Below are 243793 nucleotides of genomic sequence, written 5' to 3'. Positions count from 1 at the left end.
GCTTTGCGGAAGGCCGGGAGGGTAGTAAGGGTCCGGATCTCAACAGGGAGCTCGTTCCAGAGGGCTGGAGCTGCAACAGAGAAGGCCCTCCCCCGGGGAGTCGCCAGCCGACATTGGCTGGCAGATGGAATCCGGAGGAGACCCAACCTGTGCGATCTAATTGGTCTGAGAGAGGTAATTGGCAGGAGGCGGTCTCTCAGGTACCCAGGTCCGATGCCATGTAGGGCTTTATAGGTAGCGACCAGCACCTTGAAGCGGATTCGGAGACTAATAGGTAGCCAGTGCAGCTCGCGGAGGATAGGTGTAACGTGGGTGTACCTTGGTGCACCCACAATCGCTCGCGCGGCTGCATTCTGGACTAATTGGAGTCTTCAAACACTCAAGGGCAGCCCCATGTAGAGCGCATTACAATAATCCAGTCTTGAGGTCACAAGGGCATGAGTGACTGTCTGAAGGGCCTCCGGATCCAGGTAGGGTCGCAATTGGTGCACCAGGCGGGGCAAAGGTCCCCCTGGTCACAGCCGACAGATGGTGTTCTAGAGTCAGCTGTGGGTCCAGGAGGACTCCCAAATTGCGAACCCTCTCTGAGGGGCGTATAATTTCGCCCCCCAGCAATCCCCTCATAAAAGCTGACAGCTCCCGAAATTCTTGTACATAATCAATTTCTCTCTCCATTTCACTCTCACAAGCCCGGCGCCTCTCCCACGTCCCTTTGAAAAGTTTCATCACTTGGGACATCATAAGGTTCTCCTCCTCAGGATCCCACCAGTCAGCTGCTGGTTTTCTGGGTCTCCTCATAGTAATTCCAGTCAAAGGTTCTTCAGGGTCCTCTTTCCATCCCACTCCCCAAGACCACCTGGGTCAAACAGATCGTTCTTCAAAGTGCAGCCCAGCCATCCGCTCCATCTCTGAAGGGCACGCAGCTGCTCTCATATCTTCTTCTTGATCACTGCCTTGGTGGGATATCCTTCAGGTTTTGGGTGCATCCCCCTTGGAAGGTGTCAGCTCCGGGATGGGTGCGAAATGAGATCCAGCTTAAAGTCAGGGCTCCCTCACTTAATAACCAAGAAAGAAACCACTCAACATTTTACAGAATTAAGAGAACTTTTACTGATTATAAGTGATGAGAAGCTAAGCAAAGCTGGATCTGGATCCAAAAGGGCGCGAAAGCATTAGATATCAATACATGATTCATTCCCCTCCCCTTGGTACCCCAGTCCATAGTCCAATCGTTTATCTCTACAGCTGTCAGGTGGGAGATATCTTCAAAAATCATCATCAGGTTGGTATGCCGGACAGTTGGCCTTGGCGGAAACTCCCCTCCTTCCACATGTGCAAACAAATGGTGAGAATAACTCCCAATTAACAGTCCTCCTGTACAGATTATTTCCCTCACCCAAATACCATGCCCTCCCTCCCCGTTTCAATGGCAGCCGAAAAGCAAGCAGCAAAACAGAGGCTGACAACCAAAGATAAACAGGAGTCCTTTTAAACAGCCACTTCTCTTTTCACTTTGGGAGATTTCTTTGACCTCTCCTTCTCTCCTGGTCCTTCTTGACTTTGGGGATACCAATATTGGTCATTCAACCCCAGAAAAGGGTTTTCCTTGTTTGTTGCCACTGGCTTCACTAATCACACAGCTTTCTTGGATAGAGGAGATTTTTCAACAACTAATTTGCAAGATTGAGTCATGCTTGTCTATTATCTGCATGAGGCAGACAGGAAATGTTTTCAAACATTTAGTTTCTAATGCAAAAAAGTTACTACAGTTATAGTAACAAGATACTTGCTATTTTTCCCAACAGTTCTAGTTGCTACTGGTAGTAAATATCTGAGGTTAATTCAAGCTAGTGGGGATTCCTTAAAAAGATCCTTGCAGTCTAGAATCCCGTCATCTGAATATGCCTTTCCTTTCTCACTACCTCTAAAAGTGATTATCTGGCACAATTAAAATTGTTGATTGCTTATTTGGACAAGTTTAGAAGTGCATAAGAAATGGAAAATATATTTTGGGGGGCAGCTTTTTCTTAAATCCGAAATGATTGTTCTAAATCTTTGAACATACCTCAACTGATTCTCCTATATCCAACCTTCCTTTCATGAACTTAAGCCAATGGCAATAAAGATGGAGCTGTGCCTGGTTTTTAACACATTCTCCAGGTCTCCATGGATGGCTGTTTTTAAAAAAGTGCAAGCCAATTATACAAATGATAAGTGGGAGTTACTTTGGGAGACAGGGCACAAGATGCAGCCAAGGAAGAGAACTGTCAGACAAAAAGCAGCTGAGACCATAGCTGGACAGTGGGCAAGCTGACAGGCTCAGAAGGGACCTTCCCTAGTTTCTTAAGCTGTAAAAAAATAGGCGGGGGAAGAGATGTACTTTTAGATTTGCAAGATTCTGCTAGTCTAGCTTTATAAGAAAGTAGCCTTAGTTCATCTGATTATGTTTCCCATTTGGTCTATCTTGTAAGGCTGACAATTGTGGAACATTGGACCTAAACAACATGGAATGGTACATCCTGCTTGTAAGGAGCTGCCTCAGTAAGCCCCTCAGGAAAGCATGACTCTTGAAAGAAGTCGTTATCAAAAGGAACTTTTACTGAAAGTGTTTGCAGAGAAATCAGGCGGAATCTGAAGTTCCCACACAAAGCGTTTTAACTAATTTTCCCAATTCAAAATCCCATCCCCCTTCACCAGTCCACAGGTAATCAATAGAGTGCCACAAAGGTGTTTGGAGAACTCTGTGCAGTTAACTTGGCTATCCCCAGGATGCAGCGACCTTGGTGGCAGGCTAGAACTGCCTGGAAGTTCTTCTTGTCTCCAATAGCCCCCCCCCTCCCTGAATCCCACTCGGTTACAGAAAAAGCAAAAGCATGCAGAGAAAGCGACCCTGGTAGCCCCCTCCCCCTCCCCCACCAGAATGGCAGCATCCCTGAGGGGGACCTGACACTGCTTTTGCTTTGCTTTGGGGCCAAATAGGTTCCAAATGTGGATTTTATCTAGACTTGAAACACTCAATACTATTCTCAGTATGAAATTTTGTGTTCAGAATATTTCAATTTTTTTTCTGTCAAATGTATTTTTACAAAATGTATTTGGAAAAACAAGAATTGTCCCAGGAAGAGAGTTCTTCTTATCAGTTGCCTTGAGAGCAAAGAATCTACTTCATTCATCCACTTTCCCCTCCTGTCCAAAGTTTTGACTCAGAATTTTGGAATTTCAGGTTTGTTGTTAAACTATTATGTCTCCAGGAGGCATCCCAAAGATACCTTCTGCAAAGGTGACAAGGCCCACAAAGCCTAACACATCTTACCAGAGGATTATTGGGTATTCATTGGACAGTTGAACACTGGAGCACAACCCCTCCCCTTACACGAGACCCCACATTTTGGGAGTAACTTGCCACTCACTTCAGGGCTGGCAGCAAAGGCAACAGTTCTGTTGAGAATTGAGTGGCATATTGGGTTCGTTCTCTTCTCTGCTCTTGGCATCTGAAAAAACGTGAGGCTTTTTCCTGGCCACTTGTTTGGAATACAAGATCCGAGTCCCCACAAAGTGTGGCTTTCCTTCATGCCGACTACTGTCTGCAGGAAGCAACATTTCAAGGCCTCTCAGAATGCCACTACACACTTGCCACGTTCTTGTCAATCTATGACGTGGCTGTTCTGTTTTGGCCTGGCACACCTTTGTGTGTAACAAAATAGTTCCTCTATTTGTTCTGTCCAACTATTCTTTGGTGATGGGAGTTCATAAAATACTGTTTAAAATGCTCTGCCTGCATTTCTGTGGTACCTTGGGATGAGCTCAGGACAAAAACCGATTCAATCCACATATAAATTAAATTGCCTGGATTGCACCAAGGCTGGAGGGGGGAGAAAGGCAGTGGATGGGGACCTCTGCCTTAGAGCCCCCTGCCTATAAGGGAGAAGCGGCCAGTAGGGAAAGGTCTGCTGTTCAAGGCACGAAAAAAACCACCTCGCTTTTTACCTTTTACTCAGGGCTGGATGACAACTTGCCGAGGAAAGAAACGGGACAAGAGTTCTGCAAACAGGATGCATGTTTTATTGAAAGTAATACAAACAGGGCACGGAACTCCTTTGCTCGATGTGGGACCAGTAGTGAATTATATTAAGAAAACAAAAAGGCACTAATTTTAACACATTTCACGTGTTCTAAAAATATATTTAATACTGTTAATTTGTAGCATAAAATAAAAATCCTTGACAAACTCTTGGGACTCAAAGCCCACAAATCTCAGGAGTCGGTCCCTGGTGAGCAAGAGCCTCAGTCCACCTCTTTCGGCCCAAAGAAGTGGACTGGCAGCCTGCAGTGGTGTGCGAGAAGGACCTTGAGGCACAGGGAGGAGAGGCAGCCCAGGCAATAGAGGGCAGAGCAAGAGGCTCGGGAGAGAATCTCCCTAATTTCTTCGGCTGTAGAGAGATGGAAGGAAGATTGCAAGCTAGATATTGGTAGACCAGACAGGAAACATGACCAAATAAGCTTATTCTATCTGTGGTGGAATGTACACCTGGAGAAGCAGAGCTTTGCCAGGGAGTAAGGAAGTGGTTCAGGGTATCCACACCAAGAATCTCTTAGGATAAACAGTTGGAAGGGACCTTGGAGGTCTTCTAGTCCACCCACCCTATTAAGGTAGAAAGTCATAGCTTTAGTTTGGCAAGATTCTGCCATTAGAAGTAGATAATAAAGGATTGGAGTTAATAGGATTTCACTGTGTCATCTTTGGGTTTGGGCTTAAAAACCTTGTAAAGCTACGTTAATAGAATCTTGCAAGTCTGAAAGTACAAATATTCCACTGTCTCCTTTACAGACTGATAAATTAGCGAGGAGAGCCTTCTAAACCTCTTGCTCCACCCTTGCAGCTGGGTTATCCAGTGGTTTATCCTGTCCCTAGTCCGCATCTCACATACACTCACCCCGAGGCCTTTCCCACATATCATTACACTGCCTATTTCAGCTAGGCATCCCCAGCTCTTCCCAGGGAGCCGCCTCCCCAAACGGCCCAGAATTCAAATGATGCTTCACTGACTTAAAAGATGTGTGAACTTCAGACTACCCTTTCCCGCCACAGAATGGCAACCAGCTATCACCTTCAGTTGGAGAGACACCAGAAAAATGTATTCCTGGCAGGGCAGCCAAACCAGTGTTCAAATATTCTCATTCTACAATATTTCATCCCCCCTCCCACCAGCAAAGTAAAATAAAAACACATATGAAATATCAGAAGAAATGCTTTTCACTCCTGAAGAAGACAACCTGCAAGACCTTCCTTGATCTGAGTCCAGACTTTCTTGGCGAGGGAGAGCTCTTAGGACTTCCCTGCTAACCTGAGGCATCAATTGTTGCAATGAAGAAACGGAAGACCTTCCGCAGCCACTGGGCACGGTTTGCACCCTCCTGCTCAAAGAGCAAACTAATTTCTGAGTACAAGGATTCCACTTCAAGGCTTTCAATGCCTTACATGAAAAAGCACAGGCAGAAAAAATCTTCAAAATTATGCAGAGCGTAGCTGGTTTCCACAGGAGGCTCTCTGAACGTTTCTGAATAGTCCTAAGCAAACAGCAAGGACAGTTCATCTTTTGTGACATTCACAATCAGGAACACATCCAACCTCTCTAGGTAGGAAAGAACAAGACAGAGAAAAAAGCAGCAAAGGAGCCAACATCTGGATGTCATTGAAATGTACCATCAATTTAGTAAACTGCGCCTGAACTGCCTTCCCCAGCTGTGATCAAAGCTGTTCCAAGTCTACTCTTGATGGGTGCGAAGGCCACTGACTGTCGGCTTCTCCTGCTCAAGACTTAATTGCACAGTTGTCTATCAAATCTCAACCTCCACTTAGCAAGAAAGCAACCGAGGGGGGAGCTAGCCAAAGAAAAGGGAAAGTGTTGGCTGTTTCACAGGTAGCCCAGCAGAATCATCACTAGCTCAACTCCAGATGTCCTTGCTCACCCTGCAGCTCATTGAGGCAAAACTTTCACACACGGCTGAGGTAATGTCCTGAAGGATTGTTCATAGAATTAGGCCAGCTGTGCGGCAGAATTATTGTATGGCAGACGGATGTTTAGTACAGGTTAAATATTCCTAACACAAAGCTCAGTAGTATGACAGTCATTCAAATGTGCCCAGGCACTTAATAGAACAGCTACATTATGGTCCATTACGAAGTATCCAGGCAAGTCTAATTTACAGTCCTTTCCCCAGATCATCAGCCCAGCACTGCTGCTGATCTGAAAAGGTTTTTCTCTAGACCGAACTGCTCCAACCGCCATCCCCTTCAGCACCTGTCATCCTCTGATTAAGGCACTTGAATACTAAGTTAGACGTGTCACTCCTGAGGTCCAACCGCTCAAGAGACCAGCATCAGTGAACTTTCAAAAACATCACTCAGGGAGTCAAGGTCTTCACATGCTATAACCAACATTCAAGTTTCTTCATTATCATATTTCATTGTGTTTAGACTTAGCGCAGATAAATGATTTTGCCATGACTTTGTACTCCTGTGCCTCCATGCAGAAAACAAAGGCCTAAGAGTATCTTTTGCGTTATTGTTGCATTCTATGTAACTGATTATCAATGCTTTGTTTTTGCTTAAAAAAAAATTGTAAAGGGATAAATGTAGTTTCATCATAGCTTGCATAAGTTTCTTCTAAAAAGTATTTAGTGCCTGAAGTATCATTTCAGATCTAAATAAATCTGAATCAGAGGTTTAGGCAGGTATATGGCAAATGAATCAATTATACATGGTTATAAAGATGACAATGAGGAAATGTAGTTTTCAAGAGTTTGCTACAATTTATTCTAAATCAATGGCTGACTCAAATAAACCCTTCTTTGTAGCACAGATGCATCAATAATTCCCTAAAGACATAATTGTTTAACATGATTATGTGCTCTCATCTTCCATGCCTCATAAATTTGGATTTAGAAAAAATTGTTTAGAATTCTCTTTCTGAGTAAAATATCCATTTCAGCTGGATGTCTTGATCCCTCCCCCTCTGCCTAGATAGCACCACAATCAGCTCACAGTCAAAAAACCTTCTAGGAGAAACTGCAAATACCGGACTACCAGGTGCGTTCCCAAAAGAGACATGGTCAGGCTGTTAAATCATTGCAAGATGGAAACATGAGCGACTGGCAATCCATAGGATGTGCCATCAGCAACCATCACACTTCAAATGATGCTCAAGATAGCCAGAAAAAGGAAGCAGCAATGCAGAGATGGGCCAGCAGATCATTCATTTTCATCAGGATTCTGAGGATCGATTATTTTGACGTGTGTGAAGGGGAAGAGCCCTTTTCTTCCATGGACTTCTCCTTCCCACTGACCATTGATATTCATCCTTGTGACCTTCACAATATCACCAACCTGCAAAAAAGAAAAAAATAAATACAACTGCATAGACACACGGGATGTTCTATTTCTTCCTACAAGAATTGCATTTCAAGAACATTCTTACATTCCTTCAAGTGATCTGCATACAACCACCCCCCAAAAGGCAATGCTCCTCAGATCAGGACCTCAGCCGATCTTCAGTGCCTTTGGGAAACTCATCATCTGAGCTGTCCCAGGCACCCCTACTTGAAGCAGGCCATCTTCGAGCCAAGAGGTCAATGGCCTCAGTAGCAAGTAGAATGACTTTCTCCAAACCTTCTCTTCTGAAATTACCCAAACTGGCCAGCAGCAAATTCCAGGGTCTGATGATGTCAAACTGTTTCTGGGGACTCTAAATCTCTCTTTCTCTGTGGTTCAATGAATGATCTCAAATTCTAACATCGCATATGAAAGACGAAAATATGTTCTCTTTCCGTGTTGTTTATAAGGTTGCCATTTTTACCAAGTTTCCACTCTTCTCTAGTCAAATCTTTTGTGGTGATCCTTTCTTTTCTCCTCTTGACTTTTGGCTGCCATAGACTAATCCAGCTCTACGCCTGCGATGCCTCCATTCTTATACTTTTGGATTTTTGAGCTAGTGTAAACAATGAAATCTTTGAATATAAATTATAAAATGTTTTACTATAAATTAGTAAGATTAAAAAAATGAGAAAGCCTGAAAAATTGTTATTTGGGAAAAGATCTGTTTTTCCATGTGCCTTTATTATTAAAAAAGAATTTGCAGAAAGTTGACCAAGGTGCTGTTATCAATAATTGCTTTAACCCCAGGATTCCTCCTTCCCGTTCTCCGTACTGGGAGACTTACTACCATTTGCTTCACAAGCATTCCAAGCTTCAAAAGCACTGAAAAGATGGCTGACAGCTGGTCCTTGTACTGCAACTGCTGCAGCATCCCTATAGTCACATGACCAAAATGCAGGCGCTTAGCAACCAGAAGGTGCTTATAATGATTGTAGCATCCTGGTGTTGTGTGATTGGCATTCGTGACTTTCCCAGTTGACTTCCAACAAACGAAATCAATAGGGAAGCCAGATTTACTTAACGACCACAGTGATTTTCTTAACAATCATGGCAAAAAAAGGTCATAAAATGAGGTGCAACTTCCTTAACTACCTTGCTTAGCAACAGAAATTTTAGGCCCAATTATAAACCAAGGACTATCTGTAATTCGTTTAATCCATAAAACCTTGCTGTCTTAATTATGTCCAAACACCAACAACACAACCAAGATTTTGTGTCTTGCATATACAGTATTGAATCGTATAAACAACCCAGTGATTTTGGCTCTTCAGGGTAAGGAAAAATCCCAGGAGTTAACATGCTTTCCCAGTGAGTGGACTGCAAACAATCTTCATTATATATTCTGAGATATCAGATAATACGCAAGTATTTTTGCATTACTAGATTGTAGGGAATTAATTTCATGTTATTTAAAACAATTCCCTGCTAATTTAGCAGCCCAGGACACTCAAGCTGGCTTTTTCTTAAAAAGAAGGTTCCGGGCTTGGAAGCCACATTTGGTTGCCACCAATTGCCTGCAAATGTAAGAAAGAGTAATGCCATCAGGATTACGCAGATTAATCATTAGAATTAAAGAGGAAGCTGGTAATGCGAGTAAATCAGTCTTACCTTTGGATTATGTGAAAAATTTAAAAGCCAATTTCTTGGAACTGTTAGTTCAAAGTATATTTTATTATGAGGCAGCTAGTTTAATGCCATTCGCCCAAAGAATTTCCCATTTTTTTTTAAAAAAAAAAACCTGAATTGTCCCACAATCAGAGTACCTCCTTCCTGAGCAAAAGAATTAAGATTGTTCCTGCAACTCAGGCTTTCCATATGCATCCAATGGCATTAAGTGCAGGTAACAAGGATCCCCTTGTTCACTAAAACATCAATGGGAATCAATCATTTCTTTTATTTATAATTAATTTTAAGCCCTTTCCTGGGTCCTTCACTGGCTTTGGGTGGTATCCAGTGGATGAAAAAGACTACCGGTAATAAACAGCAATAAAAGGGATCTGTGTTAGTGAGGAAAAAGCAAGTATATAGCAGCCAATTACAGAACAATCACACAGCGGTTAGCAGGGCTGGAAGAGCCAAATCTGGAGGACTCTGTTATGACAAGAGGATCCGTTAGGTCTCCATCCCACCATTCACTCCGCAGACGCAACCTCCCTGGTCCACTCAACCTGAGATCAAAGAGAAGCTAACCAGAGAATCTCTCATGGTGGATGATGATGATGGGTTGCTTCATTCCTTGTGAGCAGCTCTCCTACCTTCAAGCCAACAAAATGAAGTCTCCTTCTCCTACTATGAATCAATTCAAATGATATACATGTGCAAAAAATGACAACCTGAAAATGGTCCATCTTTGGAAATGCAAAGTCCTTCAGAGACCCTCCGAAAGAGTTGCTTTTGAGTCATCCTGGTGACTGCCTGGGCATGGCCCAGCGGTTTTCTTGGAAAGATTTGGAAGTGGTTTGCCATTGATTTTTTCCTAAGGCTGAGAGAGACTGACTGGCCCCAGGTCTCTCAGCTGGCTATGTGTAGAAAGCGGGACTAGTTCCTTCACCACTATACTAAAATGTCCTTCCACTAAAGATTTGCATTTATATAAAGAATTTATAGGGACTTTTTTTCTTCTTTCACCAAGATTTACTTACCCTTCCATTAAGTTTATGTAAGAAAGCTACCACCACATTAATGGGGGAATCCACAGATCATGTTTTGCATAGTCAAAAGAAATGCAAGTTCGGCAAAAGAGGTCATCTGAGACTGATAATCTGATAATGCTTACCCTTCATTTGTTGAGTAAAATCTGCAAGCATGCAGGAGAGTATAAATCTATTTTATCAGTCTTTGAATTAAATTCTTAAAAATGATATAATTAGATAAAATTCTAAGGTATTGTGAGACTAAAATGCAGTATAGCAAAAGTGTCAGAAAATGAAAACGTTTCATTTTTTAATGCTAAAAGGTTGAATGTTGAGATTTTCTTTAGTCACAGAAAATTGGAGAATTCCTCTTTAAAATTATACAATCAAACAGTCCATTTGGACATGCAATTCCATTTATGCCAGTAGACAGAGCAAAACAAAAGACCAGACAGAAGACTTGCAAAAGCTGGATAGATACATGGGTCAAAGGTTCTTGTGAAAGTAAATGGTATAAATAATATATTTACGAATTGGTTTCCAGGATGGGGAACAGAAGTCTAAAATTGAAAAGGGGCAGATCCCCATCATCCCCCTGATGGTGCATCTTGATTTTTAGGATTCAGCTTGATTAACGTGGGTTCAACTTAAATCCTTTTGCAGCAGCAGGTAACACCCACATGGCATTCAACCCCAATATGGACAGTGTGCATGTATGTCTATAACCATCAGTTGCAGTTTTACATCTAACAGCCAAGTCTCATTTAGCAATTGCCTTGGATAGCAACCATTCACAAATATGACAGTAATAAGCAACGATAAACACTTTTTGCTTCCTCCTCGTGCAAGAGTTTGACAGAGGTCTGTGGAAGTTTTGGCTGCAGGAGAGCACCTCCATGCAGCTACTCTTTCCAATGCAGAAGGGATTGTCCCCAAGCCAAGGGATTGCTCACTTCCATCTCTTTTTCTTTGGGAAAGAAACTCCCACCCCTTCAGTGACACACAAGGCTGGCAGTCAGGCCTCTCAAGGATGTCTGTGTTGGCTGGAGCACAAAGGCAAATGCAACTTTGGGAGAGCTTTCCCAGATAGGCCAGGAAAAAGGGGCAGACAGACCATGGGGCACTTCCAGGCCAGGTAAGGCCGCTTTGTTAACTGATGGCTGCTTTAAAAAAACAAACAAGGCTGGACTAAGGGGGGAGGGGGCTACAGTGTCAGCCTGCCTCTCTCTGCCAAACCAGCTGTCTCTCGGGGAGGAGGAATGTGCTGTGAAGACCAAGGAGCCAGCCACCTCTCTTCCATGCCAAAGGGGCACGTGAGCTGCGAGAGGGGCTCGGGAGGCAGGGCCAAGGCAGTCTTGAGAAACCAGGCTGAATGGACAAAGGTTCTCTGGTCCTTTGTCTGCACATCAGGTTTTTTGGGGGGGAAAGTCCTAGCCCTCATTAAGGTGTTGCTATCCATAAGGAGAAAGATTTATTCTGGAACCTAAGGCAGAATTCATAGACTTCCTCTGATTTTATCCCAAGAGTCTGCCAAGCCTTATAAATATCAGAAATCCATTCACATTGGCAACTCTTTGAGGCCGAACTGATATGTTACCACCCCTCGCAGCTCACTGAATTTCACAGAAGAAATAAGGGAACTGACTTGTAACCTTTGAGAAGCCTGAAGATGCTCCAATGAGCAGCCTCAAAGCTGTTAGAAGACTCAGCAATAGGTAGGTGCCAACAAACCAGGCCTGGCCTCCATGGACAATCTCCCCCACCCCACCCCCAATTCAGCATCACCTAAGCAAAGGAATGCAAAATATCCTTGAAACTGAGCAAAACTTCACAGGGACATCTGGGTGCTGTTCTGGGCAGGAAATGGTTTGCCACTGCTGTCATCTGAGATTTTTCACCAATCTCCGGTTCAGCAGTTTATGGCTTTAAGGTTTCTTTGTGGGGGAGGGGGTTCCTATCTCATTAAATTAGTACCAAGTCAGTCCATGTTTAGCTTCTCATGACAAACCAAACCAACACCCAAAATCTCCACCCATAAGCCATTGACAGTGACTGAATGCCACCTCTTCAAAACATCCCCAGACGAACCCAAGGTAGGCCAAGGAAATTCCTATGAGGGAGAGTTGTTTTTAAGTTGTATTGTTGTTATGTTTTTTTATATTTTCTTTGTAAGCCGCCCGGAGTCCTTTGGGATTGGGCGGCATATAAAAGCTTTAAATAAATAATAACGGGTCCTCTGTTGTCAGGAATTGCTTCATGGGTCAACAATGCCCTGATTTGGTTGCCGCTTATCCCACGTGCTCCCACCCTTTTGATTTCCCTTTCTCTTTCTCCATTTACTCCATTCAACTTCCTTTAATGCACAGCCCATCATCTATTAAATGCCAGCTCATAGCAATAGCACTTAGACTTATATACCGCTTCATAGTGCTTTACAGCCCTCTCTAAGCGTTTTACAGAGTCAGCCTCTTGCCCCCAACAATCTGGGGCCTCATGACCCCTGAAGGCTGAGTCAACCTTGAGCCGGTGAGATTTGAACTGCTGAACTGCAGCTAGCAGTCAGCTGAAGTAGGCTGCAGTGTTGCACTCTAACCACTGCACCACCTTGGCTCATCAGTCCGATCCAACCTTTCAGGCTTCCAGATGCTACCAAGACACAGGAAGAGCCTGGTGGGATCAGGCCCTGATCTAGTCCAGCATGCCACCTTGCACAACTGGCAAGTGTGCATCTTTGGGAAGTGGCTCAGCCTTACCTGCAGTATGAAAGAGCTCCTCCCCTGTGGCTTCCTAGCAATTGCTATCATGAGCAGCACTAAATGAGCAGAGGATGCTCTGGGTATGATATGATGATGTAGAAGCAGAGAGGGACATCACTTGAAAAATATAGCTAGGCGCTAGAACAAAATTAAGTATGAATAGTACCACCTACCTTGTCAATTATAAGGGGAAAAACACCACTTTTGACCTTTAAATTTTTTAAAACTGAATTTGAATATCAAGGCACCATAACCTAGGGGCCATCCCCTGTAAGTTCCAAAATATCATTTGGAAAATAATATTTTCATTATCCAACTCTTTTCTTCACTTCTAAATTCAATTGTCCACTTCTAAGGCAATTGCATCAGGGATACAGTTAATTGTTTGGAGGGTTTCAATACACTACATTGTAGACGATTAACTCCTGCCGCAAGAGACTTCCTGACATTTGGGCTGTCCCTTTTCCTGAGCATTAGAGAAGGAATGGGAACAGGAAGCCTCTTGGGAGGCAAACTGCTATCATTACTACCTGCCTCTCTGAAAAGTAGTCATTGCAAGTTGGGCAGCTATATATTTATATTGATTAAATAGATGGTTTTTCCTTCTGAATGTTGGCAATACAACCTCAGGATACTGTGGTGCTGCATACTGCTTGCAATTCTTTACTCCCTCATAAAAAGTAAGGACTTTCTGAAGAAATCTTTAAATCTCTTCAAACATAAGAGAATTGGCTAAGATGCAGATAGTAAAAGCCAAATTCTACCTATATCAATCAACTGAAAACAACATAGTTTAATAATAACTTAGATAAAGGAAGAAGAAAGGGAAACAAAAGCAAAAGTATCTTGACATTTTTGAAGTGGACCACAAAAAGCATTTTCTATAATTGCCCAATCAGGAGGAAATGTTTAAAGCTCAAAATATTGGCATTTGTTCAATGAGAAATTAAAGAGGCCACCGCAACAGTAATCAGGTATCAGAAAAAGCACATGATAAAAACAACTGGGTAACCTGACCAAAGAATTACAGAAGGAGGATAAGTGCCTGGGGCTTTTACTGTATTTTTCAAGAAGAAATAGAAAGGATTAAGGAATACAATTGTGAAAGCAAGCTTAGGCTATAAGCCTATATCTTATAGATAAGTTGCCAAAAGAAAGAAAAAGAGTAGCAAAGAGCCCCAAGGAGAGCTTGCCGGGTTGGCCCAGCCTCAGCTTTCAGAGAGAGGAAACACACAAGAGATACACAGTAACAGAGGGGGGGGGACCGGTGAGCATCATTGGCGAGGGCTCTCCGGCTTCCTCAAAGTCTGGGCTTCCTCAAAGTCTGACCCCCGGGGTGGGCATGCAACGTTCAGCGGAGCCAGTCCCTTTTCCACTTCCCTGAGCTTCTATACTCCTACAGTGGAGTGGTGCCGCTGCCAGCTTTCATTGAAAAGCGTCCTCCGGGTGGTGAAAAGTCCCCCGTGCAACTTTTAAAGCTGCGGCTGGACTCTGTGGGCCCATCCCCCTTTCCATCGTCCCCGCCTCCCGGATCCATTTCCCACCCTGCAAGCCCTCGTGTTAGCAAAGCCAGCATCGGTCGCAGCCAGGTTGAGCCAGTATCTCGGGGGTGGAGACCAGGTTTCGCGTCTCCCCAAGCGACTGAGTCACCTCCCGCACCAACAAGAGCTGGAAGAAGCTCCAGCGAGAGTGAGGCGCCAGAGAATCAGCCCCAGCCACTTCTCTATCCCCTGCCATTGCCCTTACCTTCTCAGGCAAGGAGTGACTGGGAGGGGAGGGGAGGGGCCAGCCAGTGGTGGGATCACTTGACAGGGAGCCACAGCAGAGGGTCCAAAGGGCCACATGCGGCCTCGGAGCTGCAGGTTGCAGACAGCGGCCTAGGACCTACAGCTCAGGTTCAGCAGAAGGAATGAACATGGAGTACAATGAACATGGAATGAACATAGAGTATAAACAAGGCTACTTTGCTTAAATATTTAGAATGTGAACAGTCATCCTTTCATTAACATTCAAAGAATTTTAATATTCTGCAGTAGAGAAACAGATTCACTAACAGCTGAAAGGCCTCCAAGGATTGCAAAACCTGAATATGTCAGCTGCATCCCCCACGCCAAGCCTAATCACTAAGCCTGATCACAAAGAGGCACAGAGTTTTACCAGGGGCTCCACATTTAAGACTGACCGTGGGAGGTGGGATCAGAACATTCAATTGTTTACCAGTTCATGAAAACCAGAAAGCAGAGAGAACAAGCTAAAGCCCTGTTTGAGATAGGCCCTTCCAACCTGATGAGGGAACTGAACTAAGCTGCATGGAACCTGCTCCAGCTGAACAGCTTACCTCTAATGCCAAGGCAGTCTTGTCATAAGCACAGGGAACCCTCTTTTGAATGGCTTTGGCATAGACTGGTCCATTCTGGGTCGAAGGCAAGGGGTTGATGACAGCCCCAGGAGTATGAGTGGCGCTGGGAAGAGGGCTCGAGGTCTGAGGCTGAGCATAGGCATGAGCGGGCTCGGGAATCCCATAGCTATTGGAATTCCTGCCTCCATGCTTCCCATGAGGTGAGGATCTCACAAGCTTCTCAACATAAGGAACGGGGATCATCCCAATCCTCCCGTCTTTGTTTCTGGCACTCCACCACTGGTCTTCGGGTTTTTCTACAATGACGAGTATCTCCCCCTTTTTAAATGGTAGATCCTCCGCATCATTACCAGGAAAGTCATAAAGAGTCCGAACATATTCCACATTTTCCTCTGCAGCTGATGCACCAGAGCCAGGACCAGAACCCATCAGTGGATACCTGAAGACAACATGGGAATTACTCAATCTTTTATGAAACAATGACATCCTCATAACACTATCTTTTGCTGTTCAGTCACCCGATTGCTCAACTATTCTGAAAAGCTTACATGGGACTGCCCTTGAAGACACTTGGAAACTTCACGTAGTCCCGCATCTGGTGATGCGAGCAATAATAGACATGCCTTCATATGCACACGTGACACCGTTACACCGGCCACCTGTTTCCTTCTGAGTGCAATTCAAGGTGCTGGTTGTCACCAATAAAGCCCTACATGACACAGTGCTGATTTGTACTTGGCTAATGTGAGCCAACAAGGTTGACGCCACTGAACAACAGTAACACTTTTTGGGGCTCAGGGCATGCTTTCTGTTTTACAGCCCACCACCTGGAATGAAATTCCACCTCACCCTTATGACATTCTGGAGGGCTATAAAGACCTGGCTCTTCTCCCTGGCTGTCATGGGTGACTCTCTCCGAAGGCCTGCCAGACAATTGCAGCCAGACAATTGTAACGGGAGGGGGTGGGAAGGCACTGGAATGTAAGGGAGGTTTGGGAGGGAAATCTGGAATGCAAGTGTGCCAGCTGGCAGCCTGAGACAGACCCAACACCTCAAGGTGTTGGAGGCAGACAGACCCGCCCCAAAACAAAGAGAGTTTAAGCCATTGGTGGACAATGGGAGGTCCACAGGTTTTCCTTTGCTGCCTTGGAGCGAAATCGTCAGAATTGGCTTTTCTACTTGGGCACTATAGGAATCTTCAGTAGTTTTATACTCCTGGTTACAAAAATGTCCCCGGAGTTTCTTTTGCTGTCTGACTCACTGGGACGGTGGACACCAGCCTTGGGAAGGAGTTTAGTTGACAGGGGAATTTTATGTGCTTGGCCAGATCTGCTCTCTTGATTTTTATTTGGTCTTTACATTATTGGTATTTTTCTGACTTTGTATTTTTGAACTGTAGGGGCTTTTATTCTCTTTGTGGGCTGCCCAGAGTCCTTCTCCACCCTCCATCACAGTTAAAGACGGGCCCGTCTCGGGGAGCCCCGGGGCCTGAATGGTGGTGGTGGGGGGAGGGATGGGAGGGTTATATGGGCTCATTTCCCTGAAAAGCTGCTCACGCGAGGAGCCTTTTTAAATCCAGCCGCTGAAGGCCGAAGCGAGGAAGGGCTCCCTGCTCCCCTTCCCATTCGGCGATTCCACCCGCGGGCGGAGGGCCGGCTGACCTGGGCGCGGGCTCCAGCAGGGTGGTGGTGTCCAGGTAGTGGACCTTGTAGAAGTCCAGCAGGGCCGGCAGGTGCTCGAACTCCTGGTCGCCGATCTTGAAGCGCCGCCCGGGCAGCGAGTTGATGATGTAGTGCGAGACGCGCGCGTTCTCCGACACCGACAGCACGTAGTCGCCGGGGCAGGTGGACGAGTCGCGCACCAGGAAGGTCCCGTGCCGCTGGCCCTGCAGCCGGCCCTGCGCCTCCGCCCGCGATAGCGGGCCCGCGTACCACGCCGCCCGGTCCGACGCGTCGAAGCGGCGCCCCGACGAGGGCGGTGGTGGGGGCGGCGACGACATCATGGCAGGCGGGGCTCTCGCTCCGCTGCTCCGGCCTTGCCGCCGCGCCCGCCGGAGCCTGCGCCAAAATGGCGCTGCAACGGAGCGGGGGGGGGAGGAGGAGGAGGCGCGCGGCACGCTCTGCGCAGCCGCGCCCAGCCTCTTCCTCGGGGGCCGCTGGAACTTCCGCCCGGAGAGGCTCCTTGCGACGAGGAGAGGCGGAGCTTCCTCGCGAGGCCCCGCCCTGTGCCTAGAGGGGGCAGGGCTTTCCCGGGTTCTCCGGGCCCTGTTCCCGCTATTCCGGAGGGTGGGGGTGCTCTGCTCGCGGGACCGCAAGAGCGCGGAGGGGAGGAAGCCGCAAGGCCGACGCCTCCGGCCAGGAGATGAAAGTCTCGGAAGCGGCTCCCGGGCGGGAACGGGACTGCGGCGCTCGGGGGCTCCTGGACTTTACCCCCAGCGAGCCTGAGGCCGCCGTCCTGACCCCGGGGATGCCGCCCGCCTTCCTTTCGCCCAGGTGGCTTTATGGCCCGGCGCCAGAGGAGAATTTGAACATGGACAGGTTCACAAAAGAGGCCTCGGGGCTGCATTTGGAATCGCCAACCAGCAACTGCCTTTATTAGTAGGAAGAACAGCAACCGAGGTTAAGTTTCCCCAGGAAGGGAGGAAGGAAAGAAAGGAGGGAGGAAGGAAGGAAGGAAGGAAGGAAGGAGAGGAAGGTGGCACGAGAGCTGAGCTGTTACTTTCTGGAACCCTCCAAGCAGATTCTGATGAAGAAATGACTGAAAACAAGGAATAATTCTTTACAAAGCCAGTTTTCACTGAGAGGCAATGTCCAAGAAACCTTCTGCTGAGATTCTCCTGCTGAGACGTTAATTTCCCTTCCAAGATGCCAGAAACGACTTTTTAGGATCCTTTGTCTTATCCTGGTAGCTTCCTCTTCTTGCTAGTCCAGAGGAAATGCTACTTTGGTGCACTAGAAACCTAATGCAGCATTTTTTTTAAACAATAAAATAAATATGGAAAAAAAATACAAGCTGTTTTTCTTTCCATCTGTATGAAATGCAGTGATTATCATGAGTGGTTCCGAGAGAAGAAAAACGTGGAGTCACGGGCGCCAAAGCCAAAATATTATGCCAAACAATCTTTAATGCAGATACTGTGATGAATTCAGCAGAACATAAGCTTTTAGTTAACCTAGTTAATTTGATGCAATCTGTTTTACTGTTAAATTTCTGAGGTTTGTTCTAGTCAGCAAATAATTTGAAGACTGACTGATATATACTGTATTTTTTCTGGTGGTTTTCCACTGGCCAAGCAATGAGCTATACATCTATGGAACTATTCTCAGTCATCCAGGTCATGGTTGCCTTTTGCAAAAGGCAACTGGATGCTGTTTTTTCCTTAAGGAAAAAGATGTTTAGCTTCTCATCAAAGAACCTTCATCAGTTTAATGAACTGTACCTTAAAAGGCTTCTTGCGATGGCTTTAGCTCTGCTCTATTACTATTAAATGGCATCAGGCTTCTTCCAGGTTAGTAGAGTTCCGATGGCAGCCCAAATAAGAAAAGCCGATCCCAAAATAATATCTAATTGTCATTCATACTCTCAAATTCCTCCCAATCTAGTATTCTCAGGACCTCAGCAGACACACCTGAGTAATCCTGGATTCTCTTGCGCTGTCTGTCAGACACATCCATTTCGCCGTCTGTGAGAATCGCCCTTGGCAAAGTAAGGATGCAGGCCGCCATCCCAGAAATGTCATCTTCCAACTGGGGACCCTCTTCCCAACAGTCTCTCTCAGCATCGTAGATGTGGACATAGTCCATGCAGATCCCACGGTTATGAGATCTCCCTCCCAAGACGTAAATCCTGTGGCCCAGGACAGCAATGCCAGGCTCACCATGCCCGGCATGAAGAGGACGGACAGTTGTCCACTGAGAACTGCTTGGGGTATAACAAGCAACCTGATAGAAAACAACATTAAAAGAGAGGTCATTTTAGGAAGAGCATTTGGGAACAGCTCTCTGAGCTTGAGAATAAGCACTCTTGGGTTCGGGGTTACTGGAAACATCCTACAAAGTTGCCAAACCAGTTCTGAAAGCCAGCAATTTGCTTTACTCTGGACTACAGAAAAGTCTAAACACGACTTTCATTGGCCACCATTCTGGTCTTTGGACTGGCGCTGGACGCTTTGGCACCAGATAACCAATTTCCATACACTGGGATTGGGAAAGCTACATAATGCTTGGCCTCTTCATTGACTATAGGCTTGTCCCAAATATTTGACCCAACATAGCAGATGATCATATTTCCCCTGGAGCAGTTGGGGAGCCGAGAGTGTCTTGTGCCTGACTGCCTAACTCCCAATTACCACCTTCCTTCCCCCCTCCCTTTCTCCTTTCATAGATTTTCTTCCTTGCAGAGAGGAGAGGCTGTTTCTCAAACCTGACTGCTTGACTGGCTGGGGAGTTCTGAAAACTGAATTCCACCTATCTTCAAGGGACCAAAGTTGAGAAATACTGGCTTAAACTATCTTAAGAGGCTCTAAGCACTTACCTAAAAAGTGCTCATCACATGTTAACAAATTCATCTTGGCAGCTTTCAGTCAACTTGGTCTCAGCTGCTTTTGATATTGTTAACCATCAATCAGAATAGAGCTGGAAAGGACTGGAGGTCTTCTAGTCCAGCCCAAGCAGGAGACCCTATACCATTTCAGACAAGTGGCTGTCCAGTCTCTTATTAAAGATCTTCAGTGATGAAGCACCCACAACCTCTAAAGGCCAGCTGTCCCACTGGTTAATTGTTCTCACTATCACTATTAAGTTTCTCCTTAATTGCTTCTTCACCTCCAACTGCCTAATAGGGCTGGGATTTGGGGTCATGGGCCTACAATGTCTCCATTCCTATTTCAATTGCAAATTTGGCAAGGAAGGAAAATTCATGGAGCCCACTCCCCCCCCCCCTCCAATTTAGTTGTAAGTGCTGTTTTGTCCTGGGATTTTGCTCAAGTCTGGATGGGAAAAAACAGGTTTGAAGCTGAACCTAGCAAGCAGGAGTTTTCTACTACCTCCATTTTTGTGTCTTTTATACCTGAAGCCAGAACATGTGTTCTTCAGACACGGCATCTTTACTTAGGAAGGTTCCCTGTAGAAGTGAGGCCTTTCTTAAAAGGGCATTTGGGGAATGACTGGATGCGATGGGGATTGGATGATTATTTGGTTAATAGTTTCAAGTAATGTATGCAAGTCTTTTGTATTGTGTCATTGTTACACAAGTCTTCTAAATATCAGCAGCGTGCAATAAAAACACCATTAACCAAGCCAAAGGCTGCCTCACCTCGTGAACATCTCTTCTGTAGCCAGAGTCATTGTTACTGCCTCCAATCACATAGAGCCTTCCCAACAGCGCAGCCATCCCGTGCCAGGCTCTCCTGATGGGACTCTCACTTAAGATGTCCCAGCGATTGGTGGCCGGATCGTAGCACTGCAGCTCTTTTAGGTACTCTTCTCTTCGCCTCCCGCAAGTGATGTAGATCTTGCCTTCCAGTTCTGCTCCTGCATGGGCATAGACCTGTATCAATGGGACAGAAAGCAAGAAGTAGCAGAGAGAGAGACTGCACTCTTGGTTTTCTCTCCCCTACCATGCCCCTTGCAAAGTTCCTTAATTTTCACGATTTTCAGCAAAAATGCCCTTATGGACCTTTAGCTACTCTTGGAAAACACAGGAGGGCAGCCATGTTAGCCTTGGTAGCAAAAAAAACCCAGAAGTCTGGTAACCCCTTTTCTGATTAATGTGCTTTATTAAAAGGCATACGCTCAGAAAGTCCCAATCAATACAATGGGTTTTTAGCACATCACAATGGTCAATTGATAACATCTGCAACCTACATCTGCATAGCCTACCCCCTTCTGCACCCCAATTTACATCCTACAGTAGTCTAGCCATTCTATGCATTGAAGTTCACTACTCACTACTGCCAGGGTTCTCTGCAGCTGAAGTCTGACCATCACCTCAACAATCTTCAAAGAGAGCAACACCACAGTCTCAGGTCCCACATCCTGGGGCATGTTTACAATCCAGGAGAGGCCAAGATCTAACAAGCATGTGATCAAATTGGTAGTTCATAAACTATTTCTACAAGAGTCACTGGCTAATCCCAGATTGTGCCACAAGGCTGAGCCCCAGGAACCTCAGTCAGACTTGCCCAGTTAGAGTCCAACTCCAAGAAACTTGGAATATTCCTCAAAGTGAAGGGATCATGTGCCCCAAGGCCCCCGTTCCAGGTGGTACTTAAAGCCTCAGCCAAGCCACCCACCAAGCTTCCTCTGGAAATCCATGGGGTTCCTTATTCATGTGGAGGGGTTGATCAAGTAGCCTTAACTCCCTGCAGGGGGGAGAGAGATATTAGTGAGTTCAAAACAATCAGAGATCTATCTCTCTCGTGGCACGACTGGTGTTCATATCTCACATTACCTGATCATGTTGCAACTGCCTCAGACATACACCAGATCTACTGTGTGGCTTTTGACAGGTGGTGAGCTACTGATCACTTGTGATAGATCTGTGGTTGCCATGGAGCCATGGAAACTGAGCTATCCTGAAATCAACAAGGCTGGGGGACCAAATCACGAATGAGGGCAACTTTATTACGAATATTTGCTTTGTGAGTGCTTTGATTTTGATGTTGTAGGTCAGGGGTGTCAAAATGGTGACCTGCAGGCTGGATGCGTCACACGCAGGCCACGCCCATCCCATCCCTGCAAAGGGGAAAAACGTTGTGATACGTCATGTGATGGCAACATGACACCACAAGTTTGACACCCGTGTTGTAAATTGCTGGGAATATTTCTGAGGGTAGCAGTGCACACACACACACAAACCCATGAATGAATGAAGATGAATGAATGAATGGTGCTAAGTAATCAGTAATTGGGAAAGGGTTAGGGTTGGGGATGGGGCTAGTGTCTCCATCCTTGATTTCCATAACCTCTCACCAGCTGTCAATACTATTAAGCATAGTATCTTTTGGGGTGGCAGGGGAGTCCTGCATTGGTTTGTCTCCAAGGCTGGTCCCAGTCGGTGTTGCTAGGAAATGAGAGGTCCAACCTACTGCTGTTTGCAAGCTTGGTACTCGCTGCTCCTTTTTAACATCTGCATGAAGCCTCAGGGCATAATTGTTCTCCACCATGGGACGAGGTACCATCAGTAACCTGATGAGACTCAATTTTGACATTATTATCTTGGATGACCCAAATGACTGTTGTCCTCTCACAGTGCCTGGAGGCCGTGAAGGTCTAGATGGACCATTCTCTGTGATAGCACAGATTCGGTAGCCTTTCTTGCTTAACAACCACTCATTCAACAATTGTCCGAACTTAGCCCACTGCTGAACAAGAGGTGCTAATGAAGAGTCCTCACACTTCTGTGCCCCCTGATCCCCATTTGCAACCTTCTTTGCTGGAGCCCAGCAGGCGAAGTCAACAGGGAAGCTGGCTGGAGGTGACTTATGATGACTAGGTGCCATTCTCACTTATCAGCCCAGGCTGATTTGCTTATCATTTGCTTACTGGAAGAGCCAGACTTTCCTTCACAATGACATCACACTTTACAATTGTTATCACTAAGTGAGGGAAACTCTGGTCCCAATTGCTGTTGTTAAGTGAGGACTGCCTAGAACCCTGCCCCATGCCATACTGTGCCACCTTCAGGTACCAGGCAAAAGCCTACCTTTTCCTAATTAGCAGATGGTTTAACTCTGTTCTTGGTCCATGGTTCATATCCTTTCAGTGCGTTTCACTGCACTATGACTCTATTCCAGCGATGGTGAAACTTTTTGGGCTCCTGTGCCAAAAGCGGGGGGAGCACAAGGGGGTTGTACTTGGGCGTGCCATAACCATAATGCCATGTGCACGACTCCCCTTGTGCATGCCCATGTGCGCGCGACCTCCCTTTTGGCCCACAATAGACGTGTTTTTCACCCTCCCCAGGCTCCAGAGGCTTTCAAGGAGCCTGGGGTTGGCAAAAACAGCCTCCCCCGCCCTCCTGAGGCTCTTTGCTGTCTCCCGGACTGCACTGAGGGTGACTGAACAGCCTGTTCTTGGAAATGGAGGCTGTGGCCAATAGGCTTGGCGCTGGGCTCTTGCTCCACTTGCCCGGGAGATGGAGCACAGGGAGGAATATAATGGCCGTTTTGGAGGGAATGGATCCAGCACCTTCCACTTACATCTACAGCAGCCACGCCTGTCACTCCCCGCCGCCTTTGGAGGCAACAGAGGAAACCGCTCCTCTTGGTGGGGTGACTGAGCTGGCCTGTGCTGGGCCCCAAGCCTTGCGATCACCCCGCCCAGCGCACAGACTTTGTCTCTATTGCGGCCTGCGAAGGCCCGCGCTTTGGCCAACCAATGCCCCAGGAGACCCATTTCCTGGCTCCATGTTCCCGACCTGGGTTATGGGGCAACCCCTGGGCATTATCCTCTGCCCCCTACAATGCTGTTGCCGCTGCTGCCTCTGCCGGGCATGTTGCCTACATCCATGCCGCCGCTGCCTCAGATCCCAGTAGTCATTCCGCCTATTCCATCAGATGCACCAGAAGCATCTGCAATCAATGACTGCCCTGCCCACCTCCCCCATGGTGGCTTCTCCTTCTTCTGGCTGCTCCAGCATCCCAGCCAGAAGCGACACTGTGACAGCCACCAAGGGTGGGGTGGCGGCGGAGGTAAGGATGGGCAAGGGCTTCCCTCCCTCCCCACCCGAGCGGGCTACTTCCATGGCTCCAGTCTGTAGCTCTGATGAGGATCTGCGGTTCGGAGCGCTGCTGCTTCCAGCCGGGATATATTCTGCCAGGCCCTCGGCGGCATCTTTATCCAGGTAGCTTGCCTCCCTGCCAGCTGCTCCTCCAGCATCCCGGCTGGAAGCAGCAGCGCAACAGTCACCGTTACCTGGCGCAAAGGACTGCTGTTGGCGAGAATGGGCCACCACCTCCCCTTCGTCCCTTCCCCAATAGCGGCTGTTGCGTTTCCGCTTCCAGCTGGGATGCTGGTGGAGGAGCTGCTGGCGGGGAGGCGAGCTACCCGCATAAAGACATCGCTGAGGGCCTGGCAGAATACAGTGGGGCAAAAAAGTATTTAGTCAGCCACCAATTGTGCAAGTTCTCCCACTTAAAAAGATGAGAGAGGCCTGTAACTGACATCATAGGTAGATCTCAACTATGAGAGACAAAATGAGAAAACAAATCCAGACAATCACATTGTCTGATGTGGAAAGAATTTATTTGCAAATTATGGTGGAAAATAAGTATTTGGTCATCTACAAACAAGCAAGATTTCTGGCTCTCACAGACCTGTAACTTTTTCTTTAAGAGGCTCCTCTGTCCTCCACTCATTACCTGTATTAATGGCACCTGTTTGAACTTGTTAGCAGTATAAAAGACACCTGTCCACAACCTCAAACAGTCACACTCCAAACTCCACTATGGTGAAGACCAAAGAGCTGTCAAAAGACACCAGAAGTAAAATTGTAGATCTGCACCAGGCTGGGAAGACTGAATCTGCAATAGGCAAGCAGCTTGGTGTGAAGAAATCAACTGTGGGAGCAATAATTAGAAAATGGAAGACATACAAGACCACTGATAATCTCCCTTGATCTGGGGCTCCACGCAAGATCTCATCCCGTGGGGTCAAAATGATCACAAGAACGGTGAGCAAAAATCCCAGAACCACACGGTGGGACCTAATGAATGACCTGCAGAGAGCTGGGACCAACGTAACAAAGGCTACCATCAGTAACACACTACGCCGCCAGGGACTCAGATCCGGCAGTGCCAGACGTGTCTCCCTGCTTAAGTCAGTACATGTCCAGGCCCGTCTGAGGTTTGCTAGAGATCATTTGGATGATCCAGAAGAGGATTGGGAGAATGTCATATGGTCAGATGAAACCAAAGTAGAACTGTTTGGTAGAAACACAACTAGTCATGTTTGGAGGAGAGAGAATGCTGAGTTGCATCCAAAGAACACCATACCTAATGTGAAGCACGGGGGTGGCAACATCATGCTTTGGGGCTGTTTCTCTGCAAAGGGACCAGGACGACTGATCCATGTAGAGGAAAGAATGAATGGGGCCATGTATCGTGAGATTTTGAGTGTAAACCTCCTTCCATCAGCAAGGTCATTGAAGATGGAATGTGGCTGGGTCTTTCAGCATGACAATGATCCCAAACACACCACCCGGGCAACGAAGGAGTGGCTTCGTAAGAAGTATTTCAAGGTCCTGGAGTGGCCTAGCCAGTCTCCAGATCTCAACCCCATAGAAAACCTTTGGAGGGAGTTGAAAGTCCGTGTTGCCCAGCGACAACCCCAAAACATCACTGCTCTAGAGGAGATCTGCATGGAGGAATGGGCCAACATACCAGCAACAGTGTGGGCCAACCTTGTGAAGACTTACAGTAAACGTTTGACCTCTGTCATTGCCAACAAAGGATATATAACAAAGTATTGAAATGAACTTTTGAAATTTACCAAATACTTATTTTCCACCATAATTTGCAAAAAAAATTCTTTCCAAATCAGACAATGTGATTGTCTGGATGTGTTTTCTCATTTTGTCTCTCATAGTTGAGGTCTACCTATGATGTCAATTACAGGCCTCTCTCATCTTTTTAAGTGGGGGAACTTGCACAATTGGTGGCTGACTAAATACTTTTTTGCCCCTTGTATATCCTGGCTGGAAGTGGCAGTGCTTCAGACCGCGGATCCTCATCAGAGCCGCGGGCTGGAGCGTGCAAGTAGCCCGCTCGGGTGGGGGCGGGAAGAGCTCGGGCCCGCCAGTCCTCGCCACTGCCACCCCTTCGCCCCTGGTACCGGGACGCCGCCAAGAGCCTGGCAGAATATATCCTGGCTGGAAGCAGCAGCACAACAGTCACCGTTACTAGGGGCGAAGGGATGGTGATGACAAGCGGTCCCAGGTTTCCATCCCAATGTGCCTTAAGACCAGCTGGCTGCTGTGCCCGAACCCAGAAGAGCAACTGGTGATGGCTCCGTGTGCCAGGAGAAATGGCTCTGTGTGCCACTTCTGGCATGCATGCCATAGGTTTGCCATCACGGCTCTATTCTAAGCCCTCTGAGAGCTGGCAAAGGGCAAAGACTCAAAACCCTCCACAAAAAGCAGAGAAGCAGTTTTGCATTTGGCCAGGCAAATTATCCTGGGCCTGAGTGTCAGTACTTAACCTCCGAGAGACAAACACCCCCAGATTGCTTTTGCATCCAGCATTGGTTCTCCACTAATAGGGTAAGACCTGAAGTTCCATGGTGGGCAGGGCTGGGGAGTCCAAAGCTTCCCCCGCTCCCGACACCCATAGTGAAGGCCTTGTTCAGATCAGAGACACAGCCACTTTTAGTGGGGCCATTCCATCCAAGGGCTGCCTTCAGAGAGCTTTTTGGCCACGACTCCCACAAACCGCCTTGGTGTTCCCTGCCAGTTTAACTAGGTGTGGCATTATCTCCGAGGCCCCTTCAGCCCAAAGACCTGCTTGCCACCCTTTGTCTGCCCCTCCCTGCTTACCTCCTTCTGGAGAGGAGCCACATATTCCCAGCTGTTGGTTTTGGGGTCGTATTTTTCCACCTCCCGAAGGTCCTGCCGGTAGTTGCGTCCAGCCACTGCATAGATCGCCCCGCCCACCACACAGACACAGAGATCCGCGTGCTCTTGCTGCAAAGGCTGGATCTGGAGCCACTTGTTGTGTCTTGGGTCATACCTTGCAAAGAAACAAGACGGGCAGCTCTCCAAGAGGTTACAGGAGTGGGGTCTTGATTTATTTATTTATTTATTTATTTGTCTTGTATGCCGCCCACTCCTGGAGGACTCCGGGTGGCTCACAAAAGACAAGGGAAAGGGGGAAAACGAGACAAAGACAACATATTAAAAACAAAACCAACATTCACAATTTCCGTGGAGGTAAATGCTTCTCAGCCCCCTCCAGCCTGCTGGAACAGCCAGGACTTGGTGGCTTTGCGGAAGGCCGGGAGGGTAGTAAGGGTCCGGATCTCAACAGGGAGCTCGTTCCAGAGGGCCGGAGCTGCAACAGAGAAGGCTCTCCCCCGGAGAGTCGCCAGCCGACATTGGCTGGCAGATGGAATCCGGAGGAGACCTAACCTGTGCAATCTAATTGGTCTGAGAGAGGTAATCGGCAGGAGGCGGTCTCTCAGGTACCCAGGTCCGATGCCATGTAGGGCTTTATAGGTAGCGACCAGCACCTTGAAGCGGATTCGGAGACTAATAGGTAGCCAGTGCAGCTCGCGGAGGATAGGTGTAACGTGGGTGTACCTTGGTGCACCCACAATCGCTCGCGCGGCTGCATTCTGGACTAATTGGAGTCTTCGAACACTCTTCAAGGGCAGCCCCATGTAGAGCGCATTACAATAATCCAGTCTTGAGGTCACAAGGGCATGAGTGACTGTCTGAAGGGCCTCCCGATCCAGGTAGGGTCGCAATTGGTGCACCAGGCGGACCTGGGCAAAGGTCCCCCTGGTCACAGCCGACAGATGATGTTCTAAAGTCAGCTGTGGGTCCAGGAGGACTCCCAAATTGTGAACCGTCTCTGAGGGGCGTATAATTTTGCCCCCCAGCCTGAGAGATGGAACAGTTAGCCAATCTTTGGGAGGGAACATCAGAAGCCACTCGGACTTGTCTGGATTGAGTGCCAACTTGTTTGCTCCCATCCAGACTCTAACAGCCTCCAGGCACTGGCACATCACTTCTACTGCTTCACTGAGTTGGCACGGGGCAGACAGATACAGCTGCGTATCGTCTGCATATTGGTGATACTTAATCCCGTGCTGGCGTATGATCTCACCCAGCAGCTTCATGTAGATGTTAAATAGGAGGGACAGGATCGAACCCTGCGGCACCCCATACTTGAGGGGCCCTGGGGTCGATCTCTGCCCTCCGACCAACACCGACTGCGACCTGTCCGAGAGGTAGGAGGAGAACCACCGCAAAATGGTGCCTCCCACCCCCACCTCTTGCAACCGTCGCAGAAGGATACCATGGTCGATGGTATCGAAGGCCGCTGAGAGGTCAAGAAGCACAAGGATAGAGGGGTGACCCCTATCCCTGGCCCGCCAGAGATCATCGATCAGCGCGACCAAAGCAGTTTCCGTGCTGTAACCAGGCCTGAAACCCGACTGAAAAGAGTCTAGATAATCGGCTTCATCCAAGGACCGTCGGAGTTGCGAGGCCACCACTTTCTCAACAACCTTCCCTACAAAGGGAAGGTTGGAGACTGGACAATAGTTGCTCAAAATGGCTGGGTCCAGAGACAGTTTCTTCAGGAGGGGTCTCACCACCGCATCCTTTAGGAGGGGTGGGGAGATTCTCTCCTGGAGAGAGATGTTCAGGACCCAGATTGTTGGGGGCAATATGCTGACTCTCTGTAAACCGCTTAGAGAGGCCTGAAAGGCCTATGAAGCGGTATATAAGTCTACTGCTATTGCTATTGCTATGTTCACAATCATCTGGATCCAGCCACGTGTCACCTCCCTGCTGGTCAAGACCAGCCAGGAGGGACACGGGTCCAGTATACAAGTGGAGGCACTCACCGCTCCCATGGCCTTGTCCACTTCATCAGGAGAAGCCCGTTGAAACTCAATCCATAAAGCATGCTCAAGACCCTCCCCCGGTACCTCGGCTGGTATTGTGCAATTGGAGTCCAGCTCTGTCCGAATCCGAGCGACTTTATCCGTCAAATACTGAACAAATTCCTCAGCTCTACCCTGTAGAGAGTCACCCGCATCTCTCCCTTTCAAGAGGGAGCGGGTTATTCTAAACAAGGCGGCTGGACGCGATTCGGCGGATGCAATAAGGGCGGCAAAATGCTAACATTTCGCTGCCCGTATTGCCACGAGATAGGCTCTAATAAAGGCTTTCATCAGTGCTCGGTCTGACTTAGATTTACTGGCCCTCCAGCGGCGCTCTAGGCGTCTCTTTTGGCGCTTCATCTCTCGGAGTTCCTCGGTGAACCAAGGAGCCCTCCTGGATCCGCCGCCTCGGAGAGGTCGCAAACGCGCAATCCGGTTTAGAGCCCCCGCCGCCGCTGTATTCCAAGCAGCGACTAAGGACTCCACCAGATTGTGGACGATAGTGTCAGGTATGTCTCCAAGCGCCGTCTGAAACCCCATTGGGTCCATCAGGCGCCTGGGGCGGAACCACCTAATCGGTTCCCCCTCCCTACAGTGGGGGATTGGCTTCCGAAAGTCAAGCCTCAGCAGGAAGTGATCGGACCATGACAAGGGCAAGGTTTTAATGCCCTTCAACTCTAGATCACATCTCCACTGCTCCGAAAGAAATACAAGGTCAAGTGTGTGACCCGCTGAATGAGTCGAACCTCGAATTACTTGGGTCAAGTCCATGGCTGTCATGGAAGCCATGAACTCCTGCGCCCCATCAGAGCGTTCACCGAGTGTAGGCAGGTTGAAAATCCCCCAGAACCATAAGCCTGGGGAACTCCACCGCCAACTCGGCTACTGACTCGAGGAGCGAGGGGAGGGCTGTTGCAACGCTGTTGGGAGGTAGGTACGTTAGCAACAGACCCACTTGACCACCAAGGTCCAGCTTCATCAACAGGGACTCACACCCGACAAACTCCGGAGCAGGGATCCTATGAGGAACTAAAGACCCTCGGACGATGACAGCCACTCCCCCACCCCTTCTCTGGGGTCGCGGCTGATGAAGCACCTGAAAACCTTCTGGGCACATTTCAGTGAGGGGGACTCCTCCCTCCAGGCCCAGCCAGGTCTCAGTAATACATGCCAGGTCTGCCCCCTCGTCTAAAATTAGGTCCCGGACAAGGGGAGCTTTGTGAACCACAGACCTGGCATTTAGCAACAACAGCCTGAGACCAGGGCCCTGACAATTCTCGTCACCTGGCCCTGGAGTGGAACTAACAGGGCCGGAAGGAGGGATCTCTGTGATGTAGTGAACCCTCCTTCCTCGGTAATGGCCAGCCCTATACCTGCCCCTCCCCATAGTGACCGTAATGCTCCGGCCCTCCCCCGCTACCGTAGACCCCATAACCCCTCCCACAGCTCCCGCACCATCCAGCAGGCAATCTTTAACACTCATTCTGGGCCGGGAAGTAAGTGTGGGCCCCTACCACTTCTGCAGTGGCACTCAGTGGAGGAGACACCAGGCAATACTCTCAACCCACTCATACACACGCAGCCACTCACCCATGCAGTCCCCACGAAATAAGTTAAACACAGAAAATACAACGGTATGAATTTAAAAAAAGTGGGTGCAAACATCAACCAAGCATACCATTCACACTACATTCCTAAAAGCACATCTCTGATCTCCACCCTCTCACTAAGAGACTTATGGGCGCCACCAGCATTTCTTGGACTTTGGCTATGCAAATCACAACTGTCTCCCACTGAGCAACTGGCAGTGGCACGTTGTCTTTGTGTTCTCTTCTGCTGCCACCCCAGTCTGGTTAGACACCATCACCGGCTCCTTAGAAATCATTTCTGTTCCACAACAGCCGCCCTATATTTTGTTCTCTTCAAACAGCGCAGTACCAAAACAGTTATGTTTGCAATCTTTCCATTACCAAAATCATGTTCCCCACCTGAAAAAATGTATTGAAGAAGCCAGCTAAAGTAACTGAACCATGCCTTAAGGCAGCTCTGGGATAGTTGAGAGGGCCCAGAGCCTATTTTGCACGAGCTGAAGACACCGCAGCACTGGGAATATTTATGCATTTCTGAAAGGGATTATCTTACCTCCAACATCTGGATTCTGCTCGAAAACCTCGGACATTGTTATCTCCACCAATCAGATATACAAAATTGTGGAGAACAGCTATTCCCTGGTTGGACATTCTTGGAGACAAGGCTGTTGTGAAATGCCTCCATTCTCCCAAAAGTGGGTTCAAATACCGGGCTTGGTTGCTGAGGGCAGTAGATGGGGTTGAATGCATGCCCCCAAAGCCTACCACACAGTGGAACTCAGACCTCAATTGTGTATGCATGTTCTGAAGCACCGGCTGTAGGCACTCATTCTTGTGGTAGATTAGAGCATTAGCTACCGTCTCCTTTAACGGACAGGAGCTTAACTTGTTGTGAAGTCTCTGCAGAATTTGGAACTCAATCAAAGGAAAACGGACTGTCTCCAGCAGCTTAGGAGGCTCCATCAGTGAAACCTGATCTGTCTCCAGTTGTTCTGGTGTGTAATGGTAAAGGAGGGCCCCTTCGTAGACCTCATTCTCAGAGTTCACCTCCAAGAGATTACTGTTGAGGAGGGCATAGACCTTCTCCAGGGGAAGTTGGCGGAATGTCTCTGTCTTTGAGAGGGTAACAAAGTTTTTCAGAAAATAGGAATCCAGCTTCTCTGTCAGGTAACACAAATCATAGAGATCAGCCAGTCTATACATGTCCACAATATTCTCATCATCCACCCAAAGCATGAGGAAATCACAGCAGAACTTAATGATCTCAGAGATCTACAAAGGAGAAAAGCATGAAAGTGATATGAGAAGGAGCAATTCTGGGTCTTCAAAGTAATATACCTAATCATTATAATTGCACATATCTCATAAATTCATAGATTGGATCAAAATAAACTTAATCTGTAAGTCTCACTTAAAATCATCTGTTTGATGGGTTGAGATCAGACTAATGACAAACCTTTATGAGCTATGGAACATTCATGCAAGAAAAAGACAATCCTTTTTCCCAAGAAGCGGCCATTTCAAGCATGAGGGCCATGCAACAGGGATCAGCAAGAACAGGAGGAGAGCTTCTTGGATCCAATCCAAGAGCAGGTTCCCATGGGGCCAATTCTCTGATATCTATATTAACCCTAAACACATTGCAAAATTATTACCAAAAGCTCAGATAATAAACACACCAAATATCCAACACTAAATTTATATGAGAAAACAAATGCAAACATAATGCAGATTCTGAATACTGCTGGGAAGTCAACTAGTCTGAAATATGGTGGAAGGAAGAAGGCGGGGCTTAGCAGTGAGAAGACGGACTTTCAGGATCTCCCTGAATCTCCTATTCCGAAGCATCTGGACGGTCCCTTTTTGGACCCAAGCTGTCCCGGAGAGACAGTGAAAGGTAGGAGGAGACCCAGTGGTCCCAGAGACGTTTGCAAAGTCTCTGGGAACCTGGAAAAACCTCCTTTGCCAGTGACTTCCGGATTAGCCACAAGGCTAATTGAAACTGCAGGCAGCCCTAAAGAAAGTATTTTCAGCTGGTAAGGATATTTTATTATTTAGAGAGAACGGACCACCTAAAAATTTAAACTAATTTAAATTAAAGAACAGAAGAATCTAGCAGCGATTTTGATCCTTTTAATGGCTTTGGATGGTGGTTTTAAATGTTATTCACACGGATAATGGATAGATTACTCCAACATCTCCTCTGATCTTCCGCAAATGGGCTGTAAACCAATTCATTATAATTTTGCTGTTTACATCTTGACACTTTTATTGCTTGGCAGTATTGGCTTAAGATCTGATAAGATTGTACAGCTTTCAGTCTGCTTTTACTTGTAAATACTTCAGAGCTGTTAAGAAAAAATACTAACTGCATATAAACATGGCGTCTATTCAAGTTATTCAAGTGATTTCTTCAGCACTACAGAAATTGTCTGACACACAAGATAGAATTCAGAGAAAATTGGATTATTTGGTGTTTTTGGCAACAAAGTACGAGGAAAAAACTGAGAATGTTTTTCAAATACAAAACAAGGATGTCGGAGATAAAGATTCTGAATTTGTTGATATTCGGGGCAACTGGTTTACTAATGAGGGAGGAAAGAATGGAATGTTTGAAGAGGAGGCAGACACACAGAAAATTTATTTCAAAAGACAGGGCGCAGGAGGAGTGAGAAACACTAAAGAATTCATACTTTATGAAATACCATCTGCAAAACATTTGATACCACTACTAAGAATTAAAGACAAGCTGATAAAGGAAATAAAGAGAGGGCTGCAACATTATATGAGAGGCTCTACAAACAAAAAGGTGCAAAGATTTCTTCATATGGACTTGCTCATAAAGATGTTTGGAGAACTGGACCCACGAATGGCAGCAGATATAAGACTGTTCTGTTATTGGAGAGATACAGGCTGATAGATGGAAGAGTATAATTCAAAATTAGCTAAACCTAGTTAAATTCATTTGCAATAGGTATAGTTGAATAATAATTGATAATGAGAGTAATGTATGTAATGTTGAGTTGTTATGATAAGTAATAATTGAATATGAGAAGGGAAGGTTAGAAATATCTTTGGACTATATATAAAGATTATTAATTACAATAATAATTATTATAAAAAAATAAAACTATATACAGTTAAATCTTAATTAATAGGGGGGAAATGCTATGATATAGGATATAACTAAATAAAGAAAGGAAAATGATAATAAATTATATACATGGAGGATTAGAAATTAGAAATCTTTGGTATTAAATATTATGGATGTTTAGCTAAAACAGGATATGAGGACTTAATGTTAATGGAGGATTTTATAAATAAGTAAATGAAATGCCAGCATGTGGTTAGGGATTGAATTTTTGGTATAGTTAAGGATGTTTAAATAATTGTAGTCAACTAAAAGAGGAGGTATGATGATGTTAATATAGTAAATATTTGAGTTAAGACATTTGAATTAATATGAATTAATGGAAGAGATGCACAAAAACTTTTTGTAACCAGCTGATATACTTTTTTTATAACATATGTATGTTGTGGTTTTTTTGTGTTTTTTTAATCAAATATATAAGTATATACATAATAGAGAGATACAAAGTGTGTCTGTGGGGGGAAATATAGTTAGGATAGATTAGCAAAAGTAAGGGAATAAGAAATGATACTAAATTATATTTGGGTTGGCGGAAGTACCATCCCAAGGAAATATAAACTGAGATTTAAAATAGACACACCAATAATAGTAGAAAAAGAAAGGGAGAAAGGAGGAGAGAATGAAAGGAAGATGGGGGAAAGAAGAAAGAGGTAAGGAGAGGAGGATAGAAAGGAGAGAAAGAGGAGGAGAGAGGGTAGAAAGGGGAAGAGGAAGAGTAGGCGTAGGAGAAAGGCACGGGAAGAAGGAAAGGGAAGGAGAGGAGGAAGGAGGAAAGTAGAGAAGGGAGGGAGGGAGAAAGGAAAGGGAAAGGAAGATGGAAGGGAGAGAAAAGGAAGGAGAGAGGGTAGGAAGGGAAAGATGAAGAGTAGGAGCAAAGGAGAGGTAAGGGAAGAAGGAAGGGGAAGGAAAGGAGGAAGGAAGAAAGTAGAGAAGGGAGAGAGGGTGAAAAGAAGAGGTAAGGAGAGGAGGATGGAAAGGAGAGAGAGAGGGGGAGAGAGGGTAGGAAGGGGATGAGGAAGAGTAGGAGTAGGAGAAAAGTACAGGAAGAAGGAAGGGAAGGGAGAGCAGGAAGGAAGAAAGTAGAGAAGGGAGGAAAGAAAGGGAAAATAAGGTGGTGTTATAACAGGAGGAAGGAATGGTAAATAAAGTAACCCAAACTGTATATTATAACCTATTAAATGTATAAGAATGATAAATGCTAAAACACTTGTAACCAAACAACATGCTATATGTGATGATGGTTTTTTTTCTTTCTGTTTTGTTTTTTGTTTTTGTTTTCTTTTCATTGTTGTGGGTATGTGTTGTCTATGTAATAATGATAATAATAATAATAATAATAATAATAATAAAAAGAAAGAAACAGAGTCACTAATCCTGGCTGCGCAAGAACAAGCTATCCGCACAAATGCCATTAAGGCCAAAATCGAAAAATCCTCTGATGATGCCAAATGCAGACTTTGCAAAGAAGCTGATGAAACTGTTGATCACATACTCAGCTGCTGTAAAAAAACCGCGCAGACTGATTATAAATTGCGGCACAATTCAGTAGCACAAATGATCCATTGGAATTTGTGCAAAAATTATAATATTAAAACAGCAACAAACTGGTGGGAACATCAGCCTGAAAAAGTCACCGAAAATCAGATGGTCAAGATCTTGTGGGATTTCCGTATACAAACCGACAAAATACTGGCGCATAATACACCAGACATCACACTGGTTGAGAAAAATAAGGTCACAATCATAGACATCGCAATACCAGGTGATAGCAGGGTCGCCGAGAAGGAACATGAAAAAATCGCAAGATACCAGGACTTAAAAATCGAAATTCAACGACTATGGCACAAACCAGCAGTGGTAATTCCAGTGGTAATTGGCACACTGGGTGCTATTCCAAAAGCACTGGAATTACATTTAAAACAGTTAAAAATTGACAAAATCACCATCAGTCAAATGCAAAAAGCCGCACTGCTTGGATCTGCACGCATATTACGAAAATACGTTACGACGTCCTAGGCCCCTGGGTGGGGCCCGACTAGTAACCAATGCCAAATCCGGCGAAACAACTGGCCGCTGTGATACAATTGTACAATAATAATAATAAACTAGTCTGAAATATGGTGAAGAATAACCTTGTTGGATGTCATGTCTTGCTTTTGAAACAATTTTGTGTTATCAGTTGCCAGGCAATTCTTGAGTTGGTAACAAGGATTAAGATCACCCAGTGTAAGGAAAACGTTAATACAATGTAATAAAGAAAAAGAAACAAGCATGTACAGCAGGCTCACCTCACTTCCTGACTCTGCTCTTGGGAAAAGGGCAAGCTTCCTCAATGGCCATTTGGCAAGTGGCTTCCTCAGGCTGAGAGGGATAAGAGCAACCCCAAGTCCCCCAGCTGGCTTTGTACCTGAGGTAGGGTTAGAAGCCTGGTTTCTAGCCTGACAATTGCTGGCTCTCTGGTTCCTATAAAGTGGTGTCATTTGATTGACAGGATCAGAAGCATGCCCATTCTGTCAGAACATACTGGATGCCATGAAGGGCTGAACACCAGCAGCTTGGCTTGCACGTGGCATCCAGTGCAGCTTATGCACTAGCAGTGCTGTGTGTGCACACCTAAGTACACCCATAACCATTTGTACCGCCACATTCTGGGCCGGCTGTAGCTTCTGAATCTCTTTATAGGCAGATTCATGCACAGTGGGTTGCAACAGCCCAATTGTGGAGCTTTTTATCCCCAAAACAGGCACAACTGGTGCACATGCCCCACTCCCAGCACCCCAAGTTGGTCCAGGTGTGAAAAATCTCCAGAAGGGATTCATTATTGCTTTCATGACATTGATAGGTAGGGTATGGTTAATGCCACACGCGGGCACTGGCTAGGGGATCCAGATAATCTGGTACCTCTAGGACCCTGTGTGACTTTCTAGTACCGTTGGTCCAGTGATGCCTTTTTTGATGGACCACTGCTTCTTCCCTCACCGAAGAATAAAACCATCACTGCTTGGGTTCTACCATTCATTATCTCTTGACCAACCATGGGGGAGATGGCTCTAATTAACTGACAGACACACAATTCTGAGGACCCCATTCACCTCCTTGAGACTTCAAGCTTTGCTCAGATTGTATCTCAGTCACCCCAAGAGAACCTGCATAATTGGGGCCACGCTTAGACTGGACCCAAGGGATTATTCATCAAGGACTTTGACTAATCCTCCCAGCAGTTCTGCAGATGTTCCTCTCACCCTTTTCTTCCTAGTTCAGATCAGGTCACCTTAACTAGAGCTGTTGGCTAGCCCTCAGCAGATGGAATAAGAGTGAAAAAATAATTACCTTGTTACCTTTATTACTACAATGCCGTCCTTAATGTAGACTCTTATAGATTCCCTCATCTCTCTCTAGTGGTGTTCTGGATGTCTCTTTTGTTTCGTTTCCAAAAGCTGTTTTTTTTTTTTTTTTTAATTAAATGTTTTATTCATTTTCATTTTCAATTTTGTACATTCACTTATATACTGTATATTTGCAATAATAATAATATAATAGTAAGAAAAGAAAAACCCCAACCTAAACACAACTCATAAACCCAACCTATCGCTTTCATACACCCCTTCTTCTCCCCCTCCAACTTTCCTTTCTCCCTCCAACGATCACCCCTCCTACTTCCCTTTCCCCTCCTATCTTCCTTTCTCGCCTTCCTCACCCTCCTTCCCCTCTCATCCTCCTTACATTCCCCTCTTCCTCCCTCCTTACTTCTCCCTCTTCCTTTCCTCTACTTCTCACTATGGTGCATTTCTCTATTCCTTAATCTATTCAGTTACGCTAAAAAGAAAAAAGAAAGGAAAAAAGCAAAAAGAAAAAAAAAGAGAAAAATAAAAAGAAAATATAAGGATCAACAGTATACAAGTGTATTCTTCTTATTCTATATATTGAAACTATATCTCCACCCGCCCACCCACCCCCAATGAACCCCCCTCCCTAACCCCCTCCGACTTCCCAGGTCCCACACCCGGCACCGTTCAGTACCATTCACCTTCAAAATATCTTATTAACAATAATAATGAAAATAAAATAAAAAGAACACTCCGAAAAAGAAAAAAGAAAAAAAAATGAAAAAGTAAATTAAAAAAAAAATTAAAAATCTTTTGCATTATGCTCAGCCTCCCATCATTCTTAAAATTTAAACAGTGTGAATCATTCCATTTATATTTTGTCCTCGTCCCTTACTTCTTTGATATTTACCCCCATCTTCCTGTAGACTCTCCAGATAGCCTTTCTTAACCTTATATTCAAATATTAGTTTATACAAAAATCAATTTATCTTCAAATACAGAGCAGTCTAATCATACTTTCGCTACTCATCTTCCTACCCTTCGTTTCACGTCTCCATTCCTCCCAAGCCCAAATTGCATAAGATTAGGATCTCGCTCTTCACTTTAAAATCCTGAGCTTTTTATGTTATACTTCAAGCATGTAAATCCGTAAAATGTGTGCCCAAAATCCATACCAGTTCATTCAATCCCAAGATCCTTTCATCAATATCCCGCTCCACCTTCCTTTCTGCCCCGCTCCTCCCAACTCCATTCATCCCAAACCGCAATTCAAATAAATCTTAGTCCCCGCTTTCCTCACAGAAAACACTTCATGCGCAGTTTGGATTGAGATTCAAATAAGTCTTGTAAAAGTCCCGTATAATATCTGTCTAGAATAAGCAATGCTTCTTTCCATTCCTCATCAGTACACAGCTTTACCATTTCATACCAAACAGAAATCCTAAAGTTTTAATCAGTCCAAAAGCTTAGAAAGTATTTTAAAGACATCGCTGGATCTATATTCTTTACTCTTCTGCCCTTTCGGAAAGAGAAGGCTACCCTCTCCCTTATAACCACGTGTCCCGCTGCTTTGAAAATATGACTGAATCCTCAGTTTCCGCTCTTCTGCCTCTCCAGTAGGGGGAGAACAACTCCCTCCTTCTTGTAACCAAGTGACTTGCTGCTTGTCTTTCCTTCACCTTGTCCTTCCGCGTTTCCGAGTGAGTCAAGAAGCCCCGCCTTCAGAGTTTTATAATAAAAGTCCCGAGCTTCCGAAACAGAATTAATACGAAATCTTTGATTTTCAAATGTAACTGTGATTCCAACTGGAGCTTCCCATTTATACTGTATTTGACGATTTCTAAGTTCTTGGGTTAAAAAAGTATAGCCTCTCCTTGCTTGCAGCATCTGGAGCGGGATTTCTTTAAAGACAAACAAATCATGGCCATCGATTCGGAGCCTGTTATTGTAAAACTTTTGAGTGATCGCATTTCTGGATTCTCTTGTGAAAAAGTATATAATTATGTCTCTTGGAAGCTGTCGTTGCTCTGCTACACGCGAATTCTGGCGATAAATTTTTCGAATATTCCAATCAAAATTGAGTCCCGGACCTCCCACCGCTTGGCTGAAAGCTTCTACAAACGTCTGTTTCAAGTTCTCTCCTTTCTTTTCGGGCAGTCCTCTGACTCTTATTGCAGACGCCTTTCTGTTATAATTTATCATTGTAAGTTGTGTTTGAGTATTTCTAATCTCTTGTTGTAATGCTTGGATATTAGAAGTCAAATTAAAATTAGCCCCCTCCAAAGTTTCCAGTTTAGTCTCCATTTCTTCGATATAATCTGTCAAAGTAGACGTAACTTCAAACATATCCGCCTTTATTTGGGCAATTTTAGTCTGTATTTTATCGCATAAATCCAGCACAAATTCTTTAATTTCTTGTTTAAAGTCATTAATTATTTGAAAGAAAAGCTCCTGTGTCAAGGAATCTCCAGTAGGTGGTGTAGGAGACAAAGGCAGCGATTTACTAACAAGTTCTTTAAGCACATGCGGGGGGGATTTTTTTGCCTGCTTAGACCTGGGAGGCATTATAGATAAAAGCTGAGAATAAACAGATAAACAGTGTCTTCAGCTGGTCAGTTCTCAATAAATTATTTGTAGATTTTGCTTGTTAATGAGTAGCAGTCTCCGGGGAGATAAAGCTGGTTAATTACGTCATCAATCACCAACACAGTAAAAACGCCATTTTGTATCCCAATTGCACAGAGAAGTTTCAAAGGAAAAACAAGGCTGGTGTTTAGATAGTTATAAAAAAAAAAAAAACATCACAGGAGTGAGACCCGCTCGTGTTAGCTTAAGTTGCTTTAAACAATTTATCATTGTCCTGAGTGGGGGGGTCGCCTGTCTAGGGCTGCAAAAAGGCAGCTGCGAGGAACTGGCTGGAGATAAGAGCTCAGTTACGCTGGATCTCTTCTCCGTTCGCAGCCCAAAAAAAAAGGGGGCTGTGAACTACGAATAAATCCTAGCACCTGAGCTTCTGCCTGCCCCTTTCTGCCAGAAAGGGGTGATATCTATTGATCTTAATTAGATATACAGACCAGAACTCTGAGAGGGGCTCCGTTGAGCTCCTTCGGCGACAGGCTCCTCCCACAGGAAGCTCTCCAAAAGCTGTTTTGAAAACCAGCGAACCCTATGAGGTCCCTAAACAGGGAGAGGCCCAGAGGTGTCACCTTCTCATTCTAGGTAGTGACTAAGACCTCAGGTTGAATTCTGCAGTAGAGCCTCAGGGAACTTCCTCTGAAACCCAGCGGAGTCTTTCAGGACCTGGAGAAGGCCGGCTGAGTAGGATCACCTCCCTAACGTGCAAAGCCACACCAAAGTGATCCAGAACAGTCAGAAAATGGTCTGATCATGACAAGAGGTCAATATTAACTTTATTTCTTTTATTTCTATCGCTGCTCAGTTCAAAAAGGGAAGGAGATGAATCACATCCAAGGTGGCCATGAATGCCTGAGCTGCCAAGGGATACAAAGTCTCTCAGCATCGCAAGACTGGGAACCTCTGCCACCAGCGGAGGAAGGGAAGCCGCTGTGCCGCAAAGAGGCTGCTGCAGTAGCCACAATCTCATCGGGTCCCTGGAGCCCAAGCTCACAAGTGGGATCTCAGAACCAGTAAATGGTGGGGCCTTGGACTGCCATAAGACAATAATAATTCACTGCTGCCAGGAGTTGCTGCTGATGCCACACCTGAAACCCAGGTAGAAGCATCTTCTAAGAGGGGAGTGTCCATCCCAGTTCATTCAGGCATGTGAAATTGACTCTCTCATCTATGATAAGGTCCTGGATGAGGGAGGCCTTGTTGCAAAATGACCTGGTATTTAGAGCCGAGGATCGGTTGACCTGCTCCAGGGCTGAACCCAGGGAGCTAGAAAAGGCCCTACATGCATCTTCCCACCATTATCGCCTTCAGCCTGAAATCATGCGACTCCCTGCCCCATCCCTCCATGAGCCACTTTTCCTCGGGTCTAGGAGCCCTTCCAACTTCATGGCATTCTTCTGCCAATCCTTACAGAGCCTCTGCGCTGCTTCTCTCCAAGCTGGACGATTACAAAGCCTTTGACTACGGACACAGTTTGGGCTTTTTCAGCAGTGGGCCGCTCTAGAGAAGGGCCGGCATCTCCAGACGTAGCACAACATTTTTACCAGCTGCCAACCCGGGTTCATGCTCAACTGAAGGCACGCTTACATGCCAAAAGCATGGCGTTCTCTGCCCACAGGCTGAGATCCACTGTGGATGCCCTGCTTGTTCACCCTCCTGAAGAGCAGGAAAGGGTGACCTTTGGGAGGCTGGGATACTTTTTCTTTTACCATGTGGGAAAGCAGCAAGATCCAAAATGGGAGGGGCTGGAAGGGCTGTAAAATGGGCTACAAATAGAGATAGGGTACCCTCAGAATATATAAACAGATTTCACTACCATCCAGGGGATTCGGGGGTCTTTATTATTACTTTAGCATGTAAAGGAATTTCAAAGTTCCAAAAATTTTAAAGCAATTTTTATCACACCACTAGCACTTATGTCAGACAGATCCCTAGCGGTCTCAATTACCTAGGGCTCATAATGCCATTCTTGAGAAGTGTGCCATGTTTCAGGCCAAGAAAACTATCTGATCTCTCTTAATAAATGAAGAAGCTGCCTTTCTTCCCCAACACATCTCACATCTTTTAGAGCTGCCAAAGCTCACCTGTAGCTGACAGGATGCAGCTAGAATTTCTTGCACATTGTTTAGGCCAAGTTCCAGGTCCGAAGTATATATGAAGTTCAGGATTTTACACATGGCATTATACGATATGCCCTGAATATGAATTTCTTCCTGTTCCATTTCTCTGAGTCCCCCAGCAAACATTCCCCTACAAAAGGAAAGATCTTTCAGTTACTTCTCCCAATCAAAAGTATAAAGACAACATGCCATCATGCAGTTTTTAAATTCATCCTTGCGCTGCTACAGAGGTGGCAAGGCGAGCTGTGCTGACAGGAGGACCCAATTCTTATGGTCCACTCAGGCATGCATGGGATGATATGTCGGGCTGGGTTCCGCCTCCTCTGCACACAACTAGCTTGCCACGTCTGGGACTTCTCTCTGAGCCATCACCTTTGCTAAGTGATAGCAGAAAGCCCGAGCGAGATCAGGATGATAGAAACACAGCACAAAAGAATGGGAATCCGTGGCCTTAGTAGAAAGATAAAGAGAACCTGAACCTGAGCTCAATTCAAAGCCAGGTTGCATTAACAGATGCCCAATGCTCTAGTTACAGGAAACAAAAGCTTGGCTCTATTCTGTGCAGGTGAGGTTCTCCAGAATCTGGAATCTCATCCCTCGCATAAGAGAAGATCTGCCAGGATTGTGGTGGGGAGAGAAGACCTGGAAACTAAATCATGGGAAGAAGGGAGCATATTTAGTCTACAGATTAAAAGGTAAAGATAAAGGTTTCCCCTATCCAGTTATATCCAGATCTGGGAGGTGATGTTCGTCTCCATTTCTTGCCTGAGGGAGCCACCATTATCTGAAAGTATTTCCATGATCATGTGACCAGCATGACCACACAGTGAGGTGCATGGAATGCTGTTACCATCCCATCAAAATGGTACCTATGGTATTTATCTACCTGCATTTGTGTGCTTTTGAACTGCTAGATGGGCAAGAACTGGGGCAGGTAACAGGAGCTCACTCCATAGTGCAGCACTTGGGTCTTGAACCCAGGATGCCAGCTTTCCAATTGACAACCTCAGCATCTTTAATCACTAAGCTCCCACGCTCCCCAAGCTACAGATTAAAGAGAGGCACAATTACAGCCCACACAACTGGAGAAGGAAGGGAGCAAATGCTCTGTTTCCTCCAGGGAATATGCTACAACTAACTTCAGGAAAGCGCACAGCAATTTTAGATGCCCATTGTGAGAGCTGTTTATGTAAGAGAAAACACTGATTTAGTTACTTGAAGTTTTTTCTAGGTAAAGCTTCTAATGATGAGCTGAGCAGCCATGTCAGCATCCTGCACTGAAAAGAGAATGGGCTTCTTCATGCTCCCTTTGACTGATTCCATTGCAGAATTTTGTAAAGGAAGACACAAAAACAACCTTGCCAAAGCAATGGACCAAGCAACATCCACCTTTTGCAAATACTCCTTAAACAGGCAGAAAGAGCATTACAGGTAAGAAGCAGGAAGACAAATGCTAAATTTGGTTTGATTACATTTGATTAAATCTAATGATTAAATTAGATGCAACTTTGCTTAATCACCAAGCATATAAAAGTCAGAGTTTGCCAGTTTCAAACAGCCGTGTTTTACTTTTCCATTGCTCATTTCCAGCAATTTCAGATTTTAATTTTATTACAGGCACAGACCTGAAGTAATCACAGGATGCAGCTAGGAGGATGCGATGAGCCTCAATGGTCTTCCCCTCCACATGCAGAACAACATCGAAGAGGATCCCGCGGTCCCGGAGAGCCCCCAGGCCACTCAGCAGGGTCTGGGAGTGTCCAGCGCTATGGTAGGTCTTCCTGGAGCACTTCTTGGTGAAAGGCTCCAGGGGGTTCTTGAGAGGCTCCATCTCCTCCTGCTGACCCGCCATCCTGGGCAGAACCTCCTTGGGAATCAGAGGACACAGCACCTGGGCTTCCCTGAGGAGCAACTGGTTTCACTTAGGCTGATTTCCTCATTCAAAACCTTTGTTGCCCATTACCATGAACACAAATTGCAGATTATCTACAAAAAAAAAAAAAGATTATGGAATCTTTTATGGGAATGACATTAGGCTGCTTCCATCTTCTGTCAATGGACCCTGCTGCCTGCTGCCTGCCGCCTGCCCCCCCCCCCCCCATTTTGGCCTGTTCAAAGAAGAAGCATCTGTAACAGCCTGTCATGTCACCGTCGGAGTCTGAATCTGCGAGGGAAGATGAGCTGGTACAAGAACTGACAGCGATTGAGAGGGCAGACCCGCGCTCGGCCGGCCCATCGCTCGGCGTCTCCTGGAAGGGCCGCGGGACTTTGGCGGCTCCTCCAGCCTCCTGGGGGAGTCCGCCCCCAGCGACAAGCGCCGCGTCTCTCCGGCCCCACTGGCGCGCCTGCCCCGGCCAAAGGCTCTTTGCACAGGCCGGCCTCGCTCACAGCCGCCAACCCACCGCCCCCGCCGCGCCTACCTGGCCGGAGACGGGGCTCCGCGGGCCCGCCCAGCGCCGCACACGCTCCGCCCGCCACCCGCGGAGTCGGCTCTGCCGGAAGCAAGAAGCGCGGTTGCGGAACTCCACTTCCCGGCGTGCCGCGCGCGCGCCCGCCCACTTCCCGCGGCTCTGCGGAAGCGCTCTGGCTCGGGCGCCCGTGGCGACGGCGGCATGGAGGAGAGCGAGTGGCGCAGCGCCAACTTCCGGCAGAAGCTGGTCAGCCAGATGTGAGTGGCGGGGCCCTGGCCTGCGGAGCTGCTCGGGGGAGCCCCGCGTGGCCCGACCTCTGGGCCAAGGGAAGGGCGGCCCGGGGCGAGTTCGGGGCGCCGAGTTGGCGGCTGACCGGCTTGAGGCCGAAGCTGGGCAAGAGCTGCCTGCCGGGGCCCTGTGGGAAGCAGCGCAGAGCCTCCCCCCGCGCCTTACCTACAGGGAGGGGCCCGGCCAGGTGGGAAGTGGCGGCAGGTGAGGTTTGGCCCGTCTTGCAGGCAGGCCTGCCAAGATACCTGAAAAGGTCGCCCGCCCCTCTCGAATTCAGGTGAAGGCCTGTTGCGAAGTCTTGCTGTGAAACAATGTTTTTAGGACAGGAGCAGAATCTCATGGTAACCCAAAGATTTCCTCCTACTTCTGTAGAAACCCCCAAGAAATTATTATTTTACAATTTAGTCAAATTAAACTTTCCTGGTCATTTGTTCCTTAAATATACCTAAAGCTTTTGATTCCCTGGGAATACTAAAAACTAATGTAAAACTAATATTAAATTAAAGAGGATTGAAGATATTTATATAGGCCAAACTCAGATATGATTAAGCAGCTATGATTCATATCCCTTAACTATTTTAAGCGGCATCAAGGAGATGCCTCTTTTATCACCCCTATCATTTAACTTAGCCATAGAAGCATTGTAATAGCACTCTGATCCAATAATCAGATTTGTGGAGTGAAAGTGGGAGATAAGAGGTAGGCATCTTTTAAATTTATTTGTAGATGATATGATTTTAATTCCCAAATGCTTATTATTCAGCTGGCAATTCTAAGGAGGAGTTAGACGTCAGGACTCCAATTAATTTTTATAAATCACATCTGGTATTTTTTACATTCCCCTCAAAACACAAAAAGGGCTACTCTGGGTGGCTTACAACAGTGAAACAATTTTAAAAATTTCCCCTTGGAAGTTGATGCAGCACATAAAAGAAAAGCACATTTGTGCTAGTCTTTGGTAGAAGTTGGTATTTTATGCTTCAGTTGCAGGGACCCCATTCTAACAGAGTTCACCGAATCTTGTCAGAATCAACACAGAATTTTTTTTTTTATTTTTTTTTCCAAATATTTATTTTATTTCTTTAAAAAAAAACACAAATATTTCATCATTTGTCAATCATTAAGACATTGAAGTACAATTTTTTTGTGTGTGCCCCTCCCTCCCTCCACCCCCAACCCCCCTCCTCCTTCCCCCCCCCCCGACTTCTCAGAACCCGTACACGGTATGGATTTTTAACTAACACAGTCTAAAATCTATTGAGAAAAAAGAAATAAAGAAATTAATGACATTCTACATTGACCTTAGCTTCTTCTTACTGAACTAACTTTTAACAGTTTAAATCATTTCTGATCTTAAGCATAGGCTAACTGGAATTTCTTGGTCCCGTATTTATTTTGTATATAGTCAATCCATTTTTTCCAATCTCGTTTATATCTCTCATTTGAATGATCTTTAAGATATGCCGATATTTTAGCCATCTCGGCTAAGTTTGTCACTTTCAATGTCCATTCTTGGATTGTAGGCAAGTCTTCCTTCTTCCAATATTGCGCCACCAACAGTCTTGCTGCAGTTATCAGGTGCAGAATCAAATTAGTCTCTACCACTGTAAAGTCAGTACATATACCTAGTAAAAATAACTGAGGAATAAACTTTATCCTTCTTTTAAAAATATTTTGCATGACCCACCATATTTTTATCCAGAATGCCTTAACCTTTTGGCAGGTCCACCATATATGATAATATGTAGCATCGAGAGAACCACACCTCCAACATTTAGGCTGTACATTCGGATACATAGAAGCCAACTTTTTAGGATCTAAATGCCATCTATAGAACATCTTGTAAAAATTTTCTCTCAGATTTTGAGCTTGTGTAAATTTCACATTTCTTACCCAGATTCTTTCCCATGTATCCAACATTATTGGTTCCTCAATATTTTGAGCCCATTTTATCATACAATCTTTAACTAATTCTGTTTCCGAATCCATCTGTATTAATACATTATATATCCTCTTTATATGCATTAAGCTTTGATCTCTTATTTGTTTAAACAGATTATCCTCAACTTGGATAAAACCAATTTTTTGATCTATTTTCCACCTAGCCTGTAATTGCCCATACTGGAACCATGTTTGAACTACCTTCTCCTCTTTTAATACCTCTAAAGATTTTAATTGTAATACCCCCCTTTCTGAGGTAAGAAGCTGTCTGTAAGTAATTCTGTCCTGTTTTTGTGCTGTATTCATATTTTCAATTGCGTGTCTAGGAATTGCCCACATGGGTATCTTGTCATTTAATTTATATTGGTATTTCTTCCAAACCTGCAATAAAGCATTTCTTAAAATATGACTTTTAAAATTCTTATCCAATTTTTTGTTGAATAACAGGTAAGCATGCCAGCCAAATACCAGTTCGTGTCCCTCAATATTCAATATTCTATCATTGGTTAAATGAGTCCAATCACTAATTACAGATAATGCCACTGCATCATAATATAGTTTTAAATTAGGTAGTTTCAATCCTCCTCTCTCACGTACATCTTGCATTATTTTCATCTTTACCCTCGGCTTCTTTCCTGCCCACACAAATTTGTTGATACCCTTCTGCCATTCTAAAAGGTTCGCATCTTTTTTAAGTATAGGTAACATTTGGAAAAGAAATAAAAATTTTGGTAAAATGTTCATTTTCACTGCCGCTATCCTACCCAGCAAAGATAAGTGCAATTTCTCCCATTTTTTCATCTCTGTCTGTATGCTATGCCAAAGTGGTTCATAATTATGCTTATATAATTTCCCATTTGAAGTTAAAATGTTAACTCCAAGATATTTGACTTTTTAACTACCTCACATCCTAGCATCACTCCTAATTCTTCCTTTTGTTTAATATTCATATTTATAGCTAATATTTTGGTTTTTCCTAAATTTATTTTAAAGCCAGACACTTGACCATATTGATTCATCGTATTCATTAAAACCATACTGGATTCCTGCGGTTGTTCCAATATTATGACCAAATCATCCGCAAAAGCGCGGACTCTATATTCTTGCTGCCTAATCTTGATCCCTTTTAAACCATCCAAGCCCCGTATTTTATTCAACAATACTTCCAAAGTTATAATAAACAATAATGGGGACAAAGGACAGCCCTGTCTTGTACCTTTTCCAATTTGAAAAGAGTCTGTTAAACTTCCATTGACTATGATTTGTGCTGTTTGCTGTTGGTATATTGCTTTAATTGACTGTAAAAAATTATCTCCTATCTGCATTTTTTGCAATATCTTCAGCAGAAATTGCCAGTTAACTCGATCAAAGGCCTTCTCAGCATCCAAAAATATAAACGCAGCAGGGATCTGGTTGTTCTTTCCCAAATATTCTAATGCATTAATAATTAATCTGACATTACTTTTAATCTGTCTCCCTTGTATAAAACCTGTTTGGTCCGTATGTATCAATTGTTGAATAACCAACATTAACCTATTTGCTAATATTTTAGTAAAAATTTTATAATCTACATTCAGTAATGAAATAGGTCTATAATTTTTGGGTTGAGTAGTATCTTGATCTTCTTTGGGTATCAAAGATATAAACGCTGTCTTCCAAGATGGAGGGACTTTACCTTCCGTTTGAATCATATTAAATAATTCTCTAAGAGGTTCTACCATTTCTAACTGTAAGTTTTTATAGTAAACCGCTGTCAAGCCATCTGTACCTGCTGCTTTCCCTGACTTTAATTGCTTAATTACCTGCAGGATTTCCCCCGAGGTTATTGGTTGATTCAATTTTTGCCTGTGTTCTTCTCTAACTGAAGGTATTTTCTCTTTGTCTAAATATTTGTCTATGTCTAAACCATTAATTTTATCCCCTTTATACAGTTCTGTAAAAAATTCCCAGAAAGCCTTTTGAATCTCTTCCTGTTGAAACACCTCCTTCCCTCTGTAAATCAGTTTAGATATATTTCGAGTTTTCCTTTTTTTCCTAATCTGATAAGCTAACCATCTGCCAGGTTTGTTTGCATTACAAAAAGTATTGTGTTTTGCATATAATAAATTAGTAGCTACCTGGTCAGAGATCAACATGTCAAATTGAGATTTTAATATGTTAATAGCTTCCTTAACCTTTGTATCGTCTGGGTTCATTGTTAACTCCAGCTCTTTTCTCTTAATTTCCTCTTCCAGTTCTATTCATTTTAACCCTTGCTTATTTCTATGTGTTTTATTTATATTCATCAAAACTCCTCTCATATACGCTTTGCTTGCATCCCATACAAATTCCATAGATGTACCCTTATTCATATTCAAAACAAAATATTCAGATAGTAATTTTTTACAATCATTAATATACTTTTCATATCTAAATAAGTTTTCATTCAATCTCCAAGACCTTCTTGCCTGCACTACCCTTCCCAACTCCATCCAAACTGGGTTATGGTCCGAAAGGACCCTAGCCGCAATCTTTGTTTTCTTGACCCTAGAAAGCAAATCATTAGTGGTTAGAATAAAATCAATCCTTGAAAGGGATTGATGCCTGTCCGAGAAGAAAGTGAAGTCATATTCCTCTGCATTTCTTTCTCGCCAAATATCTCTCAATTCAAAATCATCCATAATGTCAAAGAAAGGTTTGGGTAACTTTGCTCGCATCTTGGTATTTAGGCGGGAAATCTTCTTATCTCTCTTAGTGTCTATCACTCCATTCCAGTCACCCAATAGTATACAGGAACTATAGTCCCACTGTACTAATTTAGCATGAAGATTTCTATAGAATCTATCTTGCTGTTGATTGGGAGCATAAATTCCCAAAAGTAATGTCTTTTTCCCTTCTAAGATTAAGTCTAAAGCAATATATCTTCCGAAGGGATCTGCTTCTATTAATTCAGCTTTCATATCTTTTCTTAAGTATACAACTATACCATTCTTCTTTTCCATAGCAGAAGCTGCAAAATGTTGACCAAGTTTTGAGTTGATCATATATTTTTGATCAGTTGACTTGATATGAGTTTCTTGCAAACAAATTACATCGTTCTTAAACTGTTTGAGATAATGAAATATTTTCTTCCTCTTCTGTGGAGAATTCAGTCCGTTGACATTCCATGTTAAAATCTTAGTTGTCATCTTTGGTTGGTTGAAGCATTTTTAGAGCTTCCTGCATGGCCTGTTTAACCTTAGGTCTAGCTCCTCCCACTGCTTCCAGATTTGTTATTGTAGTTCCTTGATCGATGGCCGATGATTGTTGATGCTGTTGCTTTTTAGCTTGTTTCTCCATACGTCTAGTAGTCATGCGGCTAGGTCTTGGTTCCATAGCACCTTGCACTTCTAGAGAAGAGAGATGCTCCATCTTGTCTGGTGGTTGTGTAGTTTGCTGTCTATCCTGTCCTTCTTGTGGTCTTTCTCTAGGTCCAGATGGTGCAGGGTGTCCGGCCTTCAATATATTATAATAAAAATCTCGGGCTTTCCATACAGAGTTGAGGCGGTACCTTTGCTTATCAAATGTAAATATGATGCCAAATGGTGCATCCCATCTATACTGTATCTGACGATTTCTGAGTTCTTCGACCAAAAAAGCGTAGTCTCTCCTGGCTCTTAACATTTGAGGTGGTATCTCTTTCAAAACAGCCAGGTCTTGACCGCCAATTTGAAGCTTAGTGTTATAAGACGCTTGCAGTACCATATTTCTAAGCTCTCTTGTAGTAAAATATTTTACTACAGAATATTTTATTTTGTAGTAGCAAACAACAGTGGCAGTAATCAAAGTGATTCCAGCCCTTGATGTTTATGGTTTTTTCCCCCTTCCGTTGCACCATGTCTGATTCTGTGAGATGGCTTGGATTAATCCTTGCAGTTTTCTTGGCAAGGTTTTTCAGAAGTGGTTTGCTATTGCCTCCTTTGTAGGACTGAGAGAAAGTGACTGGCCCAGGCAGGACTAGAACTCACCATCTCTCCATTTCTAGTCTGATGGCTTCACTATGACACTAAAGCAGGTATCAATATTTATGTCAGAGCATTCTGTTAATGTGCTCAACTTCAATTAAATCAGATAGCAATGTAAAGAGAGCTCTAAAACTTTCTGATTTACTCTCCCCAAAGAGCAAGAATAGCTCCAATACTGGTGACATGCAGATGTTCTCTGCTTACTCGGGATTCTAGAAAACTAAAATAGTTATACAAGACTTTGTCATTAGCAAACATTTTCTGGGCTTACAATTGATTCCCCAACTTTTTCTTTCTTTGCACTTAATGCCTGAAGATGGATTACTGGATTAACTTCAAAGCCTTTAGTTGGCATGGCATGATTTTTAGTAAATCAGCCCCCATTCCTTTCCTCTCTTTGGTTTTATGAATGATGAGGGATGCAGCTAATGAAGCCTATTTCTTGGCTCTGGTTGATATTTTCAGAGCCAAATGATCAGTTGCAGCAATAACTTTACAGTGGAAATACCTTTAATTCCCCATATTAATGAAATTTCCCTTCAGTGCACAAGTTCATGTGGTTTTAAGGAGAAATTGGGAGAGAGAGACAATTACTGACACCATCATCACAAATTAGAGGGGCTTCTCAAGTGGATTGTTTGTTCTTCAAACAGGCAGTCCTGAAGGTACCTCGGCCAGGTAGGAGCATAGGTAAAACCAGACTTTAAAATTACATCTGCAAACCTGTTGGCAAATGATGTGTGCTTAAGGAGCCTTGTGCCAAAAGCACATGACTTTCACCAGCTTCAGTTTCCAGTGGTCAGTAAAGACAGCCCCATTCAGAGCGCATTGGACTAACTGAGCACCAATGAAAATGCAAGTTCCTATTGATTAGATTAGATTAGATTTATTAAATTTATATGCCGCCCTTTTCCCCCCGAAGGGGACTCAGCGCTATTGCAGCGCTCACTCGCTCTAGATCAGGCTGGAGCTTCCAGAGGTCCTCTTGGTCATGACCTACTTGTCTGCCCAGGGCAACCATGGCTCCATAGGATTCCAGCAACATGGACAGGCTCTCTTTCAGGCATGATGCTGACCATTTTAGAAACAAGGTTGGACAGGGATATCTGTTATCCTCCCAATACAACCACCAGAGTTCCTATTTCCTGTATTGAATGGCTCCAAAATGCTGGAAAGCAGGTGGATTAAAGAGTAAAATGTATTCCTTACTTATTTAAGAGACCAGTTTTGATCCTTAAGTTTTATCTAAAATGTCATTCCTGCCAATTCCTTGAAGAATCAAAAAGGTTTCTACCCCTGTTCCAGACTGGCACATTTTTGAGGCACCTTGGAGTCAGCTAGAGGTGTAAAAAAGGGTGTAGAAGCAGGATGGCATGATGCTACAGGGGGCAGGATCTTTGAGAGGAGTGCCTGATAATTATAGGGAAACCTGCAGCAGTTCCAGTCTGGTTAATCAAGGCTGGCTATTGCTTGTTTTCTGGGAAGAGTTGGAGTCTCTAACTCTTGAGGAACTGATTCATGTGACTGTAAATGGTCAAATGTATGTTAGATCTGTGCCCTTCCTAACTGAGTTAAGGCCTCTTGGGAAGTAGGATATGGTGGGGTCCAATTGGTGGTAAATTTGTTTTTTAGTAAGGGGATGATCCCTTGATGGAGAAGTCCACCTTAAAAATATCTCCGGAACCAACAGTATTAATATCCATCCAATCTCCAGCTTTCCCTTTTGGGGGAAGGTTGTTGAGCCTTAGGCCAGTGTTTTTCAACCACTGTGCCGCGGCACACTAGTGTGCCGTGACATAGTGTAAGGTGTGCCGTGGGAAAATTACTTTATATATAGTCAATATAGGTACAGAGTTAAATTTTTTTAACATTTTCTAATGGTGGTGTGCCTCATGATTTTTTTCATGAAAAAAGTGTGCCTTTGCACAAAAAAGGTTGAAAAACACTGCCTTAGGCATTCACATTGCAGCTCTAGAGGGCCCTGGAAGAAGTGGATTAGCTGTCTTTTTTCAGTCCAGTTTCAATCCTGCTTGTAGCATGGAGTTATTTGTAGCATGGAGATGGAGATGGCATTCAGAGCCTGAAGACCTCGTTCTGCCATTTGGCTGCTGGATCTATGGCAGACTCCCCCTCCCCTCCCCACTTCTGCTTTCCACCCATCTTTTGGTTATCATATTGATGTATTCTTGTTGTATTATTTTTCTTTCTTTTATTCTATTTTCTGTTTATACTTTTTTCATTTCCTCCATTTTATTGTTGTAAGCTGCCAAGAGTAGTCCCATGGGGAGATAGGTGGCAATTACATTTAACAAATAAATAAATAAATAGATTGCATTTGTAATGGAGCCAGAATAGGGATGGTGCAACGATTGTGGTTTGACCGACTCCAAATTCACATCAAATGCAGATCTCTTAGCAGCCTTAGATACCATCAATCATGGTATTCATCTAGACCAAACAGAGTGAGGGCAGTATGTTGTCTCAGTTTCTAGAGGCTGTTCAGTCTGGATGGAAAGAAAGAAATTGAAGCTGAACTGGAGCAAGACCATCTTGTTCCAGGAATTTATTAATATGATTTTTAAATGGAGTTGCATTTCCCCATGTTGCAGTGTGCAGTTTGGTTTTCTTCCTGGAATAGTAGCTGTTGCTTGAGGAAGCAGATAGCAGCTATGGCCAAGAAAGGCTTTGCACAGATCTATCTGTGTACTAATTGTGCCTTTTCTTGGATCATGGTACCCTATTCATGGCCACTCATAGCTTAGTCAACTTCCTTTATGAATTGTGACATGTACCGATAGAAGAGAACAGATGTTAACAATGGATGAATGCGCCCTTGGAGGCTATCCAGAAAACACAGCTCATTCAGAATACAGTGGTGTGAGCGGAAGTGGTTACTGGTGGGCTTCCAGATGGAGTCAAACATGCTGGTTGCCATCTGCATGACATAGAGCCATCCTGTTTGCAGGATTGCCTGTTTTCAGTTGAATCTGCCTGTCCAGCAAGACATAAGTAGGTGGGCTGTGTGGTCTTCTGCCACGAGGGAGGCATGTGTTTTGAAATGTTCTTCCCCCTCAGACTGTCCAGAAAGCCTTGGAAGTTTTCGTGCCAGGATGTCCATGAGCCAGCCATTGGGTTGAATGGTTTGTGCGTAGTTGTACAGACCTTTCTGTTCCTGGGTTAATTTGCCTATATTTATGTCTCTCACCCTTGGAACTCTAATTAGAGGAGTCCAGTATCCTCAGCTTTTGGGGTAGGGGGTTTCCTCTGATCCACCCTCCCCAATCCGAAACATTGAGATGCCCTGACCCAGAATTCTTCCTGCCAGAGAAGACTTTATCTCAGTGAACAATGGTGAGTGTCATGGCTTCTTGGTCCAAGTGAACTGTGCAGCTGCAGTTCCTGATATGTCCCAGCCTCTTGTGGCTTTTAGGCAAGGAAGCATACTTCTGCATGGTGACCAGATTGAGTCCGGAGCGTGGGCTGTGCTACCTGGGAAGTGAATGGGGCTGGTGCAGGAGAGCCCGAGCATCCATTCAGTGGTCCAAAATAAAATAAAAAAGCATTTTTAAAAAAGGAAAGAGATCCAAGCCCTGACAGGCAGCCAAGTGGCTTTGGCCACCAATCTTCCCAGGAGTTCATTATGGCTGGGGGGGGGGGGAACCTACTGAACAAAATCCACAGCTGTTTTCCGAGTGTTTTCTTTATAGCAGTTGTGAAGAGAAGCAGGTAAAGCGCTAGGCCCATTCACAAGAGAAAGGTTACAATAATAGACATGTTAAGTTTTAAGTACTAGTACTAAAATAAGAATAGATATAAATAATGAATATGGTGATAAGCTTTAACTGTTATGACACACTGTTTAATGAATGATGAAATGTTTGTATTAAAAGAAAAACCCAAGTATTTAAAAAGAAACCCAAGAGCCATACTCTAAATATTGGACAGTTGTCTCAGGCTGCCCCCGCAAACCTGAGCAGATTCTTGTTTCTTGCAGTGAAGATGCCATGAGAAATGCTGGCGTTGCTCACAGTAAGACCAGCAAAGAAATGGAAAACCATGTTTTCATGAAGGCCAAAACGCGGGTAAGCAGCTCCTTTCCTTGCTGGAGGAGACAGGTGGGAGGGAGCTCCCTGCAAGGAGAAGCTGACTGGCCAGTGGTCCTGCAGTCGAGGTGACCCCCAGCGCAGGGGTTCCTTCTGGGGGGCATCAGCCGTGGCTCTTCCCTGCCTGCCGGGGTTCCTGCTCTCGGCCTGGGGACACAGACGAGGAGGAGATCTGCGCAGGATGGAATTTAAGTTTTTGAAAAGGAGCCTCTGCTTGTATGTTGTAAACACTTCTTAAAGGAGAAGAGGTCCTCCTCCCTACCACAGGCCAAAAGGAAGCATGTCCTAGTGGTGAAGGTGCCGGACTAGAAGCAGGGGGACTGCAAGTGGATGGGAAGCTGAAGGGTCAGAGTAGGGACGGTGCCCCACTCCCCCCAGCTCAGCCAGCTTCCCCTCCGTCACTGTAACCTAGAGTGAATTGATGATCCACTCCTCCCAGTTCTGTGGTCAGAGATGTCCGGGATTGTATGGCACGCAGTGCAGGAGGGTTTTGGGAAGGTGTGACCGTGGGTTTCTGTGCCCCATGGATCGAGGAGATAGGAGAGCAACAGCCAGGTCCCACTGGATCCAAGGAGAGACCCCTGGAGTCCACCAGGCCCTTTGGCTCCGCTGGTGGCTGCTCCTGCTTGGACCACCCTCCAACCCTCAGGGCCTTTCTCCCCTGCTTCACAAAGGCCTGCAGGCCCAGCCTGATGGGGCAGGAAGTCCTGTGAGCCCTTGCCTGCCTCCCTGCTGCCTTCCATAGCACATTTTCCTTATCTAATTCCAGGATGAATATCTCTCGCTCGTGGCAAGACTCATCATCCATTTCCGGGATATTCGTAAGTAGCCCTTTGTGTTTCTGTGGACATTTTTCCTGGCTGGGAAGGAGCCAGAGTGGGGAGCTCACACCAAGTGGCTGCACCCAACCCTTCCCCAATTGGAATTTGGAGCCAGGTTCCTAGCAGCTGAGAAAGCACTGTAGCTGGGCCTGGTCCAGGAGAATTTTGTAAGCTCTAGGGAGGGGAGTGGGGGAAGGAAAGGAAAGAAGCAAGGAGATAGAGATGCAAAAGCCAGGCCCAGTCTCCCACGTCCTCCCTTTGAAGGGTTTCCATAGCTGTGATGGGAAGGTGTATTCTCTCCTTTAACCTTTGAGGTTCCTATGTAATAATAATAGTGGTAATGTAAACACTCAGCTCGTTTCGGTTGGCCTAATTCCCCCCCCCCCCCTGAAAATGAATCCTTTGAAGCCCATTGGAGGAAGAGCCCAAGATTTTAGGGGCTCCAGCCCCCCACTTTTGCATTTTCAGCTATTGATTTAAAAGGTCTCCTGCCTTAAAGGAAAGTCCCATGTTCCCCAGCAGAAGCCCTGTTGGCCAACTCAGGTTGTTCGGTAAATCTGTATATGTGCAACCGTTATCCTTTTTGTTTCCTAGACAATAAGAAGTCTCTGGCCTCCGTCAACGGTAAGGAGACCCTTTTCTTTGTCCCCTTCCTTTGTAGTGATGCTTCCAGGGCCTTTTCCGCTGTGCCATGGCCAGAAAGTGAAGGTCAGCCTGGAGGGGTAGGTCTCCTGGAGTCCCAGAGGCTGCTGGATGGAAAGAGGAAATGGGCTCTGAAAAACGCATTCTGGCACCCCTTCAGGCTCTTCCAGGGTTGCCAGAATCAGAACTCTGCTTCACGGAAGACGGGACAGGGTCTGGGACTGGGGGAGGGAGGGAGCGGCTGCATCTTCAGCTGAGTTGGCAGAACACCTGTCTGTTCTTTTCTCCCCAGACCCAATGAATGCGCTGCAGAACCTGACTGGGGCTCCTCCAGCAGGACCAGGGGCCATGGGGATGGCTTCCCGTCCTCAGGGAGCTTCCCTGGCCGGGATGAGTGGGCTTGGGCCCCCCATGGGACAGCCAATGAATCTCCCAGGGCAGCAGCCTCCTGGACCTGCCGGGATGGCCCCTCACGGTATCCCCAACATCTCTGCCACCAGCCAGCCAAGTAAGTATTTGAGACTGACCCTTGGCCTTGGGGAGGCTCCCTCTGATGGCGTTGGGATTGGGTGGGGGGAACTACAAAAACTTCACTTCTGTAGAGAAAGACAGGAGAGTCTTTTTAAACACAAAGTTGTCCCTCTCTTCATTATAGGACTCCAAAAGCGTTGATATGATGTCATGTTATTGCTTACACATCATCTGAAAGGAAGATGAGTTCAAATAAATTTTCAAAGGAGAAAGTTAATTAGGACACCTTTATTACAACTTCTGTCTCTTTCCAGATCAATAGAGATGTTCAGTCTGTTCTAAATATGATCTTATAAAATATTAACAATAATATTTTGATTATTATTGCATAAATATGTTAGGCATTATGAAGAAAGGAAAAAACTGGGAAATTATTGGCTTAAATAGATTAAGCAAAGTAGTATGGTGCCATTTATTTAAGGTGGACATAAACATAGGCCTATATACAGTGCATACATATACTATCAGGAATGGATTTCAAATTTTTTTACTGCTGTTTCTGTGGGCGTGACTTGGTCATTTGATGGTGGGTGTTGCTTGTTCGTCATGTGACAGGGCAGGCATAGCATGGTCATGTGACTAATTGGTCGTGTGACTGGATGGGCGTAGCTGGTTGGTCATGTGATTGAGTGGGTATAGCTGGTTGGTCATGTGACTGATTGGGTGTGGTCACTCACGTCAAGGGACACCTTGCCTGGCCTCTCCTCATCTTAAAAGGTCTCAACAAGATACAATTTCTCTATTTATTTACTACTTTTGAACATCCAAAATATACTATTTAATCCTATATATATGCCATATGTATACATACATATTACATAATACAGAGTGTGTATAGGCACCCAAAAATATACATTACGTACTATATATACTGTATGTGTATGTACACACACACATTGAGTTCTTCTAAAACTATACCATTCAACCTCACTGCATTGGGAAAAACACACCCAGAGTCCACTTTCTGCTACACATTTAACTATAACTTCTGTATATTAAAACATTACATACGCCTTCAGATGTTCTTCTTTAGCCTGTTAGAGGTACAAAAATAATCCAGACAATATAAGGTTTCCTGCTGGAGCAGGGGGTTAGACTAGATGGCCTCCAAGGTCCCTTCTAACCCTGCTATTCTATGATTCTGTAAGGATCTTCTACTGGAGCAGGGTGTTGAACTAGATGATCTCCGAGATCCCTTCTAGCCCTGAAACAGCTGTGCTGTTTCAAAGGGTCTTCTGAAGCCACCTCTAGTGCCAGGGTTTGTGGTTCTTCCTCTCCTTTTTCTCTCTCTCCCCCTTCCTTCCTCTCTCCCTTCATGTATCTATGTATCTATCCATCCATCCATTCATCCATGAAACTACAGTATATGAATTCATTTTTCCTTCCCTCTTTCCCTATCTACCTACCTACCTACCTACCTACCTACCTACCTACCTACCTACCTACCTACCTACCTACAGATTCCATACAGCTTTCTGAACCCTTAAGGCAAACCAAATACAAGTGGTCCTCGCTTAAGGGCCGGTTGCTTAGCAAGTGTTCTAATTTACAATTCACCTCCCCAGAGCTACCTGACCTGTTTTTGGAGTTTTGACAGCCATGCACGCATGCACGCGTGCACACACAAACATATTTATGACCAGTTACAACATCCCACACAGTTATGTGACTGAGGTTTTTTATGTTTTTTGCCAGTTTCCAACAATTCCTTCTGATTTCTGGTTAAAAATGCCCTTTGGGGAAAATGGACTTGATTAACAACCACAGTGTTTGCTTAATGACCACAAGGTTCACTTAATGACCACAAGATTCACTTAAACAGGTCTCTCTCTTTCTCTCATCTCTTTCTTTGTCCCACTCCATTTCTCATCTCTCTCTTTCTCCCTCCATCTCTCTTAGTGTTAGTGTTTTCTCATCTCTCTCTTTCCCCCTCCATTTCTCTCTCTGTTTCTCATCACTCTCTCCCCCCCCTCTTGTGTGTTTGTGTGTGTGCACGCCCGTGCGCGCCCATGCGCGCAAGCCTCATAGTGGACAGAGCCATTCACTTCCCTGACACAGGATGTGTCGCGGCCCTGAGCGCCAACATCACAACTGGCTCTTCCTCCCCTACACCCACTTTTGTTGCGGTCGCACTCTCTTCTTCTTTCCCCCTCCCCCACAAGCTTGCCATTTCCCTTGCAGTGCGTGCAGGGCTCGAGACTTTCCCCTTTTCTTTCTCTTTAACGGCTGTAACGGAGAAGAAGCAAAAGCGACCAAATGGCGCACGTCCTTCCAGAGCAGTGGCTGCTTGGCTTGCCCTGACAGACCACCTTTTTTCCTCCCCTCCCCTCGTTTTTTTAACTTTAGAGGCAGCATATACAGGCAAAGTCCGAGAGGCACCCGTGCATGGGCGCCCTGCCCTCTCCCCTCCCTTTGTTTTTCTGCCCTCCTTTGCACTCGACGGCCTTTGTACACATGCTGAGGAGTCACTTTTTCTCACCGCTGCCAGTGCCATGTAGAAACAGTTGCTGCCCTCCTCTCAACCTCCCTCCCGCCTTCACCCAAAGCCTTGCGCTGCACCAGGAGGCTGAAGATGGAATTTCTTTTTTTTTTATTTTTTTTATTTTCAAAACAAACACAACAGAGAATCCTCCTTTTTTACATACTGTAGAAAGTGTATCAGTTGGTTATAAAAAACTTTCATGCATCTCTTCCACAGTCATCAATCATAATTCATATTAACTCAAGTATTTTATCAGATATTTACGCATATTGCCATCATTATACCTCCATTTTCATTTGACTACAATTGTTTAAACGTCCTTCATCATAAAATATATCAAGCTTTAAAATATAACCACATACTGGCATTTCATTTGCTATTTCTAAAATCCTCCAATAACACTGAATCCTTATAGCCTATTCTAGCAAAACATCCATAATATCTAGTAACAAAAATTTCTAATCCTCCTTACCAAATCACTGTTCACAATTTACATCCAGTTTCCTTATGTTGTACCCATACATATATATTTTCCTTTGTATCATTATCCCTCTTTTATTTAACTGTATCCTGTATCATAACATTTTCCCTCTAATAATCAAAATTTAACTAAATTTAACAGTTCTTTTTTATTAGCCTTTATATATAACCAAAAAGATTTCTAATCTTCCTTTCATGGGTACCATTCAAATATTCACATCCAATTATTACTTATCATAATAATACATATGTATATATTATTATCATTATCAATTATTTATTTGACTATATTGTCACTAAATTTCACTAAGTTTAACTAGTTTTAAATTATCTACTTCCATCTATCAACTGTATCTTTCCAGTAACAAAACAGTCTCATGTCTTCTGCCATTTGTGGTATCAGTCCTCTAATCATCTCCTTAATCAAATTTGTATGGACTCCTCTTAGCAACTCATTGCTTATTATGCCTCTCATGTAATTTTGATGCCCTTCTTCTGTTTCCTTAATCAGCTTATCTTTAATAGTCAGTGGTGTTATCAATGATGTTGCCAATAAAATTTCTCTCTTTAAATCCATAAATTCTTTTGTTTTCTCTTCTTCTGTATCTTGCCATCTGGGGTAGAGTTCCCCTCCATTTAATTCCTCTTTCCTCCATTCTTTCCATTTCCAGACACAAACCAATCACCATAGATATCAGCTGATTTAATTTATGGTCATTTTCCTCTTCGGTTTTTAGGACTGTAACCTCCACTTTTTCCACTTAATAAACACCTCCAACTTCTTCATCATATTTTACTGTTAGATGCTCTAGGTTTTCCAACTTCTTCTCCGTTCTCTCAAATGTATTTGATAATTTCTGAATTTCTAACAATATCTTTTGCAGGCTTAAAATTTCTTTCTGCTGTTGAGATTGTGCCATTATATCTAGCTGACAAACACTGCTGCTCTGGCTTAGAAGGTTTTTAAAAGATTAAATTCACAATATGGTCTTATTTTCATTTTTCTCTGGTTAAGGAAGTTGAAATTTCTTTTTCCCCTTGTTGCTTATCTTGGCAACAGGACTGTTTCTCTCTGCTCCCTTTTCCAGCCAAAAAACATGCCCGCAGTCCAATGCCAGGGAAGGGATTCGGCCCTCGCTACCAGGGGCTGTAACGGTGCAGCTGGATTAGCCTGCTGGCCTGTGACATCGAGCGTTTGGGGGAGTCTAGTGCTCTTCGTTCTGTCCACGTTCTACTCGGGGAATAAGAAAGCCACCCTGCCGCTTCACGTTCTTTAGAAGCCATTTAGAAGGACTGCAACACTGAGAGCATAACGCTCCTGGGGGCCATCTAGCCACCAACATCTAGCAGCATTATTATCCAGCCCCTCATTCCCCGCTAGCCGCCAACGAACAGAGGCTGCCATTGAGTCTCACACTCAATTCAGGCAGCCATTAAAACGCTGTCAAAGGCTTCGCGTCTTTTTTCCTTTGATTGCAAAAGCAACTTTTGCCGAAAGAGCCTGAGGCCACTTTTTGACAGCTAGCCATCAATTGACCTGGACTAGGGAGTTGTGACTCTAGTGACAACTAGCCACCATAGGTTGCTCAGTTAGGAGCTTTAGGTTTCATTCTTCTAGTGGGATTTTTTTAGGGACAGTGCCCTCCGCCTATTACAGCAGTGCGTGTAGTTTGACAGCAGGCTTTATAGCGGACAGGAAAAGAAGGGTGCCAAAAGCGGGGCCAGCCACGGCATTAATTGTACTACGACTGTCACTTGAGATGGCAATGACAGTGGCGACCAATGTTCCCTCTAATTTTTTTTTCAGTGTGCGCAGAAAAGTATAGTGTTTGAGCGGCAAATTTTCATGCCTGAGCACCTGATTTTTTTTCGCTGGGCAGAAGGGAGGGGGAGGGAAAGACCCTTGGTGGCGTGGAGAGATCTCAACTTGTTAAATATTGCATGGTGTTCGCTGGGGAGGGGGCTGCGCTTTCCACACCCACTCAAGGAATGGGGGAGGGGGGCGACCATCCAGGCTGGGCGCGTCTGCGGGCGTTTGGCTTGCATGGTCGGGCTGGCCAGCCAGCTTGGCTGAGCAAAGGTGAGGCTTTCGCCAAGGGGCGGTGGGCAGCGATTGGGAGGAGAGGGGAGGGGGCGAAGCTCGGAAAGCCGCTCCCATCCCAAAGGAAGGAAGGAAGGAAGGACTTATGGCAGCCCCCCATCCCAAGTGGAACGGTGCCACACGCGCGATCCTAGCACGGTGTGACATTAAAAATCACTGTGTGGCAGTTGGAAACTGCTGTACGGCATTTTCTTGTCAAGTGCGTGGCCGTGGAGCTTAGAGGGAACATTAATGGTGACCGAGGGAACCGATTTGGGGGCATGGCCCAGGCTAGCATACCACTACTGGTTTGGCTGAACCAGTAGGAACCTACCTCTGTATACTATGTTGTGTACAGAAGCTCGCTCACTCACACACACAAACTGATTGTTTTGGTGTGCAGTGCCCTATAGTGTTGTCTTGAGGGAAGAAGTTTAAACAGTTTATGTCCAGGATGTGAAGGGTCTGTAGATACTTTCACAGTCCTCCTTCTGGCTCGTGCAGTATACAGGTCCTCCGTGGAAGGCAGGCTGGTTTCAGTGGTTCTTTCTGCCATCCTAACTGTCCGTTGAAGTCTGTGTCTGCCTGTTTGGTTGCAATGCCAAACCAGGCAGTTATAGAGGTACAAATGACAGACTCAATAATTCCTCTGTAGATCTGTTATCAGCAGCTCCTTGGGCAGTTTGAGCTTTCTGAGTTGGTACAGGAAGAACATTCTTTGTTGTGCCTTTTTAATGATGGCTCTAATGTTATGTGTCCATTTCAAGTCTTGAGATATTATAGAACCTACAAACTTGAAGGTCTCTACTGTTCATACTGTGTTGTCTAGTATTGTAGAAAGTGGTAGAATAGTAGGGCTTCTCTGATTTCTACAGTTTTGAGGTGTTCAGTTCAAGATTGTTCTGACCGCACAACAAGGCTAGTTGTTCAACTTCCCATCTGTATGCAGATTCGTTGTTGTCTCGAATGAGACCAATCACTGTTGTATCATCTGTAAACCAGTACTTTAACAGAGGGATCTTTTGAGATGCAATCTCACAACACTGTCAAATAATTTACCAAGACTGTATCATTATTCTCATCCTTCCTAGGACCTATCTCTTCCCACTTATGATTATAATCATGTTGCTTGTATCTTTACAATTTATATTGTTTTATTTGTTTTCTAGTATGATTTAATTGCTTATTAGTAACCTATGTCTATCACTAAATGTTATACCTTATGATTCTTGATGAATGCATTTTATTTTATTTTTCTTTATTTACACTGAGAGCTTCCGCACCAAAGACAAATTCTTTGTTTGTCCGATTACACTTGGCCAAATAAAGAATTCTATTCTATTCTATTCTATTCTATTCTACAGTAAAACACATTCAGGTCATCTCCCAGTTGTCTGTTCCCTTCAGCATGGAAAGGAGGTTTGCTATAACCAGATATATCCCCCCCTCACCCCCCCCCCCATACAAACACTTGCTGATTTATTTGTTGAGAGCTGATTCCTCAGCCTTTCAGAGTAGCTTCTTTCTTCTGGTCTCCTTTGTGAAGACTTTTCTGGCCTGATCGTACAGCGTTCTGTCTCCTTTCCTGTGGGTTTCCTCTTTGGCACAATGTAGCTGCTTGCATTTAGCTCTGAACCAAGGCTTGTTATTACTGTGTGTTTGCATGTTTCTGGCAAGCACATATAGGTCTTCACAGAAGCTGATATATGATGTTACGGTATCTGTGGGCATATCCATCTGCAGAGGTATCTTCGAAAATGTTCCAATCTCGGCAGTCTGTCAGAGTTCCAAATAGCATCCTCCATAAAATAAAAGTCTGAGGCAAAGGATTCCAATTTATTAGAAGAGCCATGTTGGCATATCTGGGAAACCCCAAATCTGAAAGCTTCCAGGTTTTCCCCACCCAGCTGAAAGTTCAAAACCCTTCCCCAGCACTCACATGTCCATCACGTGGCCCAATCAGCCACTGTCACCAAGGAAGATTCCCCCCATCTCCCATTGCCTCCAGTAAGACAATTGACATGCTGAAAGGTACCAAGAGCCAAGGTGGCGCAGTGGTTAAATGCAGCACTGCAGGCTACTGCTAGATCAGCAGGTCAGCGGTTCAAATCTCACCGGCTTAGGGTTGACTCAGCCTTCCATCCTTCCGAGGTGGGTAAAATGAGGACCCAGATTGTTGGGGGCAATATGCTGACTCTCTGTAAACCGCTTAGAGAGGCCTGAAAGGCCTATGAAGCGGTATATAAGTCTACTGCTATAAGTCTACTGCTATCTTGACTTAAGTTAGAACTGTTGAAATCTCCCATCTGAGTATCTCTTGAGCCCACATAAACTGGTCAGTTGGAGTTTTTAATGCATTGTTTATGCAAGCATGTGGAGGAATTTATGTTGCAAATAGAATAAATGCGGAAAACTCTCATGGAGAATAAAATGGGTTGCAATTGATAATTAATATCTCTTAAGTCCACATCACACATCATAGAATTTCTTTAGTATAGTTACATTTTTACACCATCAGTTGTTGATATAAAAGCAGAGACCCTCTCCCTTCTTTTGCCCGGATGTTTCTGCAATTTCAATATAGTCACAGAAAGCTGCCCATTAAGAAAATATTACTTGATCTCTTGAATATGACATACAAAGTGAATCACGGAGAATAATAGAAAAACAATAAAACTATTGGAGAGCATTTCAACAAGGCTGCTGTCAGCTGTGCCATCTTGAAACAATGCCTCACAAAGAGTACAAGTCCAGGGGTCCACTACAGAAGACAGGACCCAAGATGCAGTCCAGATGCAGAAAGTCCTCAGAGAGAGGCAACGCACAATGGCAGGGAGTGAGATGCAGGCAGGTACACTGGGGGAGGCAAAACCAAGTAGCTGGACTAGTGGACTACATTGTGTAAAACAAGAAGGCCAAGGTCCTGTGGGACTACCAGATCCAAGTACTAGCCTGCTAGTAGACCAGAAGACACGGTGGTGATAGATGGAGCAGTGTCAAGAGGCAGCAACTTCAGGAAGAAGGACCAAGGCCTGAAGGGGGAAATGGAAAGGATGTGGAAAGTCAAGGCATGTGTGGTCCCAGGAGTGGCAGGAGCACTTGGGCAGGGACTCCTAAGATCCTGCACAGAACCCTGGAGCCCTCAGGCCCCCGGGAGAGGACCTGAGGTTGAGGAAGACAAGGCTACCCATATGGGTGAGAAGGGTATTTTTATATGTGTGTTCTCTCGTTTTACATTGCTGAATACAACTGCGTTTTTTTTAAAATTAAAATATATTTCTAGCTTATAAGAACTCTTCATAGCAAAAGCTAAGCATATAGAGCTGTGGTGGCGCAGTGATTACAATGCAGTGCTACAGGGCTAACTCGCTGCTCAATGAAGACCCAGATGGTTGAGGTTCAGATATGCTGATTCTGTAAACCATTTAAGGTTGTAAAGCAATGTGAAGCCGTGTGCTATTGCCAAATGTTGTACGTAGGTTATTTCAAATCCCATGATTTCTAACTGCAGTTTCCACTGCAAAATGTTGAGCTATTTTCTAGAGAGATTCTGCTCATATAGTAGGAAGCACATAATTGGGATTAGAGAGACTAAATTACCATTAGATGAGACATTAGCTTCCTCTTCCAGGGATGCTGGGGCATTCCAGGAGTACCCAAGGGGCTGTTTCAACGTCTCCCTCTGAACATAGGCACAGGTTCTATCAATCAAGAATATTTATTTACTCCCCTTGTGAGCACCGTTGAAAGCAAAGCTCCTGAGCATGCCAGTGTAACTATACTTCTTGTGAAGTCCAAGGACCTGATAATAATCCTGGGGGAGTAAAGGTCTCCCTCTGGCTGCCCCTTTGTCCATCAACATCGAAGCTTTGCTTCTCTCGCCAAGCACTTTCCCTGCCTCTTGGAAGCCCAAAGACTGTGAGGTCCAGAGAGGCGATGGCCGCCATGTCGGAGGGTCCCCCTTGTGCAGAGTCAGAGATCCCCCCCGAGGCAGTCTTGAGGTGCTTTCAGCATGTGGCCCCTTGTGATTGTCTCTTCAGCCCAGCTCCAGCTGCAGCAGATGGCTGCACAGCAGCAGCAGCAGTTCCAGCAGCAGCAGCAGCAGCAGCAGCAAGCCGCCCTGCAGCAGCAGCAGCAGCAACAGCAGCAGCAGTTCCAGGCCCAGCAGTCAGCAATGCAGCAACAGCAGTTCCAGGTGCAGCAGCAAGCGGCAGCAGTTGCACAGCAGCAAATGCAGGTGGCACAGCAGCAGCAGCAGCAAATGCTCAAGTTGCAGCTGCATCAACAAAGCCAGCAGCAGGTGAGAGCAAAAGCTCCAACGTAACCCTCTCTGTCTTGCCCAGCACCTGGAGACAGGACAGCTCTGGTGGCCCCTGTGGGCATGGTGGCTGAGCTGGCTGCCCTGAGGCCGTCAGTCTGACTGGGCCCAAGGGAAAGAGGGCTTGGTCCTTTCATAACGGGCTCTTTGGATCGCTGCTGAGAGCAGAAAAATGGACCCAGGTGGACTTTGATGCCACCTCTGTCTCTCCAGCACACAGGGAGCAGAACCTCTCTCGGGCCTTTTTTTAAAAAAAATTATTTATTTATTTATTTATTTATTTTCAAAACAAACATATATTGTAAAAAGTATATCAGCTGGTTACAAAAAGCTTTTGTGCATCTCTTCCACCGTCATCAAATATAATTCATATTAATTCAAATATCTTAACTCAAAAATTTACTATATTAACATCATCATACCTCCACTTTTATTTGACTACAGTTATTTAAACATCCTTCATCCTTAAGTATACCAAGATTCAACCCATAACCACATGCTGGCATTTCATTTACTTATTTATAAAATCCTCCATTAACATTAAGTCCTCATATCCTGTTTTAGCTAAACATCCATAATATTTAATACCAAAATTTTCTAGTTCTCCATGTATATAATTTATTATCATTATCCTTTCTTTATTTAACTATATCCTATATCATAGCATTTTCCCCCTATTAGTTAAAATTTAACTGTATATAGTTTTGTTTTTTTATTATAATTATTATTGTTATTAATAATCTTTATATATAGTCCAAAAATATTTCTAACCTTCCCTTCTCATATCCAATTATTACTTATCATAACAGCTCAACATTGTATATATTACTATCGTTATCAATTTTTATTTAACTATACCTATTACCAATGGGTTTAACTAAATTTAGCTAATTTTGAATTATACTCTTCCATCTATCAACCTGTATCTCTCCAATAACAGAACAGTCTTATATCTGCTGCATTTGTGGATCCAATTCTCCAAACATCTTTTTGAACAAGCCCATACGAAGAAATCTTTGCACCTTCTTGTTTGTTGTATCTCTCATATAATGTTGACGCCCTCCTTTTGTTTCCTTTATCAGCTTGTCTTTTTTTTTTTTTATTAAATGTTTTTTAATTTTAGTTTAAAACGGGTACAGCATCTTTCTTAATATATCAATCAATTACAGATAAGTTTTGGTACATCTCCTCCACAGTCAACCAACATAACTCATATTAACTCAAGCATTATTATATATCCATTTTCATTTAACTGTAATTATTATTTAGAAATATTGGTAGGAGTAATAATCTTGAACAATACCTACCCACATCGATGGGAAGGGAGAAAAATCAAAAAAAGAAAAAAAAGAAAAAAGAAAAAAGGACAAATAAAGAATAAAAATTAAAATAAAAGATAGTAGATAATACAAAAAAAGACAAAAACGACAATCAGGAAAACAAAACAAAACACAGGTGTCTATTATGAAAAAAAAAGAAGTATATCAACTGGTTACAACATGTTTTGGTGCTTCTCTTCCGTTAATTCATATTAATTCAAATATCTTAACTCGAATATTTACCATATCAACATCATTATACCTCCAGTTTTAATTATTATGGTTATTTAAACATCCTTCATCCTTAGCTATGCTAAAGAATTAATCCATAACACATGCTGGCAATTCATTTACTTATTTGTAAAATCCTCTATTATCATCAAATCCTCATATCCTATTTTAGCTAAACATCCATAATATTCAATTATATCATATATCATAACATTTTCCCAGTATTGATTAACATTTGATTGTATGAATTTTATTTAGTTTTTTAATAGTGCTAATTATTATAGTTAATACTCTTTATGTATAATCTAAAGGTGTTTTCTCATATCCAATTGTTAGTTATCATATCAACTCCACATTATATACATTACTATCAATATCAATTATTATTCAGCAATATCTGTTACAAGAAAAAGCAATTAGGTTTAACTAGTTTTCAATTGTATTCATCAATCTATCAGCCAGTTCCAAATTATATATATTGCTATCCATATCAGTCATTATTCAGCTATATCTATTACAAATTGAAGTAATCCGATTTAGCTAATTTTAGGTTGTATTGTCCCATCTGTCAGCCTGTGTCCCTCCAACAACGAGATTTCCTCAGTCCAATAGCCATTCGTTGGATAAATTTACCAAATGTTTCCATAAGCAAATCCAAACAAAAGTATTTCGGCACCTTTGGATTCTGAACATCGGTGATGAAATAATAATGTTGTCCTAGGCTTATAAAATTTCCCAAATTAACTTTAATTCTCAAGGGTGGATTTTCTATTCCTCCTGCACTCTGTCTCTTTAAATGAGTCGTCTTTATAGCTCCCCCACTCCTCTCTTCCTCTGAGATAGACCAGACACCATTTCTCACATTTTCCATTTGTGTTTCAGGAACATTTAAGCATTCAACGATCTCAGTTTTAACTTCATATTTTAGAATCAGTTGATCCAGTTTTCTTTCCAGTTTTTGGTAAGAGTCAAAGAGTCCTCTACACGCAGAGAAAAGAGCCTGAAATGAAATCTTAGAGGTATTTTGGGACGCCATGATGTGTCGTAGTTAAAAATTAGAGGCTCTCTTTTTTTTTTCCCCACAGGCTTCGAAGCACTTTTTTTTTTAGTCTCTTACAGGCTGTCAATCTTATCTAGTTGTAAACAGAACTAGGTAGTAAAGTAATAAAAATGTCGAATCGTGACGGGCTAATTAGTAGGAGATAAGTTTTATGATCCACTTAGGGAGATTCAGAGGGGGGAGGATGTCACGGAGTTTCTTGAAGCATTTAAGAAGTAAAGTAACCACCAGTCATAAATCCATTAGAAAAGCCAATTCGCCGCTAAATCTTCCTGTTCTTTGGTTTCAGTTAGCTTAATTTTTTAACACGAACAATCTCTCTTGGATAATGAAATCAGCTTACCAGATGACATCACTTCTTCCATTCTTAGGGGCAACCTGCAGTTTCAGTTAGCACGCAGCTAATCCAAAAAGGAATTGGCACGAGGAGTTAATACCCCCCCCCCCCAGAGATTTGCTGATATCTCTGGGGCCCTGGGTCTCTCCCCACCTTCACTGTCGTCTCCGGGACAGCTAGAGTTCAAAGAACCCGTCCAAAAATCCTTTGGTATAGAGGAATTTCAGGAGTAGTCTGAAACTCCATCTTCTCACTGCTAAGCCCCGCCTTCTTCCTATCAGCTTGTCTTTAATTCTCAGCAGTGGTATCAAATGTTTTGCAAATAGTATTTCATAGTCCATAAATTCTTTGATATTTTCTTCTCCTATGCTCTCTGGGGCATTTTTGCGGCTCCTGCCATCTTCCTTCTCTTGCATTTCTGCCTTTAGATGCAGCAGCAGCAGCAGCAAATGCAGCGAATTGCTCAGATGCAACAGCTGCAGCAGCAGGCTGCTCAGGCCGCTCAAGCCCAGCAGCAGCAGCAGCAGCAGCAGCAGCAGCAGCAGCAGCAGCAGCCAGCACCGCAACCACCACCTCAGCCGCCACCCCCGCAACCAATGCAGCAGCAGGTGGCCCAGGCCCCGTCTCAGTCGCTTCCCCCTCAGCCCATGGTCTCCCAGGCCCAGACTGTTCCGGGACAGATCCCTGGCCAGGTCATGTCCATGGCCATCCTGCCAGCGCAACTAAAAGCCATGCAGGTAAGGGGTCAGGATGGCTGCCTCTCATTGCCCATGTCCGTTTTTCCAGTTGCCTCTAAAGTAACATAGAAGGGTCAAAGAAAACAGGGAAACGGTTAAGATTAACAGAAGTAGCGAAAATGCAGGACAGTTTTGATGGAAATAAAAATTAATTGTAAAACGAAGAAAAAAGGCTAAGGAAGTCTTCAACAGAAAGCATGAAACTGAAACGTATGAAATTATTTGCAACGCAGCTCAGGTCAGAGATACTATAGCTGGGGATAACTTTTTTAGAAGTTGTAAGGAAATACTGTTGATTTCAGGAGCTGGATAATGATATAAATGTTAAGGTTTTAAAAATGATGAAAAGGAAGGGTAAAAATGAAGCTGTTGAACAATTGTAAGTTTAGACGGTGTATATTGAGGGATGTTAAAGCATGATAAATGAATAGTTGTGAATTCAGAAAATTTTGCAAGAATGTGAAACTCCACATTCTTGTGGAGTTTTGTTGATTGTAATTGAAAGTTGCATTTGATGAAAATAAAATTTATGAAAATGTAGATGAGATGCCTGGCAATGTTTAGCACTGAGATGATGTTCCCTTGCTTAGAAGAATATATTGTGGATTAAAGATATGTAAAATGCTTGTAGTGATAGAAGTGTAGAGAGACAAAAATGTATAGCTTGTTAGTAAAACCTGGTTTTCAGCAAATCTTTAATAGATAATACAATACAACAAGGAATAAAATATATGAAAATTAATGTATCAAAGAGTGGGATAAATGTGTTTCTCAGGGAAAATGAAGCAAACAGTTCCGTGTGTGTATAAAACAAAAAATAGATGACAATTTTTTTTTCTAAGTGAGTAAATGAAGAAATGCAAATCCCGGTGAAAAGCAAGTGACCATAGGAAGTAAGCATATTGTGATAGTTTGATCATAGATAAATAATGAGGACCAAAACTAAGTCCAAGAAAATTGGTTTTGCTGGAGAGATGAGACATTTGAACAGTAAAATTATCAGGTAACGTATAGTAAAACCAAGATTGCTTTGCAAGATAGAGAGTATTGAGGAATTCAGTAACTAGTGCTGATGTAACTTAATTTTCTTTTTTTTCTATCTCCTGCCTTTTAATTTTTTTCTTTGTGTCTGAAAGGTAATGGGTGTGAAATGATATGCCTGCGCTTTAATATCAGATTCATGTTTGTGGGCAACAGTTTCTGGGTTTGCAGTTCACAAACTTGGGCAATTCTCAGTGTTTTGAAGCCTAGCAGACCAGAGGAGGCCCTGCTAGGCTTCTCCTGGCAGCCTTGGCATTTTTGCGCATGGAGCCAGCATGCTCCCCATCCAGGCTCCCTCTGTGGGATCCCCAAATTTGTAGCAGGCCTGAAAGAAATCCTTCAGCTGGGCCTTGGAAGCAGCTGCCAGGCTCCCCAGGAATCAGGCCATATCTCGGCACAGATGGGAAAGTGACGGACGGGAGTCCCTGCACGTTGGAGAAACAGCCATGAGGTTGAGCACTGTGGGATCCACTCTTGGTTCTGTTCCTTAAGGCCAGAGCTTTGCAGCAGCAACAGCAACAGCAGCAGCAGCAGCAGCAGCAGCAGCAACAGGTGGCTTCCCAAGTCCAGGCTGCCCAGATGGGAGCATCGAGCCAGGTAAGCTGCTCCCTGCAGAAGCTGCAGGCTGGATGGGGCCCCTTTCCTAGTCCTGTGGAGAGGAGGAGGCCACTTCAGTTCCCTTCTGCCCTTCTTTGGAGTGCAGTTTCTGCCTGCTGCAGTGGGGGAAGCGGGCTCTGTTGCCCTGTGCTTGGTAAGGCCCCCAGGCCGCTTTAGAGGGATTTCCTGGATTTTCCCGAAAGAGGTTTGGTGGCCCCTTTCTCCCTGTTCCTGAGTGAGAGCGCCATTCCTCCTACCAGAAGCTTTGGTTGGATGCTCCTCCCCCTTCTTTGTTCTGGATAACCTGAATTTGAGGGGCCGCCTTCTTCCAGAGAGCCAGCTGCATGTGGCACTGATCATGGCCCTGTTGTGCTAGGCTGGCGACTCATTGCCAGCATGCTGCCTCATTGCCAGCTGTTCTTCCAGGAAAAGACAACTAAGAATCTGGCTGGAAGCAGGAAGAGATTCCTGGAACTGATCCCTGTGCAGCCTTCCCCTTCCTGGCTCACTCGGAGTTCTTCCTGGAGGGGCTCTTGAAGGCCTTGGCCCACAGCAGATGTGGCCCCATGGCTGGCAAGAGAACCAGTCCTGGAAATCATTTCCTCAGGTGGCGTTTGACCTGAGAGGCTCCGAGGAGCAGGAGGAGGAGGAGGGGTCCCTGGGGAGACTCTTTCTCCTTCCCAGCATCCTGGCCACGGGCCCTCGACAGAAGGCTTCGGTCTTGCTGGCATCGGGTATAAACTGTTACCTCCACCTGGCCCTCAGAAGCCTCTTCAAGGGAGGCCCCTCTGCTTTTCTCAGGAAGCGTGGAAGGCCAGGCGGGGGTAGTTTGAGGAAGGGGCCAAGCAGAGGAGGGCCTTGGGGAGGGCTGGACCCCTCTTGCGCAAAGTGGAGAGCAGGGAGGAGAGTGCTGGGATTTTCAGAGCTCTGCAGAAATCCCTCCCTTAAAAAAGAGAAGCCGAGGGGCTCCCATTGGGGATTTAACCTAAAACCCCGAATTCTGTGTTTGTCCACCTTGGCAACTTGAAGCCATGCTGGCTGGGGAATTCTGGGAGTTGAAGTCCACACATCTTAAAGTTGCAGAGGCTGAGAAAGACATGGGAGGAAGACTAAGAGGCCAGTTGCTCTTTGAATGCCTGTGAGCAGATTTGAATGGGGAGATGCGAGATCCCCTTCTGGGTTGTGGGCTGCAGGTAGTCCTTGACTTACGACCACAATTGAGCCCAACATTTTCATTGCTGAGCAAGGCAGGGGGTTAAATGAATTGCACCTCATTTTACAGTTGTCTTTGCCACAGTCAATAAGCAAATCACTGCAGTTGTTAAATGAATCTTTCATTAAGCAAATCCGGCTCCCCCTGTTGACTTTGCTTGTCTGAAGCTGGTTGGGAAGGCAGCACAGGGGGATCAGGGACAGAGCAACAGTCGTAAATACAGGCCACTTGCCAAATCTTGATCACATGACACAGGGATGCCGCAAAGGTTGCAATGGTGGAAAGTGGTCATAAGTCACTTATAAGTGCCGTTGTAACTTCAAGGAGTCACTAAATGAATGGCCGTAAGTTGGTGACCGCCTGTCTCTGCCTCTCCTTGCCTCCCTCTACTCGGCTCTGGCTTGGATGGGCCCCTGGGTGTTCAAACGAAGAGCCTCCTGGATGTCTCTCTCCCTCCCTCCCTCCCTCCCTCCCTCCCCCCCCCTCCCTCTCTGGCTTGTCCTATCAAACGTGTCTTGGGGTGGGGGGTGTCTCTCCTACCCCTCAGAAACCCCCACGTGAAGTTTCAGCCTGTGCAGCAGCGAGAGAGACGCCATCTGAGAAGGGAGCCCTCCCTGGATTCCTCTGGGGAAAGCATCCAGAGCATCAGGCCCAGAGGGCTCAGCGGGGGCCTGGCCTGTCCTCTGCTGGGGGACGGGAGGCTGATGGGGGGGGGGGGGGGCTCGCAAGGAGCTCATAGTGGCTGACTGGTTGCTTTTGCAGAGTGAGGAAGGGTCTCAAAGGAAGGAGCTTGGCAGAGGCCAAAGGGCTGCTTGCATCTCAAACATTGTAGATGGGATGAAGGATAATGCAAAATCCTAACAAAATAAAAGGAGAGGCTTCTGGGAGCCGAAGGGCTGTCTCTGCTCCCTCATCCGGCTTGTGTTCTTGGAAAACTTTTTTGCAAGCGATCCCGTTCTCCAGCACTGGCATCTTTGCATGGCTTTTCGTGTCCTGTGGTCCTTCCTGGAAACTTGGACTGTGCCATGCAGCTCCCTGAGCTTCTTCCATGCCGTTTCCCCTTTCCAAGGAAGCCTATTTGGTTAGAGGCCGCCATAGGTCTAACTGGGTCATAAGAGCCTTGGTGGGGGAAGGCTGGGAGTAGAAGAGCCCCAGCTGCCAACAGCTGCAGCTCCGGAAATAACCGATGACCATAAGGAGGGGCTCCCCAGGCCACCAAGGAGAGGGAGACGGTAAAAGGAGGGCAAGGGCTGCCAGCAGGCGCTGTGCTTGGGGCCTCCCCTCCCCCTTTCCTTTCTTTTACCTGCTTTCCTAAAATGAGCAGGAGGCAGGCTGGGACACTGCGGAGCAAGTACAACCTCTCTACTTGGCCTTTTTAAAGAAAGCCTCTTGGCATGCTTAGGGAAGGAAAGGGGGACAACAACAGCGCACACAACACACACACACACACACACACACCAGCCCTTGGACACATCTCGGGAGGAGAGAAGGGCAGAAGCTGGAGGGGTAGAAAGCTACACCGAGCAACCCACTCTTGAGAGGGAGCCCCAAATCTGCTGAAAGCTCCAGTGTGCCCAGTTGGCTCCAAAATGGCCTCCACCCTGACCAGAAGGCCCCCTGGGGCAGCTTTGAGAGTGGGGGAAGGAGGAGTGGCTTCTTCACCTTCCCTCAGATGAAACTATTGGGGGCATCTCACTTTATTGTCCCTCAGCAGCCGCCTGGCCAGAACTGGGGGAGCCAAGCACCTGCAGGTGGGCTTCTGGCCTTGGCTGCCGCTTTCTCCTTCCGAAGCCACCGGGGGCGACTGCTGAGCGTCAGTGTCTTTTCTAGGGGACGATGCGCTCCTGGGCTGAGCGGGTCTTTGCAACTTTGGCCCCTCTCCCTTTTGATAATTCCACATCTCTCCAGAGGTGATTCTTACTATGTGCCGTGGGATCTCTGGAGCAGAGAAGAGCCGCTTGAGGCTAGGCCTGTGATGGGCTCCTGGCCCTGCGCTTCAGTTGAGCACACCTGGTGGCTGAAGCGAGGAAGGGGCACCTGGGGAGCAGCAGCCCTGAAAGCCCTGCCTGCCTCACAGAACAGCTGGAAAGGCCCATCGCAACACACTCTGGGCATCATCTCTCCCGCTCTTTCAGTCCGGTTGGCCGGTCCATTTGGGAGGGGCCTGAATTAGGGCCTGCGTCCCTCAGCTTCCCTGCTCAGAGACAGCATCTGAGCCCCTCGTTCCTCTGCAAGGGAGAAGCGCAGGCCTCCCCTCCCCTGGGCCCGGCTGGAAGGCCAAGGCCCCCTGGCTCTGCCTGACCTGGCATTGAGCAGCCCCCCTTGTGGCTCATGCACTACGGATGCTTGAGGGCAGATTTGAGGGCTTGCCTCCCTCTGTGGAAGCTGTGGGGCTGCTGCCTTGCCGGAGCCTCCGGCTTGAGGGAGGCTGCTGCTCGTGGAGGCCGCTGGTGGTGCTGATGGTGGTGGTGGTGGTGGTGCTCCGAGTCAGGGCTGCCTTCTGGCTCCTGCTGGCTTCCCTTTGGCGGCGTGACAGGAGGCAAAGCTGAGGCGGTCCGCTTGGTTGAGCTTTGGCATCCTCAGCATTGCTAGCCCTACCGGGTGGCTCTGAATGTGGAGGAATGCCTGGAGGGACTCTACCTGCCACTGCCCCCCTTGTCTCCCCCCCCCCATCCCTCTGCCTTCGCTTGGCAGCTGGTGTTGCTGCTTGTTGGTGGTGTTGTGCTTCTCCTCCTCCTGGCCTTCCCCTGCATGCGGTGGAGGCTGCCTGTGTGCATGCGATCCGTGTCTCCTGCCCAGGGCTGCTGCTGAGCGACTCCTCCCAGCGCAGGCTGGGAATGGAGCTTCCTTGTTGTCCATGAACTAACTGTGACCCTCTCATTAGATGCCCCATTCCCCTTCGGCTGTGATGCCTGCATGCGCCTGTTCTGCAGTGGCTGTTGCCAGCCCTGACCTCCTGAAATGGGTGCTGTGGCCGCTGCAGTCTTTAATTTACTGGTGGCTCCCCAAAGAGGCCGGCCAATTGGTGCCGACACCCCCAGTGCCTTTGGGATTGCTTAGTTGAGTGCACGTCAGGCACTGATCCAGCCACGGAGTGACAGAGCTGTGGGGGATGTCCATCCAACTCCAGGCCTATGACCCCTTTCTAGAAGGAGGCAAACGCAATGGCCCCCAGGCCTCCACTAGATGTGAACCTGGGCAGTGGTGTACCCTTCTCCTGCAACAGACAGGACTGCAGCTGCCCCCCTCCCACTGCATTAGCCGTAGCTGGAGGAGGCTGCTTCCGTAAGCCGGCTGCTGCCAGGGCCCTTCCTGGGACAGGTGCGCTTGGCTTCCAGATCCCCAGAGGCTGCATGTGCTGCTTATCCTGCCAATGTGCTGCATTTCTCGTGTTGCGATTACTTTTGTCTGTCCCTCTGTCCTCCCAAGATGATCACCGCAAGTATGGCCCGAGGTGGGATGCCAATAAGACCACGGTTCCCGCCCGCCACCGCTGTCTCTGCCACGCCTCCGAGCACCATGCCTTTGGGTGGACCACAAATGCCTCAGGTACTTCATGGAGCGGAGTGGGTTGTGGCTTGTGTGAGGGCTGATTGGCTGCTATTGGTCATCTCCCACCCTTGGCCTGCACTGGTGGAGGGAGGGACTGGGAGGGGGAGAGGCACATCAGACTGAGGGCAGGTGCCGCCCGGAGCCCACAGGTGAGGTGAGAGACTGCACCTGCTCCCGTGTGAGAAGGTGATGCTGGCATCCTCAAAGCAGGCATGACCAGTTGGAGGGGGGAGTCCTGGGGGCGGGATTTTCATCAAGGGCTGTGAGGGAAGGGAATCTTTTCCACCCCAACCTCCGTTCAAGTTGTTCCTGGGCTCCAGATCCCCTCCTCCATCTCCTCTGAAACCCTGGAATTCATCCCTTCTGCCAAGATTTGGCATCAGCCTCTGCCCCATTGTCACTTCTTTCAATGTTGGAAGGAAAATAAGAGAATTTTACACATTTCAGGCTCCTAGAGCTAAAAAAGTAATTTTCTCAGGTTTTCATCCTTACAGTTGAGATCTTAGCAGAAGCTGTAGCTGATCTCCAGGGGTGGGGGAGGAAAAGGCCCCAGGAGGATCAGCCAAGAGCAGCTTCCGATTTTGCTTCCTCTTCTCTGTCTCCTCTCTCCTGGGTCTCCTGTGAATGAGACCACGAGAAAGCCGGGAAGGGCCTTGTCAATTGGGCTGTTTCTGGGCCCGTTTCTCCCCAGAGCCCTTGGGGGGGGGGGCTTCCCCAGGCTTCCTTCATTGACCCCCCCTTCTGCTTCTCCTGCCTTCTTATTGTGCCAGTGCTGACACCCTGGCCCCTTCCTCCGCCCTCATTTGGGTAGCCATCAGGTTGCGACCAGTTACCTCATTGGCTAGACCTGGCTAGTCTGCCCCTACACACACACAAACACCCAGCAGCAGCAGCCCTTCTCCCTTCCTCTGGTTTTTCCCATTCTACCAGGCAGAGATTAAGCTTCCGAGCCCCAGATAGGTGGTGAAAGTGGCCCCAAGGCGGTACAAGGCTAGGGAGGGGAACTCACTTTCAGGTTTAGTCATCTTTTGCTGGCAAGATGGAGACAGGCCTTGAAAGCCATTTTTAGTCTGCAGCAAATCTTGCATTTGACTTACCTGGTAGTGGATTAACCTGAAACAGATGCGTTGAGTCCATGTCTCCATGCAGGCCCCGTGTGTCAGACAGGGTTCCGTGCGGCAAAATGAGACTTCTGGTTGACAGCGGCTCCCCCGTGGCATTTCTCTTCCTCTGACTCTCTTGGCAGGCGCTGGGGCCTCCCATTGGCTCTACCTGCTGAATGTTCTGCCTGGCCGGCCCTCCATGCCTCATCAGGGCTGCCAGGCGCCTCTGGCAAGTGCGATTTCTGTCCTTCTGGGCTAAGAAGAAGCTGCAGTAAATCCCCTTCACTCCTCCTCTTTGAGAGTTTTCCCTCCCCAGAGCAGCTCCCGACTCCTGGCATTGTTGCATGGTGAGGATGGAGGACGGATCTCTTCAGTGGTGGCTTCTTGGCTTTTGCTCATGAAAGTTGCTTCTTGTAAAGGCAGCTGAGAGGCCTCAACGAGGAAGCTTCTCATTTGAACATACTTTGCGCTCGAAACAATCATTTTACTGAGAGAGGAGAGTTAAGATTGGCAAGTTTTGTAAGTTCAGGCTGGAGGCTCTTGGTTAGTGGGGAGCTGAGCCCTGGACTGCTGTTTCTGGTAGAAATAGGGGTTGGTGGGCTTTCTCTGGCTGGCTGATCTTGTCTCCGAGGGTCCTCAGAGACTCCTTTAGTTGTCAATTAACCTCGGTGGTGCTGGAGTGGTGCATTCTTCAGTTGTGGATTATGAGGAAACCTTTAAAAAGAGGGTAGGATTTGGGAACCTTTGGCCGAGGCTAATTCTGCACTCGATGAATGGCAGTTTGTGAATTGGCATGTCAGTCAGCTGACTGAAGGCTACCCATTTTCTGATACCAGTTTATCCCAGTCCTCCTCGGGTTAATTATTGGGAGAGCCCAGGAAGTGCAACAGGGGTCATAGGAGACATACATTGGCCAACTTCCTTCCTCTGCAAGGATTTTCAGCCTTTGTGCAGCTGAGGTCCCCTCATAAAGTTGGGGCTCTGCTGAGATGGCGCCTGCCTGTGGCTCTCTGCCACAAAGACCCAAAGGAGAAGGGCTCCTTAGGCCCCTTCCCCTGCTGGTCTGCACGTGGGGCTCAGAGGCTGCTTGTCCTGCCCAGGCCTCTCTTGCCAGAGACGGACTTTCTTTTTCAGGTCAGCCAGAGCAGTATCAGCATGATGTCTTCTCCGTCTCCCATCCAGCAAGCCCAGACACCCCAGCCAATGCCGCCCCCGCCTCAACCACAGCCTTCTCCTCAGTCTGGGCAGCTCAACTCCCAGCCCAACTCCAATGTCAGGTGAGGGCTGCTCTCTCTTGAGGAAAGCAGCAGCTTCTGGCCTGTCTCTGCTCTGGGCGTAAACCTTCCTCTTCCTCCTCTTCCAGTTCTGGCCCAGCCCCATCTCCCAGCAGCTTTCTTCCCAGTCCGTCTCCCCAGCCTTCACAGAGCCCGGCAGCTGCCCGCACACCACAGAACTTCAGCGTCCCTTCTCCAGGGCCGCTCAACACCCCAGGTAACTTGCATCGCTTGAGGCTCCTTCTAAAACAAGACTTTCCATGGAGGATTCCTTCAGAAGGAGGTTTCTTGGCAGAGGGGCTTTGTTTATGTTTTAACCTGGCCAGGTCAGAGAAGGAGCCCGGAGACTTTGGGAGTTGAATAACAGAAGGACAGAGTTGGAGGGGGGGGGGGTCAAACCTCCCACTCAAGCAGGACACCCTATATCTGTGATGGCGAACCTATGGCACAAGTGCCAGAGGTAGCACACAGAGCCCTCTCTGTGGGCATGTGCGCCATCTCCAGTGGCTCTTCCGGGTTCCTCTGCATGCATGCGCACCGGCCGGCTGCTCTCTTCCGGGTTCTGGTGAGTGCATGCATGTGCTGAAAAGGTTAACCATCACTATCCTCTCCCATTCTGGAGATTAATTCCACTGATTAATTGTTCTGGCTGTTAAGGAAATTTCTCCTTAGTTCTAGGTTGCTTCTGTCCTTGGACATGACACAGAGAGGAAAGTATTACCTAGTGGCAGGAGACTAATTTTATTTAATACCTCACTTCAACACTTTAATTTGCTGCCGGATGCCTCTCCTTGTGCATTGGCTTTGTGTGATAGCTCTGGCCTGCAAACGGGGCTGTTTCAGGATGAGGTCAACCCCTTCCTCCTGCTCCTGAATCCTCAACACCTGAAGCTAAGGGGGGGAGCTGTGCTAAGATGACCTCCCCCTCGAACATGCTGCTTTTTGTCCCCCAAGGCAACCCCAGCTCTGTCATGAGCCCGGCCAGCTCCAGCCAGTCTGAGGAGCAGCAGTACTTGGAGAAGCTCAAGCAGCTGTCCAAATACATCGAGCCTCTGCGCAGGATGATCAACAAGATTGACAAAAATGAAGGTCTGGATCCTTTTTTGTTTGGATTTGTGTGTGTGTGTGTGTGTGTCCCCTGTCCTTTCAATAATTGGGGTGGGAGAGGAACTTTCTCTCCCTCCCCCCCTCTCTTCACATATACACACTTTATTGAATTTCTACAAAAGAGAAAAAAATTAAAAGGAAGAAAATGGAGAGTGCAAAGAATAAAGAAAAGAAAATAGAATAACTTCTGACTTTCTACAATACAGTTAAAATTTTAAAAAGCAGTAACCTTTTTTAAAAAAATTCAATAGTGCAGAGTATTTTTGTAATCTGTAAACAGTTTTAATAATCAAATCCCAAAATTAAAGTTTTATTTATTTCAGTTTCAAGCGAAAAGTGCAGAAGTTTTCTAAAAAGTTCACCCTGTCATCCACTTGGCTTAGCATTATCAATAATTTTATTCACTTTGTCATTTTGCTTTGCTAGAGTCTCAAATTTAGACTTTATAAATTTTGTCACTTTAAATGTAATTTTGTCAAACCTGAATCTAAAACATGCAATTTCTTCCACTCCTTGATGCTGTGATTTTTTTCACATCCATGGTCAATAGCCAGCCTTTGCTTATAAATCCATGATAGTCAACACCCATTAGTCAAAGGCAACCCCCAGTGTCTGAAAGGTACATTTCATCTGGCAAAGCCACTGAAAGCAGAGAGGGGGAAAGGAGGTAATAGGAAACTTCTCTAGGTACTTTTATTATTAATCCAGACCAATCAGTGCAGGGGAGTTGGGGGGGGAAACATTCCTATAAAGCCCCCATCTCCAGTTGGCAAATCTATTGTGGAATTGGAGGGTGGAATTGCGTACCTGACATAGGTAAGTTCCATCCATTAAAAGTTCTCTCATTTCTTTAAAAAGGCAGTAATCCATTTTTTTTTCTTGTTTGCTAAATGTACAAATCGCAGAATCCCTGTCCATTTATAGCCACAGAAATACTGGAAAAGTCCCAACAGGTCCCTGGGTCTATTGAGAGCATTGGTGATCTGAGATCACAAATTCTTACTCAAGGACCTTGCAGAATCAGGCCTGCATTCAGCCATCTCCTACTGTTCAGCTTGGGGGGTTAAGAGGAAGAGGAAGAAGCTGGACTGTAGTTACTTGGAGAGCTGCGGAGATGAAGGTGGACAAGGTCCCACCAAGGAGCCATCCGCCTCTTGCAGCCGTCTTGGCCTCTGCCTGGCAGGGAGCTGGGGGCCGTCTTTTCTGCCACCTGCTGCCGGAAGAGTCATAAATAAGGCAGCTTTGGAAAGTGGTTTACCTAAGCTGCTGTTGACTGCTGTTCAGCCACCCCCTTGTTCCTTTTCTTTGTCACAATCTTTTACAATTTTATTATAATAGCCCTTCAACATTTTTTTACTACAGGTTCTGTGGGCGTGGCTTGGTGGGCATGACAGGAGAAGGTTACTGCAAAATCCCCTTTTCCTCCCAATCAGCTGGGATTCGGGAGGCAGAGAATAGGTGGGGGCGGGGCCAGACAGAGGTGGTATTTACCGGTTCTCCGAACTACTCAAAAGTTCTGCTTCCACTTCCCCAGAACTGGTGAGAACCTGCTGAATCCCACCTCTGGTTCTCAATAGTCATGGCCCCCATTGTTTTCTTCTGACAGTTTGAGCATTCTTGCCTTTTCCCATTCAGACAGGAAGAAGGACCTGAGCAAGATGAAGAGCCTGCTGGACATTCTGACAGATCCTAAGAAGCGGTAAATTATTGGTGGTTGCACATTCCCCTCTGTGAGTCTCTGCTGCCGTGGGGATCCTCCCTTGCAATGGAGCACATGAGTTCTGCTGTGCTGCCTGGCTTTCCACCTGCCCCTCATGGCTACGATCAGTCAGGTGTTCTCAGCAACTAGCAGCCCCATTGCAGCTTTGGTTCTTCTCAGCCCCATGAGAAACTGTTGCAGAAAATAACAAGACTTAGGCGTCTTGGGATCAAGGAGAGGTTTATTGGCAGCCAGGTTCAGAAAACTAGTCAAAGGCTAGTATGCAAGTTCTGAACAACCCTTATCATCAAAGCACACATTCTTATACATCCTCAAAAGCAGTGTAACATGGAAACACTTAACTCATTTCTTATTGGTTATCTTGAGGAAAGAAGCCTTATAAGTAGATATTGTCTTACTTCTCCTTTTGTCTTGGGCCATAGGTACTGACTACATGTCTCTGAACAAACTTTAGCTGAACTCTGAGGTTTAGGGCTTTTGACATAAGAACTTTTACTGCAACTTTTACTGGACTCTGAGGTTTAGGGCTTTTGACATTTTCCTGTTTTTGTACATGTCTTACAAGCAGGTTTTTATCTCTCCCTTTTGCCACATCTTACTTTTATATTTTAATTCTCATTTTATCCTGCTTTAAAACGGGGGCCACATTCATTTCCCCAGCCAAACATCCTGGTTGTGGCTTTGGCCAAGCAGATCTGGGGAATGTGTGAGCTTGTGCAGCCTCCTTTTCCCCAAGAGGGAAGTCTGAGAATCCCTTCTTTCCTATTTAGATGTCCTCTGAAAACCTTGCAGAAATGTGAAATTGCTCTGGAGAAGCTCAAGAACGACATGGCCGTGGTAAGCGAAGGGAGGACGATTTTCTCCTCTTTCTAATATGCCATAAGATGGCAGCCTCTCCATTCCTCGGAGCCTCGGGTTCTGTCCCTTGGTCAGGCCCTGAAGTTGCAGGTGACAACATGGTGGCTGTGCAGAGTCCAAATTGATGGTGCAGTAGATGGTGGAGTGCGGGGAGGGATCAGTTAGCCCGGAGCCAAGCAGAGGAGGGAGGGTTGGGGCCGAGGCAGCCGGTGGAAAACCCCGATTGGAAAGATTCCCGTTGTGCAGGTAATTGGTGTCTCTGTTGTATGCCAGCCCACCCCTCCTCCCCCTGCAGTGCCTCCCACAAAGCAGCAATATCTGTGCCAACCGTTGCTGGATGCTGTCCTTGCCAACATCCGCTCACCAGTCTTCAATCATTCCCTGTATCGAACCTTCATGCCAGCCGTGACCGCCATCCATGGGCCCCCAATCACGTAAGTCTCCTTTTTCAACTCTTTGGGACAAAGCAAGCAAATTCCAGCGGTGGGAAGGTTGTGGGAAAGGCCTTTGGGAATCCTTAGGAATTTGCCACATTTTTGCATAAATGTGACCTAAAAACATGTCCTGTTCAGCTCCCAGGACTTGGCAGCCCTTCATTAAAAATAAGGAAAATAAAAATCAAGTTTGCTTTTGACGTTTACAGATAGTCCTTGACTTACAACCACGATTGAGCCCAAAATTTCCATTGCTAGGTGAGACAGCTGTTAAGTGAGTTTTGTCCCATTTTATGACCTTTCTAGCCACAGGTGTTGAGTGAATCATTGTAGTAGCTAAGTTATTAATATAGTCGTTAAGTGAATCTGGCTTCTCCATTGACTTTGATTGCTAGAAGGTCGCAAAAGGGGATCACAGGATCCTGCGGCACTGTGACCGTCATAAATATGAGCCAGTCACCAAATGGGCAAATTTTGATTACATGATTGTGGGGATGCTGCGAGGGTTGTAAGTTGTAAAAGCGGTCATAAGTCACCTTTTTTCAGTGCTATTGTAACTTTGAAAGGTCAGTATAAGCCCTTAGACTTCTCTACCACTTCAGAGGGCTTGACAGCCTCTCTCAGCCCTCAAAGGTTTACCGAGTCAGCATCTTGTCCCCCACAATCTGGGTCCTCCTAAACTGTTGTAAGTCAAGGACTATCTGTATATCCAGATGAAGCCATAAACATTGGGTTGTCTGGATGGACCTATCTTTGCCCAGGACTCCGGTGCCTTCCCCTCGGAAGCGGAAGTACGAAGACGACGAGAGGCAGACCATCCCAAATGTTCTGCAAGGGGAGGTGGCAAGATTAAACCCCAAGTTCCTTGTGAACCTTGATCCCGCCCACTGCAGCAACAATGGCACAGTCCATCTCATATGCAAGATAGGTGAGTGGCAGAGGCAGCTATGGGGTGGGCCCACTGCAGGGTCTAACCCTCTGAGAGGCGGCAACTGAGGTTGCAGGGGACAACAGTAGAGTAAGAAAGGAGGGTTGATGTGCAAAAAAGCTTTCAGGTCGTTTTTGCAAGATTCCCCCCCAAAACCACACATGTACCTCTGATTCCAGATGACAAGAACCTTCCCAGCGTCCCCCCGCTGCAGCTCAGTGTCCCAGCCGACTACCCAGACCAGAGCCCCCTCTGGATTGACAACCCTCATCAATACGGTAGGGCGTTGGCAGCTGGCACTCGGTCTGGTTCTGTACTTCGAACCCCCGTTCTGGCTACACCCTAAGCTGGTGGGGGAAAATCTTGGAATCACATTGCTGAGCCCAAGACCATTCAGAATCCATATGATGCAGGAGGGGAGGAGGAATCTGAGTGGGGCAGATGATGAGGGGCAGAGAGCAGGTTGGGCAAATAAATTGCTTCCACAGATTAATGCTTCATTTCTAAAGAAAGAAGAACAGCCTTTCTGAGTTTCTACTCCTGATTATTCAGGGCACTGCGACGCACACAGTTGTTGTGCTTCTTAATAGGAATAGGGATTGGAATGGAGCTGGGACCTTGGAGGTCTTCTAATGCAGCCCTCTGGTCAAGCAGGAGGACCTATACTATTTCTTCTTGTAACATTGTCTCCCTTTGCAGAAGCAAACCCTTTCCTGCAGTCGGTGTATCGCTACATGATGTCCAAATTGTTGCAGCTGCCGGACAAGCACTCTGTCACCGCCCTTCTCAACACCTGGGCCCAGAGCATCCGGCAGGCCTGCTTATCTGCCGCTTGACCAGCCAGTCTTGCCAGCTAGGAACCAGAAGCAAGAGACTTCGTGGGCTTGGACCTGGCTTTCTTGCTTTTGCTGCTTCTGCCTTTGGCGGCTGGCCAGACTCTTGATATCCACAGGGATTTGCAGTTTTCAGGGCAGGGTTAAAAAGGCCTTTGTCAAGAAGAGCTTGGGAAAGCCAACTCGGTCCCTTGTAGAAAGATGGACAGCTGGTCCAGTGTTAGCCCTGCCCTCAGTCGGCAGGAGGAGCCACTGCGCTCTGCTTCTCCCAAGGCATCAAGTGGGGGCTGGCAGGGGTCTGCCAAGGATCGGAGCGCAAGTTCAGGCAGAGCCTGCTTTCAGCACTCCAGCTGATATCTCTTGACATTTCAGTTTCAGGAATGGGACTGTCCACCTTTCCGAATGTTGGCATTGTTAAGACAGCCTTTTGGATGCTGCCCCTTCTTTCAATCTCTGAGCACTCTGTCATTTTGAAGATTTTCAAGTAATTACTTTGCAAGATGCTGATTAATTGTAGTATAACAGGCGCAATCTTTCAGACACAAATCATTGTTTTATTGTAATAAATCTATTGTTACAGTATTTAACACCCAGCCTTTTTTTGCCAACCCACGTTTACATTTTCACAAATCCCTTTGATCTAAACAGGCTCGCCTATGTTGGGCCTCCAATTATGCTATTGAAGCAGGAGGAGACCGCTTTCTTTGGAAGGAAAAGCATCCTTAGCAATTAAGCACTAGAACTGTGGCTGTCTGTAGTGCAGCGAGCATGAACACAAAGTCTAACAAAAATGAGGGGAAAAGGCCTTGGAAGCAGCCTGAGGGGCTCATGTGGGGGGTCCCAAAGGCAGCCGGCTGCAGAGGCGGCTGTGGGGGTTCTCCTGGCTACATGGCGGTCCTGTGCAGCCTGTTCCTCTGAACGGCTTGTGCTCGCTTCTGCCTCTCGGCAAAAGCGTTCCCCAGCGTCTGCTTCAGGGCGGGCAGCACAGCTCTTTCGGCAGCAGGCAGCGGGGTCAGGATCCGGCTGGAAAACAAAGTGGGCCTGTTGATGGCCGAAAGGAGACTTCAAGGGGGCTGCCTTTCTTTAAGGACTTGTAAAGGACTCGTTTTCAAGCAAAAGCAGCTATTCTCTTGGCCTCTCTCAGCTAACAAAGGGAAAATGCTCAAAAATACATTTTTATTATAAGTATAATCTTTATTGTCATTGTACTTAAATACAATGAAATTGGTATTGTATTGGGATTACATCAAGAATACTGGGTTGTCAGCATTAACATGTTTTGAAACATGTCAATTGGACCAGGAAAGAAAGACTTGGTCAAAAGCTGCTTTCAGCTGTGCAGACCAAGCATACAGGTACACACTTCCAAACAAGCACCCCAGCTCCGTTTCTAATTTTCTCCATTACTTTAAAGTCTGAAGTTTTTTTAAAGTTCCGAATTAATATTCCCAAGAGGCACAAAGTAAAGCAGTGTGTCTCATCTTGCCCAGTTGTAATCAAAACAGATTTGGATGTTTTTCTATGATCTTAATTGCCTATATTTGGTATTTTTCTACAAGACCAGAATTGGAAGTATTTTTGTTGCTGAATTGAGATATTTCAGCATGCAATGGAGAATTTTAACCATAACCCTAATAAAGGGGGAATATTAAAAGGGGGCTGCTTACCATTTCTTTGGGGCATTCCTCACTCTGGGCAACTTGGTGTTCTCCTGGCTCCTAAATGAAAGGGCTCGGATTAGTTCTCAAAGAGAGACCTCTTGCCTGGCCCCTTAGCAGAGAGTTCCATCCAGCTAGCTGAATGGAGCCTGTGGTCAGCCTTGGCTCTTGTTCCAGCAAGAAATGCCAGAGACCATTGGAGGCTCAGGTGGGCCGGGGGGGGGGGAGGCATCTTCTTCCCTCAACTATCTAACAATCAAGAATAGCTAACAATCATTGAGTGTACTTCACAAAGAAGCCCATGCGTTGTGTGTGCGCCCTGCCCTGAACTTGGCATTAAAGTGGGCAGAATCCAATCTTTGACTTTTCATCCTGATCTCACTAAACAACTCCCACGAAGAGAATCCAGTGGCCATATTTTTCCAAACACTAATGGAAATTACCGCAAGAGAGCCAGCATGATCCAGGAGGATCCCTAGCCATAACCACTGGAGCTCCCAAGGGGTCTCTAGGCTGCTCAGCTCCCAATACAAGGGCCAGGCAGGATGAACAGTGGTGAAGAGGCTGGACTAGGGCGGCGGATCCAGTTCCAGCCTCTCCTTGGCCATGGATTTCCCTGGACTAGGAAGGTTGAATTGGCCAGACCATCTGCCAAGGCTTTTCTCAATCAGGTCGGTTCTCTGGGACAGAGAAGCAGAGCAGAATCAGTTACAGGGCAAGTAGATGCGGCATCTGCCTTCTTGCTTGAGAAGAGATCCTGTTTCCTTCAGTACCGAATTCAGGACCCTGGGAAAAAAACCTCTGGCCAGTGAGAGACCACAGGGGTCTCCTTAGGATCCGAAGACTGTGTCGGAGGAGGAGTATTTTCTAAAATTTGAGAAGGCAATTGACTTTCGCTAATCAACCCCCTGGGGGGGGGGGAGTAACTGCACAAGGCTGACTTCAGGCTCTCTCTTGGGGCCAGAAAAGCGTGTGTGCTGGACCCGCCAACCTTCATCTCTGAAGTCCACTTACCCAAGTTGACCAGCTAACATGTAATCTTCAGGAATTCTTTTGGTCTTGTGTATATCATCCAGGCATGATCTCAAGTACATCAGCTGCAGGAAGAGAAGAGAAAATGGCTCTCGCAGAGCCCTCCTGCCCAGCGCATCTGTGGCACCACCAGTGAGCAAAGGCCTCACCTCTTGCATCTGCATGTGGTTAATGTTCCACAGCTGGCGAATCACCACCTCACATTCCTCCAGGCTGGGGGGCTTCCGCATGTAGGAAGGCAGTACGTTCACCAAGAAAGGGTTGGAAGATGCAGAGGGGATTTTCACGTCTCCAGCCCTGCTCTGGCTTGCTGGCAGATGAAGCACAGACATCGGTGACATCCTCCGGTCGCAGACAGCAGCGTCTCTGCAATGTCAGGTGGGGCGGGATTAGCGCTGGCAAGTGTCAATCACAGCCTCCAGGAGGCACTCAAAGTCAGGACTCCAAAATGTAGACGACTTCCTTTCTCACAAAAATCTCAAGTCTTTACAAATGTGAAAGTAGAACAACAATGTGTGGTAAATAATGGAAACTAAATGTTAATAACATCCCCACAATGCAAAAAAAAACAGCTGCTTAAAATGAGTACAATTATTTCAGTTTTCTTGTATTACTAGAAGAGAGGGCTCAAATTAAAAATTAAATCTAATCAAATTTAGGTAACCAATAAGAATGATCTAGATAGAAGACATTGGGGGATTTTCTGCTGCAAAGGACAAATGCCCCGCATTAGCCATTACAGCATCTCCGAGCACCTTAATTGGAACATGCATCATTTTCATCCTTCAAAAAGCATAATCAAGTGTCAATTAAATTCTTTGGCAACCTACAATTACTCTTCAGAAGTATCTGGGGGAGATATGGTGGCTTTAATGGTTGAATGAAATAAAAAAATGAGAAATCCTATTTTGTCTGGACAGTGGAAGGTGCTAACATCAAATAAAACATTGATGGTAGCAAAGACTTTAGTAGAAAGTTGATGTCTACTTTGACAAAAGGTATGTTGTTTAGCTCCATCGTGTTCACATAAAAAAGAAATTTTTCAAGTTGTCAGAAATCCGTGGAATTCAATCCTTTTTATCCTGTAGCTACTCCCATTTCTGTATAATATTCCATGCATTTTACTCAATATATAAAACAAGGCTTATCTCCAGGGAGTTCTTCCCTTGTTGGGAGAAAATAATGGTTGCTCCAATCTTTGGAATGGAAGCCTGCAGTGAGTTTAAGCATTGTGCCAGAATTGGATGTCGGAGCGCTTCCAGCTAAACTTCATCACTGAATGCAGGGGGAATGGGACAACTTGCCACAGCCAACTTACCACGGTCAATTTGCCTTGGGAAAACTTGCTGCAGGAAATTTTTAACAATCTAATTATTTAATTATGTAAAATAAATTTAAAATATTTTAATGTTTGCCATTCCCATTTCATTCTGTCCCTCCTTTTGCATCCTTTCTTTAATGGTTCTATTCCATCAGTTCTTTGATATTAGTGTAGCTCTTGTCCCGCAGCGAATTGTCCTCTGGCAAAATGGCCGTGGAGAGTTGTCATAGACCTGAATGTAGGTTGCTTATGGCGAGGACATGAATCCTCTTCCCCTCTGATCCAAAGCAGTAAAGATGGATATATGGGTTTGAAAAAGAATGAAGTAGATAATCTCTGATAGCACCTTATCATTCCACATAAGAAAAGGTAATGAACTGATTCAGAAAATCATTCAACAGGAATCTGCTCTCAGGCTTGGGATTTCATAGGAATTTACAGATTACGTTACTAATGTTCTCCAGTATTGGGGAGGTTTGTGCATTTGAATTGCTCACATGTAAATGACAGAAACGAAAGCTTGAAGTGAGCAATTATGTCACATTATAAAAATGAAGGTGAGGAATTTCTTCACAGCATCGTAACAGCTGACAAAAGAAGGGATCATTGTTAGGACCCACAAACAAAATGCAAGTCCATGGAATTTCATCATGAAGCTTCATGTAAAGGGGGGGGGGGAGAGAAATCAGGATTATATACTTTTTGAGAAGACAGATGGTGTTCATCACATACATTCCCTGAATCTGACACCTCTATCAGTTCAGAGTTGTAAACTCTATGGCTCAAAACTTTGAAATAATGGTTAAACAGAGTTTGCAAAGGAAAGTTAAATTTTATGCCACAGAATGCCAGGCTTCAGGCTTGGTGAGCCACCCCAGAAACAAATTTGCACCTCGATGGCTTCCTCCATCCACCACACAGCTCAGAAGTGACACCTCGAGACTTCCACCTGTTCTCAAAATCCACCTGTTCTCAAAATGGAAGGAAACTTTCTGCACTTACAGAGGCTGATTGAAGAAACAAAGGCTGGAGTTCCTTTGTGATGGTTTGAAAAAAAACATGGCCATCAAGGGCAGAAATGTGTAGTGAACGGAGGTATATAGAGAATTAAATGCAAGAAAAAAAACTAATTTCCCTTTTTAGTATTAAAATATTCCTGATTAAGCTAATAATGGCAGTAGAGGCGATCCTTTTCAATAAAGCCTTGCATGTTGCTCCAGCTAACTTAACGGTCTGCAGAGTTGATGTTATTAGTGATTTCTGAATGTGTTGGATCAGCTACGGATGATTATGATGAGCTATGACTTCCATTCACTGAATAGATATGGGAATAAATGCTTTTCTTTTTGTTTCTTCTTTATAATATCTGCATATCTCTTTTTTTCATAATCAGAAAAGGCATAAAGAAAAAGTCCCGCCTGGAATTTTCAGCCGGCTACATCCCCCCACCCCCGGAGGGGCCGAAAGCCACCGGAGCTCCTTTTCTGCGGGCCTAGAGGAAGCGGGGCGGCTCTTGGCAGCATCTCCCGGCCAGCAGCCTAGTCGAGGCTGGCTCAGAAGCCTCGGTTCCCACGGACAAAGCCAGAAGTTCCCCGGCCCAGAAGAATCAGACGCCCACCCGGCTCCGTGCAAAGCCGCCCCCGATCTCCCCCCGCTTGGGGGACTCCAGGCGGGCAGCAGGGCCCCTTCCTCCGTGCCAGGAACGGTCGCGAGGGTCTCAAGGGCTCCTGGCCGGCGAGCCAAGCTTCCCCCCTTCCGCTGCTCACGGGGCCCGGAGAGATGCGGCGGCTGGGCCGGCTCTCCCACCTGGCCGGGGCTGCCGCCGCCGCCGCCTCCTGGGGCTCCGCAGTGAGTCCTTCGGCGTCCCTCTCCCACTCGGGGCTCCCCTCCGCGGCATCCTCCTCTTCGGCCGGAGCCTCGTCCTCGCCGCCCTTCGGCTCCGCATCTGCAAAAGAAGAGGAGGAGACGCCGTGGCGGCCGCTCGCAAAACCGGCCAGGGGCACCAGTCATGGCCGGCCCGCACCAAGCCCCCTGCGGTCTCCGGCAGGCCGAAGGCAAGCGGACCCCGAGCGGCCCAGTTCCGGGCGCGAAGGCCGGCCGTGCTCCGGGCAGGCCCCAGCATCCGACGGACCCGAGCTCCAGGGCGGCACCTCCCGAGGAAGGTCGAGAGGTGGGCAGCCCCATCAGAGGCGAGGCTGTTCCGCGGCGGCTCCTCTCGCGGCGTCCGGCTGAGCGACCAGCCAGGGACCCCCTTGCAGCCCCTGGAGGGAGCAGCCTGACCCGCGAACGCCCCCGGCAGAGGATCGGGCGGCCTCCCGGGACTGCTCCGAGGGGGGCAGCTACGTCCCGGCTCATCTGCCGGCCGCCCCCGGCTGAAATCTCCCCTCCCGGGTAACCGCCGCGCCTACCTTCCAGCCGCCCCTCCGACTCCCTGCGGCCGCCGCCGGCCTGCTTCGCCTTGGCCCTGCCAGCAGAGGCGCCTTCGCTGTCCGCGGAGAGGAAGCCTGGCGAGAGCGGGAGAGGCGAGGGAAGCTCCGCAACGCCCCGCTGGCCCCCGAACGCCCGCTCCCCCGCCCACCTACCTGCCTGCTGAAGCAGCGGTTGCATGATGAGCCGGTACTGCAGATCTGCAGGGAGAGAGGCGGGGTCAGGGCGGGGTAGGGGTAGGGGCAGCCCCGCCCCGCCCCCTCTCCCCCTCCCGAACCCTGGTTGCGCCGCTTCAGCCGCTCGATCTCCTGGTGCAGATGCCGGAGCGTCTCGCCGTGTTGCTGCTGCAGGAACTGCAGGCTGCGTTCCAGCTCGGGGGCCGCCCGCCTCGAGGGCGGCGTGTGCGGCGGCGGGGTCTCGGCCGGCCCGGGCCCGGCGGGCGCGAAGGACCGTCCGGGCCGCTCCGGCTGCCCCGCGCGCGGCCAGTGCGGCAGGTGGCCGAGCGGCGGGAAGCCCGAGCCCTGCATGCGCTACCACCGCTCGGGGCGCATCGCGCGAAGCCCAGCAGGCGCCGCTCGAGGCTCGATCGCTGCCTCGCCCGACTGCCGCCGCGTCCCCGTCGCCAAGGAGACCGGGGGCGCGCGTGGGGTCTGCGGGGAGGGGCGGGGCCTCCCAGCCGCTGCCGGTCTCGGAACCGCCTCGGCCGGGAGCCGCTGCCAGCTCGCCAAGCAGGGGAGCCCGGCGCCCCGCCGTCCCCGGGAAGCTCCGCACTGGAGGAGGAGGAGCAGCGGCCCCAGGACTCTCGGCCGCCTATCCGCTGCTCTGGACGGCCCGCGGAGGCTGGAGAAGAGAGTAGCCCCGCCCGCCAAGGCAGAGGATCCACCCCCCCCCCCCCCAAGAGCCTCTTCCCCCTCTGCCAATTGGGCCAAGACTCCTCGCTGGCCTTTCCCTGCTCCGAAAACCTCTGGCAGGACTCCCTGCCCGGGTGCAGCCGAGGTGAAGGTCTTAGGTGGAGCCCTTGAAGCTGAAAAGGACTGCCCAGAAAGCCTCGGGGTCCAACCCTGGCTCAGGTTGTCCTCCCAGGGAAGGGCAGCTCCATTGTCCGGAGACACTGCCTGACTCTGCTCCTTCTTGGCCTCTTGCAGGCTGATGTTCAACTGCAACCACAGCCTCATTTCATGGCTGGACCAACCCACTTTCATGCAGGTTTGTAGCCAGGTGAAGGGCAACTCCGCAGTTGCACCCCTCCAAGGCTTGCAATTCTGCGGAGCCTCCATGGCCCCTCCTGCTTAGCTCTTTGGATGATCTGCTCCAGGTAGAATTACTTTAGACCTGTGAAGGCACCTTGTGGAAACTTTCCTTCTCTCTGAGCCAGAGAGGAAAACAATATGCCTTCACCAGGCAATCAAACCTTCATTTCTCTGGGTAGGTGGTGGTGGTGGGGAGGAATGCTGTTGCCACACCTTGCCCGCTGGACTTAAAGACTTTTAAAAAAATAGTCTTGTTTCTATGCTTGTTCTACAAACAGAAGCCTAGAATTTATGTAAAAAAAAATCCTTCTTCATGATCACCACGGTTTGCCCCTTTTTCAGTCACTAATTATTTTCTCTTCATTCAGCCCCCCTCTCCTTATGACGAATGAGGGTGCCGTTATGCTAGACTACATCGCGTTTGCTGTTGGCAGCCTGCCATTGAAAGGGGGTGGAGGGCATTGGGTGTATGAGAGCGAGGATTGCCAGGGGATACCATGAAGAAATGAAATCAAGCCTCAGGCTGTCTCATGAGAAACACTGGAATGCCAACTGCAAAGACAAGGGACTGTTTCCTAAAACAATCTGTTAAAACTGGACACTTCTCAATGGGGGACATGGAAACCTCAAATCCAGCTTCACTTCTTATGGGCCTACAATCTTTTGTAACTGACCACATTGGGACAGCCGACAGATGGGCCCCACCGTTCAGCAAAGTACCCCCACGCTTCTACTGCGAGCCACAGCACCACTTGTGCAAGTGAATGGGTCCTCAAAGGGCAAAATGAAGCCTGCTGATCTGCAAGGACACGGACACAACAGCTGGCTGCCCTGGGCACTGGATGGGGGCCCGGCTGCAGAAGCTGGCACAGCCCAAGCAGCCCTGCCACACTGGGGACACCACAGCATCTCAGGGCCCCTGCTTCTTTTGACTTCCCCATGCCACCAGGAGTCTCCCAAGATCACAGTGTTTTCTTATTTTAAAAAAACTTTTATCAAAATAGAATGTATAAACAGCAACAGTCTGACAGGCATAGAATTACACACACAGTGAGTGATTTAAAAGACCTTCAGCCCCGAGGAGAGTCTACCCCCAGATGAAGACAGGGCTTACTTGGGCAACTTTTGCTGTCAATGAAACTGCCTTTTCTCAGTCAAGACAGTCATCACACAGGCAAAGAGAAGGTATACCAAGAAGAGCACGAAGGTGCAGGCCACTGGTCCAAGGCAGAACCAGGCAGCCATGACGTAAACTATCAGGATGGAGAAGAGAGTCCTGTAGCTGGCCAGAAACCTCAAGCTGACTCTGGGCTGCTGAATCCGCCCTGAATGCCACTTGGTGTGTGTGCTGCGCTGGGAATTGGCCACCAGAGACGGGTTGGTAAGATGATACCGGCAGAAACCGCCAAGGAAATCTTCTCTGGCACAGAGCCTCTCCATCTGACTTCCAAACTAAAAGGGACCAAGATGAAATCAAAACAAGTTGGGGGAAATGAGATTGAATCCTTAGTGCAAAAGCCAAACCCCCTCGCTCAGGGATGGCTAATTACAGAATTTACTGCCACAGCAAACCACTTAACCAAAAAGAGTCCCCCATGGTCTTGTCCAACACGCCAAGGGCTTCTAGTCGTCACAATGAGATGCCAGCCTCAGGTAGATCTACTCCGCTATCTGTACCCTGGCGGTTGGGAAGAGGCCAATCTAGAGGTGAGTGGAATGTGAAGGCAAAGGGAAGAAGGGCCGCTCGATGGCCTGGGAGGTCCACTTACGCGTTCATTAATGGCCAAAGACAGACGGAAAAGCAGCCGGACCAGGGTGGTGCTTTCGTAACTTCGGATTGGCTGAAGCTCTGAATCGCCCTGGTACTCTATCTGGAATTTGCGCAGGCCGTTGATGATCTAGTGCGAGAAGGAAAACCCTGGATCTTGAGACCGAGTCACAAAGACAGCTGTTGGGGACCCATCGTCCATCTCAGAGAGAACCTGCGGGAGTGCTGCTGCAACTCGGCCACCCAGCTGAGCTTGACAACTGTGTAAATTAATCACATCTTCCTCACACAAGTTTTCCCGTACTTTTTAAAAAATTATTTTTTAAAAAATGACAAACCTTCCTATAAAGCAACCTCAAATCTCCAAATAGCCCTAGATCAAATGGCATCATAGGTTACTGGCCCCTTTGCCCACCTAGACCTCCAGCAGGGCAGATCTTCTCTTCCAGCAAAGGTCAACTCTCCACAATTCCGTGATTTTTTTTTTAAACTATTCCCTGCTTTCTTCACCCTTCAACAGTGTTTTATGTGTGCAGAGATGTTTGTAGCAGCAGAACTCTGAAAATATTCAGTCCCAAGATGATACTCAGCTCTGATTATTGTATAGTTCAATGACAGCAAACTTTTTTGGCACCAAGTGCTGAAAAGGGAGCCTGAGCACTCATCCAGGCCGCAACCTGGAAGAGGAGCTGCCCAGGGGACATGCTTGCACCGGAAAATGAACTTCAGTTTCCAGCATGTGCATTAGTGCCAGTCTTCCAATCTCTGGCGCGTGCAGCGATCAGCTGGCCAGAAAATGGAGGACCAGTTCTTCTAGTTTCCAGCACTGCCGCACACATGAAGGTCAGCTGATTGTCACGTGAGTGTGTACACTAGAAACCCGGAAGAGGAGTGGGCAATGCCACACATGCCAGGCAACATAGCTCCGTGTGCTACTTTGGGCACGTGTGCTATAGGTTTGCCATCACAGGTATAGTTGGTGGACTGTATACTGATTTGAGACAAATCTTTCTTTATGCCTCAACCAGAATGTTTAAATCAAGTATATTCAAGCATTCTCTCATCTCACTTTGGGCTCCTGGTAGTTCTGGTGGTAGCCAAATTTCTGCCTGACATGCTGGAAAACACTATTTTCTGAATAATTTGTTTCCCATGAGTATTTGAGTATTTGAGTATTTATTAATACTTATAGGCCGCCCTTTTCCCTGAGGGGACTCAGGGCGGCTTACATAAAATGAGGGGAGGGGGTATACAAACAGTAGACACACACAATACATAGAAGTAAAATAATAAGCAACATTCATTCATCATTCGGGTGGGGGCAATTATCTTTGTCCCCAGGCCTGACGGGCTAGCCAGGTCTTGAGGGCTGTGCGGAAGGCCTGGACGGTGGTGAGGGTACGAATCTCCACGGGGAGATCGTTCCAAAGGGTCGGAGCTACTACTGAAAAGGCTCTCCTCCGTGTAGTTGCCAGTCGGCACTGACTGGCAGATGGAACTCGGAGGAGGCCTAATCTATGTGATCTAATTGGTCGCAGGGAGGTAATTGGCAGGAGGCGGTCTCTCAAGTACGCAGACCCACTACCATGAAGGGCTTTATGAGTGACAAGTAGCACCTTGAAGCGCACCCGGAGATCAACAGGTAGCCAGCGCAGCTCGCGGAGGATAGGTGTTATGTGGGTGAACCGAGGTGCACCCACAATCACTCGCGCGGCCGCGTCCTGGACTAGCTGAAGTCGCCGGATGCTCTTCAAGGGCAGCCCCATGTAGAGCACATTGCAGTATTCCAGCCTAGAGGTCACAAGGGCCCGAGTGACTGTTGTGAGAGCCTCCCGGGTCAGGTAGGGTCGCAACTGGCGCACCAGGCGAACCTGGGCAAATGCCCCCCTGGTCACAGCCGTCAGATGATGGTCAAAAGTCAGCTGTGGGTCCAGGAGGACTCCCAAGTTGCGAACCCTCTCTGAGGGGTATAGAGTTTGACCCCCCAGCCTGAGCGATGGAACACTGATCGAATTATTGGGAGGGAAACACAACAGCCACTCGGTCTTCTCCGGGTTGAGTACAAGCTTGTTAGCCCTCATCCAGTCCATAACGGCCTCAAGACCCCGGTTCATCACGTCCACCGCTTCATTGAGTTGGCACGGGGCGGACAGATACAACTGGGTATCGTCCGCATATTGATGGTATCTTATCCCGTGCCTCCGAATGATCTCACCCAGCGGTTTCATGTAGATGTTGAATAGTAGGGGGGATAAGACCGAACCCTGCGGCACCCCATATGTTAGGGGCCTAGGGGTTGATCTCTGCCCCCCCCATTAACACCGACTGCGACCTGTCCGAGAGGTAGGAGGAGAACCACCGTAACACAGTGCCTCCCACTCCCACCTCCTGCAGTCGTCGCAGAAGGATACCATGGTCGATGGTATCGAAAGCCGCCGAGAGGTCGAGGAGAACCAGGATGGAGGGATGGCCTCCATCTCTGGCTCTCCAAAGATCATCGGTCAATGCGACCAAAGCGGTTTCTGTGCTGTAACCGGGTCTGAAGCCTGACTGGAAGGGGTCGAGATAGCTTGCTTCCTCCAAGGACAACTGAAGCTGGAAGGCCACCACCTTCTCAACAACCTTCCCAACAAAAGGGAGGTTGGAGACTGGACGATAGTTGTTAAGGACAGCTGGATCCAGAGATGGCTTCTTCAGGAGGGGTCTCACCACCGCCGCTTTAAGTGCGGCGGGGAAGTGCCCCTCCCGAAGAGAGGCGGTAACAACCGCCTGGATCCAGCCTCGTGTCACCTCACTGCTGTTGACAACCAGCCATGAGGGACATGGGTCCAGTACACAGGTGGAGGCACTCACAGCTCTCATGGCCTTGTCCACATCCCCAGGGGCAACATCCTGAAACTCAACCCAGAGGTGGTCTACCTCATCCTCTTGTGCCTCGGCTGGAACTGCAGGAATGGAGTCCAAATCCGACCGAAACCGAGCAATTTTGTCCGCTAAGAATTGGGCATAATCCTCAGCTCTACCCTGAAAGGGTTCCCCCGTATCCCTCCTATTTAGGAGGGAACGGGTTATCCTAAACAGGGCGGCTGGGCGGGACTCAGCGGACGCAACCAAGGTGGCAATGTGGGATCTTTTCGCTGCCCTAAGTGCCCTGATGTACTCCTTGGTGCTGGTTGTTAGAATTGCTCGGTTCGATTCGGATTTGTCGGACCTCCATAGGTGCTCTAGGTGTCTCCTCCGGCGCTTCATCTCCCGGAGCTCCTCGGTGAACCAAGGGGGTCTCCGGGATCCGCCGACTCGGAGGGGCCGTAGTGGCACAATCTGGTCAAGGGTCTCCGATGCTGCCGAGTGCCAGGCAGCAACCAGAGTCTCTACCGGACTGTGGGCGAGAGTATCAGGAATAACCCCAAGCTCCGTCTGGAACCTTAACGGCTCCATAAGTCGCCTGGGGCGGAACCACCTGGTCGGTTCCTCCTCCCTACAGTGGGGGTTTGGTCTCCGGAAGTCGAGCCTCAGTAGGCAGTGGTCTGACCACGACAGGGGTATGATCTCATTACCCCTCAGACCAAGATCACAAGTCCACTGCTCCGAGAGAAATACGAGGTCGAGCATGTGACCCGCTGAGTGGGTTGGGCCCCGGATTACCTGGGTCAAGCCCATGGCCGTCATGGAAGCCATGAACTCCTGCGCCCCATCAGAGTGTTCACCGAGCGACGGCAAATTGAAGTCCCCCAAGACCATAAGTCTAGGGAACTCAATTGCTAGCTCGGCTACCGACTCGAGGAGCGAGGGGAGGGCTGCTGTAACGCTGTTGGGAGGCAGGTACGTTAACAGCAGACCCACTTGACCCTTGAGGTCCAACTTTACCAGCAGAGACTCACACCCGACAAGCTCCGGAGCAGGGATCCTACGAGGTGCTAACGACTCCCGGATAACAATAGCCACACCCCCACCCCTTCTCTGGGCTCTCGGCTGGTGCAGCACCTGAAATCCTTCTGGGCACATCTCTACGAGGGGGACTCCTCCCTCTGGGCCCAGCCAGGTTTCAGTAATACATGCCAGGTCTGCCCTCTCGTCTAAAATTAAGTCCCGGACGAGAGGAGCCTTGTGAACCACAGACCTGGCATTTAGCGACAGCAGCCTGAGACCAGGGTCCTGATTACTTACTATGAGATGTCAAAATGTATGTGGTTTTCTTATGTTTGTTCTTGAGCCCTTTCAATGCAACAAACCATCTACATAGTTACTAATAAATGTATTAATTTTACCAGGCACATAAAACATTTTGGAAGAAAGGAAACGTGACTCCCTCAGGGATGGAATCGGAGCAACTGAGCCGCAGAGGGCAACAAGAGGAAACGTGCTTGGCTTCAGTGACAAACTGAATATCAACACCTCACGAGGCTCTGATGGCATCCACTGAGAGTTATTAAGCAGTTGAAAGCTGCAATTGTGCACTTCCTAACCACCATACACAACCTGCCTCTGCAATTGAAGACCAGAAAGGAACTCGAATGTTTAAGAATTGGCTTATGGGGAGGCACAAACATTTTTAGGCAGAAATTGATATAATCAATATCATTACTAAATACAGAAGAGTAGGGTTGGAAAAAGGACCTTGGAGTCTTTTAGTTCCAAGCTCCAAGCAGGAGATCCTACACCATTTCAGACAAATGACTGCCCCAATCTTTCTTGAAAGCCTCCAGTGATTGAGCACCCACAACTCCTGAAGGCAACTTCTGTTCCACTGGTTCTTACTGTCAGGAAATTCCTCCTTAGCATAGATTGTTTCTTGTCCTGCCTTCTGGTGCTTTACGAAATAGACTGACCCCCTTTTCTTTCTGGCATCCCCTCAAATATCGAACAGTACAATCTGCCACCCCTAGTCCTTCTTGTCACTAGAGCATACATAGCCAATCCCTGCAACTGTTCTTCCTATGCTTTAGCCTTCTTTGTTTCTCTTCTCTGCATTCTTTCCAGAGTCTCAGCATCTTTTTTATATTGTGGTGACCAAAATTGGATGCCGGATTCCAAGTGTAGCCTTACCAAGGCCTTATAAACCGGTACAAACACTTCACATGATCTTGATTCCATCCCTGTTAATGCCGCCTAGGACCACCCTGGCCACATTCCATCTGTGGACCTTGCTGAAGAATACCTTCACGGTCTAACTAAACTACTAGGAGTTTCTGAGGGTATCAGAAAACATGTGAATAAGGGTGGTGAGCTACTAAGCATCGTTGACTGAAATTTTCAAAAAGCCTTTAAAAAAGATTCCCATCAGAGGCTCCCCAGGAAGCTCAATAGCCATGGAAGATAAGGGCAGGTAAGCAAGTGGCTGGTGACTAGCAAACCAAGAGGGACAAATGGACATCCTGAATGGCGTCTTTTAACCTATTCACAAATTATTTGGCCAACTTTGCTGATGAAGCTAAATTGTTTGGGGTGGTAAAGACGATAAGGGACCATGAAGAGCTTCACAGGGATCTCTGCATGTTGGAAAGTGGAAGTCAACATAGGCAAGTGTAAAGTGGTACATATTGGCACCCAAAATTCCAGCTAGTCATCCAAACCAATGGAGTGAGCTAGGAGTGAGCGATGAGATCTCAGAGGAACAGGAAATACTTCAATGAAGGTGCTGATTCAGGGGGCATCTACTGTCAGAAAAGACCCTCAACATGGGAGGGATAAGAAACAGGGCTGCAAACAGAGAGGCCAGCATCACAATGCCCTCACATGGATCTCTGGCGCAACACATCTGGAACACTGTGTGGTTGTGGTTGTCGCACCTCAGAAGGGGTCAGTTAGAGCTAGAAAAGGCCAAGAGGAGCAGAACTAAGGAGGCCAAGGGGTGGAGTGGCTCCCTGGGAGAAAAGGCTGTGGCATTTGGGCTTTTGAGTCGAATGAGAGGAGAGATGATGGAGGTGTACATGGTGTGGATAAAGGGGAGTAGTCGGGTTCCCTTCCCAGAGGTCAACCAATGACAGGGAATCCTGGAAGAAGCAGGACAGATCAAAACAGAGAAGGAGGTGGAAGAGGAACTGCACTTTCTCACTTGCAATGTTCTGTTAATGTAACCTTACAATCAAGTAGAATTAACTAACCTGGTGGTTTTTTCTGCTTGGTCTACCTGGTAAGGCTGTCGACCACTGGGAGAACAGCCTGCTGGACCGAATGTGCCAGGGTCAATCTATCAGAGCCCTGCTTACATTCTTACATGCACTGCTGCTTTGCACAATTTCCTGAGCAGGTCATTGGCCTACCTGGTATCTCCCAAGAGGTGTGAGCGTTAGCCCATCTTCATCCTCAATGCAGTCTGGCAGCAACATCTTCCCATTCTCCTCTGCAGCCCCTCCCCTGTTCAGGATCAGCTGGCTCAGCTGGGCTTCGTTCAACTGGCAATAACCAAAACAGGACACCCCGATCACATGTCAATTGCATTGTTACATGAGCAAATGTGGGAGGCCTCTAAATACAAGATGTCGTCGTTCTCACATCTGGGTCCTCATTTTACCCACCTCAGAAGGATGGAGCTTTAATGGAGTTCCTTCTCAAAATCCCTTCTGTTAATTAAACTGAAAAAGCTGCAAGAAAAACAAAGTGCAGCCAAAGGGAGGCGTCTCTGCTGGGATGCTTTAGCAGCCCCTCACCTGCAGAGAAGGGGCAGCCCTCCCTCTCCCAGGACAGACCAAGGAAGGCCCAGGAGCTCGGGGAGGCAAAGCAGACTGGGGATCTAGAAAGAGCCTAAAGAACTCTGATTCCTACCCGAAATATCTGACATAAATATTCCAGGGCTTTCTCCAAGTATTCGTCCGTTTTTCGTATACTCTCTTGCCCCATTTCATCCATGTCGTTCCCCAGGTAGGAGCCATTCAAGTCACTTGAACCAAACCAGAACCAGGAGAGGAAGGAGTGGCTGGGGCCGGCCTCCGCTGAACGGTCTGAGAGGGACCTGGCTGATTGCTGGGCCTGGCCAATCAGCTGGGCCAGCCGCAGCACCTGGACGGGAGAATGGCAGAGTCAGTGTAGCTCAGAAGACAAACAGCCTCAGGCCAAGCAAAGAGCAAGGAAACCCTTTTGGATAGGGAGGAAACCAGGATGCAGCTCCCCTTCCCAAATGACTGATTTCTGTATGTCTGCACCTATTATTATTATTATATATACTTTATTCATTAAACAGGAAACACAGCCAACTGAACATTCAAAAATGCATCACAAATACCATTGACTGGTGCTAATGATTGATATGAGTTGCTGCCAGCATCCTAGGTATCAACTAATAATAATAATAATAATAATAATAACAACAACAACAACAACAACTCCCCCGTTGCCTGTCCCAAGCCCGGATGAGAAAGGAGGAGGGTTGGGGTCAGGTTGGCATCTGGTCCCGTAAAAAAAAAACCGCCAACCCATACAATATGGTGAAAAAAACAAATAAGAATTCCATACCGCATCGGTCGTCACGCGGGTTAACAAGGGCCGCGGCGGATGTTGGGGTCCCTGGACATCCGTCGACAAGTGGGCTACAAGTGGACCAGCCATCAAAACGACAAAAATATAGTGCAGATGAAAACCGTGCCATAATGGCCTGTTACTACAACTCAGAGCCAGAAAAAAGAGGCTATTTAAAGCGAATGTATGAATTATGGAAACAACAATATCCAGATTCAAATGTTAGTGAACAACGACTAGCAGATCAAAGGCGATTTATTATACGGAATAAAGTGTTTAGTGAAGTTGAACATGAGGAAATTCAGGCAAATTGCAAAACCCCAAAAAACAATATCACAAGCGGAAATAACTGATATTCAAGACACAACTAAAGACATTATAGTAGAACTCCCAGAAGAAGCTCTCGGGGAGGAAATAACATCACCACCACTAGAACCAGTTATCACTGAACCAATTGATGAACTAACTCAAAAACAAAAAGAATTGAAGGATAAGATCATGGAGCATTTTCTGCTTAATGAGGAAAGGCAACGTTTACCATCACTAAAAACTGTGCCTAAGAAAATTTTGGCCCCTATCATGAAAATGGTTAATGCAGTGTTTTCAACAATTGAACCGGGATCCATCTTGGAAACAAACCAGTTAATGTACAGCACAGCTGTAATAGTCACTAATGAACTAGGCATTAAAATTAAAGTACCTAGTCACACAACAGAAAAAGCATCAAAGCCAAAGTGGAAAATCCGTTTAGAACAAAAAATCAAAAAATTAAGAGCAGATGCTAGTAACTTAAAGAACATGCATGAGCAACGGCTTAAAAACAACAAAATCATAGATCGGCTAATCGGAAGATATAGATTGGATACAAGAAACATCAATGAAGCTGTAGAGATTGTAAAACAGCAGATAACAGCAACAGCTAGAAAAATTGAAAGATATGAGACACGAATCATCCAATATAAACAAAATCAGCAATTTCGATCAGACCAATGGCGTTTTTATCAAAGTCTTAATGTGAATGGTGACACCAAAAGTGAAAAACCAGAAAAGCAGGCCACAGTTGAATTCTGGAAAGAATTGTGGGAAAATGCAAAGGACTACAACAAGGAAGCAAAGTGGATACATGACTTTGAGAAAAGCATTGGCAACAAACAAATGCAAGTATTAAAAATAACAACTGAGATGGTCAAAAATCGAGTTAAAAAGGTAAAGAATTGGACATCACCTGGAAAGGACCAATTACATGGTTTCTGGCTCAAATATCTGACCAGTTTACATGCAATATTGGCCAAGCAACTGAATGAAATTTTACAAAAGGGCCAAATTGATGAATGGTTGACAACTGGAAAAACATATTTGATTCAGAAAGATGCAACTAAAGGAACAACACCTGAAAACTACAGACCAATAACATGCTTGCCAACAACCTTCAAATTACTCACAGGCATTATTGCAGATAACATGATGGATTATTTAGAAACAAACAACATCTTGCCAGTAGAGCAAAAAGGCAACAAAAGAAGGAGCAGGGGCACAAAAGATCAGCTTCTAATTGATAAAATGATATTAGAAAATTGTAAGAACAGAAAAACGAACTTGAATATGGTCTGGATTGATTAAAAAAAGGCATTTGACTCACTGCCACATAGTTGGATCATAAAATGCTTAGAAACAACTGGCATTAGCAAAAATATTACATCCTTTACTGAAAAGGCGATGAAACAATGGAGAACTGAGTTGGCGGTAGGGAATGAGAGCTACGGAATGGTTAATATCAAGCGAGGAATTTTCCAGGGTGATTCACTTTCACCTCTTCTCTTCATCATCGCAATGATCCCACTATCAGTAATTTAAAAAAAAAATGAAATTAGGCTACCAAACAGCCAAAGAAGCTGAAAAAATTTCGCATTTACTATATATGGATGATTTGAAACTCTATGGCAAGTCAGAAATAGAAATCCAATCATTGACAAACACAGTCCGAGTATTCAGCACCGATATTTCAATGCAGTTTGGCATGGAAAAATGCGCCACTGTATCCATAAAAAGGGGCAAAATCACTGCATGTGAGGGAATTGAAATGCCCAATGGCCAATTAATTAAATGCAAAGAAAATGAAGCCTACAAATACTTAGGTATTCTGCAGTTGGATAACATCAAGCATGGAGAAGTAAAAACTATTGTCAGGCGAGAGTACACCAACAGAGTTAGGAAAATTTTGAAATCTAAATTGAATGGTGGAAATACAATCAAGGCCATAAATACCTGGGCAATACCAGTTATAAGATACACAGCTGGTATAGTTAACTGGACACAAGCTGATTTGGACCTTTTGGACCAAAAAACCAGGAAACTAATGACAATGCACTACAGTTTACATCCACGTGGTGATACTGATAGACTATATCTGCCCCGAAAATCAGGTGTCAGAGGATTATTACAAGTGAAGCAAACAGTTGAAGAAGAAAAACATGCACTGGCTGATTATTTAAAAGAAACTCAAGAACATCTATTAATCGAAGTAAAGAACAAAAATCTACTGAAGGCCCAACAGACGAAACAAGAATATAGAAAAAAAGTGATAAAATCAAGAATGGAGAGTTGGCAGAACAAAGCACTGCATGGCCAATTTCTGGAAAAAATAAAAGATAAAGTGGGCAGTGAACAAACTTGGTTATGGTTAACAACAGGTACATTAAAGAAAGAAACAGAGTCACTAATCCTGGTTGCGCAAGAACAAGCTATCCACACAAATGCCATTAAGGCCAAAATCGAAAAATCCTCTGATGATGCCAAATGCAGACTTTGCAAAGAAGCTGATGAAACTGTTGATCACATACTCGGCTGCTGTAAAAAAATCACGCAGACTGATTATAAATTGCAGCACAATTCAGTAGCACAAATGATCCATTGGAATTTGTGCAAAAATTATAATATTAAAACAGCAACAAACTGGTGGGAACATCAGCCTGAAAAAGTCACCAAAAATCAGATGGTCAAGATCTTGTGGGATTTCCGTATACAAACCGACAAAATACTGGCGCATAATACACCAGACATCACACTGGTTGAGAAAAATAAGGTCACAATCATAGACGTCGCAATACCAGGTGATAGCCGAGAAGGAACATGAAAAAATCGCAAGATACCAGGACTTAAAAATTGAAATTCAATGACTATGGCACAAACCAGCAGTGGTAATTCCAGTGGTAATTGGCACACTGGGTGCTATTCCAAAAGCACTGGAATTACATTTAAAACAGTTAAAAATTGACAAAATCACCATCAGTCAAATGCAAAAAACTGCACTGCTTGGAACTGCACGCATATTACGAAAATACGTTATGACGTCCTAGGCCTCTGGGTGAGGCCCGACTAGTAACCAATGCCAAATCCAGCGAAACAACTGGCCGCTGTGATACAATTGTATAATAATAATACAACAACCAAAAAAACCCACTGGGAACGTCAGGTTGAGAAGGTTCTAGAAAATGAAAAAGTCAAGCTCTTGTGGGACTTCAGAATTCAGACTTACAGGGACTTGGCCTACAACACACCTGACATAACAATAGTTGAAAAGAAAAAAGTATGGTTCATTGACATTACAATATCTGGTTATGTGCGAATTGAAGATAAGCAGCAAGAAAAAATCACAAAGTACCGGGACTTGCAAATTGAAGTTGAGTGACTGTGGAAAAAGAAATCGTGTGTTGTCCCAATTGTAATTGGAGCCCTTGGAGCAATGCCGAAAGGGCTGCTTTGCTATTTGAAAATTCTAAATTTATGGATTTGAACATTCTGACTCTACAAAAAAACACCCTACTTGGAACAGTTTATATCCTTCGACGTTACCTTATAACAGTTTCTAGGTCCTTGATTAGGACTCGAGCTGTTGAGCTATCAACCAGCCCCAAAGGCTGTGAATCTCACCAAAGATTAATAATAACAATAACAACAACAACAATTATAACTTTGCAACAACAAAGTCGAAACTGTTTTGCATTTAATATGTGAATACAGCAAAATTGCACAAACTGAGTACAAAGCTAGACACGACCGAGTTGCTAAATTAAACCACTGGTCATTATGTAAAAAATATGCCCTACCTGTATCCAAAAGGTTGGAACACAACACACCAGATATCAAAGTTGTAGAAGGCCAAAGCATACAGTTTATTAATATTGCTATACCAGGAGATGCAGAGTCGGAGAAAAAACTAGAAAAAAATCACAAAATACTGCGACCTGGCCATCGAAACTACACAGCTATGGATGAAACATGTAACCCCATTGTCATCAGGGCACTTGGTACCATGTCCCAAAATTTAACAAAAAACAAACATATTGCAGCTTCCTGCAATACCACCAGCAGAACTGCACAACACTGTGCTACTAGGAACATCTTATATTTTAAGAAGGTATTTGGTTGACATCTAGGACGTTGGCAGTAACCCGTATCAACCATTAGCACTAGTCAGTGGTATTTATGACAGATCTTTAAATGTTCACTTGACTGATTTTCATGTTTAATGAATAAAAGAAATAATATAATTATTAAAATTTATTTGTCACTCATCTCACCAGGGGGCTACTCTGGGCAGCTCACAACAATAAAATGGTAAAAAAGTAAAAATAACAATAGCAAAGGAATAAAACAATAAAAATTGACACTGGAAGTACAATAATATTAAATTAAAGAAGATGGGCAGAGGGGGCGGTGGGGTCAGCAGCCTCCTCCAGTGATGGACTCCCCTGTTGCCTCTCCAGGCCAATGAGCAGAGTCAGGCCTTCGGGCTCCTGCGGAAGGACAGCCAACAAACCTCACCTGGGGAGGGCAGGGCGTCCCAGAGGGCCAGTAGTGCAGCAGAGAAGGCTCTTCTCTTTGATCCCGTCAGTCGGAGTTCCTTGACCGACGGGGTCTCGGCAGGCTTCTTTTGCCGGCAGTAGTAGGGTGGGCTTGTCTTGGCGGACGAAAGGCTCACCAAGTTAATTTGGCCCTGTGGCCTGGGGGGGGGGGGAGCTTTGGTGCCCAGCTTTTATGCCAAAGGGCCACAGTTCTATTGAGGGAGGGGCTTCCCTGTCCACTCAGCAGCACCAACCAACCTACCAGGTTTCTGACGTCTGTCCCAAACATCTGCCTGTACTGGGCATCCTGCCCTTCGAGGCTGTAGACGTGGCTTTTCACTTTAAAGGAGGCGTCCGTGATGGTGAGAGCCCGGCCTGATAGGAAGCTGCCTCCGAGCGAGGGAGTCAGGAAAAGGCGGTGCTGGCGGTGGGGAAGGCTCAGATCGGCTTCCAGGAAGAGCTGCTCTGCTGCAGAGAGAGATGGGAATGGCCTGGCCAGTCTCAGGACTGGGAAAGCCCCTTCTGGTCACCATGGAATGGGGCTGCTTCCAAGCCCCCAGGAGCTGGCAGGGGCTCAAGCTCTGGCGTGGCTGGCCTGCAGTCTAGGTGGGCTCTGCGATAGCGTTTATCAGAAAGGGGTCTTGAAGAGCCCCCAAGTGCCCTCTCCTGGCGCTGCCCTGGTTGCAGCCACAGAGAAGGTGGGGTGGGGGGGTGTATCTTACCTCTCTGGATCATCTCAGCCAGGTGGGGCTGAGCAAAAACCTTGGCCACCCTGAACACCATCAAGGCATTCTTGGGACTGACCAGGTCTGTGCGGAGAGCTCGGTTCAGAAAGCTGACAAAGAGCTTTGTGTAGAGCAGCAGGTTCTCCTGGATAAAAGGCTCCCTTTAAAAAAATAGCCAGCGGAGAGCGTGGTCAGTTGCTTTCCTATCCAGCTCCCAGGCACCCAGGACAATCAGCTCCAGCAAATCCGTGTTACACAGGTGTGGCCCTTCCTGGCACTGCAGAGACGACTGGGCACCTGAAAAGCTGAGTAGGGCTGCAGAAAGACCCTCACACTACAGGGACATTTCCATGGGCCCCAATGCCCCCACATAAGCAGCAACGGCCAGGGCTGGAGAGAAGGGTGGCCAGAAAAGCACCCGATTGCCCCCATACCCTCCTGCTGTGACTCAAAGACAGCGCAGCCACACACATTGCTGCCTCCAGCCACCTTGAAGGAGCTCACCCAGGCAGCCGCTGAAGGGCCGGCCCCTGCACGCCCCCTCTACCCAACCCGCCATATGCTGGGAGCAAAGGTAGCTGGCCAGATCTGCAGGGGCTCCAAGGGCCCAGCCCAGGACGCACCATTTCTCTGATACACTACGAGGTGGGGCCTCTGCGCTTGGCGGCTGCTTCTCCGGTGCATATCTCCAAGGCTGTAAGTAACTTAACCACATCTCCAGAACCTGTGGGAACAAATGGGGTGTTTAAATCTATGTCTGCACTTAAAGCTTTCTTTATCAACCATGTTGCAAAGACACCTACATCCAGTGCACAAAGTGGATGGAGTTACAAGGTAAATCAGATACGGACACCAGAAGTTATGAATACTGAAACTACTTTTATTACATGTAGGCTTATGGTAATATGGAATAGGACAAATCACTGTGGCCAACTCACCATGGGACAATTCAATGCAATTAAATTATTTAAAATAATTAAAAATATTATTTTAAGTTTTGTCATTATTTCATTTTGTCCCTCCTTTTTTAATGATTCTATTCCATTATTTCTTCTATATTAATGGAACTCTTATCCCGCAGCGAGTTGGCCATCCGTATTGTCCTAGACCCATAGTAACAGGATCCTGGACTTTCTCCACTGCCCTCACCCTAGAGAACGAAGTGAACGAAGCAGTGAGCGGCTTTCATGCTTTGGCCTGAGATTCCTCTTATGTGGCTCCTCTCTTTCTCCTCTCCCTCAGAGTTATTCTAACAACTGCCCCGTGTTAGATGATTACCTCATCGTAGGCTCTTGAAAATCATTTGACTATGTCAAAATCTTGTTCAATTATATTTCCAACATTGGAATTTATCTATCTGTTAATAAATTTGGACTTACTATGCCACCTAAGGGACACTCTACTAATGTGAAGGAAAGACTTCACACTGCCCTTCTGTAGGGCCAAGATTTAATTAATTGTTTCAATCTGGGTTGCAAATGTTATATGCCATGATAGTTATTGCGTTTCCTCGGGTCTCTTCTTTGTTTTGTTCACTGTTGTTAGCTGCACTTTCAAGAGTCATTTCTCTCATTCCCTCATCTTAATTTCCAATACAAAACTTGCTAGTTTTTCCTCTTTTGGACTTTTCAATTATATTTATGGCATATAGATCACATATTATTTTAATGAATAATCAGCTGATATGTAATTTAATAATTTCTCTTTATGTGATAAATATCAATAACTGTACTACTGATTATTGTTAGTATTATATAGGATAATTTACTGTAGAAGCTAAGAGTGATATTTTTAATAATCTTGGGGTGTTTTTTTTAAGCACCACTATTATTTTACTGACTGAGGCTGTGCAACCTGATCCTGCTTTGCAAGGCATGACAGAACTTCCAAGACTTCTTAGAAATTAGAAGCACTAATTCCATCAATGCCCTGAAATTCAAATCCTCAGCCTGAAAGGACATATATGGGCACAACCAACATTCAAATGGTACGTACAGCTCTGAAAGATGCATCCAGAGGCCAGTGACCAAAGCAGTGCTGAAGAAATATGTAGAGTTTCTGCTGAACAAACCGAGGGATCACAATCCTGCAAAGACACCCCACAAAGTTAGCCAACTGCTCCCTATAAGGAAAAAAGCCCTTTGCCCCAATGAAAAGTGATGCAGAGGAGACAGCTACACTTCAACTGCCAGCTTTCTACAAGTGCCCTAACTGACACCGCACACAGGAAGTGTACAGTCTGTTATAATAGCAAAGTACTACCCATGAAACGGTGATCCCAACTGGAGGAAAGAAGATTCTGATTAAATGTTAGATACAATCTCCTCTGATTAAATGTTAGATACAATCTCTCTCCCACTCTACATGGGGGCTGCCCCTGAAAAGTGTTCGGAGACTACAGTTGGTCCAGAATGCAGCCGCGCGAGCGATATCGGGTGTACCTAGATACACTCATGTTACACCCATCTTCCGCGAGCTGCCCTGGTTTCCTATTGGTCTCCGAACGTGCTTCAAGGTGATAGTCATTACTTATAAAGCCCTACATGGCTTAGGACCTGAATATCTAAGAGACCGCCTCCTGCCACATACCTCCCAAAGACCAATATGATCTCACAGGTTGAGCCTTCTCCGGGTGCCGTCGACCGGACAATGCCGGCTGACGGCCCCCCGGGGGAGAGCCTTCTCTGTAGGTGCTCCGGCCCTGTGGAACGATCCAGACCCTTCCCACTCTCTCGGCCTTCTGAAAAGCCACGAAAACCTGGCTGTTCCAGTAGGCCTGGGGCTGTTGATCAAGGTCCAGCCCCACTTAAATGAAATGTTTGGTGTTTTTTTTTTTTAATTGTATCTCTTCTTTATTTTAACTTTTACTTTTGTTTCTGTAAGCCGCCCAGAGTCCTACGGGATTGGGCGGCATATAAATTTATTAAATTGCCAATTGCCAACTTGACAAAGTACCAACTACCCCAAAAGGTGCAGGGCCTCTTTTGCCAGAGGAATTCCAGCAGCAGCTGGACAGGCAACTGCCTGGAGGGCTATCACTGGGATTATTCCAGTGCCTGGCTTCCTGCCAAGCCATCCGAACAAGTATTTTAAAGAGACTAATTGAAAGTTCCAGTTCTACAGTTCCTAGAAAAATAACACCAAGAACTTAACCTTTTGGTTTATGCTGAAGATTTCAGAGGGAAAGGAAAGTTGGAAAAGAGAGCTTTACAAGTTTGGGGATGACCTTTTTCTTCTCTTCAAAGAGCAGAATTGAGTTTTGATGAATACTGAATCAGGGAGCTGCTACTTTAGACTACTGACTCAAAATGATAGCAGGAGTAGGGTTCCTCCACAGTTTCAAGAGCCCGGAATTTCCTCAGCCCAGAGACCATTTTAACAACAAACCATCAACCAAGCTGTATGCCAAGGCAGTTTGATTTCAGTCAGAGATGTTTAATATCTTATAAAGGACACACACACAAACACACACACACCTTAAATGCTTCAGACAAAATACACCCAATAACTTCTAATTTTTGGCTACCTTCCATAATTCCTGAAAATCTTTCCTCCAATCTGTCTCCATTTTCTGTAGCACCCAAGTGTCCCAGACATTAGAAGAAATACATTCTGCTTCTTATTTATAGTAATATATCATCATGATCATTATTATATACTTTATTCATGAAACAGTCAACTGAACATTCAAAAACACATCACGAATACCATTGATTGGGTCTAATGGTTAATACGGGTTGCTGTCAGCATCCTAGGTATCAACCAAATACCTTCTTAAGATGTGCAATGTTCCTAGTAGCACAGTTTTTGCAGTTCCACTGGTGTTATTGCAGGAAGCTGCGATTTCTTGATGTGTTTTATAAAACTCTTGGACATGGTACCAAGTGCCCTGATGACAATGGATATCACTGTTAAATGTTTTATCATAATTATGTAGTTTCAATGGTAGTTTAATGATTTTTTTCTAGTTCTTTTTCTTCGACTCTTGGCATCTCTTGGTACCACGAAATCAATAAATTGTACATTTCAGTTTTCAACAACTGTGATATCTGGCGTGTTGTGTTCCAAATGACGATCCGTCCTCGTTTTCAATAACCTTTTCCAGTTTATGTTCCCGTGACTTTTTGGATACAGGTACCGTATTTTTCAGATTATAAGACGCACCTTTTTCCCTCAAAAAAGAGGCTGAAAATCTGGGTGTGTCTTATACACTGAATACAGAATTTTTTGCTTTCTGAAATCCCACCCACTTCACCAAAATGGCTGTGCATAGCCTTTAGGAGGCTTTCAGAGAGCTCCTGGGGGCTGGCGAGGACAGAAATGAGCAAAAAACAGAGCACTCTATAAGCCTCCTAAAAGCTATTCATGCCCTTTTTTGGAAAAAAACTGGGCCTGTTTTCATGAAAAACAGGCCATTTTTTGCTTGTTTTTTTTTGGGGGGGGGCACCCTAAAGGCTATCCTTGTCCTTTTTTTAAAAAAAAAATGGGCCCATTTTCGTGAAAAACGGGCCGTTTTTGGGAGATCTGCAGAGTGCAAAAACTTTTTTTTAAAAAATTGCCTCTTCAAAATCTTGGTACGTCTTATACCCCAGTGCGTCTTATACTCCGAAAAATACAGTAAGTCATATTTTTTACATAATGACCAGTGGATTAATTTAGCAACTCGATTATGTCTAGCTTTGTAATCAGTTTGTGCGATTTTGCTGCATTCACATATTAAATGTGAAATAGTTTCGCCTTTGTCATTGCAAAGTCAGCAGTTTGGATTGTCAGTGGATTTTTGCATCTTCGCTTTCATGGCAGTTTGTAGTGCTTGTTCTTGAGCAGTCAGTATTAAACCCGTTTCTTTCTTGATGGTTCCCATTTTAAGCCATGTGTCACGGCTCCTTCATTTAATAACCAAGAAAGAAACCACTCAACTCCATTTTGCAGAATTAAGTGTACTTTTACTGATTATAAGTAATGAGAAGCTAAGCAAAGCTGGATCTGAGCAAAAGAGCGTGAAAGCATTAGATATCAATACATGATTCATTCCCCTCCCCTTGGTACCCCAGTCCATAGACCAATCGTGTATCTCCACAGCTGTCAGGTGGGAGACATCTTCAAAAATCATCATCAGGTTGGTATGCTGGACAGTTGGTCTTGGCGGTAAACTCCCCTTCTTCCACATGCGCAAAAGAATGGTGTGAACAACTCCCAATTAACAATCCTCCTGTACAGATTATTTCCCTCACCCAAATACCATGCCCTCCCTCCCTCCCCGTTTCAATGGCAGCCGAAAAGCAAGCAGCAAAACAGAGGCTGACATCATGCCCATGTCAAGTTGTCATCACATTTCCCTTCAATGTTTTTCAAGTGCTATCCATGCATCCATTTAATCTGTCATCCAGATGTTTTTCCTTATATCCTGCCTTTGTTTATGTTGTTTTTATAATGTTCTCCATTTTCATAGCCTTCAGCAATTTTTCTGTACTTTAATTCACAGTCATTCAAACTTCATTTTTCTTCTTCTACAGTTTGATGGATTTGCAATAGCCCTCTTCCCCCTATATTTCTTGGCAGGTACAACCTGTTGATGTTACTTCGTGGATGTAAAGCATGGTACATATTCAATATGCACGCTTTCCAGTCCAAGTTTTCCAGTTCAGCCAAAGTCCAGTTGATGATTCTAGCTGAGTAGCGTATCACTGGAACTGCCCATGTATTAATGGCTTTAATTTTAATATTTCCAGCATTCAGCTTTGATTTTAATATTTTGCAGACCCTCCTGATGTATTCCTTTGCGTTGACTCTGACTTTTCCATTCAAGATGTTATCTGCTGCCAATATCCCTAGCTATTTATAACCATCATCCTCTGCTAATGCTTTCAGTATGCTTCCATTGCCCTGTTCTATTCCTTCTATTTTTTCCTTTTTCCATTGCTGCATGGATAATATAGCACATTTTTCAAGTCCAAAGTTCATTTTGATGTTGCTGCTGAACAGTTGAACTGTGTTTTGTGTATTGATTCAGTGGGGCTTTTCACATACATTTTAAGTCATCCATGTATGGTTGGTTTATCTTGTTGACTTGAGACTTTGTATCCCAGTTGTGTGTTTTGTAGGATTATTGTCAGTGGAATTAATGCGATGTTGAACATTAGTGGTGAAAGTGAGTCCCCCTGGAAGATTTCTTTTCTGATGTTGACCAATGTTCTCCCCATTTGCTGTTAAAACTGTTTTCCATTTTTGTATATTTGCTTTCAAAAATGTACAAATGTTTTTGCTGATTCCAAAGTTTTCCAAACAGGTGTTAATCCAGCTGTGGGGTAATGAGTCAAATGCCTTCTTTTAATCAATCCACACCATATTTAAATTTATTTTTCATTTTGCAATTTTTAGTACCATTTTGTCAATGAGCAGCTGATCTTTTGTTTCTCTTGATTCTTTTATAATTTCTATTTTGTTCTACTGGATACAAACTGTTTTCCATCAGATGATTGAATACTGAATTTGCCAGTATCCTTGTAAAAAGTTTGAACATTGTTGGCAGACAAGTAATTGGGCGATAGTTGCTTGATTTTGTGCCCTTTCATTATCTTTCATTATCAAGTATGTTCGACCACTATCAAGTATTCTACACTTGTTGCATTTTGAAGCATTTCATCAAATTGAGTGGCCATGCAGTGATGGAGGCTGGTTAGGAGTTTTAGCCAGTATCCATGCAGTTCCTCCAGGCCAGGTGTGCTCCAGTTCTTGACTGTCTTTGCTTGTTTTGCAACCATATCTATTGTTATTACAATATTCTCCATTCTGTTTTGTGTTGCTTGTTTTTTAATATCTTTGATCCAGGAGGCAGATGTATTGTGTTCCACTGGGCTTTCCCATAGTTCTTTCCAAAACATCAAAGTTTTTTCTTTTACATGGGTGAACATTAGTTGGGACTCGATTTTCAACAAATGACTGGTAGAAGAGGTGTTGGTTTCTTCTGAACTGGACATTTTCACGATATTGTTTTATTCGTCCTTTGTATCTTTCTATTTTCTTTGCTGTTGCTATTACATGTTGTTTTAGTTCTTTCATGATTTCTGTAAATGTTTTTTCCTCCAGGTTGCATTTTTTGTGTAAACTATTTTTCAGCTTCTTGTACTTTAGTTTTCCCTCTTTCAAGTACTTCAAATTGCTGACATCCCCTTGAAGTACAAACAAAAGGTAGAGAAGCATCTGGAAGATAACAACCCAAGACAGGTGTGGCAGAAGCTACAACACCTAACCAACTATAAGGGCAATATGAAAAAAATAACCAATGCTGATGCCCTGCTGGTGGAGGAGCTAAATAGCTTCTTTGCCCACTTTGAGGTCAATGGTTTGACCTGTCTCTGTGGCTCTAGCCCACAGGCCCTCTAGCCTCCAGCCACTCACCCTGGATGAACATCAAGTGAGAGCTGAGCTGAAGGCTATAAATCCCAACAAGGCTGCAGGTCTAGACAGGGTGTTGGGGAAAGTGGTAAAAAACTGTGCTGACCAATTAACATGGGTCCTGACAAGGATTTTTAACATCTCCCTGCAACATGCTAGAGTCCCATTATGCTTGAAAGCAGCCGCAATTATCCCAGTTCTGAAGAAAGCAGCCATAAACAGCCTGAATGACCATAGACTCATTGCACTGACGTCTATAGTGATGAAGTTCATCACCACTGCTCTACATATTGCACTGAGCCATCTGGAGAAATCTAGGAATTATATCAGAATGCTTTTTATAAACTATAGCTCAGCCTTTAATACCATCTTACCAGGCATTCTCACTGAAAAGCTGACTGACCTAAATTTCCCTCCCCTCACTTCCTGACAGATGGTCCACAAACAGTAAGGGCTAGGTACTTTCTTCTACCCTGAAGCTCAGCACAGGCTCAGCCCCTACCTGTACTTGCTGTATACACATGACTGCATATTCTCTAATCCATCCAATATGATAATAAAGTCTGCAGATGACACAACGGTGCTGGGTCTCATAACTGGAGGGGACGAATCAGCCTACAGGGAAGAAGTTCAAAAGGTATCCGCATGGTGCTCAAGAAACAACTTACATCTAAATACTAGTAAGACAAAGGAGATTGTGATAGATTTCCAGAAGCACAGATAGGAACCTGCCCCACTGTATGTCGAGGGGGGCTGTGTGGAGAGGGTTTTCTCTTTTAAATTCTTGGGAGTTCTTATTAGTCAAGACCTCACCTGGAAAAACAAAATGTTCCTGGTGATTGGCAAGGCCCAACAGAGACTTCATTTCCTTAGAGTCCTGCAAAAAAATCAGGTGGAACAATGGCTGATGACATCTTTCTATCGGTCCACCATAGAAAGTGTCCTCAAATATTGCATTACAGTATGGTATGCTGGTTTAAACAGCTGCGGACAGGAAGGCACTACAGACAGTGATCAATTCGGCACAAGAAACCATTGGTTGCCCTCTGACACCACTGGATGACATCACCAGATCTCGCTGCTTTAGCAGAGTAAGGAAGATACTCAGAGATGATTCACACCCTGGTCAGTGTCTCTTTGCACTTCTACCAACAGGCAGAAGGCATCAAAGAATAGCCAGCTGAACAAAAAGGTTTAAAGATAGTTTCTATCCTTGGCTGTCAGACTCTTAAACCACAACCATAATCACTCCACGCACATGCGGAAATGCATGACTAGTTATTTTTTTCCTAATTATTTGCATAGGGGTTATTCTTTATACTATTTATGTTGTTTGTAGTTATTATCATGGATTCCACTAGTGAGGCTAAAACCAGTTTTGTTGTATACATGATGTACAATGACTGTGCTGACTCAACAGTATATAGCTAGTATAAGAATTAAGAACTGTCTCCTTTAAGAAACTACCTCATGGGAAATGTAACTACCTTATGGGAAATGTAGGCAGAACTGCCTTGTGAGAAATGTAGTTGCATAACATGTGACCACATCTGTGTTCCCCAATTGGGCAGTGAGGTACTCTGCCCGGGAAAAGTAATTTATTACCAGACGCTCCTTGAAGAGTTTTCTGTATTAATTGAGAACAATGGGCTAAACACATGTATCCTCCCCTCCACTCCATCAGAGGAATGGAAAAGCATAGTTTTTTTCACATCGCACAATGGACAGATCAAGGTCAGATGTATCTTAATATTGAACTGTATGTTTGCTTCTAAGAATTCCTATTAATAAATTGATCTGAGAGACACCAATCCTGCAGCATGAAGTTTAAAGCTGACTGGCCCCTGGCATGGTTACACGCCAGGTCCAGAACAGTGAAAAAACTATGAATGAAAACTATCTCCTCTAGCAAAAGGACTCTTGTGTAGCTAAGTTCCCCCAGTAACGGAAGTCCTCCCCCATCTTCAACAGCTCCCTTCTTGAGAACAGAGAGACTGCTATTTCTAACCCCCCGCCTTCTCTCGAAGCAAAAGTAAAGCAAAAGTAACAGCGTGAGTTAAAAATCTTTGCCTGTGCAACAAAACTGCCTTCACAGGATCAGCTCGGGCTGCAATAAATTGAGCTTCAGGGAAACATCTTGATGGCAGTGAGACAAGAGACTTTAATGTGTTAGTTTGCATGACAAAGCAAGAGCAATTTAACCTGAAAAGCCTGTATGTCTTACTGAGGGTTTCCTACAGAATTAAGAACCGCTTCAAAGCATTTGGAAAGGTTCCATAGAAAGGTTCCATGAATGAGTGAGAGGTCAGCCAGACCAAATTCCTTTGAAATTTTATTGCATGTTGTCAAGGCAACGAAAGCCATAAAGGCGCCCATCACCAAGACAATTCAATTTGTGTGTGCAAGCAGTGACCTCCAGTGGGCCGTCTGCAAATTGCAGTCCAGCCAAAAATACAGTTTATCTTTGAGTACAAGCCGTAAGCAAATGCAACTTCCGCTGAAGAGATTGAAGTATGTTATTGTTATTTTGCTACCCTTTGTTTATGAGTTATTGGAAGAAGGTCAAGCCCTTTGAGAAGTTTCACATCCAGCCAGGTCACCAGATGGATTCCGAGTTTGGGTGAAAATCCCTTAGGAATGGCAAAACTGGAGAGGAGCTGGGTGAGCCTCAGAAGGGATAACGCCATTGCCAATAACTCCAGACAGTAGTACTGCAACGCACCCTCGTGTTTAATAAGTGAATTGCATCTGCGTCTGCAAAGTATCGCAACGCATTCTAACGGCTGACACATGAATAGCCCCGAGTTTGCAAGCCCAGCAATGCACCCCTTAGTGGCCGACAAGTGAATTGAACTCAAAGAATTTAAAGAAATTCTCTGAATTAATCCTGGTCATAAAATTATTGTATCTTTCCAGTCATGGCAGAGGGATCAGACTTGCCAAACCCCATGCTTGAATTCAATACAGATTCAGTATTAGTCAACCAAAGCTCAGATTTAGATGTCCAGCTAGCAGAAAGGATAGAGGCAACTCAGATATCCTATGACCTAAGGCAGTACAGAAAGCCAACACAGATTAAGCGGTCAAACCTCTTGGAGGAATGGGATAGCCTCTATCAAAGGTACAAGAGTTGTTGGGAGAGGTTGCAATGCATCTGCGACGAACTCAAAGACGATCTACCACCTGAACGTCTCCGAACCTTAAGTGAGGACATGGACGTATGCTACACACAAGGAGCAATATATGGAGAACACCTCTGCAACATCCAGAGTTGACTAAAGGATGATGAAGAAATCCAGGATAAAATGCTATTCATTCAAACGTTAAAAGACGAATGCGTAGAGGAGTTTTGACACGGCAAAGACCTTATCCAAACCAGCCTGAGGAGGGAGACTGCCCTGGGCAAGACGGCTGAGTCCGATGTGCCTCATCCTTCACATGCAGTCACACAAAGCCTCCTCTCACGTTTCTAAGAAAGCGTCCTCATCTAGTCCCAAGGATACACAAGGAGGGAAGGCCACATCTGTGGTATCTCATCATTCACACAGGTCACTACGGCAGTCTCATGCAGCTTCCTCCCACATCTCCAGAATAGCCTCATCTTCCCAGCAAAATCAATCCAATCTCGAGTGGTTAGCAGCGTCTCGCAGCAATCTTCCCACTACAATCAAAGGTCATGGGCATCTCTAGTTGCAGAAGCACAAATGGAAGCTGAGTTGGCCAAAGTAGATCTACAGACAACTAAAGAAGAGCAGCTGCTGAAGGAAGAGATGGCAACCTTGGAAGCCAGAGCTCAAGCAGAGAGAGCAGCTGTGGAAGAAGAGAGGGTGGTTGAGAAAGCTAAAGTTCAGGTTCGACTAGAATATCTTCAATGCGAGCGGGAAGTGAAAGGAAGACTAATACGGGCCAAAGCTCTACATGCTGAGGCTAATGGCGGCTTCCCTGACTTTGATCCTGGAAATCTAGAGGAAGAAACCCCTGACACACGTGTGAAAGCTTACGTAGATGACCAATGCGCAGCACAACAGGGACAATCATCAAACCAACAAACTAATGAGGTGGATCACATCATTCAAGTTGCATCACTCGACCCGTCCCTTGGAATGGGAGAATTTACCCTGACAAATCCAGGCACACAAGGCGCCCACAATTCCCCAGCGCCGGTGAATAATCCTCAACCAGTAGGCACGCAAGTAGCTGCAAGTAGCAACCTCAACGCAGAAGCAAAGGATTTCCAACCAATACTGCAAGGCAACTTGAGTATCAACCAACAGAGTAATCAACACAAACAACCGGCAGAGCAACATCGATAACCTCTGCCCATGCTGTGGCAAGATGAAGCCACACAGAACCTTTCCGAAGGAAAATATCAGCTGTTGCCAGCAACCGTGTCTACACCCACAGACTGCAACAGCCTGAACCAACAGGAGACCGCTGGTCCTGAACCCACCAAAGTCCTGGAGCACACCGTACCGTCTCCTCCAGCATACAATACCGGAGTAGAATGGCAGTCCTGCCGGAGGAAGGTGGACTTGGGATCTCAAGGAACACAGAAGTTCTCTGACACGCCAGGCCAACCCTATCGAATATGGAAGCACATCTTCCTATGGGCTGTTTGTGCCGAGAATGTGCAGCCAGACGGACAAAAAACTTGATAGGCGGTATGGCACATCTGTGATGACCGAAGACACACTCTTGAAGAAGATTAACAATTTCCCTAATATCGGTCGGCACGACCATGACCAGTTGTGGTTATTCTTCATACTCAATAAGCAATTATGGGTAGCCCAACAGGAACCAGAACTAAACGATATGTTATGCCTTGACCAATACGCAACACAGCTACATATTGTTTTTGGATTCTAAAAAACCAACTGTCCTCACCCCAGCCACCTTGCTGACCCAGAAGACAGGTGACTGGCCAGCACCAGCAGGGAACATTGTTCCCAAAGTCATGTATTGGAACTTATGGCCTAAGGGACTTGTGTCCACTGGAACGCATAGCCTATGGGACTTGTGCATCAAGCCCTACCTAATAATGATGAACTAGTTCGCCAGATGGAAGCTCAGGTCGCAAAGCAGGTTTCCACCAAGAAGCTCTACACCAGATCAGTCAGAGACCCAGAACTGCTGTTACAGAAGACTGAACTAGAAGACTGACCCTCAAGCTTTGCATGCTTTGTGTTTACATAATTGTTTGCACTGTTTGATGCTATGCTTTGTGTAACCCAGTTAATCAGTCAGTTAGTTACATGTGTGATGTTATGCATTAATCAGATAGTCATGCCTGTGTAACTCAGTTAATTAGATAGTCAAGTTTGCATTGTTTATGTCATATCTTTGTTTACCTTTAGTTAAAAGTTAGTAGGCAGAGGAATTTATAATTCCAGGCGGGGAGTGTACTGACTCAACAGTATATAGCTAGTATAAGAATTAAGAACTGTCTTCTTTAAGAAACTACCTCATGGGAAATGTAGGCAGAACTGCCTTGTGGGAAATGTAATTCCATAACATGTGACCACATCTGTGTCCCCGATTGGGCAGCGAGGTACTCTGCCCGGGAAAAGTGATTTATTACCAGACGCTCCTTGAAGAGTTTTCTGTGTTAATTGAGAACAATGGGTCCAGAACAATGACAATAAAGGCTATCCTATCCTATCCTATCTCTATCTATCCCTATCCTATACTATTACTATACATTAGTTTCTTGATTTTATTTTCAAGTCAAACACTTTGGTGTTTCAGTGTGTTTCTTTTTTGGCATTTTATAACCCAGTTCTAGTTATAACAGCGGCTGTGCTATACATTAGTTTGTTGGTTTCTTTTTTTTATAAAGATTTTTTTAAATTTTTAAATAAGCACAAACAGACAAAACACACACAAAAAAACCCACAAAACCATCTTCCATTACAAATTGTAGAAAGTGTGTCGATTGGTTACACAAACTTCCATGCATCCCTTCCACAGTCATCACCTACAATTCATATCAAATCATATATTTTAAATCAAATATATTTATATATATTACTATCATCATACCTCAACCTTCATTTGACTATAATTGTTTTTACATAAAATATTTCAGATTTAAAGCAACACCACATAATGGCATTCCATTAGCTCTTCCCAATATCATCCAGTAACATTACATCTTTATAACATGTTCCAAATAAAAATTGGTTATATTTTATAACAGAGTTTCTAAACCTCCTTTCGTAATCACCATTTGCAATTTATATCAAATTTCCTCTTATCAAACCAATACATATATATGCATTATTATCATTATCAATTATTTAACTGTACCCATTATCACTTCATTTTATACATAATGCTCTAAATTTAACTAAATTTGACTTAATCTTTTATTATAAGCTTTCATTACATCAAACTATGTCTTTCCAGTAATAGTGCAGTCTTATGCCTCTTGCCATTTGTGGCATTAGCATTCTGATTATTTCCTTAGTAAGTTTTGTATGGACTTCTCTTCGCAACTTATTGCTTATTGCATATTTTGTATAAGCTCAAAACCCTCCATCTGCTTCTTCGATCAGCTTATCTTTGGTTATCACTAGTGCTTCTGACAAAATCTCTCCTTAGTTCCATCAATTCTTCTCTCTTTTCTTCTTCTATACTTTGAAATCTGGGATAGAGCTCCAGTCCATCTATCTCCCCTTTCCATATTCCACTCTTTCCATTTCCAACCATGCTCAGTTCACTGTCAGTATCAACAATTTTCTTGTCTCTTTACTTTTTCCTTCAGTTTTTAGAACTCTGACCTCCTCTTTCTTCATTTGATGAACATCCTCAATTTTTCCATCAAATTTTACTGTTCTACGATCTACGTTCTCCAATCTCTTCTCAATTTTCTCTGTTACTTCTAATAATTTTTGAATTTCAAACATAATCTTTTACAATGTTAAGGTTTCTTTTTCATGTTGCGCCATTCTTCCAACTTGTTAACACTGTGACTCTGGCATTCAAAACTTTTTATTAAATTTAAAGCAAGTTCATTTATAATCTTTCAAGACAAGGCTTTGTTTTCACTCCACTCCAGCTGCTGAAGAGCACCTGCATAAACAACCCATGCTCTTCTCACTATCACTCTCTGTAAACAAGCTGAGGAATCTTGAAATGCAAAGTCAAATGATCAAAGAGAAAAAAGAAAAGACAATATTTCCAAGCCTTCCAAGCTTCCAACCTCTAATGTAGCTTAATTTCGCCGCTTGTTCTCTTCTGTTTTCAAATTTAATTTAGCTTTAATTTTTTTGGGGATAGTCTCTTTTATAATAATAAGATTTCCTCACTAGATGGACACACTTTCTCTTTCCATTTTCCTCCCGTTCTGGAGCTGTCCCAACGTCAGCAGCTTCAATGGCTGCGCTTCTGTCGCCGGCAAAAAAAGATTCTCCTGAATCAATCAGGGACTTTGCAGTGTCCCTGAGATCAGCAGGACGTACTCTTCCCTGTCACCGTCTCTTCGTATTGACTTGGAGCTCCAAGATCGCAAGTCGTGTCGTTGTGACGTCAGCTCCTCCTTCATTAGCTGGTTGGTTTCATATAGTGTGCTGGATGGGATGGAAGTTAAAATGTTGTTCACAGCAGTTAGTAGATCTTTCATTCCTTTGCTATGCACTTCGTGAATGGCAGGCAGTCTTTTTTTTTCTTTGATGTGGTTTTCAATCTTTTCTTTCAGCATTTTCGCTAGATCACTTAGCTCTACACTTTCGGGTTGTTGCACAGGAGGATCTTTATCCTGTATGTTGGCTTCTTCCACTGGTTGGTCAATTTGTTCAGGTGTTGGAAGAATTTCTTCTGTCTGTTCACCATTACTTGTTTTCTTTTTAGGCAATGTTTCTAGATGTTGCATTTCCCCATCTGTAAAAACTTTATTATGGATAATGAAACATCTTTAATCCATTAATTGTTGTTTGTCACTTTCAAGATGCTTTTCCTTCCACAGTTGCATCATTCTTTTTTGAAATCTCCAGGCTGTTGGTTCTGCCTGATGATTTGATGATTTCTTGATTTTCTTTGGTTGTCCAAGTTTTGTGCTTTTGTTCCAGTCACTTTACAGTTGTATGCCCCGGTTCCCCAGTAGTAACAACTGAGCCCTGTAGCCCATTTTTTGACAGATGTCCAGGACCATAGTATCTGATGCAGCCCTTGTTGACCCAGGCGACAACCGATCCGGTGTGGAATTTCATTGTTTTCTTCTTATCATTGGTGATGGTAGGTGCCTGCATTGGTTCACGGAGGCTAAGCTATTACTGATCCGAAGGCGGTAATCCCATAATCATAGGGACCGCACTGGATAGCAGTCCAGGCCCAGCCACAGGAGTCCAACTTCCCTTTAGTATTCGGAAGGCAGGATCAGGTTATTATTATTTCTTTTATTCATTAAACATGAAATTCAGTCAAGTGAACATTTAAAGATGTCACAAATACCATTGACTAATGGTTGATACGAGTTGCTGCCAGAGTCCTAGGTATCAACCAAGTACCTTCTTAAAATATATTTTGTTCCTAGTTTATTTTTTATTTTTATTATTATTATTACTATTAGTTATTGATTTAATCTTCATTTTGATTCAGTCTGGGACGGGTAAAAACTTAACAGTTCAAGTTCTAATCAAGGACCTAAGAGCTAATCAAGCATCTAAGAAACTGAGCAAGGAGAGATTCAACCTAGAAATAAGGAGGAACTTTCTGACAGTGAGAATAATCAACCAATGGAACAGCTTGCCCTCAGAAGCTGTGGGGGCTTCATCACTTGAGACTTTCAAGAAGAGACTGGACTGCCATTTGTCAGAAATGGTCTAGGGTCTCCTGCTTGAGCAGGGGCGGTTGGACTAGATGACCTACAAGGTCCCTTCCAACTCTTTAAATTGGTTAAATCTGGAGGTTTCTAAGAACAGATTGGACAGCAATTTGTCCGAATGGTATAGGAGGTTGGAATAGAAGACCTCCAAGGTCCCTTCCAGCTCTATTCTGTTTGATGAGCTGCTATTATTATTATTTTTGTTGTTGTTGTTAATTTGTAGGCTCAGCTTGCAGTAAATTTATATTTTCAAACTGATTTTTTTCCTGAAATTAATTTTTTCCTGAAATTTCCCAATGCACATAAAATTGGTAAAGTGGTCTGGCTGCACAGACGTAAACTATGCTGGCTGAAGTACAGCGTAATATACAAAATCTGGACATTTTAGCTTTCACATCATTAAGCACATTTGCCATCACACCACTGAAGAAGAGGCACCTACATGAGAACAAGTGGAGGGACTTGGCAGTACAGAAAACTGTTTTTTGTTGAATTTAAACATCTTTTATTCAAAGCTCAGGAAAATCAATACTGTTTCTGGCCCAGTGTTTCTAAGCCGTGGCAGCTTAAAGACTTCAACTGCCAGAATTCCACCAGCCTAACGAGGTTGAGAAACATTGTTCTAGCCAATCTCCCAACAAACCCAGGTTTTATTTTCTCTGTTAAGTACAGACCTTTTGAATTCCTCTAGTGGACTGGCGGTGTGGGAATGCCCTGAAGGAGAAATCGGCTCTGACTTTACGCTGTTGCTGAAGGCATGTAGGTGCTTCAGAAGCAACCGGATAACCAAGACGTGCTCCTCGGTGGGCTTGAAAGACTCCTAGATTGAAAGCAACAGCAGGAGACAAAGACAGAGGAGGAGGAGGAGGAGGAGGAGGGGGAGGAGGAGGAGGAAAATAAAGTTAGGTCCCCACCACAAAGGTAGTCCAGAAGTGGCACAGAAAATGCACCCGAACCAAGAACATGCGTGCACACACATACTTGAACCTCATCTGGGGCTAACTGATTCCAAAAATTTGAGGTCAGAAAGAAAAATTGGCTGCTACTAAGGAGGGAGCAATTTTTGGCCAAGGGAGAGTGGATTTGGCCAGCTCTCTCTACTTCCTGGACACACAAGCCCCAGTGGGTTAACAGACAAGGAGGGTCGCTGGGAAGGACCAAGTACAATCTCTGTAGAGCAAATACAAGGAAGAGGTCTTCTACGTCTCCTCACGAGCACCTTCTCTTGGCTCTCACCCACCTTCTGTTTGAACATGAGCTTGAAAGCCAATGGCCAGGAGGAAGAGGGCTCAAGGTACCTCATGCAAATGACCCCCACCCTCCCAGCCTCTCCTTGGGGCCTTGGAATTTGGCCAATTAGCAAAAGCCAACTGACTGAATTCATTTGGATACCTTCTCCTGGATCAAAATATTGTACCTACAAACTAATTTTTAGGAGGGGAAATTTACCATGTGAGGAATTCACAGGACTTTGCAAAGAAGTTTGGGGTTTTGAATAATTCACGCAGGAGAACAAGGGACCTCTGGGTCAGATAAGTTCAGGCTTATGGATTACTGCTATCATACAGCCACACCCTAACACATGGGGAGTTTGAGGTACACCTTTTCTTTTAAATATACAATCAAGATGTAAAATGTTATCAAACCTCTTTGACTTGAGCTAGCTAACCATCTCCGTGACTCAATCACATAGAACAGACCCTAAATGGTTTGGATCAGCTTTCCAGCCTTCCGAGTTCAGAAAAACGAGGATCTAGATTATTGAGGGAAATATGCTGACTCTGTAAACCGCTTAGAGAGAGCTGTAAAGAACTGTGAAACGGTATATAAGTCTACGTGCTATTACCATCACTGCTAGCTTGCTACTATCAATTGGGGCATATCACAAGGAGGGCTGCTGTCCCTACCTCTGAGCCGCAGAGACTCTGGCATAAAGAATAAAAGGTATCCAGCACTCAGAATGGCTGGGCTCACCTACCAGACTGGGGGAAAATGAATTTGGTTTGGTTTGGGCTTAGTGTAAACAGCAATGTGGCTTGAAAACTGTGGCAGGTGAGGGGACAGAGCCCACTCTAGTACAAGCCATAAATCAGAGTTCATGGCACCAAGTGGTAGATAAAATGCTCTTTCTCAAGAGAACCACAGATGTTGGCCACAGATGTTACAAAGGAAGAACTAAAGGATGCAGAGAATCTGATCCCAGCAGGATCGTCTGTGCATTCACAGGGCTTCTTCCTCAGAATCACACCAATTAGGATGGGATAGGATTGTTAGCTGCGAGCAGCTGGCTTTGGCTAGAAGTGAACTGGTATCCCTCCCATGGAGACATCTCTTGAGCCCAGAGGCCTGGGCTGCTCGCCTTCTCTTCCCTGGAGCATCGAGGGGTGGGGGCATGTGGTGCCTTCAGCCAAACAAAGGCTGGCAGGGCCCATTTCTTGCTCTGAGCTTCTCCTAAGCTGTGGCGATTCCAGAGACTTCTTGCTGTGGCTGGGCTGCCTCCATACCACCCTAATTCTCCTGGCCTTTAATCTGGCTGGGTGATTATCTAACACCACAGCAGCAACTATCAGTGCAGTGGAGGCTGCAGACCCTTGGCACTATCTCATGTTCCTGAGAGTCTCTGGAGAGCGACCCCCCAGTTATTGCTGCTGCCATGGGGAAAGGGGAGAGTTATTTGCCTCCTTTCTGCCTTGCAGGTTTTAGGGGCCTCCATTTCAACAGGTGTTTTACAAAGAAAATGAAATGAAAAGGTGGAAATACTTGATATGTATGGAGGGCCTGGTGGCTGGATTGGACAGGATGGATGCTGGATAAAGAGAGCCGGTAGTGGAGAACCTCCAGCTGAGAGACAACAGAAGAAGGGAGGGGAAAGCGGGGGGGGGGGGGGGAGGGAGATGAAAAAGGAAAGAAACAAAGAAACAAAAGTGAGAATGGACTCAGGCAGATGGGATGAAAGACAAGGGATGAGTCCCATGGAGTCAACCATTACAAAGCCAGAGCACTGTGGCAGCTGTGCCTGTAAAGGAAAACTCTGACACACCCACGTTCCTATCATAACCAGCCCTAACCATGTTCAATTTGCACCGTCCTGGCCTGGAAGTTAATCCTAGCTTGCTTCTTGCCTCTGAATATTCAAAACAGGCAGGAGGCAGAACTGTTACAAAGAAGGAAGGAGATTTCTGGAGGTCACACACGAGGGTGGGTTTCTTGGTGGTATTGGGAAAATCACTGGATCCCTCCAAGGACTTCTTGCAGGAGAAAATGCATCTACAATCATGTGAAGCCTTCCTTCAGTTAACTGTGTGACTACATAGAAAAGAAGTGAATCTCTCTGGGATTCTGAGCTGGCAGATTGTCTCAGTGACGCAAGCCTCCCAGAGCACCAGGGCCGCCAGTCACGGAAGGCAGTGGGGGACAGAAGCTGGGGCAGCACAAAAGCCTAATGAAGAACAAGCAAAACAACCCATTGCAGCAATCAGCTGAAGCCACTAACTAGAAGCAAGCGGACTGTGCAGGAGCCCAGGCACAGAAGGGAGCAGATCTTTCAAAAGCTCCTATTTTCTTAGAAAGGGCCATAAGGGCCACAGCCCTGTAGAGCAGTGCTGCAAACCTCGAAGCTTCCCAGGCAGCTCTGATTCCTCCAGCAAAGCCATCTCCCTCTCCCTCTTTCAGTAGGCAAGGAGAGGGGAAGCATCTATCAGGGAACAACTGTTGAGGGGCTTCACTGGGACAAACGCCCTTTGATCCTGCTCAGCTTCAGTCCCGAACAAGCCATTTCCTCCACTTAATGTCCTCAATTCCAGAGGAGTCTTAGCATGACAACATACACAACAGGAGTTGCTGGCTGGGAAAGCCTAAGACTGAGGAACAAGGTGAGACTCTAAATAATTCTGTATTTCTAGGAGTATTTCAACGTGTTTGATGGGAATGTCCTGAGATCTGAAATCTCTTTGTTCTTTGTTGCTGTTATATGGATCAAGAGAGAGACTCATTTTCTCAGCCCCCATTGCAGGCTATGGATAAGAACATATAGCCCTATGGGTTATTACAAGAGCTGATCCTGCTGAACCCCAAAGTGCAAGGAAAATTCTGTTTCTTATTAGCAAGAAAGAGGCAAATGTTCTTCTATTTCAGGAAACTTGGAGGCAATTCCATTCGCCAGGCTTTCACTGAGCAGTCCTATTTTAACTCAAATTTAACAGAAAGATTATAGAAATGCCACGCTGTCCAATTCCTGTAACATCTCAGCTTGCAATTGCCAACTCTCTTTAGAGTTTTCCAAACATCGGCTTGGCACTAGTGGGTCTATCCCTCCGACGCTTTCCACCGGCCTCTATCTAGCCCAGGGTTCGGGTTGCATGAAAAGGCTGAGCAGGAACCACAGTGGCTCTGCCTGCACTTCCTGCTACTAACGGCTCTGCAAGGTCCAAGGAAGTGAAAGGAGGCCCACATGTTAACCTGGAGGCCTGCAGCCCTGTCAGACGCCCAAGGTTGGCACCCTTCCCCACGGTCAAGCAGGTGGAAAGCAGGACCGCCAGAGACCATCTGCTCTCCCGGCCAAAGGCTGACAGGCCTCTTGGCCCTGGGATGGCTGCTGGCAGTCAGAAGGTTCTTCTCCCCCATGACTCTGTAGGGCCCCTTTTGAAGCCCTTCCAGTGGGTCTGGCAGTGAACTCCAGTGGTTACAGCAACCAAAGCCCTTCCTTTGAGCAACTCGTGCCACCCAGCCTTACCAAATCATTTCCTAATTCCAGGAAAATCTCTGCCTCATGAAGGGGGCGCAATTTCTCACTCCCCTGCAGAGAAGAGCTCCCTCCATCCCCTGACTCTGGCCAGGTCTGGCAGCTCCTTCCCTCCCACCCCTCCAAAGGAAGCCCTGTCCCTCTGCTTACCTTGATGTGGGGAGACTGCATCTTCTGATACATGTCCAGCGAATAGTGGTGGAGCCACATCTCCACAAAGACCTGAGGAAGAAGGGACTCAATCAGGGGCTGAAGGGAACCCCAAAATAAGCCACCCCAGGGAGGGACAAAGAGGGACCGATCTGCCACACCATTCCCCATCTTTCCAAGCCTATGATTGTTTATTGCATTCCTTATTAATTATACAATTTAAGGCACACTTCAGTTTTTATGCAAGTAGGCAACACTTGCCATTAACATGGTTTTTGTTTGGCTTTTCCCTCCAATGTAAGTATAATTTGCCGCAATTATTGGCCCTAATAAGCCGAATCATACCCGCCCAAAATATATAGAATAAAGGATAGCTGTGTTTCAATTTGTGGGCCCGGTACAACTAGGATTAACTCCCCATGAAGCGCAAAGGGGCCCTCAGCTCTAAAAGAAAGGCCATGTAATCAGCAGCAGGGGCCCTGTGGCCCCAGGCGCAGCCGCTATGAGGGGGCAGCTCTCCCTGCTCTCCCGGGCCAAGAAAAGAGCCCCACGGCCACTCTTGAGGCCACTCACCTGAAGCAATGTTTCCGACCTCCAGATCTCTTGGGAAGCAGGGTCTGCGTTCACCGAAGTCTGGTGAGCGACATGCCTTTTCAGAAGACTGGTGGGATGCATCCCGTAGGAGGTGAAAGGCATTGTGGGAGAGCTTTGAAAAGGAGAAGGCAGGTCAAGAGAGCATCCAGACACACCAGCGGGAGGAAATTCAAGGCCGGGGCAAGCAAGCAGTTCTCAAACCGATTGGGAACGGCTCTTCTGACACGTAACAGAACAGCTGATTCCCCTCCAGTTTTACCCACTGAAGAATACACTGACTTTGGCTCCCATTTTTAGAAATTATTTCCTAAATATTCTAGTCGGCACTATTGAAAAAGGCCAAAGAGCATGTTCAGTGTGCTGCTAAATCTCCATCGTTCCTTGAATACATTTTAGTCAATTTATTTATTCCTATTTGCAGAAAATAAAAACAGGAACTATTTCAGAAATGGCCTTTTGTAGCACTGTTCCTGTTGCTGTCACTTAATCCCATTTTTATTACTTTATTGGTAACTTAAGATGGCAGACACACATAACACACTTGGTGCACTTGTAGCCTTTTGTCAACTGTCAGCATCCCACCTTGCAAATTCCTACTAGCATCCTGAAAGCCACTGGAGGCCTTTTCTTTGCAGAGTGAAGTCCTAATCTGCAAGCTCATTCCACATATCCCCCTCTCCCCCCAGAACTGCCTGTTCTACAGCTGAAACCAGCAGGACAGCAAACACCCACCGGGGAGCAGGTGAAGGGACCACCCCTCCAGGCTCTGAGGAAGGGATGGGAGGGACACTCCCTTCTATGGGCAAGAACCACTTCAGGTACCGGTCCACTAGGATGAAGTAAGCGCTGTTCGACATGCTGATGGGGCAGGTGCTGGAGATGCCCTGAAGTACAAACAGAAAGAGTCGGCCAAAACTCAAGGTGCTTTAAGCTTCCTTGACACCTAGGATCGGGCAGGTAACTTTCCACCTGGAACAACAAGCCACTATTTCATCTCCATGTAAAATGACCCACTGCATGCACAAGTTTATAACCCCACCTGGTATTCACCAACAATCACCAAATGGCAACTGAGAAACCACAGGCCAGTGCTGAAAGTGATGGACTCCTGCAGATTAACAAAATGCAAACTTCCCTTTGATGAGCAGAAGAATTTATTCAAACTGGAAATACCACAGAGGTTTTGGCTGAGCCATGAAACAATCACAGACCTGAGTGGGTGCAATATTTCTGGCACTTTAGAACAGTAGCCCCCAACTTTCCAGCTCTGCAGACTGGCGGGGGGAGGCGGGGGAGAGGGAATGGTTTTCCATGCACACATAGTGCGTGCGCAACCCAGTTTCCAAGAGGCCGCAGACCAGTACCTGGCTGCAGACTGGGTGTTGGGAGCCCTGCTTTAGAAGAGACCTACTGGCTTTCCCACAAGAAAATAGAGCTGATATAATAATGAAGTGACTTAAAAGCCCTCCCCCCCCCAGGTAAATCAACGGTGCTCCGGCTTCTTCTCCCCTCCTTTACTCTATCAAGAAGAAGAGCGGCCTTATCAAGGAAGGCCGAAGTGTACTCACCCTCTGGGTAAGGAGGCTGATGGCAAAGCAGAACATGTAATATTCATACGGATCTGGCAGGAGAGAGTCAAAGGAGCAACTTCCTCTAAGCAAGAAGGGAAAAGCAGGCCAGCTGCTATTTTATTTGACGGACTCCAGTTTTACACAGTCCTTCAGATCACGGCGACTTCATTTGTAGTGCAAAAGATTCACACGCAACTTAAGTAGCAGGAGGAACCTCCAAGAGAGCTGATCTTGCTTGCCACACCTTGACCCGCAGGAAACTTTGTGGCTTGCAAGCCGTGCCCACCCAAAGAACTCCCTTCCCCATGAAAGCAGGGAAGGGGGAAGGCTCTCTGCCTATTCAGAGGGGAGAGAGAATTCTAGTGGCCTCATAGCAGGGAACGCAACACAATGGCCTTCCCTAAAGCAGGAACAGCACAGGGATCTGCCGGTTGTTGCAAACACAGGACAGTCTTCCTTTATCAGAAAAGCAGGCAGCCATCACCCAATGCATTAGCAGGTAGTTAGCATCAAGGAAGTGTCACAACTCATCAACATTATAAGCTTAGAAAAAATTAAGTGCTAAAGAGTTGCAAGATTGGTGTAGGATAATCCCCTTTCCCTTAAAGACTTCGAGGGAACTTGCTTTGTGGTTAAAAGCAGCTGCCAATTGTCTTCCTAGTCCCAGCATGCAACTCCCTTGTCTGCAAGTTACATCCGTGCAAGAGCCAAGTGGCTGCTAAGCTCCCTGGTCAAAGCAGCAGCGAGAGAAGCATGGCGCACAAATGGGTGGTGCCAGCAAAGTTTAGGCATCTGGGGAGAAAGGGGATGGCTTCTCCTCTATTACTGGCAGCAGCCGCTGCCCCCTCCAACCCATCACCACACTGGCTCACTCACTGCCATGCAGGGAAACTGCTCCACACTCACAAGGCCAAAGGATACTAAGAATCAGGTTCAAATTCAGGCCCCCAGTGGGAGGGAACTGGACTTTGTTGTGATATAATGAACATTCTGGTAAAATCCGTTCTTGAATTGAAGTTTTCACTGGACCCTGAAAGGGTAAACAATTACACACACGCCTCCTAAAATGCAATATAATGAAAATACATAATGTACAGGCTAAGGATCGCCCTTAGTTGTACTGGTAGTCTCCAGTTAACGGTGGTACTTGGGACCAGTATTTCTACTAAGCAAAGCAGTCACAAAGCACAATGTTATGTGAGACCCCACCACTTAATGACGGAAATCCCAGCACTTCCTGTTATTAATCCTATGGCACTGGCTGTGAGGGGAGGACCAGCTCTGATCCTACCGTTCTTGGTGTGGTCCCTCCGAGCCTTGGGATGGGGCTGCCCCCTCTTGAATTCCCCGACTTGCCTTATCTCTGCCCTTTTGCCTGCCCTGCACAGCCTCTCTCTTCAGCAGCTGTGGCTGTGCCAGCACTGGAATAGCAGCCCAGGGGACAGTGGCTGGCTGAGGTGCTGAAGGCTCTGGGCTGCTACTTCAGCCCCAGTACTGCTGGCATCACCACTGTTGCCCAGTGGCACTGTGCAGAGTGGCCAAATGGGGGATGGGAGATAGGTAGGTGGAGGGGTGGGGGAATTGAAGAGCAGTTCAGAAAGTTCATCGACAAATAGAATTTCCATGCAAGGAATTAAGAACTCAAGACTGCCAAGCTCAAACCTCTGTACAGCTAGTCCTCGACTTACAACAGTTCATTCAGTGACTATTCAAAGTTACATTACTGAAAAATGTGGCATATGACCATTTTTCACATTTACAACCTTTACAGCATCCCCATGGTCATGTGAGCCAAACTGGCAACTGACTCACCGTTAACTGGCAACTGACTCACATTTATGACGGTCACAGTTTCCCAGTTTTGCGACCTTCTGACAAGCAAAGTCAACAGGGAAGCCAGATTACTTAAGAACCATGGTACTAACTTAAGGGCTGCAGTGATACACTTAACATCTGTGGCAGGAAAAGTCGTAAAGTGGGGCAGAACACACTTAACAAATGTTTCACTTAGCAACAGAAACTTTGGGCTCAATTGGGGTAGTAAGCCGAAGACTGGCTGTACTGAGCTCAGCCTCCCTTTAACATCACCTCCTTTCCAGATACTAACAGGAAGGTGGGAGACGGGGAACTCGTATCTGTATTCCTCCACTTGGAGCTTGTAGACCAGCTTCATCATGGGGCCTCTGCAAAGAAAGAAAGGAAAGAAGAAAGTCAAATGGATCCCTGGGGATCTCCCACAATGATATTTCTTTTGATGTTGTTACTGTTCCACATGGACATTGGTGTCTTTTCAACTAGCATTGTCACCTAATCAAACCAGTGGATGATTTCGGTCACAGATGTAATAAATTAGTGCCCAATTCTCCAGAAGGGGCTCCAAACAGCAAACGGGCTGACAGACAAGGTGACAGGGCTGAGCCAACTCACCCAGGGGACAGGAAGTCCAGGGCCACATTGTACTCGGTGTAGTTTGTTCTGCCTTGCAGGCAGCGGAGGTTCCACCCGGAAATGACGCCATCTAAACTGCCAAAAATGTTCTCCACCAGCCAAGGGAAGACGGCATGCAGTTCCTTTGTGGAAGAGAAAAGCCGTCAGAAAAGCCACCGCTGGAACCAGAAGAACAACAATGGCTTCCCCCAGACCTGCCTCTCATACCCTGAACCATTTCCTGCACCGGGGAGATCCAGGCTCTCCTTGCTAGTGGACAGAAGAGCAATTGCAGAAGGTAGACAAATCCTGACAGTCACTTCAAACTCTGGCTTCATTTTTATTTAGAATTATAATCACACACACATGCAAAGATCCTCACTTAATGACAGGCAGGATTTGGTTCATAGCAACGGTGACTGCTGGGATCCTGTTGCTAAGCGATATGTTACAACATGTCATGTTTTACAACCACATTGTTTAGGGATGGAAATTATAATGAGGACTCCCTGCATGGGTCCATGTTTGTCTTCAGAACTTCACTAAGCTCTTTCTTGGCTTTTTTCTGCTGCCCTCCCTCTTCTCCTCTTCTTTGAGAATTCCCTAGGATCCTACTGCTCTGAGTTGGCTAAAATCCACTCTTTTGAAGTCCAAGTCGCCTGCTTATATTGTTCCCATTTGTTTTGACAAGCAAGATCTAAAGCACCACGGAGGTCCTTTTCTTCAAAGTTCCTGCTACTTCCACTGCCAGAAACTTTCCCCTTAGTATCACTTGAAGGATCCTTGTGATTTCCTCAGCCCTCTGAAAAACAGTTTTTTTAAAAAAAAATCCCTTTCTGGTTCTTTTTCATGGCCTGGAAGAGCGGATGAAAATACCACTTAAGCCTACAGGCTCTTGAGCTTATTTTTGATTCTTTGCAGTATTATTTGTCTCTGCATGCATCAGTGGAAAGCTCTAGAAATTGTTTGGTCAAGTCCCTGATCCTGCTTCCCTGCAGGGAACACTATTCAGAAGCCAATGGAGGGGGGGGGGGGCGGGGGGGCAGGAATCAACCTAACATGGAGAATTTTTTGCAGGGTCAGTTTCTGTTCTTGTTTGCCTTGTAAGGTAGCCCAGACAAGAAACACCCCAAGAGAAACTAGTAATAACTTTACTGGCAAGGTTACATTAACAGAAGCAAGTCTGAAAGTTGCACACACCCCTCTTGCCTTCACAGTCCAAGAACCTAGGAAGGCCCCCTTCTGAGATGTCTGGCATACCTCCCCTCCCCTACTTCTGCAGGCTCAGCTGCCTCTTACCTGACCACTCTCAAGTCTGCAGTTCTGCCTCTGGTGTCCAAGCTGATTTCCACACACAATTATAGTCTTATACCTAATGAACAATTGCCCTTTCCTGCTGACTGAAGCACTGCCACTCACTGCTCCTTCCAGAACTGCTGAAAGTTTGTGCTTCTTAGAAAAAGATGCTGAGTTTTTTTCAAGTAGGAAAACAAACATGGCACAAGCACTGCAGGTCATCATTAGAGATTCCTGTTTGTTCATCATTACTTTTTAAATTTAGAGCCCTGGTTTTGTTTCTCCTTCTAGTCCTTTCTCAGTCTAGTTAGCCTGGTTAAAATGTTTGATTTCAAGGTAAAATATGTAAGGATCTCCTCTTAAATTCTCTCTCTGGACTTTCTAGCCAGTGTCCTTTTAGTTCTCCCTATTCCTACCTTGCCTTAGTGCAAAAGCAGTAGGGCCCGTTCCCTTGAAAGAAGAAAAAACATATTATCAGAGCCAGTGACTAGGAGCAAGCTTCCTACCTTGGCAGGAAAATCTTCAATGATTGTCATGAGATCATGGCACCTCTGAGCAAAAGGCTTGTTCAGACAGTCAGCCTTTAAATTAGCCTGTTTCAAATAGAAAAGCATATCAATCAATCAAAATAGAGCTAGAAGGGACTTTGGAGGTCTTCTAGTCCAACCCCCTGCTGAAGCAGGAGACTCTATCAATTCACCTTTCTAAGATAAAGCAATGAAACTATTTAAATCTTTGGTAAAGGTTTCGTTCATATCAACACAATTGCTATATTGATTTCAACATGCAAGCAACCTGCAACTGAGAACTGTAGCAGCAATTCTGTTTCTTAATTGAAACAGAATTTTACAAAGAATTATATTTTAATTCCACTTTTCTACAAGAAACCACTTAAGCTCTGGTAAATAAACCCTAAATATGCTGTTGGAATACAACCTAAGTCTTAATTGAGGTTTTCAACTGAGGCTTTTTTAAAAACAATAACTCCATTGCTTGTTCCTTATAGCAGAATCAGGGTTGATTTAAGGCAATCATACCTACAGCTTGGCAAAGGGGTAGGGGACACCATAAACCTCAAAATGTCCTGCCGATAATCCTCTGCCCGAGACCCATGTCCACTCTCCTTGTGAGCCAGCAAATGCATAAACTTTCTGCCTCCCCTTTTTACACAGTAGAAAAGAAACACTTGACATCAGAGAAAAGTGTGCTGCTTACTTTGTCTGAAAGTAAAGGAAGAAGTGCGACCTAATATTATGTGAGAGACACAAGACAACTTTTGCTAGAAGCAGTGCTTTTTAGCTAGCTTATCTAGATGCCAAATAAAAAGCTGCATATAATTCAGGGGGGAAATCTGCCCAAGATGATGCCACAGCTTGTAGACCTGACCGGAGAAATCATGTCTTTGAAGTCTGCATCCAGGATGTAAGAGGCTGCCTCAACTCTTCAAACCTTCCTGGTGACTCACACAGACCTTTACAGACAACAAGGCCCTGGGCAAGGAGGGGGAACTGAGAGCGCAAGGACAGTTTTTGTCAATCCTTTCAGTTGTGAATAATAGCTTATGAAGGACCAGATCTTGAAAGTGAACAACTGGTTGCACAGTTGCATTACTTCTCAGTGCAGCCAAGAATGGTTGCATCTTCACTATGGGTGGTGTTACTTACATGAAGGGACAGGCTGCACTTTACAAAGACCAGAAAAGTGTTCTGGATCAGCAAGTGCTCCCCCAATTTCACTAGATAGATAGTAAACCAGAGCAAAAAAATAAGGATGGTCAGACCCCAGACCCAAATCTGGTGCCAAGGATAACTCAATTGCCAAACATTTTGTGTTCTGAGATTAACAACATAGGAGACAAAGGGAGAAATCTGAGGGTGTGAGGAGACTTAAAAAAATACACAGGGGCCACTACTCACAATTTCAAAGGTTTCTTCAGCAATATAGACAATATGCAGAACAGAGAGAACTGGAAATCCTGACAGAGGAAACAAATAGGTTGCGGGCTTTAACTGAATCTTGTTGATATGACACTTGACTGGAACACAATCAAGGGTTACAATTTGTTTCTTAAAAAACAAGATTAGCAGAAAGAGGGAAGGGGGCAGGGTTGCAATGCCCATAGAAAGCAAGGCCTTTCTTGGATGATCAGCCTTCAAAGAGACACGTGGGGGGGTTTCTAGTATGAGGACTCCTTCTCTCTGAGCTTGGCTGTTTTCTTGCAGACGTTTCATTACTCAAATTAGGTAACATCATCAGTGGTAAAAGGGAGTGAGGTTTGCTCTCTGGGACTAGCACTGATGGTGCTACCTAGCTTGGGTAATTAAACATCTACATGATAACAACCTAGCTCAGAGAACACTCAGAACCCCTAATTTCAACCCTGAGCTACAAATATTTTCCAAGTGTAATTAGATTGCAATATTCCTACCATCTGCTGGGAATCCAATTCTGCCAAATGGTATACGGTCTCCTGCTTGAGCAGGGGGTTGGACTAGAAAGCTGAAAGTTTCCTTTCAAGTTCTGATTCCAAGAGTCTGAGGTTTGAGGAAGTTTTCTACTCTCCTGCTAACAACTTCATTTACAAAATCCTAGACCTAAATGTCAACAAAAGGCAGCCTGAATAACAAAAGAAAAACACAAGGCGGTTACCAGAAGTTATAGGAATTGTATTAGCCAAGGTTTGTGAGAAAGTATTTGGGGGGTGCATCAGAAACAAAAGGAAAGAGGCTGTCAATATCTTGAGACAAGAAATGAATGAGCTGGTAACTTTTATTTTGCATGTATGGTTTTTTTTAGTATTTTATATGTATGAATTCTATTCGGTGCATTTTTAAGGTGAAGAAGGAAAGGGGCTTCTGCTTCATTTTTAATGAAAGGATATTTTTGCGGGTCCCAGGCTGCGGGTCTACCGGGGTGAAAGAGAAAGAGGCTACTGGTCTGTGCTGGAAAGAGCAAATGCCGAACCGTGGGGAGAGCAGCGGAGGGAACTGGCTCCCTCCGGCCCGAGAAAGAGGCGGCGGAAGGAGCCCTTCTCGGAGAGGAGACGCCAGAGAGGATTCCTTTCTTGGCCAGGAGGGCAGGCCTGAAACGGGTGGCGGAGACACAACTCGGTGCGGCAAGAGCGGCCTGCAACAGCCTCCTTCCCCGGGCAGCTCTCCCGGCTCCAGCCTGCATTGCATAAGCCCCCCACCACCAAAGCCAGCCTGGCGGGACCGGCGGCGCGGCCGAAGAGAAGCCGGGGCTCCCGCGAGGACAGGCCCGCGAGCCTCCCCGGGCCTCTTGGGGCGCGGCTTACCAGCAGGTAGCTAGACATAGGGAAAGCCGGCGCGGCCGCCTCGGGGCTCTTGGCGCGGCTCGGCGCGGCCCTCATGGCGGAGGAACGGCGCCTGGCCCTCAGCGGCGCACTGGAGAAACGTCACTGCCCGCGCGCCCCGGTGACGTCATTGCCCGCGCGCTCCGCTTCCGTTGCCTGGAGGGGAGGGGGGAGGGGAGGGGAGAGGGATTCCCAGGGTTGGGCGGGTCGACGGCTGGGGCCTCCGCCTGCCTGGTCCTTTTCCCTTCAGCGAGCTGTTGGCGTTTCAGCCAGGTGGCCGCGTTTCCTTCTGAAGTTCGGGACATCTTCCTTTCGCCTAACTCAGTGTTTCTCAACCTTGGCGACTTGAAGTCCTGTGGACTTCAACTCCCAGGATCACCCAGCCAGCTGGGAATTCTGGGAGTTGAAGTCCACAGGACTTCAAGTCGCCAAGGTTGAGAAACACTGGTAACTAACCAAAGCCACTTTTACAAATGGAAAAGTCTCCGTTCAGCAACAGTAGGGGGCGTATTCCGGAAGTCCCTGAATACACTGAAACAAAATTAAGAAAGAGGCTATGAACTGGAATGGGGGTTTTCTGTTGCTCAGTGCCTGAATAATTCGCTTTTTGACCTATCGTGCATACCAAATGTCTGTATCATTTGTTTCTGTACCCTGGAAAATGACTTGATCCCCATTAATAAACTCTTCTTGCTTTGCCTGGATTACTTGATTTTTAATTTTGGTTAAAAAAACATCTTTGCGATGATGTAAAAGTCTTTCTCCCAAATTCAGAGAATAGATCCTAACTTGGGCTGCCTAAGCTTCAGTGCCACAATGCCTTTGAGAGAGGCCAGGGCTGGAGTGATTAAAAGGGGGCATTTTGTAGCAAAAAAATAGAAGCATAAAATATACAGGCAATTTTGGACACGATCCTTGTTAAAAGCCTGTGTCAGACCATCACCGCACAAATTACAGGAAATCTATTGTTCTGGGGTTTCTCTCTGCTCCCTCTTGCACTCCAGAGAATCATTTTCCCAATATCCAGCAGGTCTGTGCCACTAGTAGTGGTGGAATGGCAAGACTTCTTCTCTTAAAGGAAGGGAAATCAAGATGGCCAGGTAAAGAAAGTGACCTTCATTCTTTAAAGGGTTTTTACTTGTACCAATTTAAAGTAGAATAAAATATGGATTACAAATATAAGAATGAAGACATGGCATAAAAAGGATAGCAATAGCAATAGCAATATAGTTAGATTTATATACCGCTTCATAGGGCTTTCAGCCCTCTCTAAGCGGTTTACAGAGTCAGCATATTGTCCCCACAGTCTGGGTCCTCATTTCACCCACCTCGGAAGGATGGAAGGCTGAGTCAACCTTGAGCCGGTGAGATTAGAACCGTTGAACTGCAGATAACAGTCAGCTGAAGTGGCCTGCAGTACTGCACCCTAACCACTGCGCCACCTCGGCTCTTAGGATAGTTAGAAACTTGCTTAAAAGAAATGCCATCATTCTCTAACCACAAGATGTTCTAGCCAATGTCCCTATGTCAAAAGTCCAAACCACAAGGTTCAGATAAAGTTCATTAATGACACGTAGTCCATACCTGTAACAAAAGGAGAAGTAAGACCCCATCTCCTTATAAGGCTTTCTCCTCAAGGTAACCAGTAAGAAATGAATTAAGTGTTTCCGTGTTACGCTGCCTTTGAGAATGTATAAGAATGTGTGCTTCGATAATAAAGGTTGTTCAGAATTTGCAATGTTAGCCATTTCGCTAACTTTCTGAACCTGACTGCCAAATAAACTTTTCCTGTATCCTGAGAAGTCTAAAGTCTGTCGTTTTCTGCAATAAATTAACAGGCTAGCATTTTCCCCACTTCTGCAATTGAGCCTTTACTAAGGTGACCAGATGTCCTGATTTTGGCGGGACAGTCACGATTTCTAACAATTTGTCCCGTGTCCTGGGGTGTTTTTAAAAAGTCCCAATTTTCTGGCTTCATGTTGAAAGCGCAGTGGATTTGCTTAAGAAATCCTAACCAGGGCAAGACAAAAGACACTCTGTCTAGCCTCTCTCTCTGTCTCAGTACTTTCATTGAAGATATTAAAACGTTACAGCAAGAAAACGGACCCCCCACTCCTTTTACTTACTTTTATAAGAAAAAATGACCCAGTGCCATAGAGCTCCAGGAAATACTTTGGCTAGAGTAATAGCGACTGTTCCTTCTTGGATTTCCCAGAGGGGCAGGGCACGGAGGTTGGAGGTTGGCTCGAGTGGGAAAAATGGTGGCAAGGTTTCTTTGAAAAATATTTCCCTGGGACTAATTTCACTATTTTAATTTGCTCAGTTCTTGGTATTAACATCTACATCATTCTGGATTGACTTGGAGTGCCTGCCTTATGGTAAGTGAGCCGGGTTTTTTTTCTTTTACAATTTTAATGTATTTTTAAAATAATATTTTATTTATTGTGCATAGGATTTTTTAAAATAGTTTTACTCTGTGTGGATTGTCTTAGACTATTTAAAAAAAGATTCTATCCAAAATAAATGGAAATAAACCATTTTAAAAATTCTATGCGCAATACTTTGAAATGTATTGTGCATAGAATTTTTTAAAATAGTTTTATTTCAATTTATTCTGTGTGGAATAGTTTGAAATGTTTTACTTCAATTTATTCTGTATGGATTCTTTTTTTAAATTGTCTTAGACTATTTTAAAAAAGATTCTATACAAAATACCAGCTGCAGTTATTCACTTAAGAACTGTGGCAAGAAAGGTGGTATAATGGGTTTAGTGACCAAAGTTACAATGGCATTGAAAAAAGTGACTGATGACCATTTTTCACACTTAGCAACCATTTTCACACTTAGCGACCATTGCAGCATCCTCATGGTCACACGATCAAAATTTTGATGTTTGGCAACAGATTCGTATTTATGATGGTTTCAGTTCCTGGGGTCACATAATCGCCTTTTGTGACCTTTTGACGAAGTCCAATGGGGAAAACAGATTCACTTATGTTACTAACTTATCAGCTGCAGTTATTCACTTAAGAACTGTGGCAAGAAGGTTGTATAATGGGTTAGTGACCAAAGTTACAATGGCATTGAAAAAAGTGACTGATGACTATTTTTCACACTTAGCGACCATTTTCACACTTAGTGACCGTTGGAGCATCCTCATGGTCACGTGATCAAAATTTTGATGTTTGGCAACAGATTCGTATTTATGATGGTTTCAGTGTCCTGGGGTCACGTAATCGCCTTTTGTGACCTTTTGACAAAGTCCAATGGGGAAACCAGATTCACTTATGTTACTAACTTATCAGCTGCAGTTATTCACTTAAGAACTGGGGCAAGAAAGGTGGTATAATGGGCTTAGTGACCAAAGTTACAATGGCATTGAAAAAAGTGACTGATGACCATTTTTCACACTTAGCGACCATTTTCACACATAGCAATCATTGCAGCATCCTCGTAGTCACGTGATCAAAATTTTGATGTTTGGCAACAGTTACAATTTGTATTTGTAAATTGTAATTATGTTGAAATAAAAAATATATTACAATACTATTTTTGCGTTGTATGAAAATTTTTGTTGCTCCGTATAAAATTTTTAATCAAGCCCCCCACCCCCACCCTGGTCAAAGGTGTCCCTCTTTACCAATCTGAAAATCTGGTCACCTTAGCCTTTACATGTATCTGGCTAAGAGACAATAGCAAGAGGGGATCCATTATAACTGACATATCTGTGATAGCTCCATAGCAATACCATTCAAAATCTCTGAGAAGAGCAGGGGGATGAGGGAAAAGCCATGTGCACACACAGGAACTGAACAAGATCTGAGTGTGATTGCCATTTTATGAGGGAGATGCTACCATAGAGGGGAATCCCTTACTCTTCTGTCTTGTTCCTATATTCCTCCTTTGCTACTGAAATATAGGCAGGAAGTGGCTGTTCTGGTGTTGAAAGGGGTGAGATGCAGCTGGATACTGAACCTAAATATAAAATGCTGTCTTTTGCTCTGGAAGGAAAGGAAGGGCATACTTCTAAATGCAGTTTTAAAACAGCCAGCTCAAGCAGCAGCCTGTGTCAAACATTGGGTTTATTGCAAGGAGTCAGCTGCCCATGTTGTTCCCCAGCTGCCTGGCAGCTGAGCACAGAAGAAGAAGAGTGCCTTCACCATGTGGGTCGTCTGATTGGGTGCAGACAAAGGAAAGAAGACTGGCAGGGGGAAATACAGAAAGTGCTAGATGAGATGCCGCAGGTCCCCAATAGAATAGTGCACCCTGTTTGCCCTTCTCAAGATCCTGGCACAATGCCAACACTATCTTAATGCCACTCTGGTCCAACAGTAAGGACAGAACATCCCAAAAAAGTGCATTGTGAACATGAGGAACTGGCAGAGCTCTCCGTTGGTTGCAATCAATCAAGAGTTGAATGAAGAACAGCTGAAATGAGTTGGGGAAATAGCCTTCTTTGGCATCTGTAATCTGTACATTTTGTTCTCTAATGGAAGTTAATATGTTGCAATTGTGCACTGCTTAACAACCATAAGTTCTGAAATGAGCTGAACAATGTGGCCCTCTGTAGGCAAAGACTTTCAATGCACAAAGGAAGCCATTGCTGGCTGTATGAGACAGAAACATATTCTGGTTGGTTTAAAGAAAAATCCCACAAGTCTATTTCTGCCAAAACAACAGGCACAGTGGGCTCTATCAAGGAGACAATGGGTTGCCGTTCAGTCCAAAGCCTGGTGCTTTGTTCTTCACAGAGGCTATCCAGGTGCTTCTAGGGTGCTTATAAAGAGGAGCAAAGACCTATGACTCCCCTGTAATTCTTGCCTGTCATGATTATGGGATTTGGAGACTTGCCGACTAGGGAACGTCTGTTTCTTGGGTTTGAAATATTTGCTGCTATCCATAGTGAAATGTTTCAAATCAAAAAAGGAAAGTCCAGTTGCCATGACTGACCTTTCAGGCAATTCTACCTGGATGCTGAGAATCTTCTTTGACCTCCACTTGGAACTAATTTTGAGCCTCTAGCACCAATAGTTCTTCAGCCGCTTCTCTACACCTTTATGCAATCCACTTTGAAGTTGTGCGAAAAGCTGTATGAAAATGACTTCTACAGACTAATGACATCCTTTGTTTCTTCAGCTTTAAATCTCTCATTTGGCTTTGTGGACTGATCCCCGGCAGCGTATTGCACAGCTAGCACTAGTCTTGTAAAGATGGAATTTCACTCTGTCCAATCCTCCAATTTTTGGAGAAATAATTTTGCAATTTTCTTCTGACCACTGTTAAATATCTCTAAATCCTTTCAATTTTTCCCAGTCTAACATATTAGAATTGCAATCTAAATCTCCGGAAAATTGCAAGACCTGGAAACACGGAGTCCTGGAGAACTGGAGATATGCCAAAGGATGAGGAAGAACAAAAGTGGCAAATTTCTTGCTTTGCAAAAACAGGATCCTGATCATTCTTGACCTTTGAGCCAAACTTCAATCCCAGGGAAGATGTTGTAGCAGATAATGAAACAGGACATTTGTAAGGATACTGAAAACAATGTCACAACTTCAAATAGTCAGTCTGGCTTGGCCAAAAACAAATCACAGGAGACAATTTTTGTTCCTTTGATTGTGGTAGACAAAGATGTATTCTCCCTTGATTTCAACAAAGGTTTTGACAAAGTTCCAAATGACATTTTTCTTAACAAACAAAAAAAGGAGTATTTTGGATCACACTACAGTAAGCTGGGTTTACAACACTTACAAAATCAACACAAATTATTTTAAATGAAATGGGAGAATTGAAAGGAAATATCAAAAACGTGGATGACAAAATTGAAAGGATACAGAATGCCTTAGCAATCAATGAACAGAAAATCCAGAACATCGAAACAAAAATAGAACAAACAGATCAGAAGATGGAAAAAATGGAGCTGGAATATAGACAAGTTAATAAAGAATTAGAGTTATCAATAATCCAACTTGAAAATGAAAGAGCTGCATTCTACCTAAGATTCCAAAACATACCAGAAGAGAAGGAAGAAGATCTGAAAGGAAAAATGATTGAAATCTTAATCGAAATTTTACATAGAAAAGAACAAGAGTTGAAAGGGGATATCGATGAAGCTTACCATGTGCATACTAATTATGCCAGAAGACATAGGTTCCCAAGAGAAGTGCACGTAAGATTTGCTAAAAAAACAACTAGAGATGAAGTGTACAAAAAAAACAAACAAACAGAGAAGGGACAATTACAGGGAAAAGAGTTGATCACACTTAAACAGATTCCACGGAGAATTTGTGAACAACATAGACAATACCAATTTTTAACAAATCAGTTAAATAAAAACAGAATAATGTACAGATGGTTGGTATCAGAAGGGGTACTAGTATCTTGGCAAGGAAAAAGATATAAGATAGAGAATATAGAAGTGCAGAAATTCTATGAAGAATACTGCAAAGGGGAAGAAGAACAAGGAAGTAAAGAGCACCTAGAAAGAAGAGGTCAAGAGGAAGAAACATCAGAAGACAAGGAAAGAAACAGGAGAGAAGAACAGAGGCAAGAAAGAGAGAGAGCAGAAAAGGAAGGTGCGAGAGGGAAAAGTCAGATACAAACCAGAAGCAACAACAAAAAAAAAACCCATCTAAAGATGGACCAGGAAGTGGCTTCCGGTTTGGACGTGTCGTCTGAAGAGCTGCTTTTTTCAGCAGCTCCAGCCCCGAGATTGCGTTAAGCTGTCTAAACAGCATCCATCAGCTATTTAACAGATTGATTACCTCTTCTTCGGGCAAAGAAGGAGGGGTGAGCAGCTGGGCTTGGGAAGTGCTCCACTAACCTCCCCCAGGAGATAAATCTGGGGAGTGGAAGGTGTGAACCCCCCTGTAACTCAGCGAACTCCGCGTTCAGGACTCATTCTGCCTTTTTGCAGAAACAAAGACACATCTTGTTCAACGATTGATTTATACCTGAATCCAAGACAGGCAGAGGAATACCAGAGAACTTCTAATTGTATGTATTAACAGACTTTAACTCCATTTTTCTAAAAATTCCTTCTATTAAACTACGTGGCAGAAAGAAAAAGATGGCGCCAAAGAGCTTTGAAGGCGGGATTGTGCAGTAATGTTATAAACCACCACAGAGTTAAAAATTACTTAAAGATCACTAAATCAGCAGTGATTTATTAGAGTAATAATTGGAACAAGCGGTCTGTCTGGACTTATTAATTGGGTGCAAGATAAGTTTTATTGAGGAAATGGCTTCAAAGCAAGCTAAACCAACTATAACTTCAAAGAGTGCAGGGAGTTCCCCTGCTCCAACAACTAAATTACAGTCTTTGCTGCCCCCCCCAACACCCCCTCCTGCTGGAGAACCTCTGACTCAAGAAATATTGCAAAGAGTCTTAAATGATGCTTTAAAAGACCATGCAGCTGTGATGGAAATTAAAATGCAGGAAAAGATTTCTGCTGCTTTCAAGGAGATTTCGGAAGTGGTGTTGGGGATGGTGCAGATTCGTAATCAACAAATTAGACAAGATATTTTAGAAGCCTTTAAATGCTTATCTGGCCATGTATCTGCATTAGACGATAAAGTGGAAGATGTTAATGAATCCAATATTAATTTGGAAACTAAAACGGATGCGGTCCAAAGCAAGATTTACAATGCAGAAAATGAAATCACAATGCTGCAGTATAGGCAGATGGAATTTGCTTTAAGAATAAGGGGGCTTAAAGAGAAACATCAAGAAAATCTGAAGGAGATTTTTTCTGAAGCCTTTGACCAACTGATGGGCCGGTCAGGAGGGGACTTTGACTGGCAAATAGGCAAGATATACCATGTTAATTCATGGATTGCAAGACAGAAACAACTCCCAAGAGACATTGTAGTGTATTTTGCCACAAGGGATGTGAGGAATTTGATATTACAAGAGTCTTACAAAACCAAGTTGCAGATTGTGGGCCAGGATGTGACAGTTTTGAAGGAAATCCCACCCAAAATGTTGAGATCCAGAAAAGACTATGCATTTCTAGTGGAGGAACTTAGGAACCATCAGTTACAGTTCAGATGGGAAGCTCCAGCCGAATTAGTGGTCAACTACTTGAGACAAAGATATCATCTTAATTCAGTTTGGAAGGCTAGAGATTTTTACAGCAATGTACTAAAGGCTGTTTAACCCCCATCTCCAGGACCCAGACAAAGGGAGCAAGAAGGACAGACAGGACAGCAAGATACTCAAGGATCATTGCAGGTGGACCAAGTTCAGACCCATCTGGTGGAACTAGAAGGAGTCAAGGAGCAAAGACAAACTCGAGTGGTTACTAGACATATGGAACAAGAATTAAAGAAACAACAAGCTCTGCAACAAGCTTACGTAGTGGCTAAGGAAGCCACTGATTTCAGCTCAGAAGCGGTGGGAGGAGCTAGGCTGAAAACCAAACTACAGGATTTCGAGATGGCTCTTAAAAAGCTTCAGGGAGCTAAAGATGATAACTAAATTCTTAACCTGGAATGCCAATGGCTTAAATTCACCACAGAAAGGGCAGAAAATAAACCATTATTTGAAACAGTTTAAGAATGATATAATTTGCCTGCAAGAAACACATATTAGAACAAATGACCAGAAATATTTGATAAACACAAGACTTGGACAACATTTTGTAGCCTCCCCCACAGAAAAGAAAAATGGTATAGTTATATATCTAAGAAAGGATATGAAAGCTGATCTAATTGAAGCAGACTCTCAAGGAAGATATATCGCAATAGAACTATTACTAGAAGGTAAAAAGATACTTTTAATAGAAGTATATGCTGCCAATCAACAACAAGATAAATTTTACAAGATGCTCCATACCAAGTTAATACAGTGGGACTATAGATTCTGCATACTAATGGGTGACTGGAATGGAGTTTTGGATACCAAGAAAGATAAGAAGGGTCTTTCGCAAAATATTCAAACACATGCGAAATTACCTGTCTTTTTTTGATATGATGGATGATTTTGAGCTTAGAGATATTTGGCGAGAAAGGAATGCTAAAGAACAAGACTTTACATTCTTTTCTGATAGACATCAATCTTTCTCTAGGATTGATTTTATATTGACCACAAATCATTTGTTTTCTAAGGTAAAGAAGACCAAGATATGTTCCAGAGCCTTAACAGATCATAACCCGGTTTGGATGGAATTGGAATATGGGAAGGAATCTAAAAGGGGTTGGAGGCTAAATGAAAATTTATTTAGATATGAGAGAAATGTCAATGAATGTTAAAAACTGCTGAGAGAATATTTTGTTTTTAATATGAATAAGGATACATCTATGGAAATGGTTTGGGATGCAAGCAAAGCGTATATGAGAGGAGTCCTAATAAATTTAAATAAGTTACATAGACATAGACAGGGGGAAAAAAGAAAGGAACTAGAGGAAGAGATTAAGCAGAAAGAGCAGGAGTTAATATCAAACCCAGGAGACAAGAAGATAAAAGAGGCAATTGTCTTATTACGAGCACAATTCAATATGCTGATGTCAGATCAGGTGGCTACTAACTTGTTATATGCTAAACATAATACCTTTTGCAATGCAAATAAGCCAGGTAGATGGTTAGCATACATGACTAGGAAGAAACAAAAATCTCGTAACATACAAAAAATATATTACAAAGGTAAGGAAGTTTATCAACAGGACATGATCCAAAAGGTCTTCGTTGAATTTTTCACACGATTGTACAAGGGTGAAAAAATACAAGGCTTAGATATAGATAGATACTTGGACAAAGAAAAAATACCTATAGTTAAGGATGAGCATAGGGAGAGATTGAACCAACCAATAACCTCGGGGGAAATCCTCCAGGTAATTAAACAGTTAAAGGCTGGGAAAGCACCAGGCACAGATGGTTTACTATAAAAATTTACAATTAGAAATGGTAGAACCTATTAAGGAATTATTTAACAAAATCCAAATGCATTTGTCTTTTTTTTGAGTTTCTCTTCCTTGTGTAGTCTATTGTCAAACCTCTAATAACAGCCTTCATTGTGTCCCAGAGATTCTGCAACGACGTATCTTCTTTCCTATTTTCTTTAAAAAAAAGGACTAGCTCTTTTTCCATTTTTTGTACAAACTCTTTTTCTTTCAATATAGTGTTATTTAGTGTCCATCTAGATCTTGCCCTTTTGTCCTTTCCATTTAATTAAAATTGGATTGTGGTCCGCCCAGGTGCTAGCTTCGATCTCAATTTCTTTTATGTTGGAGCTCAACTCCGCTGAGACCCATATCATATCTATTCTAGAGAGTGAAGAATGTCTATTTGAGTAGAAGGTATATTGTTCTTTTTTAACGTTTCTTTCTCTCCATATATCTTTTAAATTTAGTTCATCTGTCATCCTAAAAAAAGATTTCGGCAGAGGCTTCCTATTTAATTTTTTTGTTTTATGTGTTTTATAGTCCATATTTTGATTCACAATGCCATTAAAGTCTCCCATCATACAAATATCAGCATAGTCTAGTTCCAAAACTTTTTTGTGTAGTTTTTTGTAGAATTCATCTTGTTTTTCATTAGGGGCGTAGATTCCAATTAGGAGTGTCTTTTTGGTATCCATAATTTCCACCATCAAAATTCTTCCCTCTTCCTCTGCGTATACTACTTTTGTTGGGATGTTGCCTTTAATATAGAAGACCACTCCTCTTTTCTTACAATTTGCCAATGATGAAAACATTTTCCCAAGCTTTGGTTGAGTTAGTAAATGTTCATATTTCTTTTGAATATGTACTTCTTGCAGACAGATTATGTCAAGTTGTAACTTCTCTAATTTATGGAATACTTTCTTCCTTTTAGTTACCGAATTGAGTCCATTAATGTTAATTGTAATCATTTTTCTTTCTTCCATGTTTATACTTTATATACAGGGTTTATCGCTCTAGTGGATCTAGGTTCTCGTTTTTCTTTGTGGCTCCCATTCCCTATCTCCCCTTCTTTCTCACTTCCACCTACTGCTCCTTCTATTTTTTCGGTCGCGGTTACAGGTGGTTCCAGTATTTGTATCACTGCATCGTCTTTCCCAGCTTTCTCCGCCGTTTCTCTAAAGTATTCTTCGTAGAAAGCTTCTGCCTTCTCAGTTGTATCTATCCTGTGTCTTTGTCCTTGCCAAGTACATAATAAACCTTCCGGTATGAGCCATCTGTAGTTAACACCTTTTTTTATCAATACTTTGGTCAGAAATTGATATTCTCTTCTCCTCTCTCTCACCTCTCTTGGGATTTGTTTGAGTACTACAATCTCCTTTCCTTTATATTCTAATTTTCTATCTCTCATTTTCTGTAGGATTTGTGATTTAATTGTTTTCTTAGTAAATCTTACATGCACTTCCCTTGGAAGAGCATTTCTCATTGCATACCTTGTGTATACTCTAAAAGTCTCATCGATTGTTTCTTTTATTTGGTCCTGGGACATCCCCAGAACATCTATCAAAATATTTGAAATTATCTGAACTAAGTCCTCTCCTTTTTCTTCTTCTATGTTTTGGAATCTTAAAAAAAATTCAGACCTGTCCATCTCCCATCTTAATATTCCACTGCTCTCTCTTTCTACATCACTTAGTCTAATCTCTAGCTTTTCAGTTTTCTTCTCTCCTTCTTGAATCTTATTTTCAATTTTTTGAATCCTATTTTCATATTTCAGCATCCAGTTGTGTATACTTTCTACTTTTCCTTCCATATTATCAACTTTTTGCACTATGCTTTGATTTTGTTGTTCCATTGCCTCCATTTTTTTTACAAGGGTATCGTTTCCTGCTTGCATTTTCTGCATCATTTGTATAAGTGTTTCAAAGTTGACTTCCTTCTCTTTTTCCTGATGGGACATCATCTGTGTTGTCCTCTGGCCTCCCGCAGGTGAGGGGGCAGGGGTTGATGTAAAGCCAGAGGCAACTGCTTTTCTACTCATAGCCAATTAGTATTAGAGGGTGGAGGGTTATAAGTATAGTGGATTAAGTACGTAAAGTACACAGAGGAGAGGGGGGGGAGATAAGAAAGGGGGAGAAAGAGAAAGGGAAGGAAAAGAGAGAAGGGAGAGAAAAGGAAGGAAAGAAGAGGAAGCTTTTTTTTGTTTCAAGGATGAAATGCAGTAGAGTGCAATAAAATATATATATATAAGTAAGAGAGTATGAAATAGTAAAAAAAAAAAAAAAGGAAGATACCCCCCCCTCCAAAAAGGGGAGAAGGGGTGCTTCAGTTACAAGTGAGAAAAGAAAGAAGCAGAGAAAATGTAAATAGTCAAGAGGTGATCCAAAGGTTAAAAAAAATAATCAAAACAGAGAAGAAAAAAAAATGTAAAAGATCAAAAGGTCGATGGTGATGATCAAAAAAGAAAAACTTGGTGTCGATATCTCCACAGCCGGTAATATGAGAATGGTGTTGGGAGATGAAAGGATGCCAACAAGCTAAAACAAATGATTTTTTCCGGACTCTTTTTTCCCCCCCCTAAGATAAGAGTCTCTTCAAGGTCACGCTCAGCTTTGCTGTTTTATCTCACAGTTTCCCAGCTGCGTAAACACGTAAATCAAGTGCATTACAGGGGGGATTTTAATAACAAAGTTCGAGTCCACAAGATGGCAGTGTTGGCTTGTAGTTTGTAATTTACAGCTTGTTTTAGTCCGTTCCGTTTGTTAATTACTAATTGTTAAAAAAAAAAAAGACAAACATCAAAAGGGCTAAAAGGCAACGAAGAAAAACAAACCAAAAAAAAAACAAACCAGATCTTCAAAGCACTTTAGGTTTAAGATTTAGTGCCCCAATAGATTCAAAGTTAAAGGTATCGACAACAAAGAGAAGGAACGCAAAAAGCCGATTCAAATTACAGGAAAGTCCAGCCCGGCTTCCAGGAATTAAAAAAAAGGAACAGAAAAATAAACTTCCAAATGGCAAACATTTATCACCGCCGCTTTTCTCACTTATCAGCCTTATTTTAAACTAAGTTTCCAAATTTAGGGTGTTCTCTTTCCAACAAGAAAAAGGATTTAAAACTCACATCAAACGACATGCTCATATTCAGCTCTCTCTCTGGGTCTTTGCAGTTGTAGTCGGCATTGAGCCGATCCGGAAGTCACTGGATTAGGAAGGCTTTCCTTAGGTTCCCAGAGATTTTGCGAACATCTCTGGGACCATGGAGTTCCTCCCACGTCACTGTCTCTTCGGGACAGCTTAGATTCAAAAGAATCCTCCAAAAAAGACTCCGGTATATATGGTCATTCAGGAAATGCCTGAAAGTCTGTCTTCTCACTGCTAAGCCCCGCCTTCTCCCTTAGACAATGACTATAAAATACTTGAAAGAGACCTACAGAGAGCACCACAAAAAAAAGATGTTAAAATAAAGATGGACATAATTAAACACAAAATGGACCTATTAGAAAAGGAAGAACTGGCACAAAAAATTAGAGGTGCCAAACAGAATTATTTTGAAAATGCGAACAAACCAGGCAGGTGGTTAGCATATAAGATGAAAAAAGAGAGAGAAACAAAGAAAATACTACAACTAAGAGACAAACAAGGAGAAATTCAATATGGAAATACCGAAAAAAAAATATTATACATGATTACTACGTTAAACTCTATGAACAAGAGAAGGTGGAGGAGGGACGAGTCAAAAAGTATCTACAAGATGCCAATCTCCCCCAGGTACCAGATGAAACTAGAACAATGTTAGAAAGAAAAATAACAATGATGGAACTAACAGAGGCACTTAAAAAACAAAATAATGGGAAAGCCCCAGGACCAGATGGCCTACCCGTGGAATTCTACAGAACATTTGAAGAAATATTGACCCTCCCACTCTTACAAGTCATGAATGAAGTGATGACTGAGAACCAAATACCGAAGTCATGGTCAGAAGCGTATATCACATTACTACCCAAGGAAGAGACTGATTCAACACAAATCAAGAATTATAGACCAATTTCTTTATTAAACTCAGACTACAAGCTATTTGCATCTATACTAGCTGAGAGACTTAAAAAATACTTAAATGGCTTCATCCATTCAGATCAAAATGGCTTTTTACCTAAAAGACAAATCAAAGACAATATGAGAATAATTTTGAATACCTTGGAATACTATGAGGCCCACCCAGAAAAACAATTGGCACTGATGTTCCTCGATGCGCAGAAGGCCTTTGATAATGTGAATTGGCAGTTTATGTTTTTGCAACTGGAGCAGATGAACTTTGGCAAGAAATTCACTCAAAGTATACGAACGATATACCAGAAACAAGCAGCAAAGATAATGGTAAATGGAGAACTAACAGAACCGATTGAAAAAGAGAGGTACAAGACAAGGCTGCCCACTATCACCGCTACTCTTTGTCCTAACACTAGAGGTCTTAAATAGAAAGATCAGAGAAGAAGAAGAAATAAGAGGAATGAAAATTAAGAGAGAAGAGTATAAACTGCAAGCGTTCGCAGACGACTTAGTTTTCATTCTTGAAGATCCATTAGAAACCGCACCCAAATTGTTAGAAAGAATAGAGGAATATGGAGAAGTAGCAGGCTTGAAAATAAACAAAGATAAAACAAAGATCATGACAAAGAATATCCCAGCTACACAAAAGGATCAGTTGTCAGAAATGTTGCAGATTCAAAACACAAGTAAGATTAAATATTTGGGGATACATTTATCACCTAGATGTAGCACTCTTAAAGAGGATAATTATACCAGATTAAAACGACAAATAGCAATCGATTTGGAGAAATGGGGAAACTTGCATTTATCAATGATGGGAAGAATTTCTACAATTAAAATGAACATTCTACCTAGAATTCTATATCTGTTTCAGACAATTCCAATTAGACTGGGTAAGGATTTTTTTCTAGACTTAAATAAAATAGTTTTGAAATTTATTTGGCAAGGGAAAAAAGCTAGAATAAAGCTTAAATTACTACAAGATGTTAGATCAAGAGGAGGTTTTGGTTTACCCGATTGGGAGCTATACTATCAGGCAGCAAACCTGATGTGGATTAAGGAGTGGATATCATTAAAAAACTCTAGATTATTGAACGTAGAAGGTCACGATTTGCTGTTGGGATGGCATGCTTTCTTATGGTATAAGGGAACTAAACCACATGGTTATTTTAGAAGACATTATATAAGGGAGGCGTTGTTGTTAAATTGGGAAAAGATTAAAAAATTACATTATTTAAAAATTCCAGTCTGGACATCAACAATTGAAGCATTCTTGTATCCGATAATACATAAAAAGGAACAAACAGTTAGATATATAGAATTATTGAATGCAGAGGGTGAGCTCAAATCTAGTCAAGAGTTGAAGCAAGAAGGGATGGAAATGAACTGGTATTCATATGTACAGATACAATCTAGATATAATGAAGATAGAAAAACTAAAGGTCTCTATAATAAAATGACTGAGCTAGACAAAATTCTAACAGGTACCAATGAAAAAGTAATTTAAAAACTATATGGATATTTATTGGAGTTTAAATTGCATGAAGAACAAGTTAAAGAAACTATGATTGCTTGGGGGAAAAATTTTAAGTATGGGATTGATTTAGAGAATTGGCAGAAATTGTGGTCTCAAAATTACAAAATGACAATGTCTACTGCATATAGAGAAAACTTGTATAAGATGTTTTACAGGTGGCATCTACCCCCGACCAGAATCGCAAGAATGTTCAAGAATAAATCAGAAAAGTGTTGGAAATGTCACCAGATACCTGGCTCATACTACCACATGTGCTGGACTTGCACTGAAGCCAAAAGATACTGGACTAAAATCCACATGTGGTTGGAGAAAATGATACACAAACAAATAGACTTTAAACCAGAGGTCTTTTTATTGGGAATTTTACCAGAAACCTACAACAAAGACTTAAAATATTTGATTGTAAATGTTGTAACAGCAGCCAGAATTGTATTTGCAAAAAACTGGAAAAATGAAACAATACCAAAAGAGGAAGAAATCATTCGAAAAATAATGGACTGTGCCGAAATGAGTAAATTGACATTTGAAATTAGAGAGCAAGAGGATGAACAATTTTATAAGATATGGGACTTGTTTTATCAATGGCTAAGGGAAAAAAAACAAAATTTTGGAAATGAAAAATGATACACTCATGCCCTAATTGGAAAAAGTAAATGATGATATAATTATGCTGTGAAATAATTCAACAATGATATAAGGAAGTACTAATATAAGGTCTGGTGATATAATGTATAAGGTATAAGGTTAAGAATTTATTATAATGATATTTCGCTGCTGATAAGGCAATTCTAGTAGGGGAACAAATGAAAACTGGTATATATAGGCAGCGATGCCTTGTTGAACAATGAAGGAATAAGATCTCTGTTTGAAGGTATGAAATGCAAGATTAACAATGAATAGAAGTATATTCTCTGGGGGAAAACAATGCTAATGTTAACTGAATATATATGGTAGAAGGAAAATGAGACCTTTAGTTACATTAGAGGAAATATCTGAGATGGTAAACATTATTTGAAGATGTAGATGTTAAAACAACCGTAATCAAACGACATGCTGCATGTGATGATGGTTTTTTTTCTTTTTTGTTTTTGTTTTTGTTTTGTTTTGTTTTTTCCCCTTTCCTTCTTGGACCTTTTTTTGTCCTTTTTGGCCTCCCCCCCTCCCCCCACCCTTTTTTTTTCTTCCTCTCTCCCTTGTTTTATTTTGTTGTTTTTTGTTTTTTAAACCCTAGCTTATTGTGGTGCTTATTAAATATACAATAGAGAGATACGGGATGTATAAACTTAGTAGGGATGCACCTGTGATTAAACGACATATTGTATGTGAAGATGGGTTTTCCCTCCCCCCCCTTTTTTTCTCTCCGTCCTCTCCCTTTCCCATTGTTGTCTATGTAACAAAAAATAAAAATAATTTATAAAAAAAAAAAAAAAAAAAAATCCAAATGGAAGGGAAGGTATCTCCATCTTGGAGAACAGCTTTCATATCCTTGATACCCAAAGAAGATCAAGATCATACCCAGCCAAAAAATTATAGGCCTATATCATTACTCAATACAGATTATAAAATCTTTGCTAAAATACTAGCGAATAGGTTGATGGTGGTTACTCAGCAACTGATTCACAATGATCAAACTGGTTTCATACAAGGGAGACAAATGAGAAGAAATGTAAAATACATTGTTAATATATTGGAGTATCTAGGAAAGAATAACCAAATCCCCGCAGTGCTTATATTTCTAGACGCAGAGAAAGCATTTGATTGAGTTAATTGGCAATTTTTAATGAAAACAATGCAAAAGATGCAAATTGGAGAGTATTTTCTACAAGCAATCAAGGCAATATATCAGGAACAAACAGCACAAATTATAGTCAATGGGAGTTTAACAGAATCTTTTAAAATAGAGAAAGGTACAAGACAGGGTTGCCCCTTATCACCATTATTGTTTATTATAACCTTGGAGTTATTGCTGAATAAAATACGGGGGTCAGAAGATTTACAGGGAATTAAGATTAGGCATCACGAATATAGATTACGAGCATTTGCGGGCAACTTGGTTATACCTTTAACTCAATTAAGTTGCCTAAGTTCTTATTTCTTTTTCAAATGATACCAATACTTAAAAAAGATGCAAACTTGCTGGAATGGCAGAAGGGCATTAACAAATTTGTTTAGGCAGGGAAGAAACCGAGAATAAAACTTAAAATTATGCAAGATGTACGTGAGAGAGGAGGCTTGAAAATGCCAAATTTAAAACTATACTATGAAGCAGTTGTTTTATCAATAATTAGTGATTGGATTAATTCAACAGAGGATAGATTACTGAATATCAAGGGGCATGATTTGACATACGGCTGGCATGCCTATTTGATACATGACAAGAAGGTGGATAAAACTTTCAAAAGTCATATATTAAGGAATGCTCTATTGCGTGTCTGGAAAAAATATCAACATAAATTAAATGGTAAGATACCTATGTGGGCAATTCCCAGACATGCAATAGAGAACATAAGTATAGCACAAAAACAGGATGTAACTACATACAGACAGCTTCTTACCATAGAAAGAGGTGTATTACACTTAAAACCCTTGAATGTACTAAAAGAAGAAAAGTAATTCAAACATGGTTTCAGTATGGACAGTTACAGGCCAGATGGCAAAAAGATCAGAAAATTGGTATTACATAAGATGAGGACAATCTATTAAAACAAATCTGGGATCAAAGTCAAATGTATATAAAAAAGCTATATAATGTATTAATAGAAATTGATTCTGAAACAGAATTAGTTAAATACTGTATGATAAAGTGGCCACAAATTTTTGAAGAACCAATAATTAGCATTAGCAGTTAAACTTATATACCGCTTCATAGGGCTTCCAGCCCTCTCTAAGCGGTTTACAGAGTCAGCATATTGCCCCCAACAACAATCCGGGTCCTCATTTTACCCACCTCAGAAGGATGGAAGGCTGAGTCAACCCTGAGCCGGTGAGATTTGAACCGCTGAACTGCAGAACTGCAGTCAGCTGAAGTAGCCTGCAGTGCTGCATTTAACCACTGCGCCACCTCGGCTCTTCAAAATAATGCTGGATACATGGGAAAAAATATGGGTAAGAAATGTAAAATTTACACAAGCCCAAAACCTGAGAGAGAACTTTTATAAGATGTTTTATAGATGGCACTTAGACCCTAAAAAACTGGCTTGCATGTATCCGAATTTGCAACCTAAATGCTGGAGATGTGATTGTGTTGATGCTACATATTACCATATATGGTGGACTTGCAAAAAGGTTAAAGCATTTTGGATAAAAATATGGTGGATTATGCAAAATACTTTTAAAATGAGGATAAAGTTTACCTCTCAGTTATTCTTGTTAGGCATAACTACTGATTGTACTGTTATAGAGACTAAACTGATTTTGAACCTAATAACAGCAGCAAGATTGTTGGTGGCGCAATACTGGAAGAAGGAAGATTTGCCTACTATTCAAGAATGGACATTAAAAGTAACAAATTTAGCAGAGAAGGCTAAAATATCAGCATATCTTAAAGATCACTCAGATGAGAAATACACACTGGAGTGGAGAAGATGGATTGACTATGTTCAAAATAAATATGGGCCTAAGAAATTCCAGATAGCTTATGACTGAAAAAGAAAGGAACGATATAATTTGTTTATAGTTAGCTTAACAAAAGAGGAGTTAAAGCACAAATGAAAGAGGAAGCCAAGTTTATTTTAGTTTATCTTAGAATATGATTGTTAAAAATTTATACCCTGTATTTGCTCTGGGAAGCCGGGGGGGGGAGGGTGGGGGGGAGATGGGCTTGGGTGGGGAGGGTGGGGGAGGGAGGTAAATATTTGTAAAAGCTTTTTTTAAAATTTTAAATTAAAAAAATAAAATAAAGATGGACCAGGAAGTAACAATTATTTTGATAAACTTGAATGGACTGAACACACACACAAAAAAGAGCACAGATGTTTAATAAACTTAAGAAACTGAAGGTAAATATAACCTGTATACAGTAAGTGCATATTAAAAGGGAACATAGGAACTTACTGGAAAACAAAAAACTAGGGAAATTATATACAGCACTGGCAGATTAAAAAAATAAAAGAGCAACCTATATAAAGGAAAAAACTTCTCCAAACTTCTCCAAAGAAGTTTACTCTGATGAAGAAGGCAGGATGCTAATGATTGAATTAGAGACAACAGAAAAACCGATATTATTAATAGTTATATGTTCTGCCCCCCACTTCTCTCATTCACAAACGACAGCCACACACACAGCTTGCAAAAGGAATGTCTTTATCAGTCCCGGCTCAAATTGGCTGCGAGCCCAAAATAAAAGTCGCTGGCAAAAAGTTACACAGCAAATGCAAAAACAAAACTCTTACAGCAAACCAGGTTTACAGAAAGCAAATCACTTATCCAAGTGCCTCTTTGAATCATGAACACTAACTCGAACAGGAACAGAACTGAACTCATGAACAATGTTCCCTCTAAGCTGCGCGGGTGCGCAGCCGCGCACATGGCAACAAAACACCGCGCAGAAGTTTCCAACTGCCGCCCAGTGGTTTTTGTGAGACACCTTCCAGGATAATAGGAGAGGAGAGCCAGGCTGGAAACAGCAATCTGTTCTAGGTCCACAAGACAGAAAGTAGCTGAGAGAAGGGGTGTGGGGGTTGGGAGAAGGCATGGGAGCGGCTGCTCGGATTTGCCATTTGAGAGAGAGAGAGGGAGGGAGGGGGAGAACGCGAGTGTGTACATCCCTCCTTCCTTCAGCCCAACACTCTCGCTGGCATTCTGGCCAGGAGAGAGGGACTGCAGAAGGTCTCCTCGAGTCTAGGGCAGTGAGTCATTTGATGGGAAAATTGCCTCTTGGAAGGAATGACCCGCTTGGCTCCCGCTTCATCTCTCCTGCCTCTTCGATTCTCCGTTCGGTCATTGGGCAGCAGATCAAAAGTGGGAGCCAAGCCAGGTCAGTCCTTCCAAGAGGCAAGTTTCCCATCGAGTGACTCGCTGCCCTAGACTCGAGGAGACCCTCTGCAGTCCCTCTCATCTGGCCGGGATGCCAGCAAGAGTGTTGGGCTGAAGGAAGGAGGGATTCTCTCTCTCTCTCTCTCTCTCTCTCTCTCGATGAGAGTTAGTTGGTGGGCAGGCTTAGCACTTTGCTAAGTTTGTTTCTCTCTGCGTTGTGTATGTCTCCATGGAAGCAATTGTGCAAGCATTTTTTTCCTCTTTAAAAGAATTTTTGGATTTCTCCTCCCCAAACTTTTTAAGACTGAAAGAGTTAGAGTTGAAATATAAAGAGATTGTCAATCGCCTGTTAGATTGATAGGCAATTATGGACTATCTTGATTATATCCTCCTTAGAAAGAATATGCTACTGTATGGTTGAGAAAAAGATCAAACTTCATTCCATGGAAACCCAACAAAGGTCATAGGGAGGATTTTCTTTCTACGATGGGCTTCTTGGGTGAAGAGTGAATATCAGTTATCAAAAATGTAGGTAGAAAATTAAGCAGGCAGTAGGCAATTACAAAAAGGGAAGCCAACTTTCTGAATTCTGTTTCTTTGCACTTAGTGACTTATAAATAGACTAATGTTCTGAAAACCTGACCTAAATTACTATGTATTTTAAATAGCTGTAAAGCTATGCTGAAAAAGTTGATCTCATGGTATTGTGATAAATTCAATAAAAAGAAGGGAATTCTTGATGAACTTAAGGAGAAATGAGAGTATTGGATAATAAATGGACAAATAAAATTACCAATCTAAGAGAATATTTGCACCTCAGGGTTGAAATGAGATGTTCTCTCTTACTCTTTCCTCTTCCTCTCTTCTCTCTCTGTCTCTCTCATCCTCTTTCTCTTTGTTTCTCTTCTCTTTCTCCTTCTTTTCCATTCTTCTGTCACTTTCTCTCTCCTTCTCTGTCTCTTTCTGTCTCTCTTCCCTCTTTCTTTCTTCCTCTCTCCCACTCTTTTATCACTTTCTCTCTACCGCCCAACCTGTCCCCATACTTATCTTCAATTGATCATGTTTGCAATAATTTACCTTCTTTCCTAAACAGGCACAGTTCCCTTACCGGATCCATCGCTCACTCAAACACACACACACACACGTACGCACGGACAAAACCATTTTTCTCCATTCCAATTCGGATCCTATAAATCAATTTCACATCTGTGAAAAAAATGCAGGCGCTCAGACATGAAAATGTGCTGCTCAAATACTATACTTTTCCGCATGCACTGAAAAAAAATTAGAGGGAACATTGCTCAGGAACAAATGAACGACGAACATTGACTGCTGCAACTAAGGCGTGGCATCATCCGTCTTTTATCTGCAGGAGAAGACCCTAATGAGAAACAGCTGCTCATTATCCTGCATCCCAAAACAATGCACAGCAAGCTTCTGCTGAGTCACAACACTATCCCCCACCGCAGGGCCCTTTCCCCGGGTCTGACGGTCTGGATGCGGTCGGAATGGATTGTCCATAGGATGGCTCGCACTCATCTCCTGTGTTTCCTCCTTCGTGATTCCCCTGCAGGAACATTCCCCTTGATCCAATGCTCCCCAGGTATCCGATGGCCACCACATCTCCTCCCGCCCTATGCAGCATCGACACCCTGTCCAGGGTCCTCTACCCTCTCCAAGGCCGAACCACCAGCCCCCGTGCTGTTGGAGTCTGGCTGCAGCTCTAACAGCTCCGGTTGAGCCCTAACACCCTGTCCAGGGTTCTCCACCCTCTCCAAGGCCGACACACCAGCCCCATGCTGTCGGAGTCTGGCGGCAGCTCTAACAACTCTGGCCGAGCCCTAACACCCTGTCCAGGGTCCTCCACCTCCTCCAAGGCCAACTCATAAGACCCCTCACCGTCAGAGTCTGGCGGCAGCTCCACCGACTCCTGCCAGACCGCCACACTATCCCCCAACCGCAGGGCCCATCCCCCGGGTCTGATGGTCCGGGTGCAGCCTGGAAGGGTTGGTGACGGCCTCCACGGAACACAGTCCAAGACACTGGTACCCCGCCGGGATTCTAGAAATGAAGTCCTGTGCTGTGTCGACCGGGGTCGGCAAGGGCTGGAATCTTGGCGAAGCCCTCCACGCAGACCTGGCCCATTGGCACTGGATCCATGACTCCACGTACTTCCGCACATCATTTCTTAAATGGGGCCATCGAAACTGACGAGATGCCAGGTGCAATGTCCAGAAAAAAAAACCAATGTCTCGCTGCAGAAGCGCCATGAACTTTAGAGAGCACCCGTCTACGGATGTGCCCTGCGGAAACATAGAGCCGGCCCCAATACTTCAAAAGTTCCCCTTCCAAAGTCCATGGGGAAGCTGGCCCTACTTCCTCCTTTCGTCGCTCCACCCATTCATCACCCCGCTGCGCATCCCGTATCAGAGACTGTATGCTCACTGGATGAGAAACTACAGCGCAGGATGCAACGGGTAGAACAGTCTGAGGTGGAAGCGAGTCCGTAGGGTCAGAGTTCTCCGATTTCATTGGCAGGCCATCTGCCCTGGGATTCCACACCCCACGAATGCACACTACATTGTGTGAACGGGGTATCACAGCCGCACAAACGTGCCAGTTGTCTGACATGATAGTTCATTGCTGAGGGACGGCCGCAGCCCGCACAACCCTTCTATTCTTCTTGGGGCAACTCCCTGCCAGGTGTCCAAGATTCCCACAGTAGAAACACAATCCCTCAGCACGTCGTCTGTCCATCTCTGTACGTGACACTCGAGGTCTGACAGCACCCAACTCCATGGGCGCCAATCCATTGCAGTCTCTTGATAAACTGGCATGCTGGTGGTCTCCTGGAATGCATGGTGAGGCCTTCGCCTCTGCAGCCAGGCGTCTATCTGGAGGCACAAGTGGACCAATATGTCGAACGTCGGTAGCCTGTCCACCCTTGCCAGTTCATCTTGCAAGGCATCTGACAATCCATCTTGGAAAGTGTCCATCAGAGCTGGTTCATTCCACATTGAATCCTGGCTATGCAGCCTGAATTCACTTACATAGTCTTGCAATGAACCACTCCCCTGCTGCAGTGACTTCAGATGTCTAGTTGATGTTTCCCTTTTAATGGGATCCTCAAACATACGCTTAAAGTATTGGCAAAAACCCTGGAAGTCATCCAACAAAGGGCTAGGCTGGGTTAACAAGGGGGTAGCCCAACGGGCAGCTGTGCCTGAGAGCAAACTGATAATAAATCCCACCTTCGTCCGGTCAGTGGGAAAGTACTCCGATCTCAAACTTAGGAACAGCTGGCATTGTCCCAGAAATGCGGCAAACATGGCCTGACTCCCATCAAATTTATCCAGCATGGCTAGTGGGCACTTTCTCCTTGGCTGGCGGGGGGGGGGGGTGCAGCTCTCTGTAGCTGAGCAATTTGGTCAGCCAATACTGCTATTTGCTGTGTCAGTCTGGCGTTGTCAGCGTAAAACTGCTCCATATTTTTATGAATGGAGGTTTGTCGGGGCAGAAGTCAAACTGTTCTGACCCCCTTCTTCGCTCGTTCACAAACAACAGCCACACACACAGCTTGCAAAAGGAATGTCTTTATCAGTCCCGGCTCAAGCTGGCTGCGAGCCCAAAATAAACATAGACAAAGTCTCTGGCAAAAAGTTACACAGCAATGCAAAAACAAAACCAGCAAACCAGGTTTACAGAAAGCAAATCACTTATCCAAGTGCCTCTTTGAATCATGAACACTAACTCGAACAGGAACGGAACTGAACTCATGAACAAACAAACGACGAACGTTGACTTCTGCAACTAAGGCGTGGCACCATCTGTCTTTTATCTGCAGGAGAAGACCCTAACGAGCAACAGCTGCTCATTATCCTGCATCCCGAAACAACTCACAGCAAGCTTCTGCTGAGTCACGACAGTTATATATGCACCAAATCAGAAACAAGAGGAATTCTATAGGAAATTACACAACAAAATAAACGAATTAGAATATGAAAATATTTGCTTAATTGGGTATTATAATGCAATAGTGGATTAAAAAATGGACTATGGAAGCAAAAATAAAAATAAAACAAAAAAATACATTACCCAAATCCTTTTTTGAGATGGCAATGTAATATAAACTACATGATATTTGGAGAGAAAGGCACAAAACAAGAAAGCAATATACCTTTTATTCGAACCCCATCAGTCCCTATCAAGAATTGACATGGCTTGGATCTCATCTGGTCTATGTAATCTATTAGACGAAATTGAAATAGAAGCAAATGAGTGGGCAGATCATAATCCAATAAAATTAAGATGGAAAGGTCAAAGAAGAAGAAAAAGATGGATGATGAATTCAAATATTGTAAATGAAATAGAATACACTCAAATGCTGGAGAAAGAATTAAAACTATTCTTTAGAATAAATAAAAAAGAAGACACCTCAATTCAAAATCTCTGGGACACTATGAAAGCATACACAAGAGGCCTCACGATTGCCTACATGGCGAGAAAAACTAGAAAACAAAAAGAGCAACAAGAATGTATGCAAAAAGAATTTATGGAAGCTGAAGATGAACTACAGAAAGACCCAAAGAATAAAATTAAAAAAGAAAAAAGAGAGATGATAAAACATAAGATCAACATAATAACTCAAAAGGAATTAGCACAGAAAATTAAAGCAGCCAGACAAAATTACTTTGAACAAGCCAACAAACCTGGATAATGGCTGGTATACAGATTGAAGAATGAAAGAGAAAAAAGGATGATATATCAATTAAAAAATGATGAGGGAAGAATTCAATACAAAGCGGAAGTAAAGAAGCATATTCATAAAATACTTCGCAAAACTATACGGCAAGATATTATGGAGGAAATCAAAATAAAACATTATTTAAACACCAAAAAAATAACACCAATCTCAAAACAACAAAGGGAGGCGATAAACAGGCCAATAACGTTAGCCCAAGTGGAATTAGTCCTGAAAAACCAGAAAAATAATAAAACCCCAGGACCAGATGGAATACCGGTGGAGTTATACAAATATAACAAAATAATATTGGAAGAGCTAGGAGTGGAAAAGTTGAACAAAGTTTTAAGAAAAGCCAAGATACCTGGACAGAAACAATAATATCGCTAATCCCAAAAGAAGAAACCAATCTACAAGAAATTCAAAATTACAGACCAATTTCATTACTAAACTCCAATTATAAAATATTTGCAGCAATTATGGCAGGAAGAATTAAACAGGTTTTAAATGAACGAATACACCCGGACCAAAATGGATTTTTACCTCACAGACACATTAAAAATAATTCGAGAGTCATCCTAGACATAATAGAGTATTACGAGGCGCATCCAGAAAAACGAATGGTACTGGTTTTCCTTGATGCACAAAAAGCATTTGACAACATAATCTGGAAATTTATAATAACGGTATTGGATGAGATGAAATTCAGAGAAAAATTTATAAAAATGATAGAAGGATTTTATAATAGTCAGACAGCCAACGTTCTGATGAATGGAGATCTGTTCTGACCCCCCTCTTCATATACCAAAGCACACCGAGACAAAGATACTTCAAGGATTTATTAACACACAGACTAGACCTTGGCAGCAATCCAGCACAGACTAGACCTTGGCAGCAATCCAGCACAGACTAGACCTTGGCAGCAATCCAGCACCGACTAGACCTTGGCAGCAATTCAGCCTGCCAAGATAGCCACGATAGCTTCTCCAGCTCTAGTAAATACGTTGATTCCTGCGACAAGCTTGTGGAAAGCCATTCCTTTTATAGTCTTGAGAGGAGCCTAATTACCACCAGCTGAGTTCAATTATCTCCTGTAACTGCGTAACTGTTCTTTACATCTATTAGCCCTCCGTTGCCGGGCATCCAGGACCAACTCCCTTGTCTAATCCCCACTGCTCCAATGCATGACGTCAGGATCACGCTCCCTTGTCTCCTCTTCACTGCTCCAAGGCTTGACTTCGGGAGCATGGTCCCTTTGGCTCTCACCACTGCTCCAGGCCTCAGGCGCCTCCTGGTGGCCAACCAGCCTCTCTGCGCCCTGCTCGGAGTCGGAACCCTGTCCAGGGTCCTCCACATCTTCCAGAGCCGACTCATAGGGCCCCTCACAGGATCACGCTCCCTTGTCTCCTCCCCACTGCTCCAAGGCTTGACTTTGGGAGCATGGTCCCTTTGGCTCTCACCGCTGCTCCAGGCCTCAGGCGCCTCCTGATGCCAAATGCCAGCCTCTCTGTGCCCTGCTCGGAGTCGGAACCCTGTCCAGGGTCCTCCACATCTTCTAGAGCCGACTCATAAGGCCCCTCGCTGTCGGAGTCTGGTGGCAGCTCCAATGGTGCCTGCTGGGCCATAACAGAGATCTAACAGAGAAGATTGAAATAAAAAAAGGAGTCAGACAGGAATGCCCCCTCCAATGTTCCCTCTAATTTTTTTTCAGTGTGTGTGCAAAAATATAGTATTTGAGCAGCACATTTTCATGCCTGAGAACCTGAATTTTTTTCACAGATGTTTCACAGAGCAATTGATTTATAGGATCCGAATTGGAATGGAGAAAAATGGTTTTGTGCGTTTTTATAATTTTTATACAACGCAAAAATAGTATTGTAATATTTTTTTTATTTCAACATAACTACAATTTACAAATATAAATTGTAACTGTTGCCAAACATCAAACCTTTGATCACGTGACCATGAGAATGCTGCAATGGTCGCTAAGTGTGAAAATGGTTGCTAAGTGTGGAAAATGGTCATCAGTCACTTTTTTCAATGCCATTGTAACTTTGGTCACTACTAAACCCATTATACCACCTTTCTTGCCACAGTTCTTAAGTGAATAACTGCAGCTGGTATTTTGTATTTTGGATAGAATCTTTTTTTAAATAGTCTAAGACAATTTAAAAAAAGAATCCACACAGAATAAATTGAAGTAAAACTATTTAAAAAAAATCCTATGCACAATAAATAAAATATTATTTTAAAATACATTAAAAAACAAAAGAAAAAAACCCGGCTCACTTACCAGCACTTCCAAGTCAATCCAGAATGATGTAAATGTTAATACAAAAGAACTGAGCAAATTAAAATGGTGAAATTAGTCCCAGGGAAATATTTTTCAAAGAAACCTTGATAATGAGAGGAGCCACCATTTTGCCCACACTAGCTGACCTCCAACCTCCGTGCCCCTCCCCCGGGAAATCCAGGAAGGAACAGTCGCTACTTCTCTAGCCAAAGTATTTCCTGGAGCTCTATGGTACCAATGTTCCCTCTAATTTTTTTTCAGTGCCTGCAGAAAAGTATAGTATTTGAGCAGCACATTTTCATGCCTGAGCACCTGAATTTTTTTCACAGATGTTTCACAGAGCAATTGATTTATAGGATCCGAATTGGAATGGAGAAAAATGGTTTTGTGCGTGCGTGCATGTGTGTGTGTGTGTGTGTTTGAGTGAGCGATGGATCTGGTAAGGGAACTGCACCTATTTAGGAAAGAAGGTAAATTATTGCCAACATGATCAATCGAAAATAAGTATGGGGACAGGTTGGGCAGTAGAGAGAAAGTGATAAAAGAGTGGGAGAGAGGACCCGGGGGATGGGCCCTGCGGTTGGGGGATAGTGTGGCGGTCCGGCAGGAGTCGGTGGAGCTGCCGCCAGACTCCGACAGCACGGGGGCTGGTGTGTCGGCCTTGGAGAGGGTGGAGAACCCTGGACAGGGTGTTAGGGCTCAACCGGAGCTGTTAGAGCTGCAGCCAGACTCCGACAGCACGGGGGCTGGTGGTTCGGCCTTGGAGAGGGTGGAGGACCCTGGACGGGGTGTCAACGCTGCATAGGGCGGGAGGAGATGTGGTGGCCATCGGATACCTGGGGAGCATTGGATCAAGGGGAATGTTCCTGCAGGGGAATCACGAAGGAGGAAACACAGGAGATGAGTGCGAGCCATCCTATGGACAATCCATTCCGACCGCATCCAGACCGTCAGACCCGGGGAAAGGGCCCTGCGGTGGGGGGGGTGTTGTGACTCAGCAGAAGCTTGCTGTGAGTTGTTTTGGGATGCAGGATAATGAGCAGCTGTTGCTCATTAGGGTCTTCTCCTGCAGATAAAAGACGGATGATGCCACGCCTTAGTTGCAGCAGTCAACGTTCGTCGTTCGTTTGTTCATGAGCAATGTTCCCTCTAATTTTTTTTCAGTGCATGCGGAAAAGTATAGTATTTGAGCAGCACATTTTCATGTCTGAGCACCTGCATTTTTTTCACAGATGTGAAATTGATTTATAGGATCCGAATTGGAATGGAGAAAAATGGTTTTGTCCGTGCGTACGTGTATGTGTGTGTGTTTGAGTGAGCGACGGATCCGGTAAGGGAACTGTGCCTGTTTAGGAAAGAAGGTAAATTATTGCAAACATGATCAATCGAAGATAAGTATGGGGACAGGTTGGGCGGTAGAGAGAAAGTGATAAAAGAGTGGGAGAGAGGAAGAAAGAAAGAGGGAAGAGAGACAGAAAGAGACAGAGAAGGAGAGAGAAAGTGACAGAAGAATGGAAAAGAAGGAGAAAGAGAAGAGAAACAAAGAGAAAGAGGATGAGAGAGACAGAGAGAGAAGAGAGGAAGAGGAAAGAGTAAGAGAGAACATCTCATTTCAACCCTGAGGTGCAAATATTCTCTTTGATTGGTAATTTTATTTGTCCATTTATTATCCAATATTCTCATTTCTCCTTAAGCTCATCAAGAATTCCCTTCTTTTTATTGAATTTATCACAATACCATGAGAACAACTTTTTCAGCATAGCTTTACAGCTATTTAAAATACATAGTAATTTAGGTCAGGTTTTCAGAACATTAGTCTATTTATAAGTCACTAAGTGCAAAGAAACAGAATTCAGAAAGTTGGCTTCCCTTTTTGTAATTGCCTATTGCCTGCTTAATTTTCTACCTACATTTTTGATAACTGATATTCACTCTTCACCCAAGAAGCCCATCATAGAAAGAAAATCGTCCCTATGACCTTTGTTGGGTTTCCATGGAATGAAGTTTGATCTTTTTCTCAACCATACAGTAGCATATTCTTTCTAAGGAGGATATAATCAAGATAGTCCATAATTGCCTATCAATCTAACAGGCGATTGACAGTCTCTTTATATTTCAACTCTAACTCTTTCAGTCTTAAAAAGTTTGGGGAGGAGAAATCCAAAAATTCTTTTAAAGAGGAAAAAAATGCTTGCACAATTGCTTCCATGGAGACATGTATATATACACAACACAGAGGGAAACAAACTTAGCAAAGTGCTAAGCCTGCCCACCAACTAACTCTCAGAGAGAGAGAGAGAGAGAGAGAGAGAGAGAGAGAGAGAGAGAGAGAGAATCCCTCCTTCCTTCAGCCCAACACTCTTGCTGGCATCCCAGCCAGATGAGAGGGACTGCAGAGGGTCTCCTCGAGTCTAGGGCAGCAAGTCATTTGATGGGAAACTTGCCTCTTGGAAGGACTAACCTGGCTTGGCTCCCGCTTTTGATCTGCTGCCCAACAACCGAACGGAGAATCGAAGAGGCAGGAGAGATGAAGCGGGAGCCAAGCGGGTCATTCCTTCCAAGAGGCAATTTTCCCATCAAATGACTCGCTGCCCTAGACTCAAGGAGACCCTCTGCAGTCCCTCTCTCCTGGCCAGAATGCCAGCGAGAGTGTTGGGCTGAAGGAAGGAGGGATACACACACTCGCGTTCTTACCCTCCCTGCCTCTCTCTCTCTCAAATGGCAAATCTGAGCAGCCGCTGCTGGGAGCCCGTCCCATGCCTTCTCCCAACCCCCACACCCCTTCTCTCAGCTACTTTCTGTCTTGTGGACCTAGAACAGATTGCTGTTTCCAGGCTGGCTCTCCTCTCCTATTATCTTGGAAGGCGTCTCACAAAAACCACTGGGCGGCAGTTGGAAACTGCTGCGCGGTGTTTTGTTGCCACGTGTGCACCCGCACACCCGCGCAGCTGAGAGGGAACATTGGCCCCCTCTCTCCTTTGTTGTTTATATTAACTTTGGAAATTTTATTAAATGAAATTCGGAAGGACCAGGGAATAAAAGGTTTAAGACTCAAAAATGAAGAATATAAGGCCCAAGCCTATGCCAATGACTTAGTATTTATTCTAGGGGATCCATTAGAATCCAGCCTGAAATTAATTCAAAAATTAGAAGAATATGGTGAAGTGGCAGGACTAAAGATTAATAAAGACAAAACAAAAATGATAACCAAGAACATGACAAAAAAGCAATTAGAGGAACTGGAAGTAGCAACCAGAATGCAAATAACTAAGAAAGTAAAATATTTGGGGGTCTGGTGTCAGCAAAATGTTCCACAATTAATGACGATAATTATAATAAATTAGTGATACAAATAAAGAAAGATTTAGAAAATTGGAAAAATATTCAGCTATCACTCATGGGACATACAGCAACAATTAAAATGAATATCTTACCAAGAATCTTATTCCTGTTGCAAGTCGCACCTATTAATCCAGGTAAAAATCTTTCAAAAATTAAACAAAATAACCGCTTGGTTCATTTGGCAGGGACGAAAAGCGAGAATTAAACTAAAGTCAATGCAAGACAGCAAGGAGAGGGGAGGTTTAGCATTACCAAATTGGGATTTATACACATCAGCAGTAACAATAACAAGGGTGAAGGATTGGATAAAGCTAAAGAATAAAAGAATTTTGACCTTAGAAGGCCATGATTTGCAAGTAGGCTGGCATACATTCCTATGGGATGATAAAAATAAAACACACGAATACTTTCAAAAACATTTAATTAGAAGAGCATTATTGCAAAAATGGCTCAAAATAAAAAAAATTCCACTATGTGAAAATCCCGAATTGGCTATCACTGACAGAAAGGACGACTCATCCAAATTTTATAGATTTGAGCAAAATGCTAAGATACAGAGATTTAACTGATAGACAGGAAAATTTAAAAACAATTGAAGAATTGGCAGAACAGAACATGAAAGTTGAGTGGCTAACTTACCTCCAAATCAAAACTAAATACAATAATGATACTAAATTATATGACATCGAAACAGAACCACATGAATTGGATAAAATTATTCAAAGCTCAGATAGAAAGATGATAGGGAGAATATATAAATTCCTTCTGAAGTATAAAAGGGAAGAGGAAATTGTGAAAGAACAAATGATAAAATGGGTGCAGAACTTTGGCTATAATATTGAATTAGACAAATGGTAAAATTTTGGGGGAACAAACTTAAAAATGACACTATCAGTTGCATACAAGGAAAACCAGTACAAAATGTTTTACAGATGGCACCTGGCACCAACAAGGTTAGCTAAAATCTTAACAAATACCTCCCAAAATGTTGGAAATGCGAATCAATACACAGAACATATTGCCATTTATGGTGGAGCTCTGAGCAGGCTAAATTTTTTTGGAAAAGGATCAAAAATTGGCTGGCGGCAATAACAGGGGTTAAAATAAAATGGAAACCTGAAGTTTTTTTTAATTAGGAATAATGTCTAATAATGTTTTAATTAGGAATAATGTCTGCGAAATACAAAAAAGAAATCCAGTATTTAATACTACATATAATTATGGCGGTGTGGGAAGTTATCATCCAGCCCTCTCTCAGAAAAATGAAATATCCTAGGAAATATTGAAAAGGCAGAATATTTCTCTGGATGTGAAAAGAAACATGTTTTAAAAGACAGAATAGTTGCCTGTAGCTTCCTGCCCATCCCCACTTTGTCAATGGGCAATTGAGAAGGCAGGCTAGTCCACTTTACATAATAAAGACTTCTCCACTGCAGCCCCAGGGGGGATGGGAGTAAAGGCATGATAATGTTGGAACTTTACTCAACTGACCACAAGGCATCTGAGAACTCATCCATACTTGGATTCAAAATACAGCCTAGAGAGTAGCCCCTGCATGGCCCCATGGGAGTCTGACAACCAATCAGAATACATTTCTTACACAGGAACAGGAAACAGAGAGGTGGGACTAAACAGTTTATAAAAAGCCTAGCAAGCCCCTTCCTCAGCCCTTCACTTCTTCTCCACCAACATTGAAGCATGTGATCATGGAACAAACTCCCCGTGGAGATTCGCACCCTCACCACCCTCCAGGTCTTCCGCAAAGCCCTTAAAACCTGGCTGTTCCGACAGGCCTGGGGCTAAAGAACCGTTGCCCCTATCTCGAATGGTATGATTGTTGCATGTTTTTAAATTATGTATTGTTTTGTGTTGTTGTTAATTTGTCTGTATCCCCCTTCCCTGGTTTGAGTTGTGAGCCGCCCTGAGGGCGGCATACAAATGAAACAAACAAACAAACAAACATGATCACCTTTTCTGTTCAGGGCTCAAGGCATGTGGCCCTGTCCAACAATAAACCATCTTTCCAAGCAGCCTCCATGTTTCCAGTGTCTTTTTCCCCACCTGGAGCCGAACCCAGAAGGACATTTCCTTCATCAGCGGCAAGGATTGCCTTTGCCCAGAAATGGAAAAACAAATTAATTCCAAGCGAAGATGAAATAATGAAAAAAAAGGTCATGGATTATGCTGAAATGGACAAACTAACTAAAGAAATCAAGGGAAAAGAAGAATCAGAATTCTATCAGATATGGGATAAATGGTATAGGTGGATGGAGGAAAAAAACAAGAATCAATGAAGGAATATAACAACTCAAAAAATAATAATGAGTAAAATAAGAGGGTTAAGAATGGTGAAATCCAAATGAAATACAATAGAAGGGGAAATAATATAAGGTGAGCGGTATCGCTTAATAATTGCTATTAGAAAGAACAGGAAGCTCCTGTTCGTATTGTATTGTGTAAATGTGGTGTATGTCTAGGTTTTGTGTGTGTATTTTACATGTTTGTTAACAAAAAATAAAAATTTTAAAAAAGGAAAAGCATAGTTTTTTCACATCATGCAATGAAGAGATCAAGGTCAGATGTATCTTAATATTGAACTGTATGTTTGCTACTAAGAATTCCTGTTAATAAATTGATCTGAGAGACACCAATCCTAAAGTTTAAAGCTGACTGGCCCCTGGCATGGTTACATGCCAGATCCAGAACAGTGAAAAAACTATGAATGAAAACCATCTCCTCTAGCAAAAGGACTCTGTGTAGCTAAGTTCCCCCAGTAACGGAAGTCCTCCCCCATCTTCAACAGCTCCTGTCAGCTCCTCTCCATTAATTAACTAGGAAAGAAAGACCACGAGACTCCATGTGTGGAAAATCAAATGTACTTTTACTAATTAAGAATGGTTAAAAGGCAAAGCGTAGCGAAGTCTGATTAATTAGGCGCGAAAGCAATTGATATATAGAATAGCCCATTCCCCACCCCTTGGCATCATAGTCCCAGTCCAATCATAAGTCTTCCAAGTGTCAGGTGCAAGATAACTTCAAAAGGCATCACGAAGATGGAATGTCGGTGCCGTTAGACCTGGCGGGAAACACCCACCCACGCATGCGTAGTCCGATCAGTCGGTGAACTCCAGAACCTTCCACCAGCACAATGAGTAACCCCTCCCAAATACCATGCCCTCATGGCAGCTGAAGCGATAGCAAAGCAGAAGCTGACATCCGGCCGTCCCCCGGAAAAAGGCGATCAGGCCTGTAAAACGAAAAAACACAAACAAACAAACGAACAACAAAACACAGAAGAGAAATGGGGGGGGAGAGAAAATTAAGGCTTGTCAGGATAAGCAGCATAAAACTTCTGAAGCAGCCAGGGAACACGAACATGGGACTTGTCAACCCATTCCGTATGGGAGGGGGGAAAATGTTTCCAAGCCGCTAAGTACTGGATGCGATTACGCCGCCTGCGGGAGTCCAGAATTTCACGGACTTCAAAGTGTCGTTCACCATCAATCAACAAAGGAGCAGGTGGAGGATTATCAGGCGGACGTAAAGTTGAAACACGAACAGGCTTAATGAGGTTAACGTGGAACACGGGATGAACACGGTTGAGATGCTTAGGCAGCTGCAAACGAACGGAAACAGGATTGATGATCTTGATGATGGGGAAAGGACCAACATACTTAGGTCCCAATTTTTTGGATTTTTGCGTGGTCTGAAGGAACTTTGTGGACAAGTAGACCAAGTCACCCTCCTTGTACTGATAGGGTTGCGTACGCTGCTTATCAGCTTGTTTCTTATGAGCGCGATGAGCAGCATCCAATGTAGCAAGAGTCAAAGGCCAAACACGACTGAGACGCTCACTCCAGTCAGCGACGGAAGAAACTTGCGGTTGGTCACGAGGCAACTCAGGAATAGGAACAAAGTCCTGACCAAAAACAACCCGGAAAGGGGTAAAACCAGTGCTGGTATGAACAGAATTGTTGTAGGCCACTTCAGCGTGCGGCAACAAGTCCACCCAATCATCCTGCTGATAATTAATGAAACAACGTAAGTACTGTTCTAGAACAGAATTAGTCCTTTCCCAGGCCCCGTTAGTCTGAGGATGGTGGGCGGAGCTAAGGCCCTGGGCGGAGCCAATGAGCTTAAGAAATTCCTTCCAGAAGGTCAAGGTGAATTGGACACCTCTATCAGAAATAATACGATCAGGCACTCCATGCAACCGGTAGACGTGGGATATGAAGAGTTTAGCGAGAGCCTTAGCAGAAGGAATCTTGTGGCAAGGTATAAAATGAACTTGTTTGGAAAATAAGTCCGTAATGACCCAAATGACGGTGTGCCCCTGGCTCTCAGGAAGCTCGACAATGAAGTCCATCGAAATTTCTTTCCAAGGTGCAACAGGCCGTGCCACAGATTGGAGCAGCCCTTGCGGTTTTCCAGGTGGCCTTTTAGCGGCTGCACAAACTGGACAACTGGCAACATACAGTTCAATGTCCTTCTTCAAAGAGGGCCACCAGAATTGCCTTTTTACGAGATGTAAAGTTTTTACGAAACCAAAGTGACCCGCCAATTTGGAATCGTGAGCGCGTTGGAGGACGACGAGATGAAGAGAGGCGGGGACATAAAGCTTGGCTCCAATCCACGGTAGATCATCCCTGATCGTGCACTCATCCTGATGCTTCTGGAACCAGTCGTCCTGGGGAAGGGCGCGTTTGAGGTCAGAGAGAAAATCCTGAGGCACCTCCACCTTCGAGCGTGCTTGCTGGCGAGTGACCACCGGAGCCGCCAGGCTGGAAGTGGGTACAACAGGTTGAATAATGCTCAGTTTAGAGCAGTTGTATTGAGGGAGCCTGGACAAAGCATCCGCCATGAAATTTTTCCCCCCAGGGATGTACTTGAGCGTGAAATTGAAACGGTTGAAATGTTGGGCCCACCGCATCTCTTTAGGGGACAGACGGCGCGGGGTCCTCAACGCCTCCAAATTCTTGTGGTCAGTCTACACCTCAAAAGGGTGCTTAGCGCCTTCCAGAAAATGGCGCCATGTGGTCAGGGCCCATCGCACCGCAAACGCCTCCTTCTCCCAAACGGCCCAACGTCTCTCAGTGTCCGTGAGCTTGCGTGAGGTGTAAGCGCATGGTTGTAAGTTACCCTGGTCGTTGGCTTGTAGCAAGACGGCTCCAACAGCGACATCACTGGCATCAGCCTGGACAACGAAAGGCTTGTCCATGTCGGGATGCTTCAGGACCGGTTCCGCAGCAAAAAGGCGTTTTAGTTTTTTGAAAGCAGCTTGGCATTCCATGGCCCAATCCAGTGGTTTGCTAGGCTTAGGTTTAGGCCCACCCTTGGACTTCAGCAAATTTGCCTCTCACTCCAAAAGGGGTTTTGCGGCTTGGGGGGGAAGATCTCGCTGCTCTCTCCCTTTGCTTCTCCCTCTCCTCCTTTGCACATCGGAGTCTCATTAAATCCAGTTCAATATCAGCTGCGTTTTCAAACCAAACTGTTAGGCGTTTGGGAAGGTGGCGATTAACACATTGTTGATAAATATCTTCATCCAAGCCCAAAGCAAATTTGTCCAAAAGGGCTTCTTCACTCCATCCCCTCATGTAATTACACAGGTGTTGAAACTCCTGAATGTACTGGGATACCGTTTCTTGAGAACAGAGAGTGTTATTTCTAACCCCCCACCTTCTCTCGAAACAAAAGTAAAGCAAAAGTAACAGCGTGAGTTAAAAATCTTTGCCTGTGCAACAAAGATGCCTTCACAGGATCATCTCGGTCTGCAATAAATTGAGCTTCAGGGAAACATCTTGATGGCAGTGAGACAAGAGACTTTAATGTGTTAGTTTGCATGACAAAGCAAGAGCAATTTAACCTGAAAAGCCTGTATGTCTTACTGAGGGTTTCCTACAGAATTAAGAACAGCTTCATAGCATTTGGAAAGGTTCCATAGAAACGGTATTTGAATGAGTGAGAGGTCAGCCAGACCAAATTCCTTTGAAATTTTATTGCATGTTGTCAAGGCAACGAAACCCATAAAGGGGCCCATCACCTCCCAAGACAATTCAATTTGTGTGTGCAAGCAGTGACCTCCAGTGGGCCGTCTGCAAATTGCAGTCCAGCCAAAAATACAGTTTATCTTTGAGTACAAGCCGTAAGCAAATGCAACTTCCGCTGAAGAGATTGAAGTATGTTATTGTTATTTTGCTACCCTTTGTTTATGAGTTATTGAAAGAAGGTCAAGCCCTTTGAGAAGTTTCATGTCCAGCCAGGTCACCAGACGGATTCCGAGTTTGGGTGAAAATCCCTTAGGAATGGCAAAACTGGAGAGGAGCTGGGTGAGCCTCAGAAGGGATAACGCCATTGCCAATAACTCCAGACAGTAGTACCGCAATGCACCCTAGTGTTTAATAAGTGAATTGCATCTGCGTCTGAATTAATCCTGGTCATAAAATTATTGAATCTTTCCAGTCATGGCAGAGAGATCAGACTCGCCAAACCCCTTGCTTGAACTCAATACAGATTCAGTATTAGTCAACCAAAGCTCAGATTTAGAGGTCCAGCTAGCAGAAGGGTTAGAGGCAGCTCAGATATCCTATGACCTAAGGCAGTACAGAAAGCCTACACAAATTAAGCGGTCAAACCTCTTGGAGGAATGGGACAGCCTCTATCAAAGGTACAAGAGTTGTTGGGAGAGGTTGCAATGCATCTGCGATGAGCTCAAAGACAATCTACCACCCGAACGTCTCCAAACCTTAAGTGAGGACATGGACGTATGCTATGCACAAGGGGCAATATATGGAGAACACCTCTGCAACATCCAGAGTCAACTAAAGGATGATGAAGAAATCCAGGATAAAATGCTGTTCATTCAGACATTAGAAGAGGGACGAGCATGTGCAGGACCTGGAAGGCTGCCTGGCTTCTTGCTCGATTGAAGCCGGCGAGATGAAAGAAGATCTTAGAAGAGCCTCCGGAGTCCGTGACAACTTTGACATAAGGTCCTGGAAGGGCTGTATTTCACAGATCGAGTGGGGACTGGCATTTGAACATCAGCTGTCTCCGGTTGCTTTCCTAGCTGTGGATCTGCCGAGGCCTGGAACTGGAACTGGAACTGCTGCGTGGCGCAGAGGAGAGATGGCGGCGCCGCTCTGTTGAACACTGTGTTTTAAATCTTGGATGCTTGCCTTTGATTCTATCTGAGTGGCTGCTTTTCCAACTGGAGTTGAACTCTGTTTTTTTATTTCATCTATGTGGTGAGCAGTGAGCAGGGGGGATTGGGAGATCTGTTTGATTGAGACCATCTGGAACGGAGTTCTGTGGGATCGGCGGATTCGGCGGCTGGCTGCGCGTACCGCCGCCGTGGCCGTACCCCCCACCCCCCAATGCCTTGCTTTCCCTTTCCTGCCTCTCCTCTCGCCCCTCTCCTCTCACCCCTGCACCCCTGTCGGGTTCTGGCGACCCTGAGTGATCATGCTGCTCGGAGCGGAGAAGATGGCGGCGCCGTGCTGACATCGCCCATTGCTGAGTCTGTGAGAGGCCTGGACGCCTCCCCCTCCTTTTTTTCCATTGCAGCCTTTTGGATACCACTCCTGTCCCTCTCCATTACCGGCGAGCCTTACCATCTCCCTGCCCAGCATTGACTCTCCTTCGCCTCGGCTGGGGCCATCTGCTCTGGTCATTCTATCTGCCCTCCCTCTGACTGTTTGCTGCCTGCCATAGCTCCAGTTAATTAGGTAGATTTAGTTAGATATATAGGTATAGGTTTAGGTTTATAGTTATAGATAGTTTAGGCATAGATTAGATATAGATTTAGGATATAGTTTAGGCATAGATTAGATATAGATTTAGGTATAAGTACTGGAGACTGTACCATCTGTGGGTGCTCTCGACCTTGGGGCAGGGCTAGTGGAGACCGGGGTTGGGGTCGTGGCTAGGGTTGGGGGTAGAGTTAGTGTGGGGGCTAGGACTAGGCTACGCTCAGGTTAGGATTAGGATTAGGCATGCTGTAGGGTTAGAATGGGTGAGCTTAGTTTGGGTTGGTGTTAGTTTTGGTTTAGGCTTAGAATTAGGATTAACTTTAGGTTAGGATTAGGTTTAGTAGTAGGATAATTAAGGTTGGAATAGGGCTAGGAGTGGTAGATGATGGCAGCCGTAGGAGTCAGGACTTGGCTCTGTAATTGGCGCCCTTTATCCCGTCTTCTGGAGCAGCTCGGGCCAGTCCCAGATGTTGGCTCCACAGACTCTCCCCCCCCCAGATTCTGGACCCTGCTCAATCTTAGGGGAAGGAGAAGAACTACCTCCGACACGGGGGCCATAAATTGCTTGTTGGATCCGGAGGGCTCAGGACTGGAAAGCTATTGTGTACCAATACCGGACCCTTATCCCGTGCCCTCTCTGTTTACAGCCACTTTATATGCTACTGACTTTGGACCTGTGGCCTGGGAAGCTCTTCTAGGACTCAGAGGAGGGGAGAAGAGCAGAGCAGCTCACCCTCCATCTGCACACCATTGTCTTACATCGCACTAGCGAATTTTTTAGGAATGTAGTGTGAATTGTATGCTTGGTCGATGTTTGCACCCACTTTTTTTAAATTCATACTGTTGTATTTTCTGTGTTTAACTTATTTTGTGGGGACTGCATGGGTGAGTGGCTGCGTGTGTATGAGAGGGTTGAGAGTATTGCCTGGTGTCTCCTCCACTGAGTGCCACTGCAGAAGTGGTAGGGGCCAGACTTACTTCCCGTCCCAGAATGAGTGTTAAGGATTGCCTGCTGGATGGTGTGGGAGCTGTGGGAGGGGTTAAAGAGCCAAGGTGGCGCAGTGGTTAAATGCAGCACTGCAGGCTACTGCTAGATCAGCAGGTCAGCGGTTCAAATCTCACCGGCTCAGGGTTGACTCAGCCTTCCATCCTTCCGAGGTGGGTAAAATGAGGACCCAGATTGTTGGGGGCAATATGCTGACTCTCTGTAAACCGCTTAGAGAGGCCTGAAAGGCCTATGAAGCGGTATATAAGTCCACTGCTATTATGGCGTCTACGGTAGCGGGGGAGGGCCGGAGCATTACGGTCACTATGGGGAGGGGCAGGTATGACGGGAACTTCAGGGCTGGCCATTACCGAGGAAGGAGGGTTCACTACATCACAGAGATCCCTATTTCCGGCCCTGTTAGTTCCACTCCAGGGCCAGGTGGCGAGAATTGTCAGGGCCCTGGTCTCAGGCTGTTGTTGCTGTTGTAGGTCTGTGGTTCACAAAGCTCCCCTTGTCTGGGACCTAATTTTAGACGAGGGGGCAGACCTGGCATGTATTACTGAGACCTGGCTGGGCCCAGAGGGAGGAGTCCCCCTCACTGAAATGCGCCCAGAAGGTTTTCAGGTGCTTCATCAGCCGCGACCCCAGAGAAGGGGTGGGGGAGTGGCTGTCATCGTCCGAGGGTCTTTAGTTCCTCATAGGATCCCTGCTCCGGAGTTTGTCGGGTGTGAGTCCCTGTTGATGAAGCTGGACCTTGGTGGTCAAGTGGGTCTGTTGCTAATGTACCTACCTCCCAACAGCGTTGCAACAGCCCTCCCCTCGCTCCTCGAGTCAGTAGCCGAGTTGGCGGTGGAGTTCCCCAGGCTTATGGTTCTGGGGGATTTCAACCTGCCTACCCTTGGTGAACACTCTGATGGGGGGCAGGAGTTCATGGCTTCCATGACAGCCATGGACTTGACCCAAGTAATTCGAGGTTCGACTCATTCAGCGGGTCACACACTTGACCTTGTATTTCTTTCGGAGAAGTGGAGATGTGATCTAGAGTTGAAGGGCATTAAAACCTTGCCCTTGTCATGGTCCGATCACTTCCTGCTGAGGCTTGACTTTCGGAAGCCAATCCCCCACTGTAGGGAGGAGGAACCGATTAAGTGGTTCTGCCCCAGGCGCCTGATGGACCCAATGGGGTTTCAGACGGCGCTTGGAGAAATACCTGACACTATCGTCCACAATCCGGTGGAGTCCTTAGTCGCTGCTTGGAATACAGCGGCGGCGGGGGCTCTAAACCGGATTGCGCCTTTGCGACCTCTCCGAGGCGGCGGATCCAGGAGGGCTACTTGGTTCACCGAGGAATTCCGGGAGATGAAGCGCCAAAAGAGATGCCTAGAGGGCCACTGGAGGGCCAGTAAATCTGAGTCAGACCGAGCACTGATGAGAGCCTTTATTAGAGCCTATCTCGTGGCAATACGGGCGGCGAAATGTTCGCATTTTGCCGCCCTTATTGCATCCGCCGAATCGCGCCCAGCCGCCTTGTTTAGAATAACCTGCTCCCTCTTGAAAGGGAGGGATGTGGGTGACCCTCTACAGGGTAGAGCTGAGGAATTTGTTCAGTATTTGATGGATAAAGTCGCTCGGATTCGGACAGAGCTGGACTCCAATTGCACGATACCAGCTGAGGTACCGAGGGAGGGTCTTGAGCATGCTTTATTGATTGAGTTTCAACAGGCTTCTCCTGATGAAGTGGACAAGGCCGTGGGAGCGGTGAGTGCCTCCACTTGTATACTGGACCCGTGTCCCTCCTGGCTGGTCTCGGCCGGCAGGGAGGTGACACGCGGCTGGATCCAGATGATTGTGAACACCTCTCTCCAGGAGGGAATCTTCCCACCCCTCCTAAAGGATGTGGTGGTGAGACCCCTCCTGAAGAAACCGTCTCTGGACCCAGTCATTTTGAGCAACTATCGTCCAGTCTCCAACCTTCCACTTGTAGGGAAGGTTGTTGAGAAAGTGGTGGCCTCGCAACTCCAATGGTCCTTGGATGAAGCCGATTATCTAGACTATTTTCAGTCGGGTTTCAGGCCTGGTTACAGCATGGAAACTGCTTTGGTCGCGCTGATCGATGATCTCTGGCGGGCCAGGGATAGGGGTCACCCCTCTATCCTTGTGCTTCTTGACCTCTCAGCGGCCTTCGATACCATCGACCATGGTATCCTTCTGCGATGGTTGCGAGAGGTGGGGGTGGGAGGCACCGTTTTGCAGTGGTTCTCCTCCTACCTCTCGGACAGGTCGCAGTTGGTGTTGGTCGGAGGGCAGAGATCGACCCCAAGGCCCCTCAAGTATGGGGTGCCTCAAGGTTCGGTCCTGTCCCCCCTCCCATTTAACATCTACATGAAGCCGCTGGGTGAGATCATACGCCGGCACGGGATTAAGTATCACCAATATGCAGACGATACGCATCTGTATCTGTCTGCCCCGTGCCAACTCAGCGAAGCAGTAGAAGTGATGTGCCAGTGCCTGCAGGCTGTTAGAGTCTGGATGGGAGCAAACAAGTTGGCACTCAATCCAGACAAGACCGAGTGGCTTCTGATGTTCCCTCCCAAAGATTGTCTAACTGTTCCATCTCTCAGGCTGGGGGGTGAAATTATACGCCCCTCAGAGAGGGTTCGCAATTTGGGAGTCCTCCTGGACCCACAGCTGACTCTAGAACACCATCTGTCGGCTGTGACCAGGGGGACCTTTGCCCAGGTCCGCCTGGTGCACCAATTGCGACCCTACCTGGATCGGGAGGCCCTTCAGACAGTCACTCACGCCCTTGTGACCTCAAGACTGGATTATTGTAATGCGCTCTACATGGGGCTGCCCTTGAAGAGTGTTCAAAGACTCCAATTAGTCCAGAATGCAGCTGCGCGAGCGATTGTGGGTGCACCAAGGTACACCCACGTTACACCTATCCTCCGCGAGCTGCACTGGCTACCTATTAGTCTCCGAATCCACTTCAAGGTGCTGATCGCTATCTATAAAGCCCTACATGGCATCGGACCTGGTTACCTGAGAGACCGCCTCCTGCCGATTACCTCTCTCAGACCAATTACATCGCACAGGTTAGGTCTCCTCTGGATTCCATCTGCCAGCCAATGTTGGCTGGCGACTCCCTGGGGGAGAGCCTTCTCTGTTGTAGCTCCAGCCCTCTGGAACGAGCTCCCTGTTGAGATCCGGACCCTTACTACCCTCCCGGCCTTCCGCAAAGCCACCAAGTCCTGGCTGTTCCAGCAGGCTGGGGGGAGCTGAGAAGCATCTACCTCCACGGAAATTGTGAATGTTGATTTTGTTTTTAATATGTTGTCTTTGTCTCGTTCCCCCCTTTCCCTTGTCTTTTGTGAGCCGCCCGGAGTCCTCCGGGAGTGGGCGGCATACAAGACAAATAAATAAATAAATAAATAAAATAAAGCAGTTTCAACACAGCAAAGACCTTATCCAAACCAGCCTGAGGAGGGAGACCATCCTAGGCAAGAAGGCTGAGTCCGATGTGTCTCATCCTTCACATGCATCATCTCAGCAGTCACATAAAGCCTCCTCTCACGCTTCTAAAGAAGCATCCTCATCTAGTCCCAAGGATACACAAGGAGGAGAGGCCACATCTGTGGTATCTCATCATTCACACAGGTCACTACGGCAGCTTCCTCCCACATTTCCAGAATAGCCTCATCTTTCTGAGCAAAATCTATCCAATCTTGAGTGGTTAGCAGCGTCTTGCAGCAATCTTCCCACTACAATCAAAGGTCATGGGCATCTCTAGTTGCAGAAGCACAAATGGAAGCTGAGTTGGCCAAAGTAGATCTACAGACAGCTAAAGAAGAGCAGCTGCTGAAGGAAGAGATGGCAACCTTGGAAGCCAGAGCTCAAGCAGAGAGAGCAGCTGTGGAAGCAGAGAGGGTGGTTGAGAAAGCTAAAGTTCAGGTTCGACTAGAATATCTTCAATGCGAGCGGGAAGTGAAAGGAAGACTAATACGGGCCAAAGCTCTACATGCTGAGGCTAATGGCGGCTTCCCTGACTTTGATCCTGGAAATCTAGAGGAAGAAACCCCTGACACACGTGTGAAAGCTTACGTAGATGACCAATGCGCAGCACAACAGGGACAATAACCAAACCAACAAACTAATGAGGTGGATCACATCGTTCAAGTTGCATCACTCGACCCGTCCCTTGGAATGGGAGAATTTACCCCGACAAATCCAGGCACACGAGGCACCCACAACAATTCCCCAGCGACGGTGAATAATCCTCAACCAAGTAGCCGCAAGTAGCTCAACGCCGAAGCAAAGGATTTCCAACCAATACTGCAAGGCAACTTGAACATCAACCAACAGAGTAATCAACACAAACAACCGGCAGAGCAACATCGAAAACAACCTCTGTCCACACCACTGGTCCTGAACCCACCAAAGTCCTGGAGCACACCGTACCGTCTCCCCCAGCATACAAGACCGGAGTAGAATGGCAGTCCTGCCAGAGGAAGGTGGACTTGGGATCTCAAGGAACACAGAAGTTCTCTGACACGCCAGGCCAACCCTATCGAATATGGAAGCACATCTTCCTATGGGCTGTTTGTGCTGAAAATGTACAGCCAGACGGAGAGATCATACATATGATGGCCTGGCTAGGCCCAAAGTCTTCACAAATGGTTACAGGTATCTACCACACCTATCTGAAGGATCCAGTCACAGCCTGTAAAGAGGCTTGGGAAGAACTTGATCGGCGGTATGGCACATCTGCGATGACCGAAGAAACACTCTTGAAGGAGATCAACAATTTCCCTAATATCGGTCGGCACAACCATGACCAGTTGTGGTCATTCTCCATACTCATTAAGCAATTATGGGTAGCTCAACAGGATCCCAAACTAAATGGTATGTCACGCCTCGATCAATACATATCGTTCGAAAGTTACCAGAACCATTAATTGAAAAATGGATCAACGTTTATTCACATTACAAGGCAAACAATCAAAGACAAGATCCCCCTTTGCTGTCGTTGCAGATTTTGTCCAACAGCAAACAATGATGTATGCCGATTCCCAAACTCAAGCTTTTAGAAGGCCAGTGTCCCCAGAAAGCAAAAAATGTGTTCCGAACCACAGACCGATTAACAGTCCCATATGAGACACAAGAGAAAGAACCTTTGCATCTGCCTACAAACCCCAAGTCTTCAACTCCACCAGGAACACGCCAGATGTGCTACTACCAAGGGAAGTTCCAATTAAACCATCAACAACAAACAAAGTCCCATTCTGTCCATTCCACGAAACTTTCCACTCTTTGAACGAATGTAGAGAGTTCAGAATGAAGCCCATGGAAGAGAGGAAAGCTCTAATCAGGGAGTACCAAATCTGCTTTAAATGTTGTGATTCCACAGAGCACATAGCCAAAACCTGCACAGCCAAGGTGCAATGTCACCTTTGCAAGAGTAACAGATACCCTGGCGCCCTGCATCCAAACTCCACGCATCGATCAACGGCTGACCCTCCTCCGAACAATAATTCTCCACAAGACGCTGAAACGCACCCAGAAGCTAATACAAGTGTACCACAGTATGCGATGGTTCCTCCAACCCTCGCACATGCCATAAGATCTGCCTAGCCAAAGTCTATCCTGCAGCATACCCAGAACAGGCCGTGAAGATGTATGTAATTCTGGATGGGCAAAGCACCAGGTCGTTAGCAAGGTCAGCATTTTTTGATCTCTTTGACATCCAAAGCGAAGATAGAGAATTCACAATATCAGTGTGTACTGGGTCCCAGTGCATGTTGGGGAGGGAAGACAATGGATTCTGCATAGAATCATTAGACGGAAGTGCACAGTTCCCATTGCCGCCATTATTAGAATGGGACGACCTACCAAATGATCACAACCAGATAGCGACATCAGAGTTAGCGAACAACATACCTCGCCTGAAACACATAGCCAATCGCCTTCCCCCCCAGATCCTTTTTTTATAATTTTTATTTTTATTACATAGACAAGACATACACACAACAATAAAACAAAAAACAAAAAAACCCCATCATCACATACAGCATGTCGTTTGGTTACAGGTATTTTAACATCCATATTCTCGAATAATATTTACCATCTCAGATTTTTCATCTAGTATAACTAAATACCTCACTTTCATTGTACAGTATATGTTCAGTTACAATTAGTATTATTTTTTTCCAGTAAATCATGATTCTCTCTCTCATTTTTGATTGTCTATTTGATAGCAGTATACCTTTATATAATCCCATGTGATAGAAATTTTTTTTTACCAACCATTTATATTTGTATATCACTATTTTCAATTATGCATAATTCCACCAATCAACTATCAGGTATGCTTATGTTCATTATTATCCTTGTACATCATACATTCAAACAGAAATCTTATTCCTTCATTTTTCAACAAGATATTCTAAATAGTCGCTACATATATATACCAATTTTCAATTATTCCCTTATTAAAATTATTTATCAACAACAAGATATCATTGTAATATGTTCTTAACGTTATACATTATATCACCAGTCCTCTATCAAGTATACATAAAATCATTATTATCCTTTTTAAAGCAAAAAATTCTAAAGTATTCAATTCATAGATATATTAGTTTTTCATTGTATCATTGTTAATTTATTTCACAGCATGATTGTGTTATCATTTAACTCCTTCAGTTAGAGCATGAGTAAAACATTTTTCATTTCCAAGTTTTTTCCCCAGTCACTGATAAAACAAGTCCCATATCTTATAAAATTGCTTGTCCTCTTGTTCTCTAATTTCAAGTGTCAATTTACTCATTTCAGCGCAGTCCATTATTTTTCGAATAACTTCTTCCTGTTTTGGTATTGTTTCATTTTTCCGGTTTTTTGCAAATACGATTCTGGCTGCTGTTAACACATTTACAATCAGATATTTTAAGTCTTTGTTATAAATTTCTGGTATGATCCCCAATAAAAAGACCTCTGGTTTAAAGTCTATTTGTTTGTGTGTCATTTTCTCCAACGACATGTGGATTTTAGTCCAGTATCTTTTAGCTTCAATGCAAGTCCACCACATGTGGTAATATGAGCCCGGTATCTGATGACATTTCCAACACTTTTCTGATTTATTCTTGGACATTCTTGCAATTCTGGTTGAGGGTAAATGCCACCTGTAGAACATCTTATACAAATTTTCTCTATATGCAGTAGACATTGTCATTTTATAATTTTGAGACCACAGTTTCTGCCATTTCTCTAAATCAATCCCATACATAGTTTCTTTGACTTGTTCTTCTTGTAATTTAACCTCCAATAAATATCCGTATAGTTTTTTAATTACTTTTTCATCAGTACCTGTTAAAATTTTGTCTAACTCAATCATTTTATTGTAAAAACCTTTGGTTTTTCTATCTTCATTATATCTAGATTGTATCTGTACATATGAATACCAGTTCATTTCTATCCCTTCTTGTTTCAACTCTTGGATAGATTTGAGTTCACCCTCTGCGTTCAATATTTCAACATATCTAACTGTTTGTTCCTTTTTATATATTATTGGATATGAAAATGCTTCAATTGTTGATATCCAGACTGGAATGTTTAAGTAGTGTAATCTTTTTACCTTTTCCGAGTTTAATAACAACGCCTCCCTTATATAATGTCTTCTAAAATAACCATGTGCTTTAGTTTCCTTATACCATAAGAAAGCATGCCATCCCACAGTAAATCATGACCTTCTACATTCAATAATCTAGAATTTTTTTAATGATATCCACTCCTTAATCCACATCAAGTTTGTTGCTTGGTAGTATAGCTCCCAATCAGGTAGGCCCAATCCTCCTCTAATTCTAGCATCTTGTAACAATTTAAGTTTTATTCTAGCTTTTTTCCCTTGCCAAATAAACTTCAAAACTATTTTGTTTAAATCTTGAAAAAAATCCTTACCTAATCTGATTGGGATTGTCTGGAACAGGTATAAAATTCTAGGTAAAATGTTCATTTTAATTGTAGAAATTCTTCCCATCATTGATAGATGCAAATTTTCCCATTTCATCAGATCAGTCGCTATTTGTTGTTTTAGTCTAGTATAGTTGTCCTCCTTAAGAGTACTGCATCTAGGTGATAAGTATATCCCCAAATATTTAACCTTACTTGTAATTTGAATCTGCAAAGTTTCTGACAACTCTTCCTTTTGTGTTGCTGGCATATTCTTTGTCATATTCTTTGTTTTGTCTTTGTTTATTTTCAAGCCTGCTACTTTTCCATATTCCTCTATTCTTTCTAGCAGTTTGGGTGCTGTTTCTAATGATAGATGAAGAATAAAAGAATAAAAACTAGATCATCTGCAAACGCTTGTAGCTTATATTCTTCTTTCTTAATTTTCATTCCTCTTATTTCTTCTTCTTCTCTGATCTTTCTGTTTAAGACCTCTAATGTTAAGACAAAGAGTAATGGTGATAATGGGCAACCTTGTCTCGTACCTCTCTTTATTTCAATAGGATCTGTTAATTCTCCATTTACCATTATCTTTGCTGCTTGTTTCTGATATATCATTCGCATGGTTTGAGTAAATTTCTTACCAAAGTTCATCTGCTCCAGTTGTAAAAACCTAAATTGCCAATTCACATTGTCAAAAGCCTTCTGCGCATCGAGAAACATCAAAGCCATTTGTTTTTCGGGGTAAACCTTATAATATTCCAAAGTATTCAAAATCATTCTCATATTATCTTTAATTTGTCTCTTAGGTAAGAAGCCATTTTGATCTGAGTGGATGAAGCCATTTAAATATTTTTTAAGTCTCTCTGCTAGTATAGATGCAAATAGCTTATAGTCTGAATTTAATAAAGAAATTGGTCTATAATTCTTAATTTGTGTTAGATCGGTCTCTTCCTTGGGTAGCAATGTAATATATGTGTCAGCCTCTGCATTGGTGTTGCTTCGACTGCCATGAAACGGGGAGGGAGGGCATGGTATTTGGGGGGGTTACTCGTGCTGGAGGAAGGTTCTGGAGTTCAGCTGCCTGTCTGACTACACATGCGTAGGAGATTCCCACCAGGACTAATGGCACCGACATTCCATCTTCATGATGCCTTTTGAAGTTATCTCACACCTGACACTTGGGAGAATTATGATTGGACTGTAGCTGTGATGCCAAGGGGTGGGGAATGGGCTATTCTATATATCAATTGCTTTCGTGCCTAAATAATCAGACTTCGCTTCGCTATGCCTTTAATCATTTATAATTAGTAAAAGTACACTTGATTTCTACTCATGGAGTCTCGTGGTCTTCTTTCCTAATTATCTAATGGAGAGGTCCTGACAGTAAGCGAAGTCTCACTCACACCCCACCAGGAGATTTCAACCTTCCGTAGGGGGTGTACTTACAAGAAGAAACGAGGGAGATGTCTTTGCGAGCAAGCGATGAAGAGATTGAAAGGGAAACCGCTGACCCATCATTACCTGGAAGAATGGCTTGACTAGGAATAGCGGACCCTGTGATTCCCCCTCAATGGTCCTTGAATGTGGGGCAAAAAGAGGACAGCGAAAGTTGGGATGCTGGAGTTACCAGGAGAAAACAAAGGGCGAAGCCAGTTGAATTGGAAGAAATCTTGCCCGAACGAAAACCCCGAGAAAGAGACCAAACGGAAGACTTTGAACAAAGGTACTCTATGCAAAAATTTAGGGAGGGTGAAGAGGCCGAGGGAGGATGGGAGCAAACTAACCCAGAAACAGCTTCTCCCCCCCCCCACCAGCTAGGGCGGTTGCCAGAGCAGGGGGCCCCCCCAGAAGACGCAGAATGGCAAAAGTCCCTCCCTTAACTGTAAAATATGACGGGAATCCCCAAAAACTGGTCTCTTCATTATACAAGTTTATAACTATATGGAAATTTATGGACCCGATTTAGAATCAGATGAAATGAAAGTGCAAATGGTGTTACTTGCTTTGGAGGAAGAGGCAGCTGTTAGTGCCTCAGTCCGTCCCTGGAGGAAACGGCTCCAGGGCGGCACCTGAGCACAACAATCAAGGGGGGTCACCCACGAAGCTAATCCTAGAAAGAACTTGAGGACACGAGATCTCTCTGGGTGAAATGACAACTTTATTATGTAGCAAGGCTGAATATGTAAACTTTCATACGCAAATGAGGTTTTCAAACATTGCAAATGTCATTGGTTACAAATTATGCATCTGGACCAATAACAGAATTGATAACTGCGTGCTTCCTAAGTTTCACGTGTACCCTTCTTAGCGTTTTCAAGCAAGTACAAAACAAGCAAATTCTACAGGTGTCAAGAACAATTTGTGGTCGGCTATATCCGTCCTGTGTGGCTAGATGTGCTGTCTAAACCATTTCCTATAGAAGGAGGCATGCAAAGAAATAGATTTTATTCTAAAACAGCTACACTAAAAATACAAAGTTATTTGCTTTCAAGAGAGACCCAGGTTTTGAGTATTCTGTGGGTTTGTCTGCATAACAACACATGAATATTGACATGTTTGTGAACAAATATTGCTGAAAGAATAATTATCATTATAAAAATCCACACCCTCCACTCTGGATATCAGATAGGTCATTAGGACAAATTACAGTGCTTACTCTTATCAGACTATGGTGATTCTTAGAAATAAATGCCACTAAATTAAATGGATGACCAAGTAAATGTTATTAGTAACTCTTAAATATTTGGGCCACTTACTAATCTTTTCCAAAGAAAGGCATTCTCAGAGAAATAGGATAGCGACATCTCCTCCTTTCTTTTTTATTATCTTTTTGTCAAAGAGACTCTTCCTCTTCATCTACCAGGGCTAATCACAGCATTCTACACATAAACCAATAAAAAATCACATCATGGCAAAGGGGGAATAGACAGTTACAGCACAGCATAGGGGGGAGAAAGGGCATGTGTGGGAGTTGCTGGCTCACATACTTCATGTTACATGAGGCTGCATAATGAGTCCTGGCCGTTTAGGCCGGAAGGATGCTTCTGGTGCGATGTTTTTGCATCCCTGTGTATGTGTGTTTCAGACAGCAGAAACTGTCCTGCACACACACACCCGGAATGAATTCCAACACTGTTTTTGTTAAAAGGCAGCGTCTCCCTCTTCATCGCTGGGCATGCGGAAGGGATCTTTCCCCATGAAGGGGTTGACTGTTCATGTAACTCCATGTGGTTGACAATGTGAATATTCTTCTGTGGAACCAAGCTAGAGTATATTCTTACACATAGTGAATAAAGAGGGTGCACATTGAATACAGCAACACAACAGTATCAGCAAAGCAACAAGGGTTATAACGGTCTTGGAAACATTTCCCAACCAGTTAAAATTAGGTAATCAAGAGGTCATCCAATCCCACCAGGAGTCCAAGGCTTTGTATGTTTGTCCAACTGTTTGAACAGTATCATGTAATTTTTCCACACTGGTTTCAATTTGTCCGGACTGGTTCAAATAATGACAACAGGTAGCATTCAACCAAACACATAGTAGGGGGATCTGCGGTGAAAGACAGGGCAGCCGGTCGGGGGAGTGGAGGGTGGAGGGTGCTCTGCTCTGTGTTCCAGGTCAGAGACAGAGACAGCCTCAAGCTGTGGTTCCTGTTGGTTGGTCATGGTCAGGCTGCTTCTGTGTTTGTGTAGGTGGTTGTATAGGTGGTTTTGGCAAATATGGTCTTACGTGCCGTCCTGGGATCCAAAGAACTTTGTCTTTTAATTGGATTGCAGCGTAGTTCCTTTCCCAGGTCAGCAGGTCCTCGCCACGTCAAGTCAGGCAAGCAGCGATAGTAGACAGGTGGACGGGAGGTGTCTGCAGTAGGTGGAGCTGCAAAATGACGAGTCGCTGCCGAGGATGGTGGGCTGCCGGTGTGTTGCACTGCTGGGAGGCCAGGGGGCATTTTCCCTATTGCCAATATATCTGTCCAGGGCATGTTTTAATGTCTGGTTGGCGCGCTCAGCCAACGCCTGACCCTGGCTGTTATAAGGAATGCCAAATTTCTCTTTTGGGCGTCCCAGCGATGCAAAGGTCCGAATCGAATGATTAATAACATGTTTGGTGGCTTCACCCCTTTGGGGGGATGCCATAATGTAGCCTGAACATGTATAACATGCATTTGCCAAATTTGGCAACACTCTGTCCCTCAGGGATTAACTCCCATAGGGAGAGGGTTTGCCTGCTGGCTACAGGTGGGGCATAGTTGAATAATTGCTGATGCCTCATTTGCAGTAATGCCAAATGGTTTTATGAGTGCTTTTTTATTCTGGTGAAAGTAAGAGTGGCTATCCCAAGGTGTGATAGCAGAACAAACATTGACATGGGGTGGGGGGGCTGATGCCGCAGCGTCAGCAACATCATTGCCCTCCTGGAGAGGCCCAGGGAAGGGCTGACTTCAGATATGGGAGACATGGAAAAAATAACAGCGAGAGGAGACAAGACCTTGTAAAGTGAGAAACAGAGACAAAAGTTGTGAATCAACAGAAAAAGAGAGATAAGACTCACACAAAGAAATTATAATCTGAGTCACATAAAGACTAGCAAGAATTAAGTTAAACGGTTGTTTGTCAAATAACTGAAAGGCCAAGATGGAAGTGGCCAATTCATCTCTTTGAGCAGATTTTTGTGGCTCTGTGAGCTGGGTGTGCCATGTACCATCCTCCTGCCAGGCACATGCTCCCATCGGCAAGGACAGTTATAGCATCTTTGATAGAAAAAAGCTGTTGAAGGAGGCTTCCACTGGAGTGGAAGGGCTTTTGTAATTAGGGCTGCAAAAAGGGTGGGTATCTGAGAAATAGTGGACAAGTGTCTGAGATTTTTCAGCACTCTAAAAGGGAGGGCTTCATAGACAGGAGCAGCGCCCGTTATGTCAACGGGAAAAGCAGAAAGAAGTTCCAGATCATCTGGGGTAAGAGAAGGATCGGCTCGGGCAGAAGCCAAACCACGAGCCACAGCACTGCCAGCCATAGTAGGGAGAGCGAGAGAGGATGCAAAATAAACGCCGGCAGGACCAGAAGAAGGAGGGGGAGGTGATGTGAGCGAAATGTCAGAAACAGAAGGAGAGGGAGGGGGGGAAACAGAGGGAGAGGAGACAGACGGGGCAAAATTTGAAGGGCGATCTAAATAAGGAGGTGGGGGAGTAAGATCAGGGGGTTCTATGGGAAAAACAGGAGAAGGGTCAGGACAATGGAGTCTAAGAGCAGCAAGTGTGACTTTCCAAGTCAGGAGCATCGGAGTAGGAGCACGAGGTTCCTGATGGAGATATGTGCCTATTTTCACCCATGGTCCAGGTTTAAGGGAGCCATGGTGAGGATAGGAGGGGCAGTTTTGCCAAATGTGTATTAACAGTTGGCGTAATTCAGATTTGGTAGGAAAGACAAATTTCTTTGTTAATTGACTTTTAGAAGCTCTGAGAATCTGGCCAAGTTCCTCTGCTTCTTGGACAGATCCGCCCCCATACTTACGAAAGATCAGTCGTTTCCACGAACGTCGACGAGTGCGCGGGTAAGCGATGGGGTCTCAGGCACGCGGCGGCGAGGCTGCGTCGGTCCGGCGGAAAAAATCACGTCGGGGTCACCACTTGTTAGTGCCTCAGTCCGTCCCTGGAGGAAACGGCTCCAGGGCGGCACCTGAGCACAACAATCAAGGGGGGTCACCCACGAAGCTAATCCTAGAAAGAACTTGAGGACACGAGATCTCTCTGGGTGAAATGACAACTTTATTATGTAGCAAGGCTGAATATGTAAACTTTCATACGCAAATGAGGTTTTCAAACATTGCAAATGTCATTGGTTACAAATTATGCATCTGGACCAATAACAGAATTGATAACTGCGTGCTTCCTAAGTTTCACGTGTACCCTTCTTAGCGTTTTCAAGCAAGTACAAAACAAGCAAATTCTACAGGTGTCAAGAACAATTTGTGGTCGGCTATATCCGTCCTGTGTGGCTAGATGTGCTGTCTAAACCATTTCCTATAGAAGGAGGCATGCAAAGAAATAGATTTTATTCTAAAACAGCTACACTAAAAATACAAAGTTATTTGCTTTCAAGAGAGACCCAGGTTTTGAGTATTCTGTGGGTTTGTCTGCATAACAACCCATGAATATTGACATGTTTGTGAACAAATATTGCTGAAAGAATAATTATCATTATAAAAATCCACACCCTCCACTCTGGATATCAGATAGGTCATTAGGACAAATTACAGTGCTTACTCTTATCAGACTATGGTGATTCTTAGAAATAAATGCCACTAAATTAAATGGATGACCAAGTAAATGTTATTAGTAACTCTTAAATATTTGGGCCACTTACTAATCTTTTCCAAAGAAAGGCATTCTCAGAGAAATAGGATAGCGACAGGCAGCCGAATGGATGATGAGCCTGCACCAAAGCAATTCCCCCCTCCTGAGGAATTTTGACACTTTTATGACTGCGTTTAAGAGAAGATTTGATGACCCCCCAATTGAGAAATGGGGAAAGTTGAAATTTATGACCCTCAGGCAGGGAGATAGACCGGTGACTCAGTATATTCAGGAGTTTCAACAACTCTCTTCTTATATGAGAGGCTGGTCTCAGGATGCCCTTTTGGACCAATTTGCATTAGGACTAAATGAGGACATTTATCAACAATGTGTTAACAGACACCTTCCCAAGCGCGTTACAGCTTGGTATGAAAATGCAGCAGACATTGAGCTCGATTTGATTAGACTTCAACGTGCGAGGGAAGAGAAAGCAGGAAAATCACCCCCCTCCAACTCAGAAGCCCCCTTTCCGAATCAGGAGTGAAGGAAAGGGAAGCTCCACCGGCAAAGTCAAGCCGTTCACATGCTTCCGTTGCGGGAGGGGAGGCCACCGCGCCCCAGAGTGCTGCGCTAAACTTCCCACAACCACCCCACCCCCTGCCAAGAGGGAAGGGAAGACAAGCAGGGCCCCAGACAAGAAGAAGAAAGAGGCTGCTTTCGCTGCTGATACCACCCCCCCCCCCGGGCTTCAGGCAGGACGTGGAGGAAGAAGCTGACGCCACCGCCAGCTCCTCTGATGACTCCAATGACGATGCCTCGCCTCGCTGGGTGAGTTCAAATAAAGGCCCCATGCTGATCCCAATAGAATTAAGGGTACCGCCCGATGGGGTGTCAGAACGGCTTCCCGCCCTCCTTGACTCGGGCTGTTCCAGATGTATGATCAACCCTGCAATGGTGGAAAAACTGGGCCTCAAGTTAAGGACTTTGAAAACCCCTATTGTGTTTTGCCAAATAGATGGGTCCATAGCAGGGGGTGGCCCGGCCCATTTCTATACTGAACCTCTAGAGATGAAAATGGGCACCCACATAGAATTGATCTCTTTTATTGTGCCTCCTGGAATGGACAGACCCCTGATTTTAGGCCTCCCCTGGCTTCGAAAATGGAACCCTCGCATAAATTGGAGGGAGGGATGGCTGCGCATTCGCACGAGCACAGCTCCAGACGGGGAGGGCGTTTCCCTGGAGCCTGCTGGCTGCAGCCCCGCTTTGGCTGCCAGGGGTCAGGAGAGAATTGAGGGAGAGGAAAAGATTCTGAAAGTGTATTGGGACCTGAGAGGAGTTTTTAGTGAAAAATCTTCAGATAAACTTCTGCCCCACAGACCTACTGATTGCTCCATCGATATTTTGCCCGGTGTTAAGCTTCCAAAGCCCCAAATATATTCCATGTCCCCTAGAGAGATGGAGGAAATGAGAAAATTCATTGATAAAAACTTGGAAAGAGGTTTCATCGAGCCAGCATGACCCAAGATAGCTGCACCCATATTATTCAGAGAGAAGAAGGATGGCTCCCTGAGATTATGTGTTAATTTCAAAAACCTAAACGGTATCTCTGCCCAAAACCTCTACCCGTTGCCGCTGATGAAGGACATGTTAGTCCAATTGGGGGAGGGCCGCATTTTCACTAAATTGGACCTCAGAGAAGCGTACTATAGAGTCCGCATAAAGGAGGGGGATGAGTGGAAGACTGCTTTCAACTGCCCCCTCGGTTGCTTCCAGTTCCGAGTGGTGTCCTTTGGCCTGCAGGGGGCGCCTGCAGTTTTCATGCAATTAATTAATGAGATCTTGCATGACCATCTTTACAAAGGCGTTATCGTATATTTGGACGATATCCTTATTTACACTCAGACTTATGACAAACACGTCACATTGGTCCGCACTGTCTTGAAAAAGCTCCGGGCCGCTGAACTGTATGCCAAGTTGTCCAAGTGTGAGTTTCACCAGGAGAAGATTGACTACCTGGGGTATCGTATCTCCCCCGCTGGTATTGAGATGGATCCTGGTAAGATGAAGGCAGTCACTGAGTGGGAGGCGCACCGTACACGCAGGCAATTGCAGAAATTTTGTGGTTTTGCCAATTTCTATCGTCAGTTCATCCCTTCTTTTGCCAAAATTGTGCTTCCTATCACTAACTTGTTGAAGTCCAAAGGTGGGCCTAAACCTAAGCCTAGCAAGCCACTGGATTGGACCATGGAGTGTCAGGCTGCTTTCGAGAAGTTGAAACGCCTCTTTGCGGCGGAACCAGTTCTGAAGCATCCAGACATGGACAAGCCTTTCGTTGTCCAAGCTGATGCCAGCAACGTGGCTGTTGGGGCTGTCTTGCTTCAAGCCAACGACCAAGGTAATTTGCAACCTTGCGCTTACACCTCCCGCAAACTCACGGACACTGAAAGATGTTGGGCAATCTGGGAGAAAGAGGCATTTGCAGTATGCTGGGCCTTGGCCATGTGGTGCCACTTTCTAGAGGGCGCTAAGCACCCCTTTGAGGTGTGGACTGACCATAAAAACTTAGAGGCTTTGAGGACTGCATGCCGCCTCTCCCCTAAACAGATGCGCTGGGCTCAGCATTTCAACCGCTTCAATTTCACACTCAAGTACATCCCAGGAGGGAAGAATTTCATGGCTGATGCTTTGTCCAGACTCCCTCAATACAACTGCTCTAAACTGAGTATTGTTCAGCCTGTCGTTCCCGCATCCAGCCTTGCCGCTCCGGTGGTCACTCGACAGCAGGCGCGCTCGAAAGTGGAGGTGCCTCAAGATTTCCTTTCTGACCTCAAACGGGCCCTTCCCCAGGATGACTGGTTCCAGCAGCATCAGGGTGAGTGCACAATGAGGGACGATTTACCGTGGATCGGAGCTAAGCTTTACGTCCCTGCTTCTCTTTGTCTCGTAGTTCTCCAACGGGCTCACGATTCCAAGTTGGCGGGTCACTTTGGATTTGTAAATACATTGCATTTGGTGAAGAGGCAGTTTTGGTGGCCCTCTTTGAAAAAGGACATTGAACTTTATGTTGCCAGTTGTCCAGTCTGTGCAGCCGCTAAACGGCCACCTGGGAAACCACAAGGCCTGCTCCAATCTGTAGCCCGCCCTGTCGCCCCTTGGAAGGAAATTTCTATGGACTTCATTGTCGAACTTCCCGAGAGCCAGGGGCACACCGTCATTTGGGTGGTTACTGACTTATTTTCAAAACAAGTTCATTTTATTCTGTGCCACAAGATTCCTTCTGCGAAGGCACTGGCTACACTCTTCATTTCTCACATTTACCGTTTGCATGAGGTGCCTGATCGCATCATTTCCGATAGAGGTGTCCAGTTTACTTCTGTTTTCTGGAAGGAATTTCTTAAACGCATTGGCTCCGCCCACCACCCTCAGACTAATGGGGCTTGCGAGAGGACTAATTCTGTTCTGGAACAATATTTACGTTGTTTCATCAATTATCAACAAGATGATTGGGTGGACTTGTTGCCGCACGCTGAAGTGGCCTATAATAATTCTGTCCATAGCAGCACTGGGTTCACTCCTTTTCGTGTCGTTTTTGGTCAGGATTTTGTTCCTATTCCTGAACTTCCCCTTGAGCAGCCACAAGTTTCTTCCATCTCTGAATGGAGCGAACGTTTGAGCCATGTTTGGCCTTTAGCTCTTAGTACTTTGGATGCTGCGCATCGTGCTCATAAGAAACAGGCTGATAAGAAGCGTGCGCAACCTTACCAGTACAGAGAGGGTGACCTGGTTTATTTGTCCACGAAGTTCCTTCAAACTACACAAAAGTCTAAGAAGTTGGGACCTAAGTACGTGGGCCCGTTTCACATCATCAAGATCATCAATCCTGTTTCAGTTCGTTTGCAGCTGCCCAAGCATCTCAACCATGTTTATCCTGTGTTCCACGTTAACCTCATTAAGCCCGTTCGTGTCTCCTCTTTACGTCCACCTGTGGACCCTCCACCTGCCCCCCTGTTGATTGATGGTGAACGACATTTTGAAGTTCGTGAGATATTGGACTCTCGACGGTGGCGGAATCGGATACAGTACCTAGTGGCTTGGAAGCATTTTCCTCCATCTCATACCGAGTGGGTGGACAAGTCCCATGTCCGTGCTCCCCGACTGCTTCGACAGTTTTATTCTGCTTATCCTGACAAGCCTTGATTCCCCCCCTCTTTTTCTCTTCTGTTCTTTGTTGTTCGTCTGTTTGTCTGTGTTTTGTCGTTTTCCAGGCCTGAATGCCTTTTTCCGGAGGACGGCCGGATGTCAGCCTCTGCTTTGCTGTTGCTTCGACTGCCATGAAACGGGGAGGGAGGGCATGGTATTTGGGGGGGTTACTCATTGTGCTGGAGGAAGGTTCTGGAGTTCAGCTGCCTGTCTGACTACGCATGCGTAGGAGATTCCCGCCAGGACTAATGGCACCGACATTCCATCTTCATGATGGCTTTTGAAGTTATCTCACACCTGACACTTGGGAGAATTATGATTGGACTGTAGCTGTGATGTCAAGGGGTGGGGAATGGGCTATTCTATATATCAATTGCTTTCGCGCCTAAATAATCAGACTTCGCTTCGCTATGCCTTTAATCATTTATAATTAGTAAAAGTACACTTGATTTCTACTCATGGAGTCTCATGGTCTTCTTTCCTAATTATCTAATGGAGAGGTCCTGACAATATGCTTCTGACCATGACTTCGGTATTTTGCTCTCAAACATCACTTCATTCATGACTTGTAGGAGTGGGAGAATCAAAATTTCTTCAAATGTTCTGTAAAATTCCACAGGTAGTCCATCCGATCCTGGGGCTTTCCCATTGTTTTGTTTTTTAAGTGCATCTGTTAGCTCCATCATTGTTATTTTACTTTCTAGCATTGTTCTAATTTCATCTGATATCTGGGGAAGATTGGCATCCTGTAAGTACTTTTTGACTCCTCCCTCCTCCACCTTCTCTTGTTCGTAGAGCTTAGCATAGTAGTCTTGTATAATATATTTTTTCTCAATATTTCCATACTGAATTTGTCCTTGTTCATCTCTTAATTGGAATATTTTCTTTGTTTTTTCTCTCTTTTTTCAGCTTATATGCCAACCACCTGCCTGGTTTATTTGCATTTTCAAAATAGTTCTGTTTAGCACCTCTATTTTTTTGTGCCAGTTCTTCCTTTTCCAGTAGGTCCATTTTATGTTTAATTATGTCCATTTTTATCTTGACATCTTTTTTTTGTGGGGATCTCTGTAATTTTCTTTCAAGTATTTTATAATCATTATCTAAAGCTTTATGCATTTGTCTTTTCTTTAGGTTTCTCTTCCTTGTATAGTCTATTATCAGACCTCTAGTAACAGCCTTCATTGTGTCCCAAAGATTCTGCATTGATGTATCTTCTTTCCTATTTTCTTTAAAGAAAAGGACTAACTCTTTTCCCATTTTTTGTACAAAGTGTTTTTCTATCAATATGGTATTATTTAATGTCCATCTGGATCTTGCCCTTTGGCCTTTCCATTTAATTGAAATTGGGTTGTGGTCCACCCAAGTGCTTGCTCCAATCTCAATTTCTTGTACATTGCAGCTCAACTCTGCTGAAGCCCATATCATATCTATTCTAGAAAATGATGAATGTCTATTTGAATAAAAAGTGTATTGTTCTTTTTTGACATTTCTTTCTCTCCATATATCTTTTAGATTTACTTCATCTATGATCCTAAAGAAGGATTTCAGCAGCAACTTTCTATTTAACTTTTTTGTTTTATGTGTTTTATAGTCCATATTTTGGTTCATGATGCCATTAAAGTCTCCCATCATACAAATATCAACATAGTCTAAGTCCAAAATTTATTATGTAATTTTTTATAGAATTCATCTTGTTTTTCATTGGGGGCATAAATTCCAATTAGGAGTGTTTTTTTAGTATCCATAATTTCCACCATCAGAATTCTTCCCTCTTCATCTGCATAAATTAGTTTTGCTGGAATATTGTCTTTAATATAGAAGATCACTCCTCTTTTCTTGCAGTTTGCCAGTGTTGAAAACATTTTCCCAAACTTTGGTTGAATTAGTAGATGTTCATATCTCTTTTGGATATGTACTTCTTGTAGGCAAATTATGTCAAGTTTTAACTTCTCTAATTTATGAAATGTTTTCTTTCTTTTAGTTACCAAATTAAGTCCATTAATGTTAATTGTAATCATTTTTCTTTCTTCCATGTTTATACTTTATATACAGGGTTTATAGTTCTAGTAGATCTGGGTTCTCGTTTTTCTCTACAGCTTACATCCCCCACCGCACCTTCTTCTTTCTCAATTCCCTTCTATTTTTTCAGTCGCAGTTGTAGGTGACTCCAGTAGTTGTGCCACAGAGTCATCTTTCCCAGTTTTCTCAGCCATTTCTCTAAAAAATTCTGCATAAAAAGCTTCTGCCTTCTCAGTTGTATCTATCCTGTGTTTTTGTCCTTGCCATGTACATAGTAGACCTTCCAGTATGAGCCATCTGTAATTAACACCTTTTTAAATCAGAACTTTGGTCAGGAATTGGTATTCTCTTCTCCTCTCTCTCACCTCTCTCGGGATTTGTTTGAGAACTACAATCTCCTTGCCTTTGTATTCTAATTTTCTATCTCTCATTTTCTGTAAAATTTGTAATTTGGTTGTTTTCTTAGTAAATCCTACATGCACTTCCCTTGGAAGAGCATTTCTCATTGCATATCTTGTATGTACTCGAAAGTCTTCGTCTATCATATCTATCATCTTATCTTTGTATATCTCTAATACATCTATCAGGATCTTGGATATTATCTGTACTAAGTTCTCTCCTTTTTCTTCTTTTATGTTTTGAAATCTTAAGAAAAATTCAGACCTATCCATCTCCCATCTTAGTATTCCACTACTCTCTCTTTCAACATTGCTTAGTCTGCTCTCTAGCTTCTCAGTTTCCTTCTCTCCTTCTTGGATTTTATCTTCAATTTTTTGAATCCTGTCTTCATATTTCGTTTATCAACTTTTTTTACTATGCTTTGGTTTTGTTGTTCCATTATCTCCATTCTTTTTTCCATACTCTCAGACTTCTTTACAATGGTGTCTAGCTTGTCATCCCTACTGTCAAGTCCTGCTTGCATTTTCTGTATTGCTTGAATGATTGTCTCAAAGTTTGCTCCTTTCTCTTTTTCTTGCTGAAGCATTAGCTGTATTGTCCTCTGGCCTCCTGCAGGTGAGGGGGTGGAAGTTGTTGTAGAGCCAACAGGGGCTGCTTTTCTACTCATGGTCAGCAAGTTTTGGAAGGTGTAAGATTATAAGTACGATGAGAAAAAGGCATAAGAGACAGAAGAAGGGGGAGAGAGTGGAAATCTGACTTAAGAAAGAGGATGAAAAAAGGAGAGAGAAAAGGGAGAGCTAGTGAAAGAATAAGGAAAGAAAGAAAGAAAGAAAGAAAGAAAGAAAAAAGAGACTCTTCAGACTAGTTTGCTCAAAATTTAAGGTGATCCATCTATTGATGTCCCAATGTCTTCAAAAAAAAGTGCAAAAAGAAGACATAAGGTAAGAAAAGAAAACCCACAAAAAAAGAAAAAACAAGGATGCTTCAAGCCACAAAAAAGAAAAAGAATGTAAGTAGTCAAAAAGTCAAAAAGGATAATAATAAAAAAAGAAAAAAGTCAATATTAATATCTCCCCAGCAGAATAATATGAAAGTAGTGTTAAAAAAATGCCACCAAGCTAAAACAAATAGTCTTTTCAGACTCCCCCCCCTAAGATAAAAGTCTTTCCAAGGTCATTCTCAGCCTCCTTTGCTGCTTTGTTATTTAGTCTGAGACAAAGCTCCAGATAAGGAAGAGCAGCAGCTGTGTAAATAAAGCCTTCATTTTTTTTAAAGTCAGATAGATTACAGGGGAAATTTTGGTAACAATATTTCAAGTCCGCTAGATGGCAGTATTAGCTTGTATTAACTTGTTAGCTTGCATTATCTCAGTATTAAAGCTTCTGTAACTTCTTCGTTTACAGAAAATTACTAATTATTGAAACACAACCAAAAAGCTAAAAAAAAAAACAGATCTTCAAAGCACTTTAAGTTTAAATTCAATGTCCCCACAAGGTCCAAAGTTAAAGATATCAACGGTAGAAAAACACAGAAAGCCGATTTGAATTGCAAGAAAGTCCAGCCCGGTTTCCAAAGATAAAAAGAGAAACAGAAAAAATAAAAAACAATCCTTCAATTGGCAAAGCTTATACCCGCCGCTTTTCTCACTAGTCAGCCTTATTTTAAACTAAGTTTCCAAATTTAGAGTGTTCTCTTTCCAATAAAAAAAGATTTTAAAGCTCTCACCAAACGACATGTTCTTATCCAGTCTCTTTAGGTCTGTCAGCAGTTTCAGTAGCCTTGCGGCTAATCCGGAAGTCACTGGCAAAAAGAGTTTTTCCTGGGTCCCCAGAGACTTTGCGGATGTCTCTGGGACCACTACTTTTCACTGTCTCTTCGGGACAGCTTGGGTCCAAAAAGAACCATCCAGATGATCCGGTTTAGATGGACATTCAGGAGCAGCCTGAAAGTCCGTCTTCACACTGCTAAGCCCTGCCTTCTTAGAGTTAGCGAACAACATACCTCACCTGAAACACATAGCCAATCGCCTTCCCCCCTAGATCCTGAAGCCAAAATCCTGCTCCTGCTGGGAGCAGACGTCTCCGTAGCCTTTCTTCCGCAGGAAGTAGTTGAGGGCCCAATGCATGCCCCATTCACCCAGAAGACAACACTTGGTTGGGTCATCTTTGGAACAGTGTGTGTAGATAGGCTATGGGTAACCTAGGCAAGTGTCTTCACAACCTCTACTCTTAGTAATGGGACAACATCCCACTCGAGACTATGTGAAGAACACTTCTCGACTTTGTCAGTCAAACTAGTTCTAGGAACAATGGTGTTCCAGACCAGCAAAGAAGACAACAACTTGAACTTGTCGATAGAGAACAAAGAATTTCTGAGGCTCATGGTCAAGGAATTCCAACAGGAGGCCACCAAGAATTGGATGGCTCCAATACCCTCTTGCATACCAAGACAATGGCTTCCAAACAACCATGAGCAAGCTCTCTTTCACCTCTTCAATCTGAGACAAATCATAAACATGAAAGCTCATTTAGTGGAGTTCCCATACAACATAGTCCAGAATGGACACACAGAACTTGCTCCACCTCCAAGAATTGATGAGGAATGCTGGCACCTGCCATCCTTTAAAAAGTACCAACCACAAGAGCCAGGCCAGATTCGAGCAGTTTTTGATACCAGAGTGCAATCCCAAGGCCCCTCTCTGAACAAAGTGCTTCTCAAAGGTCCTGACCTCACCAACAGTCTGCTCAGCATGCTCAATCACTTCAGAAAGGAAGCCATAGCCATCCTGGACAACATCCAGAAGATGTTCTACTTATTCCTTGTCTGAGAAGACCATCAAAGCTACCTATATTTCATGTGGTCCAGTGACAAACAGCACAACCAACGGAAGCAAGAATGGCAAATGTGGCATGCCTCCCTGGGTTGTCTCCAAAGCATTCCTGTCCAGCACAAGTACGTCCCCATCTTGCCTACTGCCACAACGAAGGCAATAGCAGCCGTAGGATACGTCAAGGTCTACGGCGGGGAGAACAATGTTCACATTGTCTATGGCGGGGAGAACAACGTTCACTACGGCAGGGAGAACAATGCCCACATCATCTACTGTGGGGAGAACAACGTTAACATCAGTCTCATCATGGGAATGGTGAAACTAGCACCACAACTACCCGTCAACCAGTCCCAAGAACCAACTCGCTTCAAACACCTCTCCAGATGGGCTGGGCTTAGCAGTGATCATTTTCACCATCCTCGTGATAGAGGGGGCAGCCGTCATCAACTCTCTTTTCATCACCCTCGCGGCAGAGGGGGCAGCCGTCAGCAACTCTCAAGTTTTGGTTCCAGAGTTTTTGGATTCTGAAAAACCAACTGTCCTCACCCCAGCCACCTTGCTGACCCAGAAGACAGGTGACTGGCCAGCACCAGCAGGGTACTTCGTTCCCAAAGACATGTATTGGAACTTATGGCCTAAGGGACTTGTGTCCACTGGAACTCACAGCCTATGGGACTTGTGCATCAAGCCCTACCTAGTAATGATGAACTAGTTCGCCGGATGAAAGCTCAGGTCGCAAAGCAGATTTCCACCAAGAAACTCTACATCAGACCAATCAGCAACCCAGAACTGCTGCTACGAAAGACTGAACTAGAAGATTGAACCTCAAACTTTGCATGCTTTGTGTTTACATGATTGTTTGCATTGTTTGATGCTATGCCTTGTGTAACCCAGTTAATCAGTCAGTTAGGTTTGCATGCTCAGTTAATTAGTCAGTTAGTTACATGTTTGATATTATGCTTTGTGTAACTCAGCTATCCAGTTATCTAAGTTTGCATGTTTGATATTATGCCTTTATTATCTTAGTTAATTAGATAGTCATGCTATGCCGTTGTGAAACTCAGTTAATTAGATAGACAAGTTTGCAGTTTTATGCCATGTTTTTATTTGGCTTTAGTTAAAAGTTAGTAAGTAGTGGAATTTATAATTCCAGGTGGGGAGTGTGCTGATTCAACTGTATATAGCTAGTATAAGAATTAAGAACTGTCTCCTTTAAGAAAGTACCTCATGGGAGATACAACTACCTTATGGGAAATGTAGACAGAACTGCCTTGTGGGAAATGTAGTTCCATGACATGTGACCACATCTGTGTTCCCTGATTGGATACCGGGCCTCTCCCCACTCCGGGAAAATTGATTTATGACCGGACGCTCCGGGAAGAGTTTTGGTGTTAATTGAGAACAATGGGATAAAAGCATGTTTCCTCACCAGAGGAATGGAAAAGCATAATTTTTTCACATCGCGCAATGGACAGATCAAGGTCAGATGTATCTTAATATTGAACTGTATGTTTACTACTAAGAATTCCTGTTAATAAATTGATCTGAGAGACACCAATCCTAAAGTGTGAAGTTTAAAGCTGACTGGCCTCTGTGATGTGCCAACATGGCTCTTTTAATAAATAGGAACTTTGAGGAATCCTTTGCCTCTGTTCTGCTGCTTTATTTGTAATGACTCCTCCCCACAGTAGCATGTGCCAGTCATCACTCCAAGTCAGCATGGATTTACAAAAACAGGACGTTTTCTGCACTATCCATCCATCTTTTCCCAAACATTTTACAGTCTGCACTTAAATTCAGAATACCTCTGAGTCAGTGTCTGTCAGCACCTCTCCATTAATTAATTAGGAAAGAAAGACCACAAGACTCCATGTGTGGAAATCAAGTGTACTTTTACTAATTAAGAATGATTAAAGGCATAGCGAAGCGAAGTCTGATTATTTAGGCGCGAAAGCAATTGATATATAGAATAGCCCATTCCCCACCCCTTGGCATCACAGTTCCAGTCCAATCATAATTCTTCCAAGTGTCAGGTGTGAGATAACTTCAAAAGGCATCACAAAGATGGAATGTCGGTGCCGTTAGTCCTGGCGGGAAACACCCACGCATGCGTAGTCCGATCAGCCGGTGAACTCCAGAACCTTCCTCCAGCACAATGAATAACCCCTCCCAAATACCATGCCCTCCCTCCCCGTTTCATGGCAGCCGAAGCGATAGCAAAGCAGAGGCTGACAGTGTCACACAATGGCCAGAAAGACAAAGCTTGTGTTTAGCTGCAGCAGAATTTCCAAATTATGAGTGATAGATCCAATTTAGTCTGCATTGATCAAGCTCTTTGCCCAGTTCCGAGCATCACATTCAGCACTATGAAAGGCATTTGGGGAAAGGAATGCATGTGTGTGCTACATACACAAACCTCCCACAGGCCCCACCCCCCGCACATGCCTGTGTGACCCGCATGCTCCCCCCGCCCCCCACATGCATGCACGACCATTGTGGTGCTAACAGAACTCCCTGAAGCCTCCTGGAACCAAAAATGGGGTGTGCGCCCCCCCATGTATGCGCATCTCCTCCACTCCCATGCTTGCATGCATGACCACCCCCACCCCATGCATGCATGCACTTCTCCCAGCAAAGACCCAAAACAGGGAGGCGCGTACGCATGCGCAATAAAACTGACCTGGGCGACAGCTCGTATGTCCGCAGAGATGGCTACATGTGCGCCATAGGTTCACCATAACGGAACTAGTCCTTTCCTGACCACTCAATGTTTGCCATGTTTGCTCCATCTCCTTCTCTTGAGAGTTTCCTGTCAGCCTCTTTGATGTCATGAGCTGAGCTTCTCAGCACCTTCAGCCTCTCCAGCTGAGGATTCTTCACTGTTTAGGGCTGCCACAGTGAAAGCTGCCCAACTCAGAGATTACCAGAGCAGCAAAGGAAGGGCGAGGCCACCTGTTCTTCCTGTGGCTTTGCAGTTGATCCAACTGCTGAAACCAGAACCATGCAAGCTTCCTGCTGTGCTTGAAAGCCTTCGTGAGACTTTCAGCTCCTTTGGAAGATGCTATCACAGTCACTTCTTATGCCAACCAAGGGGCAGGGGTATCATTAAAGGAATGAGAGCCTTTTGCTTTAACCAAAATATTTTTTTAAATTAAATTTCAAACCAATTTTTAGGATTTAAAGTACTGGCTATCAGCACTGCTGACTCTGGGATGTCTATGACTTTTGGAAGTTAAGCCTCTTGAGATCAATTCTTATCACAACATGTTGTTTTGCACATTATGGACCTAAGTTCTTTAAAAAAAAAAAAGAAAAATTTAAAACGGTCCCAATGGAAATAGCAAAGCAAACCCCAAATTTAGCCTCCGGCATTTCCTTTTAACAAGAAATCCTTTGTTAAAAATAAAAATGGGAATTGGCTGCAGTTCAAAGATCTGTTGAGGAAGGAGACTGCCCACCCAGGAAAGAGAAGTGTCCCAAGATGGTCAAGAGCATCCTAGCAATGGGACAGGAGTGGATGGGCTGCATCAGCATTGCCCCTTGGGCCCCTTGGCAGCCAAGGGCCAGGCACGCCCTATGGAGACCAACTCTGCTCTTTCTTTCCAGATGAAAAGGCGCATCTCTTTGGATTCTGCCCTTCACCCCGCTCCTCCAGAGCTTCTCCTCTGGCTGTTGACTGGCTTCCCAGTATCACTGCAAGGGCCCAGTGACCCCAACCTTAGATTCCACCCCAGATCCCAACCTCATGCCCCACTGTGACGTTAGCAGCTCCTTCAGGGGCAGAGTGAGGGCTGGCCGGCTGAGGGAAGCTCCGTTTCTCCCCTTTGTGCTATTTTAAAGGACCACATCTTGTCCTATCTTTAGAGCCAGAGCAAAATATCTGCCAGGCTCTCTGGCATTGATGTCCAAATGGAAGGCTGATGATATTCAAGCTTTTGTTTGGCAAAGATCCTGGAAAGTCATGGATGGCTTGACATGATTGTTTTCTTTTCGCAAGAATTGGGTAATGGGATTAAGAGCCAGGAGGGGGAAATAAAAACATTGGCTCATCTTGCTGATATCTTTGGTCTCCTACTAAGAAAGGGATCAGCTCCAACGTGAACTCAAGCAACATCTCCGCTTTCCTCTGTTGCACAATGTTGGTGTAACCCAGGGGTGGGTTTCTCGCCCCGTTCCAACCGGTTCGGTTGGAGCGGGGCCGGCGGTGTCCTCGTGCATGCGCACGGTGCACGCATGCGTACTAGCGTCTGTGCAATGCTCCAGCTGCTTCTGGAGGATCGCGCAGGTGCTGTATGCGTCCTGCGCATGCGTGGAAGCGCAGAACTCGTCAAAACCGGGTAAGGAGCGCGGGCGGGCGGGTGAGCCCTTCGCTGTTCCCAGAAGTTACTTACTTCCGGGTTCGCCGACCAACCGGTTCGTGGGGACCGCCGCGAACCGGTTGAAACCCACCCCTGGTGTAACCATGTAATTGTTAACCCAGGGAAGAACTCAGTTCTCCCTGTAGAAACATCAGTTTGCCTCCTGAGTGGCCCTTTTTGGTTCAACATAAGTCTCTCTTCATCAGGGTGGGTGGGTGTCATAATACGAGAATGCAGCTGCACAAGATTAATGGCTTCAATGAGAGCTTCACCCCCCAGGGTACAACTCCTGACTAATGTGGACTGTGGAGTTCCACAAATTCCAGGAGGGCCTAAGTTGGCTCTGAAGCATGGCAGTTGTTCCAGCTCTTGAACAGAAAACTGGATTTGCAGATGTTGCCAACAGAATGGGAGGACCCAGTCCAGGATGGGCAAACATCTGGCTTCAACAAGAGCAGATTATGTCATATCTTCTGGCAAGGACCCTCTGAAGTTGTCAATGATAAAAAAGCAAGTGTCGAAGGAGCCAAGAGCCAAAGGAGTGTTGCGTTGGAGCCAAGGACCATAGGTTGCTTGAAAAGAAAGGCAGGCTGATGAGACAAGGTCAGAAGCATTAAAGACTGGGGCATGAAAGTGTGTGTGTGAAGGTGTCATTCCCTGCAATCTACCTGATTTCTGTTTGTACTCAGCTTCATCATCAGAGTCTGACTTCCCCTCCCCGAGTCTCCTCTTGTGGAGATGACTGCTTGTAGCAACATGGGCTGCCTATAGTTAATTCCAAAGAACTTCCCAGCTCTAATTAGTAACATTTATTAAGAAGAAGGTTCAGTGAATACCACAAGAATTCTGGCAAATACTCTTGTTTTCCAATGAGAATCTAGTTATAAGCAAACTAGGGGTGCCAAGTGCTGGTTTATCCCTCAGAGTGAAGGAGGAGAGATTGTCTCTTTTGTGAAGGAAGGCACCTCGTGATCATCTGGAGAATGGCTGCTGCACTTCGTGTCCATGCAACACCCAGCACTGCCATAGTGTGTTGCTGCCGCCTGTGTTGGGTGAATCTCTCAGGACTTGCAAGCTCCCTGGGCAGTTCTTGAGCATCCAGAAACTAAACCTAGCTGGTTCACGGGATTGGGGTTTCTGGCTAGGGATTAGAGCAGTGGTGGGTTCTGGATCCCATTGCAACCGGTACGGTGCAACGGGGCCCAACGTCCACCACATGAATGTGTGCAGCACACACGTGCATGCATGCAGCGTGCGCATGTGTCCTTACCTCCTGCAATGCTCCAGCTGCTCGGTGGAGCATCATGTAGGTGCCGTACACTCCGTGCACGTGTGTGGAAGTGCCGAAGAGCACAAATACAGATAAGGAGGGCAGGCAGGTGGGCCCTCCAGAGCACCGTATCGGAACGGTACCCAGTGCTCCCGGCAGACACCGGTATGCCCATCCTGGGGCATACCGCCTGCAACCCACCACTGGATTAGAGGGAATTTCATCCCAGATTTGATAGTGAAAGAATCTGGATATTTAATGCCAGCAGATCCATCATAGGATGAGTGTTAGTTGGAATTAAGTCTGACTAGCATTGATTTTGACCAGGAAAAAGTCCACACAGGGGTAGATGAATGACATGAGATCTCCATTCTTGTCCTTGGATGACCAGAGAGTGAAGGCCCATCCCCTTCTGGAGAGCACTCAGGTGCTTGCTGATAAAAAGCTGACCAAGCTGATCAAAGGCAATTGTCCTTGCTGCCAACCTGCAGAGTCTGTGAGCCACTAATGATTGGCATGTTTTAGCCTCCAGTCCACTAATCATATTTGTTGCTCTTCTCTGCACTTTTTCCAGAGTCTCAACATTTTTTTTGTATCACGTCTGGTTTGACGTTGCTGTGAGACGGTCGTGGGTAGTGGGGCTCCATAAACCCATGATAAATCCTCATTGTTGGAAGCCCCTAAGGAGCTAAAGTCACCCTGTAGGTGTGACAAAGAAAGAAGAGGCGCCTTGCAGATCACAGACAGCAGCGGCTCTTCTCCTCGATCCAAGGCTCCCCACCATCCAAAACAAAGAGGAGAGGTAGCCTTATGGCCACCATGAAGTTGGGACAACTGGAGAAAGAAATGTGCTGGAGCGGTTCGTGAACAGTGGACTGGAACTGGATGAGGTGATTTTCAACTTCTATACTAGAGATCTAATCCCAAAGAAAAGAAATTCCAAAAGAAAGACTCTCTAAAGTGGTGAAGCAGCAGCAAATAAACACTGAGAGAAAGACCTGAAAAAAGTGAAACCTAAGAGAGAACACAGTTTTAAAATATAGAAAGATTGGACTTGAATATTTTATTGGTAGTATTTTGAAAAGGTATTTTAAAATGCTGGGAATATTTGGTTGATTATTGTAAGGAATTGCTTGAAGAAAATTAGAATAGTAATCAGCTGTTAGATTTTGTGTAATGTTGAAATTGTAAGCAATGGTGCCATCTACTGGTGAAAGAATATATACTATATTTTTACAAGGCTGAGAATAACCTTGAAATAAGAGAAGGAAAATGATCCCCCGTCCCCCAAACTACAAACCATCTTTTCCCCTACTTTCCCCATTCTAGGAAGAAAAAAATCTTTGCTTACACTGTAAAACCAGCTTACAATAATCTGAATGCAGCCTGGTCTCTTTCAGCTGCTGTTTGCAAGGGTGGGGGGGAGGTGAAGTGGGTCTGCCAAGGATTACTATAGATCTCACTGAGCCCATCCAGACAGCTGTAGAAATGATTTCTGCATGCTGCAATGTGGCCCCAACCATGCTCAGAGTTTGTTTGCTCTGTGCCAACAGCAAAGCTCGAATCCATCTCAGTAAGGAGGCCAGCAAGACTGAGAGTTTTGGGGAGGGTCCTGCTAAGGAAAGCAATGGCTGGTTTTGCAGACTGGGATGGGGAATCAATCCCCCATCCCCTCCCTAATATGAGTTGGGGAGGGAAATGTTGCAGATAATTAGACCCTCTTGTGCAGAGGGCAGGAGGGACTGCCCAGTGAAGCAGGAGCATTGTGGGTCACTTGTGGAGGATGGAGGCTGTCCAAAACACCCAGATGGCCCCCTCTGTTAGCGCCCTCCCCCCACTTCCCTTCCTTCCGTGTCAGTCCCACATAATTGCAATCAACTCAAAAAATATAACACTACCCCTCCCTTCCTTCCCTCCCTCCCTCCCTCCCACACAGACCAGGAAAATGCCAGAAGGCCTGAAATATCACCCATCACCCTGGCCCAAGTTTAAAGCTCTCCTTAAATAGTATTCAAGGCTGGAGAGATGGAAGTCCCACCCATTTTGCTGATGGGAGCTGGACCATGCCAGGTCCTGCCAGGTGTCCAGAAGCAACCAAGAGAGGTGGTTGCCAGCCTCGAGCCACAAAGGTCTTTGAAGGACACCCAGCATCTGGAATCAAACTGGGAAGCCAGCTGGCACACAAGATGGGTGCCCAAGTGTCCCTGCTGCCATCTTCTGAACCAGCTACAGCTTGGTATAATGTATGCGAGTGCAGACCCATGTAGAACGCATTGCGGTCATCCAAACAAGAGACAAATGGTTGTGAGAAGGTCTAAAATAAATTTAAATGAACAGACAGACAAAAAAAAATATTCAGCTTCTCCTTCATCAAGATTTATTTTGTAAATCATCAGGCAAATCTGTGAATATATGAAAAAAACATGGATGGGGGAGTTTGCAAGTAACATTTTATGTCCCTTCTGGATTAAGGTGACCAGACGTCCCGCTTTTGGCAGGACACACCCGCTTTCCAATGCATTTTCCCGCGTCCCGCACGCCTTTTTAAAAGGCACGCTTTTTTTGGCGCTCGCAGCTCCCGCCCATCAGCTGCTAGCTTGCTGGGCTGGCTCATCGTTCTGTTCTCTATCCTACCAGATGAGCCAGCCCAGCAAGCTAGCAGCTGATGGGCGGGAGCGGCGAGCGCCAAAAAAAGCGTGCTTTTAGCCTTTTACCTCCTACAAATTTAAGCCAGCCCAGCCTGCCGCTCACTGATTGGATTGGCCTGGACTCCAGCCAATCAGTGAGCTGGCTGGGATGGGAAATTTTCAGCACGCCTGCGCGAGTCTCCATTTCCTTTCGCCAAAAGACGAAAGAGGTTGCAGCTGCGCTGACTGGTGAGTAATCTAATTCTAATCGAATTTTCCGCTCGCCGCGGCAGGAGGACAGGGTGGGGGCAGCTGCAGCCGCCCGCAGAGAAGTTCCTCTCGATTCCGGGGCTCCCGCCGCCCGGCAGAAGCCCCTGAAGCACGTGGAAGTTCTCTGCGGGCGGCTGCAGCTGCCCCCACCTCTCCTCCTGCCTCTTCGTGAATGGGATCGCCGCCTCCGAGAGCGTGGGGGCAGCTGCAGCCGCCCGCAGAGCAGAAGCCCCTGAAGCGAAGCACGTGGAAGTTCTCTGCGGGCGGCTGCAGCTGCCCCCACCCTCTCGGAGGCGGCGATCCCATTCACGAAGAGGCAGGACTCAGGAGGAGAGGTGGGGAACACGGAGTCCGTTCGTGAATCAAAATGGATCGTCGCGGCAGGAGGAGAGGTTGGAGCGCTGCCAGCCGCCCGCAGACAACTTCCAAGCGGTTCCGGGGCTCCCGCTGCCCGGCAGAAGCCCCTGAACCGCTTGGAAGTTGTCTGTGGGCGGCTGGCAGTGCCCCAACCTCTCCTCCTGCCGCGGAGTCCGTTTGTGAATCAAAATGGATCCGCGTGGCAGGAGGAGAGGTTGGGGCGCTGGCAGACGCCCGCAGACAATTTCCTCTCGCTTCCGGGGGTCCCGCCACCTGGCAGAAGCCCCTGAACCGCGTGGAAGTTATCTGTGGGCGGCGTACGTTCGTGATTGGGATCGATCGCCGGGGCTTCTGCCGGGCGGCGGGATCGCAGCCTCTTGCTTCCGGGGCTTCCTCTCGCTTCCGGGGGTCCCGCCGCCCGGCAGAAGCCCCTGAACCGCGTGGAAGTTATCTGCGGGCGGCTGGCAGCGCCCCAACTTCTCCTCCTGCCGCGGAATCCGTTCGTGAATCAAAATGGATCCGCGTGGCAGGAGGAGAGGTTGGGGCGCTGCCAGCCGCCCGCAGACAATTTCCTCTCGCTTCCGGGGGTCCCGCCGCCCGGCAGAAGCCCCTGAACCGCGTGGAAGTTATCTGCGGGCGGCGTCCGTTCGTGATTGGGATCCATCGCCGCCTCCGAGAGGGTATACAGAACACTATTTACCTAAATGTGCATATATACAGTTTAGTATTTTAGCATTTATTTTTGAAAAAAATCAAACTCCTAAATCATGGTATATAGCTTATTGCTCCTATCTTGGACATATTTTTTCTGATCAAACATTTGTGTTTACTGGGGTGGTGCATAAAGCTGAAAAGAGTTATTGTTTGTAATTTTTCTACATTATTTTGCTGTGAAAGAAGAGTTTTCTTCTTGGGGATAGATATTGATGGAGATTTCTTGTGCCATTAGGAATTGTTGCAAAGAAAAGATAAAGAATCTTATGGTGTGATATTGGTGAATTTTTTAAAAAAAATAGTCTGTGTTGTCTTTCTGTCCCAAATAGTTAAATATAATTTCATTATGAACATCTGCAGGGCTTATGGGATTCCCATAATATGGGAGAGTCATGCCTTTCTAGATCATATTTGCCCATTTGTGGTTTTCTGTCTCATCTGTGAAATTCACAACCTTTTATTTGTTATGTTCTGAATTTTTCTCTTTTTAGAAAGTGATAAGAAATCTACCTGCAGTTTAATCTTGACCAGGCATCCTGACTTTTAAGAAGTCACTGACATGCCAGTTTTAAAATTGTTTTTTTTCTTGATAGTTAAGGTCAAAAATTTAAACTTGCTGTCACAACTTTGAGCAGGGTGTGAGATTGTTGATGTCCATTTTACTGTCTTTCAATAACTTCTGTATAATGTTCCAATCAAGCCTCAAATTAAGATGTTACCAACTAGTATGTGAACTACTGGAAAGATTGTGTGCCTATAGTCTGAGTTAAGAGTAAGAGTTTCATTTCATGCATCAGAAGGCTGTATAGTGTAGAGAGAAAAATATGTTCAAAACATTACAGTTGTATGTGTTAGCCGCCTGAATCTTGGCTGAGTTTTTAAATTAATAATAAATATTATAGCAATAAAATTGCAGGTTCATGTAGAATGCCTACTTAGCACTCTTGGTGAATGATTCCCTTTTCTCAAATTATCTTGAACAATAGTTTGCAGTGTTTTCATATCTTTAAATAGCCTGCAGCACAGATCTATTTATACAGTTTATACACATATTTACTTGAACTTTCCTTGTTCTATAAGATGTACCCCCCATCAAAAAGAGTACTCATATTCATAACTTTTTATTTTTGAGTAGGCATGTAGTCAAATATAGATCAAATAACATGCATGTTTACAATTGTTTATAGCAGCAGCATGCAGTAATTTGAGGTTCCTAGTGAGCACTGAATGGGATTCCAGAGATCGTTCTCCAAAAAAATAGGCAGAGCCAGGATGGACAGATGTAGGACAAAAAATAAATTTTAATTGAATTAATTTATACTAATTAATTAAACATAGCAAATAATATTCATCCCAATGGATTGAATCATTTCCCTTTTGTATCGCATCAAACTTTTTAATTTCTGACCTATAGGGAGCTGTGCTGGACCAAACTGAAGGCTTCCATGAGTCACATGTGGCCCTAGGCTATTAAATTGTGTGATAGAAAAAAATGTGCGTAGCTCAGGGTTGAACTGGGTGGTCTTGTTGCCCTCTGAAAACAGCCAATCACAGAGAATATCAAGGACCCACAAATTCCGTATCTCTGGATTAAAGAACCAAGCCAAAAAGAGGAACTTCTGAAACAAATACAATCTATTGTATTCTATATTACTGTCTTTGTTTTAAAAAATTTCTCTCAGGATCCCAAAATGGTGTTTGTTTGTATGGGTTATATTTATCAATATGTATTGCATTAAATATTGAAATCTAAGTATTCACTGCTACTGTGGATTCTCACAATTGTTTGATGGGATTTCAACATAGGCTGGCAAATTTGAATTTTGAGTACCCTTGATTGGGTCTGACCCTCTGGACTCCAAGGAGAGATTTTAAGAAACACTGATTTCTTTTGCCAGGTAATATGTAATAGGTTGCCACTGCAAGTGTATTTGAAAAAGATAGCTTACTCTATGGTGTTGTTTTTTTATTTTTATACTGGAATTCTTCATGAAAAAATCCAAAAGGATTTACAAAAGAATAATAAAATATCTCTTCAAGAAAACAATAAAACTAACAGTGTCAGTGAAGATAATATAGAAAAAGCAAGGCATAATTCATTTTTAAAAAGCAGTCTAAGAGGGAGGTTGTCCTGAAGCACATGTTACTCTAGAATTGCCTTGGGTGAACAGGCTTGATTTCAGCTGTTCAAACAAACCAATGTGTAGAAAACAGCTACACATTTCCTAATTTATTATTAAATAATTTGTATTCTATCAAGGGCTTTCAGCAGTTTACAGCAACAAAAATGCCAAATAAAATTATATTATTATAAAATCATTGTAACAATTCCACAAAAACAATAAAAAGAAAATCCAGTGATAAAACCATATTAAATCCCAATGGCTCTAGATCAGTGATGGGCAACCTTTTTGGTGTGGTGTGTCAAAAATCGGCAAAAAATCGAGCATAACTCGTGTTGTGTGTCACTTCGACAAAAACATAATTTTGCGCAATTTATAGTTTAAACTACAAAAATATATAATTGCAATATAATTGTATTTAATAAACCAAAAACAAATTATTTAACATAGCTGCTTAGTAACTTCTTTGTTCATCAGTCGATTTCGTATGTTGCCCTTGATATTATTATCAGTATCACTTACCAACGGTCCTGCTTAGCAACCAAAATGTTGGCTCAGAAACTCTGGCATTGAAGCGTGCAAGTCTTAAAGCTGTCAAGTTACAAGAACCTTGCACCCCTAACCCTTTAGGAAAAAAAACCCAGGGGTCTTCAAACCTGACAGCTTTAAGCCTTGTGGACTTCAACTCTTCAACTAAAAGAGAGACTGATAAATATTAAAAAAAATAAAACCAAAAAGCAGCTACTGCAGTGGCTTAGAATTTTACTCAATTACTGTTGAGCCCATGGAAAGTTCTGCAGCCCCAGGAGCAAAGGAAGGGGGACGGAGAGAGAGAGAGATTGGCTGTTTGGGGTGCTTGAAACCACCTGGCCCTCCCCAAAGGAAACCCTCATTTGCAGGATGAGCCTCGACTGGCTCTGCCCAGCGGGGTTACCCCAAGCGCCATTGGGCAGCGACGGATGCTTATCCTTTTTCCTTCGGCTGCTTCAGCTGGGACTTCAGACACCCCAAGGGAGGGACTTTATCGGGCCTCCCCCTCCCCACCCTTTGAATGAAGGTGTGATATGGCTCCTCCATCCCTGCTCTTAAACCCAGCCAGAATTACAGGAGGGCTGCCCCCGTTCTGCTTTCTGGGGTGGATCTTAGCCGAGGGACACCAAGACCCCAGAATGGGTGGAGGGTGGGGGAAGAGCTTCTTGACGGAGGCCACGATCGACTTTTGGAAGTTGTGTTTTCGTAAAATAAGATTAACCTTTGGATGTGTTTGTTCCGCTCGGCCAGCGGCGTTTTCTCCCACTTAATCCCGGCGGATCCTGATATCTGAGCTGGAAAACTGCAACCCCCCGGAAATGATGATGCCCCGCTGAGTAGCTGGGACTTGCAGAAAAAGGCTGCAGAGAGAGAAGCGTTCGATCCGTAATCCGTCTGTGGGGGGCGCTGGGGACAGGCCGGGCCCCTTCTTCCCACCTCTATCCCCCCCCCACTCTTGAGGGACAAGCCCTTTCCCCTGTCCCAACGGTGGAATTTGAGGCTACCTCTGCTTTCCCTCTCCCTCCCTCAGTTGTGCAGCAGCGGCAGCGGCAGCTCTCAGCCTGGGCGGCAGCGTCACGCAGGCTGTGGAAGGAGGGGGAGGAGGAGGGAACCAAAGAGAGCTTTTACCGAGTCTGCGCCCCACAGCCAGGACCGTCCTGGTGCCTCAAGCCGTGTTTCTTCCTGCAAAGCCCTTCTGGCGTCAAGCGGAACTCTCGGGTTGCCCGAAGGGCTTTGCAGGAAGAAACGCGGCTTGAGGCGCAAGGACGATCCTGGCTGTGGGGCGCAGACCCGGTAAAAGCCTCTCTTTGGTTGGTTCCCTCCTCCTCCTCCTCCTCCTCCTCCTTCCACAGCCTGCGTGACGCTGCCGTCCAGGCTGAGAGCTGCCGCTGAAACAAGTTTGGGGAGCATGTGCGTGTCACCCGAAATGGCTACGCGTGTCAGCACTGACACGCGTGTCATAGGTTAGCCATCACTGCTCTAGATTCTAGAAGACAGAATAATTTGTACAGCCTTCCTGAATGGACAGCAGGTTAGGGCTCCCTGCTCTGGAGGAGGTTTCCAAAGGATGGGCACCAACTGAGACCTTCCTCCTGAGAAAGCCCTACCTTTGTCATGAATGGGATTACTAGCAGGGCCTCCCCAGAAGATATTTAAAGCTCTGGTAAGATAGCTTTGAGGGGGGTGGTCTTTAAATATTTGGACTTTAAGCTGATTTTGGAAAATCTGTAAATTTGAAAGCACAAAAAATGCTATTGGCTTGTTTCCAGATGAGTCATTTACTGTAAGGAGTATAGGCTCAATGTATTTTAAAATAATATTTTATTTATTGTGCATATGATTTTTTAAAATAGTGGTATTCTGTGTTGATTCTTTTTTTAAATTGTCTTAGACTATTTAAAAAAAGATTCTATCCAAAATAAATTGAAACAAGCCATTTTAAAAATTTCTATGCACAATACTTTGAAATGGACTCAGGAGTCATGATTGACACTGAGTGAATTTGCACTTTTAATAATCAGGAAGATACAATGGCATTGAAAAAAGTGACTGATGACCATTTTTCACACTTAGCGACCATTTTCACACTTAGCGACCGTTGTGGCATCCTCATGGTTACGCGATCAAAATGTTGATGTTTGGCAACAGATTCGTATTTCTGATGGTCGCTAAGTGAGGAGTCTCGAGGAGGGGGAAAACATTTAGTGACCAAAGTTACAATGGCATTGAAAAAAGTGACTGATGACCATTTTTCACACTTAGCGACCATTGCGACCATTTTTCACACTTAGCGACCGTTGCAGCATCCTCATGGTCACGTGATCAAAATTTTGTTTGTCAACAGATTCGTATTTATGCTGGTTTCAGTGTCCTGGGGTGACCTTTTGACAAAAAAATTTTTTTTTAATCAAGCCCCCCCCCCCCCGGTCAAGGGCGTCCCTCTTTTCCAATCTGAAAATCTGGTCACCTTATTCTGGATGTGTTTCTGCACACACACACACCAGCAGCTCTCTTGGCACCTGGTTCTCAGCATTTTGAGGGTGTCAGGTTGGAAGATCCATAAATATAAATATTTACTTCTGATTGATTGTCAGACCTCATACCAGAACAGCAATAACTAAGAACATATTGGTATGTCGACTGCTAGATCAGACCCCTGGCCCATCCACTCCAGCCATTTGTTCTCCTGCAGCTCACCCCTAGGAAGCCCACTCCTCTCCCAGCAGCTGGCCTTCAGAGGCAGCCCTTTGGCCTCCAAGGATAAGGACTCTCAACCCCCAGGACTTCCAAGAATTGACTTGGTGCTTCTTTGAAGCCAGCCAAGCTGATTATCAGCACTGCATCTTGTGGTAGTGAATTCCAAATTGAACGACATGTTGTGTAAAAAGATGTTCTTGTCCATCCTACTTCTTCCAGGATTCCCTGTCATTGGTTGACCTCTGGGAAGGGAACCCGGCTTCTCCCCTTTATCCACACCATGTACACCTCCATCATCTCTCCTCTCATTCGACTCAAAAGCCCAAATGCCACAGCCTTTTCTCTCAGGGAAGCCGCCAATGTTCCCTCTAATTTTTTTTCAGTGTGTGTGGAAAAGTATAGTATTTGAGCAGCACATTTTCATGCCTGAGCACCTGAATTTTTTTCACAGATGTTTCACAGAGCAATTGATTTATAGGATCCGAATTGGAATGGAGAAAAATGGTTTTGTGCGTGCGTGTGGGTGTATGTGTGTTTGAGTGAGTGATGGATCCGGTAAGGGAACTGCACCTATTTAGGAAAGAAGGTAAATTATTGCAAACATGGTCAATCGAAGATAAGTATGGGGACAGGTTGGGCGGTAGAGAGAAAGTGATAAAAGAGTGGGAGAGAGGAAGAAAAAAAGAGGGAAGAGAGACAGAAAGAGACAGAGAAGGAGAGAGAAAGTGACAGAAGAATGGAAAAGAAGGAGAAAGAGAAGAGAAACAAAGAGAAAGAGGATGAGAGAGACAGAGAAAGAAGAGAGGAAGAGGAAAGAGTAAGAGAGAACATCTCATTTCAACCCTGAGGTGCAAATATTCTCTTTGATTGGTAATTTTATTTGTCCATTTACTATCCAATACTCTCATTTCTCCTTAAGTTCATCAAGAATTCCCTTCTTTTTATTGAATTTATCACAATACCATGAGAACAACTTTTTCAGCATAGCTTTACAGCTATTTAAAATACATAGTAATTTAGGTCAGGTTTTCAGAACATTAGTCTATTTATAAGTCACTAAGTGCAAAGAAACAGAATTCAGAAAGTTGGCTTCCCTTTTTGTAATTGCCTACTGCCTGCTTAATTTTCTACCTACATTTTTGATAACTGATATTCACTCTTGACCCAAGAAGCCCATCGTAGAAAGAAACCCTCCCTAAGACCTTTGTTGGGTTTCCATGGAATGAAGTTTGATCTTTTTTCTCAACCATACAGTAGCATATTCTTTCTAAGGAGGATATAATCAAGATAGTCCATAATTGCCTATCAATCTAACAGGCGATTGACAATCTCTTTATATTTCAACTCTAACTCTTTCAGTCTTAAAAGGTTTGGGGAGGAGAAATCCAAAAATTCTTTTAAAGAGGAAAAAAATGCTTGCACAATTGCATCCATGGAGACATGTATATATAAACAACACAGAGAGAAACAAACTTAACAAAGTGCTAAGCCTGCCCACCAACTAATTCTCATTAAGAGAGAGAAAGACAGAGAGAGAGAGAGAGAGAATCCCTCCTTCCTTCAGCCCAACACTCTTGCTGGCATCCCGGCCAGATGAGAGGGACTGCAGAGGGTATCCTTGAGTCTAGGGCAGTGAGTCATTCGATGGGAAACTTGCCTCTTGGAAGGACTGACCTGGCTTGGCTCCCGCTTTCGATCTGCCACCCAACGACCGAACAGAGAATTGAAGAGGCAGGAGAGACAAAGCGGGAGCCAAGCGGGTCATTCCTTCCAAGAGGCAATTTTCCCATCAAATGACTCGCTGCCCTAGACTCGAGGAGACCCTCTGCAGTCCCTCTCTCCTGGACAGAATGCCAGCGAGAGTGTTGGGCTGAAGGAAGGAGGGATACACACACTCGCGTTCTCCCCCTCCCTCCCTCCCTCTCTCTCAAATGGCAAATCTGAGCAGCCGCTGCTGGGAGCCCGTCCCATGCCTTCTCCCAACCCCCACACCCCTTCTCTCAGCTACTTTCTGTCTTGTGGACCTAGAACAGATTGCTGTTTCCAGGCTGGCTCTCCTCTCCTATTATCCTGGAAGGCGTCTCACAAAAACCACTGGGCGGCAGTTGGAAACTTCTGCGCGGTGTTTTGCTGCCACGTGCGCAGCCATGCACCCGCGCAGCTTAGAGGGAACATTGGAAGCCGCTCCACCCCTTGGCCTCCTTAGTTCTGCTCCTCTTGGCCTTCTCTAGCTCTACCTGACACCTTCTGAGATGTGGTAACCACAACCGCACACAGTGTTCCAGATGTGTTGCGCCAGGGATCCATGTGAGGGCATTGTGACGCTGGCCTCTCTGTTTGCAGCCCTATTTCTTATATTCCTCTTTTCTGACAGCAGATAACACAATGAATCAGCACCATCACTGAAGTGTTTTCTGTTGCTGCAAGATTTATTTTGTTCTTGGGTGAGAGACCAGCAAGAAACAAATGAGGGTGGATTATCTCAATGGGGAAATCAGAAGGCATCTGCTAAATTGCTTTGGTGTGTGTTTCTATCTGTGTTGGAATTGCTGCTCATTTCATCTTGTTCTGTCCTTCAAGAAAGATAAGGCATGAATTCTCCCTACTTCAGCCAGGGAGCTGCCATGATGCCAGATGCTAATCAGATTTCTTTGGCAGCCACTGGCAGGCAGCTCTAATAAGTCAGATGTTTTACCAGAAGAGTTCAGGATTTCTGACACCATTTGGAGGAATGCATTTGCAAGGCTTACACAATTGCTCCCAGATGCATTGCTTGTACAATAGGACGGGGGGGGGGGGCTGTTCCAGGAACACAAAACTGATATGTTTTGTCAGTTTTGTCACTCTTTATCCACACATGCTAACCAGATCATCAGTCCTGGCAGTGTGCCCAATGTGAAAATAACTTCAGAAGAGAAAGTCACAAGGCACGCAAGAGACACAGAGACATTCTGGACAAGGCAGACAGGAGATGATTCATCTCTTTCCAGAAGCAGCCAGGTTAAGAGGGCAGGAATCCAGCCAAGTTCCAGCAGCGCCCATCCAAGCGAACATGGATGAGGAAACAGCCTGGAAGCTCCTGGTGGCAACGAAGCAGCTGCCACCACCACTGCCAAGGACCATGGGGAGGGGGGTGAAGTGAGGAGGAGCTTCAAGTCCCTGCCAGCCAGGGGCAAAAATTGGGTTGCAGCTTCTCTGGGCCTCCCGCAAGGGCAGTTAAGCATCAAAGGTAGGAGGGCTGGAAGGAAGCTAGGTCTTCAACTTGGCATCAAAGGCTATGGACACGCATCATTCTGGCTGAAAAGGTCCTCAGATTGGCCACACAAGGGCATGTTTCTGAATGGGAGAATGGTTTTCTCTTGAGACATCAACACACCAAGAACGGTTTTTTTCAATGACAAGTTTATGAGCAGACCAAAGAAATTGAGGGGTATTATATAGAGTAGGGTCAAGAGAAATGTCTTCTGGGTTTGGCTCCAAGTGGGGGAAAAGACACTGGAGATATGGAGGCTGCTTGGAAAGATGGTTTAATGGTGGACAGGACCACATGGCTTGAACAGAAAAGGTGATCACATGCTTCAATGTTGGTGGAGAAGAAGAGAAGGAAGGGCTGAGATGCGGAAAGTCCCTGGTTTTATGCCCTCTCTGGCCTTTGATCTTGAGCTTGTATTCTGATTGGTTGTCAAACTCCCATGGGGAAATGCAGGGGCAACTCTTAGGCTGTGTTTTGAATCCCAAGTTTGGTTGAATTCTCAGATGCCATGTGGTGAGTTTCTGTGAAAAACTGATACTACCTTTATTATGTAAAGTGGACTAGCTCAGGCTTTAATGGCTCATTGACAAAGGGGGTGGGGGGCAGGAAGCTGCAGGGAGCTACTCTGTCTTTTTAAAACATGTTTCTTCCTTTTCACATCCAGGGAAATATAATATTCTGCCATTTCAATGTTTCCTAGGATATTTCATTTTTCTGGGAGAGGGCTTGGTGGTAAGTTTCCACACTAGTATATAACAATAAAATGTTACAAAAACTTAAAAATATCTAGAATGATAACTATATAAAGTATACATAATAGTATATATTAAGGTGACCAGACGTCCCGATTTTGGCGGGACACTCACGATTTCTAACAATTTGTCCCGTATCCCATAGCGTTTTTACAAAGTCCCGATTTTCTGGCTTCATGTTGAAAGCTTTTACTTCCTTTTATAAGAAAAGATGACCCAGTACCATACAATGTTCCCTCTAAGATGCGCGGGTGCGCAGCCGCGCACGTGGCAACAAAACACCGTGCAGCAGTTTCCAACTGCCGCCCAGTGGTTTTTGTGAGACGCCTTCCAGGATAATAGGAGAGGAGAGCCAGCCTGGAAACAGCAATCTGTTCTAGGTCCACAAGACAGAAAGTAGCTGAGAGAAGGGGTGTGGGGATTGGGAGAAGGCATGGGACGGGCTCCCAGCAGCGGCTGCTCGGATTTGCCATTTGAGAGAGAGAGAGAGAGGGAGGGAGGGGGAGAATGCAAGTGTGTGTATCCCTCCTTCTTCAGCCCAACACTCTCGCTGGCATTCTGGCCAGGCGAGAGGGACTGCAGAGGGTCTCCTCGAGTCTAGGGCAGCGAGTCATTTGATGGGAAAATTGCCTCTTGGAAGGAATGACCCACTTGGCTCCCGCTTCATCTCCCCTGCCTCTTCAATTCTCTGTTCGGTTGTTGGGTGGCAGATCGAAAGCGGGAGCCAAGCCAGGTCAGTCCTTCCAAGAGGCAAGTTTCCCATCGAATGACTCGCTGCCCTAGACTCGAGGAGACCCTCTGCAGTCCCTCTCATCTGGCCGGGATGCCAGCAAGAGTGTTGGGCTGAAGGAAGGAGCGATTCTCATTCTCTCTCTCTCTCTCTCTCTCTCTCTCTCTCTCTCTCTCTCTCTGTGTCTGTCTTTCTCTCTCTTAATGAGAGTTAGTTGGTGGGCAGGCTTAGCACTTTGTTAAGTTTGTTTCTCTCTGTGTTGTGTATATATACATGTCTCCATGGATGCAATTGTGCAAGCATTTTTTTCCTCTTTAAAAGAATTTTTGGATTTCTCCTCCCCAAACCTTTTAAGACTGAAAGAGTTAGAGTTGAAATATAAAGAGATTGTCAATCGCCTGTTAGATTGATAGGCAATTATGGACTATCTTGATTATATCCTCCTTAGAAAGAATATGCTACTGTATGGTTGAGAAAAAGATCAAACTTCATTCCATGGAAACCCAACAAAGGTCATAGGGAGGATTTTCTTTCTACGATGGGCTTCTTGGGTCAAGAGTGAATATCAGTTATCAAAAATGTAGGTAGAAAATTAAGCAGGCAGTAGGCAATTACAAAAAGGGAAGCCAATTTTATGAATTCTGTTTCTTTGCACTTAGTGACTTATAAATAGACTAATGTTCTGAAAACCTGACCTAAATTACTATGTATTTTAAATAGCTGTAAAGCTATGCTGAAAAAGTTGTTCTCATGGTATTGTGATAAATTCAATAAAAAGAAGGGAATTCTTGATGAACTTAAGGAGAAATGAGAGTATTGGATAGTAAATGGACAAATAAAATTACCAATCAAAGAGAATATTTGCACCTCAGGGTTGAAATGAGATGTTCTCTCTTACTCTTTCCTCTTCCTCTCTTTTCTCTCTGTCTCTCTCATCCTCTTTCTCTTTGTTTCTCTTCTCTTTCTCCTTCTTTTCCATTCTTCTGTCACTTTCTCTCTCCTTCTCTGTCTCTTTCTGTCTCTCTTCCCTCTTTTTTTCTTCCTCTCTCCCACTCTTTTATCACTTTCCCTCTACCGCCCAACCTGTCCCCATACTTATCTTCGATTGATCATTTTTGCAATAATTCACCTTCTTTCCTAAATAGGCGCAGTTCCCTTACCGGATCCATCGCTCACTCAAACACGCATACACCCACACGCACGCAAGCACAAAACCATTTTTCTCCATTCCAATTCGGATCCTATAAATCAATTGCTCTGTGAAACATCTGTGAAAAAAATTCAGGTGCTCAGGCATGAAAATGTGCTGCTCAAATACTATACTTTTCCGCAGGCACTGAAAAAAAATTAGAGGGAACATTGATACCATAGAGCTCCAGGAAATACTTTGGCTAGAGAAGTAACGACTGTTCCTTCCTGGATTTCCTGGGGGGAGGGGCACGGAGGTTGGAGGTCAGCTGGTGTGGGCAAAATGGTGGCTCCTCTCATTATCAAGGTTTCTTTGAAAAAATTTCCCTGGGACTAATTTCACCATTTTAATTTGCTCAGTTCTTTGTATGAACATCTACATCATTCTGGATTGACTTGGAGTGCCTGCCTGCTGGTAAGTGAGCCGGGTTTTTTTTCTTTTATTTTTTAATGTATTTTAAAATAATATTTTATTTATTGTGCATAGGATTTTTTAAAATAGTTTTACTTCAATTTATTCTGTGTGGATTCTTTTTTTAAATTGTCTTAGACTATTTAAAAAAAGATTCTATCCAAAATACAAAATACCAGCTGCAGTTATTCACTTAAGAACTGTGGCAAGAAAGGTGGTATAATGGGTTTAGTAGTGACCAAAGTTGCAATGGCATTGAAAAAAGTGACTGATGACCATTTTCCACACTTAGTGACCATTTTCACACTTAGCGACCATTGCAGCATTCTCATGGTCACGTGATCAAAAATTTTATGTTTGGCAACAGTTACAATTTATATTTGTAAATTGTAGTTATGTTGAAATTAAAAAAATATTACAATACTATTTTTGCGTTGTATAAAAATTTTTGTTGCTCCGTATAAAATTTTTAATCAAGCTGCCGCGCCCCCCCCCCCCCGGTCAAAGGTGTCCCTCTTTACCAATCTGAAAATCTGGTCACCTTAATATATAAATGTAAAAAAACCCTTTAAAAACCAAGAAATCAAGGGGGGGGGACTAGAGGGGACTAGAGGGGGCTATGTGAGACCGCATTTTCTAAGCTGTTGAATTGGGAGGGAAGGAAGGGAGGAAGGGAGGGAGGGAGGGAGGGAGGGAGGGAGGAAGGAAGGAAGGAAGGAAGGAAGGAAGGAAGTTCTTACGTGCAATCAACACATTATCTTCTAGCCAGGTCATCAGTATGAAACTCCAGCTGTTTGGGAGAATTAGCTAAGCCAACATGTACTTTCCCAGAGCACCTGGGGAATGCCAATATTCCGCCCTCCTCCACCACACCTTAAGGTGATCAACTGGTGCTGCTTTTCCACTGGATGCTAATGCTAGGTGGAAAGGGAATCTTCCCACCACTGCTCCTTCTCTTCACTAGACATTTCACTAGGCGCATATTCACCATGCTCAATTCCTGCAACCATTCATTGTATTTTTTAGCCTCCAGTCCCCTCATCATCCTGGTTGCTCTTCTCTGCACTGTTTCTAGAGTCTCAACATCATTTTTATAGTTTGGTGACCAAAACTGGATGCAGTATTCTAGGTGTGAAGTTTCCAAAAGATGACCTAATTAATTTACGAGCCGCGAGACAAAGCTCAAAAGAAATCCAGTCATTTATTAGGATAAACATTTTGGCATGTTCTTCTGCGGAGCCGAAACTGATTCCAGTTAATGGTCTTGCACTTTACCCCTGTGTCTCCCCTACCCTCAGTCTGTGTCATAAATCATATACACCAAACGAGGTTCTTCATCAGGCTGTCAACTTTGCACCACACACACCCGCTACAGAAATATGAGTTCTGACTCTGGTCGATAGTACGCATGGAATTCTCCTCCCTTTTCTATGTCAACTTGATAATACTCATGGAAACACTTTACAAGTTGACACTAGGTGTGGTCTTACTAAGGCTCTATAAAGTGGTATTAATACCTCACTTGATCTTGACTGTATTCCTCTATTAATGCAATTTAGGATTGCATTGACTTTTTTGGCTGCTGCTGCACACCATTGGCTCATATTTAATTGGTTGTCCACTAACACTCCAAGATCCCTCTCACAATTACTGCTATTAAGCCTAGTTTCACTCAATCTATATGTGTACTTTTGGTTTTTCTTGCTTGAGTGTAAGACTGTACTTTTCGCTGCGTTGAATTTCATTTTGTTAAATAGGGCCCAGTGTTCCAGTCTGTCAAGATCCATCTGAATCTTGAGCCTATCCGCTAGGGTGTTGGCTAGTCCTGCCAGCTTAGTCTTAGATTGCTGTGACAGCTCCTCAAATACAGGAAAATGCTATCATATGTTAATCCCCCCCTTGAACTATTGCAGTACAGAGATGGCGGGGGGCTTCCACATCAAACATGTGCCTGTTAAAATAGATGCTGAATCTTCATGTTCTCCTTCCATCATTCAGACAACCATGACCTGGATGACTGAGAATCTCCACAGTCAAACAACAAGGAAACATAGATCCTTTAGAAAGATCTATGGGAAACTCGTCTATAAAAAAAACCTGCTGGATTAAAAATGAATTTAGTAACCTCAAATAGAAAAATATTTAATAGTATTAATATAATAACAACAGAAATGATTAAAAAATAAGTGAAAAGAATTAAAACTTGGAATTTCCTGGAAATGATCAATGGCTTTTGGCTCAAATACCTGACATTCAGACCTGGTTACAGCACAGAAACCGCTTTGGTCGCATTGACCGATGATCTCTGGAGGGCCAGAGATGGAGGCTATGCGTCCATCCTGGTTCTCCTTGACCTCTCAGCGGCTTTCGATACCATCGACCATGGTATCCTTCTGCGACGACTGCGGGAGGTGGGAGTGGGAGGCACTGTTTTGCGGTGGTTCTCCTCCTACCTCTCGGACAGGTCGCAGTCGGTGTTGGTCGGGGGGCAGAGATCGTCCCTGAGGCCCCTAACGTGTGGGGTGCCACAGGGTTCGGTCTTATCCCCCCTACTATTTAACATATACATGAAACCGCTGGGCGAGATCATTCGGAGGCACGGGATAAAATACCACCAATATGCGGACGATACGCAATTGTATCTGTCCGCCCCGTGCCAACTCAATGAAGCGGTGGACGTGATGAACCGGGGTCTGGAGGCCGTTAAGAACTGGATGAGTGCTAACAAACTGGTACTCAACCCGGACAAGACCGAGTGGCTGTTGTGCTTCCCCCCCAATAATTTGGCTAATATACCAACGCTTAGGCTGGGGGGTCAAATTTTATACCCCTCAGATAGGGTCCGCAACTTAGGAGTCCTCCTGGACCCACAGCTGACTTTTGATCACCAGCTGTCAGCTGTGACCAGGGGGGCATTTGCCCAGGTTCGCCTGGTCCGCCAGTTGCGGCCCTACCTAGACCGGGGGGCTCTCACAACAGTCACTCGAGCCCTTGTGATCTCTAGACTGGAATACTGCAATGGGCTCTACATGGGGTTGCCCTTGAAGTGCATCCGGCGACTGCAGCTAGTCCAGAATGCAGCTGCGCGAGTGATAGTGGGCGCACCGCGGTTCGCCCACGTTACACCTGTCCTCCGCGAGCTGCACTGGCTACCTGTTGGTCTCCGGGTGCGCTTCAGGGTACTGATGACCACCTTTAAAGCACTCCATGGTAGTGGATCTGAGTACTTGAGAGACCGCCTTCTGCCGATTACTTCCCTAAATCGACCAATTAGATCGCACAGACTGGGCCTCCTCCGAATCCCATCTGCCAGTCAATGCCGACTGGCGACCACACGGAGGAGAGCCTTTTCTGTTGCTGCTCCGACCCTGTGGAACGAGCTCCCCATGGAGATCCGTACCCTCACCACTATCCAGACCTTCCGCGCAGCCCTCAAGATCTGGCTCTCCCAGCAGGCCTGGGGATAGGCTTCCAATTCACCCGCCCGAGTGTTTGATTGTTGAATGAAAGTTGTGTTTTACTATCTTTTCTTTGTTCACATATTGTTTTGTTTTTGACCTTGCACCCCCCCCCCCCCCTGTGGTTGTAAGCCGCCCTGAGTCCCCTCAGGGAAAAGGGCGGCATATAAATCCCAATAAACCTAAACCTAAACCTGACATCCAATTGATGAAAGAAATGTCCTTCTGGGTTCGGCTCCAAGTGGGGAAAAAGACACTGGAGACATGGAGGCTGCTTAGAAAGATGGCTTATTGGTGGACAGGACCACATGGCTTGAGCCCTGAACAGAAAAGGTGATCACATGCTTCAATGTTGGTTGAGAAAAGAGAAGGAAGGGCTGAGATGCTGAAAGTCCCTGGTTTTATGCCCTCTCTGGCCTTGATCTTGTATTCTGATTGGTTGTCAGACTCCCATGGAGCCATGTAGAGACAACTCTCTAGGCTGCGTTTTGAATCCAGGTTTGGTTGAGTTCTCAGATGCCATGTGGTCAGTTGGCCAATATTATCATGCCTTAATCCCATCCCCCTGGAGCTGAAGTGGAGAACTCTTTATTATGTAAAGGGGCTAGCTTGGCCTTCTTAATGGCCCATTGACAAAAGTGGGGGGGAGAGGCAGGAAGCTGCAGGAAGTTTTCCTTCTCTCCCTTTCACATCCAGGGAAATACAATATTCTGCCTTTTCAACATTTCCTAGGATATTTCATTTATCTGGAAGAGGGCTGGTTGATAACTTTCCAAAATCCCTCCTTTTTTTTTCAAAACATGTGAGTGGAACGCACATGTTCTTGACAAAAGATTAAAGTTGGTCAGATCAGGGAGACTTAAATTTTCTGATGGAAAGGCATTGAGAGAGACAGCAGAACGATCTCTTCAGTGGCTCCCAGAGAGCTTTCAACCATGAAGGTCTAGCTATCAGGGGACAATTTCTGGAAAATTTTTTACAGTATCCAATTTTCCATGCCAATTAGTATCAGATATCACTTTCTGTGAGCTTCCAGACATGTTTCAAGCAAGCAGAAATCCAAAAATTCTTCATAGCCATGCTTTCCCTTTAAGTTACAGGCTGCCCATTTCGAAGGGCTTATTTTTGTGAGGACAAATTGAGTTTAGCTAGTGTGCAATCCAGGCTATTTAGTATTTTTTAAAATTACACACAATGAGCCTGGGAACTCCTACTCATGAGATCCACCAGTGCAACATATCCTGCTTTACTGGGCAATGGGACAGCATAATTTTTGAGTCAGTCAGAGCTCAGGTTTTGAAGATCCTTTCTGCTACTCTTCAAGTGGGGGTGTCAGGAGTGACTGTTAAAAGAGAGTTGTTCTCACCATCTACTGCGCATGCTGCAGATAGAGGATTTGCTGCCAAGGAAGATGGCTGCCTGAGCTTGCCGCTCAGGTTCTGAGAGAGAAGAAACGACCAAAAAATTAACCTGTGCCAAAGCCAGAATCTGCCGAAAGTGAAGATTGTGTAAGACCAAGGCAAGAGGGTTTTGGAAAGCCAACTACCTAGATGAACGCTGCTCCGAACGGCTCTCAGGCGGTGTTGCTGCTCCTCGCGGACAGCAGTTCCAGCTCCGATTGCCGCAGCCGCAGCTCGCTACTGCAGGGCGCCGCTGGGCTTGTATTGGGGCATCGACTTCAGCTTCACTTGTGCTCCACAGCCTCTACAGCCTCAGGGGGTTGGTCAGTTGGTGTTGGGATGTCGTAGGACTGGGCGGCCTGTCTACTTTACCGCCACCGCTGCTGTCCCGGATGCACCCCCCTCTTTCTCCATCGCGGCCTTTCTGCCTTTTTGCCACCACTGCAGCGGGCCTTCGTTCTTTTGCCCCACACTACGGCTTCTGCGACCTCAGCTTTTCTTAGACGCTACGACCGGCTTCCCGCTGCTGTTTGCCACTGCCATCTGCCACTGTCTTGGGCATGCCTCTTCAGGCTACATTGCTCTCCAGCCGCCCTCATCCTCCGGCCGCCATCGCCCTCAATGCCGCCATCCTGAGGGGAGCTGGGGCGCCTGAGATCAAGCAGCCGTCTTCCTCCGCCGCCACCATTCCTGGTTCCTGGCGCGGCCCCTCCCTCCCTCTTCTTCTCCTCCATTTCGATCTTTGGACAACGCTGACGTGAGGGATTTCTCTGCTCGCCATTCTGTTGCCCCACACTCCGGCTGTTGCAGTGGCCATGGAGATCTTTGGCCACACCGATAGCTTTGCGTTTCATTCTGTGATACACAACCTTCGCAGAAAGAGAGGACGGGGGACGAGGAGGACGGGGATAGGGAGCCTGCCCCCCCAACTTGGCGTCAACCCCCTCAGCCACTTCAGACTTTCAGACTTCTTGTATTCTTCTGGACTCCGCAGGGGAGAAGAGTGACAGCGAGGAACCCCCCTCTCTCAAACTGTTACCAATTCCACCCATTTCAAATTTGCGCTAACCGCCTTTGCAGGTTAAGAACTGCGTTACCTTGTTTGCTGAGTGTATGTATGTATGAATGTGAGAGAGAATGTTCCCACCTTTTAAATTGATTAATTTTTATACTATTATCTTGTATTTTAATGATTATTGTGGGGTGTGTATGAGGGGAGTGTCTGTTTGTTGTGTATGATAGGACCGGGTGTGCGACCTGGAGCCCCCTCCACTGAGTGCAGATGCAGAAGTGTATGGGGGCCCAGATTTGCCCCCCGTCCTGGAATGAATGATGAGCGGGGCCTGTCAGGAAGAATGGGGGCCATGGGAGGGGGGTCTACGGGGATGGGGGAGGGTCGGAGCATTTCAGTTACGACCGGGAGGGGAAGATATGATGGGAGCTGTAAGGCTGGCCATTACCGGGGAAGAAGGACTCACTACATCACAGTGATTTCTTGTTCTGGCCCTGCTGGCTCAACTCAAGGGCCTGGTGGCAGAGGAGATCAAGGCCCTGGTCTCAGGTTGCTGCTGCTAAATGCCAGGTCTGTAGTAAATAAAACTCTCCCCGTCCGGTACTTAATATTAGACGGAGAGGCAGACCTGACATGTATAACTGAAACCTGGCTGGGCCAAGAGGGAGGAGTCCCCCTCTCAGAAATGTGCCCAGATGGGTTCCAGGTGCTACACCAACTGCGACACCAGAGAAAGGGGTGGGGGAGTGGCAGTTATTATCCAAAGGTCATTAGCTCCTCACAGGATCCCTGCCCCAGAGATCATGGGGTGTGAGTCTCTCCTCTTGAAGTTGGACCTAGGGGTTCAATTGGGGTTGTTTCTGATGTACCTATCTCCCAGCTGCGTCACAACAGCCCAACCTGCGCTCCTAGAGGCGGTAGCCAGGTTGGAGGTGGAGTTCCCCAGACTAATGGTACTGGGGGACTTTAACCTGCCATTCCTAGGTGAACACTCTGATGGGGCGCAGGAGTTCATGGCTTCCATGACAACCATGCACTTGACCCAAGTAGTTCAGGGTCCAACTCATAGAGCGGGACACACACTCGACCTTGTATTTCTCTTGGGGCAGTGGAGACGTGATCTGGAATTAAGGGGAATAGAGACCTCACCCTTGTCCTAGTCAGATCACTCCTTGCTGAGGTTTGACTTCAGGACACTACTCCCTCACTGCAGGGAGGTGGAACCGATTAAGTGGTTCCACCCCAGGCGCCTGATGGACCCGATGGGATTTCAGAGGGAGCTTGGAGAGATACCTTACTCCCTTGCCCGCAATCCGACCGAATTCTTAGTCGCTGCCTGGAATGTTGCGGCGACTGAGGCACTGGACCGGATTGCGCGTTTGAGGCCTTTCCGCATCAGTGGATCCTGGAGGGCACCTTGGTTTACTGAGGAACTCCGGGAGATGAAGCGCCAAAAGAGACGCCTAGAGCAACGTTGGAGGATTAGTAACTCTGAATCTGATCGAACACTACTAAGAGCCTTTATTAGGACTTACCTAGTGGCAATACGGGCAGCAAAATACACACATTTTTCTGCTCTTATTGCGTCCGCAGAATCCCGCCCAGCCGCCCTGTTCAGAGTGACCCACTCCCTCCTGAAAGGTGAGGGAGTGGGGGAACCCCTGCAGGGAAGAGCTGAGGAATTCGTTTAGTTTCTGTCAGATAAAATCACTCAGATTCGGGCAGACCTGGACTCTACTTGGGCAGCACTAGCTGAGATGCCGAGGGAGAGTCTTAGTCAGATTTGCTGGGATGAGTTCGAGTTTGTCACCCCTGAGGAAGTGGAAAGGCCATGGGAGCGATGAGTGCCTCCACCTGTTTACTGGACCCGTGCCCCTCCTGGCTGGTTTCGACCAGCAGGGAGGTAACATGAGGCTGGCTCCAGATGATTACGAATGCATCTTTACAGGAGGGGTCTTTCCTGCAACCATTAAAGGAAGTGGTGGTAAGGCCCCTCCTTAAGAAGCCTTCTCTGGACCCAGCTATTCTTAAGAACTATCGTCCTGTCTCCAACCTTCCTTTTTTGGGAAAGGTTGTTGAGAAGGTGGTGGCGCTTCAACTCCGACGGACCTTGAATGAAGCAGATTATCTAGACTCCTTTCAGTCTGCTTTCAGGCCTGGGTACAGCACAGAAACCACTTTGGTCGCACTGACCGATGATCTCTGGCAAGCCAGGGATAGAGGACATTCCTCTATCCTGGTGCTTCTTGACCTCTCAGCAGCCTTTGATACCATCAACCACTGTATCCTTCTGCGACGGTTGGAGAAGGTGGGAGTGAGAGGCACCGTTTTATGTTGGTTCTCCTCTTACCTCTCTGACAGGTCGCAGTCGGTGTTGGTTGGGGGACAAAGGTCGACCGCTAGGCCCCTTAAATGTGGTGTGCCGCAGAGCTCGGTCTTGTCCCCCCTCCTATTTAACATCTACATGAAGCCGCTGGGCGAGATCATTCGACAGCACAGGGTTAAGTACCATCAGTATGCTGATGATACACAATTGTACCTCTCTCCCCGTGCCAGCTCAGTGTAGCGGCGGACGTGATGTGCCGATGCCTGGAAGCTGTTAGGATCTGGATGAGGGTAAACAAACTCGTACTCAATCCCGACAAGACTGAGTGGCTGTGGATGTTGCCCCCGAAGGACAGTCCAGACAGTCCATCCCTGATCCTGGAGGGTGAAAACTTACACCCCTCAGAGAGGGCCCGCAATTTGGGGGTCCTCCTGGATTCACAGCTGACACTGGAACACCACTTGTCGGCTGTGACCAGGGGGGCCTTTGCCCAGGTTCACCTGGTGCATCAATTACAGCCCTACTTGGATCGGGAGGCACTCCAAACGGTCACTCATGCCCTAGTCACCTCAAGGCTGGATTACTGCAATGCACTCTACATGGGGCTACCCTTGAAAAGTGTTTGGAGACTGCAACTAGTCCAGAATGCAGCTGCGTGAGCGATATTGGGTATACCTAGGTTACACCTATCCTCCGCGAGCTGCACTGGCTACCTATTGGTCTCTGGATGCAATTCAAGGTGTTGGTTATTACCTTTAAAGCCCTACATGGCTTAGGGCCAGCATACCTGTGAGACCGCCTACTGCCACATTCCTCACAATGGCCGGTAAGATCCCACAGGGTGGGCCTCCTTCAGATGCCATCAGCCAGACAATGCCAGCTGGCGGCTCCCTGGAGGAGAGCCTTCTCTATTGCTGCTCTGACCCTTTAGAATGAGCTACCCCCAGAAATCCGGACCTTACCCACTCTCCTGGCCTTCAGAAAAGCTGTTAAAACCTGGCTATTCCGGCAGGCCTGGGGCTGTTGACCTCATTGTTGAGGTCCAGCACCGATTAAAACGAATGTATGTGTGTTGATTTTAACCTGTTTTATTTTCATTTTTTTACTATTTCTTTTTTTTCCCTCGTTGTAAGCAGCCCGGAGTCCTCCAGGATTGGGTGGCCTATAAATCGTATAAATAAATAAATAAATAAATAAATAAATAAATAAATAAATAAATAAATAAATAAATAAATACCCACCTGATGATGCTTTTTGAAGATGTCTCCCATATGACACCTGTGTGATATGCGGATTGGACTATGGGATGGGGTTACCAGGGGGAGGGGGTTGGGTCACATATTGATATCTATGATTACGCATGCTTTTGAGCCGAGGTGGCGCAGTGGTTAAATGCAGCACTGCAGGCTACTTCAGCTGACTGCAGTTCTGCAGTTCAGCTGTTCAAATCTCACAGGCTCAGGGTTGACTCAGCCTTCCATCCTTCCGAGGTGGGTAAAATGAGGACCCGGATTGTTGTTGGGGACAATATGCTGACTCTGTAAACCGCTTAGAGAGGGCTGAAAGCCCTATGAAGCGGTATATAAGTCTAACTGCTATTGCTATTGCCTTAGATCTTGCTTTGCTTAGCTGCTATCTACTCATGACCAGTAAAGTACTCTTAATTCTGCAAAATGGAGTTGAATGGTTTCTTTCTTGGTCACTGAGGGAGGCCGCCTAGACATTAAGCAAGATCTCAGTTTCACGCTCATCCCAGAGCTAACAACTTCCAAGGGGAGTGCAACAAAATCCAAAATCCCTGAAGAATGTCCTACCAAGGCAGCGACCAGGAGGAAGATATGGGAGCAGCTGCGCCCTCGTGCCCTTTGGAAACGGAGCGAATGGAAGAACGATCCGTTCGCCCCACATGGACGTTGGGAGTGGGACAGAAGTATGACCCTGAGGAAACGCCAGCTGGAGTTACCACGAGGAGGCAGAGACGACCAGCAGCTGCTTGGCAGGAGGCAGATGAGGAGAACCTTATGATGTCCCAGGCTATGAAACTCTTTCAAGAGGCTTGGGAGAGGTGATCCTTCCATGAGAGTGGTCCTCAAAGAGAAGCAGATCTCCCAGAAACAGAGGGGAGATCTGCAGAGGGCCTGTTCTCAATGTTCCCTCTAATTTTTTTTCAGTGTGAGCAGAAAAGTATAGTGTTTGAGCGGCACATTTTCATGCCTGAGCACCTGAATTTTTTTCACAGATGTCACCTAAGACAACAACGAAATCAGTATTATTTGAAACTCAAAGTTATGTTTATTCAAGGGACCCGCTTAATTAAAAGTGTTATATAATATCTATCACTTAACAACGCTCCTGCTTAGCAACCAAAATGTTGGCTCAGAAACTCTGGCATTTGAAGCATGCAAGTCTTAAAGCTGTCAAGACCCTTGCACCCCTAACCCTTATTCTTACTCAGAAAAACTCCCTCTGGTTTTGTATTTATATAGCCACAGGCTGTCGCGGTTGGCCTCTCAACTGCTTGTGGCGGAGCGTGTTCCCAGCAGGAAGCCAAATAGTTTCTTTTCTGAAGATAAGCGTTTTAAATAGGGAAAGCGAAGCTGACAGCCAGCGGGCTGTCAGAAAGTGCCGGAAGCTGATTAATGCCGTTTGAGTCGCTTCTGCCCAAGCGACAGTCTATCTACCCTGACAGGGTTTTGAGGCTCAGACCCCTCCAAATCCACTGTCCCACGAGGGGCTTTGATACTGGGGTCACTTTCTGGCACTCCCTATTACTCACAAACGCCTTAATTGAGCCGCCAACTCTTTTCAATCCACATCCAACGTTGTTTAAAGACCGGAGAAAGCGATGATGCAGCCACCCTCATCGAGGGCTAAAGCTGGTCTACCTAGCAGGGACGTGGTTAAACAACGTTATCAGACCCAGTCCTCGAGATGAGCGGTTGAAGGTTAACCCAGACTGGATGCTGCCTCCGCCACTAGGGAGAACAATGGATCCAAGTCTGGTCACCCCAATATAACAAAGATGTTGAGACTCTGGAAAGAGTGCAGAGAAGAGCAACTAGAATGATTAGGGGGCTGGAGTCTAGAGGCTAAAACATATGAATGCTGTAGAAATTGGGCATGCCTAGTCTAATGAAAAGAAGGACTAGGGGGGGACATGATAGCAATGTTCCAATATCTGAGGGGCAATGTTCCCTCTATTTTTTTTTCAGTGTGGGCGGAAAAGTATAGTGTTTGAGCGGCACATTTTCATGCCTGAGTCCCAACCATTCTAGTTTAAACTTCCAGCTGCACTTTTTCTTCGTAACAACATTTACTCCAGCTTTACGTTTTGACATCAGCACTGACTAATGATGTACCTATAGGGTTAGGGTTTATCAATTATTACAATTATCTTTTCAAATTCATTTTGGATTAAATAAAAAAGAGCTTTGAAATGAATATATAAATGGCACTTAATACCACTAATATTAAAATAGTAAATGTTTGATATACTTCATTTTAATGAATTTCACTTGATATACTTCATTTTAACGAGTTAACATTCAATTGCAAAAGTTGTCTATACACTGTATGCTTCTGTGAATGTATTATATGCAATTTGCTATTTTAAATGAGTAAAATTATTAAAATCACCATAATTAAAGTCTCATTCACATCTAAGAGTGTTCTTCCATCATTAATTTGTAAACTCAAGGATTTATTGCCTGCATGTTCAACAATGCTTGTTGATTGTTTAAAAATTTGTGGGAATTTGCTCCTCTCTGTACAGAGGATTTCAGTAACCTACTACTACTGCAAAACTAATTTCTAAACTGTATACTACTTGCAAATATAAATAGATTGTTAAAATGGCTCTACCATAACCAAATAAGAGAAAAAAACACCTGCCTTTTGTTTATAAAGTAGTGATTTTAGTTTGCTCTATAGAAGTCACTATTTTAAACTGACAGATAGGAAATTTAATTAGATTAAAAGCAAAAATATTCTCAATGACTTTGAAAATCCCAATGAGTTATCAAATATAGGTACTCCTTCATTACAACGTGGGACTGGAATTTTTATTACTCAGCAATGTGGTCACAAAGCTGATGTCGTGTCATGACTCATGTGACCAGGCTCTCTCGCCTCTTTCCAACTCCGACGCATCAATCATGTTAGCCAAGGGATCTGCAAAGCTGGCTCTTTTAAGACTGGTGGACTTCAACTTCCAGAATTTTGAGAGTTGAAGTCCACCAGTCTTAAAACAGCCAACTTTGCAGACCCCTGTGTTAGCCCAAAGCCTGGCGCTGGGCTTTGCTCCCCCATTGGTGGAGCCCCGAGAAGCGAGGAGGGAGAAAAAGAGCTCAAAAGAGCTACATTTTTGCTAAATGTAACCGGGGAGAGCCAGCCCAGGCAATAGCAAATTAGCTGATCTTGCAGCAGGTCTGAAGTTGGGGGGTGGGGGAGCAAAACTCCAGGCAGGGCTCTCTGACTGTTCTAATTCCCCGTAAAAACTGTTGCCTCTGAAGCATTTGCTCCAGTGTTTTAAATCTTTAAGCTCCCCTTTCCCTTTTTTCTTTTCAACCTACACTGATTAGAGAATCCTGAAGTCGGGCGGCAATGTACTACAGTAGAAAAGGTTTAGCTGGAGGAGGTTTTGATTGCAATCGCTCTGTAGTTCGTGTCCAGATACCTAACGTGCCTCACGTGCCTCTGCGCGACAATTAGAAACTACTGCGCAGGGTATTGCAGCCATGTGAGCGGCCGCACAATCACGCACCTTAGAGGGAACAGTGCCTGTTCTGCCTGAGAGGAACCGGGGGGGGGGGGCAGAAGGTGGAACTGATCAGGATGACCCAGCCCCGACCCCAGCAGCAGCAGCCGCCAGAAACATCCCAAGAGGGGGAGGAGCCCCCCCTGCAGATGCCGGATGGCTAAAGTTACCCCATTGGGCGTGAAGTTTGGGGGAGAATCTAAAGATTTAGGTTTTTTCCTCGTTCAAGTATGGAATTACATGCAACAGTTCGGAGACAATCTACCAACTGAGGAGGCCAACTCCATCGTCAATAATTACGATGGCATTGGAAAATAAGGCAGCTGCTTGGATGGTGGCCCTGCATAATGCTGACTCCCCCCTACTGAGAGACTATAATAGATTTATGGCCACCCTGAGAAAACGCTTTGATGATCCACTCACAGAGCGAAAAGCAAGAACTAAATTTAAAACCCTTATCCAGGTGAACAGGCCAGTTGTTGAATATATACAAGAATTTCGTGAATTGTCTGTGTACATGCGGGATTGGTCCGAAGAAGCTTTGATGGACAGATTTATGGATGGGTTAAATAAAGATATATACCAGAACTGTGTAAACAGGGGGGTCCCCCGCAGATTGCAGCCTTGGTATGTGGAGATTGATTTAGCCCGAGACAATTACTGTGAAGATAGTGAAAAAGAGAAGGCTACTCCTCCTACCCACCCCCAAGGAGCTCCTAAAGGAGGGAAAAGTGGGTCTGCAAGCAAAACCAGGCCGATCATCTGTTTCTGTTGCGGGAAGGAGGGGCACCAAGCAGCAAATTGCTGCACCAAGATGAGCCCAAAGCCCTCTGCTAGGGGGGAGAGAAAGACAGAGAATCTGATGACAAACATCTGGTAAGTTCCCGATCGGGCCCTATGACTATCCCAGTTGAACTTAAAGTGCCCTCTACTGGAGCGCAAGAAAAAATGCTGGCCCTTTTAGATTCGGGTTGCATCATTAGCCCCAAAGTAGTGGAAAAATTGGGCCTGAAACTGAAAACTTTCAAAGTCCCAATTGCTTTTTGCCAGCTGGACAGCTCAATAGCTGGAGGGAGCCCTGCCCATTTTGTAACTGAGCCAATAGACATGTGGATGGGAACTCACCAAGAGACAATAAGTTTTATTGTAGCTCCAGGGATGGACCGGCCTCTTATATTAGGCTTACCCCGGTTACGTAAATGGAACCCACGCATCAATTGGAGGAAAGGATGGTTGCACATCCAATCTGCTACACCCCCTGAGGGAGAGGGGAGGCTCCCAAACATAATAACACTGACTCTAACCTAGCAGCCACAGGGCAAGAGAAAATTGAGGGGGAGGAGAAAATTCCAAAAGAATATTGGGACCTAAGAAATGTTTTCAGTGAAAAATCCTCTGATAAATTACCCACACACCATGCCACTGATTGCAGCATTGATATCCTCCCTGGGGTAAAACTTCCAAAACCTCAGATCTATTTGATGACACCCCCCTCCCCCATGAAATGGATGAATTATGAAAGTTTATTGACAAAAATTTGCAAAGGGGGTTTATTGAACCTGCTAGGCCCCGAGTGGCTGTTCCAGTGTTGTTCCGAGAAAAGAAGGATGGCTCCTTTCATCTCTGTGTTAATTACAAGAACCTGAATGCTGTATGTATACAAAATGTCTACCCTCTACCTTTAATGAAGGATATGTTGGCCCAATTGGGTAAAGGGAAGATTTTCACAAAATTGGACCTAAGAGAAGCCTATTACAGAGTCAGAATTAAAGAGGGAGATGAATGGAAAACTGCTTTCAACTGCCCACTTGGTTGTTTCCAATTCCGAGTACTCCCATTTGGCCTACAGGGGGCACCAGCTGTTTTCATGCAACTGATAAATGAAGTTTTGCATGAGCACCTGTACAAGGGTGTGATGGTCTATCTTGATGACATCCTTATTTACACGAAAACACATGAAGAACATGTGAAATTGGTGTGTTCAGTGCTCAAGAAACTCCAAGCAGCGGAACTGTATGCCAAACTGTCTAAATGTGAATTTCATCAGGGGAAAATTGATTACCTTGGGTATTGCATCTTCCATGATGGCATTGAGATGGACCCAGAAAAGGTCCAAGCTGTCACTGATGGGCGCCCCCCCCCCCGCACCCACAGACAATTACAAAGTTTTTGGGGATTTGCAAATTTTTATCGTCAATTTATTCCCTCGTTCGCCAGCATTGCCCTACCCATTACTAAAGTCTAAAGGGGAGGCCAAACCCAAACTGGGGAAGCCAGTAAATTAGACTATGGAATGTCAAGCCATGTTCGAAAAACTGAAGCGACTCTTTGATGCTGAACCAGTTTTGAAACACCCAGACATGGATTCACCATTTATCGTCCAAGCTGACGCTAGTGATGTAGCAGTGGAAGCAATGTTACTACAAACGAACACTGATGGAAACCTGCAGCCTTGCGCTTATACCTCTCGAAAACCAACTGAGACAGAAAGACAATGGGCTATATGGGAAAAGGAGGCTTTTGTTGTCAGGTGGGCTTTGATGACCTGGCAACATTTCCTGGAGGGGGCTAAACACCCTTTTGAAATATGGACTGATCACAAGAATTTGGAGGTATTGAAAACCCCTCGAAAACTATCTCCTAAACAGATGAGGTGGGCGCAACATTTCAACCAGTTCAATTTCACCCTGAAGTACATCCTGGGAGGGAGGAACTTTATGGCAGATGCTTTATCCAGACTCCCACAATACAACAGCTCAAAGCTTAGTGTGGTTCACCCAGTTATCCCAGCGAAGAGTCTTGCTGCTCTGATGGTTACCAGAAGCCAAAGCAACTCTAATTTTGAGGTCATGATGGACCTCGTCTGCAAACTCAAGGAAGGCCTTGACTCCAATGACTGGTTTAAACAACATTCAAATGAATGTACCATGAAAGATGATCTAGCTTGGATAGGGGCTAAAGTGTATGTTCCTGCTAGCATGAGGGCTTTTGTTCTACAGCGGGCCCATGATTCGCGAATGGCAGGCCATTTTGGGTTTGTGAAGACTCTACATCTCATTAAAAGACAATTTTGGTGGCCTTCATTGAAAAAAGACATTGAGTCCTATGTGGCCAGTTGCCCCATATGTGCTGCCGCCAAGTGCCCACCAGGAAAACCCCAGGGCCTGCTCCAAGGTGTGGCCCATCCTGAAGCTCCATGGAAGGAGATATCAATGGATTTAATTGTTGAATTGCCAGAAAGTCAAGGAAATACCGTGATTTGGGTCATTACGGACCTGTTTTCTAAACAAGTTCACTTGTTCCAAGATCCCGTCAGCTAAATCCTTGGCTAAATTATTTATTATGCATGTATACCATCTACATGGTGTATTGGAATGCATAATTTCATATAGGGGGGTCCAATTCACTTCCCTGTTCTGGAAGGAGTTTTTGAAGTTGATTGGCTCTGCCCAGGGGCTAAGCTCCACCCACCATCTTCAAACTAATGGGGCTTGTGAACAGACTAATTCTGTTTTGCAACAGTACCTCCGGTGTTTCGTTAATTATCAGCAGGATAATTGCGCTGAGTTGTTACCACATGCTGAAGTGGCCTACAACAACTCTGTGCACAGCAGCACCGGTTTCACCCCTTTTAGGATAGTGTTTGGCCATGATTTTTTTACCTATTCCAGAATTGCCCTGAGAAAAATCACAAGTTTTGTCCCTCTCCAAGTGGAGTGACCAGCTCTGGCGAATCTGGCCTTTGACCAACAAGGCATTTGGATGCTGCTCATCAAGCACACAAGAAATAGGCCAACAAGAAGAGAACGAAACAAAGAGAGTACAAAGTTGGAGATCGAGAGTTTTTGTCTACCAAGTTTCTCCAAACCACCCATAAGTCTAAGAAACTGGGTCCTAACTACGTCAGTCCGTTTCCTATTGTGAAGATCATTAATCCTGTTTCTGTGCGATCGGAACTACCAAAGTATCTTAACCATGTTTACCCGGTGTTTCATGTAAACCTTTTAAAGCCAGAACACACTTCCTCTTTGCGGGTTCCTCTACCTGCACCACCTGCCCCTCTTCTCATTGAAGGAGAGCAACATTTTGAGATTAAGGAGATTTTTGACTCTAGAAAATGTAGAAATCGAATGCAATATTTAGTCTCCTGGAAACATTTTCCCCTCTCCCAAGCTGAATGGGTCGATAAGTCCCACGTTAGGGCTCCTAGACTGTTGCTTAAATTCTACTCTGCCTATCCCGATAAGCCGTGACCCGAATTGACTTTTACATTTCACCCTTTCCTTGTTCCTGTTTTGTGTTCTTTGTATGTTTGTTTGTTTGTTTTCCTGCAGGGATGACTTCCTTTCCTGACGGAGGGCCAGATGTCAGCCTCTGCTTTGCTGCTTGCTTTTGGCTGCCATTGAAACGGAGAGGGGGGGCATGATATTTGGGTGGAGGAAGTATTCAGTGCAGGAGTGACTGTTAAAAGGAGTTGTTCTCACCATCTACTGCACATGCTGCAGATAGAGGATTTGCTGCCAAGGCCAACTGTCTGGCATACCAACCTGATGATGATTTTTGAAGATGTCTCCCACATGACACCTGTGGGATGTGCGGATTGGACTATGGGATGGGGTTACCAGGGGGAGGGGGCTGGGTCACATATTGATATCTATGATTATGCATGCTTTTGCCTTAGATCTTGCTTTGCTTAGCTGCTATCTACTCATGACCAGTAAAAGTACCCTTAATTCTGCAAAATGGAGTTGAATGGTTTCTTTCTTGGTCAATGAGGGATGCCACCTTGACAGGGGGAATTATCTGAGGAGAATTGATCCTCTCCCATGGGATTAAATCACTGCTTAGGCTTTTCTGCCAGGAAAAGCTTTGTGTGGAGTTAAGTCAAGGAGATAGTTTCAATCTAATTCTGAATGAGGTCTCTCTCTCTCCTCTCTGTGTCTCTCTCTTCTCTTTGTCTTTCTGTCTTTCCCTCTCCTCCCCTCCCTCTCCTCTCTCTCTGTCTCTCTCTCCCTCCCTCTCTCTCTCTCTGTGTAGTTGCTTCTACAATACAGAAAATACAGACATTTTGGACAAACTTTCCCTCCCACTAGACAGAAATCTAAGGTGTTCAGAACTTGCTGTGCTAGCCATTCTCAAATATGATTCTTACATGAATACATTAAAGTGATTACAATATAAATGAGACAAGAAAAAACCTTACAATGAATCTCTCTGAAGAAAGCAAAAAAAGAAAACTTTACAATCAATTTTCACCCTCCCCCATAGTCTTTACAGCTGTCCTCTGGGGATAGAAGAGAGTCTTTTGGTCTTTCTTGTGCATTTTAGGGTTCTTTCTTTCATGTCTGCTGGATGGCATTAGGCTTGGCTTGCTGGTAAGAGTGGTCAGTCAGGCTTGGTAGAGTCTGTCCCAGGCTTGGCTAAGTTTTTTCCTCATATCAGGTTTTATCAGGATGCACTCACCATCAGTTACTAAACAGATAAACTGGTAACATTATGGAGATATCACAGATGAGAAATGGGGTCTGGATTCACATGCTTCAGGAAAGAAATGAACAGGTAAAATCATTTAAACACACAATAAATGCAAGGATGAAACTTTTCTTATAAATGAACTTAAAACATTTCCTGGGTTGTTACTTTAAGGTATAGGGAAGGAAGGAATAGAAAAAAAACCTTCTCTTTACTCTGGGCCCAACAAACTGAGCGAAGGCAATTTCTGCCAGTTTACTCTTTTCTTTCTTTGAACACTTTAAAATTCTTGTCTTTTGGATTGGAGACATCTGAGTTACAATTACCTTGAGGGTGCACAAAGACTTTGACACACATTTACACAAGGACAAGGAGAAAATAAGAGGGGGGGGGAGAGAACTCTCAGGTTTACACATCCTAGTCATTCCCAGCACAAATCTGTTAAATTAGGGAAGGCACAAATCTTAACAAACAAACCACGGGGTTGCATAGAAGACAGAGAAAAAGACAAACAGACAAGAGAAAAAAGAAACCACAACATTTTCCCTTTTCTTTTAAGTACCTTTATTTAGCCAGATTAGTTTTCCTGTATCATCTTTCAGCAAAGCCCATTTCTCACATAATTTCCTTACTCTCTTTTTACTTGTGTCAGCCAAAATCTTGGCATCTAAGGAAATCTCTGAGGGTACTTCTGACCATCCATGAGCTAACACTTCCCATGACCCTTTACATGCAGGACTCACTTTGGCCTAGCTGGGTGCCACCCACCGTAAGTTTCAGGAAAAAAAAAGATTCTGGGAAGGACTTTGATTCCCCCACGAAGTATTCGGCCCCTCCTCTCAGGGAATCACCTGGGTTTTGCGGATCAAAAAAGTAATCCTTGAGGACCTATCCCCCTCTGCAGTTAGTACCAGACACCTCTACTGTTTTCCACTCTTTTCTACTCTTTTGGGCCTTTGCTTTTTTTGCTTTCACAGGACAAAAGCAACAACAACAAAATTTTCATTCACTTTTCCATCCATTTTCACACACTAACAGAAGGTCCTGTGCTCTTTCCCTAATACTTTCCAGGCTCTATTGGTAAAACACACAGAGGAACCAAGATCCAGCTGTGATTGGGAGAAAGTTTTCATCACTCACACACATGCAGGCATACACACATTTCCCATGCTTTGCCATGCTTTAAAATTAAATTTTAGAGAATTAAAATTTAGAGGTACTCGGACTTCTGGTGGTGATGTCATTGTGCCTAGAGTGGGGTAAGGGAACTCTCCTAACCCCCAACTCTAACCTCTTCATTTGGGCTCTTTTTTGGAGCACTGTTGATCCCGAAGAGATCATCAGATCAAAGGGGATACTCTGTAGATGCTGGGGTTATAAGGCAAATCCCCTGCAGATAGGAGAAATCCCCTAAACGGGCGAAGAAATATCCTACCTTTTGGTTAGGACCTTAGCAATGGCGGTCGCATAGAAGGAAGAACAGAGATAGAAGCAGTTGTAATCGGATGCTGACAATCCAGAGAGGAGTGCAACACAAAACTGGCAGAGAGAGTGTGCTGGAAGAAGAAGTAGTCGGGAGAGAGGCTGTTTTTACAGTACAATTTTGCCGAGAAGGAGCGGAGCAGAGACGTTGTGTTAGAACGGACAGGAAGGGACAGCTGGAAGAGCCTAAAGATCAGCCACAGTAAGAACGAAAACCTGACATGGGCTCCAGAAGATAAAAGTTGCTGAAAAGAGTTGGAAGGTTCAAAGAAGTGACTGCTTAATAGGCGGGTTGGTAAACGGAGTTCCCTTTTCTTTCTGCTCACCAGTTCTTCTGCTGCTGTGTTGAACTTTTAAGTATTTTAAGCATTTGATATTTATCTGACTAGGAGCTTGGAACAGAGATCTGTCTGGAAATAGACTTTTGCTTCGTGGATATTAACAGTGATTCTAAGGAGAGAGTGACACCTAGTGAACTGTAAATTTGAATGGTGAAGCTTGATGTAAAAGAACATAGAGAGACTAATTATCAGAAGTGAATACTTGTATAACCAATAAAATTGAGAAACATTTATTGATATAAGATAAGAGTGTGATATATAAATTTATAATATATATTAATCAAATTAATTAAATAGAATACTACATAGTAATGTTTTAAGTATTGAAAGGTGATATCAAGGAAGGTTAATAGTTGAATTGTTGCTGAATAGTGGATTATACAATTATTTATATTATTGATATTACTGATAAAGTATAAACAAGGTTAAAGTTATAGCCAATTGTGGGCAAGGACAAATAGGGGGTTAAAAATGGCAACCTCAGTAAAATTAGGGGAAAAGACCATACCCAATGTAAGTTCAGCAACATCCCCCTCCTCAAACCAAAGGTCAATCGAGAGTGCATGGGGGTTGGAGAAAGCTGAAAAGATGGCAGAATCAGCGGGACCAGCACCAACGATGCAGAACATGCAATCGATGCTCCAATTGATACAGGAGACTTTGGCAAAAAGCCAAGAAGAGTCAAGGAAGAATCATAAAGAATTAAAAAATGAAATGGGAGAATTGAAATGAACTATCAAGAATGTAGATGATAAAGTCGAAAAGATACAGAATGCCTTAGCAATCAATGAACAGAAAATTCAATGTATGGAAGAAAAAATACAACACTCAGATCAGAAGATGGGAAAGAAGGAAATAGAATATTGACAACTTAATAAGGAATTAGAATTATCAATAATCTGACTTGAAAATGAAAAAGCGGCATTCTACTTAAGATTTCAAAACATACGAGAGAAGGAGGAAGACGTGAAAGAAAAAAATGATTAATACCCTCACTGAATTTCTGCAAAAAAAAAGAACAGGAAGTGAGAGGGAATATTGATGAGGCTTACAGGATGAATACTAACTACGCAAGAAGAAATAGACTCCTGAGAGAAGTGCATGTAAGGTTTGCTAAGAAAACTGCCAGAGATGAAGTGTACAAAAAAACTAGAGAAGAGACGATTATACTACAGGGAAAAGAGCTGACCACCCTTAAACAGATCAATACCAATTCTTAACAAACGAGTTAAATAAAAATAGAATAATGTACAGATGGTTGGTACCAGAAGGGGTTCTGGTATCTTGGCAAGGAAAAAGATATAAGATAGAGAATTTAGAAGAAGCACACAATTTCTATGAAGAACACTGCAATAGGGAAAGAGAACAAGGAAGCAAAGAGGAACCAGAATGCAGAGGTCAAGAGGAAGAAACATTAGAAGACAGCAGAAGAAGCAGGAGAAAAGAACAGAAGCAAGAAAGAGAGAGAGCAGAGAAGGAAGGCGCGAGAGGGAAAAGTCAGATACAAACTAGAAGTAAAAGAAACAATCTCAACTAAAGATGGATTAAGAAATAACAATTATGTCGATAAACTTGAATGGACTGAACGCACTAAAAAAAAAGAGCCCAGATGTTTAATAGTCCTAAGAAATTGAAAGTATGGGTTAATTGGTATAGATGGATGGAGCAAAGAAATAAAAAGCAATGAAAGAATAGAACAACTCTCAAAAATAATAATTATGAGTAAAACAAGGGGGTCATGATTGGTGAAATCAAATCAGGATGATAGCTGGCATATAGACCGTAGAATGATAGAGAAAAAAGGAAATGATATTAAAAAAAATGGACTTGTGGAAATAACACCCTCAAGAAAACATAAACTGGATTTGAAAGAGACACCTATAACAATAGAAAAAGAAAGGAAGGGAAGAAGGAAGGAAAGGAGGGGAGGAAGGAAGTAGGGAATGGAGGGACGAAGGAAAGGAAAGAAGTGGAGGGTGGAAGAGAGAGAAGGAGAGGAAGAAGAAATGTGAAGGAGAGGTAGGGGAAGAAGAAAGAAGTAAGAAGAGGTGGGTGGAAGGGAGAGAAAGAGAAAGAGAGGAGGGAGGAAGAGAGAAAAAGAGAAGGAGATAGGGTAGGAAGGAGAAGAAAGAGGGTAGAAGTAGGGGAGAAGTAAGGGAAGGAAGACGGGGAAGGAGAGGAGGAAGGAAGGAAGTAG

The 243793-nt window shown here is 44.8% G+C and overlaps 5 protein-coding genes across 20 annotated transcripts; 1 reads left to right on the top strand and 4 right to left on the bottom strand.

Moving 5' to 3' along the window:
• Window positions 1–4039: 4039 nt before the first annotated feature.
• CRKL (CRK like proto-oncogene, adaptor protein) lies at window positions 4040–17292 on the bottom strand. Of its 2 annotated transcripts, none has more exons than XM_032229742.1 (3): window positions 16845–17290; window positions 15163–15622; window positions 4040–7387 (listed from the first exon to the last, which is right to left on the bottom strand). In XM_032229742.1, exons 1-3 carry the CDS (start codon window positions 17183–17185, stop codon window positions 7253–7255), a joined length of 936 nt encoding a protein of 311 aa, XP_032085633.1. In that variant the 5' UTR covers window positions 17186–17290; the 3' UTR covers window positions 4040–7252. The 2 variants fall into 2 exon arrangements, with proteins under 2 accessions (XP_032085633.1, XP_032085632.1); XM_032229741.1 differs by lacking the exon at window positions 4040–7387 and adding an exon at window positions 13594–14708 and having other exon boundaries at window positions 16845–17292.
• Window positions 17293–17747: 455 nt separating this feature from the next.
• KLHL22 (kelch like family member 22) lies at window positions 17748–44116 on the bottom strand. 3 transcript variants are annotated; one of them, XM_032229731.1, is made up of 7 exons: window positions 44031–44116; window positions 43236–43596; window positions 41575–41740; window positions 30933–31651; window positions 26716–26908; window positions 20497–20730; window positions 17748–19124 (listed from the first exon to the last, which is right to left on the bottom strand). In XM_032229731.1, exons 2-7 carry the CDS (start codon window positions 43460–43462, stop codon window positions 18747–18749), a joined length of 1917 nt encoding a protein of 638 aa, XP_032085622.1. In that variant the 5' UTR covers window positions 43463–43596; window positions 44031–44116; the 3' UTR covers window positions 17748–18746. The 3 variants fall into 3 exon arrangements, with proteins under 3 accessions (XP_032085622.1, XP_032085623.1, XP_032085621.1); XM_032229732.1 differs by lacking the exon at window positions 44031–44116 and adding an exon at window positions 43760–44011; XM_032229730.1 differs by lacking the exon at window positions 44031–44116 and having other exon boundaries at window positions 43236–44011.
• Window positions 44117–44163: 47 nt separating this feature from the next.
• MED15 (mediator complex subunit 15) lies at window positions 44164–84621 on the top strand. Of its 5 annotated transcripts, none has more exons than XM_032229725.1 (18): window positions 44164–44278; window positions 54228–54315; window positions 55106–55157; window positions 55752–55781; window positions 56092–56307; window positions 65413–65672; window positions 69066–69374; window positions 70908–71012; window positions 75655–75774; window positions 78015–78157; window positions 78244–78371; window positions 79109–79243; window positions 80897–80960; window positions 81752–81818; window positions 82113–82273; window positions 83035–83201; window positions 83381–83479; window positions 83901–84621. In XM_032229725.1, exons 1-18 carry the CDS (start codon window positions 44223–44225, stop codon window positions 84035–84037), a joined length of 2337 nt encoding a protein of 778 aa, XP_032085616.1. In that variant the 5' UTR covers window positions 44164–44222; the 3' UTR covers window positions 84038–84621. The 5 variants fall into 5 exon arrangements, with proteins under 5 accessions (XP_032085616.1, XP_032085620.1, XP_032085617.1 ...); XM_032229726.1 differs by having other exon boundaries at window positions 44199–44278; window positions 54233–54315; XM_032229728.1 differs by lacking the exon at window positions 44164–44278 and adding an exon at window positions 44299–44513.
• Window positions 84399–91346, bottom strand: LOC116517004 (coiled-coil domain-containing protein 74B-like). 7 transcript variants are annotated; one of them, XM_032229737.1, is made up of 7 exons: window positions 90750–91342; window positions 90628–90672; window positions 90454–90549; window positions 89852–89990; window positions 86707–87090; window positions 85702–85752; window positions 84399–85075 (listed from the first exon to the last, which is right to left on the bottom strand). In XM_032229737.1, exons 1-7 carry the CDS (start codon window positions 90997–90999, stop codon window positions 84919–84921), a joined length of 1122 nt encoding a protein of 373 aa, XP_032085628.1. In that variant the 5' UTR covers window positions 91000–91342; the 3' UTR covers window positions 84399–84918. The 7 variants fall into 7 exon arrangements, with proteins under 7 accessions (XP_032085628.1, XP_032085625.1, XP_032085624.1 ...); XM_032229734.1 differs by having other exon boundaries at window positions 89812–89990; window positions 90628–91346; XM_032229733.1 differs by having other exon boundaries at window positions 84399–85057; window positions 89664–90549.
• A 54-nt stretch (window positions 91347–91400) lies between these two features.
• Window positions 91401–136944, bottom strand: SMPD4 (sphingomyelin phosphodiesterase 4). 3 transcript variants are annotated; one of them, XM_032229721.1, is made up of 19 exons: window positions 136808–136944; window positions 134019–134105; window positions 132217–132359; window positions 131897–131972; window positions 130711–130819; window positions 129787–129839; window positions 128951–129102; window positions 128198–128330; window positions 127625–127696; window positions 125494–125574; window positions 123408–123553; window positions 108510–108600; window positions 107138–107238; window positions 106512–106675; window positions 106052–106257; window positions 100256–100489; window positions 99754–99885; window positions 93492–93620; window positions 91401–93174 (listed from the first exon to the last, which is right to left on the bottom strand). In XM_032229721.1, exons 1-19 carry the CDS (start codon window positions 136880–136882, stop codon window positions 92854–92856), a joined length of 2505 nt encoding a protein of 834 aa, XP_032085612.1. In that variant the 5' UTR covers window positions 136883–136944; the 3' UTR covers window positions 91401–92853. The 3 variants fall into 3 exon arrangements, with proteins under 3 accessions (XP_032085612.1, XP_032085613.1, XP_032085615.1); XM_032229722.1 differs by lacking the exon at window positions 125494–125574; XM_032229724.1 differs by lacking the exon at window positions 91401–93174 and having other exon boundaries at window positions 93528–93750.
• Between the last annotated feature and the right edge of the window lie 106849 nt (window positions 136945–243793).

The sequence above is a fragment of the Thamnophis elegans genome, chromosome 13 (assembly GCF_009769535.1).
Source record: "Thamnophis elegans isolate rThaEle1 chromosome 13, rThaEle1.pri, whole genome shotgun sequence".
In the NCBI taxonomy this organism is placed as follows: Eukaryota; Metazoa; Chordata; class Lepidosauria; order Squamata; family Colubridae; genus Thamnophis; species Thamnophis elegans.
Note: the sequence above shows the minus strand (reverse complement) of the source record. Positions and strands in the feature narration are given on the sequence as shown.

Excerpts from the sequence above, each read along its gene's own strand:
- SMPD4 (XM_032229721.1), bottom strand. The coding sequence starts at position 136,882 with ATGAGGGCCGCGCCGAGCCGCGCCAAGAGCCCCGAGGCGGCCGCGCCG. Across the intron at positions 132,360-134,018 it reads TTGAAGATTTTCCTGCCAAG|GAACTGCATGCCGTCTTCCC; the intron begins GTAGGAAGCTTG and ends TCTTCCACAAAG. Across the intron at positions 130,820-131,896 it reads TCCCCGTCTCCCACCTTCCT|GGTCCAGTGAAAACTTCAAT; the intron begins GTTAGTATCTGG and ends TTACCCTTTCAG.
- KLHL22 (XM_032229731.1), bottom strand. The coding sequence starts at position 43,462 with ATGGCGGGTCAGCAGGAGGAGATGGAGCCTCTCAAGAACCCCCTGGAG. Across the intron at positions 31,652-41,574 it reads CTGCATCCTGTCAGCTACAG|ATCTCTGAGATCATTAAGTT; the intron begins GTGAGCTTTGGC and ends TCTCCTTTGTAG. Across the intron at positions 19,125-20,496 it reads ACAGAAGAGATGTTCACGAG|GTTGCTTGTTATACCCCAAG; the intron begins GTGAGGCAGCCT and ends GTTTTCTATCAG.
- CRKL (XM_032229741.1), bottom strand. The coding sequence starts at position 17,185 with ATGATGTCGTCGCCGCCCCCACCACCGCCCTCGTCGGGGCGCCGCTTC. Across the intron at positions 15,623-16,844 it reads CTGCTGGAGCCCGCGCCCAG|GTATCCACTGATGGGTTCTG; the intron begins GTCAGCCGGCCC and ends TGTTGTCTTCAG. Across the intron at positions 14,709-15,162 it reads AGACTGCCTTGGCATTAGAG|GTCCTAGGCCGCTGTCTGCA; the intron begins GTAAGCTGTTCA and ends CCTGAGCTGTAG.
- LOC116517004 (XM_032229733.1), bottom strand. The coding sequence starts at position 90,999 with ATGCAGGGCTCGGGCTTCCCGCCGCTCGGCCACCTGCCGCACTGGCCG. Across the intron at positions 85,753-86,706 it reads ATGTTAGCTGGTCAACTTGG|GAGCCAGGAGAACACCAAGT; the intron begins GTAAGTGGACTT and ends CCTTTCATTTAG. Across the intron at positions 85,058-85,701 it reads AGGAATGCCCCAAAGAAATG|CCGGATCCTGACCCCGCTGC; the intron begins GTAAGCAGCCCC and ends TTTGTTTTCCAG.
- MED15 (XM_032229725.1), top strand. The coding sequence starts at position 44,223 with ATGGAGGAGAGCGAGTGGCGCAGCGCCAACTTCCGGCAGAAGCTGGTC. Across the intron at positions 56,308-65,412 it reads CTCTGCCACCAGCCAGCCAA|CCCAGCTCCAGCTGCAGCAG; the intron begins GTAAGTATTTGA and ends TTGTCTCTTCAG. Across the intron at positions 80,961-81,751 it reads CTGACAGATCCTAAGAAGCG|ATGTCCTCTGAAAACCTTGC; the intron begins GTAAATTATTGG and ends TTTCCTATTTAG.